At 37.6% G+C, this 288,358-nt stretch overlaps 5 protein-coding genes and 1 long non-coding RNA gene across 15 annotated transcripts; 3 read left to right on the forward strand and 3 right to left on the reverse strand.

The window, feature by feature from the left end:
• Nucleotides 1-13,290: 13,290 nt before the first annotated feature.
• Nucleotides 13,291-33,269, forward strand: LOC120297729. The gene is made up of 3 exons (XR_005553873.1): nt 13,291-13,402; nt 21,675-21,805; nt 32,978-33,269. It is a non-coding gene; the product is annotated as an uncharacterized LOC120297729 (long non-coding RNA).
• A 17,820-nt stretch (nt 33,270-51,089) lies between these two features.
• ARHGEF28 (Rho guanine nucleotide exchange factor 28) lies at nt 51,090-187,477 on the reverse strand. Of its 8 annotated transcripts, XM_039320722.1 has the most exons (36): nt 187,207-187,470; nt 174,318-174,361; nt 152,524-152,665; nt 150,762-151,055; nt 138,295-138,478; nt 135,916-136,096; nt 131,873-131,945; nt 124,742-124,791; nt 123,491-123,551; nt 101,546-101,676; nt 100,567-100,781; nt 99,534-99,744; nt 99,168-99,279; nt 98,007-98,046; nt 97,577-97,700; nt 96,357-96,489; nt 94,745-94,800; nt 91,822-91,873; nt 90,114-90,261; nt 89,903-90,024; nt 89,003-89,143; nt 87,814-88,064; nt 86,782-86,904; nt 85,397-85,514; nt 83,793-84,047; nt 82,461-82,537; nt 74,982-75,160; nt 74,263-74,351; nt 73,743-73,925; nt 70,887-70,997; nt 69,976-70,061; nt 69,559-69,597; nt 69,411-69,458; nt 67,533-68,009; nt 66,123-66,417; nt 51,090-52,525 (listed from the first exon to the last, which is right to left on the reverse strand). In XM_039320722.1, the coding sequence occupies exons 1-36, from the start codon at nt 187,211-187,213 to the stop codon at nt 52,359-52,361; spliced, it is 5,019 nt and encodes a 1,672-aa protein (XP_039176656.1). In that variant the 5' UTR covers nt 187,214-187,470; the 3' UTR covers nt 51,090-52,358. The 8 variants fall into 8 exon arrangements, 7 of the variants coding, with proteins under 7 accessions (XP_039176656.1, XP_039176657.1, XP_039176658.1 ...); XM_039320723.1 differs by lacking the exons at nt 123,491-123,551; nt 124,742-124,791; XM_039320724.1 differs by lacking the exons at nt 150,762-151,055; nt 152,524-152,665 and having other exon boundaries at nt 187,207-187,468.
• Nucleotides 187,478-198,944: 11,467 nt separating this feature from the next.
• On the reverse strand, nt 198,945-214,683 carry UTP15 (UTP15 small subunit processome component). The gene is made up of 13 exons (XM_039320762.1): nt 214,574-214,683; nt 213,361-213,534; nt 212,410-212,502; nt 210,661-210,845; nt 209,499-209,677; nt 208,414-208,539; nt 207,916-208,051; nt 206,313-206,397; nt 203,912-204,058; nt 202,870-202,971; nt 201,090-201,223; nt 200,553-200,611; nt 198,945-199,678 (listed from the first exon to the last, which is right to left on the reverse strand). The coding sequence occupies exons 2-13, from the start codon at nt 213,448-213,450 to the stop codon at nt 199,485-199,487; spliced, it is 1,530 nt and encodes a 509-aa protein (XP_039176696.1). The 5' UTR covers nt 213,451-213,534; nt 214,574-214,683; the 3' UTR covers nt 198,945-199,484.
• Nucleotides 214,684-214,855: 172 nt separating this feature from the next.
• Nucleotides 214,856-225,121, forward strand: ANKRA2 (ankyrin repeat family A member 2). 2 transcript variants are annotated; one of them, XM_039320763.1, is made up of 9 exons: nt 214,856-215,381; nt 216,147-216,530; nt 217,834-217,992; nt 220,163-220,228; nt 221,527-221,624; nt 222,230-222,355; nt 223,361-223,427; nt 223,658-223,738; nt 224,694-225,121. In XM_039320763.1, the coding sequence occupies exons 2-9, from the start codon at nt 216,239-216,241 to the stop codon at nt 224,747-224,749; spliced, it is 945 nt and encodes a 314-aa protein (XP_039176697.1). In that variant the 5' UTR covers nt 214,856-215,381; nt 216,147-216,238; the 3' UTR covers nt 224,750-225,121. The 2 variants fall into 2 exon arrangements, with proteins under 2 accessions (XP_039176697.1, XP_039176698.1); XM_039320764.1 differs by having other exon boundaries at nt 214,856-215,312.
• A 4,419-nt stretch (nt 225,122-229,540) lies between these two features.
• BTF3 (basic transcription factor 3) lies at nt 229,541-235,569 on the reverse strand. Of its 2 annotated transcripts, XM_039320773.1 has the most exons (6): nt 235,431-235,569; nt 235,009-235,077; nt 232,311-232,424; nt 231,996-232,197; nt 230,588-230,644; nt 229,541-229,820 (listed from the first exon to the last, which is right to left on the reverse strand). In XM_039320773.1, exons 2-6 carry the CDS (start codon nt 235,075-235,077, stop codon nt 229,774-229,776), a joined length of 489 nt encoding a protein of 162 aa, XP_039176707.1. In that variant the 5' UTR covers nt 235,431-235,569; the 3' UTR covers nt 229,541-229,773. The 2 variants fall into 2 exon arrangements, with proteins under 2 accessions (XP_039176707.1, XP_039176708.1); XM_039320774.1 differs by lacking the exons at nt 235,009-235,077; nt 235,431-235,569 and adding an exon at nt 232,699-232,812.
• A 13,309-nt stretch (nt 235,570-248,878) lies between these two features.
• On the forward strand, nt 248,879-250,987 carry FOXD1 (forkhead box D1). The gene has a single exon (XM_039320768.1). The coding sequence runs from the start codon at nt 249,133-249,135 to the stop codon at nt 250,357-250,359; it is 1,227 nt and encodes a 408-aa protein (XP_039176702.1). The 5' UTR covers nt 248,879-249,132; the 3' UTR covers nt 250,360-250,987.
• Nucleotides 250,988-288,358: the final 37,371 nt, after the last annotated feature.

Raw genomic sequence — 288,358 nt, forward strand, 5'->3', positions numbered from 1 at the left:
GTGTTTCTAAATTAGGTTTTTACTTTGCAACCATAATTCACTTTGTTCTCAGCATCTTAAAAGAAGTCCAGAGGATATTATTCTCCATTTGTAATTTTTTTTTCATCTTTTCTTGCTATTCTATCATCTTTCAGAACTAAACATCAAGGAGAAAAAGATGAAAGTACTTCACGATGCATTATGATAGGTAGTAATATACTGTAAGCCTTCCACCAGCATGTGCTTTATACGTGCAATTAACCATAGTTAGCTACACATAAGACTGTTCAATTATGTGATAAGAATACATGGAGAACGTACCATAAAAATGTAGACAAAAGTGCAATCTTTGCATTAATGCAGGTGAACTAGCATACAAATGTTTAAAACCCTTTGAAACTGATTATCTGTATCCATTCACATGCTTGAATATTTCCAGGAGCTATTTTATGCTTGATCACTATTGCTAGGATCTGTTAGAATAAAGTTTTTTTGTTTTTGCAAAGATGAGTATAAGGAGTGTGCATCAGATATGACTGGATCTTAAAAAGGAGTAGGGTAACTCAGAATACATTTTTATTTTCATTTTCCCTGGGAGAGAGTGGATGAGCCTGTTTTGATTCTGGTTCTCTGGAAAATGCTAATTCTGATTTGTTTATAAAAGGACTATTTTTTGGCATAGCTTAGTTAAAACCTTGACTACTTTTTCTTCTGTTACTTGCCATATTTCAGTGGGCATTCCATCATTCCATTACCAACTTGGTAATAACTGAAGTGCTGATCTAACTTCCTCTTTTAACACTAGAGTACGGGTGTCAAATTCGCTGCATCACGTGAGATGTCACGACATATCATGACTTTTTTTGTATTGCCGGAGCTGGGGTGGGTGCGGCGTCCATATGATGCAACTGGCCCATGGGCTGGCAGTTTGACACCCTCTGCTAGAGGATCTTATAAGTAAAGAATATCTTCTAAGATATTATAGATTATATGTTTCCTGCATAGAGTTTCAATATATTTTTCCATCTTCCTTTGATCTCCTTTGAATAGGTTATTTATTTTATTTATTTATTTATTTATGAGACTTATATACCGCTTTAAGTGCAAGCACTCTCTAAGCGGTGTACACCAGTAAGCAATGTATATATATATTTACATTGCCCCCAACAATCTGGGTCCTCATTTTACCTACCCCGGAAGGATGGAAGGCTGAGTCAACCTTGAGCCAGTGAGATTTGAACCGCTGACCTGCTGAACACAGTCAGCTAAAGTGGCCTGCAGTACTGCACTCTAACTGCTGCGCCACCTCGGCTCCTTTGATGTCCTTTAGATTAGAACAGGTATTCTAATCCAGGGCTTTTCAACTAGTGGTACGGGTACCATCTGTGGTACATTGGCACCTGACAGGTGGTACGCGACCATCCTAGAAAATGAGCTGAACCTGTGGCCGCACCACACAAGCCTGAGTGAGAGATGGCTGGAGCTGCAGGGCTGTCAGGGCTCAGCGGAACTGCCAGAATCAGTGCCGCTTTCCAGCTGATCGGTGCTTCTTCGGCGCTGTCAGGGCTCAGTGGGAGCACCAGAACCCGTACCACTGGTTGAATGCCGCCAACATAGTCAATTTTATATTTTCCATTTTTTCCCATTTCTCCAATTCTATATTATATCCAAAATTTTTTGCCCATCTAATCATTGTGTCTTTGACAACCTCGTCTTCGATTTTATATCTCAATAGGTATTTGTATAAATTGCTAATTAATTTTATTTCTGTTCCATGTATAGTTTTATCCAATTCTTGCGGGTCTTTTTGGATTTCATATAATTTTTGTCCTATGTATATTTAGATTGAATTTGTGTAAATGTCCACCAATCAATCTCTCTGCCAATGTCTTGTTCCAATTCTTGTTTTGTTTTCAAATTTCCCTATTCATTTACTAATTCCTTGTATCTAATTATCTTATTTATATCCAATAGGTTTGGGTATTTCAGAGCTTCTGTTGGGGATAACCACATTGGAATTCTTGTATAATGTTTTTGTTTTATTTTTTTCCCAAGTCTGTAGCAATGCATTCCTAACTATGTGTCTTTGAAAATATCTGTGTATTTTATGTTTTTCGTCCCATAGGAATGCATGCCACCCTGCTTGCAAATCATGTCCTTCTACTGTTAAAACTCTAGTATTTTTCAAATCCATCCAATCTTTTAGCCAAGTTAAGCTTGATGCTTGGTAGTATATTTCCCACTCTGGTAACGCCAATCCCCCTTTATCTTTCATGTCTTGCAAGAGTTTTAATTTAATCCTGGGTTTTTTCCTTTGCCATATAAATTTAGTGATCAATTTATTTAATTCTTGAAAGAATGTTTTCCCTAATTTTATTGGAATAACCTGGAACAGAAATAATATTTTTGGCAATACATTCATTTTGACCATAGCGGTCCTCCCTAAAAATGAAATTTGCAAATTTTCCCAATTTTCTAAATCTTTTTTTATCTGGTGTAGTATTTTATCATAATTGTCCTCCTTAATCGAAGAGCATTTCGCTGTAAGCCAGATCCCTAAATATTTTATTTTCTTGGTTATACTTATCTTTGTTTTATCTTCCAATTCTCTTTCTTGTGCCTTTGTAAGATTTTTTGTTATTAATTTGGATTTATTCCTATTAATCTTAAGTCTGGCTACCTCACCAAATTCTTCTATTTTTTTAATCAGTTTAAAGCCGGTTTCTAATGGATCTTCCAAAATAAATACCAAGTCATCAGCAAAGGCCTGAACCTTATATTCTTCCTTTTTAATTTTTAAACCCTTTATTTCTTGGTCCTCTCTGATTTTTGTAAGAAGTATTTCTAATGATAAATTAAATAGAAGAGGAGAAAGTGGGCATCCTTGTCTTACTCCTTTGGTTATATCAATTTTTTCTGTCATTTCCTCATTTATAATTACCCTAGCTGTTTGTTTAGTATATATTTTCTCAACCATCTTTCCAAATTTTGTCCCAAAATCCATATACTACAATTGTGTTATAATAAAATTCCAATTCAAATTATCAAATTATCAGTACATTCTAATCTTCAGTTTGCTTTCTTCTCTTTCTTCATTTTTGGCAGTTTGTTTTCACATTCATCCTTAACTTCTTTAAATTCATTCCATAATTCATCTTATCTATCTATTACTGTATCTATCAAAGGGATTTCTGATGTTTTTGAAAAATGGTGGGTATATTCAAGATCATATCTTGGAAACTGATTATCTTCTTCTTTTAGTTTAATTTGAATCTTGCACAGAAGCAGTTCAAGATCTGTTCCACAATTAGCACTTGGCCATGTCTTTGATACTATAATTGAACTCCTCTGCCTCCTTTTAGCAATAATATAGTTAATTTGATTTCTAGATACTCCATCTAGTGGTCTCATTTTTGTTGTTTAAAGACAGTGTTAGCTATGAAGAAATCATTGGAATTGCAATCGGTTTCTTGCTTCATTTCCTAAGCCATACAATTCAATTACATTTTTCCTTTTCATGTTTCCATATTGGGCATTCAGTCACCAATTATAAGCTGCACATCTTGCTTGCATGTTTTGTCAATTTCAAATTGAACTTGATCATAGAAGTCTTCCACCTCCTCTTCTTCTGCATCTATGGTTGGAACATCAACTTCATTTATCATGATATTAAAGGGTTATCTATGAAGAATGATTTGTAATCATTCTGTTTCATATTTGTTGAACTTCGTTGAGTTCATGCTTCTCATGTTCCACTTTCATTTGTAATTTTATCTTTGCAGCTTCAGATTTTTTTTCCTATGGCAACATCAGCAACTAGACATCCTGAAGGCATTAATCTAGCCATGTCACACATACCATTAGTACCTGAAAGATCTTCAACTCTTCCTCAGTTACATCTTGAATGCATCTGGCATTATATCATCAATCATTTTATATTTTCTAGCCATGTGTTTTTATTGATAAAAATACAGGAGTGATTTACCATTGCCCTCTTCCACACAGTATGAATTGATGTTTTTGCCATTACTATTAAAATGATCATCTGCCTCCAGTATCTTCCTGTATCACTGCTGCTCAACATACAGTAGGTGCCTGCTTGTTTTAACTGAGTAACTGGGGTGACATTCACATTTTGGGTAACCCTGCTGAGAATATACATTCTTGAAATACTCTCACAATGTTCTTTGCTCATCCCTTCCAAGAACATCCAGGTTATCATTTGTTTCCATAAATTCTTATCTAACACACATGAATGCCCCTATCTGCCTGAACTGACCCAATGTGCTAAAATATACCATGCCAACTTTTATACTGCAATGGTTTCCACAGAGATCATCCTTAAATAGAACCTAAGGTAGTAGTTGACAAAAATTCTTCATGCAATTATGCTTTCTACAGGCATTCTAATGATATTAGAATGTAGTCCTCATTTAGTGACTGTCTTGCTAGCAACCACTTGCAGTTATAACAATGATGAAAAAGTAACTTTGCAACTAATGTTCCAGTTTATGACTTTTGTAGGTCTGTAAAGCAAGGAAAAGTTAAAGTAAAATAGTAAAGAGGGAGTGTTTTACTTAGCAACCATTTCACTCAACAACCTAAATGAGGACTACCTGTATATGTGATAGTTGAGGATAAATCAAAGAAGGAAGAAAGCAGCAAGAGTGATCATTAGTATTAGGAAATTGTTGTTGTTGTTGTTGTTAATTGCAAAGTCGTGTCCGACCCATCGCAACCCCATGGACAATGTTCCTCCAGGTCTTCCTGTCCTCTACCATCTTCTGGAGTCCATTTAAGTTCACACCTACTGCTTCAGTGACTCCATCCAGCCATCTCATTCTCTGTCGTCCCATTCTTCTATTGCCCTCAATCTTTCCCAGCATTAGGCCTTCTCCAGTGAGTCCTTCCTTCTCATTAGGTGGCCAAAGTATTTGAGTTTCAACTTCAGGATCTGGCCTTCTAAAGAACAGTCGGGGTTGATCTCTTCTAGGACTGACCGGTTTGAACGCCTTGCAGTCCAAGGGACTCGCAGGAGTCTTCTCCAGCACCATAGTTCAAAGGCCTCAATTCTTTTGCGTTCAGCCTTTCTTATGGTCCAACTTTCACAGCCATACATTGCAACTGGAAAAACCATGGCCTGAACTATACGCACTTTTGTTGGCAGGGTGATGTCTCTGCTTTTTAGTATGCTGTCTAGATTTGCCATAGCTTTCCTCCCCAGGAGCAAGCGTCTTTTAATTTCTTGGCTGCAGTCCCCATCTGAGGTGATCTTGGAGCCCAGAAAAATAAAATCTGTCACTACCTCCATTTCTTCCCCATCTATTTGCAGGAATTGAGAGGGCCGGATGCCATGATTTTGGTTTTCTTAATGTTGAGTTTCAAGCCAACTTTTGCACTCTCCTTCTTCACCCGCATCAAGAGGCTCTTTAGTTCCTCTTCACTTTCTGCCATTAGCGTGGTATCATCTGCGTGGTATCATTAGGAAATTGCCAAGTATCAATTAGTGCTTAACATCCCAAAGATGCTTTTTCACGAGGCATGTTTTTTCTTTGAAGACATTTTGCTTCTCATCCAAGAAACTTCTTCAGCTCTGATTGGAAGGTGGGCAATGGAAGAATCTTCTTGGATGAGAACCGAACCAACTTCAAAGAAAAAACAAGGAAGTCCAGTTACCTCGTGAAAAAAGCATTTTTGGGACAACTATGACCAGATGACTGAGAATCTCCATAGACATTTAGTGCCAAACACGCAACTTCTCTTGGAATTCTCCACCAAATTAGTGAGCAAAACAATTGTGTGGAAATTTAAAAAAACAACCCTGCAGTGGAAAGAAAATTATTTTGACAATTTGTCAAGGAATAAGTGTCCTTTAGTGCAACCACGACTGAAAAAAATGGTGAGAAGAGTTCCCTCATGATGGAATGTAACAGACATGAGAAGCTGCAGAAGAGCTGATTGCACAGCGAAAAACGAAACACTTAAGTACATACATCACAGTCAACTTGGGAATAAATAAATAAATAACACCACACTTCACCCATGAAAATTTCTCCAAAATTCTAATAATTTATAATAGAATTCTTAATACATTAAATTAAAACTGTAGAAAAGCAAACAGTAGCACCTATTGTATATTTCTAATACTTAAACATCCTAATTATTTTAGATGCTGATATTTTATTTTCTTGCTAACATTAAATAAAAACCTCTCTTTCCCCACTCTCAAAAGCTATTTTTATTCCATAATCCTCATTTCTCTTACACCATAGTCAAATCACTCACTAATGGCTTACTAATAAAACAGAAGTATTGTGGTTGCAAAAAATATCTTTTATGTTTTCCCTGCATGCATTTCCTAAAGCACAAGTCAAATTATCCATGTGATTTAGCAAATCATTTTTCTACTGAAGTTATTTCTTATTCCTTTCTTAGTAGAATGTATTAATTAAAAAAAAAAGATTAGCTGTAGAACCATGAAGTTGATGGCCTCTTCTTATATCTCCAGTGGCATTGACAGGTTAGGGTGGGCATCTGAAAGATAAGGGCATAATATATATCAGCCTAGAGAAAGCTGATCATGGGGTCTCTGTACTTTCACCATGTGACAAATTTACCATATAATTGGAAAACCATTTTCATTGAAGCAACAGGACATACCGTATATAGGTGGTTAAATTTTTGTTAACCCTTTTGAATTTTCATTATTTCTGCAAAAATACGACCTAAAATTTGATCTGTTCTCTACACAAATCCTAAAGCTAGATAAAGAAAAAATTAAACAAATGAGTCAAAATACTATACTTGATCCAAAGTTAATATCTGTTGTTGGCAAAGTATGTGAATCTGCAGGATTGTCAGTTCATTCGAAGGGGAAATTAGAATGAATCAATGGGAAGATAATCAAATGCAAGTGTAAGTAATCTTGCAATGTTTAAAGAACAGAATTCTGGTATTTTCTATGAAAGTTTGATCTTCACAACACAGGTGTGTGTGCGTGTGTGTGTGTGTGTGTGTGTGTGTGTGTGTGTGTGTGTCTTTAATAATTTTGAATATTGGAATCCCAGGTATGGACATTTAAAGTCAATCAGATAAAAATAAAGAGCTCTGGGATGTAAGGTAAAAGGCTTTTTTTAATTAATTGCTGAGCTTTCGTTAACAACCTGTTAACATCATCACTGCCACCGTTGTTTAACTGTTATGTAAATTTATGCACATACTCCCCCCTTCTCATTTAGCCCTTTGCTGTGATGATGTTAACAGCTTGTTAACGAAAGCTCAGCAATTAATTAAAAAAAGCCTTTTACCTTACATCCCAGAGCTCTTTATTTTATCTGATTGACTTTAAATACACACACACACACACACACACACATGCTGTGTGTGTGTGTGTGTGTGTGTGTGTGTGTGTGTGTGTGTGTGTTATATTATAAATATGCAACTCCTGGGCATATTTATAATAGAAATAAATAGGATATGACCACCGAGAATTTAAGTATAAAAATACTTTACTAAAACCACCAAGCTTTCGTTGGGAACTCCCAACATCGTCAGGGCTAAAAGCCAATTAAAAACGATGACTCATATAGCTTTGGCTGACATTTGCACCCGGCTCCTGGACCGTGTCACCGGCCCTGGCCGGTCAATTTGTGTTCCAGATGTTTCTTTGTTACTCCCATTGCATTTCCTTCTGTCATTCTTCCAGATCACCCCTCCTACTATTTCATTACATTCAGGGTGTTAACAAATTTGAGTGTTAGCAATGAAACAGTCGCCAATGGATTCCAAAGAAATAAGATTACCAAACTAATTCCAAAAAGAAACCCCCACTAAAATCCAAGAGCAAAGCCCTCCTCCCTTACATAAAAGGCACCACAGACAGAATCAGTAAGATCCTCCACAAACAAAACATTGACAGCATTCTGCACAAACAGAAAAATATCCACCATCCTAATAAACCCCAAAGACAAAATTGAATTAGAAAATCAAGGAGTATATGAAATCCCATGCACCGCTTGTCCCCATCGGACAACCAACAGAAGAATAAGTGCACGCATTGAAGAACATAAGAACTCAGTCAGAAAAGAGGAACCAACTTCTTCCCTGATCCAACACCTTAAAATCACAGGAGATGAAATTGACTTTAAAAAGACTAGAACTATCGCCAAAACTGAACACTTTAATAACAGAATAATCAGAGAAGCCATCGAGATAGAAAAACGCCCACACAGCATGAACAAACGAGATGATACCTCCCATCTACCAGCCATTTGGAAACCTGCCCTTATTGACAAATGAGTCCCTAACAGAAAGAATGACACCAGACCCACACTCACAAAAGCCACACAGGATGTCACCACCATACGTCCACGCAAAAAGCAAACCCAAATCCACACCGATGATGAGGCACGACCACAAACCAGAAGCCAGACCACAGCTGCATCATTAGCCACTTTAAACCCCTCCAATCCATACATGAAGCAAACTGACACCCACCATGAAAATGAGGCACAACCATGAACGCGAAGCCAAACAATAGCAATGCAGCTCACCATCTCACATCCCCGTGCAACTCAGACTAACCTGAGCACAACAAAGCCCCCACCCAAACAGAACACTCCCCCATCCAATCAGAGCACAGCCAACTCCCCATCCAATCAGAGCACAGCCAACCCCCATCCAATCAGAGCACAGCCAAGCTCCTAACCAATCAGAACACACCTCCATCCAATCAGAACACAGCCAAGCTCTCATCCAATCAGTTCATACCCCCACTGGCAGTTAAAAGGAGGAAACAGCTACAATCACACATTGCTGCTCAAAGCACGAAGCTGAAAACACCAGCCTGAAGATGACGAATGGGACTTCGTCGAAACGTCGCCAAGACACTTCCAATTTTACGCGGGAGAAAACCCAAAGAACCAAAGACCTACATACAAATACCCGCGAAAACCTCAGAAAACTATATATATATATATATATATATATATATATATATATATATATATATATATATAATGTGTGTGTGTGTGTATGTCATAGCTCAAACAAAGGAGATATCTGGGGACTTCCAAAAATAGTTGTCAATGCTCAGTCAGCCTGGAATAAGTTACAAAATTAATACCAAAGATTTGGATTCTACTAGCTTCCTGCCAGAGCAAAGTGTATAATATTCTAGGAAGTCTCCAAGAACCCTAGGGTAACATCTAAGGAATTAGCAACTTCTCTTGCATTGGTGAATGTCAATGTTTATGAAACCATCATCAAGGGAACACTGAACAACAGTTATGTGCATGGCAAGTTTCCAAGGACAAAGCCATTACTCTCCCAAAAGAACATTGCTGCTCATTTACAGTTTGTGAAAGGCCATAAAGGTAAGCCAAAATGGTACTGGAAAACGTTCTTTGAACTCAGAAGACTAAAATAGAATCTTTTTGTTTGAATGAAAAGCTTTATATTTGGCAAAAACAAACAATGCCTTCCAGCATAAAAACATATGATGTTTTTATGATACATATGATACATGATGATCACAGTATCATAGTTTGACCTGCTTTACTGCCTCTGAACAAAGATGGTTTGCCATCATTGATGAAATTCTGAATTATAGTAACAAATTCTACAAGAAAATGCCAGGGTATCTGACCCTGAATTCACCTCAAGTGAATGTAGCTCATGCAGCATGTCAATAACCCAAAGTCCATAAAATTTGTAACTAAAGAATAGAATTCTTCAAACAGATGAAAGTTAATATTTTGGATTGACCTAGTCAAATGTATAACTTTGCATCATTTTTCTCAATAAATAAATGCACAAGTCTAATATTTTTGAGCATTGAAAATCAAAAAGGTTCACAAACTTGTAAAAACTATTGTGTTGGATGTGTTGTGCTTTTCCTATTGATAAAATAAAATAATTTCAGTATTTGGCTATTCTGCTGCTTCTGAGATTTTTACAATACTGCAGTTTAAATTCCACTTATGGGAGAATGCCAGGGGTCAAAGGTAGGGTCCCTGACATTGCTGCCAATAATCAGTCAATGAGCTATTAAAATCTGTGTTTATCCTTGCTTTGGGCTTCATATACCTCCTTTTCTCTTCCGTTCTCTTGATAATGGGACGTTGCTCTTCTGCACTGATCCTGAGAAGATAATTGGCAGCTTTGATCCACATTCAGCACTTGAAATATTTATTGATTGATTGGCTGGTTGTTGGCTAGTTGGATTGGTTGGTTTATTTTGACTGTCCATCTCAAATTCATTACTCTGGATAGCTAATAAAGGCTTGAAGCTCACTGTACTCTTTACATTCTGTACAATGGGAGTACGCTTAAGGCACTGACATAAATTTGAGCTGCTCTAAAAACAGATGAAGGATCGTAAAGTTGCAAATGCTACTTTTTCTGTGCCATCCTTTTTCACTGTGGTCTGCCTTTCTTACGACATTGTTTCTGACTGACATCCTGCATTTTGTGCTTCTGCATATTAGAAAGACTATTGCGGGCAATCCACAACTCAAATGGCAAGAGGTTAATTCCCCTTGTGGATGCCTAGCTAGCTATATACTAAAATAAAATAAGGGGCAAATATGGTAATCAGACACCCTAGTATTTTCAATTCTGAATAGCAATCATAATAATCTACCAAAAGCATTTTTTTCTATTCTCAGTGATGTCATCTTCCAGCTGAAAAAGTGGCCTCCTCTGGTGATACTCTGGCAGCAATTTAATTGGGTGGAGTATTTTCAAAGAAAAGCTGATCCTCCACTTGCTATTTTTTTGGTCTTCCTATTTAGTTCAAAGTACTATATAATCACCTCAATTTTCTTTTTCAAGTGATAAGACTTGACTATAAAATTGAGAAGTTAAGTATACAGCAGGTCTCTATGTTTCATCCTGGCTTTATCTCTGGTCATCAACAAGTACCGGTAGTATCTTTCTCTCCACACTTTTCTAAGGAAATTGGCCTTCAGCCTGCACTCAGACATTTCAGTCTGTGTTGCTTTGTGCTGAAATGTTTTTTCCTGAAGAGATTAGATGAACTGATTTGCTTTCATTCATGTCTGGCCTAATAGATTTTTACTATGAAATCTGCTTTCAAGTTGTTGTTTTTTCTGCTCTATCTAAAGGTTACTTGCTTCAGGATGCAAATGCAAGCCTGGTTATTTATATTCCATCTGTAGCGAGGACGGAGCCTTATAATTCTTCTGTGCAGAGAAAAATGATTTTATCTCAATAGCATTTATAGAGAAATATCATCACAGCCAGCCTGCCTTGGGGCACTGAAGTTCTGTCTGCTTAATCCTCATTCTTTTCCTAATGGAAAATACAGTTCTTAAATATATGTTGATTCTTAGGAATGAGACTCTCAAGATTTCTTGGGTATTTTGGAATCCAGTGAATTAAGATTCATATTCAATGTGATATCACAATTTCCTCACCCAGGTGCTTCTATTTCAGCTAAGTAGCCAAAGATACTAAAAAAATTGTCCAAAAAGCAATCATGTTTGTTTATAAGAGTGTGCTTTTGCCCACTACGTTATATGGAAAGGAGAACTGGGTATCTTAACAGAAACATAAATATAAGTTGAATATAGAAAGAATAGAGCATTTTAAAATGGTCCATGGTAAAAAAAAAAAGAAGAAATAAGATCAGGAATAAATAGGTGCTGAATGAGTTAATTGAAATATTAATTAATCAATTAATTAACATTTTCTGAAAATCATTCAGGTTTTAGCCAACAATGCAATTCATATCACCAACATATTTCTAATGCCCCTGGAAACATCCATCATTAGAAATATGTTAAACAACTAAAACAACTTGTCTTACCCTCTAGTCCAGGGGTAGGCAACCCAAAACACTCAAAGAGCCACTTGGACCCATTTCCCACCAAAAACAAAACACTGGGAGCCGCAAAACCCTTTTGATATCTAAAATGAAGATAACACTCCATATATCCTTTTTTACCTTTATTATAGGTGTGTGTGTGTGTGTGTGTGTGTGTGTGTGTGTGTGTGTGTGTGTGTATACACATTAAAAATAAAAGTAAAAATATGACTCTTGGGAATATCCATACTATTAAAACAATGATCACCAAGAGAATGCTTTAAGAGAATAAAATTACATCCCCACACAGGTAAAAAAAGGATATATGCAGTGTTATCTTCATTTTAGATGTCAAAAGGGTCTCTCTCTCCCTCCCTCTCTATCTGCCCTTGGTCTGCCACTCCTCTTCTCCCCACTCTCTCTCTCCCTCTCTCTCTTTCTCTCTCTCTCTTTCTCCCCCCCTACTATCTGCTGCTCACCTGGCAAGCTTCAAGCTGTTGTCCAACAACCTCCGGGGTAGGCAACCTCGTCTCTTTTATGACTCATGGACTTCAACTCCCAGAATTCCTGAGTCAGCCTAGCTGGGCTAGCTAGCTCTCTCCTGCCCTTCCTGCTTCCTGCTGAGACGCAGCAAAGGGAGGAGCTCCGCCCAGAAAGCTTTTCAGCTCCTCGGAGAACATGTGAGTACACTCTCTTTTACACATACACACACACACACACACACACACACACCACACACACACACACACACACACAGAGAGAGAGAGAGAGAGAGAGAGAGAGAGAGAGAGAGAGAGAGAGAGAGAGAGAGAAGCAGGGAAGTGCAATTGCCGCTCTCTGTCTCTGTCTCTCTCTGCAAAGGCAGAGGAGGCTGGGAGCCACAGGGGAAGGCTCAAAGAGCCGCATGCGGCTCCGGAGCCGCAGGTTGCCGGCCTGTGCTCTAGTCACTTTTGAGCACCCTTAAGTTCCTAAGCACATAAAAAATGAAAAATCAGCTTGTTCACAGGCATGAAGTATAATATTTAAAGGAAAACCTATTTTCACACATTAAGGTTTTACAAACAAAAATGAATCTATTAGTTTCATATAACATACAAGACATTTGCCAGGCCTCATACATTTCTATACTGACAAGCTCCTGAGATTCCATATGATTTACAATGATAGAATTAGAAACATAAATAAATAACAACCAAGACCTCCTCAAAACTCCAGACTTCATCATTCCAAACAGCAATCTGGATAAAAACACAAGCATAGAATCAAATATACCTCAATGAAATAAACATTCAACATCTGAGAAACAAAAGACTCTTTGGATTGTATGCAAAAATCACTAAAGATGGTGCCAGGTGTATCTCCACAGCGTGTACTATAAAAGACCAGGACTTCGTTCAGGTCCATGTCACTTTGACTACTCATATGAATGGGATTCTAAGTATTTTTCCCTATCTATTTCAATAGTCCAGGCAGATTCCATTTAGAGGATACACTCCTTACCCAAGGTATACTGAAGCTGAGCCAAGTCATGGAAGGCTTTATAAATGAAAATCAACATTTTGAACTGTCTTGCTGGAATTTAATTTGAGACACCAGGTTAGCATTTTACAGCATTTACAATTCAGTCTGTGGTGACAGTGTCTAGTTGGAAATAAACAGCTTATTGATGATACATAACTCCAAACTGACAGATGGCATTAGTAATAATTGTATACATTTTACTGAAAACATTAAAAAAATATCTTTCCTTTGTTAATATCCTTCAATTTCTTCTTGTATGTCAGAGTATAACTTACAAATGAGTGCTTTATTTTTGTTTTCTGGACCAAATAGTTTCTCTCAGTAACTGTGCGGCTCCCCGATCCTGATTTTTGTTTTAATTTAATTTTCTGTCATGCCACAACTCATTCCATTAAGTTTAGGTGTATGGCTGCTTAAATAGCTTGCTTTACCTCTCTCTGGAGTTTTAGCAAATGTGTTTCTTATAACATTTCACTTTTTTTGTCCAAAGAAATAAGAACAATGAGTCTGGAAATCAAAGGACAAGTTAAAAGAAACAGTAAGGAGGGGACCAAAACAATCTTGTGGAGTCAATGCTTTTTATTTCCAGGGGAATTTTTTTTTTCAGTGATGAGATTCTGGAGGGCCGGGTAGACAGACCACCTTTAGAGTTGACTTTTCTGCCTTCTACTCTTTTTTAATGTTGTTAGGATAAGAAATTGTTTCTTATTAGTCAAAATTGTTATTGATTTATTATTTTTAAAAATTTATTTCCAGGAAATACTTGTACAAACTTGCCTCTTAAAGTATCAGCCTGATCACTAGTTCCCTGTGTGTTGCAAAAAGTGGTGAGCAAATCATTTTGAATTAGAAGCATTTAAAATTTGAAACAGGCTGTTTTAATCATGCTGGCAGTGTGCTCTGTTTTAAGTTTGAAATACTCCATTTTAAGCTCAAAACATCCCTAAAGTAATCAAAATAGTTTCTTTCAGATGTGAAATAAACTGCTTTGAATTCAAAATGGGGTATTTAAAATATAGAGGCATACACAAAAATAAAATAAAAATGTTCAAAATGACTTAAAGTTCTGTTTTTTATATATATAGTCCTAGTTGCAAATGTTTCAGGGTGTTGTAAGTTAATGTTTCTTAACCTTAAAGTCCACAATTCCCCAGCCTGCATGTTTTCTCTTTAGAAAGAAAAAAATTGGTACTTTTCTTGTCTTATAGATGACCAGCCTATTTCAACCATTTGTTTCCATCTTTTGAGGACACCAGTTTTTCTAAAGGGGAGCCTCAACAATAAAACCCTTTAGTAGAAAGACCCCGGGCTCCAAAAAGTTGAAATCAATACCTTAATTTTTGCCTTTCCTTTCAGAGATTTTCTTTTGATTACTAATTTTTCCTCTCCAAGGAATTTCTTCTAGTCATTCTCCTTTGCCTTTTTAAAGCAAATCTAAAATAAGAGAGAGAGAAGAAAGAAGTGCAAAGAAAGAAAAGCCAAAAAAAGAAAGCAATAACTAAAGAAACTAAAACAAATTACTTCCAGCCTTCTTTTCAAAAAATATTAACAAACTCATCCTTTCCTCTTAATCTCTTTTTAACTATTCCAGTGATCCCTTCAGCCCCTTATTTAGTCTTCATCTTTTTCAATCATTAAATCCATAAATCATAATTTCAAGTTTTTCCTGTTAGCAAAAAATCCATAAAAGTTTTCTAGTCTTTCAGAGAAGTACTTATTATTTTCTTTGTGAGTAAACATAAATTTTGCCCTTTCCACCAGTTCTGACATTTTTCATAATTTGTTCTTCCGTTGTGGGAATTTCAGTATAATTCCACTATTGCACAAATAGTAATCTTGCTGTAGTTACAATATACAAAATCAATCTTCCATGGGATTTACTCTAATTTGTCTAATTCTAGTTCTTCTAATTTGTTATCTTTCATCTGCTCATTTATCAATGATAAATAATAAAGAAGCTGTCTTCTCCTGTTGCTGGACCTTTGCTAGCCATTTGTGGGCAGAAGCAATCTCCTAATGGTAAAAATGGAAAATTTGTAACTTTATTCAATTATCTCCCACCTCAGTGAAGACTGATATCAGAGTGAAGAGATTTATACATGAACATAACTCTTTTTGTTAAAGTTCTGATTCACAAATATTTTTTTATAGATTCTAACTCAGAAAGTAGAAAGTGAAGATAAATATTTTTTTTCTTTTTTTTAATACCTGCCACAAAATTGCAAACACAACGTTGTCTGTTTCTTCTTGTACTTCTTAATTTTGTTTTAAAATGTTTCAGTTTACCACTGTCTTGGATGAAAATAAATCTTATCAAATTCAACAAGACAGATACTTAAATGGGTATATATAACATTATATTGAGCAAACAGCAAAAGTTTTCAAATATATTATAAGAAAAAATGTTTCTATAAACAGTTTTGTACTGGCTAAGGTAAAAACGTGGGTGAACGAACCAACTGATGCTATCCTGTATAGCAAATTTACCTTTTAATTCACAGTAAAAGAGCCAATTTGGTGCAGTAGTGAAGATGCTGGCTTAGAAACTAGGAAATTTATGGCCTCCCTTAGCATGAAAGCTAGGTAGATGGCTTTGAGCTAGTCTCCCAGCCCACCCACCCCCCGACATGGTTATTGTTATGGGGAAAATAGGCAGGAGTATTAGATGTGTTCATTGCTTTGAATTATCTATAAAAAAAAGCAGGATAAGCCTAAGAAGAAGACTTCTGTCTTATACCATACATGTTTCATAGGGCATATCAAATTAGCATTGCCACAGGTGGAACATTGTTTTCAGCTGAGACCTTTTTACTTCTGGGAAAGCATGGAAGAGAAAGAAAGCCATGCTCAACAAATGCCCTTGTTTGTTTTAAAAGTACCTCTTTTGACTTTACACCCACCAAAGTGAAATTTGACCCTTCCACAGCATTGAAAGGTTCCCAGTAACTATATATAGTTAGTTAGTTAGTTAGTTAGTTAGTAGTTAGTTAGTTAGTTAGTTAGTTATAAAATTTATAGGCTACCGATCTTACTTCAAGGTATAATGAAATCATGGTTTGGTTGGACAAATGGGAGAGCAGCCCTTTAAGTTTGAAAGACATAATATACCATCAAGGATAAAAGAAATAGATGAGTAAAAGTCATTTTTCTATATTTCCCTATTCTTGGTTCTGAAATGTTGGCTGCCAGTTCTTAATTTAGGCTATTTGCTTATCTGTAGATGTATTCAGATGCCATGGGAATAGTCATGGCAATCTCTGAAAGAAGAAAAAAAATAAGCTCTTTGTAGCATTCCATTTCTTCTACATTCCATGCATTTCTGAACATTAATCTATTATTCTGCAGAAAGGCTCCAGAATAATTTGAGGGAGATCTGTGATTGAGAAGATTGACTGTTAAAAATATACTCTAATGTGTTCAACTCTGAAAAATTTAACATTCACCATGGTAACAAATGATCCTTTCCTTCCCAAGTTGACATGTCAGTATTTCTTTTTTTGCTAAGAGGCAGACATCATTCTATTCAGCCATGTCTGGGCTTACAGATGCACAAACTAATATGAAATTGTTGCCATATTGGCAATTTTCTGGGCAAATATCCATTAGATGAGCCATTTCAAATTAGAGAAGAGAAGAAGCATCCCTTCTTACTTACATTCAAACCTTTTCAGAAACATAGGCATAAAGCAAATCCTATACCTCATTAGATGGAAGGAGAGCCAGTTTGATGTAGTGCTTAAGGCACTAGGCTAGAAACCTGGCTGTGGGTTCTCAAAATTACAGAATAACAGAGTTGGAAGTGACCTTGGAGGTCTCCTAGTTCAACCCCCTGCAGAAGCAAGAGACCCTATATCATTTTGGACAAATGTCCAATCTCTTCTTTAAAACCTCCAGTAATGGAGCACCCACAACTTCTTTTTTTTTATTTATTTATAAAGATTGTATTGGGTTTTTTTTTTTTTCATCAACATATGTTAATTTTTCGAATCAACAAGTTGTCTGGAGTTTGCTGTGCTAATACACGTTCAATTCCTAATCCTTCATTCTTTCCTCTAGCCAAGAATAAAATAAGTTCCAAATCTGATAGTAGTCTGTGTTGTGTCCTGGGCCTGATGAGGAAACTCAGCAGGCCCAGAATTGTTGCAAATGGTCCTGGGCATTCTAAAAGCTGCCCGGGACCAGACAGAGCAGCGCCAGCCTTGTGCGCATGTGCAAGGCATGAAGGAAGAAGAACTCTTATTGGTTCATTCTGTCCGGGGTTCAAGCCCTATAAAAGGCCTGCATGCCTTTTGCATTTTGCTTGAAGTTGGAGATGAAGAATAAAGCACTGATTAGTTGTCACCATGTGTCTTCATCATTCGCACATGAACGGAGAATTCAACAGTCTGTATCTTCTTTGTCTTTCAACCTCATAGTTAATCTGTCCATCTCGGCACATTCCAATATTTTCCTGATTATTTCTTCCTCTGATGGCAGTCCTTCATTCTTCCAGTATTGTGCAAAAATAATTCTCGCTGCTGTAGTAATGTGTAAGATTAAATATAATTTCTGTTTATTAGTCTTTTCAGGCATAATACCTAGTAAAAAAAGTTTAGGTTTAAAATCCACTTGTTCATCCAATATTTTTTCTAACCACATATGTATCTTTCTCCAATAGGCCTTTGCCTTACCACATGTCCACCAAATGTGATAATATGTGCCTATGTTATGTTCACATTTCCAACATCTATCTGACATATTTTTAAACATTTTTGCTAATCTTGCTGGCTGTAGGTGCCATCTATAAAACATTTTATACAGATTTTCTTTGCATGAAGTTGACATTGTTAATTTATAGTTTCTCTCCCGTAACATTTGCCATTTTTCTAATCCTATATTATAGCCAAAAAATTTTGCCCATCTTGTCATTGTTTCTTTCACTTGTTCACTTTCCATATCTAAAATTAACAAAAAGTTATACATTTTTTTGAATAATTTCTCATCTGAGGTTAACAAAATCTTATCAAACTGTGTTTGATCCTTGTAAAATCCATACATTTTTACATCTTTTTCATATGTACTTTGTATCTGTAAATGTGCCCACCAGGACAACACAACTTCTGAAGGCAATACATTCCACTGGTTAATTGTTCTCACTGTCAGGAAATTTCTCCTTCGTACTAGTTCTTGTCCTATCAGAGGCACAAAACCATTTGGGTGACCTTGAGCCAGTCCCTCTCTCTCAATCCTAGGAAACAATGGCAAGCCAGTGTAGAAATCTTGTCAAGAAAACTGCAGGGGCTTGCTCAGGCAGTTGCCAGGAATCAACACTGACTCAAAGGCATAAAAAATAAATAACTAGAAGGAAACGAACTTTACATTGGGAACCATAACTGGACTTTCTCAACACAATATGACTATTATTCTACTGTAGCTATCCAGCAGAACACAGGGAGGTTCATCTTTGCTAACATTTCATTGTAGATTAAACAGAAATAGCTTTTTATAAAAAGAGAGTTTGGAACAGAAAAACCTGTTGCCTGGATTAATGTGTTGGCATATAACAGCTGTACCAGTACAGATATTGTGTGCTAGAAAGCAGAAACTCCCCACTCTGCATTTTCTTATAAAATATGAAACATTTAATTACAGTGACTGATTGTACTCATTTCTCCTATACTTCAGAGCTTCAGATAATTTGATGACAGAAAGAGCTTATGTAGAAATGAGGGTTGAGAATTTGAAGTGTCTCTTCAAAATAAATAACAAAATCCCTGCAAAGCACAGCACTTTAAAGTTCAGACTTTGAAAGAGAAAGATGGGAGTTTAAATAACATAGGGAGATAAATATCTATAATTTATTCCTGAAGATTAATGTTGTTGACAAATAACCAAGTCAATGATGAATAAATATTGTTTATATGGAAGATTCAGACGAAGCACTTTCCTTAGCATTATGACAAGATGAATTAGCAGGCCTGCAAGACAATGCAAATCATGAGCTCTGGAATTACCTAGTGAAGCTGCAATGAAATTCTAACCTGCTGTTTCCCAATCTCCCACCTTGGGAAGAATGAGTCTACACTCTAATAGAATTCTGTGCCACTTCGGTCAATAGCTAGGAATTCTTGGATCTACAACCCCAACTCATCAAGAGGATGCCAGGTTGGAACAGATATATTCTAAGGCAACCATACCAAGCCTATTTTCAGTCTGTATTTTATGGGAAAAGGCAAAAGGCAAATACAGGTAGTCCTCAACTTAGCCCAAATTTATGATGCTAAGTGATAAATTTGTTAAGTCGATTTTGCCCCATTTTACAACTTTTCTTGCCACATTTGTTAAGTGAATTGCTGCAGTTGTTAATTTAGTAACACGGTTGTTAAGTGAATCTGGTTTCCCCATTGACTTTGCTTGTCAGAAGGTAGCAAAAGGTGATCACATGACACCAGCATACTGCATCTGTCATAAATATGAACCAGTTACTAAGCATCTGAATGTAAATCACATGACCATGGGAATGTTGCAATGGTTATACGTGTAAAAATGGTCATAAGTCACTTTTTCAGTGCAGCTGTAACCTCAAATGGTCACTATGCAAACTGTTGAAAGTCAAGGACTGCCTGTATTTGGAGGATGAAGATGGTTACTTAGGAAAAGCGAGAGCAAAATCCCACAGTATAAATATCTGTCAATCTATCTATTATAGGTATAAGGAACTTTCAGTCCAGATATCAATATTAGACGTCCAGGATTCTTATTCCAAATCTTCAGATTCTTCTGTGACGTCTCTTCTCTTAGATTCACATCTTTCACTAATGGTTGTATTGGTTTATATGTACAATACAGATAACATCTGCCTTGAATAAAAGCACATCTATAACTCCTTTCTATCTCTGGCTCAGCTCATTTTGCCTTTTGTCACACCCAACATTGGAATGATAAGAACAACAGATTTTAACAAAGTCCTGCCTATATCAGCATAAAAAATTTCCCAGCCTAGTCTGATTTATTTATTGGGCAAAAGTACCGTGTCTAATTAGTAGAGGAGCCCTGACACTTAGATCGTTATGGGACAAAATATAACTTACCATAAGTATAAAACATGGGTTTTGTTTTACAGTACATAGTTACATTTTTAAAAAAGCCTTTACGTTGTTTTAGAATTTAAAAAGAAAGAAAACATAATTTTATACCTCATCTGTTTCAATTCCAAGAGATCAAATATTTTTCAAATATTATTGTACCATGTACATCGTTGCTTCATTCTTTAATACAAAATTCCTGTTTCCATGGTAACTAATATAAAAATTAAAGAATTATATTTGGAAGAGAAAAAAATAATTATACTGTAGACTGGCAAATAACCAAAAGATTCTGCTGTATGCTTTCAAGTTATTCAACTGTAGGTAAGTCGTACTGATCTATTCAGAAAACACAGGATGAAATTTTTTTAAAAAAAACCAAAAAACAAAAAACCACCCCAATGTGAAATCACTCCACTGCACTTCATCCAAATCCTAGATCGATCTAACTAAACTATAACTTAAGGACTTCAGCATTCAGTTAAAACCTCATTATATTTATTTTTCTTTCTTTGCGGTTTTATTAAATATATTAAAATAAATCACAGTTATGATAAAAATAGAAGTATTAACTTTCATGAAATGTTAATAAAACATACCTTAAAAGTAATAGTAAATACTGCTAAAAGAAACATTGTAAATGCTACACATTTTATTTTTAAAACAAAGAAAAAGAAAGAAAATACTTAGAACATTGTAGTACGGACAGAATAACTCAGATAAATCTGACTAGTTTTCTCCAAAGTCTCTCTCATCCTCTGTCACAAAGAGGCCTATGAAAATATTGGTAAGGAACATTAGTCTAATGCTACAGATCAGGTGGAGAATTCTTTTACAGAATATATTTCAGTAAGATGTAGGTATGCAGGTTTTTGCTACCAGGAAACAATCTTGTTCTTACATGTCGTGTCTTTCCTCCATCTCATGAACACTTATGCTGAAAAGATTCCATTTTGTGTGGGAAGAAAAGATTGGATAAAATGCACAAAGGAATACTTTGTTGACAAAGACAAAGTAACATTTCCATTTACACATATTGGTGAAAGGTCTCTTGAATTGTTATCGCTTAGGTTTTTTTTGTAATTCCTACTTTAATCTAAGCAGTTCAGAATCATTGTTGTACGGTAGCTCATAGCTAACTAATATTCCCAGATCAACAAACTGTGTCTGACTCCTAATACTCATATAGCTAAGACTCAGGTTTTGGCACAGAGGTACTGTACAGAGTGGTACTCGTCCACTCTCCTTCTGCTGGAAGAAAAATAAGCTTTGTTCTCTTAAAGATGAAGGGACAACTCTGGAGACATGGAGCAAGAAGTTGCTGTGCCTGAGCTGGGATGTAGCATGTCCCCAACAACTCTGATAAACTACTGCTCTGATCCCAAGAACCTAAAGAAGATCCAGAAACAAACGGGTGTGTATTAGGATGCAGGTCAGCTCTAAGATATAACTATCTAGTTAATCACTGTATCAAGTTTTGATTCTTAATACTTTTTTTCTTACTCCTATCTCCCTGCACAAGTCAAACAATTTATGTGATGTCAGTCTGACTTCAATATTTATTTTTCTCCTTTTTGGGGAAACCAATGAATAACTTGAAAGCCATGTTTCTCTCAAATTTATTAATTATGAAGGACCAGCATCATCTTGTAATTTGCTAAGAGCACTGCACTTATCGTTGTAAACTAAATTTTTTATGTTAACTTTAAAAAAATGTTTGATTTATTTATCTCTTGTGAGTTTGATTTATCTTTAAGAGGAAAAGAACAAAAACTGTTAGTCACATGCTGTTAGCCCACTATGTAGACTAGACCAAGAAAGCAACTCTACATGAAGGCTAAAACTACTTTTATTAAGATTGGCCATATAAACCTGTGTTTTATTTCCCCACCCTTACATTCATATGAATTAGGGAGGTATCTTCCTGAGTGAATCGCACATTTCTTTTGCTTGTTTTGGACTTTAGCCATAATTTTGCTCTCATTGGTTTAGAAAAGGATCTCACCTGTCTCTGTCAAGGTCATCTTCCTTACTCCCATACATGACTTCCTACTATAACAGCAAGGGCTTGCCTTATCAAAATGTTAAGATTTGTTGTGGCTGCTTTAATCAGGGCAATCTCACTGGTTTATATTTTAGCTGATTTTGACTATGTTTTGGATTTTGAAAGTTGCCTGGAGTCTACTGGTGTGGTTGGCCATATCAAATTTTATGAAACAAATAAGTAATTTTCCCCTCCATTTTATTTTATTAATTTAATAAGAAAATGTATATTTCTGCCCCACTTACTCATGGTGACTCTGGGCAGCTTACAAAAATAAAAGCTCTGTACAAAATGCAATAAACCTCCACTGTCTTAGTGACAACAATCAGACAGTTAATGTCCCCAGGCTCATTGGCAGAAACAAGAGGAGGCCAATCTTATTTCCACAGGGATGTTATTCAACAGCGATGGAGTCATTATGAAGAAGGCTTTCTTCTTGGTCCCACCAGATGAATGTCCTTAATAAAGGGAACCTATAACATCCTCTGCTTCCCAGCTCTGGTGGGTCAGATTGATATGACTGGGAAAAGACAGCCCTTCAAATAGCCTTATCCCAGGCCATTAAAGGTAACAACCAACACCTTGAATTATGCCCAGAAGAAATCGACAAACCAATGTAGTTCCCACAAGAAAGCTGACACATGTTGAAATCTAGACTTGCACAGAACCAGAAGATTTATCCATCAGAAAATTGTAAGAATTCCAACTTTCTCACAAATAGGGATAAGTTAGAAGGGCAGGTGAGATACCTCAGAAGACAGGTAGTGTAGCAATGGCTACCAAGTAACTGCACAAGTGCAGGGGAAAGATCAGGATGTGGAAAGTCAATAGGCTTTGGGGGGGCTAAAAGTTCCACACTTTCATCTTATGGAGTGAGAAATGCCATTGATTTACTAGCTTTCTACTGGCATTGATGAATTCTCTGTTTCTGAGACATTATTATTTTGTGTATTTAAAAACTACCCTACCAAATCCAACCTAGTATTTTGTGTGTCTTTGTAATCAAAAGCAAAAAGTTGTCTCAGTTTCTCAGCAATCTGAGAATTTCATGGTTTTCCAAAGTTATTCCATTTGAGATTTGATGACAGGCATTCAACCTAGCTTTAGAGTCCTCATTCAGATGTCCATTTTTATACCCTGAATTCTTTCATACCAGAAGATCCTAGAAAAGAATTTCAGTCATAAATAAAGTTCAGAAGGAACTCTTTTTTATTTATTTTTCCTAGTGGACATTGGTTGTAAAAATTTACTGTACCAGAGAAAGCTCTTTATTTGTGTTGCTAAGAGATTTTTTGCTCACTTTTTCTTACCTTTCTCAATTCTATAAAGGAGAATTCTCTGTATGAGATATAAATATAAATACTCAATTTTTCATTAGGTATTATCTTACTTAATCCATAAGCATATGCATATTAAAGAATGAAAATCATGAGCTTCTTTATTTCTTTCATAATCTTTTTTGTAATATTATAAATGTAATTCCTTGTGGTAGTGGTGGCCCATATTTTAAGTCTATTTTAAAATAAAATACAATTTCACAAGATAATTGGAAATCACAGGAATGTAGTAGAGAAAGAGTTGCATGCATGCTTCTCTGAGAGTGTTAAATCACTGTAAGTAGAAAAGAATAATCTTAATCAATCCTCAGCATAAAACCTAAAGAGAGCAAAAGCTTTCTTAGCTGTGTTTTTACACAGTTTGCAGAGATAATTGTAGCAATGCTCTCAGGGCATATGGCCAAGTAACAGAGAATTTAACTGCATATCCTCATAGTGCTAGGAATTGACACAAGCAATAGTTCATATGCCTGGGCCACCAGGTGATGATTATGTTCCTTTGCTCATTGATAGTGGGACTCATCTGCAGAATTATTTTCCTCCTCCAATAACTCAAAGAAATTCTACAAATTTATTTACACAGATGGGCACTTAAGCAACCACAAATAACAGGTCTGATTTCATTATGCCAAAAAGATTTATGCATGCAATTTAGGTGACCACTTCTGGAAAAATATCTGTTAATTTACAGCAGATATTTAATACAGTGGGGCATTAATATGTTTTTTCTTTCAGCAGGACCAATGAATATATTTTCTAATTCATATCTATCAATATAATTTGATAGATAATAGCTCTAATTAGTTGTTGTCAATAGTTTCCTTTATCTGAAATTATTATACTGTCTTATAGAAATGGTTAAGTTCACCTCACACAATCCTTTCCAATTTTTTTTTTAATCAGTTTTCAACTCTTGCTTCTATTCTGCACACCGAGGCAGTTGGCTTGTGTACAGTACAAATTGATAGGACTTGATCCTACACGGAGTTACTTGGGACAGCTTAGCCTATTGTCACAGATATAGTGAAAATCTGGAACTTTGATTTATTATTACTCTGAAACAAAAACATATCTGGTCTCTTTTTCAAAAAGAGAGCGAGAGAGAGCGATAGAGAGTGAGATCAAGGGGGCTCCCATGGGGAAGGAGGAGAAGCAAATTTGAAGTTAGAGCAGTCTGCTGAAATGTCTTGGAGGACACTAGATAAATGCTTGTAGTATTATCTCTATAGGTGTTCACTACATCTGTGAATAAAAGCTTAATTCCTAGTTTGCAGGAATAATTTTATAAATCTAGCTTTGTTTCAACTACATTTGTCAAATGTTGCTTGAAACTATTTTGAAGGGAATATAAGATTAGTAGAATGCATTACACATGATGAAATAATATGATACTGATCACTTCCTTGTATAAAAACAAAATATTTCCTGCTGATAAACCATACATCTATTTTCATGTATTTTCAACATATATTTCAAATAATTTGATGCACTGGGCCATTTGGTATTTATGAAGGCATTACATTTTTTCAAGCATGACACAGTCTCTGCATATTTCAGTTTAAAATATATGGAATAAATTTGGAGCATGAAATACTAACAGCATGCAGCACATAAGCAGTTTTAATATCCTTCATGCTTTAATGATTTATTTGTCACATATTGGCAACATTAATTAAAATGAATTTGTTGTTATTGTACTTGTGTGATTATAGTAATCCTATTTTTCAGGAAAAAGAAGGCACAACTGAATAGGTTATATTTTACAAGTTTCTTTCTTTTTCAGAAAGAAACTTTTTATATTAAGAATATTAGTATTTTTCAAGGATATCAACAGTTATTATCTCTGGTATAACAGCCATGGATAAATCATGGTAGTCATTATTGTAAGTAAGAAAATGAACCACTCAGAAAGTTAATAATCTTCAAAGAACTAAGCAAGCTGCTTTGAATTTACATAAAATAAATTATGGATTTCTGTTATTACAATTATACATTTATATGGAACAGAATATTTAAAGTACAGTAGCTTTCTCTGATAACCTGAGTAGATGAATCTGTGCACTAAGCATTATGCTAGAGAATAAATATGTATGCAAAGGTAGTCCATTATAGAAGATTGGCCATAGGTCTACTGTTTGATATTTATAGAGTTTATAGAGTTTCTTTCAGACTTTGTAGCTTGTAGCTATAGATGTATATATTATTATTACCCATAAAATTCATATCTTGGTTGATTTGTAAGTAGTAAAATGGTGCTATAATAGTTGTTTCCACCATAGGATAATTAATAATTAGATAAGCTGATATAGTTTAGAAAGCTGAAGCAGATTTAGTTTAGAAATCAAATAAAAATAGTTAAAATGTTCAGGAGTGGAAATTTCACAAATATGTATCTCAATATTTAAGAGAATTATTTCTGTTATTGATATTCCATGCTTCCTTTAAGAAATTGAAGATGGTTTACATAGTTCTTCTTCCCTTATGTTATATGGAATATGAAACGAATACATTATGGTGTGACATGGTAGCAGTGTTCCAGTATCCCAGGGGTTGCCACAAAGAAGAGGGACTCAAGCTATTCCCCAAAGCACCTTAAGGCAGGACAAAAAGGAATTGATGGAAACTAATCAAGGAGAGAACCAGCCTAGAACTAAGGAGAAATTTCCTGACAGAACAATTATTCAGTGGAACAACTTGCCTCCAGAAGTTGTGGGTACTCCAACACTGGAAATTTTTAAGAAGAGATTGGACAATATAGGGTTTCCTGCCTGAGCAAGGGGTTGGACCAGAATACCTCCAAGGTCCCTTCCAATCTGTTATTCTGTTATTCTAGTTTATTAATAGAATAGAGTTTTATATTTCAGTTTCTCCAAATCAGAGATAAAACTTAACCTTTATAGAAAACTGTAAGTAGTTCAAAATACTTAAAGGATGCCAAATTGAGATACACTACTCACTTGTACTATAATGAAGATTCACTAAGGTTCAAAATTAACTCCCCCAAATATGGAATAATAGCAATAGCAATTAGACTTATATACTGTTTCACAGTGCTGTACAGCACTCTCTGAGTGGTTTACAGAGCCAGCATATTTCCCGCAACAATCTGGGTCTTCAGTGTACCGACTTGGGAAGAATAGGAGGCTGAGTCGACCTTGAGCCGGTGAGAATCAAACTGCTGAACTGCTGGCAGCCAGCAGTCAGCAGAAGTAGCTTGCAGTACTGCATTCTAACCACTGCATCACCATGGCTCATAATAATCAAGTTGAGTGTAATTCTTGATCTAAACATTACCAGCCTAGATAGTGCAAGATTGTACTAAGGCTCTGTACCCCAATTGCTTTCTTGAGAAACTGAGATACATAATAGGCTTACCAGGTCAATTATTGATTTTCATTTTCTAGACCCTTTCTTTCTTCCTTCTTTACTGAATTTCCATATTATTTCAACTTACGTTTTACTGTTCAGGTTTCCTCTGTGCTTTATTACTTATTGCCATGCCATATCTTTCATTATTACAATGAAATTTAGATGAAGTTTTACATATATTAAATGCCTTACAACATTTTCACCTTCATCTCTTCCTCTACGAATTAGCTGGTCCCTACCCTACTGGCTTTTTATGAGGCCTGAACACCTGGGTTCGTGCCCAGGTGGGGGGGGGGAGTCTCAATGTATGAAAGATTCCATTGCCTGGTATACAAACAACTGTTGATTGCAATATCACCTGCTGTTTATTTTAATTTGTGAATTCGTGGTGGGAACTGTTTTTAAGTTATTTTAAGACCGTTCATTGCCTACTTGCTGAGATAGGCAGCCATAGAAAATAAATAAATAAATAAACAATGTTTCGCTCCATCTGTGAAGTTGCATTACTTCCTCTCTGAGACCAAAATGGCATTGCATCTGTTTATTAAATAGGATGCACAATTGGAAAAAAAACTAAAGGGGATCAAGGCAGGTGTGTGAACACAAATTTACAGCCAGACATTGAAGATATCTAATGGCCCATGGAACAGCTGGCTTTTATTTATATCTCAACAAAGGAAATAGATCAGTGCACACTGTTTGAAACTGTTTGCTTTGTTTCAACTGGGGCTAAATCCTCTAAGAGTTACAAATCTCTGTCATCCAATTCCAAGGAGCAATTTTGATGTCTAAGAACTTCCTCACTCTAATTGTTCTAAGTGAAGTTCAGATCAACATAAAGAGGGCATAAACAGAGGCATGAATGAAGAATGAATAAGAGCTCTGTCTCTACAGCTTCAGATCTTAAAGTTGATCCAAAATAAATGCAAGTACATACAAAGAAGTGTCAACTTGCAATTAATACTATGCTAAAGTGTGTGTTTTAATTTTCATTTTAATTCCAGTAATATTTTTTTTCACCACAGGAAAACTGAGATTTTTTTTACTGTATAATCAGTATTCATATATATATATATATATATATATATATATATATATATATATATATATATAAATGGAATGAATAAAGCGCGTTCACCAGGAGAGTTTAAAGTTAAAATACTTTAATTAAAGTATTTTACTATATTAAAAGGTTGCCAAGCTTTCGTTGGGAAAACTCCCCAACACACACACACACACACACACACACACACACACGTGTGTGTGTGTATATATATATATATATATATATATATATATATATATATATATATATATATATATATATAATAGTCATACAGTTTATTTATTGTTGGAAGAGATGAAAAATAAGGTGGGGGAGAGATACTGTTATTCTGTTCTATTCTGTTCTTTTCTGTTTGAAAAAACTAATAAACCAGGGTAATGCAAAACAATAATTTGTGAGCAATGTTATAATCAAATGATTGCTGGGAGAAATATCAACAACCTAAGATATGCAGACTCTAATGGCAGAAAGTGAAGAGGAACTAAAGAGCCTCTTGATGAGGGTGAAGAAGGAGAGTGCAAAAGTTGGCTTGAAACGCAACATTAAGAAAACCAAAATCATGGCATCCGGCCCTCTCAATTCCTGGCAAATAGATGGGGAAGAAATGGAGGCAGTGACAGATATTATCTTCCTGGGCTCCAAGATCGCCACAGATGGGGACTGCAGCCAAAAAATTAAAAGACGCTTGCTTCTGGCGAGGAAAGCTATGGCAAATCTAGAAGCATACTAAAAAGCAGAGACATCACCCTGCCAACAAAAGTGTGTATAGTCAAGGCCATGGTTTTCCCAGTTGCAATGTATGGATGTGAAAGTTGGACCAATTTGGCTCAGCGACAAAGAATTGAGGCCTTTGAACTATGGTGCTGGAGAAGACTCCTGCGAGTCCCTTGGACTGCAAGGTGTTCAAACCGGTCAGTCCTAGAAGAGATCAACCCCGACTGCTCTTTAGAAGGCCAGATCCTGAAATTGAAACTCAAATACTTTGGTCACCTAATAAGAAGGAAGAACTCACTGGAGAAGGGCCTTATGCTGGGAAAGATTGAGGGCAATAGAAGAAGGGGATGACAGAGAATGAGGTGACTGGATGAAGTCACTGAAGCAGTAGGCGTGAGCTTAAATGGACTCCAGAAGATGGTAAAGGACAGGAAGACCTGGAGGAACGTTGTCCATGGGGTCATGATGTGTCGAACACGACTTTGCAATTAACAACAACAATATGTGTGATGTCATTCTCAATCCTTGCCCTCTTTCATGATGTTCATGTTCAATCTACACTCCCTTCTTTATCATACTACTTTGTAAATTTAGAAGTCAGGCAAGGGTTGTATGTTAGATTTTTGAATATATTTTGAGCCTATTGGGCTTGATTTTGGATGCCTGTTTGGGTCTGGCAGTTGGCTGTTAAGTCTCTTTTAATTTGCAATGGCTTCTTTCATCTGCTGCTTAAGTTATATACTGATTTTTTTTCCTATGGCCTAATATTTTAAACATGTTGCTGCTCGTAGGTTCATCTTAATTAATTACTACTAATCTGGTGTAACAGTTATGGGTAAAATAAAACACAAATGTTCAAACAGATCATTGGCAATACACTTATATCTGTAGATAAGAATATTTACAACAGGGATAATTTGTGCAAAAGACTGTGCTTTCCATCCAAGCCAACCTCAGTGTATTAAATATTATATATAGCCAAACCATTCTACATCCACAGGTACAAATTTAAAAGCATATTGAAAAAGATACATGTGAGTTAACATTATTGAGAGAATGTCAGACTGCATGGGATTTTATTGCGCAGCTACAGGGAACAGACGCCCTGTATAGAAGACATAATACTACCTATAACTATTAGGCTTTCATTTCCCCAGTAGCCAGACTGTTAAACTCTGTAGACAGATATTTGTTTCTCATTAAAGCATCTAAAGGCCAAATAAAACAGTTAGGTATTGATTTTCAGATGCAGCTCAAAGACAACAAAGCCCAGTCTTGGCCAGATAGAATAGAGACCAAGTTCATTGTCTCATTTCTACTTAGACAGATCCTTGGAATGGCAGAATAAGAAAAATTATAAAATTTATTGTTCCATTTTTTAACCAGATGAGTTCTGGAAAGCAATTTGAAACTGGCAGAAACAAAAAAAAATAACAATGAAAGATGCTTTTTATTTCAGGAGCCAAACTTTGTATATATTAGTGTACAGGCCTTATTACTAATAGAAATAAATACCTTTGTGAACCAAAGTTCATTGTCAATCATCTTAATGGAACTCTTGGAATTATTTTCAGTATAGACTGAATTGTAAAAAATATATCTTTATATATGGAGAGGGGGGAAATTAAGGATTGGCACAAAAGTTGGATTTCATATATTAATACAAATAAAAATAGGAATAAGTTGAGGTATGTAAGGAGATGTGATGAGGCAAACACAGAAGGACTTAGAGAAGTGAACAAAAGAAGAGAAATTTTTTGAGGATTTTTTTTTGTCTCCTCCATTTCAATATGACTGTGATTCCATTGATAATAATTTTTAATAAAAAAAACCATTAGATTTAGACATGCCCAGGTGAAAAAGAAAAGCTTTGAACTTATAAAACAAATTAGAAAACTTTTAAATTTGAAATGGAATGGCAATAATACAAGCAAACCCATTACTATTTGAGCTATCCCTATTACACACTTCACAGCAATCATTATTGGCTAGGCACAGCTGAACTAGTTATTTTAGATTGCAAGATTTGACAACAGACAATGTACTACACTGAAATGTGAACTGAATCATTTGTATCTACTGAAGAAAGCAGGTATTTGTGATTTGTTGCAAGTAAAGCAGTCAGTGGAAGATGAAATATGTGGTTTAAATGATTACATAAAAGTAAACAAAGAGAGGATGCTAGTAAATATCTGCCAGAAAAATATTTTGAATGTGACTGAATCAAAGGTGACATAGAAAACGAAATGTTATAACAGTGAATGAAAAATTGGAAGGAAACTTCTCTTTAGTCAGTCTAAAAAAACCAAAGACAAAATAAAAAGTAGCTAAATTTGGCAATAGCTTCAGACTGGATCCATCAAGAACGAAATGAAAGAATTAATATTTGCAGCACAAGTAAAAAAGCACTAGCAATAAATGCCATAATGAAAATTCAATAGCAAATGCAGATTTTGCAAAGACAAGAATGCAAAGTAATAAGTGGCCATAATAAAATATCTCTAATAGATTTTATGAAAAGACATGAGTGGGGGGCAAAAATGATACATTGAGTTTTATACAGAAACAGATATTCACCACTACTGCAAACATTGAGTTTTACATAAAATACATGGATTTGATGCTCCAAGTATTGGTATGAACATAATGCTGAAAAAAAATGCTACATAATGATTATGTAAAAAAACTTAGGGGATTCCTGAATTCAAACAAAATGATAATTAACAACATGCCAGCTATCATAAGTGATAAAGAAAATCAAGTTTTACTTAAAGATGTAGTTATTCAATACCAAATAACAGCAGAGTAGCTCAAAAGGAACTGAAAAAGACTGTAAGTTACTGGAACTGAGCAATTAAAATACCAAAATGATGAAATAAATTGGCTAAAATTTGTCTCAGAACCATGGGAAGATTAGTATAGAGCTATAATTCTAGAATTACCAAAGCAGTTGAACAAATTAAAATTATTTAATCTCACAATATTTAGCTTACAAAAACCACCTTGCTCTTATATATATACAACAGTAATAATCAGCAGTGGTTTTAGAATGAGACCGTAAACACATATCATTTCAATGCTGAAGTCCTTGTCAATATCTATTTACCAGGTACCTAAACAAATTCTTTTTTAGTTTAGCATTACAGTTTCCAAGAGAAGAGAAATGAAACAGAAAAATTTGGAGGTTTTGGAAATTGTTTCTATATTCAGAAATTGTACCAGTGGGACATTTTCCATTCACACACAACTGTCATAGAGGAGAATTATAAACCATTTTTGGTTCAGTTAGTTGCCTCTTCTGTTTTACTAAATTGCATGCTTGGTAGTAGTAGTAGTAGCAGCAGCAGCAGCAGCAGCAACAATAGTAGCAGCAGCAGCAGCAGCAGTAGCAGCAGCAGTAGTAGTAGTAACAACAATAACAACAATACTAATAATACCAAATAATGACAATGAATCAAGCCCTTCATCTCCCATTTAATTTGGTCTGACCATGAAGGCTGAATAGAAATTAAAAGCAATGAAGAGAAATTGTATAGATTTGAGCTCTTGTTAAAGTTTGCAAAGAAGAAAAGGGGAGATCACCTTATCTTAAAGTGAAATAATGGAAAGACTAGTTTCAAAATTTTCCCTTGTACTTTTCCTGCAAATGTTTACAGAAACTTGAACAGGGAAGGATATTAACAATAATGACTAGTTCAGTGAAACAAAAAACTAAATTAGACAGAAAGATGCCAATACCTCTTTCTCAAAGCCAAGTGCATATGCTATTCACCATTCTTTGTGCTGACAGGAAATTATTCACCAATCACCTTATATAGGATGGAACTAATGAGGAGAACCAAGGCTGGTTTTGTGCAAGCATTTTGCATGATTGTATTCAAAAAGAGCACAACTATCAGCTCTTTTGGAGTGAGTTTAATGCTATTCCCCCCAAAAAATTCTAAACCATGTTCAAAATTGGCCGAACAACAATTGGTAGGTGCAATGAATAAATAAATGCAATAAAGCTGTGAAAAAAATGTTATCTCACTTTCTCTTTCTTGTTTTATTATGCAGCCTCCTCCTTACTATCTCTGGTCAGCTGTTGCTCAAACAGGTCCAAGCTGGGGATCAGTTGAGATTTGAGAGGTATAAGGAGAGAATCCTATTTGAAATAACAAGGCTCTCCTACTGCCCAAAGCAGAACGGGCCTAGAAGAAAGGAACCAGGAATCAGAGGAGACAACAGACATCCTCAGACAGCATCACTGAGCAAAAATAATGTTTTTATTGTGTTAGCCACCATAATCACTTATGTGAAATGGTCATGTAACTCCGGTGAATAAAACTAAGAGTGTATACATTGCAAACCCTGTGCAGTAATGTGGGGGGGGGGGAACAGTACATCAACACTGGTAGAGATCAGAATGACTTCAGGCTGCTTTAGACATGGACAATGGATCAGATGAAGGACAAGCCATGAAAACAGTAACAGAGGTTCCTGGGACATGTTAGTGATGTAGTTATCACATGAAAATGAGAAAAAGCTCCAAGTGTGACAGAGCTCATCAAAATGTGACACATTTCCATTTTTATTACAAGCCCAGCGGTAATATTAAAGCTCCATCTACTTCAAGCAAGCACAAACATAGGACAAAGAAGACAATTTCACTTTCAATTGACGCAAAAGCTTGATTGGGAACTCATATTTTTCTTTTTAAAAAATCAGGTAGTTCAGATTTTTGAAAGTGGGCGGAAAATATAAGGTTTTCACAACTTCCTATTACACGCATTTTCGTATATATATACTAATTACAAGCAGGAAGCTAAAATAAAAAAGCATCATTTGCAACATTGGTTAAGACCTTAATTCAACTTCCATATTGTTGTCATAGGAACAATTCTTTTTTATAGACCATGCTGACCCACTGCTGTGTTTAGTATGAAACTATTACGCTCCATATTCATTCAAATTATAGTTATAATTATTGAAATATTTCTACATTATTTCCATAATATCAGAGTTTAACTGTAGTAAAACAACCTCCTTCAGAGGGGTGACTTTATTTTAAATGTTATATCATTATCATGTAGAACAATTCTCATACCACAGAATATAGTGACAGAAGTTTCCTTTTAAATGCCCTTTTTCTTTATAAATAGCTTAACTTTCTTGATAAAATAAATACATCTGTGGAATACAGCAACAACAATCATCTTAATTACCAAATTAAGCCTGAGATATAAAAATTATTTCACACATCCCTAAGGATAAGTTTTCTTAGTCATATTTATTGATTATAATTTGTGTCACTTTGCATCAACTTCATTGTATTGGTCTGTGAGAAATTCCTGCAAGATATATTTTTCACATCTATGAATTCAAATAGAGAGGAAATTGAAAGAATATTGTACAAACCGTGTCAAATGAAACTTATTTAGCTACATCCAATGACCTGCAAAAGAAAAAGAAAAACTCAAAAACATATGACAGAATGCAGCTAAAATCAGTATAACAGTGTTGTAAAAACTTTAGATTTAAAACCAGAGTAGAAAAAGTTAAATAAAATACAATAAAACAAAAGGTAAAATAAAAATAGGAATAAAATAGAGTTACCATAGTAAAGACATTTCATATCATTGCTCCAAGATTAGAATATCTTATGTTATCTTATGTAAATTGCAACAGATAGAAAATTAGCAACTCTATTGTTGGTGATAGGTTTCAATCAGCAAGTAGAAAATGGATTGTTTCTCCCTCATACAAAATGTAGATTTTGTTAAATGGCGGTAAAATTATGATTGCACATATACTAGTGTAAAAAGGAAATGGAAAAATACATGTGAAAGCATCTCAGATTAATTTGGACCATAAGGACATCATTTTTCAGTGAATGGAGTCCAACTGTGCCTCCATCTAATACAATTGAGGGTGAATGAGCCTACAGGGACCTGAGCAAATAAGCTGAATAAATCATCTCCCAATATAAAAGGTTTGGGTTGATCTATAACCATAATAAAGGTTTGATTTGATTTGATTGTAAAAGGTTTCTGATTTGAAACCGACCACTGAGAGTTGGCAACAACATCCAAATGCATTTGCTGGGTGATGTTTAAGACTCTTATAGATTCTGAGTTTAGCTGTTTCAGGCATAAAAAAATGGGTAGAAAGACTCCAATAGTTGTTATCCTAAAAGCCTGACTTTATATATATATTAACGCCGGAAAGAAAATATTTGTAAGTACTAATCAAGTAGCAGATATTAGTCAAGTAAGACATTAACAATACAATTTAGAGTTATGTTGCAGAAATAATCTAAACAGGGTTTAACTTTTCTTCATTGTGAACAGTTGTCCAAAATATTGTCTGAAAGCATTGCCTAATCTGGAGCCAGGGGCAGACATGGGCACTTTCCCAGAGACAGATGACTCCCATTATGCAAATAAGGGAACTTATTGCTTGAGCAAATCCATAGTTTGCATAATGTAATAAGTGTTCCTATTGTAGCAATCTTTTCTCTTTATTTTCCTCTTATACTAACTAGTAAAATATAGTTACATTAATGAATAGATGTAGAGCCTACATATGTATTAAGAAAGTGATATGTATTTTATGGATGATGCTGATATCACAGTAAGCCCAGACCACCATGGTGGTATGCTGTCTTGCCAACCTATGTAGTATGTTTATAATCTTTCAGAAATATATCCTAGATAATGGGCTCAGAGACAGATTTCTATGAGAAACAAAGGTCTCAAAGTGCATCTAAATGGCATACTTTTTCCTCAGTAAATTAGAAGTGCGCTATTTGACAGTTTGAAGACCACTTCCGCTTTGCAAAGCATGTCAAAAACCACATTCAAAAGTGGGTAGGATTTAAAGCATAAATTGTTGCTTTTGTAATTATTAAGGCACCCATTTATCCCTAGGACAGGAGTCCCCAACGCCCAGTTCGTGGACTGGCACTGCTCTGTGGCATGCCAGAAATTGGGCCATGCAAACAAGCAAAGCCCTATCCACGGGATGCAGGCAGCACGCAAAACCACGCTCCCTCCGATCCGGGGAAAAACCTCTCTCCACGGAACCAGTCCCTGGTGTTCAAAAGATTGGGGGCTACTGCCCTAGGGCTCTCAAACATTATTGAAAAGAATCAAAATTTAGATCACATCCCTTGGTACACTTTGGAAACCATAATCTGCCAACCTATGGTGCCACCAGCTTTTTAATTTTTGTTCAGTGAACCCTTCATCCTCCCAAATATTAAGTACTTATCCAACCTCATTTAGATTCTGGTATCTTTCATATCAGGCGTGTCATGTGTGATAGGGCAAAGAGAGGGTTTGCCAATTCAGACTTCTAGGGGGGAAAAGGAAGTCTTCTTGCTTTCAGGGTAAAGCTTTGAAGATTAAATGAGTCACATGCTGTCAATATGTTGGGTTTGGTTGTTGGGACACTTTTCTGACTTTATTAAAATGTTATTTTCATTGCTTATATACTGTAGCTTAAAAATGGAGTGTTAGGTGCAAATTCTTGCATGTTTTCTAAGACTGAATTAGTGGCAGCACAATTCAGCGGCAAAATATATTTCTCTGTCTACTGGTATGGGAGGTCTTTCTCTCTTTCCCTCCCTCCCTTACCAACATTGTTGGATGCATTAATAAAAACTGACTGATCTCCCATGGGACTTATATGGAAATGAGGCAAACCACTATTGTCTTCACAATCTTTGTAACAGAATCCCCAGAAGTAAAAATAGTACATCCAATTATTTGATCGGGAAATGAGATCCATTGTAAACATAACACTAGAAGTGAGGCAGAATGGCTCTACAGTTAGTTATTTGTTTTCATTCCTTAGGATCCCAAATTATTTTTGAATTATTAATACATAAAATGCATACCATGAATATCATAAAACATCAGTTTAGCACAAGACAAGCTGATGATTGCTCCCCATAATCCCTTTAACCTTCATAGGATGCTTAACTTTTTGTTTGTTTGTTTGTTTTCTGAGGTGAATGCATTCCAAATAAGCCCTGAGCTGCAGCCCCTTATCATTTTTATTTTCTAAGAATGTGTTATTTGCTAAATACATAGGATTGCTTGCAAAGCTTACCATTTATTTATAGAAAGGGAAGGAAGGGGAGGACAAGGTATTCAAAGATGCTAATGGTCCACTGGGTCTACATTGGCCTTGATTAGAATCTAGAGTTTTCTACTCTTTCCCCACCAGTGTGGCTTTGAAGGGAAACCAGAAGGCTATTATTGGTGCTAAGGCAACACTGTTAACATTTCTGATTGCGAGGCAATCCTCCAGCCCTTTGGGCCCTCAGTTCTCTCCTATCAACCTCCACCCAACCTTGAGTTTTCTTTCTTTTGATTGCCACACTAGAATAAACAATGAAAGGGTTTGATGCTCCTACTTGATAGCTTTAATGGAGATTACCTTGATTGCAAAATTATCACTTCTGAGAATGTAATAAAAATCACAATGGAGAAGAATTTGCTCAAATCTTACAAAGATGACACTGTGAAGCTTTTTATATATATATCATGCCTTGCAAATATGTTGAAAATCAGATCCCATCATTTCCTATTCAAAATCTGACTGAGAAATTATAATACTGCTAGACTGACACATCTGGAATATACCAGACTGAGGGGGTGTTGTTATTGTTAATTCAGATGGGACTAAGAAATCATTACACTTCCTCCCCAGCAATGAGACATCAACACCACATATCACTTCCCTTCTCCCTTGGGTCAATTCACAGACTTTAGTCTAGACCACATATGGTGCCAGAAGCTGAAACAAGAGGCAAGCCAGAAGCATTGCCAGAAGGTGACTCCACATCCATAACTCCTTCGAGCCAAGCCATGTACTAAAGAATTAAAAGAGGAGTAGAGAGATGGATTACTTCTATTTTCTAAAGAGAAACTGAAGTATAATCTTCTCTCTCCGGCTTTGAAGTGAAAATGTCAGAGAAATGAGACATGTTTTAGCTTTTCCCATGTTCCTTTTGATCACGTCTCTTTGTTGCTGGGGCAAATAACAGCCCTGTCTTTTTGTTTACAGCCAAAATTTATCTTAGGCCTCCATATAGTATTCAATAAAATAGGCCTGCAGACTGTTGAAAATAACATTCTCCATTCAGATGTTATTCCTTGGACAGGCTGAGTGTTTTGTTCTACTTTTTTAAAATAAGTAGAATAATGAATCCAGTGTTTTAAACTAGCAATTTTGCTTGTTTATGTAAGTTTTAGATTATGTGAATCAGTCCAAATCAGTTGTAGTCATAGTCTAATATTTGGGATCTGAATATTCTAATAATGTTGGGAGTTTTAGGATCATATATTTTAGTTATTGGGTTTTTTCATTTCATTTCATTTTCTTTTGTTTTTCTCACTTCTAATTCTTTGGGAATCAGATAAAGGATGCATTGAAAAAATGTAAATAAGAAGAACTATGAGATTTTGAAATAGTTACTTCCATATTGCTATTTCTGTGATCCTGAATAACAGGATATTCAGAACTTTACTTTTTACAATATACTTTTTAAGGATTACTTCCTATCTCAATTTGGAGGGAATTTTCAATGACTTAGTAGGAAAACACTGAAAGATGTTATTCGGATACCAGTAGGCAGGAAAACAGATATATATAAAACAAAAACAACTGTAATTTCAGGCCAAAACATACTTTGAACTAGAGGAATATGATAGGAAAAAAATGCCACTGTCAAAATAACAGTATTTATCATTGAAGCTTAAAAGAACTTGATACAACTTGTGAAACAATTTAGCCAGTGCATGATTAAGGACATAGAAACATAATAGTCCTGCCTGGATCTGATTAAAGATGCCTTCAGGCCAGCATCCCCTTTCTCATGTTGGCCATCAGATGTCACCAGGGAGCCCAGAAAAACTGGCTTGCATGACTCAATTACAAAATACAAACTAGCCAGTTTGAATCAAATGTGACCATGTTTTTGTGAAACCTATCAGAACTAATCCTTCCACCACCACTACCAGCAGCAGCAGCAACCAGCCAGAACCGATGAAGCTTCTTGAATGAGAAGTGAAAAGTCTTCTTCCTCAAGGGAAAAAAAACATAGTCCAGTTGCCTTTTGAAAAAGCAGCTTTGAGAGGATTATGGAGGTAGGATTTCATCACCATGATTAATAGCTACTGATAGACTTACCTTCTATAGTTCTGTCAATGGTCCCATCTTGCTTTCCCTAGCATGGAAACACTAATTAGTGAATTCACAATGTCATCTCAGCCTATCCCTGGGTCACTACCAAGGCAATCTCTGCCAGTAGTTACTTTCCTTACTGCAAATGTGGTATCTTCCCACTTCTGCTAACAGAAAGATATACCAAGTGATCAATATAAAGCAAATGTCCTGAGAAATGTGGGATGTTCTGCTGTTAGTTCCTAATTGCTCTGAAGATCAGTGAAGTATCAGTAAAGGAGCCATTCTCCCATTATCTCTCCTTCTCCTCTGTAAATGGCAGAAGCATATAGAGCAGAGGAGAAAGAAAACTATAGTTGTCTGATGCCAATTATCTTGGCAGCAAAAAAAACCGCACTTGCTCACATAGAAGGCTCACATATCCTCAGAGTTACAACCGAAAGAACTTCTTCTCCAATGTTACACATGCCTGGCAACATCATCTTGCAAGTTAATGTTGCAGTGCTAAATTACAGGGGCAATTTCTGACCATGTTCAACAGTCAAATGGTAGACTCCAGGACATGTCACTGTGAGGTGTGTCGACAGTGCACTACTAGTAGTAGTAGCAGTAGTAGTAGTAGCAGCAGCAGCAGCAGCAACAACAACAACAACAATAATAATAATAATAAAGTTGGAAGGGACTACTGACATAAAACAAGAACAGCCCTGGTAACTGGCATGGGTCAAAACTAAGAGCCACCAAATCCTACTGCAGCTGCTGCACATTTGTGATGAACACATATAAGTTGATTCTCCATGGGTTTATACCTCTTGGCAGTTTTGCGGTAAAGCCCTCCCCGCGCACGCGCACACACACACACACACACACACACAGATACACAACCTCTCTTTCTTTTTTTGTAATTTATATATACAGCTTTAATCCCCAGGCTATGGAGTTCTAGGAACTGAAGTCCATGCATCTAAAAGTTGCCAAACTTAAGAAACACTGATATACAGTATTAAAAATATTTTTTTTAAAAAAAATAAAAATGTTTTCTTCTTTGTATCTTCTCCCTTACTCTTTAGTTTCTAAGATGATTGTAAGTTGCTTAGACATATTCAGCTCCTTAGTCATCTGGAACGTCTCTACCCTGACTAGCAGTAGCTTTTCACTAGTCTTTTCTATAACTCTGAAATAGTATTTTTTTTTCATTGGATTGAACTGGAATTGCTGAAAGCAAAATATTTGCTTTGCCGTTTAACCAACAATTCTTTCTAAATAATATAAGAGATTGGCATTTGTTTTTGCTTATAGAAGGAACTGTCTGATCTGCCTGTCCGCCTGCCTTTGTTTTTTTTCTAGTCGTGGCAAAGTATTCACAAATGCCTTACAAAGTTGGAAAGGGGATTTTTCTAAATTTTAGCCTGCTAGCTTGTTATTAATTTTTAAATTTATTTACAGCATGACTTAAGTCTCTGGAATTTTCTTTCCCAAGATGCCTTGTGGTTATTGAAACATTTTACATAGGCACAAAGTCATAAGCTTGTTTTCTGGAAAACAAAATCTGGAAGATTCTACTCCATATTAATTGTGTTTCACTGGTTTTTCTAAATCATCTACAAAGTATGTTGAGCAGGCAAGTGCCTCTAACCAACCCAACTGTTGAATTTCATGGGGTGCCTAAAAATTAAACATCATAATGATTGCAATAAAGTTTCTATTTTTCACTATCTATTATGAGGATGGTGATACTTGTACTTTAAAAGAGGTTTTTTAAATTGTTTTTTTTTTCACTTTCCAACTCAGGATAGCATCATCAATTCTTGACATAAATAATCTAAAAAGATTCAAATTTACTTTGGTTGTGTCTGACATTGATCTATCCCATTCTAATGCTCTTCGGGATTTATAATACTTGGTGTTGCTTACATCAATCAAGCAGTAATCTTAAACCAGTGTTTCTCAACTTTGACAATTTTAAGGCATGTGGACTTCAACTCCCAGAATTCCCCAGCCAGCAATGGAAGTCCACATGCCTTAAAATTGTCAAGGTTGAGAAACACTGTCTTAAACAGAGTACAGGCCTCTGGCAACTGAGATCACATTCCAAGAGCCACAAGTCATGTAGACTTCTTCCTTGTCCTGAAATCAGAAGGCAATCAGAAGGCAATTGCCACTTTCAAGTGGAGTATTTCAAAATGGGATGCCCCATGTCATTTCCCTCCAGTTTACAGTTTGTGGGTGGTGCGATGGCTCAGTGGCTAAGACCCTGGACTTGTTGGCTGGAAAGTTAACAGCACAGGTTTGAGACCAAACATTACATGAAAGGGTGAGTTCCCATCTTCGCCCTAGCTCCTGCCAACCTAGCAGTTTGAAAGCATGCAAGCACAAGTAAATAAATAGGTAACACTTCAGTGGGAAGCTAACAGTGCTCCATGACATCATGCTGAGCCACAAATTGGTGGAAATGTCTTTGGACAGTGCTAGCTCAATGGCCCTTGAAACGGAGATGAGCACAGCCCCCATTAGCTGGCAACAACTAGCAGAGCAAAATCCACAGTGATGAATCCTTTATCAGTTTACAAACCAGACACAACAGATCAGAAAATTCCTGATTCAGTTTGTATTCATTTATTTGTATCCTTTATTATTTTTACAAATAATTCAAAGTGGCAAACATATCCTCCTATGGAGTGTGATGGAAATGAGCTAAATGGTTTTGAGATCTCCTGTGTTCTCCATTTTAAGAGCATCTCTAAATTTATTCCCTCTCGTTGCTTACAATTACCTTTTAGTTTTATTTCTATAAAACAAAATAAAATAAAGATGTGCTACCGCTTGGATATAAAACATTCTAAAGACTGGGCAAAAAGTTTGTGAGTTTTCTTAAAGTCATTTTTCTCTCCTTTGTATATCAGTGCTTCATGAGCTTAAGATAATCTGGTATCTGCTATGTCAATCTTATAGAATACTAAATTTATAGACTTAACTCCTGGATTGCTAAGCAGAAGAATTTGCCTAGAGATGTGGTGATTTATTTTACGAAGAAGTCCCTGCGGACTGAGATTATACAAGCCTTTTACAACAAAAGATTTCAGATTGCTGCCCAAGATGTTATCATTCTAAAGGAAATCCCATCCAAAATTTTAAGAAGCAGGAAAGACTTCGCTTTTTTAACCAATGAGCTCAAAGCGAGATTGATGCCATTTAGATGGGAAATTCCGATGGGTATTGTTTTGAGCCATGCGGGGACACGCTACAGATTGAATACAGTTGACAAAGCTAGAGAGTTTTATACTTCGGTCCTGGGTGCAGGCTCAACTCCATCTGGTCAGAACTCTCCGAGTGGCAAGGAAGTCGAGCAGCAATCTGAGGCATTAGGTTTGGTTTCCGCTGGGATGATACAAGCTGAAAGGCAACGCCAGATGGAGGTTAAAGAGCAGAGGATGACTCGTGCAGCTTATAAGCGTAAAGAGAAGGAGCAACGTAAAAAAGAGCCTAAATAGAATTCTTCTGGAAGTGCATCATCGCCGGTGGGAGGAGCAAGACCCAAGAGTTATGCAACACATGCAGCTCTTTCAGATCTTGATGGTGTCTTCTCCAGGCTGCGTGCCAAGGGAGATGGCAAAGTTTTTGACCTGGAATGTGAATGGATTGAATTCTCCTCAGAAACGGAAAAAAATCTTTTATTATTTGAAGCAACATACCAATGAGGTTATTTGCTTACAGGAAACTCATATTTTACTTAAAGATCAGAAATATTTAGTCAATGCTCGTTTGGGATCTCATTTTATATCTTCTGCTCCTGGGAAGAAAGGGGGAGTTGTTATATATGTTAAACAAAACCTACCGGCTTGTCTGGTAGAATCAGATCCCCAGGGGAGATATGTGATGATTGAACTTGGTATATATGGTAAGAAAGTACTTATAGTGGGACTTTATGCTCCAAATCAAAAACAGGAACAATTTTATAAGCAGTTACATCAAAAAATAACATTGCTTGACTATAGATCAGTGGTATTAATGGGTGATTGGAATGGTGTCTTAGATATACAAAGGGACAAGAAAGGTTCCTCTCCTTTTATTAAACAAGCAAGGTTACCTAAAGCTTTTTTTGATATGAAGGAAGACTGGGAATTAAGGGATTATTGGCGGGAATGTAATCAAGAGGAGAGAGATTTCACTTTTTTTTCTGATAGACACCAATCTTTTTCAAGAATTGACTTTTTTTTGATTACTACGGATTTGTATAATAAAGTAAAGAATGTAAAGATTTTTCCTAGATCACTGACGGATCATAGCACAGTTTGGATGGAGCTGACTCAAGAGAAAGAGGAAAGGAGATCCTGGAGAGTTAATGAAAATTTGTTCAGACAAGAGAAGAATGTTCAAAAGTTAAAGGAGTGTTTAAAGGACTATTTTGCTTTGAACATGTATAAGGGGACTTCAATTTCAATGGTATGGGATGCAGGTAAAGCATTTATGCGTGGTGTTTTGATAAAAATGAATAATTGTCATAAGCGGAAGCAGATGCAGAAACGTAGAGAACTTGAAGATGAAATTAAATCAAAAGAAAGGGCTTTGATTCTAAATCCTTCTGATGAAAGTATTAAAGAATCTGTAAAGTTACTAAGGTCACAATTTAATATGTTGATAGCAGATCAAGCGGCAACTAATTTATTGTTTATGAAACAAAATACATTTTGTAATGCTAATAAGCCTGGGAGATGGTTGGCTTATCAATTAAGAAAGAAACAGAGACAGAGAATAATAGAGAAAATAAATTAAAAGGGTAAATTAGTTTCTCAGAAGGAATTGATTAAAAAATCTTTTTTGGATTATTATCAAAAGTTATACAAATCTACTAATGTGCAACTGCTAGATATAAATAAATATCTAGCTGAGGCAAGTTTTCCTAAACTGACTGAGGATCAGAACCATGAAATTAATGGCTTAATTACTAAGGAGGAAATTGCCTCAGCAATTCAACAATTGAAACTAGGGAAAGCACCGGGTACGGATGGGTTAACAGCTGTTTATTATAAAGCTTTAATGGAGGAGATGATCCAACCATTAAGTGATCTTTTTAATGGTATCTTACAGGGTTTAGAGATTCCCCCTTCATGGCGTAGTGCTTTTATATCATTGATTCCAAAGGAGGATCAAGATCTTACTTTACCAAAAAATTATAGGCCTAGATCTCTTTTAAATGTGGATTATAAGATATTTGTAAAAATCTTGGTAAATAGGCTTATGAGGGTGGCGCATCATCTTGTGCATAAAGATCAATCAGGGTTTATAACAGGAAGGTATATGAAAAATAATGTTAGACAAATTATTAATCTATTAGAATATTTAGACAAGAACAACCAAGTTCCTGCAGGGCTCATATTTTTAGATGCTGAAAAAGCATTTGATCAATTGAATTGGCATTTTATGCTAAGAGTAATGGAAGAAATGAATTTTGGCGAAAAGATATTACAAGCTCTTACGGTAATATATCAAAAACAAATGGCACAACTTATTGTTAATGGAGGTTTGTCGGAGGTTTTTACAATAGAGAAAGGTACTAGACAGGGGTGTCCTTTATCGCCATTGTTGTTTGTTTTAACACTGGAAATATTATTGATCAAAATTCGAGAGTCTCAGGAAATTAAAGGAATAGAAGTTAACAAAAAAGAATATAAGTTGAGAGCTTTTGCGGATGACTTGGTTGTTACTTTGTCGCAACCTGATTATTCTGCAGTAAACTTATTACAGTTGATTCATCATTATGGTTTGGTTTCGGGTTTCAAGATTAATGTAAATAAGACTAAAATCTTACCTAAAAATATGTCTAGTCAGGAGAAGCAGATTTTGGCTAACTTGACGGGTTTTGAGATTGTTAATAAGGTAAAATATTTGGGGGTGATGTTGTCTGTTTCTAATGTAAAATTATTTAAAAATAATTATGAAAGGTTGTGGGTCAGGGTACAGAAGGACTTGAAGAATTGGGAGAAGTTGCAATTATCCCTCATGGGAAGAATTGCAGTGATAAAAATGAATATTCTACCCAAGTTTCTTTTTTTGTTTCAAATGTTACCGATTTTGAAAAATGAGATTAATTTAAGTGAGTGGCAGAAGGGTCTTAATAAATTTATTTGGGCAGGGAAAAAGCCAAGGGTTAAGTTTAAAATTATGCAAGACTCCCGTGAGAGGGGTGGACTTAAGGTACCAAATTTGAAATTATATTACGATGCGGTGGTCTTAACACTAATCAGTGATTGGGTAAATTTGACAAATCCTGAGATACTTCATTTAGAGGGATGGGATTTACTTTATGGGTGGCATGCCTATTTAATATTTAATAAAAAATGGACTGGGTTTTTAAATCTCATATTTTAAGAATTTCTTTACTTAGGATTTGGAGAAAATATTATAAAAGTGATTTTAAAGTTCCATTATGGGCTATACCTTGGCATGCGATAGAAGGAATAAAAAGAGGAGTAAAAATGGACATGGTGTCTTATAGTCAGTTACTTAGATGGGATGGGCAAAACTGGCAGTTAAGAATACGGGAAGATTTAGCGCAAGAAAATATTTTTATTCCTGGTTTCAATATAGGCAACTAGTAGATAAATGGAAGGTGGATTGTAAATTGGGTTTTCTTAGAGAAGATGGAAATCTTATTAAGCAAGTCAAGGATCAAAGACAAACCCATATTAAGAGAATCTTATGGGGTATTAGTTGAAATGGACTCAGAAACGGAATTAATTAAAGACTGTATGATTAGATGGGCGCAGAATTTTGGTGTCCCAGTCTCATTGGACATCTTGGGAAACCATGTGGGTGAGAAATGTCAAATTTACACAAGCACAGAACCTTAGGGAGAATTTTTATAAAATGTTTTATAGATGGCACCTTGATCCACAAAAAATGTCTCTTATGTACACTGACGTGCAACCTAAATGTTGGAGATGTGGTTATAAGGATGCTTCCTATTATCATATTTGGTGGTCATGCAGAGAGATAAAAGCATTTGGATCAAAATATGGTGGAATATCCAGAGAATTTTTAGAAGGAGGGTAAAATTTACTCCGCAATTATTTTTGTTAGGTATTGTTACAGATTGTGATACAAAGGAGGTTGTATTGATGTTAAATTGGATTACAGCCGCTAGGCTGTTAGTTGGACAATATTGGAAGAAGGAATCTTTGCCTACATTGCAGGAATGGTTTTTTAAAGTAGCTTATCTGGCGGAAATGGCAAAGATTTCGGCTTTCTTAAAGCAACAAACGCAAGAGAAGTTTTTTGCTATCTGGGACAAATGGATAAAATTTATACAATTTAGATTGGGTATACAAAAATATCATATAGCTTTTTTATAAGTTTTATTTTTATATATATATATAGATATTTTTTATATATATATATATATATATATAAATTTTTTAATTTAATTTTTTATTTTTATTTCTTAATTTTTAATTAAGCCTATATTCTGCTCTGGGAAGCTCAGGGGGGGGAAGGGAGGGTTTTTGTGAGGGGTGGGGGATGGGGGGGGTTTTTTATATATATATATGTAATGTTTAGTTTCTTTTTTGTATATGTTGTCTTTTGTTTTGTATTGTTTTTGTCTTTTTGTAAAATTTATAAAACTTTCAATAAAAAAAAAAAAATCTTATAGAATACAGAATCATAGGGCTGGAAGGGACTTGGAAGTCTCCTGGTCCAACCCCTGCCCAATGCAGGTGACCTTATATGTATCACGGACAAATGGTTATCTATTTTTTTTCTTGAAAACTTCCAACAATGAAGCACTCACATTTCCAGGAGCCAAACTGTTCCATTGATTACAGAAAATGTCTTACTTCTAGGTAAGACCTCTCTTTAACAAGTTTTCACCAAGTGCTGCTTGTCCTGCCCTTGGGTGCTTTGGAGAATAAGCCAACCCTTCTTCTCTGTGAAGCCCCTCAAGTACTCAAAGGCAGCTATCATGTCACCCCAAATTCTTCTCTTCATTAGGCTAGATGTACCTAGTTCCCTTAACCATTCATCATACAGTTTAGCCTCCAGACCCTAATTGTCTTTGTTGCTTTCTGCATACTTTCTGAGATCTCAGCACGTTTTTTTTTTTTTTTGTATTGTGGCTACCAGAACTGAAGGCAGTATTCCAAGTAGGGACTTATTGGTGCTGTATAGACAGTGCTATCATAGTGATCTTGATGCTATTCCTTTGTTACTGAAAGCTAGGATTGCATTGGCTTTTTGGGCAGCTGGACATACTGCTGGCTCATACTGTCTAATGTCCAAGCACTAGCTGTTGCCACTGTACTTAATGGAATGAGGACTGTTGCCAAAAAACTGGATACATTTCAGGAATTCACATAGTAACACATTCATAAATATGTACAACATGCATTATAGTGAGTCAGTCTCAAGCAACAAATTGCTGACACTAGTTATGCAGCTTCTAAAAATACTACCAAAACATTGGCTGATTGGCACTAGCCTCGATCATTTATTCTTCTGCAGATCAGCAAGATTTGTAGACTTGTAGCTGGCTAAAATGGGACTAAGCAATAGGTCCAAAGTTCAAAATCAGAGCAAGACAAGAGTTGAATATCACTGGATTTCGGTTCAAAATAAAAAAGTAAGCATCATGAGACTTAGAAAGAACTCATATGTCAACCTTGTTGCAGCACTATTCTGCTGCAAACTGAAGTATTTTCTTCTCCTACCTTTAGTGTATCAGATTTTGCTGACTTGTTAGTTTTGGAAGAACGAAGAAGTGAAGTAGTTTTATCTAGATCTCTATAACCTGGTTTCCAGCCAGGTTATAGCACTGAGATGACACTGATTGCCCTGCTTGATAATCTCTGGCAGACTTGGGATGGAGTTGGAATCCTGGCCATTCCCTTAGAAGCCATTGATATACTATTACCAGTTCATGTTGGTGTTGAGGCAGAAGGTTCCATTTGGGTTGGTTCCAATTGCGGCAGAAGGGGAGAGATCCAGTTCTAGACCCTTGTATCACAAGTATCTCAAGATTAAACTCCTTCCCTGCTCCTGTTTAGCCAACACATAAAGCCACTAGGTGAGGCAATTTATTGGCATGGAGTTACCTATCATCAATATGGAGATGATACAGAGCTGTATATCTCTATCCCTGGTTTGCCAAGCAAAGCCATCAACAATCTTTCTTAATGCCTGGATGCTATGGGGGATGGGATGGGATAGAACTGGACTTAACTCAACCTTAGCAAGATTGAGTGGCCCTGGGTTTAGGTACACCAGATCTGGAGTTGTTCTATAGTTGATTTTGATTAGGATAGTATTCCCCAAAACTTGATTAGGATAGTATTCCCATTGAGATCCTCATGGTTCCAGCTTGGCACTCCTGGCCAAGAGAGGCTTTCCACAAATCCAGCTCATGTATCATTTGTGGTCATTTATGAACTGAACTGCTGTAGTCACAGTCAATCTGCCTTTGCTGCAAGTTAATTTTGTCATAAGTATCAGTATAAGTTGAGGCAGCCCACTATTATTTCATCATTCTCTTAACGGTGGGTAGTTATAATAGATGAATTATTTGAAATCTATTAGTGCTATATATTTGGGATTCCAACTGGAGTCAAGATCATTTCAGATGGAAAAGGTCATTAATTTTTTTGAGGGAATTCTGGTAATTATTGTAATAACCTATACCCTAAGCCAGACTGTATAACATATGGACCAAGGGTTTCAAGTGGCTCATCAAGCAGTCTTGCATGGCCGACCACCATTTTTTTTAAAAAAAATAATAATAAATTCACTGCTTCCACCACCAAGGTATGCTGCCAGAGGTTTCCAAGCCTTTGCTGCCACCAGCTCTAGCACTGCTGCCACTCCACTAGCTACCAAACGTGTCATGTACTCCTTCGCAGCCTGCAAGGATCTTTCCCTTTACAAGTTGGGCAGACCTAATCTAGGGTGTGCTGTTGCTTCCTACAATTGAGTACAGTTGAACACAGTACAGTAAAGTGAATGCAGCAAGGAACTGTTTTATTCCACCACATAATTATTAAATTTATATACTACCATCTCACTATCTAGTTTCAATCTAAGCAGCAATTTATTTTTTCTGGAATCCTCAGGACAATTCCTCAAAATAATTTGAGACTTATGAACACATTTCCAGATATGCATTTATCCCCTCATTTAGGCTCTTTACTCTTTCCCTTTAGATGGTTCCATCAGCACCATTTGCCTCACAGTAGTGTTGTTTTTAAAGCAGACTCTGTCCAAGCAGAAGATAGTAGAAGAGTCATTCTGAGTGCAAAGAATTGATAGACAGATTTAGACTGACCTGGAAGACAGCATTAAGTATCTTACATTACATTGCTGGCAGAGGCAGGGGTGGGGTGAACTAAAACAAATGTTGCTTATCTGGATGTAAAATCTATCGGTAAGCTGGCAATAGAGCTCAGAAGCTAAGTTTTTATTTTTAAACTCCATTCTGAGCTTCTTTGAGTTTCTCCATCTGTCTCTTCCTAAAGTGAATCAGATGACCATGCTATACTGAAAATCTCCAGCCTAAAGAAACTGAGTAAGACAATGTCACTGAAGTGTCACAAACACTGATAGTAGCTGCTATAATATGTATGTGCTCTGCAAGAGATTTCTTCATGAATCCATTGTGCTGGGGTATCCAGGGAGAAAGTAGTGATTAAAAAAATGTCAAGTTAATGGCTGTAATCCAGAAAAGTTGCGATCTTGACTTTTTTTACATATACCCCAAATATCTGAGACTACATTGAGATTTTCTTCTATAACAGTTCTTGGTGTTGAAAGGAATTAAGTCTCTAATACTGAGCTAATGAATTCTTAATGTTTCTGAAAGCTCATGTTTAATTCAAATAAACATTAAAAATGTCTAAATGATGGATATTTATAGAATACAGACTGCTTAAAAGACCACCTAGATTCACCACATTGGTTTATGTTTTAAATCTTTCTTTCCCCTATAAGTGCAGAGGCAAGCTATAAACTGATGAAATTTACTTTTATTGTGAATATGGGTAAACAAAACAGACAATACTTAATGTTAAAGGTCTGAAGATCACTGAAAGTATTGTACATAAAGATGGCCATGATTTCTCTTCCACAGGCACAGTGGAAGCAGGAAATAGGTTTGTAGACAATTGTTCTTTTCCAAGAAAATATGTGGTACACAAATACTGTGTAGTATATACACAGTGAGTACTAGTAATAAATGGATTCCAATATATTATGGGTTAGTTGTGAACATTCTACCTTACCTGTAACAGCCACTGCTGTTTCCATTATGTTTCAGTGTTGCATGGACACAGATGTGAAATGTTTATCCATTTTAATATATTTAAAAATATGATTACCCAATTTGCAATGCCTCCATTTTATCTTCCTCCCCTCTGTTGAACTTAACTGATTTAGCATGGCCCTGGAATTTATAGAGAGCAAATTCAGCTAATCATTGCTCAAATGTAGAAAACTAATAGCTAATTCTGAGAACTCAGCTTATCTGCAAATTTTATCTCAAACCCACTAGTCAATAAGTTCCCATTACAGTTCCCACTGTAATGAAACCATCTGCAGTTTTACATTGATTTATGGCAGCATCTTGGCTATTCTTGAAAAAGCTAAATGAGGTCAGATCTGATCTTTGGATGGACTCATAAACAAGAGTCCCACCCGGAAATCCTACAACTGTTAACAGAAGGAAGGAAGGAAGGAAGGAAGGAAGGAAGGAAGGAAGGAAGGAAGGAAGGAAGGAAGGAAGGAAGGAAGGAAGGAAGGGAGTCCAGTTTTAGGATACCACATTGTGATTATCATCAATAAAAGTATAATGATGTGTCCCATATGATCACTAGGAATTGTATTCAGCTCAGCTGGGATTTTTTGATATCATATGGAAATTACATACATACAGTCAGCACATACACAGAAACACACATTTAGAGATTGAAAATACTAATTCCATTCAAAAAGTATACAATTAATTTGCAAAATGTACAGAAAAGATCCTTATTTATTATAGTGCACCAAAGCTCTGCATTATGAAAGATATATACTGAATCACAGTCCGTGCATGTGAAAAAAAAACATAAATGGATCCGGGTTTAAATAGGAAAAATCCTACATTTGCTTTTATTCCATTTCCTAGTCTTATATCTCATGTGAGAGAGAAATGTCATGCATTTTGCCATTTTTGATATGAAAGGGCACTCTCAATAGGCAAGAACAAATTCTAAGGCAATACATAAAACTGATCTCTGGAAAGCAAAAAAATGTACATGGTAGATGACAAAAAATATCTACTAAGGAATGATATAATAAACAAATATAGCTTGCAGTGACAAATATGTGGCCATTAATTATTAAACCTCTTTGCTGTTAAGATATATTAGGACCACATGAGACTATAGATCAAAAGGTTCACAACTGAAACAAGATAAAAATAACCCACTAAACTATAATGTGGCAGAGGCCCTAGTGTGATAATTCAATTGAAAAGATATAGTGATTCAGAAGAAGTCTTATTTCAAGCAAATAGGTGTGCTTCCCTACCAAGAGACATGTGACCTGAATTAAACTAGATTATCACCACAGAATTTTCTAGGCTTTTTATAACTATTTCAGGATACGATAATGTTTGTGTACGTGCTATGATGAAACAAATATGAAATACATACTATGATCATGTAACTTGGAAAGTAACTCAGAACAATGCCTTCTTCAACCTGATGCTTGTGGAATACATGAACTGAAGTTCAGTGTATCTAAAGGGAAGCAACCTGAGGTAATGACTGGACTGATGCTTATAAAAGTCTGTAGTAAATCCACCATGGTACATTCAGAAAGTACAACAGCAAAATACTGAGGTTCTTCTTTCTGTCTCATAATTTGTTAAGTGCATTTTTTTAATTGAAGCTGCACTTAAATTTTAGCTGCTCAAACTTTAGACAGTGTACATCATCTAAAGCAAAAATCTTTCCACTTAACCTAGTCCAATGTTGATAATCTTACTTCAGACATACAAATACATATGTATATATACATATATACACCAAGTCTAATTTTAGAGCCCATCAATATTTCAAATGTGACAATTTAAATATTACAGGTATATTTTAAAAAATAACTTAATTTGTATCCTATGGGTAGGGAAAATTTGTATTTTGAAATAAATAATATACTGGCAAAGCAATTTGAATACAGAGTAACTACAATTAGAAAAGCTACCCCAAAGTGCTACTACATTAATATTACAAATGAGGAATTAGAGATAAACAATCTTTTCTTCCATGCCACCATTTTCTGAATCTTGTTCCATGTCACAAGGTAAATTATGAAGCAGAACATCTGAAGGGTGAAGTAACTGAAAGCTGCCATGACTTGAATCAAAATCTTGTAATCTTGGGTACTGGCTCGGCAATGCATTCATATCTAGAACATAAAAGCATCGGTAGGTTAAAATTACTTCTCGGCTTGCACTATGCATGTAACCCTGGTAAATAATTATATTCAAAAAATTTCTTAATGGCTACTTTGTGGGACCAGCCCATGATATTTCACTGCCTAAAACAAAGCAACCAAATAGAACCATCATCCACCAAAGTCAAAGTGCAAAGTATCCAGTGTCAATTTATTTTGGCATGTGAAAATATCTTGCACGTGTCTGTTTCCCACTTTGGCAATAATTATACAATAACAAATTAAATCATTAATTTAAGACTTGTGTGATTTATTTTCCTAGGGCAGCTGTCTCTTGAACTGATTTCCCTATAACAAATTTGCAGAAACATGTAATGTCAGCATTTCATATTTTTCTCACAAGAAAATAAAACGAATAAAAAATTTCAAAATTAATAAATATTAAATAAACTTTAAAAAAGATAAAAAAAGATAATCCAGTAAGTGCCCAGCTGAGTGAAATGCAAGAGCTGAGTTAAAACAGAAACTCTTGTGCTGCTTATTGCTCAATTCGTTTTACATGAGCCTTTAACAAGAATTAGACTGGTTCCATTTTAAAACTTTGTCCATGGCCTGAATGTGCTGTAATTATTAAACTTGTCTGTTATAATTCCAGGTGTTTCTCACAATCCTGATTCACAGGGTTCCATTTATTCTGGGAATGGGAACGACCTGTAATTTTTTTTAATTAACATGTGCAGGGAGTTATCTGGAGACACTTCTGGAAGACAAAGAGACTACAAATGCCCATTTCTGGATCCAATCCAATCAGACCCTACTGTTCAACCACTGAATTGGTTATGAGAATCTCCTTAAAGCCAATTAACAGGAAGAACTACAAATACTGTAAAATTTTGGGGGGGAAACCCATTCACCTCCTATCACCCTCCCATCATCATCTTTAAAGTTTATCAAGCTGAGACTGAGCGCTTGTATACCAGAGAATTGTCTTCCCAAGGACTGAATGTCTTCATTACAAGCACAGCGTGAGTGTATTTATGTTCAAAAACAAGCACAGCATGAATGTGTTTATGTTCAAAACTAACGTTTTAAAGGAGGGCAAATTTCAGCCCCATTTAAATACTTTGGATTGAAACACTAAAAAAACAAAGGAAACCTATTCTTAATGCTTTCCCTGTTACTGTAAGCTTTTTAGGTGACTAATAAATTCAAAGGGATTTAAAAATCCCCCTCTGAGACTAAAGAGACTTTCAAATATTCAATACTATTAATACCTACAAATGAAAGTATTATTCTTCAATGTACTTCCTGAACACAAAATATTCATATAAAAATATGAATATTTACAATCAGTGTAAAGCAGCACATATGTAGCCTTTGTCCCCAACAACTTTGAGATTCATCTCCCACAATCCTCAGAGAATATGGCTATTCAGTGAAGGCCACTACCTCGGCGCTGTCTGGTAAATTATGTTTTCTAAATATTTTGGGATGAATCTTATAGATTCCATGTTAGAACTTCAAGGAAGAAATGGCAGACTGAAGCCAGCTCCATGAAAAGTGGAGCTGAAGAGCTTCCGGTTCCGGTTCGTGGCGTCTCTAGTCGCATGGGGATACTTGTCTCGTCGGCTAGCTTTCCCTCCGCTGGCAGACCCTTATGCGGGTCCAAAGTCGCCCTAGAAGGTGCGACTTCTGTCGAGGAGGCTCTACTAGGCTGCTGAGAAGTGGCAGCTCCTTTAGCAGTCCGAGCTTTCTCTGAGGGCCGACGGACAAGAAGATCGGCCAGTAAAATGGCTGATCACCCTGCTGCTTCAAACCGCAAGTCAAAGAACATCTAAGCTGTAAGAACCCCCATGGTGAATCCAGGTGAGACCTTTATTTGCTATTTTCTCTATTAGTACCTGAAAGAGCCTTGTTGGAATTACTTCCCTGGCTTGAAAAGGCAGCTTCTATGTTTTTTGGGAAGAAAGGCGTTCTATAAAAGTAGAACAAAATTTTAAAGACTATATTTACTTTTATATTTTTGGGGGCACAGAAAAAAATTTTTTTTTCTTTTCTTTTCCTCTTTTTCTAAGAACTGTACTATCATCCTACGCTGAAAGATTATTTCTTTTTCACATTATACTTTAAAAGATAGAAAAAGGGAAATGGTGTTTGGAAAAGACATTTTTTAACTTACCGAGGACATCTAGTGGCAAAAAATATAATATTGCAACTTCTGGTTACTTGATTTGAAGATAGCTGACCTTCAAAACACTTTTGAAGAGGAAAGATAAGCTGGGTAACTGTGGGGGTGGATATTGCCTAAATCAGTGGTTTTCAACCTTTTTAATGCCGTGACTCCAACCGGTCGTAAGTCGAGGGCTACCCAACCGGTCATAAGTCGAGGACTTTCCCTGCCCGGGAGCACTGCACATGCGTGGTGTTGCCCCCTGCGCCGGCCGAGGCGTAGCTGGCAAGGGGCAGCGACGGCGCAGGGCGACCACCACCTGGGCCACCAGCTGGCCCAGTCCAAGGAAGGTAAGGCACCCACCAGGCCCCACACGCGCCAGCAACCCTCTCTGCGCCTGCCGGCCTTCCACCTCCCACCCCTGGCCCTCTTTTACTTACATTTTTAGTAGTTGCTCAGCAGGGAGGGGTGGAAGCTTCCAGACAGCTCACCTTTGCTGCAGACAACTTGCAGCACCGTTTGCAGACTGGGGCTTTTGGCGGGCTCAGCAGGGCAGAGACAGCCTGGACAATTCCTATTGGCTTTTGAAAGCCAATAGAATTAGACTCTATTCAAGAGAGTCTATTCTATTGGCTTTCAAAAGCCAATAGAATAAAAGGGAGTAGCACAGCTAAGGAAAAGGGGGGGAAATGGCAGACTGCTTTGTTTGGTGACCCCCTTGAAATGGTCGTTCGACCCCAAATGGGGTCGCGACCCACAGGTTGAGAACCGCTGGCCTAAATTATATCAAATAACCTCCACAAAAAAAGAAAAAAGAGACTCTTTTTAATCACTATCAAAATGGAGAAACCTCAGTCACAATTAAACTGTACACTTATATTGGAAAAGATCTATGAGGCTACTACAGAAATATGTGCTACAATGAAAAAGTTTACTATAGATCTAAGATCCAGAAATTTCACTTCAAATGTTCAAATGGATGTCCAGGCTACATCTGACCATGGTATAAATCAAAATATATTAGAAAAGGAATCAACAGAGATAAAAGATGAACTTATTCTAGCTTACAAACCTTCCATCTGACACTTTGAGGAACAGAAGAATCAAAGACTGAGATTTCAAACTACAAAGCAACGACGCTTCAAGGAGGAGAGAAATAGACGTCTAATGCAGAGGATGGGATTTCTATTACTTCAAAGGCTACTGCAAGCAACAAAGATAGATCCACTGACTGAAAGGGAAGTGTCCCTATGGAAATCTTCCTGGCACAGGAAAAAAGCCAGAATTAGACTAAAAGAGAAATTTAAAATTGTGTAATGGATTAAAAGGCAATGTTGGATTTATGGTTTGTTCTAAGGATTATGATTTTAGAGTTAGAAGCAAGAAAAAATATAAATATATATATATATATGAGGGTGATTTTTAGAATGGATATTTTAAATAGATTAAGAATACTTTTTGGAATATTAGATATATTTTGACAAAAATTATGTATTGGAATTGAAAAAATGTTGACTTTTTTAGATTGGGATGGTTTTAATAATTAATGGAGTGTTTTAACTTAGATGATTTTTTTGTACAATAACATAGATGTGATAAGATATGATAATCAAATGGATGAAATTTGAAGTTTGTCTAATGAATTGAAGTGAATTAAGGTTTAACATTTTTTAACTAAGATAGCTATTATGTAATGGAAGAAGAAATAAATGAGATTGATGATAAAAGGAGGGATGAGAAAAATTAAGAACTAGCACATATCTGGAAGGGATACCTGAATTGATAACTTGTTGATTTAAAGTTAAATTTGATTTTGGTAATTGTAAAACTGATAAAGTTTTAAAACAGGTTTAGTAATAACAGAAATTTAATTTAGAAATGGAATATTTTAAACGTATTATGTTATTTGAGGGAAATAGAGAGGAGACGGTGAATGTATTAAGTTGAGTTGTTTATTTATGCTTTTACTTTTGAATGTCTGATTACCCAAACACCACGGTGTATCCTGAGTACTTTTTCTTAAAAATTAAAAAAAAAGCAATATTTTTTTTTAAAGTGTAGCTGAAGACTGCGGGGCAATGAACACCTGGCAAGAAGACCAGTTGCTCAATAATTCCTTTCTGGACAAGGAGAGGAATTGAGAGCACCCATAAGTTGCTCCTCATGAAGAGATCTTAAGGTAGCAGTCTCTGGCAGTTTTAAAGATCTGGGAAATAAGGAAATAACCATTTTGAACAGTTGGTACCTTTGTAAGGACACTGGCCTTTCTTCAGAGTCTAACAATTGCTTTTAATACAAACAGTACAAAATTTATGGCCCAATTACTTGACTCAGCATAAGCAACTTTTTACAATGGCCAGGCAGAAAAGATGCTAAGTTTCTAAATACTGCCTACATAGCATAAACCTGAAGGGTAATAATTTTTGGTAAAGGCTGAATTTGCATTTAGCAACACCAGCTTCAAATGCCTAAGAACTTTTTTCAGATATGTGTCTGACCCAGGGAGATATCTCTAGCTAGCACTTTCTTTATTGCTATTCACTGAACATATCTTCACTTCTGGCTACAAAGGCTTCTTGATAACAAGCCAGCAGCATCTGAAAAGCCTCTTAAATATAGTATCATCTTTTAGCTCCCAATACAAGAAATCCTATGCCTCAATAGAGTTGATACTATACTCGGAGAATTTATTGTCCATAATTTACACACCCACATACATACACACACACACACACACACACACACACACACACATATATGTTTGAAGATATTATATATTCAAAATGTTCAAAATATTTATTTTGAAATAAATATCTCACTGTCTTTTAAGGTATAGTATCATCCAAAAGGATTATGTTTTTTTGAGAAATTCAAAATGAATTGTTAATATAATGTATGTACTTTCTGAACAACTCAATAGGGTACATACACATCAGAAAAACTGATCCTATAAAACATGTACTGTATCTTTTCCAGGGTTGCCATGACAGCACTATTCTGAATAATGCATAATTTAAAGGCAGTTCTGTACTGTTTCAATTTTTTTATGCTCTTAGTTGTTAAATGTGAACTTAAATGGACTCATGAACTTAAATGGACTCCAGAAGATGGTAGAGGACAGGAAGACCTGGATGAATGTTGTCCATGGGGTCACGATGGGTCAGACACGACTTCGCAATTAACAACAAGTTGTTTAAAGATATGGGATTCAATATCAGGGTCATCAACCACTGATCTTATAAGAAGGGATTGAGAGGACTGGGAATGTACAGTCTTGCAGTATGGAATGAGGTGAGGACTTAAGCAAGCAACTTACAAAGAAAGCAATAATATATTTATTCTCATTCTATATGCAGAACATGGAATAACAGAGGTTTAGGAATACAGATTCTAGTGGAAGAATTATTAAATATGGTACCAACGAGCAATGATTAGTGGCAGCCTTTCTGATAAGAGAGCAAGACAAGATTTGTATTGGAAAATTCCATAAATGAGAAAGTATTTAGAAGTGGAAAGCACTAGTCCTTGGCTGCTATTTAAGTAAGCAAGCATATCTTCAGTCTCCCTGACAAAAAGCATGATTTTTCCCATGTGTGACACCATCATTCTGAAAGTGGAACAGGAAATCCTGCTGTTGCATTGCTTTCAAAGTTCATCTTGAAAATGGTACAATTTTGAGACACATTCAGGGCACAACAGATGGCACAATTGATTGCTAAAATACCACAGTGGAAATAAATCCATTGTACTTTTACATATCATGAGAAATGTCATACCATTCAATAAACAAAAAAAACTATTTTGAGTGGTTTGTACCTGAACTAAAACATGGATGTTGGATGTTTTGGTTTGTGTAGTTGGTTTCTTTTTCTAGATATGGACGGACATGTGATTGCTCCATAAAAAAGTGGAGCACTGAACAGAAGGGGTGGGAGAGAAACTGTGCTACGGGATTTCCTTACTGATGGCATCTGTAGACATCAGTACCTGGAAGCCTGTTCTTTATTATGGAGACCATTGCTCTAAGGAACAGACACACAAGTCAGTACACTTATGTTGACTGATAAAAGTGGGTAAGGAAAGATCGGGGACAGTCAGCTAATGGGATTTGCTTGCTGGGTTATCATTACAGATGGAAGGCAGAGATAAGGGGAAGGCACCAAGAAGGCGAGTGTTGGGCAGTCTAAGGAGGGAAAACAAGGGGCAGCTTACATCACCTTTGCCCTCTATGCTCAGTAAAACACTCTAGGAATCCTCTAGATCAGTGTTTCTCAACAATGTCAAGTTTAAAATGTGTAGACTTCACTCCCAGAATTCTCTATAGTGGCTAGGGAGTTCTGAGAATTAAAATTCATGTTTTCAAGTTGCAACGATTGAGAAACACTAGATTTTTTTTGTTTGTTTGTTTGAAACAATATAATCAAAACAATGCTTCACCAAAACATATTTTCATTTTGTATAGATCTCTAATCTCCAGGGACTGGAAATCAGCTCTTCAATTACAATCAAAATTTCATATGCTAACAGCTATGCGTTGTGGGGGGGAAAAATCAAAAGCTCTGCAATTATCTTCTCTAAGAGCCATAATGATACTACCATAATGCCCCAGAGCAAACATCTTTTGGAGAAGAGCCACAGGTAAAATCAGAAAATATGTTTATTTACATCTATTTCTGAAAAATTGTGCCATATTTGTAAATAAATAGAAAGTGTTTATGATCAATGTATCCAAAATCTGAAGGTATCAGACCCAAATCTTTTCTAAAAAAAAAATTTGAAGTGGAAAAAAATGAGAGAACAAAAGGCGCATCATTTTAGCTGTAAATAGTTAATCTAATGCAATTATTATTCCAGTATATAAATATTTCTAATACCCCTTCATGGTTTCTCACAGTGTGTTCCCTTTGGTTCTTCTACAAACTAAGGGAAGTGAAATGCCAGAAGAGACATCTGGAGTATCTATTATAGATCCCTTGGTCAGATCAATAAGAACTGCAGTTTTTAGGGCAAAGCGTCTCACTCCTATTCAGTATTAATTCTTTACTTATTCCTTTCCCATCTACTTAGTTGTTTGTAATCTGGCCATTCTCTCAAGCCTTTGGATAGGAGTCAATTGTTTCTTTAACATATGTTTATTTGTGCTGTTGGTTGGATTTGCCATCTTGTTCTTTACCTTGTCTTTGTTTTTGCTAGCTTTAGCCTTTTAAATTCCATTTCTGTTATACTGTGAACTTCCCAGAGTCCGTTGTTGGGAGTCGGGTGACATATACATTTATAATTATTACTACATTATTCTGGAGTTGGGCAGCATCTAACTGAATAAATTAGGATTTCCTAAAGAACACACGGCTTTACTACTTACCTTTCGCCTCATCTTATGGTGCTTGCTAGCTCACTTCTATTGTTCTCTCAAATTCATAGTATTAAAGCTGCCTTTCCTTTCAGCTTTTGAAGATTTGCAGTATAATTATACACATGCACATGATTCATTCAGTATTCTTTTAACGATGAACATACCTTTTATTGGCTTGCTTCTTTCCCAATTTATTAAACACAGCTGGGCTCTAAATAAGGAATACTGTAATGAAAAGGGACTATAGAGTTTTTAAAGATATCTCTGTGAATTTACCATGAGGGGGAAAAAACAGTTGTCCTGCTGAGGGAATATTCTGGCAATCACCTTGATCAGTGTTTTAGCTTTTTGTGAGCCTATAAAGAAACTCTTGCAAAAAAGACATATGAACTGTGCTTACTTTTGCAGCCACTAACCCAGCTAATTAAGTGCTCTCGTCTTCTTTTGAAATGCGACAATTGAGAAAAATATTATTTTTATTTCTCAGTGGAGGAAAATCCAATCCACTACAGATCTTTGCAATCTTGCCAACTGCTGTCCATGAATTTGGACAGATGATAAAGCGTTAGAATATTTAGTAGATTGTTGGGGGCAATATCCTGACAGCATTTTAATATAACTGTAGAAGAAATCTCAAATTATGACTATTTTTGTTCTGAGACAAAATATATTTCAGGCTGTCATTCTATTGCTGTATAGAAAATATAACAGATTCAATGCATATTGTTTACTTGTTTTGTTTATTTTATATTGTTTATTTATTTATTTACAGAGTCAGCATATTGCCCCCAACAATCTGGGTCCTCATATTATCGACCTCGGAAGAATGGAAGGCTAACTCAACTATGAGCAGGTGTGAATCGAACTGCCAAACTGCTGGCAGCCAACAGTCGGTAGAAGTAGCCTGCAGTACTGCATTCTAACCACTGTTCCACCATGGTTTATATAATCTATTAAATCTAACATTTTATCGTCTGTCCAAATTCATGGACAACAATTGGCAAGATTGCAAAGATCCTTTTGAAAAAACAATTGTTCTGTAGTGGATTGGATTTTCCTCCACTGAGAAATAAAAATAAAGTTTTTTTTTCAATTGTCTCATTTCAAAATAATTTAGCTGACTATAATAGTTTGTGAAACTTATTTCCTCTTTTCTTTGGTATTACACTGTCATATAACTTTTTATTTATTTATTTATTTGCCACATGCCTTAAACAAATGATGATGTTATTCCCAAAGGCATAATTTCCCCATAATTCACTTCCATTAAGAAGCCTGCAAAGAAAATTTCATTACAGTTGTACATAAAACTCTGTAATCCACAGACTGGAATTTGGCTCAAATATATTATCCTGATAAATAATTCAGAGACTTCCATTTTCTGCAGTTTGCAGATAAGTATTACTAATGTTATTCTATCAACCAGACATTCACCTACATGTCTGAGTACTGTTCAGTTTTAAAACATGTATTTTGAGCAAAATTGTCTTTAGATTGCCAAGAAGCTTGATAGTAATCTTCAGGCTTGAAAAGATCAGGATTCCATGGGAAAAAACATTCTGAAAATTCCCACTGAAGGCAACAGAAGGTTATTTATTATTGTTCACTTATTATTTGTTTCATTAAATTTATTATAGTTGCCCACTCCTACATTCTCTGGGCAGCTTACAAAATCTAATACTAAAATAAAGCAATTAGAAATACAGACAAGACAAAACAGTCTGACTCTTAAAACACAGCATGATGGGGAATCGTGTCACCATCAGGCCTGTGACCAAAGTCTGATCTTAAGGGCTGTATCCTAGATGAATGGGTACCATCCTTAACTTGGGAAGGATGCTGTTCCAAAGGACAGGAGCCACGACAAAGAAGGCACATCTTACCTCCCATAAGATGACAATATTTAACAGGAGGGACCTAGAGCGCATACTGGGTGGGCAGAAACTGTGGTAGAGAGATAGCCAAACATTTTCTGTATTATTCTTTTGGAATAGAAATAGTCCAGAATTTCTTGTACAGAACCCAGAACCTTATAAAAAGGTATGCACATTTCATTTAATTCATAAAAATCAAGTATATAAATTAAGTGTTGCTCTTTATTTGAACTGGGCTTTTATTTGACTGATAGCTAGCACAGATCAACAAGAGTCCATATTTTGAGGACACAATTCTTTGTGATGATGAGGAAGCAGAAATAATCTATTGTTGATTTGCTTAAAGTTGTTGTGTTTAAGCAGCAATAATGAGAAAGACAGAAACATATTTTGGAGGAAACCAGATGGTCACTCAAATCAAAGCACATTGAAGAAAATATTAGAATTCATACCAGTATGTATGGATTTCATAGAAGAAAACTCCTCCAGAAAAAAATTACTTATATGGCACATACATATATGCTTATTTGAGTTTCCAAAGCAAATGTATCTATTTTGTGTGAGTTGCAGGGTGAAAGGAACAGTTTTCTCCCCATTCTGGATCACAGCTCAAAACACTCTGGCAATCTAGTTGCATATAAGATATAGGACTGACATCAGATAAACCCAGAAGTTATCATTTTATCTTTACAAGATAAACTTTTTGTATATTGTTTATATCACGTATTCCCCCTATATACCAAACAGAATATTTTTCTAAAAGCTGTGTAAATCCACACATTTAAATCTTACAGAAAACATTATCAAAATTAATAACTTTATATTAAAAAATAAATATTCTGGAAAAGACCCTCTGCTATGAAATAATAATAATCTTGCAACATGAACTTTATTATTTTGAAATATACTGCACATTAGGAGTGCTTGTTGCAAAATATAAGGGAAAATATGGTTCTTTAAGAGTAATTGTAGTTCTTTCCCAACATTGTTTAAAATAAAATGTCAATACTAGACTGCCCTAAGGCACACAGAAAATTACAAATCTGTTCAAGAAGCAATTTTTAGTATTTGGAATTGCACCTTCTCTTCATGAAGTAAACATTAAAAAGCTCATCAGTTGCCTTGCTACTGAACTATTTTGCTGAATGTTAAATACAGAAATTGCTCAATTACCACAGAAATTCAATGCAGTAATTTGTATTAGCTGAAATTAAAAAATAGGTGAGCTGAAATCACCTATTAGGATGGAAGTTTTGAACATGCTGGATTTTGCTAAATATCCCTTGTGGCCCAACAGCTACAGAGACCAAAAAGAGCTACAGAAGTTTCTCCTGTGCCAACTCCTAGTTCAGTGTTTCTCAACCTTGACAATTTTAAGGCATGTGGACTTCAACTCCCAGAATTCCACAGCCAGCAATGCTGGCTGTGGAATTCTGGGAGTTGAAGTCCACATGCCTTAAAATTGTCAAGGTTGAGAAACACTGTTCTAGTTGAAGTCTCTCAGCTGTTGCCCACTTCTGAAACAAAGTTCTGTGATGCCACCAATTTCCTCCTATCCTATTCTGAAGTCGAACACATTTCAAGATGAGCACATTTCAAGCATTTTTATGAATCATGCAAGGGATTCTTTGTCCATTATTTTATGAATTATCTATAACCAAAAGCCATAGCTTCCCAATCTAAAGTAAGGAAAATGGGAATTTCAGGATTTCAGTTTGATTATTCTTTTAAGTGCTAACGTTTTCTTGAGTTACAGTTACTTGCTAACGTGAATAAAAACTTCTGTTAACTCACCATTTGGGCATATGTATAAGAAAAAGGAAAAAGTGAAAGACTTCAGGCAGTCAAATTTAGGATCCCATTAAAAATATTTGCGGGAGACTAAATTTAGCTCCGGGTTCATGAATTATATTTTATTTATTTATCAAAGACAAATGTGCCATTTATAATAAATAACTATTATTGTACTTCAAGAGCTATTCTTTCAGCAATTTAAAAATATCAATTTCCACTTTGCTTAACTATGCATAAGCTATATAATTTTCTGTACATCTCTTTATTACTGTAAATAACCAGTCACCCTATTGAGCATTTAACTGGGTTTCATTGAACACAACATTTAAAACCCAAAGATGTAAACTTTCATTTCCTTCCTATTCCAATTAATCAAACAACTGGCTATTAATCTACATAAAAGAAGACAATGATAGCTTAGCATGAATGTAATTTCTTTCAATCATTTTCTTTCTGCTTTTAAGTTAAGTGACAGACCTTTTGTTACAAAGCCTGTAATATCTAGTATTGAGTTTTACCATTTGTAGGAACTTGCCTCAAGGCCATTTGTAAAGCATATGCACGGAAACCAACAATTTCCAATTATGTGAACAGCAACCTTTAAATTCTCAATTAAACAAATCTATATATGCATATAATGGAGCAAATAAACTGTCCCCACTTGTAAACATTTGCATTTTCTTACAAGTTTCTCAGAACTAATATTTCTGGGGAAAGCAGAATATTTATGAGATTACACGGTATAACAGGGGTCTCCAACCTTGGCAACTTTAAGACTTGTGGACTTCAACTCCCAGAATTCCTTTGCTTTTCTGGCTGAGGAATTCTGGGAGTTGAAGTCCACAAGTATTAAAGTTGCCAAGGTTGAGGACCCCTGAAGTAGAACATATCTGGTACTCCGTAAAATCTGAAAAGCATTAAACATTTTAAATGTATCTAATCTCATTATTTTATTTTATTTGCTAAATCGTTTAATACTGTATATACATATGACACTCTTTTAGATTTGATGTCCTTATAAACATCAAATCTAAATGAAAGTCTATAAGAGATCCTAAATTATTATAGTCTGTTCTGATAATACATTCATTGTAACTTTCTAGAAATAAAACAGGAATCCAGTGGAATCAATAATTATGATACCCATCATACTGTCACTCTGACAATAACAGCTAGTTGTATTTAAAACAGTGAAAAAGAAAAAGAAAAAAGACCTCCAACATAATAATTCTAATATAATTGTTAAAGAACCATTTTGTGATTTGCATCCAAAATTTCACATGCTGGAAAATGTGTTATATAACTGAAGGTAACTATGCACAGAACTAATACACATAATGCAACATGAATCCAAAGATTTTTAAGGCCTAGATATCATAATTCTTGCATGATTCCTCAGGCTCCTTAGGAGTAAGAGGAGGACAAAAATACCCTGAAACAATATCTAATTTCAGTGTTCCATTCTTAATCAAACTTACTGAAATTGTCATGTTTATCCATAACTTATACTATGGCTTTAATAAGTTGAATCAAAGTATTGGCTTTGATACATGTAGAAGAATGACACTACTGAATATAACCCCAAAAAATTTTCTGTGTTCCCCAAAAACGAGTAGGTTAAAAATGAAGACCTTACACTTTTTCCAAAATGTTGTCACTGCTCTTATATTAGAAATAAAATATAGCAACATATTATAGCAATAGCACTTAAAGTTATATAGCGCCCCTTAGTGCTTTATAGCACTTTCTAGGTGGTTTACAATGTCAGCATATTGCCCCAACAATCTGGATCCTTATTTTATCGACCTCATAAGAATGCAAAGCTGAATCAGCCTTGAGCCTGTCAAGATCAAACTCCTGTATAGGCAAAGTTAGCCTGCAATACTGCATTCTAGCCACTATGCCAGTACACTTTCTGAATCTGAAAGTTGACTTTGGTTACATGTGCAGCTTTGCATTTGATTTCAGATTTTATCATCTTGAACCTATTTTCCAAAGTTGTTTTGTGATTGGAAAACCGTAGCAAGCACATATTTGCAATACCTCATCTGTGCTACACTATACATAGCAAAATATCCAAAGCCAGGTCCTCACATCCTATAATTTGCTACTATATATACACAGCTGAGATATTGACTAGTATGGGTTTACTAGACCATCACGAGGGGAAATTGGGTGAATCAATATTCCAAACCTTAAAAACAAGCTGCTTTCATATTTGTTTCTGTTTTGTATCTGGTTCTGGTTGGGTGAAGGAAGATGCATCCAATTTTCATCTTAAAAAAAGATATTTTTCATATTTTCCCTGATCTTAATAGTAGATTTAAAGATTTCAATAAATAAGAATACTTAGAAAAAAACAGACTTTACTTTTTCTGTATGTTATTTACTAGATGTATGTATTGAATTATAACTTACGATTGTTACAAGCATCTGAATGATTCGTGTTGGAAGAAGTCTGATGGCGGGGTCCTGTCGATTTCGAGAGATCAGCAGTGCATGTTTGCTGACAAGAAATATCCATGTTGAAGTTGGCCTGATTTTCAGTTCTCCTTGGTAACTCTGAATCTGTTAAATTTACACTATGCCCACAGTCTTGGTAAGCTAGAGAATTTGATCTGTTGAGGTGATTTAATGACAGCTGTACTAGGGTTTCTTTTATGATGGCTGAATTCTCACCACAAAAACTGTCCAAATGAAGAGGTCCCATTATCTGTACATAAAAATACAAAAGGAAGTCTAAGCGGGCAAAATCTTCACCATTTCCTGCCACCATAAATCTCTTGTCCTGTATCTTGAAATAATTAAGCAGCTTTGAACGACAAATAAAAATAAAAAAAACCTCAACTTATTCATCTGTTGCCAAGATGAGAATCAAGAGTAGGGTAGCAAGTTCATGCAATGCACAATTTGTGGAAAAAATAATAATTTAACACTTAAACAAATTCACCTGATGAAGGAAGGGAGAGAGGACGGGAGGGAAGACGGGAGTGGAGGGGGCATATTTTGGAATAGTTTTTTTTTCTCCTCTTAAAAATATGTGCTATATTTTTCTCCAAGTGAGCACTAGAATAGACTGCTATCACTTGTCTATGTTTTGTCTGCTGTTTAAAAAGAAGCTAATTTTTAGATTATCCTGCTTCTCACATTATATAACCTGTAAATGACACCTGTAAATGATAAAGCACGATACTTAAATTATAGTCCATAAACTACAAAAACTCTAAAACAACAAATTTTACTATCTTCATTCCACTGGCTGACACTTCCTGACACTGGATAGATAGAGAAATCCTAATAATCTAAGTGGCACTCCTCACTTCCCACTGCATATTATAGAAAAGACCCCCAAAGGCCCATTCAGAGTGAGGACTTCATGCATTTCTCTATTGTATTGTACTCTAAATATAAGGTCCTTGTTTTCCCTCCATGGTACTCCACTGTCAACGGCTTCCTTCGCATCTTTTCAATTCCTAGATCTTCCTGATCATCCTGAATTATCTATTAGAATGGTACAATGGTTTTTCAATGGTAATGCCTGAAGTTTGGTACTGCTAGTAAATAGTAGTATGAATGCTTGAAGCTTAAAGCAATCACTATAAATTATTAAGCTCATCCCAAATTATTTATCTCCCATCAATCTTTATCTCTTTTTTTCTCTCAGTAATATAATTAAGGTAGAGATTCAGATCTTATCTCAGCCATAAACTCAATGGGTTCTTTAATAGTCCTAAGTCTCATGTGTTAGCTCATCAAACTGGACTACCTCAGGTGGGGCTTGACGGAGATTAATCACCAAATTCAGTAATGTTTGGAAATGCTGCATACCTCGTTGTTTCCCGATGAGATGACTGCTGGCAAATTGCTTTGATGGTTGTGTTTCCAGTGGTGCAGAATCTTTTGCTGCAACCTGACAGTTTCCCGTTCCTTCTCCACCATCCTTTGACTTTCCTGGAGTCTGTCTAGGTTCTGTTGGTAATCTTGCAGATGGCTATCCAGCTCTTCACGGTTTTTGCAAATCAACTCTTCTTGGCTACAGCACTCTTTCTCCTTCTCCAGCAACCTGCTCTCTCTTGTCTCATGCACCTGTTGCTGCTGCTCACACTCACGGTGCCATCGTTGCTGCTCTTGCTGAAACTGCTGCTGGAGTTTATGAATATTTGCGAATTCCCCTTTTAAGTTTCTGTGTTTTTCTTGTTCGAGAAAGAAAGTGCTCCGTGGGCTGTGGCTCAAGCTACATCTTTCATGTTCCTGCAGAAGCAGCTTATTGATCTCAATGTGAGTGTCCTGGATAGTCAAGGCTGCCTTTTCATCAAAACAAAATGCAGCAACAATTTGTTTCAGTTATTCTATTCATTTTATAAAATATCAAAACATTAAATGCATAATAGCCGTAAAAAGAAAATTCCACATGGAAGTCTAAGATAATGTTTGTTGTTTTTTTTATTTAACATACTGTTTCCATTTTCAGATAATAACATGTGTTCATTTTCTGCACTAATTCTTTGATTAACGTTATGGGTTTTGGCTCACTATACCTTACAATTTTACAAATTCTGGCTTATCTGGAAATAAAGATATTCTTAAATGAGACAGGAAGTGCTTTGAACAGAGGTCTCAATATATATATCCTAGATGTAATCTCCTTCACCTTTTACAATAAAAATGTAGGTTGGGGATCACATTATGTGAAGGATGCTTGCACCCATATGCACTTGCCTAAGTGCTAAGATCAGGACATTAACATTCGGACAATCTAGTTAAAACTGTGAGAATTGTACAGATTATAGACATACGGACCTTTCCAAACAGCCCCATTCAGAGCGACAAATAGAGAATGATTGTTAGTGGCTGCAGATGAGCTCTGAAAATGTTTTATTCCCCAAACCACAATTCAATAATGCCTATATTAGAACTGGGCCAAATTTCCAATCAAACAAATTTCTGTATGATTGCCAGGAATAGCAAATTACTTAATGCCCAAGAATCAAACTCCTAACAGTGAAAAATCCTGGAAGTTTGCTCATTATCCCACCATTTCAGCCAGCTTTAACAAAGGTGTCCTATAATTTGATATTGCAGGTTTTGGGGATTCACGGTTATCTTTGATCATTCTTTCTGTTCACATGAGATGAATTTGCTTGGCTCAAATTTAAGTATGCTTAATTTTATAATCCTGAATTACATTTTATAGAATGTTTTTTCTTTATAATCTTATTGCATATTTTTATTTTCATATAGACAATAAATACATGCACGATGTTTAATATCTATTCAGAATGTTCTGTAAACATTCTTCAAGGAGAACCCATTAACTTCAGACTTTAGAGTTCTAGTAGAGACAATTCGGGGCCTGTCACCTCAGTCATGGTCAATCAACCATGTACTTTAGGATAAAATAGATGCTACATTTAAATTATATTAATGTTTTCCCCAAATGTGATATCAAAAAACAAAAACAGCACAAAAAGACAATCGATGCCGGTGCAGACTGTTTCTACTAAATACTAACTCCTAACTAATCCACTGTATGGTAGCTTACAACCCTTTGTAGTTAACAAACTATTTTTTTCAAAGAATAGGATAATGTTCAGAGAAGATTTTTATAAAGAGGCCACTAAACTGTTAACAGTGCTTTGAAAATCGGAAAAGCTGTTTGAATGTACAATTTACAAAAATCAATTAAATTCACAAAGCAATAATCACCTGAATGCTGTATAAGAGCCGTGTTAAATTCTGGATAGTCTGCACAACCTAAGGAAAAAGGAAACATTGAGGATGAGATAGGAATTACAAAACACAATAAACTTAGAGTAGGGAATATTAATAGATCACTGTAAGAGAACCATCTTACCTCAGTTTGTGCAGAAGCAGAAAAGCAGGCATTTTCTTCCTACAAACATATAATTACATTAGACTATTTGTGGCACTGTACTGCCATCTTCTGGTCTGCCTAGGAAATTATTTTAAACTTTTGCAAATATGGTGTAGTACAGGGGTGTCAAACTGCCGGCCAAAGGGCCGGACACATCACTGGGAAACCGCGCCCACCCCATTGCTCCGTTGCACGATGTCATGTGACATCACGAGTTTGACATGTCTGATATAGTACGTCATGCTCTTGATATTAAGCAGCTATTTAATGGCAGCGTTGAGGGGGAAAAGGCATAAAGACTAGATAAAGTGAAAGTACAGACAAAAACAGAATAGGAAAAAGATTAAATTCAATGCCTAGATAATGCCATGCAATGTGCATATGAATGTACAATACCTGGTCTAGTATATCCATTTCTGCTACACTGTTTTCATCGTGCGTATCAGAATTACAAGTTTCTTTCTCTACCTTCAGTTCTGTACCTAGAGATTAATGCCAACAGGAAAAATAAGACTTAGAATCGAACATTTAAATGCATGTCTCTCTTTAATTATTTTGGATTCGATATATTATTTCTAGCATTCCACTCACTTAGCTTTGTTTTTTTCCCTTTTGCTTACTTAGCTTTCTTCCTCTCTCTTGTTCTTTTTTCTTGTTCTTTTTCGACCCTTTATTTCCTGAGATTTTCCCCATGTCTAATTTCTGTCAGAACTTTTATTTTAACTGGTACTGGAGAACCATCAACCATCATCAGTGTAGTTTTGTGGAAAGTCTAAGTTTTGAAGACCTACTTCACCTTGCTTTCAAAAATTTTAAAGTTAGTGCTTCCATTCTCCATTCCATGCTAAGAATCAAACAAAATTGTACCTTTGTTCTACTTTTTTTCCACTGGAGTATTGCTATAATATAGAAGTGTCCTTTTTGTTACAGAAAAATAATTGCAATATCACACTATCAATACAACAAATATGTTTAAAATTTCAAGGACAGATTAATTTTTTTCAACCTATCTCCAAGCATATGAGTAAACATGGCATATAATCAATCATTATCACAGATTAATAGATCTCCATTTTTGCAATAATAATAATAAGTATTGAATTGATGGCCATTTCACAGTTTATAGGGCTTCATATTAGCACATACCTGATTGAAACATTTATGTCAGGAATGCGAGTACCAATGACGTATCTATTTTTTCTAGGAAATATCTTCATATTTTATATTTTTTATATTTTTGTATTTTGAAACAATCATGGTAAATATATCTAAGCAGTGGACGATTAAAAATATTAGTTCTTACTAACAATCAGTGAAAGGTTCACACACTTCAGTTTCACTAAGACTTGTCAAACATGAGTCACCAACACTCTCTTCCTTTGAGTGCAATAATGCTACTGTTGTATGAAGGTTTTCAGCTGCAACAAAAACAAATATTTAGATGTTTATTGTGTCTACAAAGTAAACAATAACTTTTATATCACTTATAAGAAAGGAGTAGAAAGAAGGCGAATGAGATTTTTATTGTGGTCAATGATCAAACTAACCAGTTAGATACATTATATAGATTATATATAATATGTCAAAATTTAGCTACACTTAAGGAAATAAAATTGTTTGAATCTGGAAGTAAAAAAATAATGACGCAAAACTGATCAGACTGACCAGGATATTTAATTAGTGGGGTTAACAGCTCAGAGCCAGTGTCAACGTAAAACAGACAGTATAATAAAACATGTTCAGTGGGTTCAATTACTACTTCACCACATGAGTCAAATCTAAATGTAAATGGGATGCCTCTGTATCTCCTAAGACCAATAATGGAAGTATGTTTAATTGTGCCAAGGTGTCTTCTTAGTTTGGGCATAGCAATTTGGTTCAGCTATCTGGCTGGTCTAAAAGGGTCCAATCTAAGTCGTTATCAGGACCAGAATTTTAGTCTTCCAAGCTTTCAGGAACATGCTGGAACCCATGCTCAGGGAACTTCTCTCTCTCTCTAGAATGTGTGCACTCAGCTGTTCTATGCATAATATTTATGTGGTGCCTGCTTGTGTGTGACTTTTAGTTGTTAACTGGGGTGCTGATGGCCAGCTATTAAGTTGTTGATTGTTGATTCCTTGTGCTGCCATGCCCTTGACTCTAAGTATCTAGTAAGCTGGTGATAAATCAGCACTCCTACTGACTGACAAGGGGCCAATTTCCCAGGCTTCAATCATTTCCCTGGCTATTTTTGTCTCTGTTTGGCCAACAATCTTAGGAGCTGTGAAATTGAATATATGTCCTTATTCATTGCAATGTGAGACTACCAATGAGTTGGGTCTTCTCATCTAATTGCTTGCTTGTGTTCTTGCAATCTGGCACTTAGCTTCCTCCCCGTCTGTCCTACATAGTCACAGAGGCAATCCAGGCAGGTAATCTGGTAAATTACATTAGAAATTTCTCCTACCTCCAAGCTATCTTTATAATGCATGATTTATAAGGGGTATAAGAGCTACTTCAAAACTTCTCTTTGGGGAGGGAATCATGTAAGGTACAATCTTCATCACAATTCCATCAAATAAAGTTCAACTGACTTAGGTCAGTGTATTTTTTTAAAAAAATATTAAAATTTAGCCTTGTAATATTAACATATCAAACATTAAACACCTAGAAATGTCTAAACATTCAAAGTTCCTAAAATATAAATAACACATTCAAAAAAGAGAGTGATAAGATACATCTTTACTTGTTGACTAAACTAAGCCACCCTGTCTTCAGTAGGGAAAGCCTTGGAAACCATGACCATCCCCATAGGAAGGCTTCCTGTGCAATGACTAGAACGCAAGCTGTAGGTTCCAGTAGGAACAACAAGATACTTTCTGACGAACTCTGAACTCACCCAGTTCCATATCAAAATAGAAATATCCAAGTCATTTGAACGTACATTGTTAGGATTTGAGATCATGAATCTAATTTGGCAGGTGTAAATATCAAAGACAGTCCTGATTCAAAGCAACTGCTTTCTAGGTTTACCTCCTATTAATCAGAATGTGGGGAGACAACATTACAACACCAGGAGAGAATAGCATGCCTGTTTATTTGAAGTAAATGTAATAATTAAAGTGGCTTAGAAATATTATTTTCTGTCATCTATAATTAAACAAGACTCTCAAGAAGCCTAATAATTTTCAGGTAATCAAAAGATGAATGTACACTAGAACATTCTAGTCTAGCTGGGCTTGTAGGAGGTATGTGAAGTATGAAGGATAGATTATTTCTAGAAGCAAATAGAATGACAGACCACAATGTACAAATATTTTTAAAGCAGTTTACAAATATGAATAAATGTGCCATCATCTAAAATATTTAGAGGTCCCTATGAAGATTATCCTAATTTATAATCTCAATACAAATGTAATCCAAAGGAAGACAAATGCATCTTTTATTGATTAGGAAATGTACTTGTCTAGCGGATGCATCACCAAGGATATAAGTTTGAGGGGGAAAAAGTTTAAATTCTTAGTTTGACTAAATCAGGTATCTCAAAGTTAATCTTGGGTTTCTTTGAGTATTATTTTCAGGTCCAAGGGCACAATAGTAAAATAATATTATTTTACTATCACATAAATAGACCTTTGTAGGTCTTAATTTGGAATATGTTCTTTCTCTTCTCTTTTTTTTAGATAAACAAATTAATAAGGCTTTTGAGTTCCCTTGAAGGGGCTCAAAAAGGGTCACAGGGCACATAGAGCCTATGGGTTCTGAATTTCAGACAGAAAGCCATGGAGAGCAATGCAGTAGTCAAAGCCTAAACTGGTTTCACCAGCATAGACCTAGAGTCACTTACAGAGTTTCCTAGTTAATAAAAAATCCTTTTAAGAGTTCTATACAATAAGGTTTAAAGAAAACCATGCTATTTTCCATAGTGACTGTCTCATTCAGAACAAGACAGTCTGGGTTGACAGATTCCTCAGTGACTTTGGAAGTGCCCACTCAAAAACTTGGTGAAGTTAGAAAGTTAGAATTACCTTGAATCTACTATGATCACAGTTGGGGAGAATTCTGAGTGCCTGCTTTCAAACTTTTTAAACCTGAAATTAATTAAAATACTAAGATGTGTGACAAGGGGCAAAGGGGAGGAGATGTCCTTGGAAAGAATACTTTTTATGTAGACACAGACTTACCTTCTTTAAGAGCTGCCGCCAGAAGTGAAGCCACTTGAGGAGTTTCTCCAGAATCCGGTTTAATAAGTAGATGTGGTTCTGCATGAACTTCTTCAAAACCACTCATATTTCCAAGTCTTGCATAGATATTAAGCTTATCTTCTAAGTAGTTACAGATCTGCTGGTCTTGATTATTCAAGAGTACTATACCAAAAAAAATCATGCACTATTAAGATTAAAAGCTACGGTGATTGTAATTATTACTTATTTATGCTGGAACCATAATTATCCACATTATTATTTTTTCATTTTAAAATTTGGTCTTTTTATTATGAATTGCATGCAATCCCACCTAGTGAAGCCACCACATACACATTATAGTTACTTCACAATGAGGAAACAGCGCTGGCTAGGAAATCCAAATGCACAGACATGTTTATAAAAATGTCTAAAGGAGGAAGGGACATTCTTTCTTAAGACTATGTCCACTCTAATGGATGAACATATTAATTTTAAAGTGCCAAAAAACATTATACTATACCTTGACATTTTTGAATTTTTGCCGCTCTGGCTTCAGTTATTTTTCGGTCTTCATCAGAATCACCTATTTTGCCTTCTTCTTCCGGACAACTTCAGTAATTCCATATAAGCAAAACAGATTAAAGCAATCTTACCTTTTTTCATAAGACATTATAAGAATCCATTTGGAAATGTCAACTTCAGTCATACTAATTTAATAGACTTAATATAAAGGGGTTATTGTAGAGATATTTATAATTTAATGAGGTTAACAGATATATATTCTTTCCACATTTTGTCCACTGATTAAGAAATATTGAACAGAAATAAAGATTGCATTTAAGCAGTTGGCTACCATCTACTTTAAAAAGCAGGCTGGACATGACATCATAAATGAAATGCTTACTAATGACACTAAACTGCAACAAAGATGGTGCCTTAGTATTCCTGTCCTCCCTAGCAGAACAGTTTCTTTGCAAGTCAGATCCCAATTCATACTGCCATTTAGCTATCCCAAATAGCCTGCCTTGGGAAGACCTATGACTTTATTTTATGACAGCAAGAAGCAATATGAGTCCATTAGATCAAATCTCAGTGGATGTATCTTCAATTTTTTATATATTTCCAAGATTTGCCATATGATATATTGGTACGATGCAGTTTACAAGCATTTCTAAGGAAAAATTTTACATTAAAATAAAGAAAAAGTTAGCAAGCGATAACCAATGTTTCAGCATGTACCTTTCCACTGCCTCTTGAATCTGCCTCATCCAGTGACTGCGTTCCTCTTTGGAACTAGTATGAATTTCATACATCTCAGGTCCTGTGGAGGATGCACTGATCAAAAACATCCCTCTCTCTTCATTGGCTACCTCTCTGACGATAAGTTTCTGAAGAGCTATAACAGCAGGCTTCTGGTCCTATGCAAAAGAAATTGCAAATAACAGTATATTCCGAGTAAAAGCATCTGAGTGAAATTAAATCATTTCAGTGTAACACTAGGTCAGCTATTTCTGGAAGATTATTTTATTGTTGTATTTTATTTTATTATTATTTTTGCAAACAAAAGTAAATAATGTGAGAAAAAGCAAGCTTGTTCTTTCACTATAACAGGATTGAAAATATATACAAAGCATTATCCCTCATGTCAGCAGAAATCCAGCCTGATCAGGATGTATCAATTCAGTTAGAAATGTATTACTCTTTTTGCAAATCCTGCTGTTGAAAAGTTTATTATGTGCATTAAGTAACAAAATAGGTCTGTATGACTCTGAAACAGTCTGTAATGTTCCTCACTGAATAACACAGAAATTAAAGCAGGAGGATGAAAATGCTTCATGCTGTTAAATCTCATTCATTACCCAAGTTAATGGCTTAATCAGAATTTCATAAAATGTCTTATAGCACATAAAAAGTCCACCTGGTCCTGGTTATTGAATTTTAACATCTATATTGCTCCTTTTGCTTGTTCTTCGTTAATTGGTTTATTAGGAGCTTTCTTTTGTTCTTCTAAACACTTTCTAAGATGCATTGTGTCTAAATATCCCTCAGTCTGTACTGCATTTAAAATCTATCCATTATATCACCTGGAATAATGCTTAACATGTACGGGTTTGTTACATCCTACACACTGCAATATATAAGCTGCAATTTGAGGAAAGTTACAGGTTAACCTCAACTTATGACTATCAACTGTTCAAATTTATGAAAGATACCTTCTTATGACTTGGTTTTACAATTATTGTCATGCAGCACCATGCAATCATTTGAACAAAATTCAGGTGCTTGGCAATCTGCCCGCCCACAAAACCAATCTCAGGAATGCTACAGCAGCCCCCACTATTTAGTAAAAGTGTAATTATATTTTGCCTAACTTGCTATGAAATCATTATTATGAATCATTAAGGCAATTTTCAAATTCATTTATCATTTTAGAAATGGGGCGTTGTCTTACCTGAACGCCTTTTCTCAGCAGGATGATGTAGAGTCCAAATGGATGGGTTCTATGACGGCCTTCCTGCCTGGCAGACTGGGTAAAAACTTCGGCCACACCCCTTCCTTTGGGCGTGACCCCAGTTTTGACTTAGGCGAGAAACTTTGTTGGAATTAACATTGCAGCTCTTTATTATATCTTTATTATATCCCTGCCTAGACCTATCCTCTGGGTGGGCTTGGACTCTACATCATCCTGCTGAGAAAAGGCGTTCAGGTAAGACAACGCCCCTTCTCCAGCAGGATGACTGTAGAGTCCAAATGGATGGGACATACCAAAGCCCTCATGTCCCCCTGGGAGGGAATGTCTAGGCTACCGAACTCTGAGCAGATACGACCTGTTGAAGAACTCTTCTGCCAAAAGCCGCGTCTGCTGCTGCTAGGGAGTCTAAACGGTAATGTCGAATGAAAACCGAAGGTGAGGACCAGGTTGCGGCCCTGCAAATCTCTTCCACCGGAGCTTGCGTTAGCCACGCCGCAGATGTGGCTGCGCTCCGAGTTGAGTGGGCAGTCACCTGAGTGGGTGCTGGCAAATCCTGTGAGACGTAGGTCTGCGCTATGCAGGCTCTGATCCACCTGCCTATGGTGGAAGAAGATACCTTCTTTCCCATAGTTGATGGTTGAAAGGACACAAATAATGCTTCAGTCTTTCGGAAAGCCGAGGTGCGTTTCACGTAGAAACACAGTGCTCTCCGTACGTCTAGCTTGTGCCATCTGTGTTCTAGCCTATGTTTGGGTCTTGGACAGAAATCAGGAAGCGTAAGTTCCTGAGATCTGTGAAAGATGCTATTTACCTTCGGGATGAAGGTCGGGTCTGGTCTAAGAACGACCCTGTCTTTGAAAAAGGTACACAGATCCTTCCTTACTGACAGTGCTGCTAGTTCTGAGATTCTCCTTGCTGAAGTAATTGCCACAAGGAAAGCTACCTTCAGTGATAGGTGATGGAGTGAGCATGTTTCAAGAGGTTCGAAGGGTGCTGATGTCAAGGCTAGAAGGACCTTAGGCAGGTTCCAGGACGGGTACCTGTGTATGACTGGGGGCTTTGTGTTAGATGCCCCTTTTAAAAAGGCATTAATCGCTGGATGTTGTGCTAGGGAAGTTAAGTTGTCGCAGGAGAGTACAGTTGAGAGGGCCGATATCTGTCTGCGGATAGTATTGACTGACAGGCCCTTATTAAGACCCTCCAATAGGTAATCTAGGATATTGGGGATAGATACTGCGGTCGGGTCTAGGTGAAGCGAAGCGCACCACCTACAAAATCCCTTCCATGTAGCGTCGTAAATCCTATTAGTGGACGCTCTTCGTGATGCCTGTATGATCGATATCACCCCTGCAGAATAAGATTGTTTAGTTAAGCTTTGCCGCTCAAATGCCAAGCGGCTAGATGTAGCCACTGGGGGTCTGGGTGTACGAGCTTGCCCTGACTGAGTTTTACCCTGTCCGGGGGAATCCTCCACGGAGGTGATATCGAAAGGTCCACGAGGTCGGCAAACCACGGGCGCCGTGGCCAGTGAGGGGCAATGCAGACCATTTCTGCGCCCTCCACGATCATCTTGCGTATGGTTGCCGGTATTAGTGGCAGCGGTGGGAAGGCGTACAGGAGTTGCGCCGGCCACCGGCACCTGAGAGCATCCGTTCCCTCCGATCCCGGGGACGGGAATCTGGAGAAGAACCTGGGGAGTTGTGTGTTCTTGTGGTTGGCAAATAGATCTAGGTGCGGTTGTCCGAACCTCCGGGAGATCTCCTCGAAGAGAGCCGGGTCCAGACGCCATTCCGACTGGTCCACCTTGGCTCTGCTCAGGGAGTCTGCCTGGGTGTTTGTCTCCCCTGAGATGTGTTCCGCTCTGATGGAACTCACATTGGCTTCTGCCCACCGAGCCAGAGCCAATGCTTCTTTCATTAGTTCCACTGATCTCGTTCCTCCCTCCTTGTTTACATGTGCCTTGGCTGCTACGTTGTCTGTTAGTACGAGGACGTGCCTCCTCGTTACTAGGTGTGAGAAATGGCGGAGGGCCAGGTGTATGGCCCGGAGCTCTAGCCAGTTGATGCTGTGTGACAGGTCCTTCTGTCCCCACTGGCCCTGTGCTATCTGTGTTCCCAGGTGGGCTCCCCATCCGAACAGGCTCGCGTCTGTCGTGAGTGTGACCCTGTTCGGTTCCCTGAATATGCTCCCCTTGAGTGTCGTGGGGGATAGCCACCATTTTAGTGATTTCATCACCTGTGCTGGTACCAGCACACTCCTGTTGGAGGTGCTGAGGTTCCTCCTCTGGTAGGGTAGGAGGAACCACTGCAACTCCCTCGAGTGGAGCCTTGCCCATGGGATGATGCCCATGCAAGATATCATCTTCCCCAGGAGCTTCGAGAGTTGTAGCAAGGGCACTCTCCTGATCCTTTGAATTTGGTGGATTAGCTTGGATATGCTGATCAGTCGCTCCTGGGAAAGGAATACCCTGCACTGTGACGTGTCTATCACCGCGCCCAGGTGTTGCAGTCTCCTTGAGGGAATGAGGTGGCTCTTGTTTAGATTGACCGAGAATCCGTGCCCCTGTAGGGTTCGGATTGTGGTCTTGAGATCTGCCCTTGCTTGTTCCCGAGATCTGGACTGGATCAAGATGTCGTCCAGATAAAACTGGACGCGAACCGGGATCAACCTGAGATGGGCCGCTAGTACAGCTAAGATCTTTGTGAATACCCTTGGTGCTGACGACAGTCCGAAGGGTAATGCCCTGTATTGGTAATGTCGCCCCGCGTAGGTAAATCTGAGGAATTTCCGGTAGCTGGGGTGGATGGGGATGTGTAGGTACGCCTCTGTGAGATCTATTGAGGATAGTAGATCGTCTTCCCTGACGCTGGCTAGTATGGACTTTAGGGAGTGCATCTTGAACCTCCTGTACTTTATGAAATAGTTCAGGCCCTTCAGGTCCAAGATTGCTCTCCACCCTCCTGATGTCTTTGGGATAACGAAGAGGATAGAATAAAATCCTCTTCCTTCCTCTTCCTTTGGTACCTTCTCTATGGCTTGAATTGACAGGAGGTGAGCTATGGCCGAAGTTATCAGCCTTGTCTTGTGTACTCTTCTGGAGATGGGACATCTGATGAACCGGTTTGGAGGGGGAGAACAGAAGTCTAAGGTCAGGCCATGCCTGATCGTTTCCAGGACCCAGGCGTCGGTGGTGGTCTGTTCCCAGACCTCGGTGAAATTTCCTAACCGACCCCCGATGGGTGTATCCTGTTTGGCGTCACTTGGTACGCTTAAAGGATCTGCCTCCCGCTCCTCTATATGGGCGTCTGGACTGGAACTGGCCCCTGGCTCCCGGGCTTTGGCGATCCTGGGTTCGATCCTGTCTCGGGTAGAAGGATCGTGAGCCTCTGGGCCAGTCCCAGGATTGCCCTGATCGAAAGGGCTGCCTCCATTCCCAGGGGCTTCCTGGGCGGGAGCCCTGCCTCCGGAAGTCCTGACTGCCTCTCCTGTCTAACTTCTTTGATGGATGTACTAGGATTTTTTTCTTGTCTCTGCCTTCGCTGACATGTGGATCCAGAATGGAACCAAATAGGGCCTCTCCACTGTATTTGGACGTCGAGAGACGCCATTTGGACCTCAGGTCTGTCTTCCAGTTTTTGAGCCACAGTAGCCTACGCGAGGCCACTGTGGCCGCAATGGATCTTGCCGCATACTTTGTTGCGTACAGTGAAGCGTCAGACATGAACTGAGAGGCCGCGAGGAGTTTGGCCAATGTCTGGTGTACTCTGACCTGGTCTGGAGGCACCGTGCCCTGCAGTTCCCTCAGCCACATGATGCAGGCCCTCGCGAAGAATGATGATGAGGTGGCTGCTCTGGCCGCCCAGGCTGCAGCCATGTGGGAACGCCGGAAGGAGTGTTCAAATTTCTTCTCCTCAGGTTTCAAGACCTCCGCCATGTCTCCTGGAATCGCGGAGGTAGAGAATAATGAGATCAAGGGGTTATCTACAGTGGGAACCTCTAACATGTTAGAGAAGGAGGGAGATAGGTTGAAAAGCTTCCTCTCCGCGCTGTTAGGTGCCGGTGGGCTTGCAAGTGAGGACCATTGTTCCTCCAGCGTGGTCATGAAGACCTCCGCACATGGAATGTACTTGTCCTGTGGGACCTTTTTGGCAAATAGAGGGTTGGCCTCCTTGCTTGTCGATGGCCTCTCATCCTGTACTGATGTTAGGCTGACTGTGGAAACTGCCTTTATCAGGAGTGATTTTAGGAGCGCTGGGTTAAAGAGGCCAGAGCTCGTCTCCTGCTCAGGTGCGGTTTCCTCGTCCTCCGATAGGGGCATGTCTGACATGTCAAGATCTACTGAGTCACCCTCTCCTAGTTGAGAGGAAGATTCAGAGATGTTGGTAGGGGGTGGCCTAGCTCGTCCCTTACGGGGTGTGTGAAAGGCCACTTGCCCTTTGGAAGCCATGAATTGGGAGAATGCATCCTGCATGAATGCCTGAAATTGTGCCGACCATATGTTCTCCTGCGCTTTGTCGCTGGGGTGAGGCGCTGGAGTGTGGTCGGGTGAGGGAGAAGAAGCTGGTGAGGAGGGATTGGAGGAATCTAACTGTTCAGTTTCCCCAGGAGGAGACCAAGTCTTGAGCACTTCCTCGGCAGTAGGTTCTGTGCTGGGTGCCGCCACTGGGACAGGGGAAACCAAATTTGTCCCATTGGCATTGGTTCTCTGTGCCCTGCTAATTTGTCTTTCTAAAGCCAAATGTCTCCTCAAAGCCTCTCGCTCAGCCGTTTTAGACTGTCCCTTCTGAGTAAGGTGCTTTGTTTTAGCTTTCTTCTTCCCCCCCACCTCTGATTCAGAGGATCTGCGTTTTCGCTGCTGCTGTGGGGGGGACAAATGAGGGACCTGTGTGACTGAATACGAGACATTGTCTGCCATTGTGCCAGACACCCCGAGTAGGAAATGCCTGGGGTGGGGGAATGAGGTACGCAGATCAGAGGCAGATGCTTGGGACTGTGCCCTCCTCTGCCTATACAAACAATGGCCGGACAGACAGGATTCTTTGGACAGAAGATCCTGCCAGGCAGTGACTAAAGGCCACTATAGGAACAGTTAGGGAAAAATATTCCTCCTCACCTCCTCACCTAGTCCAGACAAGGTGCAGTTTATATCTCTCTCTCTCTCCCCCAGTCTGTGGCTGTGGCAACAGACGATAGGAAACGGTTCTTTTTGCTTTCCCTCTTCCTTCCTCTGTCTCAATTTCCTTGGGTAACCTCAGATCCTTGCAAGGGAAAAAAACCTTTTGTTTGTCGGAAAATGGAGTCCGGGTGATGGCCCCGCCCCCAAGGGGAAACGGCGGGAAGATCAATTTCCAAAATGGCGAATGGGGAAGAAGCCACGCCTCCCAATGGAAGCCCGGGAATCCACGAGGTTCAAAAACAATGGCGGATCCTGATTTTTGCAATCAGGAAGACTCCTCTAGTCATGAGGGGGCTGCGCCTTTCCTCTGGATAGAAGGAAATTCAGCGCCGGCTTTGCTCTTGCCGCGTTGTCTATCGCGCCGCTCAGCTGATCGCAGCCGAGCGGCGACCTGGTTTGCCGCTTCCCGCGCGGCTCAGCTGTTTCGCGCCGAGCGGCGCTCAGCTCCCTCGGCCAGGCTGCTCAGCTGTTGGGAGGGCCCGGAGGGCTACGCGCAACCCGGTGAGATCCCCCGCGCCAAACAGCTGCTCGGCGGGCCGGAAGAAAAGGGCGAGCGATCCGGCCCGTTCCGAGCCTCCCCAGCTAGCCCCACTCACGAGTCCGCCGATCCTGGCTGCCTCTCTCAGTTCTAATCGTTGCCAGGAAGTTTCTCTTGCAAAGGGAAGAAGAGGGGATTCCTTTTTTTTGTTTTCTTTGAGTTTAAATTCGTTTGGTTCTGAGAGCTGCCTCTCGCACTTGTACCAGGCTTCGAGACTGAGTCAAAACTGGGGTCACGCCCAAAGGAAGGGGTGTGGCCGAAGTTTTTACCCAGTCTGCCAGGCAGGAAGGCCGTCATAGAACCCATCCATTTGGACTCTACAGTCATCCTGCTGGAGAATTAAGAAAATCTGCTACTAAATATCTATTTTCCTTCAACGACTCAAACAGAAATTTGTCCAAATTTACACACTCAAAATTGCCATCTAAAAGGCTTGATTTTGACTGAATAAGATCCCAACATTTATTACTTTTTTTTAAAAGACACAATTTCCAATTAAGATAATCCAACATTTTAAACATTTATACTTACAACAGATGCAAATATATACTTCTGATCTTTTTCTTGTAAAAACAACATCACATCATTTAGAAGCAGAGCTAAAATATCTTTAAAAGAAAGAAAATTGCTATTACAGAACAATAGTTTCTATTATATCAAATAAATTGAATGAACATAAATTCAGTTCTTTAAAAACATTCACATCACAGTACAACACACACAGATTCACTAGGTGCATTGATTAGGATAGGATATCCTATGAAAACATGTAATAAAATTGATGAGGTGGGTACATTTCTCTCTGAGGCTCCAGACTGGATCTCAGTGGTTTGTTTTCAATGAAGTGACATGCATAGATTTACCACCAGCAATGTTTTGAAACAATACCAATTAATATAGCTATTAATATATTTCTTCACTTTAAGTAAGAATTTTTTATTTACATTTTATATTTTAATACAGGGAGTCCTCATTTAGTAACTGCCTCATTTAGTGAGAATTTGCAGTTTCAACAATGAAAAAGTAACTTTACCATTCACGGTTATGCTCAGTGATTACCAATTCTCGTAATTAAAGTTACACAGGTCGGCAAAGCAAAGAAAAGCTGAAGTAAAATCATAAGCTGTTGTGGCTTTGCCTAGTGACCACTTTCCTTAATGACTGACTTAGCAGTCCCAATTATGGTTGCTAAATGAGGATTACTTGTATCAGAGTCAGGGTGATACATCTAGTTCATCTAGTTGCTGGACTACCTTCACTTGCTTGGACCTTTTCCCAGATGTCCTTCAATGTTCAAGGTGCACCGAGTGCAGGGGACATTTACTTCTCGTCAGAGAGGGCTGCCTGTGATTCTTTTAGGTGCCCATCTACGTTAGCATCTTAATTTTAGAATGATTTTGAGTATATAATTGAAGCATAAAGTTGCTATTTCAGAGTCAACTTATGTACTTGATTTTATTATTCTCTTAATTTTGTGCTTCTTTTTTTGTTACAGTATACTTGTTAGGCTAATGAAATAAATTTAACTTGAAGATATAATTAACATTTGAACATATTTAATGTTCTAATGTGTTTTCACACTATATTAGAAAACAGATTGCTAGTGTTGGGTATGTTACAATCAGATCAACTGATTTCTTACTTTTAAGACAAGAAATAAAGGATCAGACAAACTTAACTCTGGGCAAAATTGGTGAGAAAAAATGCCAAGGCCATAAACATAATCAACATATTGCTATCCTATCTATAAAATATTTTTTCATATCTTTAGCAACTTATACATTTGTACCAAAAATTGACTTTCTTTAGAAAAGTACAGAACATGATGCACCACTGAAAATAAATAATTTGAATTTCAATAACCTTTGAAACGTCCTGTCGCAGTCTTCCAGTAGACTAAGCCTTCATACAAAAGTGTCCTCTGTTTCTTGATCAAATCTTGTTTCCTGAAAACATGTCCATTTTTCAGTTTGGTATAGGTTTTGTTTTCAACTTTACTAAGAATCTCCAGCAACTTCTGTTTCTTTTCGTATTCACTGACTTGCAAATCAACTGCTGCAATCATATCCTTGATAAGGTTAAGGGCTCTACATAAATCTTGGTGTTCTTCAGTTTCTTCTGTATAAAAACAAAGAGGTACATATCGTTAGCAAACCTTTCTCCTTAAACATTTAGAATGGAAAGAATCAAGAGTATTTTCAAATCCATGGTTCATGACTCATGGATTCTAAAATCAAAATACATGCTTTGCTGCTTTAAAAAGCATAAAACTGAAAAGTCATGTTAGTATTCCTCATTTGGCAACTTTTATTGTTTAAAAGAACCAGCCATGATGTTGCCACACTAATCTTCCAGTATTATTTTCCAGTATTATCTTCCAGTATTATCATATGGAAGTAATGCTAAATTTGGTGTATTGTTCTGTTAGGGCAGGGGTCTGCAACCTTGACAACTTTAAGACTTGTGGATTTCAGCTCCTAGAATTCCTTCAGCTATGTTGGCTGTGGAATTCTGGGAGCTGAAGTCCACATGTCTTAAAGTTGTCAAGGTTGTAGACCCCTTTGCTAGGGCCATGAGCTCTTAGAGCAGGGGTCTTCAAACCTGGCCCTTTTATGACTTGTGGACTTCAACTCCCAGAATTCCTTATACTGGCTGAGGAATTCTGGGAATTGAAGGCCACAAGTCATAAAAGGGCCAGGTTTGAAGACCCCTGTCTTAGAGTATAGAACCTGGAACCATAATCAGATTGGGTTCATTTTCTTTTTCTTCCCACCTCTCTTCCTCTACACACTCCTTTGTTCACTATCTCTTTATTGGACTAGGAATTCCAAAGGCCACTGATTAACCACAGCAACCTTCCCCAGCCCAAATGCCCAGGTTATGTGGACTTCAGTTACTTCAGTTCCTAGAATTTTTACCATTTCAGGCAATTTCTTTTATAAGATTAGGATTATTTTATAAGATTTACTCTGTTTACTTTGTTGTAATTTTACAATAAGAACATCAATAAAATAGAGGAGCATATTATACTGATGGATCAATGGAAGATTCCTCCTCGCCTCCCTTAAGCTCTGCTATCTACCTTTTTTTAATCATATTGATATTTTGGTTACCATATTGATATATTCTTGTGTTCTATTTCATTGTTTATTTTATTATTTTACTTCTGTTTACACTCTTTTCATTTCTTCCTTTTTTTTACTACTGTAAGTTGCCTAGAGAAGCCCCACAGCAAGATAGGTGGGAAATAAATTTAACAAATTTATAAATATAATAGATCTGCTTTTCATTTATAACAAAATACGTTATTTGCAAAATAAGCTATCTGAAAACAAAAAAAGTATTACACATTTTTTTAAAATAAATATTTTTATAGGAAATTTTAAAAATAATGTTGATGATTTGATGTTAATTAGCAAGCACACCATAAGAATTATTCATGAAGCAGGTAGAAAATTATTGCTTACCTTTGGTGTACTGTAATATTCTTTCTACTAGAACTGGGTACTTTGTGATTCTTTGAGTGACTAGCAAAATGCATTCTGGGATTCCTCGACGTCGGGCCAAAAGATTACTGTTCCGCAGCTTTAAGAAGAGATTTAACTTTTAATATACAATCTTTAGGGTTGCTAGATATAAAATGTCACTTAGATTTTAAAGTCTCTCTGTTTGGGTGGTGGAAGAGAATCTTCTCTATATTTTATTTCTTGCTTCAATCCATCTAATATTAAGCTATTATTCATTTCATTTTGCCATGTTATATGGCTGATGCAGGAAAAAGACTAAGGAATTTTATAATAATTTTAAGTAAGTTATTTACAGTGCCAAAGTAAGTGGCATGGATGGTTAAAAAAAAAAAGTAAAGATGGCTTTAATAACAAGACTATCAAAAACCCATCTTTTTTGTATGTTTAGCAATGCTGCACTCCCACACAAAGGGTTGGGCTTCAATTGTGCTGCTGCGATTTCCACTTTGACTTTTTTGCCTCCCCTCATGGATATTGCTGGTCTCACCACTCCAATGAATCACAAAAGCCTGTAGGTGGTCTGAACATTCAGAGGAAACAATAAAAGAAATAAAATACTAACAAATTACATTGTTATATGTATATAAATTTTAAAAAGCCTTTATTTCCACGGTGGATCCCTCTCATTAGAATGGGATAGGTAATTTATTATTTTATTTGTAACAAATAAGCTAACAGCAAATAAGCCAATGCATGTAATTGTGTTTTTTTTAAAAAAAAAATTCAAATAATCAGAAACACTGAAGTTCATTTTTTTAATTTCATAAGGTTTTAATTATAAGCCCTTTTTTTGAATGAAAATAGTTGTGTCTATAATTATTTTTTAAAAAATAAAGAAAACTTCTATAAAAGAGCTATATGTTTATTTATTTGTTCATTTTATTCTATTTGTACAATGCCCAATGTCCAATTCCTCTGCCTTAAAACATTCAATGGCTTTTTTTACATTGGATGAAATTTAATGAGTTTTATCCACAACAGAATAAGATACTGTTATAGGAATAGATTTTCCCTTTCCTTAGAGACTCACTCTCCACTTTGAAAATCTTAAGAAAAAATAAAAAATTAAGAAAACTGTTTTGTATAAATGGAAGCCTCTTATGTGACACAGGATATACTGGCTGCAGTTCTTACAATTCTGAAAGTCAGTCTTATCAGCCACATTGCACTAAAATAGAGCCTCCTTGTGGCATACTTAGGAAAACCATTTTTGAACCATTTATTAGAATTCTAAGCTAATGTGCTGTACCACCTCTCATGTTAACAGTTCTCCTAAGGTAGATAAACATTTGTGCAACTGAGATACGTAGATATTATCAACTTACTTTGATGAAGTTCTGGAATTTTTTGTTTTGCTGCAATTCTTTAAAAAGGCTAACTGCTTCTTTCTGGTGACTACAAAAATCCCCATAGATTGTCTTCATTTTTCTTGCATTCTCTTCCGAAAACTGAAAAATAGTAGAAACTCAATAGAGTACTGGTAGAATTATCACTATGCTGCACAATGAATATGTAAGCAAACTGGTTCTCCCACTCACCAAATAGATTTCTTTTCCTTCATCACCAATCTATTTGGTACACTGGAAAAGCATTATGGACTGAGAGAAAGGGAAGCATTGTCGATGTGATCTTAAATACCTTGAAAATGTTGGTAAAGGAAGGTTAAGGCCTTCCTCTTTCAGTTTTATCATTTGTTTAGGGAAGATGTGGTTGGACCAGGATCATAACAAATGGATATATATGTAGTCATTGGCTTACAAAGGCAATTTGGGCCACAATTTCCATCACTAAGCAATACAATAGTAAAGTATAATATCACATGACTTCATCCCTTAGGAATGGCAATCCTGGCAATTCCAGTTGTTGTCCTAATCCCAGGACCACACATGTCATTAAGTGGGAAAGGATGGGAGTTCCAATCAAACAGGTAAGAGATACAGGTGGACAAGGGGGTGCCTTAGGCTGGGTCCTGGAGTGCACATGGGTACTGCAGGGAGTGTCACAAGCAGGCATTCTGAACCATGGGCACATGTATGAGTGCTGTAGTGGGAGGGGGTGCTGTGGACAAGCACTACAGTGTGTGGGCAGGCAAAAAAAGTGATGGAAGTAATTTCTGATTTCCTGCCAGTTTTCCTATGACTTTGCTTGTGGAATGTCAGCAGGAAATGTTGGAAATGATCATGTGACCATGCTGGACATCAAGTGCCTGCCTCATGATCACATAACTACCGATCCACGGTGAAGACCGATCATAAATCCCCATGGTTCAGTGACATTTTAACTTTGAACAATTGCTGAGCAATGACTGTACCTTCAAAAACACTTTGTTGAAAGTATAATTCTATTCAGTGCTTTACCTGCTGCACAAGGACATCTCCAATTTTGCTGATCACAAAATTTTTGTCACTTCCCTCCTGACTTGAGAGCTGTCGCCTTTCCTTCATCCTACAGAAGAACTGCTGGTGAAGTTCTAGCAGCTCATCTAAGCAAGGGAATATTTTGTCCACTGTGCTGTGGTCCAGCTGTAGTTCTTCTTTCATTCCTTTTCTGAATATTTTGGACATGATGAACAGGGTATGGATGTGGTGCACTTCTGTTTGCATTAGTTCTACATAAGAAAACATAATATATATATTACAGTAGATTCTTTCTCTATATATTAATTTTTGCATATTGAAGATCCATTCCAAAATGAAGGAGGCTATCAGAACATTAGGGAACATCTAAGGTCTACAGAAGTATAAATGCATCTTTAACAAGAAAACAAACTGAAAAGAGGAGGTGGGGATTAAAGCCCATAGAATCTAAGTATACACTCAAAACAATGACAAAAAAACATGGGAAAGAAAAACAGAATGTAGCACTGGGAAAAAAAAGTCATGGCTGTCTGCCTGTAATCCTAAACAAATGTGCTCTGCACTGTATTTTTATTCAGCATGTTCTAACATTCTCTCCAAATACTCTTATTAGATGAGGGCCAGTTTGGTTTAGTGGTTAAGGCACTTTGATGTTTGATTAATTTGATGTAGTGATTAAAGCACCAGGCTAGAAAAGACTGTGAGTTCTAATCCTGCCTTAGTTATGAAAACCAGCCCAGTCACGTCACAGATGTTGTTGTTGTGGAGAAAATAAGAGGGGCAAGGAATATTAGGTATGTTCACTGCTTTAAGTTATTTATAAGAAATGATAAAAGTGGGATTAAAAAGTATTTAAGTTTTTTTAAAAAAAATCTATTAAGAATATTAAATAACAGTTTATCAGATTACTGCACAACTGAGATCACATTAAATACAAATGGAGCATAGCTCCTCTCATTTTTTCAGAATGTTACAAAGACCAAAATAAAATATAAGTTCTAGACTAGTGCACATTTTTAATTTTATTTCACTACTGATTCCAGTATATATTTTAGATTACAATTCCTATTATCAAATCCTGCTGGCAGAATACAACACATCTAGTGAGCACCAAACTAAAGAAGGCTATTTTATATTTTCATGTCCAACCATCTATATTGAAACATAGAGGATACTATAGCAAACTAACCAAAGATTACATCTTGTCGCTTGATAACATGCTTTTCTTGTTGGTTACAAAACCAAGGCTCTACAACCAGACTCCAAGATTCTGCCTCAAATTCCAATGTATCAGTGCTGAGGTCATTCCATAAAGAGGCATCAACATCATCTATAGCAAAAAAATAAAAAGTCATTCTTAAAAAAAATAGGCAAGTTAAACTCTGATACCAATAAAACAACTAAAATGTATTCCAGGATTGGTTTGTGTGCTAACCTTTAATACTCCCAAGGAGTACTAATGCATCAAGGAATCTGGTGATATGGTTATCAATTTCTTATAATGTTTGCATCTGTGTATCTTTAGTATAAAATCTATTTTTAAAAATGATAGCATTTAATGGGATGCACTTTACTTTAAAAATGGAGATCCCAAAATCAATAAGAATGTTATATTCTATAAGGAAAAACTTAAGTGTCATTGAGTGTGCAAAAGGTTAATCCTATTAAGATAAGAGGGGAAGAATATGATAAAAAAATGATAAACCCTCTCCAGTTTCACTACTCTTTGCCTTAAAATCTCTTTGGTGTTGCTTGGAAAGTTTTGCTGAGTACCTATGAAAGAACTAACACTTCATTCATTTGCTTCCTGCTCAAGAAACACAATAATCCTGTAGTACTGGCAAAAGACACCTTAAAGAAATACAGTGATGGCAGCACTTAAAATTTTTTCAACATTTTAAAGTATCTGAAAAGGAGTTTAGATCAGCTGCACAAAGCTGATCTCTAAATTTTGAGCCATGTTTCTCATCATAACATGACCACCAATGAATCCCTTTTATTTTTTTTAATGTAGTGTAATTCAATATTGCTTACTAATAATGTCACTATTTTTTCATGTGAATGGTATCAGAGTGAGTTCCCAGTTTACCTTCAATTATAAAAGAGTCAACAGATGAAGCAGACCCTAAAGTTTGCAGCAACTCTTCAGAGTACGACCTAGATCTCCAACTGCTGGTATTAGTATCTGGTTCCAGTGACGACATATTCTTTCTATGGATAAAACAAAATCATATGAATATAGTGGTTCACTTGGAAAGGTTTTTTTTTTTAACTGCAAGATATCAGAGACTGCTGTCTACCTTTCAGAAGTGGTACTTGGAACGCTTCTGGATAAGGAGTGTTGTTGCTGTAATGCTTCTTTTTTCATAAGGGATACTCCAATGGGAATTGTAATAGAAGGTAGAGTTGCCGAGAATGCTGGCTGTGGAGTATCTCTGAATGATAGATCTGAAAAATAAAAAATACAGTGTTAGATTTTTGCAATTTATTCATCCATGTATTAGAGACAGTCATGGTGAACACTTATCTTGTATGCCAAAGATCCCCAAAATCAGGAGAAGTCTCGTAGCATCTAATAAATTATATTTTAAAAGCCATCAACTTTTGTGAACTAAAACTCACTTCATGAGATGCATGAAATATCCCAGGATCAGATTCACCTCAGAAATATTGGAGAATAACTGCCAATCTATTTAAACAATACAGTACTTAGTAGACAAACCTATGACTATATAGCTGCTTCCTATATTCCTCCAGTAAATAGCTTAGATAATAAAAAAATGTTTCTACTAACCCATTCCACTGTTTGATTGGTATACATTCATAACATATCATACTTTGCAACTACAGTCTAAATCTAATGCACTAATAACTGTCCCACTGAATTTAATATTTATATATATAAGTAGACGTATATCAAATTGAGATATAACTTTGGTCTTTTGACACAGAGCATAATTATTTCTCAAAACGAAATATAATTTGCAAATATTATTGTAATGTTGCAATATTTTAAATTTATGAAAAGAATATTGTTCCTATTTCTGTGATCACTAAAACATATTACATAGTCTGCAATTTCAGCATTCGACTTCAATATTTTTAAAATGACTTTAATACTTCTATCAACTTCTACAAATGTCAGATTATCTGAAGAGTTTATAAATTAATAGTTGTTCAAAAAGATTAAATAGTGTTTAAATTCAAAGTTTGATTGTAATCTGTAATCTGATTCAATCAAAATTGGAAGGAAAGTCCAATTTTCCAAATCATAATTTAGAGCTAAGGTATATAATGACAGAGGGCCATTGTTAGCTTCTGAATTGCATGTTACAAACCACGCTTTCAAAAATAAAAGAAGCTAGGGCCAAAACTAAATCTGATTTAAAATAAGTTAAACTTAAATACCATTAAAATTCTTAATATCATTATATTTAATAATGTCAACTTTCTGACACATTAAAAATAACAATAAGAACTTTTGAGAAGTTTACAAGCATCACACTAAATAGTTAGAAAGTTACATATGGCCCAATAAATATGGTCATAGATTGGGTATTTCTGGGTATTTCTGCTTTTAATGTTTGTTTAATTTAACTATTGAATATATACTGTCAGAAGTTCTGGTAAAACTATTGAAGGAAAATCTTGGAGTTGATAGTGAAGCAAGTTAAAAATATTGGATTAGACTGAAAGTGTTCGGTTCATTCTGAGAAGTGTACTACATACTACTCATGGAACAAGAGATAGTGGAGACCCATAAAGAAGATGGAAGGATGGAAAGAATCTTTGCCAATGTTTGTTTGCAGCTCTTCAAACTATCTCCTCTTCTAAAACAAAAGAATCTGATATTCAAGGACAATTTTGTTTATAAGCTAAGAAAGCCTATAATGAAAATGGAAAAATCAACAAAAGCTGTCCATTCTCCCAAAGGCAGCCATTAATAATAACAAAATATGAAATAGAACAGAAGAAATACAGTTTACACTTATTTACTATTTAACTTACTTGTCTGGACAGTTTGTATCTTGTTCTTAACATAACTTCTATCTTGCAATTTCTGATAAAGAAGAATGTTTTCATTAATATGATTTTATTAAATATTATATTAAATGTAAACTTTATTTAATTGGTTAAATAAATAAGAGATGATTTAATATTTCTATGCATTTGTGATCATATTTTATCGAAAGATTTTATCTTGACCTATAACGCTCCATTTTTACATAACCCTAATAGTAAGGTTGCAAATTGCTAGAATTTTGCTAATGTACCAGGCACATTATAAATCATTATGTATTTTAAACTTTTTGACAGATATTTTTTAAAAAACTAATGCTATTGGGAAAAGTCAATAATATTAAAGTGATGCTATTCATTGAACTTATGTCATTCTAACAGGTGTACATTAGGGGGCGCTATTCCTCTTTGTTCTATCTAATAATATAAACAGCCTCTGGATTTAATAAAACAGGAAGATGATGCTATTCATACCATTGTTCTATTTGAATTTGAATTCTCAGTTTATTATGCTCTTGCAATGATTTGAAATGGCTACTTCACTAGTCTAATATACAGTCACCTGAGAAGCCAATTCCAAATCCCAAAGACAGTCAAATCATCCACCCAAACCCACACCCATTCTCAAGAATTAATCGGAATATGAAGAGACACAGAAAGAGATCGGGCAAGTCTGAATCATGGACAAGAACAAACTGTGAACAAATTCCTGTAACTATTTATCACGCCATATGAACAAGAATCCCTCGCTCATTTCTTCCAGAGAAAATCAAAATTCCAGATAAAAAGAATGGCTTCCAAGTTTGACTTATTATAATAAGCCAGCATTCCTCTTTCCACTTCATGCAGAAAATCTTGGGTTTAGTTTTTTAATTGATCCCACATGGCAAAAGATATAAGTTAGTGATAACTAATTAATAGTGTACATACTAGTCATATGACTTGCTATGTATAAGCAAACATAGCTATAAAAAGGACAAATCATTGTAATAAGGAAGCCTAAACAAAAAGACTGAAACAAAATGACATTCAGTGTAGAAACAAAGCAACAAACCTAAGCAACAGAGTTTAAGAAAATATAAACATTAGTTACTCTTTCTCTTTACCTATTTGTAATGACTTTATTACCACAACTAATGCCTACAATAGTTACTCACTTGAAATGCTTAGCTGAAATTATTCTAGCATAAAACTACAGGTAATCCTTGCTTAAAGTCCACTCATTCAGGGATTGTTCAAAGTTCAATGATTATTTGAAGTTACGACGGCGCTGAACAAGCGGAACTAACAAGTCCTCATACTTACAGCAATCATTGTGTACCCATAATCATGTGACTGCAATTCAGGCACTTGACAATCAGCTCACAATTATGACCTTGCAACATTGCATAATCATATGGCTGCCATTTGTGACCTTCACTGCTGGCTTCTGATAAGCAAAGTAAATGAGGAAATCAGCAGAAGGCCACAAATGGTAGTCTCATAATCGTGGAATGCTATGATCTTCCATGATTTGCCTAATGACCATAGCTGGGACTGCCAGAACTGCTGCCGTAAGTTGGTATGGTGACATGACACCTTACCAACCTCATTGCTCAATGGTGGAATTATAGTCCCAATTACCATTGTTAAGAGAAGACTACCTGTGCACCCAATAAAATATATTGCTTACTGTAGTTGCTAACCATGTGAAGAGTATGTACACTACCAATTAGTCGTCATGTTTTGCCATGTGGGATCAACTAAAAAAATAGACCCATGGTTTTCTACATGAAGTGGAAAGAGGCTTATTATAAGTCAAACTTGGAAGCCATTCTTTTTATCCTAAATTTTGATTTTCTCTGGAAGAAATGAATGAGGGATTCTGATTCACATGTCGTGATAAAATATATTCTTGATATATTACAGTCTAAGCTTTCTTGTATATAACTACGGAAAACAACAAAATACACATAAAACAGTGCCACAGTGACCAATGACACCCTCAAGTAATAATAATAAAAATAATAAAGTTGGAAGGGACCTTGGAGGTCATCAACTCCAAAACCCTGCTCAGGCAGGTAACCTTATACCATTTCGGACAAATGGCTGTCCAGTTTCTTCTTAAAAACTTCCAGTGTTGGAGCATTCACCACTTCTGGAGGCAGGTTGTTCCACTGGTTAATTGTTCTAACTGTCAGGAAGTTTCTCCTTATTTCTAGGTTGCTTCTCTCTTTGGTTAGTTTCCATCCACTGCTTCTTGTCCTGCCTTCAGGCACTTTGGAAAATAGCTTGACTCCCTCTTCTTTGTGACAGCCCAAGATATTGGAACACTGCTATCATGTCCCCCTCGTCCTTCATTAAACTAGACATACCCAATTCCAGAAACCATTCCTTATACAGTATATTTTAGCCTCCAGTCTCCTAATCATCTTTGTTGCTCTTCTCTGTACTCTTTCTAGAGTCTCAGTATCTTTTTTACATCGTGGTGACCAAAACTGGATGCAATATTCCAAGTGTGGCCTTACCAAGGCATTATAAAATGGTATTAACACTTCATGTGATCTTGATTCTATCCCTCTGTTAATGCAGCCTAGCACTGTGTTGGTTTTTTTGGCAGCTGAAGCACACTACTGGCTCATATTTAAGTGATTGTCCACTATGACTCCAAAGTCCCTCTCACAGTTACTACTATTGAGCAAGGTACCCCCTATACTATACCTGTGCATTTGGTTTTTCTTGCGTAAATGTAGAACTTTACTTTTTTCCCCACTGAATTTCATTTTGTTAGATAGCACCCAGTGTTCAAGTCTGTCCAGATCCTCCTATATCCTAAGCCTGTCTTCTGGAGTGTTGGCTGTTCCTGCTATTTAAAGTATAGTGTTGGCTATTTAAAGTGTTGGCTATTTAAAGTATTCACTTTAAAACTTACTTTTGTACACACAGGAGCACAGTCCTTACAACTTTTATGCACAATTGCATTGCAATCTGCAAGGAAGCAAGAAAAGGTTCTCTCAATTGCAATCTCAGTTTTTAAATGTTTAATTTTCATCTAGAAGTACTTTTTGTCGTAATGTTTTCTAACTGTGATGACTGGTTCATTCAAAAGGGTTGAAAAATTTACATAAATAGGCAAAGACCCAGATAATTTTCACTGAAAAGATAAAGAAGTACAGTATGTCTTGGATCTTAGGCCAAAACCACATCATACAGAACAGGAAGTTACCACCAAGAAATCAGCCCCATCTATGTTTATATTATGAGAATCAATTATTGTCAAGAATTACCCTGAGAATCAAACTAGAGGAAATTTATTGATTGATTGATTTCAATTTGTTATAGCTGCCCATCCCAATAGAGTCTGGGCGGTTTGCAAAATTAAAAAAAAACTGTTGAAAACATAAACACTGACCGCTCACATTAAAACAACCATAACAATACAAGCTTGATAAGGATCATGCAAATGCATTACTCCCAACCAGGATCCCAAGCAAGATACCATCTATCCATACCTCAGGCAAGGACTACGTGAGACATAATTCCTTAATCCCACCAGATGACAGTATTTAATAAAGAGGAAGTGGGATTTATCCATACCAAATGAGCAGAAACAATTGAGAAAGGCGATCCCTCAGATATGCCATGATTTGGAAACAGGTCTTTGACTGTTTACATTCACATCAGACTGAGTGATCCACATTTGAGAAGGCAGATAAGTATGAATGAACTATACTAAATCCTGTTCATATAGCTCCCTTACATATCTCCTCAAACTGTTTTTCTTTCAATTTCTGAGCTCAGTTTCCTTTACTGGAACTAATGAGGAAGAAAAATAAATGCAAGTTTAAGTCAGGAGGAGGGTTGGGGGTGGAACTCATTTTTTGTGAGCTTTTCACCAGTGTTCACTTTATAATTTCTAAACAGATCTCTCTGGCTTCATTTTGTGGAATAATTATAAGAAAATATTTACAACTGTTAAGTTTAATTAAATTAATTAATTTAACTAATAAAAAACTGTATAAACCCAGCAACTGTTCTAGGCAGAGGCAACATTATGCTAATTTATTAATATGGCTTTATCGTGTTGATCACACCTAATTAAGAGATCATTAAAACTTGTGGGGTAATAATCTTATGGGTTTGTGGAAGGAGTTCCAAATTCAGACTCTAACGGCTCAGAACTAGAAATATTTTTTCTAAAGGCATAATGAACTGCTGCTAGTCAATATACCCAACATAGTATAGTCTCCAATGTGCCTATGGATGAATCCTTAAATGTAGTACCTATGATACAAACACTGTATCTTGAACTAAGCAAATTATTCTCAAATCAAGAAATAGGATTGAAACTATATTTAGTCATGTTTAAAGTAATCTCATAAAAATTTTACTTAAGTTAAGGAACTTGTAAGTTAGTAAGGAACTTAAGTAAGTTGTGGCTCTGAGACTGTTCTACGCATGACAAAGTTGTACAAAATACAAGCAACTTTCTATAACCGAGATGGAAAAAGCAACTTTTATGAATAGTAAGTATAGTTACTTACAAGAACACTGTAATGATTCTTTACCCAAAAGTGGTTTTTCACATGTGAAACATGGCATTACCGCAGCATAAGATCCAGAAACAAAGTGATGTCTGTTGGCTTTCTCTTTTTCTTTGGCATCTTTGTTTTTTGCCTTAATAACCAAAATGGGAAATACAAATACAAATTTAGTTTTCAGAGTGATACAGCATCAGTATCTCCAGAAACAGTCAACCACTCCACTCAAAAGAAGTAACGAATCATCTTTTCATTCCTCTCCATTTTGTAGAGCAATATTCCATAGATATCATATTCTTACATGTTTATACAAACCATAGCAGAATAACCTCATTCAAATAACATTTGGTCTAAAGCACCAGACTAAAAACAAGGAGATTCTGCATTGTAGTCCCCATTTTAGGTATGAAAGCCGGTCAAACTCTTTCAGCCTAACAACACAGAGTTATTGTGGGGAAAAGAAGACAAGGAAGAAGTTTGTTTGCCGCCATGAATTATTTTCAAAAATAATAAAAGCAGGATAAAAAAAATCTAAACAAAATAAAATAAATAATAATCTTTGTTTTTGGAAATGCTGGATATTGTAACAAAAAGGAAACAAAAATGCATAATCACTAAGAATGAGGTCAGCACTTTCTGAAGGCTATATCATTCAGAGATGTAGGAATCATCTTAAGATAGTTCTGCATATCCATATGATTACACAGGACTATGTATGAGACTTTTTCCAAAATAAGATTTTGTAAAAAATAGAATGGAATCAAAACAGCAGATTAGAAAAATATTGGCATAAATCAACTTTAAAAAATGTTCCAAAAGTGTCCCAAAATCAGAAGGGGAATTTTTAGCATATAACTTCAAAAATTTTTTGATTTTGCTCCTTCTATCAAATTCTGTCCCTTTCTCCCTTTATTTATTTAGTCAGCATTTTCAGACAATGAAATTATAAATCCTAAACTAATATAGAGGATATTATTGTTTCATTGTAGGTCAATGGTTCTCCTATGCTTTTTTTAAAAAAAAACCTCTTGCAACAGGGAAATGTTTTCTATTCAATATGTCCAAAGAAATATTTCTTACTTCCAAGTTATAAAATCTCCATAAGAATTGCATTTTAGTGACCATCTTTTTATTGCAAGCACAATTCAACACTTATAATATTTAAGGTTTTTTGTTTTGTTTTGTTTTGCTTTTTTTGCTATAGTGCATTGATCACAAATTACCTTAGACTTATTTCGTGTACTGGCCATTCTATTCATTAGAAAACTGAATGTTCGGCTAACTTTATATTTTTCAGATTCTGATTTTGTTGGTATTATATATTTATCCCATTCTTCTTCTTGGATCCTAAAAAAATACCAGGAAATATCTTAGCATGTTATAAAGTAAACACGTATAATTAATAAAATGTGACTTTATTATAGAAGAATTTTTTATACAAGAAAATAAATAACTGCATTCTTATATCTTATTTAAATGTGGAACAACTCCATATAAATGCATTTCTGCATTTTATCCAGCCATCACACATTAATTTCAAATAGCATATCTGATTGATGCTGAAGTTCACACATTTCTCAAGTAAACAGCATCTATTTGGCAATTATTAACAATAACCAAATTATATATATAAACACTTCCTTTAAAACATACCCTTTTTCTGAGTGTTCATGCAAACTGAATGCGTGTGATTCTGTAACACAATAATAATGTTTAAAGTAATTATATTTTAGCAACAAGGAATTGTTGACAGCATAAGATTTTCATTTAAAAATTCATTTGTATTCATTCCATTTAAAACATAATATTGTATACTAATATCCATGAAGCAGTAATAATAATAATAATAAAAGCTGAAAGTTTATGGCATAAACCCACTGTTTATGTGTTCCCAGTGGTCACTGACAGCTCAGGTGCCATACCAAAAAACCTGGACAGGCAAATATACGTGTTGACAACATTTCAATATGTCAATTACAAAAGGCCACACAGCTTAAATGCAGATATATACTGCACTGATACATCATAACATCCTAGAACTGGCACCTGTCATTTCAAATTATTATTATTATTATTATTATATTATAATACTAAATTGCAGACGACAGCTTACAATACCTTTAATATTAGCAGTCCTTGATGCTCTCTGACCTTGCTTGTTTTCTTGCAGACATTTCATTACCCAAACTAGGTAACATTATCAGTGCTCTGCAACCCTGAGCTACAAATATTCTCCTTTATTAGCACCTTTAGTATTATTAAACAATATCTGCCCATACCTTGTTCTCAAGAACTCAATAGGTGGACAAAAATGCCAAATCCTGGATGACTTTGTGACCAACCATAATAATATCAATAGCCATCTTTAGCCACAGGAATTAGCTTTCTCTACTCAGGCTAACCTACCTCAGACAATTATTATTATGTGGAAAATTGGGACAAGGGAGCACCATCTATGCTGCTTTTTGCTCCTGAACAAAAGTCATCATATAAACTTAATAAGCAACTATTATTCTTTTTCCAGAACCTCAGTAATATACTGCATAACTAATCTGTACAAAAATGCAAGATGCAGATTATAGGGAGAAAATTTAGTTGCATCTATTCATCCTTGCCTATCTTTACACATCCATAAATATAAGCCTGATTTAGAAAATGGAGGAATGTGTAATTTGAATCTTCCCACTTCGAAAAAAAGATTTCCTCTTTTATGAAAAGTACACTTAATACCCTACATAAAAATTAATTTTAGGTTGAGTAAACCATGTTAACTTACTCTAAAAGTTCTAAATATATTAAAATATCAGTGCTCACCATCATTTGAATCACATTGTATAAATTCCTGGGCATACTGTGGTTTGCCCAATAAGACTTTGGGTGAAGTATAAGAATATGAACGAGAACGAATTCCTGAAAGTAGAGATTCCTAAACATATAAAACAAACAACATATTTTGAAATGTTCTTATCTCTTTTTCAGTTTTTACAAAGGTTTTAATTGCAAAACTAGATATAATGATTGTTTCTTATGGAAAATTCCTTTTACTAAAAATTACTAGTAAATTCCAAATGTTAAAAAAATAATACTATGGCATTTTTGGAAAAAATGTAAGTAGAGATAAGTTCTCCCATCAGTTAAATAATTGTTATTAATTGTATAGGAAAAAGAAAACAACAATACCTTGGACTGTAAACTGCTAGATAAAGGAAGAGATTCAGCTCTGTTCATACTACCATCCAATAATCTAGTGGTGGGCTCTGAAACACTTAACCGCTCCCTATCACTAGGTAAGATTACAGAAGAGTTGTAGGACACTGAAGAATAGCAGTTATGAGGCCGGTTAGACATTCTTTCATCTCCATTGTCAACATCCAAGTCATCAAGACTGGAACTGGGAGCAAAGGAACACAAACATACACTGATTTACAAGAGTAGCTTACACAATAAGTAAAGTATATTGTCCTTTCATCCACCCTACCTACTCTTAACAATTGTTAAAAGAGCTGAAAAATCTAAGAAATTAGAGGCATGCATTAGAAAAAGGGCCACATTTCCCCAAATGTCAAAATATAACCTTGTTTGTCAAAGATCAACAATATATCAACAAACACATCACAAAGCCCACATTTGCCCTGCCAGCATGAATTCAGAAACAGAAAAATAGTGATGAGAGATGTTAAATATGCTTCTCTGGGTAGGGAAGAGGGGAAAGGAAGGAGAACATACTGTAAAAGTCATTCTTGACCACTTTTGCTAGTGTTATGTTTTTAGAGACCAGATAAGCAAAAAGCATGTTAAAACCAACATGGTGCATCAGAACAGATGCAGGAAAAGTTTTGGAACCCTATCCAACACATTCCTTTACCTTTCCAAACCCATGCAACCCATATTTATTTTATAGGACAAAGAAACATAAGAATAACAAAATCCCTATTTCCCTTACACTGTTCTTTTGGCATGTTACTAAACTAATAAGTAAATGACCAGAAAAAGCAGTATTAACATGATAATTATAAAAATGACCCATCAAAATTCTCACTCTTTTGTAATTTCAGCAGAACTTTTTTTAACAAAATTAGGTATAAATCTTATTAGTTGGTACTTTATTTCCTTTATTAAAAATGTGATTCATTAAGTTTTTACTCTGTTTTTTGGCTCAGTCATGAAAAGAATTATTGTTTTTATAACAATGCAATCAGAAGCTAGCGCATACCTTCGCTTTTTGATGAAGGGATAACGATGATTCCGTAGATTACTAAAAGCATGTGTCTTCTTTAATGGCATGTAAGAATCTGTTGTATCCAAACTAGGTATCGTAAGTGATGATACATTTCTGTTGCTTGGAATATTTTCCAATACTTCTGGATCTTTATTTGAATCAGAAGTACTCTGGCTGTTATTAACGTACTTGACACCAGCATCTTCCATCTAAAGTATGGAAATAAAGGTATCAATGTTAAATACAAAATAATGCAAAATGATGTAAAGCTAAATTCAGCTATTAGAACCATCAAGAGACATTAGTATCCCAACAGAAAAAGTTGAGAGAGGGGGGTGCATACGTGCATGAAATGCACATAAAGGAGATAAGAGAGAACAGTGTAAAACAGATCAATTTGGATGGGTACATGAAATAGACAAAAATAAAAGAAGGGATAAATTTGTGTTGAATTTATAACTGATAAAAAGTAACATCAATAAGCCCCAAAATGAAATGTCATGGCTTAGTACAGATTAAGAGCTATTTCAGAAGAACTAAGTGCAAGGTTCTTGGTATCCTGTTTAAACAAAAGTTTTTAATTTTACCCTTCATCTTTTAAAAAAAGAGAACATTTTAATCCAGAAACTTTTTTTAAAAGTATCAATACTATACAAATTTGAGAAAAAAAAGAGTCCACAAACTGTTGTAGAATTATGCAAAGCTCCTCTAAAATCAGTGGGACTTCAGCATATCATTTTTGGCCAACATGTTTTTGTTAGTGGGTGTGTAATGTGTGTGTGTGTGTGTGTGTGTGTGTGTGTGTGTCTTTGTGTATATTAACACGCTTAGGATATAGAAGATAAATATTTCTCTTGCTGCTTTCACTTGAAATAAAATAAACAAATACTACTTGTGCAATTCATTACTTGATATAATCACATACTTTCAATAGCATAGGTAACTAATCTCAATATACCCCTGTCAATCTTACCTGATCTACTACCATGCGGTTTGCATACACTTCATCACTTCCATTTAGCATAGCAGAAAGTTTGGCTGCTGCAAAGAAGGTGGAAGGATTTGGTCTTCTCCTGTAAGCTTCAAATGGGGAATGTTGCTGAGCTGGAATAAAATAATAGGAGAATTTATTTTTTTCATGGCAATTCAGAAGAAAAATATTATAATTTTGAGATGAATTTATTCATGTTTTTGTCTCATGAGTAGGGCAATTGAGATAAAAGGAGTTATCAGTCCATACAAAAAGCTTTGCCATTTTTATTTCCTCCTCTTCCTACTATGTTGTTGTCACATTTAGCCCTCTATAGCAGGGTCATTCTAGTACCCATGGAACATCATGGTCTCCAGATATACTAATGGTCATTGCTGGTTTAGAATTCTATAAGTTGTAACCCCACCATATTTGAAGATTGGTAAGTTAAATAAAGAAGGAATGAACAATTCCTAGAATTAGCTGTGGATGGGGTTTATAACAATGATGGGCAACTTACAGCCCTTCTTGACTATAGTTTGTAGTTATCTAGTGTTGGAGAATGGACAACTACTGTACATTTTAATTGAATAATTGATTAAATCTATCTCATATCGAAAAGACTCTGGGCGGCTATATATCTTGAAAGAGTGAAACCATAGTTTAAAAGTAAACTGGGCCTATTATTTTGTAGTCCTTAGCTAGTCATTGGCACGAAAATGTTGTTTACTTGTCCTATCGTCATTAGATCAACTCTTTCTAGCTCTAACTTTTCCAATAAGAACTAATTATTATAAATACAGTAATAGCATGAAAGGTTCCTTATCATTTCAATCACATGACAGAGGAAGGCTGTCATTGTAATTACTGTCATCAATGAATCTATCAATACAGGCATAATTAAGATTAACAGAAGTGCTTAGAGCAGTGTTCCCTACATATCCCCATATCTGGGTCTACTACTTCTGGGATGGAGGGAGGGAGAATTAGATGATTTTGTGATTTTTTTTTTAAAGATCAAATGATATTTTTTAAAACAGGAAGAATCTGACCAGCAGTTTTTTCCAAACTAAGAGTTTCACAAAACCTACAAGTTCTGATTCTGATGAACCTTACTCAGCTTCCTCTGTTCCCTTATTGGTACAACACAAATGTTTTTGCTGGACTAAGATTGTTTCCAGAGTATGTTTTGAATCTTGGTCAGTTGTTTCTCCTTGAACCTGGCTATTCTCTGCATGACACATTGCAATTATGCCAGGTTGTGAAGGAGTTTCAATAATGCAACAGTATCTCAGCTTCTTATTATTTTTTAATGTTTCTACTACAACATTTCAAAATGGGGATTGAAGACAGCAGGTAGAATCATTTGAGAGAGAAAGAAAAGGAAGTAAAATATTAAGTAGTAAGTATTGAAATCTCAGTCTATCCTCCATTGCCTGCCAACACATTTGTTTCCTCATAGTTTATTCATTCAGGATATAATCTGTCCAAATAAACAAGCAGCTAACCGAACTGGATAATGAAAACATTGTTTTATTGTAGCAGAAATTAGAGGTTATCAACTAGCCAATAGTACTAAATAAATTAAATCAACTCTGGAACTGGAAGAACAAAGGATTAACTCTTTCTTCCAATGTTCTATCCTGAATTATTAAGGGTGTTTACTCCCAATAGTTCCATGAGGAGAAACATACATAATTCTACCCTTCTCTCTCATCCCTTTTAGTCCCACTGAAGTAATCCAATCAAGAAATAATCCAGTCCAGGAACTAGCACAAAATGGCTCTGTTCAAAGTGCCCCACCTAACCATGGCTGCCACCTGCTAAGAACCAGTCCTGTTTAGGAATTGCTACCCTGTGAAGAATCAGAACTGACACCACTCTGGATCTGTGCTGGGATGGCAGGAAAGCCATTTTTTCTTGCTAACATTGAGCCAGAGCTGGTTCTTGCTATCCAGACCATCACAGACTCTAGACACAGGGTCAACAATTAAGCAGCACCCCCTGCTCAGCCTGGAGTAGAAATGTATAGCTGGTTATAATCAGCATACTGATACCAAAACCCAATGAATTACCTCCCCCAGTAGTTTCATCTAATATTGCACTGTCTGAAATGTAAAGAAAATAATTTCAGTCGAACATTAGCAGAAATGTCCTGATGGTTATAGCTGTAAACAATAGAGCAATCTAATGGAATAAGTAGCAATTGATAAAGGAGATTGAATTAGATGACCTATGAGGTTTCTTCCATCTGATACACTGTATATGGTGACTAATATTATAAAAAGATCACTAAAACTAAAACTATCAGATGTTGTATAGAAATAACAACATTAATGGTTCTCTTAGAAGAGCTATGATGGAGTTAACACGTCAGCATGTAGTAAATCTGTAGTAAATTGAGATTTCAACTAACAGTGAAAGTCTGGAAATGAAGGGCCTGCATTTTTCTTTACTTCATGTGTAATGATTAATTTTAAAAGCTATTAACATGCCATAATGACAGACCTCTCTCCCTCATAAGACCAAAAACTCACCTTATACATATTTATTGCCCTAAAGCCAGATTTAGAAATTTAGATACCGCCACACCAGCCAAGGATTTCTTCAGTGCTTCACCAGATTACAGACAAGTCCATAGGGTGAATTATCTAGAGTAGGTGCTTTCACCCCCTGGGGATACAAGATGATCTTCCAGGGGGTGCGAAAACTTAGGTTTTCAAAATTATAGTGTTTATGCATAATCCATAGCCGTTATTTTGAACTTTTGTAAGGGGTGTGAGAATATATCAGAAGCGTTCTAGGGGTGCGGGATATAGAAAAGGTTGGGAACCACTGATCTAGAGGCTATATTATTTATGTCTTAATAGGAATTAAAAATTGGCAGTCTGCTTGTATTTGAAGAAATGCTATGTAATGACTTCACTGTGCCCACATTAAAATAATTTCACCATTTCTCTGCTTCCCTAAATTTGCCACATTTCTATTCAAGGATTCTATGACAGGATTCTATAAAGTCTGAACTGCTTTATTTCCAGCTCAGTTGCAGCATAACTGTAGATAGTGAACCTGATCTGTGGGAAGAGAGCTGGGGCTCCATTTTGTCTACTGGAGTGTAATGGAATGTGCAAATGACCTTGGAAGATTGGGGGGGGGAGGATTTGAGAAGGTGCTTAGGGATCAGATAAAAGGGGGAGGAACCTACAACTAATAAGAGGAAGAAACTTAGAAAGGGTCTTCCCTAACATACAAGAAATGATGGGAGATTTGTACTTTCAGATGTCCAATATTCTGTTACTGTAGCCTTACAATAAAGTAGAATAAGTTCATCTTGTTGTGTTTCCTTCTGATCTACTTGGAAGACTGTCAGGGTAATTCCTGCCTCTTCCCATGTTAGCCTTTTAAGATAGTCCAGATAAGGAGCATGATCTTGACTACTACCTCTATGTTTATTCTACATTAACAGAATGTTGCAAGATCAAAAGTATTTCTCGCATTCTCTTTTTTTACTCTCAGAAAACTAGAGAGAGTCCTTCCCTCTCCTTCTATGGGCTGACAAATTTTCTCCACACCAGTTGTCCCATCCAAGGGTCTTTCTCATGACCCCCAAGGTTATTCTCATATACTATTATACCCCATCCCCACCAGCTACAGGAAAACCATTAACTTGAAGCTTTCAATCCCTTCCTCATTATCCTCAATCAGATCAGTCAATAGTGAATTTTATACGTAGTTTTGTTAGTTTTCAAACAAGCCAAAGTATAAAACATCAAGCTTCTTTCTTTCTCTGACTTTTTTTTTTTTGCATTCTTATTCTATGGCTAAAGAAGTAAAAATGGTGGCATCTTATGACTGTTAATACAAATTAATATCTTTTATAAATTTCTGCATTATCTTACAGTTAAGATCTAATCAAAATATTCTTTGAAGGAAAGTTGATAGGCTGTGATTCTTAACTGCAAAACAGATTTGGTCAGAATACTAATACTAATACCAATACTAATATTGGCTTACTGGGTGACCAACCATAATAATAAAGTCTGCCTATTCATGGTTTTTGGAGGGACTTGATACGTAGATAAAAATGCCAAATCCAGTCTAAACATCTGACAGACTCTGCAATGAACCACAATAATAGCATTTGATAGATTATACCTGCCCTGCAGAAATTGAGGCAGAAATTTACTTCAAGTCAAACAAACTGTGAAGAAAAGCAGGAATTGGCTGATTACATAAACGACAGACAAATGCAAATTAAAAATTAGAACTTACTGAATGTGCAGGAAACAAATCATGAATATGGAAATGTAATTTTAAAAAAAACCCAGAATGCTGGCAAAGAAAAACATTACATGTCCATTTCTACAAAAGATCAAGGGGAGTCAATAAAGTTTAAAAAATTGAAACTATAGTGGTCTTGTGGTTATCAGCACACTAATAATACATACCAAAAAATCTTGGATAGCACTTAGAAAGACACTGCTTGGATTGGCATATATACTACACTGGTTCATTACAACATCCTATGTTCTTTTGAAGAACTCAATGCATATGAAGGCAAACACCAGCTAGAGACCTGGCAGCTGTGATTTAAACATGTTTGTGTAAATAATAATAAGATTGAACTGTTATGTTTTTAACCAGTCCCAGACTGTGAATCGAACTGAAGTACGCTGCCTGATTATAAACAACTTGAGCAGTTTACAAATTGTTTAAAACATTAGAAACAAGAAAACCACCAGGAGACAAAAAGAAGGGTAAAAGATGGCAGGATGACAGAAACTATTGGGAGTAAAGGGAAAGCAACCCATCTTGTTTAAAATAAGCTTTGGTCACCCTTGCCAAAGGCCTGAAAAAGAGCCAGGTCTTGAAAACATCAGCAGGGTGTGAACCATCCAAAGCATTTTTTTTAAGGTACACATTTTGTTATGCTTTTCATAAGTCCTTAATAATTGAAAATTCCAATGGATTTAGCAATCAAATATCTATAGCAGACTCTTAGACTTTGTTACAACAAAGTGTTATAAAAGAGTAGCTCATCAGTTTTCTATTCTCATCCATACTTTAGACTACTGTAATAGGAAAGGTATTTCACGAGTTCTAATTCACTAGACAGGAAAATTAATTACACATTGACTCCATTAGTTATTTATTTTTACTGGAAGAAACAAAAATGACAAAGCAATATCTATTGTGCAGATGATAAATCACATTCCTGAAGTTCCATGCATTTTTTACAGCACAAGTATAGCAAAATGTTAACTTATTGACTGTGGTTTATGTAGACGCTTATAAAATCAAGAAAGAGATCAAGATTTTGGTTTCCTAACCAAAAATCCAAGTTCACACGTGTGAAAATTGTTACTTCAAATCATTTTTTAAAAGGAGTTTCAATGCTTGTATTAGTTCTTGGGACATGCTTTTAAAATTCTAGCCCAGATGTACTTTGGTATCTCATCTGGGATGAAATTGGGGGGCCAATATATATTCATCTATAAAATATACTTAGTAGCCATTGTGATACCACATATGCCAGGTTTACTCTCTGCTCAATTTTGACCCATTTGCTAAGTTTTCTGTTTACTCTTTCTCATACTTTTCTTTCATCATATACCACTTCAACATTTCAACTTTTTCGGTAATGTCAAAATATAAAGAAACAAGGTCTTATTGGTCATAACCTGCTTAGAATCTATAGAATAGTTTGCATGCAAATCTTTGTAATAAATAAATAAATAAATAAATAAATAAGGCAACTATCATATTTAATAAATAACGTAGGCTACTAATTCTGGACCTGTTTACAATGCTTAAAATGTAATGCCCATATGAACTTTCAAAGGGCAATTAAAAATGCTTAAACACCATTTAGTAACATTCCAGTTTATTTCATATATTTTAGACATATGTCAGAGAGGAAAATGAATAATGATCACCTAGAGAAAATAGCAAACAGTTTTCAAATAGCTTCCCAGAATTTCCTCCAGCAAAGTTAACGTAAGTTAATCTATAACTTAAAAGAATGAAAGCTATGAAACCAAAAAGGGGAGATATCTGCAGCATAAATTATGTTGGATAAAGTGTACAACTTCATACCGTGTAAAAATTTATGTTTGAATTTTGGGATTAAAAGGACAGATCTTCAAAACTGTGTTCCACATGTTTTCTTTCTGTTAAACCTAATGAGAGAAGCCAAAACTTTCTTTTGGCAATACTCATGCTTCTAACTTCTAAAGAATTACTGTATGTGAAAATGCTATGCCTGTGAAACTAAAGGAGGGTCAGCACCAATTTGGATATGGTCATTAAATTTGGTCCACATAGATGACTGACATTTTTATTCAGCCTGGTATTTTTATAAACATTATCAGAAAACTTGCATTATTAATGGCATAGCAAGTACTTAAGTTATATGATAAAGAGAAAAGTAGTTCATCAGATACACCTCACCTTCAGTTCTTTTTAGCCAGGACAGGCAGAAGTCTAAATAATATGTGCTTATTTAACCCATATAAGCAAACTGTCCACATTGTCAATTTAAGAAGTGAACAAGTAACTATCTCAACCATCCCACCAGAATAGATAGCAATGATTTTATCGGAAAAGTATGTAAGTCATCAACTAAAGTCTTTGAAAAGGCCTCTTCAGTTACAACTCTACTACCCAAGGCTGAGAAGGGTTTCTTTGTTTTTGTCTCCAACACAGATCAAGTTCTACACACTTTTACTATGAATCAGCCAGATTTCTCTCTATCATTACTCGAATATTCCTAAGATCTTCAATAAATCATATGGAAAGTGATGAAGAATACCTTTTCTTCAATTCTGAGTCATAAATACCAATTTTGAGAAAGAAATGCCTCAGTAATCACTAGGGATAACTTTAAGTAAATAAATAAATTATCTACCACAACTCATAGCCATTCAAAGCCTTATCTCCACAAATGTATTTAACCCATTTGTACTTATCACAACATCTGAAATGTAAAAACATATTGAATCTGTTTGCCAGAAGACATATTGCCTTCATCTGTTTTTGATCTCTCACCAACTATCCAAGATTCTAGTATTTTTAAAATAGGAAAAATAATAAAATTGTACACCGTGCATAATTTTATAACCTTTGTCATGTTCACTCTGTACTTATGTTTTCAAACTAGAAACCCCAAATCTCCCAAGGAATTACCAAGCTGCTATTCCAAAGCAGGACGTAGAATGTGAGTATGAGGACCTAGAATTTCTGGAATGGAACATCCGGGACCTCTAACTTTGCATGCTGTGAGCCTTAGAAACCCATCTGAAAACCAAATAAATTTAAAATAATAACAATAATGATGATGATGATGATGATGATGATGATGATGTACTGCACAGGGACTGTAACTGGAAGAATATGATGCTGACAAAACATATGTAATATTTTATATATGCAGCTTAACACTCTTCTTCTACATTGTTTATGCTTTTATCACATTCCACACTAGTAGAATTTCTAAAATCTCCTCCTTTCTTCAGCTTTGACCTCAGATAAAAATTCAAGACTATCACTCCTAATTAAAAGCACAATCTGATTATTCTGTGCTTCTTTATTAATCTGTTTCCAGTAAAGAAATATAACAGAAGAATATACAGGAAAATCAAGAATGGACTACAGTGATACCTGAAATCCTAATTCATAACCAACACAATGCACATAACCAACACAATGCACCTGAATTGGAAATATCCTTAGGAACACACTGATACATAGAGCAGCTGTGGTAGGATTTCCAGACAGCAGATAATTTTGTGATAGGATCTCCAGATGGTTTTTTGTTTTACAGTAACTTGAGTCATGGTGGACAATAAGAATGAGAGTAAATATGAGTTAAAGTCAGTGACAGGGTCTTTCTCGCTACTTTCTCAGATCCTATTCAGATCAGTAGATTGCTGGCTAGATCTTTGTCTCACAATACATACTGAAAGAAAAGAACAATTTTAATAGGAAAATGGCATGGGAAAAAATAATGGAACAGTCCCAGGTCTAAATATACACTCATTGTTGAATTTGTCTGTGGGGAAAATATGGGAAATATTGTTTTAGTAATAGATTCTTGATCTCTCATGATCCCAAGAACTATCACACTATTTCTAAAAGCAAAAATCAGAATATCTGAGTCAATTTTTCTCAATAAATTTTAGTCTACATCTGTTATAGTAACACATGACAAATGGACAAATGTGCACATGCATGTGTTCAGGTTTCCTTTCATGACAATCTGTTATTAGTTATATTTTTAAAACTCAAATCTTCAGTTTGCACACCTTCATTTTACCACAGTTATATACGATTTCTTTTATAATATTTTGACTCTTTATCATTTATACTGCAGAACAGCTGAAGCCCTCTGAAATGTTCAACAAATTAATGTAAGGAGAAAACATATAGACATATAAATAAGTTAAAGCTGGTCCACAAATAAATAAAGGCAAGGAAGAAATAGCAAAAGATAAAAGTAATGCAAGGTTTGAAAAACAGAATAAGTTATAAAACTGGAAAACTAGCAAGCCTGAATAAAGAAAAAAAAAATGTCCACGGTGTTGAAAAGACAATTTGGGTACAAGACAAACCTCACACTGGGAGTAGCATTGTAACTGTTAGTACTAAATTTTATTACACTGAAGAAATATCCCTCCTCTTTTTAACTCAGATAAAAAAGGCCACCCAAAGAAAGTCCACAAAAGATGGCCTTCAGTAACCTTGACCAAAACCATTAAGGGCATTAAAGCAGCTCTGGAAACAGGCTTAAAGCCAGGGCTGATTACAGAAGCGTAACCATAATTCTGGTACAACATTGAACTTCTCTTAACCATCTTGACTGCCTTGCTAAATCAGTGCTTTTTAAAATATTTCTTCCTGTAAAAATGTCCTTGTTTCTGTCTGAAACTGCTAGAATAACCATCAAAGACCAAGTCTCATATAGGAAGGAAAGTTTTTTTTTCTTTTGTTTAAATCTCATACATCTAAGATTCTGTAAATGAGCCAATAGGCTTTCACTATAACAACCTCTAGGGAATAATTAAAGTCACTCATGGGTAACCGAAGCAAAATAAAAACAGAGCTATTTACAGATCACATCTGATAGGTCGTTCATTTCTATTTTCTTTTAAAATATATATCTGGCATAAGCTTTTGATGTATTTGTTCAACACTGCTTGGAGTAAGCTCTAATGAAGTCATAGCTTCTACTAAATAAAATGATTTAGAACTTGAATGCATGCATATTAAAAGATACCAAACTATCTTAAAAGAGACAAAGATCATCCATACATTAGTCAAAAGAAAGGGATATCTGGTTTTCAAACTTTTTGGCACTCATAAGACATTTTTTTAAATTTTTTTAATATTTTTAAATATTTTTGAAATGACAAAAACCATCAGAACTATCAATTTTCTTCTGTATGCACCTATCAAACAAAATAAACGAACAAAGGAGAGGAATAATTTAAAGGAAGACTTTTTTCTCTACCTTTTGGCTTGGATGTCCTTTTTCGAATCTTCATTTTAGGTAAGGATGGCCAAGAATAATGAAAAGGTGCATCTGAATCCGAATCCATTGTTCTTGCTAATCAAACACCCCTTTCAAGTGGTACTAGCTGTTGTATGGAGCAGCAAGGTAAGCAGTAGGAAATGAAAAAGTTGAACCATAGAGAAACAAATTGCTCTCTAAACCCAGGAGAGGCAATAGGAGTCTGTTCCCTGTGTTAATGCACATGGGCTAACATGAAAGCGGACAGAGTCAAGTTAAAATAAGATGTGCACCCAGGACTGAGACTGTATTGGAAAGGTCACCGTGTGCCAATTAATCATTAACTTGCCTTTTCATTTTCCAAACCTCAGTAAAGAATAATCAGGGTTGTTTGAGAAGGAAAAGAACTTTTGCATTGTCTCAGAATGATATAGAAAACTAGAGCAATTATTTCATTTACTGTGTTTTCAAAGTTAAAATATTTAATCCTGTTCTATTATTTTAAAGCATGAGCATCAAAAACATGAAACTCTGGACAATATTTAAACTAATAATTGGTGACTCTAATCACATTCCTGAGTTCCTTTGTTTCAAGATTTCCCTCATAATTTATAACTTTGGCAGACAAGAATACTTTGTCCATTAATTTTGAAGAAGAATCATGCTCTTCCCACTGCAACCACCATATTATTATGGTCCTTTTGGACATGTTACTTATAAAAATACCTTTTTTCAGTTATTATGTCTGAAATTCACAAGCTATCGTGCCCTCCTTTGAATGTACAATAGAACTAGTGACTAATTTACAAGTCTCTCATTCTTACACAATCTCCCTGAAGAACTCAGTGGCGATTAGTATTCAACAAAAACTCATTATCCTTTCCCCATCATCACACTACACAAACTACAGTTAGTTTTCTTTTTTAAAGGTTTCATTTGTAAACACAAAACTAACCTATTTGTGATTACTAGTTTTTAACCAAAGTTCAGTACAAAACATCTCGCATACATTATTTTTACACTTTACTCAATGGGGAAGTGTGTACAAAATGATCAGTTTAAGAAACAGAGCAACATCTGAGCTTATCTTTTCTCAGTTCTATTTTCAACCAGTGAAATATACAGATCCATTACAGCATAATAGATCAAATGATTTCCTGGATTTCTTGATAATCAGATGGTTAGCCAACCCACACATCTGTAATCAGTTACAGATTAATAACAGTCCTGCCAAGAAAAAAAATGCAGATTAAATTCATCAGAATAATGTGTGTAAAAACTGGGCCAATTAAAATTATTTAAAATCCAAGTTTCAATTTTTTTTAACAGACTAGGTATGTGCAAAACTATTTTTCTGTTAGTTCTTTTCATTTTACATATAAATATTTTAGAAATATATTTCTAAAATAAAAATATATATATAAAGTCCTATCTGATTTATATATATATAAAGTCCTATCTGATTTACCATTCTGTTCCTAAATAAAAGAAACTAAAAATTGTGACAAATATAGAAACCACATATTATATTTGGTGAAGTGTTTCTACCATAATCTCAAGCAACTGTTCTAAAAAAGCATATTATCTATATACCAAAGCTAATAGTCATCATAACTAATATACATGAATAAGCTGATCATTCCCTTGAGCTAGTTGAAATATATACTATTTCCAATGGGAAATTCCCTCTCTCTTAGGTTTAGTAAGTGCCATGGGAATTTTATAGGGTTCACATAAGAATGGCAATCTAGTCCCATCGGCATTGTTACAGTAATGACTGTGTCCATCTTTGTGCTTGCAACAAAACTAGAAATTATGCATGTAGCAAATTATATAAACTCAACTCAATAATGCTGATTATTTTGCTTAACATAGCTTTATGCATAATTCTAATCTAGCAAGTGCCACCACACATTCCTTATTATCACTAACCTCCACTGCTGGTCAGTTTAATCTCTGTAGACTGCAAATCTTCAAAATATTTATTATTTATTTATTAAATTTATATGCTGCCCATTTCTCTGATGAGTCTAATAAACAATGTCGCAAGCATAAGAGTATGAAATAGCATGAGTCTAGGTTTCTGCATGATCTTCATCACTGTTTTAATTATTGCTGTTGATGAAGATGACAAGAGGTCAGCATATTTGCCTGTTTTTCCCAAGTAAATGAAAATGAGTTTAACACTTCTGAAAAGCAAGCAAACTGATGCTATGATTCGAGTTTAACTATGAAATAGCAAATAATAAGACTAGTAAGCTTAGACGAGCAAGAAGGAAGAATCAATTATAGAGCATGAAAACATAATGAGAATATAAGTTGCTTTGTTAAACTTAAATAGCCACCCCTCTATTATAAGGAAATCTGAGTGGAAGACGAAATAAAAATGTACTACAGGTAATCCTCAACTTATAATAGTTCATTTAGTGATTGTTTGAAGTTACAACAGCACTGAAAAAATGACATGACCGTTTTTCACAATTATGACCACTGCATATACCCATGGTCACATGATCAAAATTCAGATGCTTAACAAGCGACTCATAATTTATGACGGTTGCAGGGTTCCAGGATAATGTGATCACCTTTTGGGACCTTCTAACAAGTAAAGTCAATGGGGAAGCCAGATTCACTTAACTACCATGTTACTAACTTAACAACTTAAGTGATTCACTTGACAACTGTGGCAAAAAGGACATAAAATGGGGCAAAATTCACTTAATTGTCTCGCTTAGCAACAGAAATTTTGGGCTCAACTGTAGTCGTAAGTTGAGGATTACCTGTACACTAAAAAGACTATTTACAGCAGTAAACAATGTTGAGGTAAAAGTCTCATTAATTCAACACCCACCCTTTACCAGCTCCGTGAACATCCTGGTTTTAGAGCCTGGATAAAAATCCAGGTCTTCACTGCAATAAAATAAATGAATAAGTATAATGTTTTTATTTAACTGGATTCCTTTTGTATAGCTTTAGTACTTGCGTGAAGAAGAAATCATGCAAAAAATATTGAAAATGTTACAAAATATCAAAAAATATTGAACATTCAAAAGGGTTCTCCAATTTTTAAGCACGACTGTAAATAGGTGGGTTGCAGCCCAATTTCAGTGCCATTTGGATGTCTCTGGGAGCTGAAGAAAAGGGCTTAAGAAGCAAACTTCTTGGCCTCACTCCTGTATTACAAAGTGAGAAATAAATAACAAGAACACTCTTTATTCAACTATAGTGTCATACATGTAGATGATCTTGCCTTAAACAAAGCTTTGTGTCAGATTATTTTCCAGACTTTACCAGTGACTGTCAGCCCCTTTCTATGAAACAAATTTAAGCTTAAGAATCCCTATTTACCTAGTCAGCATTTTTAAACAAGCATTTACATATTCCATTCAGATTATGTAATATTTTCATTAAGCGAACAGTTGCATAAGAGATCTATGTCAAGTTCATAACATTTACCTACTTACACTTATCCCATAAGGTAAGAACTATCTGAGTTTTGCTTGCTTTTTGAGAACACTGGCTATTTACTACTGCCTTCTACTGGCATGTTTTTGAAAAGTGTTCAGAAAGCTCAGCTGATGCAGATTGAGACACTTAAACTTCTCCCTGATGATACATGCTCTTATAACCATGCTGCTGCACTGATATAATTTGTTCCTAGGCGCTAATATTTATAAAGCCTGAACCCAGGATATATGAAATATTTCTTCTATCCATGTACTTTCAAAAAAGTACATAATCCCAAATTTCCAAAACAAACTTGATTTATATGATTTAAAGACTGATTCTTCAGGACCAACATAGCCACATTAAAAATCTTCCCCTTGTGATTTTAAAGTCTTAATTTTTTTGGTTATTTCATATTTTGTTTTGTAACTTTCTATTTATTAAAGATAAAAGTGGCATGATTTTTTTATAAATAAACTAAAAATCTTAACAAAACTGCAGAATGACTACACTATTTTTTTTTTTAAGAAAAACCCCTATTTAAACTGCCTCTGGACAAATAAAATTATTGTATTAGATATTTCTGGGCCATAACTACAGATAGCGTAGACGTGATAGGTCTGCCAATTACTACTGTATGAATAATAGTTCTCATTAGTGTTTATTTCAGTTTATTAAAAGCATTTTAGATTTACCATATTTTACAGCATTTGTACCACTGCTACCCTTTTATCTGTATCTTTGCAGATATTTAAGCAGAATTAAGGAGATGGGACTACTGAACCCAGAGGAAGTAGGAGAGGACAGGGGCATATTTGGTCCAGGGTCCAAACTTAAGATAGGGGATAAACTTTAATTTATATTAAGTTTTTTTAATTGTCTGGCATAATATATTGGGGGAATTCTATTTTATTTTTATGGGCCACTTTTTCTTATTTTGATTATAGCTAGAAATCTAATCTCTAGGAGAATGTATGCATCTTAACATCATTGAGAGGATCAAAGGAGAGAACACTAAAAAGTGCTTAAACTGTTGAAACGTTGTACATGTGCTAGTAAGATTATGAATAAGATTTTGTAATCCAGGTTTCAACAACACACGGAATGAGAATTACATGCAAGTTGTTTTCATTCAAGTTGGATTCAAAAGAAGCAAGAATGCCCCAGGTCACGTTATTAACATTTGGTGGGTAATGGAAAAGGCAAGAGTTGTCAAAAAATGCCCATTTTACCCTTATAAAAAAACATTTACTGTTTATAAAAAGATTATGAACTACAGTTTACCTTTAAAAACTTCATTTAGTCCATAAGCTGTAGACTGCCCTTAAAAAATTGATTGTACCAAGTCACCTCATCTCTCTGTAGAAGAATGTGTATGGTGATCAGGCAGCAACAATCGGAACAGAATATGGAGCAACCAAATAGTTCAAAATAGGAGACAGAATGGGCCAAGTTATGTACTATTACAAAGACTTTATTATGCAAGATGTTAGACTACCAAAAGTAGACATTGGAATTAAAATTACCAGGAAAAAAATTAATAGCATTGATGTCTGATGGCTGGAAGCAAGGGATGCCTTGTTGAAGGTGAAAGAAGAGAGTGCGAAAGCTGGTCTGTTGCTTACTGTTTAAAAAAAGAGTATAAACCCATAAGTTTGTGTCTACAAGCAATGCCAACCATGTGCAAAAAAATGTAATATATGGAGTACAAAAGAACATCTTTATCTTCATGGCTCAATATTCACAGCGTTGGAAACTGTAGCTATGAGTTAAAGAGACATTTGCTTCTTGGAAAAAAGAGCATGACAAGCCTAGTAGGGTGCAGAGAGCTAATGCTGCCAACAAAGTTATGTATTGTCAGGACTACAGCTTTCTCAATCAAAATATATGGCTGTGAAAGCTCAAAGGGTGAATGAAGAAAAAGTAATGCCTTGGAATTGTGGCACTGGATAAATGTTGAGAATCCTTTGGACTGAATAACTTGAATTATTTAATACTGGACGAAGTAAAAGCAGGGTGTTCAATAGTAGTGCTAATACTGAATACAAGACATATATTATAGAGACATAACACGAAAGCAAGAGTCACTAGAAAAGCCCTTTGAAATGCTTGAAAAAAAATCAAAAGGCAATCAGAAAAGTTGCCAATAAAAGGCTATGTAGCTAAACAGTATCACTGGTAATAGAAGCATGCGTTATGGCGGGAAAGGAACAGCTACAGACAGTTCTAGTAAACTGAACAATTTCAACAATCTCTACCTGGAAGAGAAAGGTCCAATTGTTGTTCTTTTTAAATTCACTTCAATGGTATTCTACAAACTTTACAGATCGAAAAGAAGCATGGGAAGATAGAGAAGATTTGTTGAATAGCCAAGCAACCCAAACATTCTTCCAACTAGCAACTCTTGCTTCATTTCTCATGCCAAGCCAGAAGAGAAAAAGAAGCATCCCAAGTTGCCTAGAAACTGATCATAGGGAATTGGCCATATCATGGGATAGATTGCACAGTTCAAAGAATTAACCCTCACCTCTTGAAACATTTGCTGCAATAGAGAGGGTGACAACTTCACAACTGACAAAAAAAGAATCATGAAGATTCAATATATATGAATTCCTGAATTTTGAAGAGTAGTATCTTGTCTACAAAGATTTATTCTAGGAAATATTTGCTATTGTTTAAAATGGCACAAGAGCCTTTCTTGTTAAGCTAATACCAAGAGCCACTTTTCTAGAAAAGGCAAAAGAATATATCTTGTTGAAGCTCAATTTGAACAAACTTCCAAACTCTAGAAATTAATGATTAATCACAATCACACCAAATTTTAGTCTTTGCTCACCAATTATGTTTGAATAACATATCTTATGGTAGCTAAAATTACGCCCAGAGATATCTTGCATATGAACTGCAGTAAATCACTCATTTGTTTTGATATTGTCACATTGTCCACTGGAACAAATCCAAAAAAGCTTAAAAAGAAATCGGGTTCCTTCTCTGATTTATATATTTGGACAAAAGGAAGATGGGTGAGGAGATCTCCAGATGGATTTGCATTCTTGCCATGTCATCTTGTTCAAACATGTCCATAATATGGTTCACCTTTTTAACTGTAGCTTAGTTCTTAACTTTCTGTGATGTCTAGGTCAGCAAATTTTGGTTAATATTACCACATAAGTCTACAACTGGGAGCCCACTTCAAAGCATTGCTTCCCATTATGATGGGCAAGCAGTAATTCACACATCAAAGTAAACGGCGCTACGCTGAAAATGCAAGAAAGTTCAAGAAGGAACAAGCTGTGTTTCTATTAGTTGCAAGATTATCTGAATTCATATTCCTGGAATATTCGAGAATTTATTTTGCATAAAGTCTCAAACAAAGTATTTTCATATGCTCATGTGAGAGAAGAACAAACCTTTTGAAAAAAGAAGCCAAATAAGTATTTGGAAAAAGAAATGTTTTAATATTACATGGAAGTAAGTATACAGGTATGGAATCAATACTATACAAACTGTATATCTATGTTTGCTATCTTTCTTTTTTAAAGGAAATTAGGAAAATAGACCTAATAAACTGCCTACTTGACCATTTTTCTTGAAATACAGTTCAGACAGTTAAACAATTCTCCTATCACTCTGTCTCATCTAAAACATTTCCTGTATTTGATGATCTATAAATCTTTAATAAAAATCTTATATTTTAAAATACAAAACAGCCTTTATCACTTTGAAAACATTAACATGTTAAGACTTCATTCTCAAAATACCACAGTTATAGTGTTCCAGAGTTGGGTAAGCAATAATTCTTTATTTAACAGATTCTGTCAGCTCCACCTGACATTCAAAGCATGCACTATTTACAATATATTACTGTAATTCAGGCACTTATAATAGTAGTAAAGTTGGAAGGTACCTTGGAGGTCATCTAGTCCAACCCCCTGCTCCGGCAGGAAACCCTACACCATTTCAGACAAATGGCTGTCCAGTCTCTTCTTAAAAACTTCCAGTGTTGGAGCATTTACTGCTTCTGGAGGCAGGCTGTTCCACTGATTAATTGTTAACTTATATGGCAAATACGTAAATCTTATTTAAAATATTATTATGTGTAAAATGGGAATTGGAATAATACAAAGGATACAGAGCAGAGGGCAACTGCATAGATATAAAAGATATAGCTATTTTAACAAGATATAAATAGATGTTGCAGAAAAGTTCTGAAGCTATACAGCCTAGAGCAGTGGTTCTCAACCTTTTTATACGGCGATCCCGGTCATAAGCAGGTGGTGCGCATGCGAGCGCCGCCCCCTGTGCGGCGCGCATGCGTGGCGTCACCCCCATGCACCCCCCCTGCGCAGCGCGCATGCACGGCGGCGCCCCCTACGCCGGCTGACAAAAAAAATGGTGGATTGCATTGTTTGGTGACCCCCGTGAAATGGTCGTTCGACCCCAAATGGGGTCGCGACCCACAGGTTGAGAACCGCTGGCCTAGAGCCTTTAACGGGTTATGAAGCCACTGGGAATTTTCATTGTCAAAATCACTTTAATACAAAAAGTTTTGTATCAGAAGCCTAAACATGCTTGCTCTTAATCATGGTTAATTAAAACAAGCCACATTCTAAAACGATATTTTGGGCATTCACATGTTTCAGATAATCTTACCTAAGACCAAGCATAACTAATCTGAATGCAAAGATAATGCTGAACTATGGCTAATAAGTATGGAAGCAAAATGTTGAAACTCAAGCTCCCAGCTATGGCTTAAGGTAGTTATTACCACAATGATAAACTATAGCTCTTTCATACGGAAATTGATACAATATAGTATTGGATTATCTAATTATATTTGGCATGTATTTCTTGAAATACATTTTTCAATATTGACAAAATCCTATTAAGAAGACTGAGATATAGAGTTTAGTTTAATTTTCCTAGCTTGGCATATATCCAAAATCTGCCTCATTCAAAATCATCCAAGTATATTGGACTTCAATTCCCATCAGCTTCTTTTATTATGATGGAATTGTAGACCAATATATCTGGAAGATGCCTGACTGGAGAAGGCACTCTAAAGAAAAGCATGCAAATGTTTATTCCAAATCCCTTTTCTATTGTCATACCTACTTTCCGGAGAGAGGGATTAACTAAAGTCTTTTATAATCCTACTAAGAAACTAACTTTAAAGAACGGAGATATTGAAAGCAAAGTTTGCAGACTCCAGTATAACCCAAGTGGTTCTCAGAATGCAGCAGATCATTCTGTTCAATGCTTGCAAGTGATGAGTAATTAAATGGGAATTACTGAAGAATCTAAAACCCACCCGAAAAGCAGACTCCTTAAAATCTTCTTTTGCTACCCTGGTCACACTGTGAGTGATGCCAACAATCTGGCCTCTGTGCTTTTTATCTCTTGAAGAGCAAGCTGTGGCCAGTAGAATGTCTCACCTCCTCAGAAATATAAGCCAAGGAACTCAGCAAAATAAAAACATTGGCTGCCAAATCACATGAACAATGTAACTTCTTTATCCAGACTCTTATTTAAAATTGCAGCCCTTTATCCTTCCATATCCTTTTCTATTAGAATACCAGCTATTATAAATTTTGAGTTTTAGAAAAAGAGCATATTTCTGTTGAAAGATACCTATACAATTTTATCGAAGAACATAAACATGCAGGGTTTAGGAATATTTTAAAATAGGAATAAGCATTTAGCTTTTTTTAAAGTATTGCTGCTAATTTAATGTAAAGTGTCGTAACAATAGTAGCACCCAACTAACTTTTTCTAGTTTCTAAAAAATTAACCAATGTCAGGCCTGGTTATTATTTAGATAGCAAGTCTATAGATAACTAAGGTTCTAAACTAAACTGAAAATTTGAAAACCTCCCTAGAAGACAATGGGAACCTACTTCCATATTATTGCCAAAAAAAATTGCACGGTTGTGTCCACAGAGTCACCAGAAACTGAGTTTGACTTGTGAAATCTCTTTCTGTCATTTATTTTAATATTAAGCTAAATGTAGTTTCTGTGGGAATTCTCTGAAATGTGGGTGATAAAGCAGCAACATAAGATATAATTACCAATTATAAATGTGTGGTGCACTACTTCAAAACACCTGTCAATTTTTCTTGTATGTTCCTTTGCTGTTGAGTGCCAAATGTTTTTATAAGCAATATTTTCAAATTTCATATGAATAGATAGGATAATATGATCTAGAATAGAAACTTAGGGAAGCTCCTTTATACAGATTCTGATTCATCTAACCCAGTATTACCTACACTGGCTGGTAGACGCTCCAAGGAGTGGAGTCCAAACTAAAAAATGACAGAGATGATATCTGGACCTTTTTCATGCAAGGCAATGATTTACACTTAGCACGCACTTAGCTACAGCTCTCTCCTTCATCACAGAAATATAGATAATCATTCTGTAAAGAGGCTAAGGAGAAATAGAAACATCTGGCTACAATTTGGAATTTAATTTACTATCTGAACAACTACTTTTTAACCAGCTAACATAAGCTAAAGCCCATCACTGCCTAGGAAACCAGCCCAATGCAATAACCTAAGCTATTGCAATAGGAAAGAAGCCCACTTTTGTCCATTTTATTTGTCTCATCAATCCCTTACTTTATTTGGGTCATCTCTAGTGTGGGTCTTGCTTAATTAACATCCAAAGCTTGTTCTTCTTTCTTATTTATTTCCGTATCATACTATCTTTTTACCACTTCCAGCTATTATTACTTAGTTTTCTTCTCTAATTTTTCTTTAGTCTTCTTCACCTCTCTGGAGCAGTATGATGGCTCAGTGGTTAAGACGCTGGGCTTGTCAGCTGAAAAGCTGACAGTCTGGGATCAAGACCCGAGTGTCACACAACAGGGTGAGCGCCTGTCTTTGCTTAGCTCCTACCCACCTAGCATTTTTAAAGCATGCCAATGCATGTAGATAAATAGATATGACTTTAGTGGGGAGGAAACAGTGCTCCGCAACATGATCACAGCGCTGGCTCAACAGCCTTGAAACGGAGATGAGCACCACCCCTACTACAGTGGGCAACAACTAGCCGAGTAAAATCCACAAGGACTCCTTTCCTTTCCTTTTTTTTCTTCAGTTAAACTGTGTTCTGCTTTTACTCCTTGTCACTTTTCTCCCTTCCTTACTTTCATTTCTAACAAAAATAGGAACAGCACTCATTTTCCTATAATATTCCTTTACAATAACACTAATTTGTCATGCAACATCATTAATTTCAAACATTTTACAATTGGTCAACCCAGCAAATCATTTAATCGCATTTGGTCTCTGGCTGCCACTTATTTGCCCATGATCTACAGCCAAATTGTAAAGCTTTCAAGGGAAAGTGAGGCTAAAATCAGGAATTGCAGAAAAACTCTTTAAGAATATTGAACAAAATCTGCCTCACCCACAGAACTAGTAACTATAAAGGGTTTGTGCTTGTGCAAATTTGATGAATTAATGTAAATGTATAAATGCAAAGACCAATATATAAAGTGGCTGAAAAGAAATAAATGTGAGAGGAGACAGAAAGAAACCCAAAAAGTCCACATGCTTTCCATTACTAAAACATATACCAACATGTTTTTCACACTGATGTGATTATCTTCTCTCTTAGTCTATAAACAACTAAAATGCTGCTGTTAACTAAATGAAGAAATATACCAAGTATGAAGTGGAAATGAATGCCAACAGTCTGAAATATTAAGTTTCATAATGGAAATCCTCATAAGGACTATTTATAATTAATAAATTATCTAGGACCAATTTATGGGGTCGCGACGGGTCGGACACGACTTCGCAATTAACAACAAGGACCAATTTAGAACTTGCTTTTTAAAAATGACATTCTTTTTCCAGTACAAGTAGTCCACAACTTACAACCATTCGAAGTTACAACAGCATTGAAAAAAGAGACTTATGACTATTTTTCACACTTACAACCACTGCAGAATCTTTATCGTCATGTGATCAAAAGACTCTTGGCAATTGGTATGTATTTAGGATGGTTGCAGATTCCCAGGAGCATGTGATCCCCCTTTTGTGACCTTATGACCAGCAAAGTCAATAGAAAAATCAGATTCACTTAACAACCATGTTATTAACAACAACAGTGATTCACTTAACATTTGAGGCAAGAAAGGTTGTAAATTGGGGCAAAACTTACTTAACAACTACCTTGCTTGGTAAAAGAAATTTTGAGCTCAATTCTGATCATAAGTCGAGGATTATCTCTATATGCTTATTGTTCCCAAAAATATGTAAAAAGCATTGCAATACTCCATTCTGCATTTAATAACAACTTTCCTTAACCTAGTGCCTTCCAGATATACTGGTATTCCAACTCCTGGAATTCTACATCAGCACAGAAACTAATACTACCTAGAAATTCTAACAGTTGCTAGTTTTTCCATTCACTTTGCTTGTGGGAAATTAGCAAGAATTGTTGGAAATCACAATCACATGACCATGAGTCTGTATGAAGTCAATAATTAAACAACAAACAACACAACAACAAATCAACTGCTCTTTCTTTAGGGAAATGTTAGCTCCACTCTTCAAAGCAGTGAGGAAGAAAGTAACATGGTGCCATGGCATCTTGACTTTAAAATGGAGAGGTATACTTCTGAAGAATGAAAAGACAGGGCGAAATGGCTATACCACCCATAGGTAACTACACAGCATAGCTTCAGAAGATATGCAAAAAAACATTATTTGCAGTGTTTCTCCTGGAGCATCAGCAAATGAACAGTTAATTGGTTCAACTTGTGAAGACTTACCCAACATCTGTGACACTGTGTGACAAAGTGGCACAACACCAATCTTAAATTAATGCATCTTTGTCCATAGAAGAAGTGACAGAGGGGAGACAAGTTTAAGCACTGTTACTTGCAACCTATCACTTCAGGCCATCAGACAAAAATTTCTATTCGCAAGTGATAATAAATGAGATTTTAAAATACAAACACACAGCTGAAAAAATTTCTTACCTAAATCCAATACATTCTCATCTTCATTTTCCTGTGCATGAATTATAGGTTCTTGGTGAAACTAGAAAAAAAAATGGGATTAATACTATGTTCCAGTATGTAATCTATAATAAACTGTGGTGAAAAATTTCAGAATGCAATAAATTTCTCAAAAGCATTTGCTGTTCTGGTTCATTTCAGAACGTAACATTATTTTTTCTAAACTGTCAAGCAAAATTAGCCACTCAGAATAGAATATCTGTTTTTACAGTAAGCTCTTGTCCAAGATTCTCAAATAACAAACCAGAGCTTTTATAAAAAAATCTCAACAGTCAAGGACTCATCCAATACTTCAGGAAAGTAGTATAAATTCAATAAATTTATATTGCAAGTTTGGCAACAATGATAACTCATTATAAAAGGGGGAGGGGGAGGAGGAACTACTTTGGCTGTCACAGCTTTTAAAGGCACCATATAAAGGAACAACACTTTTAGCAACTTTGAAAAATCAAGAAGCAGATAATGCAGATCATAAAAGTATCAAAAACAACTTCTTACCTTCTATTTCCTGTATAATTCAAAGACTTGGGATCATGCCTACAAGTCATTTCCATACCAGAAAATAGGTGGAGACATTAATTATGTCCTGCCTAAGATCTCTATAAATCTCTGTAACCCACAAGTCCATCCAGGGCAAGGAATTCCTTGACCAAGGGCTCAAGGGGGAAAAAAGCATGCTTTGCTATGCTGAAGATTTTGAATCTAAGTCTTACCATTGCTAATCTAAGAGGTTTTATAAGGAAATATCTCCACATAAAACCTCACAGTGATCCAACTAAATATAAGGGAGTTCACACGCCCAAGTATTCCAAAACAATTTTGTTTCTTCAGGTCTTCCACAGATCTAACACTTATTAGCAAAGCATTATTAGCTTTATGCAATCACATGAAAACTGAAATGCCACAGAAAACTGCTACAACCATGCAAACCATCTACTCTTAGAGGTTGTCCCTCTATAATGCCATACAGATTTCTTACTGTAAATGACTGGTCACAATTATCATGGTTTGAGCATGAAGCAAAGCAAAGCAGACAGCAAGACTATGTTTTTGTAAAATCTCAGACACTTTATAATTGGTCTTGGAACATATTCAGAAGGAAGCATTACTTAGCGGTCATCAGCCCATCTGGGATTTTGTGAAGTGTTGTGCATGATAACATAGGAGTCTCATTTGATTTTAGCAATTCATAAAAAGGTGGTTGGACTATACCGTCAAATCTTCATTTTTAAGTGGGTCCTCAGATGCAACATCTATAAGATCTGTTTTAAAAAAGGCAGTTTTTCATTAATCCCGTTGCCACAGTGGAAAGTCATTCCTTTTCTTTCCCCTTACCATACACCCACTGAAAGAGGAAAACAGAAGAATATACAAAGACCAAACAATGTTTCTTTACTATATTCACCACTTCCAAGTCACATGACTAGAGCTGAAATGCTAGAAAGCTCTACAATAAGTTCTTGTGTTATTTTAATGGGTTAATTTAAGCAAGATTTTCTCCTTAAAGGGGTATGCTGTACGCAAACTGAATCCCAAATTATCTTTACTTATTAATACTTTTTGAGCAGCATAATTATTTATAGTGAACCTGAGATTTTGACTTTGTAAACAAGAGTAGCAATTTCATATATTTTTTAAAAAACTGCCCTTCCTTTTCTTTCAACTACAGGAAACAACTGCATTTATGTTATTATTTTGTTTCCTGGCTCTTTTTCAAAACTCTGGAATAAAGACTTGCTGCATCAAAACCATTTTTAATTTATTTTCCCCAATCATAAACAGTGCCAATATTATGCAAGAGAAGCATTTTGCACAACTCCATCTTTTATTATAACCTACATGGTTCAGCTAAAACAATATTTTTGCCAAAAAGAAATTAATACAGTCTGTGAGCATTGTTTTTCCTTTTACAGTAGTTCTATTTCGTTAGCCCATTTTTATATCAAGTTTCTAACATTGGACGCAGATATGTTTTCCGAGTTTACATTGCAGCTGAGTTTCAAATATTATATAAAGCAGGGAAGAAGGAGGAAGTATAAGTGAATCATGTGTTCTTTTGCAAATCACAGACCCCACCTAAAGGGGAACGTTTCTCCTTTACAAATTACACTGAAAGCAAATCTACCTTTCACACAAAGAATTTGCACAAAGATTTACAAAACATTATAGAATGTACTCATCTACAACTTGAATTTATTAAAAAAGCAAATTAAATTTTTGGTGGATGGAGTGGAGAAAGACTGCATCTGATTTATTTTAATCTTTCTTGGAAAAAAATGCATACTGTATGAAGTATTTTCTACAATGTAGAAGCCATCACTGTCTTTCAAAATATAGCCTACATAGTAATGTCATTCCATGTGCATCAATTCTCTAGCCTGTTTAATTTATAGCAAATTAAACATTTACTATGGCAATTTGTTTTATTTCTACATTAAGTTCTGTCCAGTAGCAAAGTATCACTGTGGTTAACCAGCCAATAGCCAAGAAATCAATGTCAAAGACTAGACAATTTGTTTATTAAGAACTAAAACATAAAAACAGCAGAATTCTGTTGTAAAGAGATTTATATTTCTCTATAACCTAGAAATATCATGACGGCATGTTGGCATGGCATGAATAAAGTCAAAGCCAAATATTCAGAACTAGCAGCAAGGAATGATCTTTCTGTGAAACCAAAGGGAACATCTGCTTCAAGGAGATGATTCTGGAAATCACAAAACAGTAAAAATTAGGTTTTTTTATTTGTTCTTCTGTATTTTTACTGCCAGAGAGAGATTCTGTCTGATTTTCTCTCTTGGGTATCAAAACAACTACAGATATCCTTCTAGCGGTACTTTACCATGATGTGGGTGGAAGGAGGCAACTTACTCAACAAATAATTTAGGCTACTATGAATTTGGATAGAACAGTCATAACTTTCCTATCAGTATAGACAAATTTTATTTCCTGAATATTTACACTTGCAGCAGGTGCTTCAAGCTAAGGTGATGACTCAATCAAGAGCAACAAAATGTTTCTGAGCATTAATCCTTCCTTTTATGCCTTTGATAAGTTGAGATTCCCTTCCCTACTTGTTTGATCATTCTTTTGAACAAAAGACATGGCCAGATATCTTTTGCCCTGACATGTTCAGACCAAAACATACTTGAATCCATATTCAAGTTCTTATGACTCAATAGGGGAAACCTCTATCTTTGCTATGGCACAACCGTGCCCCATAAAAATGACCCCATACTGAAACACCAGGATAAATGAAATTCAACCCACGCTTCCCCAAACAATCTTTTATGAAATGGCACACCTAAATAAACTAGATTGTGCTTTTACTATACCACTATAGGTCTTAGGAACATGAATTTAGATATTAGATCATTTCTGATTTAGTGGGCAGTCCTGGGATTAAGCATTTTACTTGAATGGATAAAGCAACGGGTGGTCTCTCCAAAGATGCTAGCTTCCATATCCTCTGTATTCTATAAAACTAAGCGGGGTGAGAAGAGAAGTAGCAGCCACAAGGAAATTCTACCTAACAGCATCCCCAGCAGGAGAAGTAATAATTTATTTCAACTATCCTCTCTGCAATGTATTATGAACATGTGCTGAAACTCACTTCCTTAGATAAACAAGTAATAAGTAATACTTTAGTTAGGCTGGCTACACTGATTTTATTTAGAATTCTACATGTATGTAATTGTTACATTCTCATATTTTTCTTATTTCCCTTTATCTAATGAATACTTTTTATACTTCAATTTTGGCTTTATTGGTTTAATAACGGAACATTAAAATCTTATTCATTTGGGAGATGGTACAGTTACACAGCTATTCACTGCCTTTCAGATTTGACACAAGCTTATTTTTCCCTACGGTAGTTCTGTATTTCAGGGCTTTGAGCAGGTAAATCCAAAGCATATTTTTTTTAAGCCGGGCTGAAGGGAAAAGTCCTTAGTAGAATTAAAACAAAGTAAGATCAGACAAAACATTGAGCCTCACTACTAACAGCCTATCATAATTAACAGAGAACTCTTTGAAGAAAGATCTGCTCATGATCCCTTCCTAGTTTGTAAAATTCAGATTTACGTTAAACAAGTGTTGCAAGAATCAACTGATCAAACCATTGCAGGGGTGTCAAACTGCCGGCCGGTGGGCCGGATACGTCATGCCGAAACCACGCCCACTCGATTGCCAACAATGGGGAAAAAGTCACGATACATCGCGACACATCACATGACATTGCGAGTTTGACACCCGTGATCTAAAGCAATGCTTGGTCAGTTTGACTTTTCCTCCTTGGAAACTATTCCCATCCTACTAGGAAAATCCTTCCCCCATTGAGTGAATTAACCTTTTTACCAGAGGCTGGTAGAGAGTAAAAATCACTTCTGTTGAGGAGTCCTAAAGAAGCACCTTGTTAATAGCCTGCAGACCAATTTTATTAATAAGTTTTGGTTAAGTTGGATTTGTAAATCAGTAAAGTCAATATTCTGATTTAAACTGCAAGAGATTATGTTTACTCTTTGATAAAGGGCTTTCTATACACTGCATACACTCATGGTCCCTTTCAACTCCCTTTCAATTCTATGACTCTAGGTGCCAGAGTACTCAGTGTACACAGTGTACACATTCATCTAGTTCTTAAAGGAAAAGGTTTAGAAGATGAGCCCCTCGTTCTATAGCAGTTCAGTTTTGAAAGCCTAGATTTCCCCTATGTTCAGACTGAATGTACTAATTGTCAAACATCACATGAGCTTTTCTACCCTGGAAATATATAAGAATGTAAGTCTGACAGGCAGTCCCACCTTACAGATAGAGGAACAGATGCGCCTCTTGGTTGTTACAATGCCATATTGATCAAGACAGATTTTTTAAAGAATAAAAGGCAGACAACAATGCAGTAATTTATAATGATTCTAAATAGCAAATAAAATTATAAAAATAAAAAAATAATTGTGAATACAATGGAAATTTTAAAGCAATGACCAGAAAATGGTTTGATGTGTCCTCTCCTAACTTAGTGTTTTTCAGATAAACTGAGCTTCAACACTATAATTTCCAGACAAATTAGCTCTTGGCGTCTGGAAGTTTCCAAGATGATCTAACAACTTCTCTGAAATTTCTTCCCAATTTTCAATTCTGGGATGAGATCATTATTAAATAATGGCTTGTTGATAATTTTCTGTCTTTAAATAATCATATAAGAAACAAGTGAGCTTAAATGGACTCCAGAAGATGGTAGAGGACAGGACGGCCTGGAGGAACGTTGTCCATGGGGTCGCGATGGGTCAGACATTTCGCAACTAACAACAACAAATAACAAACGATTTCGCAACTAACAACAAAAAACAAATAACAAACAAGATATTTTCTTAACTTCAAAGTTAACTAATGAACATTAGTTAAATTAAAAGAGATTTACAGATATGTCACCATAGCTAATCTATCCGGTGTAATAGATGCAAAGGGAATGATTATTATGTTTTACAGTTCCACAGATCAAACCTTAAAGCTCATTTAGAATATCAATACTTGAGCAACAGTTTAAATTATTTTTTTTCTTAAGAGAACATTTCAGATTATGTATACAGTGAGCCCAGTGAAATTTGCTTCTAAGTAAACATGAATTGTGAAACACAACTGTTTCATGATCAAATATTTCAGATTACATTTCTTTGCCTTGTTTGTTTTATAATTTCCATCTAATGCTTTATAAGAAATATGCAAACTTTTATTTTCTGTAATCAAAAGCCAGATTTAACAGCCTTTGGGAAGGAGGAGTGATGTCATTTATTGGGAAGCAGGTTTTTTTGGAGTTTGGACCTTTGCTTTGTTTTTGCTTTTTAATTATGCTGTGACTGTGGTAGAACTACACGATAGTATAGTCTCAATTTATGAATATTCTTTCATCACTAGCTATCATGCACAACTACAAGCAAGCACAACTACAGGTAAGATGCACATTTGCCCATATACAACTAGCATAACTCTACCTGAGTTGGCTAGACTTAATAGCAATTATTCGTGCCTTGGTTACAACCTGATTTAACATACATGGGGATATCCTTAAGAAGTGTCTAGAAACTGCAACTGATACAAAACACAATGATTGGTTTGATGACCGGGGCAGAATCCAGGAATCATAAAATGATGGTGCTAAAAATCAGCACTGTTTATCAGTTGCCCTTTAAGTACATGTTGCTAATCTTAGCCTTTAAAGCTAATGGCTTGGAGTTGATTTTTTGCAGGCCTGTCTCTCTTGCTATGAACGTGTACGGCTGCTCAGATCAGGAAGAAAGCATCTTTTAAAGATCTCCCTATTATCAAAAGCCTGACCATTTTCTTCGTGGAAAGAGCCTTCTCTTATGTACCTCCCAGCTATGAAATGTATATATTCATCCAATATTTAGGAAGAGACAAACTTAACTGTTTTTATTTATTACATTGATTTATATAACCACCCATCTTGCAGCAAATATAACAAAAGTAGTAAACAAAGTAACAAACAAAAATAGCATATTAGCAGTTGAATGGCATCTGAAGTCAAGTAAACTAAAACCACAGTCATGTCAAGAAAAAAAAAAGATTAATAGGCTCACCCAACTTGCAGGCCTCATGACTGGAGCAATTTCCAGGTTTTTAAGGATTACAAAATGCCAGGAGGATACAAAATATTGGGGAGGGAGGGGGGCTATAATGTACTGTATCAGAAAAGGGCTCCTTTCACATCTGTCTAGGCAGCATAACCTGATCAAGATGTAAGGATGGAAAAAGTAGGGGTCCATAGGGCCTTAAAAACAAACTCCTGCTAGGGTTGAGTTGAAGCCTGTTCTTCTTCATGCAGACTTTCAAGCCTCCAGACACTGAGAAAAAACTTTTGTCAGCCTGGGATGATATTACCTATTGCAGGGGTAGGCAACCTTGGCTCTTTTATGACTCGTGGACTTCAACTCCCAGAATTCCTGAGCCAGCTTGGCTGGCTCAGGAATCCTGGGAGTTGAAGTCCACGAGTCATAAAAGAGCCAAGTTTGCCCACCCCTGACCTAGTGTCTTCAGGTAGAAATTAACAGAATGGGGAGAGAATAGATCTCTCCTCTCAACATCAACTAGATCTAGCCCTGAAGCAAAGAGAACTATGGCAACATTGTGCCCTCCATTCCCAACCCCCTGAATTGATCCAGAAGGATATATTATTAATGGTATCAAAAGCCTCTGGGATATAAAGAGAATGAGAATAGATGTATCATCCTCATTTTGTCCTATTCTGTTGTTCACAAGTGTAACTTAATGCCATTTCAATCTCATACTCAGATTTAAATCCCAGCTGAAACCTATCCAAATAATCTGTTTTCTGGTTCAGTAACTAACTTTACACAAAAATGTAGCCCTAGTGAAATGATCCGCATTCAGCAACTTGCTTACTTTTGCAGACTAATGCTATGCTGAAATTTGTCTTGCAATGTTTGCCTACAAAAGAGGTTTCTGTTTTTCTAGCTTACTCTCAAAGTCCTTCAGGATAATTTAGGGGGAAATGCCACTTTCTGGTGATATTGTTTTCCGTTCAATATCATTCCAGTACTCTGAAGTTTCTCTGGATACTTATGCTTTCCAATCTTGAAAAAGCCAAATTGGAGAAATTCCTCTGGTTTTAATTAAAGTGTGGGCAGTCAGGGAGTCTGGGTAAAAAATTGTGTAATGAAAAATTTCTCATACAACAACCTAGCAACTTCATAACTCAAGTAAATGCAAGACACTACATTTTATCTATGAGAAGTTCAACAAAATCCTCTTCTTTAATAAGAAAGTTTTGAAAGCAAATTCTGTCAGCAAGCTGAATAAGTAATGGTGGAAGAAATGGAAGATAAATTTTTTGCAAGCACTACTGTAAGCACTGAGCTGTTGAGAGAGCAAGGAACATGGCAGCGGGATAATCTGTCCAACATCCACAAGCATCAGTGTGCATCACTGGCTTGTGTCCACCATATTGAGCACCAGGGCTCACACCCACCTGGGCCCTTGCAGGGAACAGAGAGCAGTAACAAGAACTCAAATGGTACTGGCACTATGTCCTATCAAATCTGTAAACAGCCATATTTGCAATTTTTTCTCAGTTAGACTACAGCCTCTAAAATTCATAAAACCCTCTTCTAAAGATATTATTTTTAATTAAATACTTTAGAATTATATTTAGCATTGTGGTATTTTAAAAAGATTATAATATTTCAGTTCTCTTCACAGATGATGGTTGGAAAGAAATTGTGCCTTGGCATACAAGTAAAAGGTGAAAGCCTTTTGACGTATTTTACAGACACAATACAATGAATTGTATATAATGTCATACAATACCTTCTTTAGATGTTATAGAGTTGCAAGGCATCTGCATTCCTCCCAATATCTCAGCTTGCTTTGGAGTAAGATTCTTAAAAAGTTTTAAAAAATAATAAATTGATTTAATTATTATGTTCATGATGCTATTATTATTTTATATTTTTCACATAGGATGCACAAAGAAAATTCACAGGGTACTCTAATGTAATCTGCCCCAATTTGGTACTGCCCAGATGTCCTCAGGCTGCAGCAATCAGCATTCACAGCCAGCAAAGCCAATCAAGAGCAACACAGTTTTGGGAGCTGATGTCCAAATATATTTGGGATGTCCAAATCCCTGGAAGGAATACTATTCCAACATGCTACATATGTTCAGAGTTAAATTAGATCATAGCCTGAAGCTAAATAAACCTAAGTTGAGTCAGTGCCTATGTTCAATTATTGACCTGGAAAAAAAAGAGTTTATTATTATTTATTAATCAAATTTATATAGTCGCCCATCTCACTGAAGATGGGCAGTACACAACAAATGGGTAAAACCAGATATAAAAAAATACAAAAATCATCATAATAATAAACATTATAAAAACATACAAATCCTAGGTGAAGAAGGAAGATGAATAGGCAGTTCAGCAATGGAGCCTAAGCATTGTCTCCAGTTCCTTGGAGCCCTAGGCCTGATAAGACCACAAGGTCTTGAGGACCTTCCTCACGATCCACCCTACTCAGATATAGATATAACAAAGGACAATAGAAGTTGATGACTCATGGCCTTATCACCACAGTTAGATTTCTGCAGTGCATTCTATCTGAAGTAGAAGTGAAGATCATTTATAAACTACAGTTGGTCCAAAATGTAGCAGCTTCCATTTTGACTGCATCAGTCTCTTAACTCGCTCTAGTGTCTCTATGACTGTATTACACCTATCTTGCAGACACTGTACTGGTTACCAATAAAATGGTAGTTTTGAGATATAAAAGTGTTCAGGACTGACATCAAAGTGTTTCAGGACTGCCTGTACCACTCAGGTTCAACTCATCTGAAGAAATCCTCCCAGGAGAAACTGCTCAAAGTGCCTCATGTTCATGCAGTAAGAGGGATGAATCCAGAAAGCTATCAAATCACTGTGGAACAGCCTTCTTCCAAAAGCTAGGTCAACATCCTCACTGAAGGCCTTCCAGAGATTGTAAAGACTAAAAGTGTACAAATTTAGTATGCATTCCACATACATTCTTTGTATTGGTTATACCTGTAAATATATTGGTATTGTGAATTATGGCAATTTTGTTTTATTGGACATTGTAGTTACTGAGGTTTACACTGTTGCAAGTCAATGATGATTTGATAGCATAGCCAGTTTGATTAATAAATAAAATTTCAAGTTCACTATTGTAGAGGAATGACACTTCAATACAGGTAGTCCTCAACTTACAACAGTTCATTTAATGACCATTCAAAGTTACAATGGCACTGAAAAATGTGACTTATGACCATTTTTCACAATTGCAACCTTTGCAGCATTCCCATGATCTTGTGATCAAAATTCAGATGCTTGGCAGCTGGTTCTTATTTATGACCGTTGCTGTGTCCCAAGGTCATGTGATCCCCTTTTACGACCTTCTGACAAGCAAAGTCAATGGGGAAGCCAGATTCACTTAACAACTGGGTTACTAACTTATCAACTGCAGTGATTCACTTAACAACTGTGTCAAGAAAGGTCGTAAAATGGGGCAAACTCACTTAACAAATGACACTTAACCGCAGACATTTTGGGCTCAATTATGGTCGTAAGTCAAGGATTACCTGTAAATAAATAGCCCATGTTAGTGTTGGGCATTTCCAGGGAACAAAGGCTGAGGTAGGGACTGAGATCTGATTTCCAGGACTGATATTCTGTAGCCAGGACTGATATTCTGTAGCTTACTCTCCTCCACGAAGGTCTGACAGGTGGAAGGAGCAGGTGCTGAGGATTAGCAATGCGGCTCAGCCCTCTTCTCAGGCTCTGAGTTGCTTTGGCTGCTGGTGTGGGTCTTTCTGATGGAAAGATGAAGTTGGGCTGGTTCTTCTTGGCATCATGGAAAGCCCCGGGTAACATAAGATTCTCCTTGCCAAGCCAACATCAGCACCAGAAACTAGTTTATGCCAGTATGAAGTAAAGCCGCAGAGCAAGTTCTTCCCACATAATTATGAGCTTCTTGGATTAATCCGGCAGCAAAGAATTAATTCAGGTTCTCTGCAATGTTCTCAGCTTCCCTACTGGCACAGCTATAACTTCCTTCTCTGTACAGCCCAACTGCCTCCCTAGCCAATTTTCTGCTTCTGAAGTATTTAAAACTTTTCATTGTTATTCTTGGTCTTGAAGATTTTAGCAATACGATTCTCAGATTTATTTCTGGCATCCCTCATTGTCTATACTTCTAAAATTTCCTTCACTCACTCATGGGCATGTTCTTGGATTTGTTGGTACTTTTCTGATTAGTGGTGCAGTAGACATTTTGGCTGGATTTTCATCATGGTATTTGTTATATTCTGCTGGTAAATTCTAGGTTTATTCATAACAACAGCATGATTATCTGCAATCCGGTAGCGAATGAGAAAGTGGACCTGGCACGTTTTACTGATACCTGACTGGGCAAGACAATGATATCACTGACTTTGTCCAATTCTCAGCCCTTCAAGGTAGGCTGTGTTAGGAAACAAAGATTTTAGGATGCTACTTTACACTTGCAGGTGTAACAAAATCTTGAAAGCCTGCTAGTTTTCCTCTGCCCCCTCTTATACCAAACAGAATCAATGTCTCATGTCTCCTTCTTTCCCCAGGACTGAGTTGTTATTTATTTTCTCTTAATAGTTTTGTATTCCTTTCTTAAGGTAATCACTATATTTCCCTTCACTTCACCAAACTCAAAGACTGGGAGAGCATTGAACTTTCTGCAAGGGACTCTAATTGGCCTGTGAATTCCAAGGAATTACCTAGAGTGCTTTCTGCTATGACACCTGCCATTTGTGAATTAGGCACATGACTATTATGGAATTACAGGGATTCCGTATCTTGGCTATTATATGGAATTATAGGGATGCAACAAAAATTGGGATACCAGCAACACCCTACTTCAGGAAGGAGATGGTGTTAACAGTCTTAAGAAAGCTGTGCTACACATTTTTCTTTAAAAGGCCCTCCCCAGATCCAGCAGTGCATTGCCCACCTTTTTCTTTTTACAGCACATTGTTGACCGTATGACAGGGATTCAGCTGCAGAGAATTCTAGAAGAAGCACTGACACTTTTCAGTCAGGTTGCTTCCTTCAAATTCAGGATGTATATGAATTACATGTGTTCGTTAAAAGTAGAACATGCATTTATTCAGTCTATGAGAATCACTAGAAATCAAGTACTGATTTCACTCTCCATTTCAAGGCAACCATGGACATGCTGGGCAAAATCTTCAGCTTCTTTTTATAATTTCTAATTAGTTTTATACAGTGCCTTTGTCATGTATAGCAGCATTGTCCTGAATAACATTATATCCTACAGAAGTAATTTGTATTCAAAGTTTATTACATTTCTGTAGTTCTCATTCGTAAGTGATGATTCATCTTGAATTTTCTAGTATGTATTAGCTTTCTCTCAAGAACAATTTAATTTTCTGCAGGTTACACTAATCTTTTGCAGCTATACTAAGATTTGTTTATAATCTGTCTTCCAAATTCTGTTCAACCTCTGTACTATTTGTCTGCCCAGGACATCCTGTTTATTCTATGGACTATGCACTCCTTCAGACATTTCCTTCTAATTTTGTATTGCAAAGGCCTTATTGCTGAATCATACATAAAATAGCTTATTTCTTTCTTCAAATGTACATATACTTAAGTAATTGTTTTCTATAAGGGTTGCTTGAACATATACAAAACCTACATGTATGTACAACATAAAATACACACGGCATTTAATTAGAATGTAATTTTTAACATTTTCCACATCGCTTTTCAATTTAAATAAAAACTAGCTTCATAAAAAAATCAATTGGATAACATTTCACTATACTACAACTTGGTCCTTACCTTTTGTGTAAAAGTTCTATCCCAGAAGTATTTCCTAAAGAGCTGAACATCAGATTCTAACGAATGGTCTGTTGTGTCATTTAATGTCAGCAACAAAGTTCCTGACAAATAAGCAAATTGAAGGACAGCATTTTCATCAAGTTCCACTTTAGAAATCTCAAAAGGATGGATGGTCTGCCTTCTGGAACAACACATTCATGAGATTAGAGTAAGAGTGCCTGGACAAATGAAACATGGAACACAAACCTATGCAAAATCCCTCTCTCACTGCATTCCATAATTTCAGACTCTAATCTGACTAATTACAAAGATTTCATGTAAAAAATATTATGGAGTGCTCAGGCTAAACAAAGTTTTTCCTGAAGAACTTTGTCTATGAATCAACAATTCCAACTTGGAAGAATTCTGATGAAAAAAAATAAGAATACAGAGCTGATTTTTTTTCTGTGACTTTTTTAAAAAACGCAGACTATTTAATCACAAACCAGATTCAATAGACAAACCAGCTGCATACCAGCTCATAAGCATACCACAATACAAAATAGTCTCCAGAGAGTTGTATTGTTTGAATGTTCCAAAAAGTGATATTCATAATAAGTGTGATAACAAAGAATGCATAAATTCATACAAACTGAATATTATGTAAAGCTAGAAACAAAACAGCAGTGTAGATTTGAAGGAGGGGGAGTAACTAAACTGGGGCTTTTTTTTCTTGTTCATTTTCTTTCTTTCCTATTTAATACTATCATGACTAGATAATGAGAATGGGTGCATTTGAACAAGACAACTGTCAGAATCCTGGCTCCAAACTACCCTCTTTGTTCATTTTAAGATTATGTTGCCCATATGTGGCACAGTGTCCTTGTCTGTATACAACAAACCAAAAATCCCAATAAATATCCCCAAAAGGGATATTTAAAAATAAATCACAAGTCTCCTTGCTTACTTGTTTCTATTTGCATATGACCTTCATGGCAACTTTAAAATAAAATTAGACAACTGGCCTGTTGCTAAGTCAATCATGGAGAGGATCTCCAGGGCAGGTCTGTGGTAAAATAGATGATGCCAGCCAAGTCATCTAATCAGCAACAACATATTGCTTCAGCAGGAAATGAACTCTTGAACAGCTTAAAATCTATTCTATTTCACTGCAACTTTGTGAGTGAGGTGTGTGATTGTATGTGCATGACAGAGCGAAATCTATATGTAGTTGAAAAGCAAGTCAGGTAAGGAGAAGGAAAAATAATGGTAATAATTAGGTTGTTGAAGAAAGGAAGTGACAGAAGATTGCTATTTTGCTGTAAGAGTGTATTCTAACTTCTTAGCACCTTTTGAGAAGCTAAATTCATAAAAAGAGCAAGAGATACAACTAACAAATCCAGTGAATACATGTCCACATTAGAGAGAAAAATACTTTGCATATTTCCTAAATACTTTGGATAATCTCTAACAACATATAAACAGAGGTGCCAATCAAACAGTTTTACCTGAAGTTGTTTTATTGTTTATCTCACTTAGACTGTTTCTGGTTGCCCATCCTTCTAATCGGTTTTTAAATCTAGCTGGATTTTTCTTCTTTTCTATTTACTCATTATTTACAGAATTATTATCTACCCCTAAATCGTAAGAATAAGGTTCACATAATACTTTAAGTAAACCAAATATTATAATATATAACAAGACATAAACAAGTAAATTATATTGTACTCCCATTGAGCGTTTTCCAGCCTTGACAATTTTCAGATGGATTTCAACTCCCAGAATTCTAAACAATGGCCTTGTTTGCTGGGAAATTTTGGATAGTGAAAGCCAAGCAGCAATTGCAAAGATTGAAAAACCCTATGATAGAGTATTTCCATTTAAACATCTGCAATAGAATAATTCACTGAATTAATGGAGGTACAAACAAAAGTATTAATTGAATTTAATGAAGAGAAGGATGAGGGGTGATATGATAGCAGTGTTCCAATATCTCAAGGGCTGCCACAAAGAAGAGGGAATCAAGCTACTCTCTAAAGCATCTGAAGGCAGGACAAAAAGCAACGGATGGAAACTAATCAAGGAGAGAAGCAACCTAGGACTAAGGAGAAATTTCCTGACAGTTAGAACAATTAACCAGTGGAACAACCTGCCTCCAGAAGCAATAAATGCTCCAACACTGGAAGTTTTTAAGAAGAGACTGGACAGCCATTTGTCTGAAATGGTATAGGGTTTCCTGCCTGAGCAGGGGGTTGGATTGGATGACTTCCAAGGTCCCTTCCAACTTTATTATTATTATTATTATTATTATTATTATTATTATTATTATTATTATTAACAACAACAACAACAACAATAATAATTTCTTTACATTATTTCATATTAAGCCATACTACTTACTTGGAAAACATTTCAACAAGACTGAAATGTCCATTCTGTAAAGCCAAGTCCAAGGGTGTCAATCCTTCTTCATTAAGTAAAGTGACTGCAACTGTTCCACCTGGTTGGAATAACAGGAACTGTGAAAGTTGGACTAGACCCAATCTCATTGCAAGATGGAGAAGTGTTTCTTTGCATTTTGATTCTAAAAGAAAAGCATATATATATATATTGCATTAAAAATCAGCAATCCCATTCTTCTGAACTATAAGCATCTTTAAATATAACAATGCAGAGTTGATTATTAACACAGAGTAGTAAAAAAATAGATTATTTCAATGGAATAATAAAGTTTTATAGCAATCCCTGCTACATATTTTAATTATGTATTGCTGATTTTAACTGTTCTTAATTTATTTTTGTTTGTCACACAGAGTCACTTGTTGAGATGGGAGGAAAGAAGAAAGGCATGCTTGAGATCATATTTGAGAAAAAGCAATGATTTAATTTATTTCTCCAATTTTTAAATGTATAAAATCATGTTTCAATTTATTAAATTCTAACAATGCAATCTTTAAGCTAATTGATCCAGCACAAATTTCATTAGTAAATACAGAACAAGTCTCATGTTCCCTAGCAGGCCACAAATCTGCTTGAGATTTGGGAATACTTCAGAACAATGTGGATTTGGGATTTTCTCTGCAGGAGCCCTCCACTGTATGAAACAAACAGTTCAGGCCCTGATAACTGGTTTAGTTGGCAATAGTATTAAAGTGGTTTGCCCCTGCCTTTTCTGAAGATTTATTTTAGACTCATCATCTAGCCTGTGATTTCTAGCTGATCTCTTTTCCAAACATTAGTCAAGTCTAACTCAGCTCAGCTTTTAAGATTAGCCAAAGCAAGCTACACTTTGCCAACAAACAGAAAACTGTAATATTAAAATTCAGAAGTTGATATACTCTTATTTACTTTCTATTGCAAACATTCTTGCATGGGCTGAAAGAGTCAAAAGGTATAAGCAGCCATGATTAAAGTCTTGCATGGGACCCATCCATTATTCAATCAGAAGATGGAAGCACTGAGTGCTTTTCATTCTGCCAGGTCCTTGATTCCTCCTGCTGCAAGGTAGACATTTTGGCAAATGGAAACTTTTATTTGTGCCTTATTAGGGTAGGTGAGAAGGAAAGTATCTAGTAATGCTATGAACTGAGTAGCAGGTTCAATATGTTTCCCACACAAATATGTCTAGACATATCCAGAAAATGAATCTGGGTATGATTCTCTCATGTAGGGTTAATGTAATCCATATCCTACATCCATATCCATAAGGGAACTAGTGGATCAACCATATTGGATTTAATTCTCACTAACAGAGATGAAATAATAGAAGGTGTTGAAGCCACAGGAACTTGGGGGGGAGGGGGGGAATGATCATGCAATATTGGAATTCAACATTATGCAAGCACAAACAATAGAACACAGTCAAACTAGAGTCTTGGACTTTAAGAGAGCTAATTTCAATAAACTTAGAGAGAGTTGGGAAGGATTCCATGGATGAAAATCCTCAAAGGGAAAACAACTCAAGAAGCTTGGGAAATTTTTAAAAGTGAGATTATAAAAGCCCAGCCTAGCACAATATCAACAAAGAAGAAAAATAACAGCTCTTCAAAGAAACCAGCATGGCTGCATAAAGAACTCTGATGAATTGAAAGACAAAAAGGACAAGTATAAAAAGTGGAAAGAGGGGCAAATAACTAAGGCAGAATATCAGCAAATAGCCCAAGCCTGCAAAGATGAAGTGAGGAAAGTAAGGCTCAAAATGAACTAAAACGTGCAACAAAAGTAAAAAATAACAAAAAGAGCTTCTTTCAACATGTAAAAAACAAGAAAAAATTAGGAAATTATTGGTCCATTGTGGCAAGAAAGTGACAAGCAAAAGGGAGAAAGGAGAACTACTCAACTCATTTTTTGCATCCGTATTTACTCATACCTATTTTGTTATTTGTGTTACTAGACATGCTTCCAAAAGAATATTCAGCCTAAAAACAGATTGCCTGGCCCTGTTTCCATACATTCTTTACCCAGTCTTATACTTGCACATACTAAGTGAACATTGGAAACATACACCTTTCTTGGGACACTAAATTCCTTTCTGACAGTAACATTAGTGAAAATTACAAAACATCTGTTCCTACTACTTCTTTGCCAATTGCAGATATTCTTATACACTCCTCCTCTGGACTCTTCAGCCAGGCTCAATATGGTAAACCTGTGCCTACTTCTAAAACACTTTGTTTTATGTTAGCCTCCTGATACAATGCCTTCAGCTTCTTTTTCTTGAAAACTTGCTTTTTCTCATTTTGTGATTTTTTTTTTCTTTCCAGGGTTTCTGTGATCTCTTCCTGGTGGTCTCTTCCTGAAAATCTATTCACCTCTCTCAGTTCTGTCCTCTTTTATTCTATTCTTCCATCACCACCTCAATAGCAGCTCTCAACTAATTAGCAGCTCAACTGAGATCAAGCCATATAATTACATTTAAAATAGCCCAACCACTTTAAAGGACAGAGAAGATGAAAAATATTCACATTGCTGAATCTGCATGCAAGTGTGAATATAGAATAAAACTGGCTCCACAGCACAATCTTCACAGTCTGTACTCAAGATTGACAGTAGAATCAAACATTATAGCACACATCATAGACATTATTTCAGTTAGTGAAAGTAAATGAGAGTGAATTAGTAATTAAGTCAACTCCAAAGCCCATGGGCATATCTTTAAGAAAAGCATTCCATTATGAGACCATCCTATAATAAAGGTGCCTAGAATCAGTTAGAGCAAGGGTTCTCAACCTTGGCAACTTTAAGACTTGTGGACTTCAACTCCCAGAATTCCTCAGCCAGCAAAGCTGGCTGAGGAATTCTGGGAGTTGAAGTCCACAAGTCTTAAAGTTGCCAAGGTTGAGAACCCCTGAATTAGAGTCTATGAGAAAAGACGAGTAAGAACTCCCCAATATTTATTTGGCTGTTTCTTACAGTGATAGCCTGCATCTTTTTTTCAGGATTGCAAAATGATCGACTCGCAATTCCCATTTGTCCCCTAAGGAACAATTCTGCTAAATTGAAAAAACGAAACAGCCTAAAGTCATTCAATGAATCTTTCCTATTTTTACCATGAGACATAACTATCTATTTTATTCAATGTGTTGTTGCATAGGTTTGCAGGTCTAACGTAAGTATGTTTTATGCCTAACATAAAAGCAAATTAAAAATGAAAATGAAAGTACAGAATAACATTTTTGTTTGTTCTCCTGTGACTTCAAATAACAATCTGGGCTTCCCTAAAGACAAAGACAGCAGCACATTTTATATTACAACCAGGCATTTCCTCAGCCAATATAAACAAATGCAAATGCAGATGACAGCAGTGAGATTGTACATACTGCATGTTCCCTTCTGATGATGTAGTTGGAAAATCAGAAGTCATCTTCCAAAACAGGAGGAAATTTTTATACACTGACCTCAGGAACAACATAATAAGCATAAGCATTTGCTCACATGAATAGCATATGCTAAGATTAGTTCAAAAACTTATATTACAAATGTATTCTTGGAAAATGAAGAGCAAAGTTAATTGTGATCCATACTGTATTTTCTATATATCTACCATATCATTGGTTGACAATGTGCTAAGAGAGACAGCGCCTCTTGAAAGTGTGTGAATGAACAGGAAAGATAAGATTCTATTGACACTTTATACTAATGTGAACCTCTCTTCCTTGTCGTGCTTATGAGAACAATGAGTATCTGCAATGGAGAACCTCCTGGATCAATAACGGTTCTGCATGCAAATCAGAAAATCAGGATCGTCATCTCATGGAGAGGTTCATGGTCAAGAAACTCTTCACTGCAGAGATTTACATCCTGCCCCTCGAAGGAAAGGAGGAAAGAATGCAACTAGCATGAGGGCTGAATATGATCAGAAGTTTTGACACATTTACCTTAGAATAAAAGGAAATAAACTGAAAGCCTGAATAATTTTCCTTTTCCTTCCAGCCCTGAAGCAACTATTCTTTGTTGTAAAGGGCAAAAAACACCTCAATACCGCCAACATTTTCCTTATTTTTCATGCCAACTTTCAAGGAATAAGCTGGAATAAACACAAGCAGTACTTTTATGTTTATCTAAGAAGAAAGGTCACTGGCTTCAGTTGGACTTCTTAGAGAATGAGCATGCATATGTTTATGTTCACTGAACCCAGATAGTTACTCTGTCTTTAGTCAAATGTGTGTTTTTGTGCATTTTTGTGAATGTAGGATAGGAGTTTATGTGAGAGAAAATAGATATATGCAAATAGATCAACTAATATCAATAATTTTAAACAATGAACATTAATTCAAATAACATTCATTTAATATCTTTGCTTGGGCTCTAACCTTTTTTTCGATCATGGGTTCTGGCCACTGCATATATCCACAACCTGCATAGGTTGTTCACATGCACACTTTTATTGAAAAACCTTCAGGCAGTGGGAGTTGGTAACTATAACTGACAAGGTAAGAAATCTGGAAAATATGTTGTATGCATGTTTACCTCTTTTGTTATTATCTTCTTTATAAAGGATCTGCTTTAAATCCAGATTTATCTTTCTTTTAGTTTACTACTAATATAAGCCATGTAAATGGGTGCAGCCAATAAGGTTCCTATATACTAACCCCTTCCAATGTTCTTTGAGTCCATAATATAAATAGCTGACCATGCCTGCTGTTTCAGCAAAATATAACCCATTCTCAAATTTACATCATCAGAACAAAGAACATTTGTTCTAATTCAACGGATGATTAAAACAAAATGAGACAAGAGTAGAAAGCTCATATTAAGGAGCAAGCAAATTCATTTGAGAACTGAAAGGTTCCCAGTTTTAAAGAACTATTTTTCATCAAACTGTCTCTTGAAAAATCAGCAGTCAAGTTATTAAAGAGGGCTAAACCTTGATTTGCATCAGTTCTCTAGTTTGTAGTCAAAATATAATGTTTGACAGATAATATCAGAGCTAAAACCAGTCTGTTTAATCGATTACATGAATATTCCTATTTTTTCTTGCATCTGAATCCCTTTCCTTGCTCAAAACTATTTAAACAAAACAAATATTCTCCTAACAGAAGTGACTAAGTTGTCCCTAGATGATACAGCTCATTTATTTTCAGGAAGGAAGCAGAAAATATTAGCTGTGTCTAGAAGGGAAGACATGGCATCAGAACAGGCTTACAATTTTCAGTTGCTTCAAGCTTAATCTTCTTTTAAACTTTTAATGTGTTGACAAGGTTTCAAACCCAGTATCTTTTTTTCCCCCTGTGAAAATTGGTTGAAGATTTTAATACTGCAGATAATTTCCTACCTTTAGCAACTCTGCAAAGCCAAGGTTGTGCTTGAAAACTGATCACAACATACTATCTGCAGCCAACTTTCTTTTTTGTTCTTAGCAAACAAGTTATGTATATGCTTTTACCATGAGTCAAACCACAATTGTGCATGCTGGCACACAACCCATATTTTGAAACGTTTGTGATAAGATTCAAGTTCCATTTATCTTTTGCTGATTTATTTAAAACAAACTGAATTGCAAGGGGAGAAAATATCTAAGAACAAGTGTTATGGCATACGTACAATGAAGGTTTATTAATGCTGGCAGAGGAAAACATAAAACCATAATAGTGTGTCCACTTCTTTGAATCAATGCATGTTTTTTTGCTACTAAATGCCTCAAAATAATTTAAGCTAAAGGAAAGTCATCAATAGCCTTAAACTGAGGAACTATTGAAGTATAGTCCTTAGTGAAACTATCATCTGGTACTGAGGTGTAATGAACCTCTATATAAGTTAAGATTCAGATGTCTTAGTTTTGAACATAGGCAGATAGCTTCCTCTCTAAACCTGTATTTAAAGTATTTAGAAAATATTTTCTAAAAAGAATATAGGGCCACATAAAACAATCAACCATAAAAATTAACGATACATAATTGCAATATCATATGTAATCAACAGTAGAGCAGATGCCTTTCAAGCAAACAACTTACTTTTCTCTGAATGGGATTGAAATAATTGCCACTTGAGAACCACCGCAGACTCTTTGATAATATCGGGTTTGCAAGAGTAATCATTAAAAGGCAATTTTCTCTTTTTCTGACTGAGAAAGCACCATGCGATTTTTAGGGTGACTTCTAATTACAGAGTGCCATCACAATATTTGCTCATCAGCTACCAATACGGTAGACTCCCTTGTACCTTGTGAATTCCTTTTTATTTTCCCAAGCATTAAAAAATAATTTTAATACTGTCATAAGTTTGTCCTGTTTTACTGTTAAGGTTTTTTTTCCTGCATATGTGTGTGACTTTACATTTCCACTTGTTTGCTTGTCAGATTTGTTACCTTTCCTCCAGGAATTCAAAGCAATATACCAAGACACACACACACACAAACAAACACACGCAGCAGTTTTCTCCACACTGACTACTGCTAGGTCATTTGGGCTGAGAAGAAGTGATGAGCCTAAGTTACCCAGTGATCTTGGCTTAAGAGAGATTAGGTCTCCTAGTCCAAGATCACAGCCACTAGATCACACTAGCTCTGCTGCTTGTTTGTTGTTATTGTTTCTTTTGGGTTTTTTTTTCAGTGATAGTACTATTTATAGTTGGACTGTATTATTGCACTGATTTACACATTACCCAGACAACTATTCTTATCAGGGTGTTTAAGAATGCAACACAATGTGCTAAATGCAGCCTAATGGTACTCTTGTTTGTGTTTCTTTTGATAGGCAATGCAGTGCTATGGAAAAATGGAACTTAAGGTTTTGTTAATATTAAAACAAAATAAAGCTAATATAATGTTCAATGCAGAAAAACAGAACCCTATGATAAATATATTGGGCAATAAATCACTATTAATCCACTTTGAGGAAATCTTTACATTGCATTAATAAAAACAGGAAATAATTCCAATTTCTGAAAGAGAGTTAAATAAGTTTCCTACATGCAGTTTTAATTACAGTCTAAAATTAATGCTAACAAATGTTAAAGCTTGGCAAAAATCAAATTTCATAATATAATAATTCCTAGAAAGCATTATTCAACATCTGAAAATGAAGGGTTAATTGAACTTAATTGAACTGAATTATTAAGCAGTTGCAGTCAGTCAAATAAGCTTAACATAGAGCCATCTGATGTTGACAAGGTCAACATGAGGTATCTGCCAAAAGCATAGGGGCTCAGAAAGGCCCATCATGAATTGTGCCAGACCTTCTACCATTAGGATCTTTCACCAGGACCAGAGGGAATGCCATGGTCTCAGCTGCTCTTTGTTGTCACTCCTGGCAATCATTCATTTCCCCTCTACCATTAGCAGGCTTATCTCACAAGAAGGGGGAAAGTATCTCTCCTGGAAGCAAGTCTTCAAATTCATCCTTTGGGGATACACATTTTGTTTTTCATTGGTTCTTGAATTTTGGGCAATCTAGCACCACGGCGGGCCACAGAACAACAGAACCAAATACAGCATGATTTTCACAATACTATTAGGTAAATTGTATCTGTGAAAAGCAAGGATGACTTGACTAATTGATAATAGCAGCAATCAGTGTGACACTGATGACTGGCATGGGTTAGGAAGAAAAAGTATTTTAAGATCAAAGCACCAAGAGAAAAAGTATTTTAAGATCAAGTTTGACTTCTGATGATTTAATGGACATGTAGTTTTCTTAGAACCAATACAGAGTTAGATTTGCCATTGATTTCTTCTATGATGTTTGGGGGGGATTCTTTTTTCCAGTAGCTTTAAGTTTTTCAAAGTAAAATGTTTTTAAAAATGAACAAAAAATGATGATAAACAAAGGAAAAAGTAGAGGAGAGAATAGAGAGAAAAATAAGAAATAGAGCTGCAGTAAAATAAAAATATATAAAAAGAACAAAGATACAGAAAAAAGAATGACTTATATGACTCCTTTTATAGCGAATGCAAACAAAACAAGTTCAATTGTTACTGTAAAAAATAACATCCATTTTTATAGTATCTGAATATTGCTAGTCATCAAATCTATATATTGTAATTTAATTTTTCCCCATTTCTCACACTAAGTCCAAAAGAGGCTTCCATTTATAATAAATTTAGCCAATACCTTTTCTCTAATAAAAACAGTCAGTTTCACCAGCTCAACCAACTCCATCAGCTTTACCAATCACTCTTCCATCGTAGATGTAATCAAATCTTTCCAAGGTGGGTCATATAAATAAGAAATCTTGCTGATGTTATCATATATAACAACTTGGTACTATGTAATTTTCAGTTTTTGTCCATCAATCCTAACAAAAATATTTCTAATATGAATTGCATATTGGCTTTCAAATTGTGACATATTTAAGACCACCACATAAGTGTACACCCCTGGAACTTCCTGGTGGTCTCCCATTCAAGTATTAACAAGATACTTTTCAAGATCAGCATCAAATACAGATCATTAACATCTGGCATCAACACAGTTCGGCCCCAAAAACTACTTTGAAACATAGCTTCAGAGAACAAACCTAAGATTGGTTGTTTTCAAAAGAGATTTTAATTGGAATGAGTTGGATGTCAAAACATTTTTGATGCCTACTATTAAGCCTCTGGAGGCTTAGGATTTTTCTTCTCTGTACTGATACCTTCAAAACTTTTCTACTGGTCCAGATGCTAATATCCTAATGAGAGCACTCAATAATTTATTTACTCATATATTTAATCAAATTTTAGAACCACCCATCTCCCTTACAGAAGAACTCTGGGCAGTGTACAAATAAAATATTAAAAACATAAAAACAGTACATAAAAACTGTATTTATAGAGGCACATTTCAAATGCCACTTTTCTTGATCAGGATTAAATGATCAGATTCCACTACTGGAGTGAAATATGTTAGGTTTCATTAAAGGTAAGAATATCTGAAGAAACCCCTAAAAAACAGCCTGCTGAATGTTTCTCCTTCATTTGTATTTATTCCATTGGATAATATTACTTATTGTGAATAAAATCGTAGAAAATTCATTACAATTTTCCTGAAAAAAATATAAAACCCTCACAGTTCTTATCTCTAAAGTTCTTGGATTCAAATTCAAGAACATAAATTTAAGCGATTGTGAAATTCTCTGGACTTCTGTTAGGCTTTACCTAAATTGAAATAATCTCTTGGGGCTTTTTTTTAACCATAAAATAATTTTCCAAAGGTTCTGATTTACTAGGGAGCTAGTACATGCTGTTCATTTTTCTTTTGCTTGGTGCTTCCAATAGGAGCAGGTAAGTGGATTGTGGACATTTCTTTTGTGACCTATCATAAGGTCTAAATCTGTATATGGTTATTATGACCTTATCCAAATCTTATTCTTAATTTGAACAGATATTTCAGGGATCCCAATTTAGATCACAGTCAAAAATTTTAAGTGACTTGCTGCAGGAAGAATCCAGCTATAACTAAGCTCATTTGCAGTTCATCTCAAAAATCCTGATCTGCCAAGGAACATAAATCCTTTCTATTTGTTTATTAAATTTGTAAACAATCTGCTATAAAGGCTACTTCTTTACATTGATTTACTAGTATTGTTTTTCCTACATTTCAATTATTCTACTGTATGGAGAGTATGTGGCAGCAGCTTTTTCCCACAAGTATACTGAATTTTGTTTGTCCGAACTACTTGTTTCCTGTATATACCTTGGATTGACCCAAAAGGAATGAAAGAATCATAATATTATTTTTGCTCTTTATAAATATTTTTTTAATCAAAATAGATGGATATCTCACACAGCACACTTTCCTAATCAGCCATGGCATCAAAGGAACCCATCAGTGAGCCCCCCACGTTTCATTCTATTTTACTGCCCACATGATTACTCAGGCTTACAAGACGGAATGAAATGTATATATGAAAAGTATAACATGCCTTAGCTTTAAGGCAAAACTTGTAACGTGAAGTACTTTAGCACTGAGCTGAGAGAGACAACCCTAAGAGAAGAAAACATAAGTAAATTTAGGTTAGCTAAGAAAGTCTAGAGTTACTTAGACTGCACTTTTTACTGTTAAGACTATCAGAACTCTAGAGCATCTGGGATGGTCCTGAGATGTTTGAATTTTAGCTTTCAACAACTCCACAGCATGCACAGATCATGCTAGCTGAAGAACACATGAAAGTAGCAGTCTAATATATATGAAGGGAACCCATTGGGAAAGCGAGTTTTACTTTGGCCTTTATTTAATGTTTGTCACAAAACTAATTAGGAATTTCTCCAGATTTCTGCCAGTTTCATCTCACAGCATTCCTGGAGATGATTTGCAAACCAATTGAAAGAAAGCATTGTAACATGGCCTTGCACTTTTGGAAGATGGGGAGGTGAAGAGCCATATTATTCATCACATCATACTGTGTAACAATAAGTGTTTTATAATCCTAATATAATTATGTCCTGTATGAAACTCTTTAGAAGAAAAAAATTAACTAGAACTAAATAAACTGGGTTTTATTTTCTTACACAGGCAGGCACTAGACACAATTATGGACCCTTATGAGAATCGAAGTGCTTTCTTAGCCCAATTTCACTAGCAGCTATCACTTTAAAAGAAACCCAGCTTTGAGAAATGTCTTGGCATGAAACTTAAAGTCAAGCTTCAGAAGGTCATATATAAGATCTCTTTGTGTAATCTTTCTGATTCCATATACTTTCTGAATTGCATATCTCAAAGTATCCAGAAGAACGTCTGTGGAGATTCTCAGTCATCAAGATCATGGTTGTCCCAAACATGCTTTTTCAAGAGGCAACTGGACTTCATTTTTCTTTGAAGACATTTCACTTCTCATCCAAGAAGCTTCTTTAGCTCTGACTGGATGGTGGGGAATTCAGAGCTGAAGAAGTTTCTTGGATGAGAAGCAAAAAGTCTTCAGAGAAAAACAAGAAAGTCCAGTTGCCGCCTGAAAAAGTACCTTTGGGACTACCTAGAAGAACATTTGTAACTCTTAAAGTATTAGATTAGAACTGAGAACTGAGACAACTCCACTGTCAATCATGGAATCACTGACTAGCTTTAGGCCAGTCACTCTCTCCCAGCCTTAACTGCCACACAGGGAGACAGAAGTTCTATGTATATTGCTTTCAGTTCTGGATGAAAGGCAAGATAAAAATTTAAAAAGTACATATAAATAACCCAGAATCTACTTTTACTAAAGAATTCCCATACATAAACAAAAATCCAGGTTTTCAACTGAATCCAAAATCCAAACCTAACCATTTATATTTTGTGCCATAATGATGATATTACAGGTAGTCTTCGACTTACAATCACAACTGAGCCCAAAATTTATGTTAAGTGAGTTTTGCCCTATTTTATGATCTTTCTTGCCACAGTTGTTAAGTGAATTACTGTAATGGTTAAGTTAGTAATAGTTGTTCAGTGAATTTGGTTTGCTCATTGACTTTGCTTCTCAAAAAGTCACAAAATATTATCACATGACCCCAGGACACTGCAACTGTCATAAATGAGTCGGTTGACAAATGCCTGAATTTTGATCACATCACCATGGAGATGCTGCAATAAAAATGGTCATAAGTCACTTTTTTCAGTGCTGCTGTAATTTTGAACGGTCACTAAATGAACTGTTGTAAGTTGAGAACTACCTATATGAAACACAAATCATATCCAGTAAAGGTTAACTCAATCAAGCATTAGGAGTTGTAATAAATGTTTTGTTGGTTACCAAAATTCCTGCACTACAACATTCTTTTCACCACTTCAATGCAAAGGATGTCTCCTTTTGTTTATATAATAAGAACATATTATTACATAACAATTTAAAATTAGAAAAAAGGTTCACCTGCTAGTAATCAAAGTGAAAACATCATATTAGTGCCATATTAATCTTGTTAGCAGGCTTTGAATTGTCATCAGTTGCTGTGAAGCATTATTCATGAATTGAATTAGATGTACTAAGGAAACAACTTTTTTAAAACTATCAAAAAAAAAAATCTGGTCACTTTGTAATGTTCCTAGCTCATTGGCTGTTTCATATATTAGCAGTAATAGGACACAAACCAGTTTAGAATATTCAGTTTAATTTCTGGTGCCTAATTTAATTTTACAATTTAAATTTAATTTCTGTTGTACTAGTTGTCTTTAATCTTTATGCTGGTAATATATACAAAACAATAAGAATCAGAATACAGGAGAAAAGAATAAGCAAAGCTTAAGTAAAAGAGTGATGTAACAGCAGAGATATATTAGAACCAAGGAGGCACAGCTTCAAGTCCAACCCCAATTGTGGATGATTTTGGTACAGATATTATGCCTAATCTACCTCACAATTTTATGGGAGGAAGGAGTGTTGTATATTCAACTTCAAGCTGGATAAAAGACAGGATCTAATTCTAATTACACACGCTATAAAAGAAATAAATAAATTAAATGAGAATTACTTACCATCTTCTGTACTATTCCCAACAATGTTCCAGGAAGATGGAATCTCTTCATAGGCCATGGCTAGCATAACATCACGATCCATTGACTGCAAATCTCTTTCGATCAAATTAAACTGACTGAGAATTGTGTGATGACTAGAGGGAGTTAGACAGTTGGCCTTGCTCACCAAAAAACACGCTAATTCACAAGCAATGTCATGCTTGAAGGTAATAGATGAGGAGCCCAGAATCTGAAATTCACTTTCCTTTCCATACATAACCACAAAGACAGAAACATCTTCTTGTTCTCTATGAGCTGAAAAAGTATAACAATTAAATGTTATATGCTCAATACATGCCTCTACAAAAATATAATTTATTGCCATTTTTAAAGTATGAGAAATTGGAATTAAAGTAAGATTCCATTCTCATATACTATATGTGCAGAAAAAAAATAAACAATTGATAGCATTCATCATATAATATACACATATATACACTTGGCTAAAAACACATAGGCAATGCATAGTAGCATTAGAAGTAACAGAAAAGTCGATATATTTTTCAGAGGTTGATATATTTTTCAGTTGTCAGTTGCCTTACATTGCTCCTTTTTATTCAGCGCAGTCTGCACTGTCCCCTTGAATTGGGATGCAAGTGTTATTAATATCCAGCCAAAATACCAACTGGTCCAGGCAGAAAACATGCCAGAATAACATGCCACATTATGTTAGCTGGGAATTCTGGAATTTATGGTTAAAACATACATAGAGTTGCCCCATCAGCAAAGGTGCTGTTATTAATACAAACACAAAGGTTTGTATTACATGAGCTTTATCTTATCACCAATGTGACACAGTAAGCCAGGTTGCGACTGCCTGGCTGTGCATCTGATAACCACAGAATCCAGGTTGGTCGATATCCCCTTTACTAGAAGATAAAAAAATAGGGTAGATAATGCATCAGAACAATATAGGATTGATTTTCAAGGGGAAAAAATCCATCAATGTGGTCAGTAGGAGTCAAGAATGACTTAATAGCACATCATCAATCAATCAATCAATCAATGCTTGAGGAAATAGCTAACAAAAAACTATAAAAAATAGCAAATTTTATAAGTCATGTTTTTATGAGGCTTTAGATTGGAATATTCAAATACTTTGGTCATCTATTGAGAAGGAAGGACTCACTGGAGAAGAGCCTAATGGTGGGAAAAATTGAGGGCAACAGAAGAAAGGGACGACAGAGAATGAGGTGGCTGGATGGAGTCACTGAAGCAGTAGGCGTGAGCTTAAATGGACTCCAGAAGATGATAGAGGACAGGAAGGCCTGGAGGAACGTTGTCCATGGGGTCGTGATGGGCCGGACACGACTTTGCAACTAACAACCACAGATTGGAATATATATTGTAAATAAAAGGTTTTTATTCTTGATGCTTTAAATGGTATATATTAAGTAGGATTATAAATAATGCTTGGACTTGGGGAAGAAGAAACTAAGCAATGTGGAGAATGTAGTACTCCTAAGAAAATATTACACATTTTGGAAAACTCAAATGCCATTTCTTGCTATGCTCAGCCAGTTATCTGGAAACAAACCTTACATCCTAGCCCAGCAACTGTATGTGAGAAACAAAAATATAGAATTTTTGTCCCTCCCCTGCTGCTGTTTGGCTTCTGTTGTGATAATAATTAAATAATCAATAATTAATAGCCCTTCCAAAAGAGATTAAAATGCTGCAATAGGAAAACAAATGGACAATGTAGCAGAGCTATTCCACTCACCTGGAGTGATAGATTCAAGAGTGTTTTCAGTAACTTGCTTAGCAAAAACCACATGTTTCTGTATTGATCCTTTGTAAACAAAGTAAAATTCAGCCTCTTCTGGAAGAATGTGGTCAAACTTTCCATATATAATAGTTTCTCCCTAGAAAATGGACATTTTTAATGCTATATCACATAATATAAATATCTGTAATTACAGAGAGCTGGCAATACAGACTGGGCATATTCTATTTAACATGGTTAAAGTTTTCACACTGAAATCAGTGAGGTGTAAAATGTTCATTTGTATACAGATTATGATAAAAGTTTTGCAGTTCAAACCAGGATTTACAAAACTATAAACAAATTACCCTTTTTCTGAGCAACTGAAATTAACAAACCAAAAACAACCCCATTTCAAAATAATGAAATGTACAAGAGAGCAACAGCAAAGAATCAGATCTGTTTGGGGGAAGAAGTATAGATGGAGCTGTGTTTCCTTAAAAGAAGAACTGCATCCTTGTTGCTACTGTTACTTTTAATAATATAGTCAGGGCTTTTTTCCCTCACAGAACGCCCAGAACGGAGTTCTGGCACCTTTTTTGGATGGAACCTTGTAAGGTAGGCAAGGCAGGTTGTATGACGTATGTGAGTTCCAGCACCTTTTTTTTTTTTTTTACAAAAAAAGCATTGAATATAGTCAATAATTAAGAAAATTGTCCTCCTCTGACTGTAGCAACTTGTTAACAAGAAAAGAAACAAAAACAAATACTTCAAAATATCTTTTTAGCACACAGGCCTTCAAATTAATTCCCCTGGATCAAAAGTCTTTACTTTTCAGAGAAAAACTATTTGAAACAAAATGCCAATAGTAGACAGTGTCAGATATTCCCTCCTGTTCCTTAAAATCCCCTCTATAATAGTACATATTTTCTTATTCACGCATTTCAGAATACTAAGAGAAAATGTATTTAATTCAGGTTCACATATTACAATATGCTATGTGCTGTGTTTCTTTTACCTATATTTTACTGATTAAGCAAATATGGCTGGATTCATACAATCTACTAAGGCAAACCAAACAAATAATTTCTGATGGTGTAAAGTTTCATGGCTGGCATCAATGAAGCAGTGATGAGCTTTTGGGCTAGATGCCTGTGGTCCCCTTTTCTTTTGTTCTCAAACAAGAAAACTAGACCATGGCTATCCAGGCTGAAAGCTCATCACTGCTTCAAATAATATTTGGGCTTACAGTGTGAAAACATGCATGCATTAATAGGTATATGTACGTAACCAATAGATGTGTGTGAATCAATGGGCATGCATTAAGAGATTCCATCACACCCAACATATATACTTAACCACATTTGATATGATTTGAAAAGCAAAGCCACAAAGAACTCTCTGGAACGCCTAAAATTAGACGGCGTGCCATGTATTCCTACTATTGTTTTAAATATAAATTAACTTAAATAGGACTTTGGGACTATTTGCTGAAGTAAAGAGCAAATCTAGTATTTAAACACTAAGCAAGCACTAAGTAGAACATATCTTTTTATGCATGAATTATTAGGTTCAGGGTATACACAAAACCAAATTATGTATTTCCCTTGTCTCCAGATAACAATACAAGTGCACCAATATTACACTGTTTTTCTAACCTCTGCAAGTGCCAATTACGAAATGTAGGCAGGACTCCATGTCATCCCAGCTATTCTTTAATTAAAACATTACTGAAGAGTACAGCCACAGTCTTTTTGAACCAAGCTGGACAATGGATAAAACTGACAAACCTTGGCATGAAAGCATAAGGCTCCATCACTCTACAGACAACACCCAGGTCTAGCTTTACTTTTGATGCAAAGTTGGTCTTGCTTATTTGTTATTTGGGTGTGATGGATGAACAGGATACAAAAGAACTAACTGATAATGAATCAGATAAAACTTAGGAAATGATGACTGACAAACTTTATGAATAGGAGTAATCATCACCAAGAGGTATAATCTTTCATGTATTATGCCTTAGTATGCTCTGGTCCCTTTTTTCTCTGAAAACAGATTGTATTACTAATAAAATAGGTTATATAATTCCATCAAATGAAACCAAAGTTCATTTATAGAAAAGACATTTCTAAATGTGCATTTTCCAGGAAAAAAATATTTTTGAATGAGGTTTATTTTACCCATTTTAGCCAAGCTGAAATTCTAACTATTCCAAATAAAATTCAGGATAGTAATTTCTATGCAGGGATCTCTAAAACATCCAGAATGTTTTTTTGCAGTTAGCACATATGAACTGGACACCGTACGCATGTGTAAAGTTTATACATTACACATCTAGAAATAAATATCAAATCAAGTGCATAACTGGAAATTTAGGAGAGGACAATCACAACTTGACAAAAAATACAAGTATCTAAAGCAGTGGTGACTAACCTGGCACACGTGCCAGAGGTGGCTCTCAGAGCCCTCTCTGTGGGCACGCGTGTCACTCAAGCCCCGCCTCCCATGACCCCCTCACCAGCAGCCCTCTTGGAGGAGAGCTGCCCCCGGGCGCGGTCCATGCAGAGCAGAGCAGCCAAGGACATGACAGCTGGGCAGCAGGGACAAGACTCTGCTCTCATGCCCCGTCATGCACAGTTGATGGGCGTGGGTGGAGGGCATGGCCACCATGGTGCTGCAGGGCCGCCTGGGCGATCTGCTGCGGTGGGCCGTGGAGGCAGTAGGTGGCCCTGTGGGCAGGTGGGGTAGGGGCAGAGTGGGGGCAGAGTAAGCGGGGGCGTTTTTGGGGCACTCGGTGTCTAAAGGTTTTGCCATCACTGGTCTAAAGTGTTTTTGATGAAATGTAACAAAGTTTAAAGTTTTCACTTATTCCATGGACTTTGATAGGAAAATGAAAGCTAAATGAACTGAATAGAGTATTAACAGAAGATCATTTTTTACAACAGAAAACTAAAATTAGACTAAAGTACTATAAAAGATAAGTGAAGTGAAGATAAGTGAAGAGTGAACAATTAATGGAAAACCACTGAGAACATTTCTGAGGTACAGACTCTTGCAGGAACTTAATATATTTACTAAATATGTTCAAATAAAAACCCCAATATAATTTCCATTATTATTATGGTTAGTTGCACAGTCAGCCTGGATTTGGCATTTTTATCAACCTACTGAGTCCTTCCAAAGGACTCAGAATAAGCAGATGTTGATGTTTCATTGTATTAAAGGTATCATCGCAGGATGTAAACTATTCCAAGTAAAACTGCCTTTTGCAATTGACTGATGGTGATTTTGTCAATGCCAATGGTGTTTAAGTGGTGCTCCAGTTATTCTGAGATTGCACCAAGGCACCTATTACTATTGGCACTACTTTTGCTTTCTTTCGCCACAGTCATTCCATTTCTATTTGCAGATCTTTGTACTTTGTTATCTTTTCCAGTTCTTTCTCTTCTATTGTGCTATCTCCAGATATTGCAATGTCCATTACCCAGACTTTTTTGTCTTTCTTATCAATGTTTAGTCTGGGGTATTATGTGGCAGGTGTCTGTCTGTTTGAAATCTAAAATCTTGAAGCACATTAGCTTCTTCATTTTCTATTATTTTCTCTATTTTATAATCCCACCAGTTCTTCCTTGGAAGCAAATGATATTTCTTACAGATATTCCAATACACTATTACTATGTCATGCCATTGCTTGTAGTCAGCTTGAATAATCTTCTTGCAATAACTAACCAGGTGGTCCACTGTTTCCTCAGCATCTTTGCAGAGGCAGCATTTGATGACTGTTATCGTCTTCTCAATTCTGACTTTGTATTCATTTGTTCTTAAGCCTTGTTCCCTGCATCTCTTTCTTCAGCTTTCCTGCTCTTAGCCATTGCCAGGTCTTGTTGTTATCTACTCTGCCTGCTATATTTTTTATGTACTGGCCATGTAATAGGTTGACTTTTCTGTTCTTAATTTGGTCTTTCTTGTAGGCCAGGTTGGTCTCTCCAGTACTCAGTAAGCCTTCCTGGTTTATTAGCTTCAATGTATCTTCTTCACTGTCCTTCAGATATTCTTACAATGCCTTTTTTCTTCAACTATATCAGCAGCAGCAGCAGCAGCATTTTTATTATTATTATCTTTTATTCATTAAACATGAAGCTCAGTCAACTGAACATTCAAATTGGCTGGAGCTGTTGGTTGTTGTTGTTGTTGCTGCTGTTGTTGTTATTATTATTATTCCTACCATGTAAAAGAGACTTCTCCAACTTTGTGCCTTCCAGATGCATCTGAACCAGTTTAAAGGAGCTCAAAGAAAGACAGGATGAATATACTAAAATACTATATGGTAGAGATGTCAACATAAAAGATGCATAGGAAATATTTCCTACTTATAAAAAACTCTATTACTGGTAGGTAAAATTAAATTAGCACTCTGGTTATTATTAAGTCAGAAGGAACAAAAGAAGAAGAGTATTCTATTCCTTTATTTATTCAACTTATATGCTGAATATATACTGTATTAAAGAAATCTGGATTGGAAGAAAATGAGTATAATTTTAAAACTGTAGGAAGAAACATCAACAACTTATGCTATGTCGGAGCCACTATTCTAATAGTTAAAAATGCAAAGAACCTGCAAAGTCTACTAATAAAATTCAGTCCGCACTACTTTCGTATAATGTTAGGCAACACGTTTTCTGAACAGATTTCCATGGTATCCTTTATTCACCATCTAAAGGTACAGTATAAATGAGAAAGAAACATAATGTACATGTACAAAATTAATTATGATCTGGAGCAAGTCTTTCATCTCTTAATATATTAATATTTAAATTAATATTAAAGTCCAGGTTAAATGAACAGTAGGAATTTCAGCATTTAGTCACACAGTGCAGGCTCGTTTCACAACTATCAAGGCAAAAATTTCAAAAATACATTTCCAAGGATCCAAAAACTCAGATAAATATGCTTACTGTACAACAGCTATAAAGCCATTATGAAAAGAGTACAGCAACTGCTGTTTCGGATATAAGCCTTATTTATAGTGAAATCAGAATTCAAAATTCCTGTTCTTTTTTCTTCCCCGCCCCATAAAAAAATTGAGGGAAGGAAGGAAGAAGGAATGAAAAAGATAGTCAACATAAATAATCAAGAGAGAATGGGTGAGTTAGTTGAGAATTACTTGATAAACAGCAGCTGAGTCCAATTGAAAAGAAATCTGGCAAGAAGTGTTTAAAGCAGCTGTATCATTATAATAGCAAAATGACTGCTATATCAGGTGGGCTGCTAATGTTAATAAAATAAGCTCTAAATTGTGCTCTGATTATTACTTAACCTACTAGTCACATCAATTTGGGGCATTTTTTCTCCTACAAAATGAGTAAAACCCTCAGTACTTCAAAATATTTTTGCAATAAAACTAAGGTTAACCATATTAGAAATCAAGAGACAAAAATTATTTTGGCTTAATTAATTTCATATTACAGACATTATAGCAGTGTACTCAAATTTGTGGGTTTCTTCCATCCAAATAACAATCAAGATCTTAGTAATTACAATGCATGTTTTTCTGTTCCTGGCCAGAAGGTAAAAATTAATTCAATCTGTGTAAATCTGACACACACTTGCACCTGAATCTACTTTCTTCCACATCTCTTTGAATTCTTCATACCTATGCTTATACTTAAGAGAAAAGATTTTGAGGCTTAGGTGGGCATACAAATACTACCACTTTATAAAAATGAAGTGCAGGTATAAACATGAGCTAGAATCCCAACAACAGAGAATTATTTCCAATATCCCAAAGATTTTATAGTAGACATTCTTAGTAAATAATCCCATTTGTTAAATGCAAGCTGCACTTAAAACTGGGACAGTGATCACTTAAAAAACTATTGGGGGAGGGCACACAAGCTATTTTGTTTCATAAAATTTTTGACTTATTCAAAAAATTCTCAGTTTCTTGTTGTTGTTAATTGCGAAGTCGTGTCCGACCCATCGCGACCCCATGGACAACGTTCCTCCAGGTCTTCCTGTCCTCTAACATCTTCTGGAGTCCATTTAAGTTCACACCTACTGTTTCAGTGACTCCATCCAGCCATCTCATTCTCTGTCGTCCCCTTCTTCTATTGCCCTCAATCTTTCCCAGCATTAGGCTCTTCTCCAGTGAATCCTTCCTTCTCATTAGGTGGCCAAAGTACTTGAGTTTCAACTTCAGGATCTGGCCTTCTAAAGAGCAGTCGGGGTTGATCTCTTCTAGGACTGACCGGTTTGAACGCCTTGCAGTCCAAGGGACTCGCAGGAGTCTTCTCCAGCACCATAGTTCAAAGGCCTCAATTCTTTTGCGCTCAGCCTTTCTTATGGTCCAACTTTCACAGCCATACATTGCAACTGGGAAAACCATGGCCTGGACTATACGCACTTTTGTTGGCAGGGTGATGTCTCTGCTTTTTAGAATGCTGTCTAGATTTGCCATAGCTTTCCTCCCCAGGAGCAAGCGTCTTTTAATTTCTTGGCTGCAGTCCCCATCTGAGGTGATCTTGGAGCCCAGAAAAATAAAATCTGTCACTACCTCCATTTCTTCCCCATCTATTTGCCAGGAATTGAGAGGGCCGGATGCCATGATTTTGGTTTTCTTAATGTTGAGTTTCAAGCCAACTTTTGCACTCTCCTTCTCACCCGCATCAAGAGGCTCTTTAGTTCCTCTTCACTTTCTGCCATTAGAGTGGTATCATCTTCATATCTTAGGTTGTTGATATTTCTCCCGGCAATTTTAATTCCAACTTTTGATTCATCTAGTCCTGCCTTTCTCATGATGTGCTCTGCATATAAGTTAAATAGGCAGGGCGACAGTAAACAGCCTTGCCGGACTCCTTTTCCAATTTTGAACCAATCAGTGGTTCCGTGTTCGGTTCTCACTGTTGCTTCTTGACCCGCATATAGGTTTCTCAAGAGACTAATGAGATGGTCTGGTATTCCCATCTCTTTAAGAACTTGCCACAATTTGTTGTGATCCACACAATCAAAGGCTTTTGCATAGTCAATGAAGCAGAAGTAGATGTTTTTCTGGAACTCACTAGCTTTCTCCATGATCCAGCGTATGTTGGCAATTTGATCTCTAGTTCCTCTGCCTCTTCGAAATCCTGCCTGTACTTCTGGTAGTTCTCGATCCACATACTGCTGGAGTCTAGCTTGTAGGATTTTAAGCATAACTTTACGAGCATGTGAAATGAGTGCAATGGTTCGATAGTTTGAACATTCTTTGGCATTGCCTTTCTTTGGAATTGGAATGTAAACTGACCTTTTCCAATCCTGTGGCCACTGTTGAGTTTTCCAAATTTGCTGGCAAATGAGTGTAGCACTTTTACTGCATCGTCTTTTAAGATTTTGAATAGCTCAGCTGGAATACTGTCACCTCCACTAGCTTTGTTGTTGCTCAGATTTTCTAAGGCCCATTTCACTTCACATTCTAGGATGTCTGGTTCGAGGTCAATGACCATCTCATTGTGGTTATCTTGGATGTTAAGCTCATTCTTGTATAGTTCTTCTGTGTAGTTTTGCCATCTCTTCTTAATCTCTTCTGCCTCTGTTAGGTATCTGCCATTTTGGTCCTTTATCATGCCCATCTTTGCATGAAACGTTCCCTTCATATCTCCAATTTTCTTGAAGAGATCTCTGGTCCTCCCTATTCTGTTGTTTTCTTCTATTTCTTTGCACTGTTCATTTAAGAAGGCATTCTTATCTCTTCTAGCTACTCTCTGGAATTCTGCATTCAATTGGTGTATCTTTCTCTTTCTCCTTTGCCTTTCGCTTCCCTTCTTTCCTCAGCTATTTGCAAAGCTTCCTCAGACAGCCATTTTGCTTTCTTGCATTTCTTTTTCTTTGGGATGGTTTTAGTTGCTACCTCTTGTACAATGTTACGAACTTCCATCCATAGTTCTTCAGGCACTCTGTCTATCAGATCCAGTTCCTTAAATCTATTTGTCACCTCTACTGTATATTCATCCGGAATATGATTTAGTTCATACCTGAGTGGCCTAGTGCTTTTCCCTACTTTTTTCAATTTAAGCCTAAATTTTGCAACGAGAAGCTCATGATCTGAGCCACAGTCAGCTCCTGGTCTTGTTTTTACGGACTGTATACAGCTTCTCCATCTTTGGCTGCAGAGCACATAGTCAATCTGATTTCTATGTTGACCGTCTGGTGATGTCCATGTGTAGAGCCGTCTCTTGGGTTGTTGGAAAAGAGTGTTTGTTATGACCATAGTATTCTCTTGACAAAATTCTATTAGCCTGTGCCCTGCTTCATTTTGTACTCCAAGGCCAAACTTGCCTGTTATTCCAGTTATCTTTTGGCTTCCTACCTTAGCATTCCAATCCCCCATGATGATAAGGACATCATTTTTTGTTGTTAATTCTATAAGGTGCTGTAGGGCTTCATAGAACCGGTCAATTTCATCCTCTTCAGCACCAGTGGTTGGGGCATAGATTTGGACTATTGTGATATTGAATGGTTTGCCTTGGATTCGAATTGAGATCATTCTGTCATTTTGGGGATTGTATCCCAGTATTGCTTTTCCTATTCTTTTACTGACTATGAAGGCTACTCCATTTCTTCTGAGGGATTCTTGCCCACAGTAGTATACCTGATGGTCATCTGAGTTAAATTCACCCATTCCTGTCCATTTTAGTTTGCTAATTCCTAAGATGTCGATGTTCAGTCTTGTCATCTCTTTTTTGACTACGTCTAACTTGCCTTGATTCATGGATCTTACATTCCAGGTTCCTATGGAGAAAAAAATCTTTACAGCATCGGACTTTCCTTTCACCACCAGATATATCCACAGCTGAGCGTCCTTTCGGCTTTGGCCCAGTCGCTTCATTCTTTCTGGTGCTACTAGTACTAGCCCTCTGCTCTTCCCCAAGCAGAGGGGAAGCATATTGGACACCTTCCGACCTGAGGGGCTCATCTTCCAGGGTCATATCTTTTTTCCTTTTAGTACTGTCCATGGGGTTTTCATGGCAAAGATACTGGAGTGGTTTGCCATTTCCTTCTCCAGTTTCTACATGTCTGCTTTTTTTGTTCCTGATCTTGCCACATTTTAAAATTTTTAAGTTTCTAAATTGCCTTACAATATTTAAATTGATTTCTGAAAACTCTGTGATATTATGATCCTCTAAAATAATAAAGAAAGCAGTCTTACCTCCTCTGTTAACATATAAAATTATGTGATATCCTTCCCCCATGAATAGGTCACAAATTACAAAGAAAAGAAGCATCACAAGAAGAAGTACACACCCCTGTCATCATTCAGGCAGTCCTTGATTTACAACCCATTCACTTAACAATGGTTTGAGCATCAGAAAGAATGTTTTATGGCCTGTAAAGTATTTCCAACCATTGCAAAACATTGGACTTCCCCAACTATGGTCAGGGTGAATGTGATCTTGGTGCTGGGCAACCTGTTTACATCTATGACCAGTTAACAAATGCCCTGTGATCACGTGATCACTATTTACAATCTTCTCTGCTGGCTTTCCCAGAAAGTCAGTCGGGAAGCCAGAAGGAAAGGATGCAATCTGCTACCATCTGCCAAGAGGATTCCCTCTCGTGTCTGGGGCTAAGTGAAAGAACTGCTTGCCCAAAGATTTCAAGTTCCCTCTTTTGTATGATAGAACTGAAAACCTTGGGCACAAAGCACCTTCAGAGTAAAATCCTGAGCATGGTGGGACAGGGAGACCCCCAAATTTCCCAAGCAGGTTTCCACATGGTAGTGGACGCCATAGCTTGTGCCAGGCTTTCAGGGCCTCCTTAACCTTTAAGGCACTCCTAAACTTTGCTTAACAACCCATGAGATTGCTTAATTACCACAACTGAGAATGCCAGGAACACAATCATTAAGCAAAACAACTATTTAACAACTAAATCTTTCAACAACCGGACTTTCCAGTCCTAATTTTATCTTAAATCAAGGATTACTGTAGTCAGGGAAGGACTACCCCTAAATTTTGAACAAAGTCACCATGAGAGAGTCCAGTATACAGAGAAAATACTGCATAAGTAGAGTACTTAGGCCGCCAATCTACAGGATCATTCTCCTGCAGTGCTCAGGCAGACTAAGTTCCAAAGCACTCTACAACAGCAGTTCTCAACCTGTGGGTCGTGACCCCATTTGGGGTGGAACGACCATTTCACGGGGGTCACCAAACAATGCAGTCCGCCATTTTTTCCCCTTTTCCTTAGCTGTGCTACTCCCTTTTATTCTATTGGCTTTTGAAAGCCAATAGAATAGACTCTCTTGAATAGAGTCTAATTATATTGGCTTTCAAAAGCCAATAGGAATTATCCAGGCTGTCTCTGCCCTGATGAGCCCGCCAAAAGTCCCATTCTGCAAACGGTGCTGCAAGTTGTCTGCAGCGAAGGTGAGCTGTCTGGAAGTTTCCACCCCTCCCTGCTGAGCAACTACTAAAAATGTAAGTAAAAGAGGGCCAGGGGTGGGAGGGGGGAGGCCGGCAGGCGCAGGGAGGGTTGCTGGAGCGCGTGGGGCCCAGCGGGTGCCTTACCTCCCTTGGGCTGGGCCAGCTGATGGCCCAGCCTGTGGTCGGCCTGCTCCATCTCTGCCGCTTGCCAGCTACGCCTCGGCCGGCGCAGAGGGTGGCACCACACATGCGTGGCACTCCCAGGCAGGGAAAGTCCTCGACTTACAACCGGTTGGGTAGTCCTCAACTTATGACCGGTTGGGTAGTCCTCGACTTACGACCGGTTGGGGGTCGCGGCATTAAAAAGGTTGAGAACCACTCCTCTACAATGACCATTGGAAGAAGCCCTAAGAGTCTATAAGTAAGAATTGTTGCTCAGACAAAAGTGACTCAGACCTGGTCAAGTTGCCTTGGACAGTGACTAAGAACAATAGGGTCTATTGCAGGAGCCATTTCCACAAGTATAAAGGTTGTCAATGGAAGCCAGGAACTTAGATCTTGTGCTCAACTGGGTCCAGTGCCATCACTGAGCAAAAACTATGTATATAAATGGACATAACTGAGAAGCAACTCAGATTTGGACACAATTCCATTCTGAAAAATCTGGCTTTAGATTACAATTATCCCAGGACACATCTGCTTCGGAGAGCCAGTTTGGTATAATGGTTAAAGACATCAGGCTAGAATCCAGGAGTTCTAGTCCTCCCTTAGGCAAGAAGACAGCTAGGTGACCTGGGCCAGTCACTCTCTCTCTGCCCTAAGCACCAGGCAATGGCAAACCACTTCAAAAATCTTGCTAAGAAAACAGAGTCAAAACTGCAGACTCAAAGGCAGGCACCCACACTCATCCACCCACCCACCCACCCACACAAACAGACACACATCACACACACTATCTGCCTTAGGGACTTAGGGGCAATTTTATTGAAGAAGTGGTTTTTAAAAAGTACTATTTCTATACAGACATATTAAAAAATAATTCTGGATGTACTTAAAGTAGCTCTAGGATCCCAACCACAGTGCTTGGCAATGTTGCTTACCTAGCTTATTCCCTGATGCAACCTACAAACTGAGAATATAACTTCACATTCCCTAATTAACTGGGCGATTCAGAAGACACAGGGATTTGCACCTGCTCTTTGATCCTTTTCTTTGTCTACCCTCCCTTTTCCATCTGTTTGGCACGCCTACAATTCTGCTCACTATAGATGGATATTGAAAAAACATAGAAAGATCTAAGATCTATCTTCTTATTTTAGGTTGCAAAATTGCAACCATTGGCTATCCATTATATTTCTGAATATCTAGAATAATAGCTCTATACCCAACTATTTCATGTTTAACTATGGCTTGTAGATTATATTCCATCTACACTTATGACTCCTTTTTCACTTTTTTTAATCTTAGCATCAAATTAAGAAATACCTACATTTCTCTATATTTTGAATTATAGATGAAAGATGATTATAGTCAGTTATCCTTTCTCAGCCAGACTTTCGGTTTTATCGTTCTGTAATTACCAATAATTATAAGCTACAAGGATGAACTCCAATGCCATATTTGGCTTTCACATTTATCCACATCTTCCCACTTTGATATATCTGTAAAACACAAACTGTGCATATGGGTCCAAATAGATCAAGATGTTTCCATCCAAATCACAACTACTGTTCAGTAGCCAGCAATTCAAAGCTGAGAGATTTCCAGACTGCTCCTTCAATAGCTGCCATATGAATGGCAGAGAATGAATTCCGTCTACAGGAATCTGCTTACATTGTGGATATTATTTATTTCTCCATAACTTTTTCATTCTTTGATTTCCCTTGTTATATCTGAACTAGCTTATTACAACAAAATGAGAACTGTAACCATTATTTTCCATAAAAACTCTATGCCTTGTGTGCTTACTTTAAAAGACCATAGTTTAAAAAAGTATTCTTGTCCCTCTCTCTCTCTAGGCACCAGTAACCTGATCTAGAAAAGAACTAAAAGTAAACATCTATTTCAAGTACTGTACACTTTGGAGAAACTCACAAGCACTTTCTGAGTAAAACCAAAAAAACCAAGACTATTTCAAAATTTGTCCCAGATGTTATGACTAAAATCATTTCAAAGGGAGGATAGATTCATACTTTGCAGTAAAAGCTAACTAAATCTTATGTGAACATACTGGCTAATATGGCAGAAAATTTTAGAAATTCTGTCCACTTCATCTCAGTTATGTTACTCATTATTGGATGTGTATAGCGAAAGAGATCTATAAAATATAATAGATATAGACAGTAATTATAATTTACTATTTACTATTATTGCAACAATTGTATCATTCTATTAATTTTTAGTTACCGTATATGCCGGTGTATAAGGCGACTTCCGCAAGCGTTAAAATTGGCGCCAAAGACGGGGGTCGTCTTATACGCCAAGTCGTCTTATACGCCGGAAATACTGGTAGTTTCCGGCGTATAAGACGACGTTCTAGGAATGCGACTCGGTGCCAAAGACGGGGGTCGTCTTATACGCCGGGTCGCCTTGTATGCCGGCATATACGGTATAATTCAAATTATTCATAGCAATAATTTTTACAGCTATTTGAGTTTATCACAGGCAATGTTGTATTAGGGAGCCAAGTGACAAATAATTTAAAGAAAACATTATCCAATTCAAGTCAAAGGATATAAAAATAAATTTCTTAGTGTCATCTGCAAATTTGATGAGTTCCCCTTCTATTCCTTCATCTAAGACATTTATGAAGCTATTGAAGAGTACTGGGCCTAAGAAGGAACCTTGTGGCACCCCATTGTTTACTTCCCTCCATGAAGATGTAGTACCATTAAGAACTACTCGTTGAGTATGGTTTGTCAGCCCATTATAAATCCATCTGGTGGTGATGCTGTTTATCCCACATTTTTCTAATTTACCAAGACCAAGCAGTTAATGGATCAAACAGTTAAAAGGGCAGTTAATGAATCAAGCAGTTAAACATTTGTTCGTTTAGACTTGCAAGTTTCTGTTAATTTGGCTTTACAATAAAGTAGAATTAGTTCATCTAATTGAGTTTTCTGTCTGGTTTATTGGGAGGGCTAATGAGCTGGGATGACTGATGGGGGGGCCTGCCTCATCTCCTATAGCAGACTACCTTTCCATCAGGCTTTACAGCCAGGACTATAAACCTCAACTCTAAAAGCACCTTACCTTTTATTCAGAAATTGTCTTACTTGACTTCAGGTTAGAATTCATAATGAACTAGAAGGAGCATTGCAATAGCCAGACAGTGAAGTCTAGCTGGCAAAGTCTCTCCAGAAAAAGGAGAGACTATGATTTCCCCCACTTTTATGCTAGACAGCTGCTTCTTGTGATAGACTACAGAAACTGAGGTTTTTGTGGTTGACTTGTGAATTAAGCAGCTGGGAGGCAAGAGATTTCAACCAACCTCATAATGTAGGACGTAAGGGTCACTGAGCCTTATTTCTTAATCACTTTCAGAAATTTATTTGTTTGTTAGTTTGTTGACTACCCAACTTACCATAGAGTAACTGTACAACACACACACGCACACAAATAAGTTAATGCCAACTGCTAAAATCCAATTACAGATAGAAAGGGCAGGATGGGGGAGAGGTGGGATCTGTTGTTACTCAATGAACCATCTATCCTGTGATGTGCCAAGCTAACTGGTAGACCCAGATCTTTAGGCCTTTACAAAAGGAGGGTTGGGACCAACTTCACATCAGGGGACAAAATGTTCCAGAGGGCAGGTGAAACAGCAGAGAAGGCTGTTTCTGGACCCCCCTAGCTGGAATGATAGTGCTGACAGGGCCTTTAGCATGCCTCCTCTGCCAGTCCGGGCAGGGGGGCAATTCTTAACTACATATTTAGCTATTAAGAACTTTCCCAATGACATGTTTTACAGCACTGCTTGAGTTTTGTTTTCAGTCCTTAGAAAAAGAAGTTTTAAATCCAAGTTTAAGAATATTTTTGGAATAAACAGTAAAAGGATAATTAGAGCATTGATTTTGGAAAGTTACAAATCAAGTAAAAGTCTAGATGGATTTGAAATAAGATTTTGAAATTAATTATAAGACTCTTTCCTATGAGAAAACACTGCTTTTCATTCTTTTTTTAAAAAACATGATAGAATGGGACTTTGAAAGTTGGACGACACTAGGAACTAATGATTACAATTTAAAGGAGGAGAGCACTTAAATTTGACTTACTAACAGAAAACAGAACAAAATATTGGCGTATATTAATATTGGAGTACTGAAGGATATTTGGAAACAACCGAACCAAAAGTTAATTTTGAAAGTGTCCGTCATTATAAACAGACTGTATAAAAAAGAAGAGAAGCAAGTTCTACTGAACAAGACTGAGAGTGGTTTGCAAGTGGATTTAAAAATAACAGGCTACTGTACAAGAACAAAATACTACATTGGGTGTATAAATGAAACTGGCTCATGTCCTAATAATTAAAAGGGATACATAAATAACAAACTAAAAGAGTGACCTGGCATATAAAAGAAGTTTCTTAAAGTTTTGAAAGATTTTGTGAGAAAAGAAAAAAAATGAAGTCAAGTTCTAGCGCAGCATTTGAAGGAATTAAAAATCAGATTGTTAAAAGTAAAAAGAAGAAATACAAAGTTGATTTATTTCATTAAAATTAAAATAAATATTGTTATCTGTGGTAACCTCAATGGACTTTTGCTGACCAGGACTGAAAGGCGAGGCTTTAAACATTTTATTTATAAATATAAGATGAGACATGAGATCATTTTTGTATTTTAAGAGGTGACAAAATTGTTATACCTGTGATGAAGATGGAAATCATTCTTTATATATATATTTCTTTTTCTTTATTCTTTTTCTTTCTTTTCTATATTTCTAATGTTTTTCCTTCTTTTCTGTACTATTTTTTATTCTTTAACATTTTAGATATCAGTAGATTGAAATCAACAAAAAAAGAAATAGTGTTGCTTTCACACTCAGGCAGCATATAGCAAATCAGCATCTGACTACTATGCACTCAGTGACCCAATAGAGATAGTCCTCAACTTTCAGCTACAATTGAGCCCCAAATTTCTATTGCTAATCAAGACAGCTGTTTTGCCCCATTTTATGACCTTTCTTGCCACTGTTGTTAATTGAATCACTGCAGTTGTTAAGCTAGTAACATAGTTGTTAAATTAATCTGGCTTTCCCATTGACTTTGCTTAAAGTAATCACAGGACCCTGGGACACTGCAACCGTCATAAATATGAACCAGTTGCTCCTGAATTTTTATCATATGACCACAGGGATGCTGCAATGGTCAAGTCACTTTTTTCAATGCCATTATAACTTTGAACAGTCACTAAATCAATGGTCGTAAGTTGAGTCTACCTGTAATATCAAGTATACTTCACAAAAAATTCTTCAATGTGATGGTTACCCAAGTTTATGCTCCAATTCCCAATGCAAAAGAAAAAGAATTTGACAAATTTTATGGTCAAGTTCTAATTGAATTTAACAAAACTTGTTAGCAAAGTTTGGAATGCCAAACTCGTAAATAGTACAGAAAAAATGTAGTTGGACAACATGATTAGGAAATCAAAATGAAACAAAAGAACTTAATCAGTTTCTGTCAATCCAATAATTTTTTTCCTGCTAACAGTTTTCAAATAATCAAAATAATGCCTTTTTACATGGACATCATCAGATAGAACACATAGAAATGAAATTCACTTTATATTGCTATAAGGAGGTAGATGAATTCAGTTTTAACAAAATAGGCATAACCAGAAGACTACAAAACAGATCATAGCCTGATTATGTACAATTTTTAAATCAAGATAAAGCACAAGAACAAAGATAACCATGCTATGATCTTGAACACATACCAAACATTTACACTTCTTTTTTGAAGTTTATTGTAATATAAATTACAAATGAAAATAAAGATCAGAAAAAAGGTAAAAGGAGATGTAAGATAAAAAGAAATAAAAATGCAACTCCACATCTTTAATCTGAATATACTTTTATTTCTCTTGAATCTATACAAGAGCATTCTTAAAATAATTTAATTAGAAAAACTGCATACGACTAGATATTGTATAAGATTAATTTTTGAATATAAATCTGTAGAAACTATAAATACTGTTTGCAGTAAATACAGGTGGACTTATGACCACAACTGAGCCCAAAATTTATGTTGCTAAGTGAGAAATTTGTTAAGTGAGTTTTCTCCCATTTTACGACTTTTCTTGCCACATTTATTAAGTGAATCACTGCAGTTGTTAAGTGAGTAATGTGGTTGTTAGGTGAATCTGGCTTCCCAGTTGACTTTGTTCATCAGAAGACTGCAAAAGGTGATCACGTGACCTCGGAACACTGCAACCATCATAAATATGAAGCAGTTGTCAAACATCCAAATGTAAATCACGTGACCCTGGGGATGCTGCAAAGGCCATAAGTGTGAAAAATGGTCATAAATCACTTTTTTCACTGCAGTTGTAACTTTGAACTGTCACTAAATGAACTGTTGTGAGTCAAGGACTACCTGTACTTGTATCTTTACAAATGTCATTAGAGCATTTATTATTTAAATTGTACTGCTAGGTAGGACCAGTAATAAAATATATTCTGCTTGAACAAGAACAGAGAAATTACAAGAAAGATCTTGGTAAAATTTGATCATTCGTAACTAACCAATAAAAATACTTCACCCTTCTCCAATCTGGATGTAGCACAGGGTTATACTGAAATTCCCAAAGTTTGTAAATCAAAATGTGCTCCCTGGGACTGTAGGAATTAAAGGCATCCATTTAGGAACTGATTCTATTTTATTTTGCTTAGCCTTGAGTAAACTAAAGCCAACAGAGGAAAAATTGGAAAAGGAAAGATTAACTGCAGAGTACAAAGAGATCAAAAGAACTTTTCAATTTATAGAAGGAACATAAAGCGATTATACATATCACCTAATAGCTAACTATCAACTTTTGTCATTTAGTCTAGAAGTATGTTGACATTTGACAAAAGAACTTTTTTAATTGGTTCATACAATTCCCATTAGCTGAACACTATTTGCAATGCAACATCAAGGTTTCCTCTGAACTTAAGCAAGTTTACATTTATTTCAACAAGGCATAAGCACTGACCAGATCTTCCAAGTTTAAATGGCTTTGAAAGGTCATCCACATTCTCAGAACATGCCACCATTGCTGTTGCCAAATGAATGCTATCATATTTTAAAACATCAAAACCAGTAAGGATGTATTAATATATAAATTTATTTAATTTTATGCTGTAAAAGAATAGACAAATGAATAAAATAAAAACTTGTCACTTTAAATGTACACTAATCAGCCTTCATTAAAAGGAAATTTTGCTGCATTCAGCCATCAAAAAAATACCATTATGCATATACCCACATACACACACATATATGACACAGAGAAACATCACACTCTAATTTGAATATATATATATGCATGGAAAAGAAAAAGAATCCTGCGAATTCACAAGACGGATGGCATAAGGAACAAAGCTGTTATAGAATCTAGTAGTTCTGCTATAAATACTTTGAAACCTCCTCCCAGAGGGGAGCAACAGAAACAGACCCTGAACTCTCTAATAATGTTTCGAGATCTAAGCACATAGTGCTTGTAAGCAGTATCCTGAATAATGGGAAACAAGCTTCCTATAATCTTCTCAACTATAATCTTCTCACTCTCTGTATGGACCTTCTATTTGAGGCACTGCTACCGGTACCACCAAAATAAACAGTGATGCCGTTTGTTAAAACGCTTTCAATTGTGCCTCTGTAAAAGGTGCCCAGGACAGAAAGAGAAAGATGTGCTCTCTTCATCCAACGCAAAAAATGCAAATGCTGGTTTGCACACTTCACTAAAGATAACGTATGAAGAAACCAAGTCAGATTGTTAGTTATCTGCTCCCCCAGGTACTTAATACTATTGACCACCTCCACAGCTGCAGCCTTAATACAAAGTGGAGTATGACTATGCCAATATCAATAGATTAATTTGTCTTCAATTATTTACTTGTACCAAATTGTATGGTATAGTATAGTATACTATAGTTTATTATTACTATAGTATAGTAAAACAAAAACAAAGACAGATCACTGCATTATTTCCTGTTAAAGATCTAACTTTTATACTGTAAATGTGAAATTAAAAAAAACTGAAAAACAAAAATTAAAATCACAATGCTCTGCTACTCCAAATCTTAAATTTGGGAATATTTATTCCCATGCATTGTCTCTATTAATATCACCAAAGTTACAGTATTACTAAGCAGAGACATCAACAGAATCAGAACTCATTATTTAAATGTAATTTAAATGTAAATGGTTTTTAGAAACAATGAAAATGCACAGGTTTTGCACTTAATTGCAATAAAATCATACTCTGTATATTCAAAAAAGCAAGTAAATCTATTTCCAACAGATGTGTTACTGTCCCATTCCCATCCCATTTTACATCCCCAAGCAATTTACTAATACTACAATGTAACTAGTATCTTACAGGCATCATATAATTTCCTCCAAACAAAGAAGATGTTTGTTAAAATCCTGTTAATTTCAGACCTATGCATTTCACATTCCTGGTATCATTATATTCAACAATGTAATTTGAAATTCATATGTTCATCCTTTGATGATTTCCTTGCTAACTTTTAAGTTGAGATTTTCATTAATTCACACTTTGAACAAGTAAAAACTGAAATGATATTTTGTTCCATTTCTGCTGGGTGCCGTATTGACAAATGAAATCATCACCCTTACTATCTTTCTCTCCCTCTATACCCCCCAAATAAAACAGAAGTCACATGTGTATCATCTTTTTACGCTTTGGTGAATTCTATGCCACGTAATAGAAAGATTGAAACTCAAGTAGATTATTTTCACCATCTCCATCTTACACAAATATTATGATTCATTGAAATCTTCAAACTCCAAATGTATAAGATTTCAGCCAAACACAGCAAGTCAGTAATCTATTCAAGGAAAACAGACAAAAGGACTACTTTCTCTGATTGTGTTTCCCATGAAGATATACTAATAAGGCAGGAGTTTCTCTAATGGAAGGAATCCCAGGGCTCTATATACTGCATTAGAAGGCAATTACTGGGGCATTTCTGCCACAGGTTATTGCTGTTTCATCAGTAGAGTACAATTGTGACTGATTTCCATCTGTATATCTGTTTATACAAGGTCAGGTTGCCCACATTCAATTGTCAAGTGATTAAATTTTTATAGTCTTCCTTAGTACAATTCCTTCAAAATTTGACTACCAACTATAACATCCACTGGCTGTGCTTACTAGGAATGATGGATTTTGTGATCCAAGATTTTCAAAGTGTACTCATCATTAGAATATGTTGTTCTAAATCGTTTTTACTGGACATTCTATTTATTTGTAAAGTTTATTGGCCGCCTATCTTACCACAGAATTTATTTTCTTATTTATATAATTTTGAACAGAAATGTAACTGATTTAAGAATATAGTCAACAATCCAAGTGATGGCAGCATAGTCAAGCTGCATATTCAAAAATTGTAGCACTAACAGTATTACTCTCTATATATTAAGTTAGAAATATTTCCCCACTCATTTAGATATTAATTCCATTATTTTATCAAAATAGTTTCCACATTTCATTCTACCTGGTGGAGATGGTTCCCTCCCTCACTCCATATTTCTGCTCCTGGTCTGTTTGTTCTTAGTTTATCATCTATTAAAGGGGTATTTTGATTTTCACCCACACCATCCTGCTGGCCAGTGGCAAAAGATTACAAGAACGTAATTCAACACATCTGACCATTATAGCTTGTTTCACATTCCATGATTCAAAAATGATTAAAACCTTCACTTAGCATCTGTATGAATTGAGACATTATGCTTAGCATGTCATTCTTGCTAGTAGAATGTATTTAAAATTAGTGCCTTAATGAAGCCTGATTTATTAGCCTTTCCCATTCTGCCATCACCTTCAGACAATATACGGTTAACCTAACACATTTGGAGTGAATCTTCTGGTTAAGATATATCAATTAAGTAAAATACTCTCAAATTTAAATGATTATACTGGTTAATCTACTTCTCTCAACACATAACAAATCTTTAGAGATTAAAAATAAGTTCTTAATTAATCTATTGATTTTTAAAAGACTGATTTTTTTTCTTATAAAATACAAAGAAACATAAACATGCATTCATTTTTTAAAATTAAATATGCTTTTTAATCCCCAGAAATATTGCAACTACTCCAAAGCAGGTGCTTTAAGGTTTCTTTAATCTGATATGATCCTTGATTATAGTAGGCGAGGGAAGAATGAAGACAGTCGACATAGTTCTAGGACTCCTATCAGAATTTGGCATCTTGTTCCTTTTGCCTACATATTTCCCTATTTTGAACCACAGGAATTAATTTATTCATATAAAAATTACATCTTGCCATTAAAGTACACATAGACCATTAAAGCTCAGAGCTATTAAAATAAGCTTAATTCAACATCAATTACAAAAATAGAAAATAGGGAGATACAGCAAGAAAAATCATGCACTAAATATCAAGTTACATTTCTGGAGAAACACCTTTCTAAACCATATCTTCACTACATTAAGAAATATTATTTTAAAAAAATGCCAAAGCAGCCTCTCAAATATATGTACATGTCTTAAACATACTCCTAATTCCAGAATCTGCTAAAACTTTAACTCCAAAGAGCGCTCTTCTCTCATTCTTTTAAATTCTGAACTTAATGGTTATATGGGGCCTCCTGTAATGCATGTTACTTTACTCACTTCATCACACTAAAAATTATCCCAATAGCATTGAGAGTCTCCTGCCCATTGTGCTGGAAGAAGTAAAGGGGATAATAATTCTGCTCTAATGGTATCAATTACATCATGCACTATCCAGCAGTAGCCTTTCCCTATGAAGTAGTGATTTGAAGTTCTTCATTTGAGTGAAATCTGGAGATATTAAAATAATGGGTATCTATTTGCAATGATGCCTATGTATCATGGTTTAAAACATTTTCTGTCCTAATACAATTACATCAATTCATGACTCCATTTTAAGTTTAAAATAGTTTAAATTATCTTTAAGTACAAACCAGTTTACATTATCTTTAAGTACAAATATCTGGATACCACAATGTGAAAGTTACTTCAAGAACAATGAAAAACAGTGTACATACAAGGCATGGCCAGTTAGAATGAGACAGCAGCATTCAATAGCTTGCAGATTCTGTCAAGCAAGACACAATATTTTGCTTCATTCATGCTTCCTTTCAATGAACTTCTGTTCAAAACAAAATAAAATGACATAAGTCTAAAGTTGTGGAACTTACATAAAGAGGTGCTTCAGTGCAGCTCAATTCCATCATTGCAGCATCTGCGAACAGAGCAAACCAAGGTAATTATCATACACTTAATTGAAAAGCTTGATACTATACTGTGTGGATAGTCAATGATATTAAGACCATCACCATGGCATCTGAATAGTTCCACAAGCAATTCTCTGTCCTATACATTTGTGAAAGCAGTCATTCTTTTCATTACATTCCATAAGAAAGAAAACACAACAGGTGCAAAGTTTGGAAAGTTTACAACCATTTTGTACAAAAAAAAAAAACACTTAAAACTGACCGAATTTGCACTATGTCAGGTGATCCAGGTGCCAATAAATTTAATAAACTCTCCATTTGGAGGCTCACTAAATAATGTTTGCCATTTAAATAAATGAAACATTATATAACCTACAGTTTATGTAAGAGAAAAAAGACAGTATTTCCTAATTAGTGAAAAATAATCAGAATTACCGAAAGAATTCAAATTTTCTAACCATGTTTGCCATCATTTAAAAAAATGAAAGTATATTTCATAATGCTATCCTATACTGTACATTAGACAAGTGAAATCGTCTCCGAGCAAAATTATAAACTGACACAAATGTGACATCAGAAGTGCTAATGTCCAAAGAAAACCAAAGTAGAGGAGTTTGGATTCCATAGATACTCTGCCTCTCTTCACATGTTCCTTAAAAAATATTGATTTTACTGGGAAATAGCTTACTGAGAATGCTTACAAAAGAATTAATATTATTGTGTTCAAACTTTCTCAAATGTAAGCACAACTTCCACTCATTTTCAAACCTTCAATAATTCAACCAAACTCATTAACAATGTAACTAGTTATAGATAATTTTATCCCAGCTCTCTTTCTCCATCCTCAGGACTATATGCCTCAGACATAGTAACTGTGATTCAAGACAGTTTATGCAACAGTAAATTTATTATAGGTAATTGTTGTTTAGCAATTGCCTCGTTTAGCAACTATTCACAGTTACAACAGTGATGAAAAAGTAACTTTACGACCAATCTTCACATTTATGACCTTTGCCGGCTGTAAAGCAAAGGAAAACTGAAATAAGATAATAAGCACAGGAACAGTTTCATAGTTAACGTTCCAAAGGAAGACAGATGTTTTTCAGCCTCTAAGTCAATGGTGGCGAACAGGTGCCAGAGGCAACACTCGGAGCCCTCTCTGTGGGCACACGTGCCACTGCCCCAGCCTCGCCTCCCCCCACGACTCCCTCTTCAGCAGCCTCCCTGAAGGAGAGTCACCCCTGAGCATGGCCCACATGGCAGCCAGGTAGCATAGAGAAGACTCTGCCCTCACACCGCATCCTGCACAGTTGATGCTGCAGGGCGCGGGCAGAGGACGTGACTGCCATAGTGCTGCTGGGCTGCCTGGGCGATCTGCGGTGGGCCCTAGAGGCGGTGAGTGGCCCTGCAGGCAGGTGGGGCAGGGGATAGAGGGGTGGATCGGGGACGGGGCAGGGGGTGGGAAAGAGCCAGTTTTTGGGCACTTGGTCTCTAAAAGGTTCGCCATCACTGCTCCATAGTCCTTACTATGTCCATAGCACTCTTCTTAATGGCAACCAGATTATGCCCATCTGCCCCTTTACATGTAAAAAAATAATAAAGGGATCTTAATTTTTAAAGAATGAAGAGCTGACAAACTGCAAATTGCAAGTCTCTAGAATCATTTATATTTCCAAGAATTCCTGTAAGCCCTCGCATTCCAGAGGGCAAGGGGCTTAATGTAGGTGGAGGGAGGGAGCAGGTAGTATTCCAATATATATGACTGGTTCTGTCTCCTTAGCAGTCACTCTGAACAAGAAGCCTACCCAGAAGTCATTTCCTAAGAGTAACCTCAACATGTTCTGAAAATTCTAAATGAGGCTACCAGTTGGAATTGACTTGGAATTCATTATAAAGCTGTACTGGCAGCAAGCTCTACTTAATAGGAGTTGCTTTTCTACATGATTGAACATGTTAAAGAAATTACCCACAATTTCTTACCTAGCACAGAGGAAGTTACTATAAGAAATAAGAATAGGCACAGAATTGGTTACTGGACAGACACATCTCAAATGAAATTGGGTTTACATGGAAATTAAGTCAGGTTAGGTTTTATAGGAAACAAAGATGTATTTTCTTCCATTAGGATAGCCTGGGCAGCAATCTTGTTCTTATCACTTTGTGTGTGCCCAGGAGAAGTTGATGCATATGTATGAGTTAGGCTTTGAACAAAGAGAGATAAAGTACACAGATATTGACTTTGTTCTCCTTTTAAAAGCATAAGGTAAAGAAGGGTTAGGCAAGTTTAACAGATGAAGAATTGTTGTGGGCAGGATTTTGATGTAAAGCAATACAACTGATTCACTCACATAAGAAGAGTCTGGATTTGGGAGGGTGGGGGAACCTAATCATTTTCCCCAGTGGGATGTTGCTTTATGCAACTATGTAAAGCCTGTTTTGTGTCCATTGATTAGATACTGAAATTTAGTGATACAGGTGGAGTGGATTCTGGTGGCCACAAATTTCCATGGGCAGGGGGAGGTAACTTAAGAAATATTTTCATGTTTTTAGAATTAAGAAAGAGATTTTGGAGACAGAAAGGAAATTGAGGTATAAAACCAAGGAGCCAGAAGTTTATTTACAGACTGTGTGGATTGTAATACTGTACTGAGTAACTGGATAATTCATTTATTAAAGCTATATAAACAGTGAAAGGTTTTGTAATGTCCTTTTTTCAACAAATCCACAATGAACATTTCCGAAACCTCTGGTGAAATTACTCAGAATAAAACATATTGGAATGTAATGAATTGCAAAATATTCTCAACATATTGAGATATATATATATTGGAAATATAACTAAGAATCTGCCTTAAAGGAAGTCATCCTTGTGTTTTTTTAATTTTATTCAAGATGAATATTTTGCAAAGTCACTACACCTCTGTTTGGCACAGCCTGAAGTTTGTACCATGCAGTGTGCAATGAGTCAGGACTTCTTCTTCGGGATCTTGGATACATTACATTTTCTCCAATATAACAAAATGAACTTCTTTGGTTAAAATGTATTACTACTACAGAAGCTGTTTCAAGTGTTACCTTAATTACCTATAAAGATTCTCTTCTATGCATGCACTTTTCCTCTTTCTAAATAATTTATTTCACCATAAAGATTTTAATATGACAGTAGATCAAAGCTGAGATTATCTAGTTTATTTTCCACAAACAGATACTCCTTCTAACCAACATATCAAACAAGAAAGTATGCAATTTTTTTCTTGGTCTACATTCAGAAAAAATATTGGCTTCATTATATGCTTACTCATCATTTTTAAGATACAAGATAAAAGAAAGAAGTAGAAAAAGTTAATTAAAGGGCACTTAATCCCTTTGGTCCATAATTATTCTCAAATCAGATCAGATTCAGATGTTAGTCTCCCTTCTCCATAGTTTAATCTCAGTTATAAACATGGCAATGCCAGCTGCCTATAATAATTATCTGCAATCTGTATCCTACAGAAACAGATTATAAACATTAAGCCCTAGGAAGAAAGCAAGTACTACTTATATACCAAACATCTAACTACAAAAGAGTTCAAATTACTGTCTAGCTGCCTTTAGATTCTAGAAGTTCTAGTCTCAATCCAGGGAGTGCCACCTTGGAAAGGCTGCTATAATATCACTTTCTAGCTTGTGTTTTATTAAAACACTTTGCTCAAGATATGTCTCTACTCTTATGCTGCTTTTGTTTATACTTGGTGAAAGGCTCCAGCAAAAGTCCATAAAAGTAAAATAATTTTTAAGGCTGCTTGCTCCTGGCATTCAGATTTAAATAGCAATTCTTCTTGTCAAAAGGCAATTGTATTAGACTGCAGAAAATATGAAAGCAGGAGGTTATCTCAGAACACCTCCAGTAACTACAAAATGATCCTCAGCACACTAGATTTCAGATGATCTTATTCTCTTATATCCCAAAACCTTCTTTACAGTATTTCAGCCTGCTTCTTTAAACTGTTTCCAACAGATTCTATACAAAAGTAACTACAGCTTCCAACATCCCCCAAAATATGGTTGATTGTGCAGGATGTTGGCAATTTGAATTCAGAAGTACCGAAGTCACTTAACTATGCTTTTCAATGCCTGGCAGTGGTCTTCCAAATGTGAAGTAGACTTTTTTTCCAGTTACTTGCTACCTAAGCATTTTGTAAGGTGTCCACATTGTGCTCAACCACAAAGTAATAGTCCCTAACCAAAGCATATCTGTTTAATCCGTAAATCATTTAATGGCACTACAAACACTTCAACATGATTAGATGCTTGTCTGCCAAAACATATTCCAAACACATCATGGAGTGAAAAGATACATGAGTGCTATCCTTATATCACCCCAACAGGTATTATGCTGAACAATATCTCAAGCATTAAACACCCTAGGGATTATCCTCAGTCTTCCATGCAGAAGGATAGCCACAGCCATTGTTTTAGAAAATGCTCATTATTTCCTTTCAATAAGCCCTGGTAGAATCCCACATTAATGGTATTTCCTGAAACGGACGTGCAACAGGACACATAATTGATTCTCTTTGACTTCCTGCTCTTGTACAAGATCTTGTTAATATCATAAGCAGTAATGTTAGCCCAATTTGAGTAGATTGTGAATATGAACAAAAGCAAGCATCTTAAGATGGTCAACTGTCTGAGAGATGAGGCAAAACTCAAGATTTTTTTTCTTCTTCCTGGAGGCACTGGATTATGTTCATTGTGATGCAAACCTCTTTAGTGCATATAAAAAAAAATCCCCACAGCAAAAGCCTCCATTGAATTATCTTTGCTTGCCTGAAAGTGAAAAACAAAGGCATTGTGTAAACATGGTAAATTGTTTTAATAGAAAAAGGGATTTTGTTAACAATTGTTTTAGTTAGCATGCCTTTAAAATGAATCAGATTAAGCAGAGAACATAACATAATGCTGGCAAAGTGATGGTTGGGTACACAAATTAACTTTATTTTTTCTTCTCTCTATCAGAAAGATTCATGCTGCTATTGTCTGAACACACAGCAGCATTCAGCACCTGCCAACTACTTTGTAAGTCCAAAGATGGAAAAACAAATATTTAGTACCACACAACACAAATGGCTCAACATATTCAATATACAGTATTAAAGAATCCATGCAGTCAAAGAAAAACCTGAAATCTGTGCATTGACAAAATTCAATACACATAACTGATTAAGTAAAATGAAGAAGTAAAACTATTGCTTGTGACAAACAGGACACAAAACAACATTCAGTTAAGGCTAGGATCAAAAGAACTATTTCTATGGAATATTTCACCTTTTAAATTAGAACAATATGTTCTGTGTCACAGCCTGCTTTTTACAGTAGGCTTGATTTCATGTGTTGATTTTGCATGTGTTATGACCAGAAAATCTTTTTTGCAAGAATACCTCGGAACATTACAAAAATGAAGAGTGGAGGCAATATAATCTAGTGCTTTGTTTGTAACTATGCCTGCTTTTCCATGGGAAAAAAATTAAAATAAACTAGAAAAGTAAGGAGAATCGAGCAGGGCAGGAAGAAGTGGTGAGAAGGTAACTTCACCAACTTGCCTTCTTGTAAATATGGCTGGACATGCTCACCATGGCAACTCTTTTGTGAGAAAATCCCAAACATGCTTTCAAAATTTCAAATATACTCTTCAGTTTCATACCTATCTCAAGCCCAGATACATGTACATTTGCATTTTTTGCATTATTTTTCACATTATGTGGAACAATCATACTTTCTTACTGACTTGTCAAGCAGAAAGCTTAACCCAGATGCAGGGACTCTTCCAACAGTTTTGCTAAATTTTCAGAAGTTCCTCTAACCCAGTCAAACTGGCTCCCATTTACTGTATTTTCTGTTTGACACCTCTGAAGCTAATATGAAGCAACTTGCCTAAATAGATATAGTGCTGACAAATGTAGAGCTCTTCAGTCTTTTCAGAACCTATTTATACTCCAATCTAAAGCATAAGACCAATTGAATTTTTTAGCCTAATGTTTAATTCATTTCCTCTTCCTCAATAAATTAAATGTGAATCTGAATCATAATCTTACTCCAATCTAATCCACTTGTATAGCATAAACAGCACCCAAAAAACATGACTGAAGAGTAAACATTGAACAAATGAAAGCCTCAGAACCAAAATCAGGATGTAGAAGCATGATGTCCACAAACTTGTGGATCCAGATGTAAAACAGTGCAGGAACAATAAATGGTAATTTACCAACTCCGTAATTCTAATTATGGTCTAATGAAGTATGAGCATGTCAAAACTACAGGTAAGGAAAGAAGCAAGTAAACCATATTTATTTCTCTGGTTTGTACACAACAACATGAAGATTCTAAGTTGACCTGTTTGACACGGCAGTGACAGATTAATTTCTCTACTACTTGCATTTAAAGCTCCAATATCTCTCAACCCCTAATTATAAGGGCTAAAAATGGAGAACATATCGACTTATTTGCATTCAAAGGTTACAGCTAATCTTGACCCAAGCTCCTTTGCAGGCAAACAAACTTTGCAATTTGTACTACCTTTCTGCAACTTCTTTTTTGAAGCAGCATTACAGTAATAGTTGATTAAGAAGCTGGAAGATTCTACCTCTTTGTGGTTGGGATATACATATTAATTTAAAACGTCTCGCCTGATCCTATAGCAGTGCAACCTGTAGTCTTACAAGTTCCAGTCATCATTTTTATTGGCTTTCAAAGAAAGTTGTACATTTTGTTCTAAGTTTGGCTGCAGTTCTATATACTCTAGGCCAGGGGTAGGCAACCTTGACTCTTTTATGATTCGTGGACTTCAACTCCCAGAAATCCCAGAAATCCTGAGTCAGATTTCTGGGAGTTGAAGTCCACGAATCATAAAAGAGTCAAAGTTGCCTACCCCTGCTCTAGGCAATAGTTACACCTCTACTGTACTTCTACAAGGCATGCTTGGTGGGATGTCCCTAAAAGCCATATTGATATTCCACCTGCTGCAAAGAGGACACTGGTGCTCAAAGAACTAGGAAAAAAAACCATAATGACGAACCAATTAATGTTCACAAATGATGTTATTTATTGTTTTATTTTATTGAAAGTATTTCAATAGCACTTTTAATTTTAAAAAACATCATAATCAAAAGCGCTAATTAAAAACCAAAATAAAAAAGGAACAGACTAAAATGAAAAATAATATTCTAAAAATAAAAAATGTATATCGTTGAATTACTGCTGGGAAGAACAACATAGAAAGATGTATTTTTAGGAACTGTCTACAATATATCAATGGGGGGGGGGGGACCCAGCACATCACAGATCATTCTGTGATCATCCCATATAACCATTTTGTCTCAGAAAGGATGTCTTTCTGTTGATATCAACCAGCGTTCTGCCAGACACAGGATGGCGAGCGGCACCTGCAAAGCTGATGAAATTAAGGCACTTTTGGGGATTTGTTCATTTATATCCCACCTTTCATCCAGGAGCTGATGGAAGCATATACAGCTCTACCTTCTATTTTTCCCACAAGAAGTCTGTGGATAAATTGGACTTGGAGAAAATCCCCCAGAGTGTTTTCATAGCTAAGGGCAGAGCAGAACTTGGGTTTGCCAACTCTTCATCCAACATTTAACCACTACACCACATTGACTCTTCTACCTTAGCCTCACTTCCTTTTATATTAATTTGGCTTTGGCCTACCAGGTTGTTATGACTGCAAGTGCACATTATTCACATTTATACTTTTATAGACTTAACACACATTTAGAGATAATTGCCCTCCCCAAAACATTTATTAACTTATTCACTTAATTCGATTTTGGCACTGCCCAACTTTAGAACAACTCACACTCATGCTATCATGGGGAAGACTGATTGATCCAAGTGCTAGCTCAAATTGCTGGCCAAATGCTAATTCTAGAAGAGAAATGCAAAGTTCCTATGCACATGTGCACAGCATGCTCTCTCTATATATTTGCATTTACACACAGCTTTAAACTGGACTTCAGCTTCAGCTAAACAATGCCTTAAGCTAGGAATTTGTTTTCCTTCAAGTAGAAGGCTTTTTCTGTTGTGGACATCCTCCCAAAATAACAAAGCATGAGTCAATCTTATTTTATTTTAGACATGTGCTGGATGCATTCTTCTTTACCTTAGCATTCAACATTTTATGGATGCATTGCTTTATTACTCATCACAAGTATCCATAAATATCAATATTTTAATACAGATTAACATTTTGTTGCTTTGTATCTTTACAGTGATTTTTAATAGTGTAGAATAGCTTATAGATGTTCTGCAGGTACAGAACATTTTTTCCCCCTATATATTGTTATACTACAGAGTTTTTGTTATTTCACTAAATGTACTATCTGGAGACTCACAGCATAAGTGGGAATATCAAAATGTTTCAAACAAAGCAAATATATAGAAGACCATTCTCAGAAACATAATTCATGGCTGTCGCTCACAGATGGAGGAATTAAATCTCTACCTTATAGGTGGAATAGCAGACCAAATCCAACCGTTACCTCCACAGCTACTATGTCCAAAATTGTCAACTTTTTTATTTTTTTTATTAAATTTATATGCCACACATCTCACTATTGAAGTCATAATATGATATAGCGGTGAAAGTAAGACTGGGGAAAACTAGGCCCAGTCATAAGCACCTATAGATGCTGAGTGATTTCAGAGTAATTTAATTCTGCCCCATCTACCCTACACAGCTGCTTGGGGAGAAATTGCAGAAAAGACTACAAGGCATGCTATCTGAGTTCCTATGTAAATATAAGAAAGAAATAAAAGAAAAACCAATTTAGAATTTAAAAATTTTTTTAATCTAGTCTTGACTATACCAGTTATCACATCCTGTTAGCAATACATGGATTGAAACAATACTTTATTGTTCTAGCACAAGTTATTGTTGTTGTTGTTGTTATATTATTTTTTTATCAAAAGAAGTTCTAGGACAGTGATGGCGAACCTTTTAGAGACCAAGTGCCCAAAAACCGCCACGCCCCTGGCCCACTCCCACCCTACTCCGACCTCACCCCCGCTCGCCCTCAGGGCCATCCAAGGCCCGCCGCAGATCACCCAGGCGGCCCTGCAGCGCCATGGTGGCCATGCCCTTTGCCTGCGCCCTGTAGCAGCATCTGCTGCCCAGCTGCCATGTGCTTGGCTGCTCTGCTCCATGCGGACTGCACCTGGGGATGACTCTCCTCGGGGGGGGGGACTGCTGGTGAGGAGGGGGCTGTGGGGGGAGGCAGGGCTGGGGTGACGGTGTGTGTGCCCACAGAGAGGGTTTTGAGTGCCGCCTCTGGCACTCGTGCCATAGGTTTGCCACTACTGTTCTAGGATTTTGAGAGGGGGAAAAACTCTTTGTGAAACTAATCTATGATGTGAAAAGAGCAGAATATAATTTTATATATCCCTCCTCTCCCCAAGTCATGTTATATATTCCAGTTTTATCAACTTTAATCATTATTTTGATTGTCCATTTCTATAAGTTTTTCAAACCCTAAGGCTATTCTTTTAGGAACAGGGTAACCTAACTCATATACAACAGTGTAAATATCACTGCACTATGCATAGATATGTACACATATAAACATATTCACTTACAGCATTATATCACTATTTTAATTTCTAGTCTTTTTTCTAATATTTTTCCATATTGCTGGATCACTTTTCATCACAGAGATGATTGCTTTTAGTTAGCTTGGAACACAATCCTCAAACCTCTTTTATAGTAGTTACAGCCACTTTGTGTAATTATCATGCAAGCAGCATTTTGGGGGAATCCTATAGCCACATTTTATCATAATTACAACAGAAGATTATATAAAGCTCTTCTTAAAATATTCAAGTTTCTGCCTTCTGAAACTAAGTGTTTGAGGGAAATATTTTTGCTTCTAAAACTTTCACTAATTCATGTAGAAACTCAAGTTTAAATAGCATTTACAAGCCAAAAAAGAAAAGCACTCTTGGTCCACTTTGGGAGAAAAGGGAAAGACTTGATGAGCAAGTTATGCATTTAAAAGATCTTTTTACTGAGGAAATTCAATTTGTCTGTTTTCGTCCATCACCTTCACTGCCAAGTCCAGTGGCAGTAATTCCCATTTACACGTTAATATACTGTAACATCATCTTACCCTCAAAATGGCAAGGCTGAATGAACAGATGCCGAGATAATTTACATAGCATTTAAGTAATGAAGCTCTAAATCTATAGAATTTATGCAATAGTTTTATGCAGCCAATTCCTTTAAAAAGCATTCAGCCTTATTCTATCACTTCCTTTATTCTATCCAAGGGCTATCTTGTTCAGCTATTTTTACTTTGGTTACAAAATATCTCAAGATCAGTTATGAGTGGCAAATCCCAGTCTGTCTACCGGTTCTCTCAAATGTTCAACTATATGTAAGAATTTTTTATTTGATGTCTATTTGGTTAAAACTTATTTCATTGTATTTAATTGTTGTAAACCTTCCTGAAATCAGTTTATAGAAGAGGACAGGAAAATAAAGTTTTGTTTTCCTCAACAAGCATATAGACTTGCTAATAAAGGTTCACTGCTGTTCCTCTTACAGTATTTTTAAAACAAAGCCATTATTTTATTAATACAGCGTGAATATAACCTGAAGTAATGAACACTTTTTGCATTCCCTACACAGCACAAAATGCAACTCATAATATCTCCACCAGTTAATGAGTGCAAAATTCTACCTAGTTAGACAATTTCTTCCCTTCCAATTAAATGTGGAAGGACACTTATTTACTCATAAATCATTAATTTCAGCAGATGTAAAGAAAAAGGAGTCATACTCCTTCAAGTGAGCTACTTGCTGGACCTCACTATGAGAATACTCTAGAGCAACTTTTAACTGGAAAAAAAACAAGGCCACTTGGTCACTCACACAGAGTTGTATCAGTGATCTCCTTCTCTATGGAATTTCTATATTGTTTGCTTAATTCTTACATGATGTGGAAATGAAATTGCTGTATCCTCCAAACTGGCGCACAAGAGCAAATCCAAATGCAATATGAGGCTTCCTGAAAACAGGTGATTTTTCTGTGCTTCTCCATCAGGGCAATTAAATGATGCAACCACACATAATGCATAGGTGAAACAAAGCAAATGCTAATCAGCAAGGTGCAAGCCCATAGCAGTGACTCATATGGGGTTGCAGTAAGCCTTCTTCTGGGGAGCTGAAACACCTCTATATTTTTGAATCAAGATAATGGATCACTTACTCACACCTAATACAAAGAAGCAGCAATAGCAATCACCCTGCCAGACAAGATAAGAGAACTAACTACAACAAGGGATAAAATATACAGCTTCCTTTTAAGTTACTGTCTTTATTTTCTTTACAGCAAACAACAAAGTAATTTGAAGAATTATAAGCTTACATTGAAGGTCAGCCATGAGGATATGGCAAAAATGCTGCAGTTTAGAACTGTTTTACAGTATTTTGTTCATTTGTTGTATTTTTATACTGGCACACAATGCAAAATCTTTTATGTTAATATGTTAAGGTAACAAGAAAAGGTAATAAATTATGCTTAAAAATTATAAAATATATTTAACAAAATTAAACATTTGATTTTCCCCACAATCCTGGCTGACAAATTAAAACTGCATCCTACAGGGCTGAAGTCCTCATAATAAATGCCTTTAGAAATCAAGGAGGATGTGAAAAAAGGAATCAGTTCTGATTTTCTAACAAATATGGCACAATGCAGCAGAACGATAGAGAACTGGCTTACAATATATAGTTCCCTTTTGTCTTTTTAAAAAGTTTGCTTGTATTTTAACTGATTGCACTATAAAAATAATTGAAATCTACCTTGGTCCTTTTTTTTTAAGTCAGTGGTTTCTAAACGTGAACTGATTTTCAGGTATGCCTAAGGCAGATAGCATAAGTGAAACAGGCATGAATTTCACTGTGAAATCAAGTTTAACATGTTTTATGACACCAGTGCAGACAAGTCCTAAATCAGACCTATTCTACTATATTTCAATTAAGGAGCTGCTCTTGTGCTAAAGGTAGAAAATGGCTGCTGTAACACAAGCCTCTGAGTCACACAGAACTCCTTACTGGGAAATACAGAAAAGTAAACACTGTTGCCTGGTGTGGTTTAAATAATAACAATACCACATCTGCTTGAGATGGATAACTTTATGAGACCTGACTCTTATAGAAATTCATTTAAAACTTGAACTTGTACACAACTTTTCATTATGACAAAAATGGAAAAGTAATATTTTTCAGCCCACACAGAAAACCTGTTTGCAAATGCAAATCCCGCTAGCCTACAACAATACGGTTGGTCTAAACTTGATAAAAGAGCTTTGTTCCTTTGCCCCAGGTTTCCACGTTCAATATGGTACCCACTCTTAAGACCGCACGAAGTCAGAGCAGGCAACTAAGCCCCTTGTCTAACTGTGGGAAGACCCCCAAAGACGCCAGGTGAACCTTTTTAGAAGCGCTGTCTCACAATAGCCAGAATTGCACCTGCTGGATCAGTGTTATTCGAAGCACAGCAACTTTTACTAAAGAAAGGGGGAAGAAGGCAGCAAGGCGGAATCTGGATAAACCGTCCGTCCATCGGTAAAAAGAAAAAAAAGAAAAAAGAAAGAAAAAGAAAGAAAGAAAGAAAGAAAGAAAGAAAGAAAGAAAGAAAGAAAGAAAGAAAGAAAGAAAGAAAGAAAGAAAGAAAGAAAGAAAGAAAGAGCAGGAGTTTTCCTGTATCCCAACGATCCTCTCCCCCCCTCCCCCCAAAACACGTTTCCTAGCTCTCCGGGAAAGCGGACCCACATTTCCCCGCACCGACGACGTTACCTGTCATTCCCTCCACCGGGACAGTCCCGAAGTGGCCCCCGGTGAGGTGCCGGGGCCGCAGCACTTCGCCAGCCCCGCAAAAGCAGTAGCGCGCGCCCTCGGAGTCCCCGGCTTGCCTCACTCAGTCGCCGGCTGCTGCTCTCGCCACCTCGGGGGCTCCCGGGTGCCTGGCGGGGCGGAGCTTCCCACTCAGAGACTTGTTGCTACTGAGCGCAGGCAAAGCCGCCCCAAGCGGTGAAAAGGAGTGGCTGGGCAAGGCCGCTCCTTTGACGACTCGCCCGCTCGGTCTCTGGCGTGTGAAAGCCCTCGCTTCTCCACGGGGAGCCGGCGTTTCGTGGAGGCTTCGCCGGAGAAGGAGCGAGCGACCTCCAGCGGATCCTGGCGGGATATGAAGATGGCCAAACGCGGATCTGCTCCACCGGGAACCACCAGCGGTAGAGGTCGCGCTAGTCTAAGATTGTGGTAGAAAAGATGGGGGAAAGGCCTTATCCAGACGGAGGAAGCAACATCCAGAGCCTGATGCAGAAGGACTAGTTTATGTCGCGGGGATTGCATGAATTCAGTTCGCTAGACTGATTCAATAAGTGGGCTTGAGGGCTAGCATGTTATATAAAACGGCTAACTTGTAGTGGTCATATTTCTCGTTCAAAAAATAAAACGAATCAAATGTAGAAGTGTTACATGAGTAAGGAATTAGATTTGCACTCTATCAGGAAGACCCCAAGTTTTAAGTGCCTACTGTATCACAGGGACTGTACCACTATATCAAAAAAAGCTGCATTTGTTTTTTTCCCCATTCTTGACTTAGTGAACAAAAAAGAACTAAATTAAAGGATATCTCGGATGTAACAAGAAGAAAGGAAGTCAACAGCTGTAATTATAGCAATGAAAAGTGCCTTTTTTACCCTTTTTTTTTTAAAAAATACAGGTTTTGATAAATTATTTAATCAGAATTGCACAAGAATAAAGATACAAAAAGCAAAGTAGAGATGAAAGAACTACAAGTGGTTCTCGACTTAAGGCCACAATGGAGCCCAACATTTTCTGTTGCTAAGAGAGATATTTGTTAAGTGAGTTTTGCCCATTTTGCCACCTTTCTTCCCACAGTTGTTAAGTAAGTCACTGCAATTGTTAAGTTAGTAACATGGTTGTTAAGTGAATCTGACTTCCCCATTGAATTGTGAGGAGTTTACAAAAAGTCACGTGAATTCAGGACACTGCAACCATATAGGTCAGTTGCCAAAGGTCTGAATTTTGATCACATGACCATGGGGATGCTGCAATGCTTGTATGAAAAACAGTCATAATTTACTTTTTTCAGTGCCATTGTAAATTTGAATGGTCACTAAATGAATTGTTGTAAGTTGAAGACTATCTGTACTCAAAAACTAGTAAACTAGTTTCAAGGCTTTAGGACAAGGTTCGGAATAAATTAGTCTTTTAACTGTAGTATGCAGCTTTAAAGCTTCTGCATCAGCCACCAAGTATTTGTCTTGAATTTTCTATACACCTACTTCAGTTAATCTGTTATACAAAACTGCCCTGGACCTGTTACACAAAATAGGGGAAAAGGACATGCCAAGAAAGAATCTGAAAAAATCTGACTTGGCTCCATATCTTCTAAATACTCAATAACATGCTTAGGACAGAAAGATATTTATATTTTAGGAAGGGTGGGAGAGAAAGTCACAATGTCATATCATTATGCAGATAATAAATTGGAAGTATAAATACAAAAATTCCCCAATTGAAGTTAAATTCTCTAATATTAGAAGATTATCAAGTCTGTGGAGTCCTTGGTGCTCTCTGAGCTTGGTTGTTTTCTTGCCTCTTAGTGCTCGAAACAGTGTTCAAACCAAAAGAGTAACTCCTAAATAATTTCTGAATTCTTCTGTTGACTCAGGCAGATACTGCTGCCAAATAATTCCAAAGCAACATAATATGCAAAAATAGTTCTTTCTTGTGATTCCATCTAAACACAGATTGCCTAATATGAAAAACTGTTCATGGTAAATAAAGCTTTATGACAATTCTAGTGTATCACTTATACGAGATTTCTATAACGGATAACATATTTTGACAAAATACTGTTTGGATCCCCTCTCCAAATTGGCTTTCAAAATAATTTATGAATTAAGAGACTTATTAGACTTTTTACTATTAAACCACTTAGTCACAACAGTGTGTTTAAAGATCTTCATTACGAAAATGCCTGCCTAGGCTGCTTACTATTGATTTAGCAATTCTAATCAGAGCTGCTAATGAAATAATATAAATTAGACTTGGAAGGAGATTCAAGTTAGGCAAACCTAGCAGAAATTGTGTGACACCCTAAACAATTCATTACATATATATTTTATACAAAGACACAATAACAGAGTTTAAAGGTATCTTGGAGGTCTTCTAGTCCCATCCCCTGCCCAAGCAGGAAGCCCTCTACATTTCAGACAAATGGTTGTCCAGTCTCTTCTTAAAAACTTCCAGTGACGGAGTACCCACAACTTCTGAAGGCAAGTTGTTCCACTGTCAGGAAATTTCTCCTTAGTTCTAGGTTGGTTCTCTCCTTGATTAATCTCCATCTGTTGTTTCTTGTTCTGCCTTCAGTTGCTATGGAGAACAAATTGATCCCCTTTTCTTTATGGCAACCCCTTAGATATTGGAACACTGCTGTCATGTCATCCCTAGTCCTTCTTTTCATTAAACTACTTAATTCCTGCAACTTTTTATATATTTTAGCCTCCAGTCCATAATGGCTAAAATGCTAAGGTGACCAACTTTCCTCCTTTAGGGAGGACAGTCCTTCTTTTGTGAGTTCTGTCCTCCTACATGTCCTCCTTTTTGATATTTGAAGACTAATCTGCAGGGCTTTTTTTTTCTCATAGAACGCTCAGAATGGCGTTCCGGCACCTTTTTTTGATGTTTTTTTTCCCAACTTTTGCATGAGCTGTGCTACTTCCCCTATTGGCTTTTGAAAGCCAATAGGAATTGCTGCTGAGCGCGCCAAAACATCCGGCCGGTAAACTTGGCACATGTAAGTTGTCTGCAGCGAAGGTGAACTGGCAGAAACTTTGCACACCTCCCTGCTACCCAACTACGCCATTTCCTAGTTAGTTCCGAAGATACCTGGAGGAGACTGGAGCGGTAAGTTTCTCTTGATCTTCGGCTCTGCTAGGGCAATAATGGCTGCGGGCACAAGAGGCAGGGGCAGTGGGGGTGCTGTGGGCAGGGGTGTGAGGGGCGACAGCGGCCAGCTGCCCCCGTGCTGTGGGAGCCGTGGGGCCCTCCCTACATGGCGCTGCGCAGGGTGGGCGGTGGTGCTGGCGGGGCGGCAGGGTGTGTCGACGGCAGGCTGCCCCCCCGGAGCTGGTGCAGCTGGTGCTTTGGGAGCCATGGGGCCCACTCTACATGGGGCAGCGGTGCTGGCAGGGTGGCTGTGGGCAGGGGCGCAGCGGGCGGTTGACCTTCCATGGGCCGGGCCAGCTTTTATGATATTTTTTCTTCAATTTATTTGTGTCCTCCTTTTCATTGTAAAAAAGTTGGTCACCTTAAAAATGCTCCATGTGTTTTAGCCTCCAGTCCATAAGAGAATGATAACTCTAAACTGGCAGCTAAATATACTCTTGGCTGCAGTAAGAAAAACACATTATTTCTTTTTAGTTTAACTGAATAGTTTTATAATTTGATTTACTGCTGAGATGGGCACTCAAGGCATTAATAAGTTGGAACCATACTATTGGAAGAAGCAACTTAGATCATCAAATCCAACTCTTCATTCAGTGCAGAAGTTAAAATTAAAGCATCTCAAAAGGATGGTTGTTTAACCCCTGCCTAAGCAGACCCTGAAAGAAAATGTAGCATCTCTCTCTGGCTAATTAGTTCTACTGTTGAAATGATACGACATTTTTTCTGAAATTAAAAATCTGAATAGATTAATTGGCTGAAAGTTACAAAATGAAATGTAGCAGAAACGTGCTGTGATCACTTCTTAGGAAACAAAAATCAAATCAGAGGTAGAGGGTGAGGGAACCTGCCTTGGTAATAATACCTGCACAGAATATCATGGAATAGTAGTATATTGCAAAGTGAATATGGGTCAATAGTATATGTAGCTTCACAAAAGACAAATGCAATTTCTGGCTGCATCTATAGGAGTATAATTTCCAAATCAAAGGAAGTTATTGTTCCTTTTTATTCTGTTTTGGTCAGATCTCACCTTGATTACTGTGCTCAGTTCTGAATATTATAGAAACACAGAAAACCGATGGCAGAAAAAGACCTAATGATCCATCGAATCTGCCTTTTGAGATTTTTTTTATTTAATTTTGTAAAATGTGTTTATCCAAAGCATGTCTGTAAAATGTTCCATTCATAAAGCTGTATCACCAGTGCTATTTGAAAATGTAATGGGCGGTCCTTCCACTTATTGGCTAAGGCAGGGGTGTCAAACTGCTGGCCCGCGGGCTGGATGCATCAAAGTGAAACTGCGCCCACCCCATTGCCGGCAATGACAAAAAAGTTGTGATACGTCGTGACACATCATGTGACGTTGCAAGTTTGACACCCCTGGGGTAAGGCATTACCAAACATCAATGTAATAAACTTGATTTGAGCTTTATGAGTCAAATCAAAATCTCTCTCCAATTGGATGAGGAATGCAGAGTACAACTGTGAGCATGCTAGGTATTCCTTTATTGTCATGCCACCTAGTACAAATTAGGAAATATAATGCAAAATATTGACAAGTATGTGCTGCTACTAAAATTAATTAATAATTTAAAACCTGGCCAAAGAGATATGTAAAAGAAATACGCCAAAGATATATATTGCAATATTTGTGTGAAGGTTAATTTCATGTAAAACAATTAGTGACATAGCTAAATCACTGATAGCAAAAACATTGTGAATACTGTACATTGTTAACTGAGTTGGTCTGGAGTCAGATGGTGCCAAAATCAAATAAATAGATTAAATAGTAATAAATACTGAGATGAAGAATGTTGTTCTTGAAAGAATGTGGAAGGATTTTTTTTAGCATAGAACAACAGAATTTACAGAGCAATGGAGAAGTTAAATGTTATCAGCTGTAGCCTTGAAACAAGATTACAGGGTTTTTTTTCCCCAGTACGGATATTAATTAACTTCCTAGTCTCCCCAAAAAAGTTCACAACAGATTTTCCAAAAATTCTATTTCTTTTCTTGAGTTAAGTGGCATTGAGCATGCAACTTATTAGACCCTTGAGCAGTTCGATTGTCTGTTCAAACTTTCATCTGTATTAAAGGATAAATTATTAAAACTTTCCTGGATTAAAAAAAAACTATGCAATAGGAATCACTATCACAATAGCCTCATTTCCTCGCCTGATGCTTTGAGAAACAATAAGAGAATTTGACCTTTATTTCCACGTACTTAAAATCAAATAGGTTATTCGCTTTCTCCTCTATCACCTAAGACCCATTTCATGCGCTGACAAACTTCACCACCTTCAACTATAAATGGCACTGTCACAAAACTCAAAAGTTTCCTATTTCTCCCCTTCTTCTTATTTTATAATCTGGTCCCTCCATTAGGCAAATGGCAGAATACTAAAATGGCAGCTAGCAAAACTTCTCACTTGCTTTTTTTTCTTCATGTTATTCCTTTTTACAATAAACGTGTTTAAAAATCTGACCACTGCTGATTTAAACAAATGGGGAGAATGGTAGCAAGAAATAATAATAATTCTTGGCATTTGGCAGGTAGAACAAAAACTGTAAAGAGGATGAACAAGACAGGAGTTTATACCAGTTTATATCGCAGCTCTGGAGAAAACACTGCAGAACCATCTTGGAAGCCAGGAATGATGGCTTTCTAAGCCCCCAAAACTGGGGCAACAAGAAAGATACCAATCTCAAAACAATTAAGCATGCTGCTCTTATTTATTTATTTATGTTTACATCATTTAAATGTTGCAATCGTTTAGAAAAAAGGCATTTTCTAACAAGCTGTTAGCAAAGCATGTAACACATACAATGGATATAAAAAGTCTACATACCCCCATTAAAATGACAGGCTTTTGAGATATAAAAAAATCAGACCAAGATAAAGCACTTCATAATGTTTTCCACCTTTAATATAACATATATTAGGAATTTACTTTCATCATGACTATGATCTACAGCAGTGGTTCTCAACCTGTGGGTCAGGACCCCATTTGGGGTCGAACGACCATTTCACGGGGGTCGCCAAACAACACAGTCCGCCATTTTTTTCCCCTTTTCCTTAGCTGTGCTACTCCCTTTTATTCTATTGGCTTTTGAAAGCCAATAGAATAGACTCTCTTGAATAGAGTCTAATTCTATTGGCTTTCAAAGCCAATAGGAATTGTCCAGGCTGTCTCTGCCCTGCTGAGCCCGCCAAAAGTCCCATTCTGCAAACGGTGCTGCACCAGTTGAGTAGTCCTTGACTTACGACCGGTTGAGTGGTCCTCGACTTACGACCGGTTGGGGGTCGCAGCATTAAAAAGATTGAGAACCACTGATCTAAAGCAAATCAATAAAGGAATGACTTCACCAGAAAATCAAAGTTTTAGAATGGCTCAGCCATAGCCCAGACCTGAATTCAATTGAAAATCTGTGGAGTGACCTAAAGAGTGCACAGGAGACTCTCTCACAGTTTGACATATTTGGATCACTTTGGCAAGGAAGAGTGGGCAAAGATTCCCAAGGCAAAATGTGTCATGCTGATAGCTTCTTACACCAAAAGACTGGATGCTGTCATAAAATCAAAAGGTGCTTCAATGAAATATTAGTTTAAGCTATACACACTTGTGCATATTATTGTACTTTTTATTGTTATTTTTAGCCCTAAAAGATTTTATTTTGTTTTTCAATTTAACTATATATCTTATGTCTTATCGTAATAATGGAAAAATTCTGAAGTGCTTTATCTTTGATTTTTTACATTTCAAAAACCTAGTATTTTAACAGCATAGACTTTTTATATTCAGTGTATATGAAGATTGCTTTCAAGAAGGTAACGGGGAGCAAATCTTAAATTATACACCCTTTTAGATTAGTTGAGCCATTATTTATATAACTTTAGCTTATTAAAGGTATCATAAAGAAGGGTGAAGGAATAGCAGATCTCACTCAAAAGTAATTCAGTCACCAGTCCTTGGACTATAGTAAAACACATTAATCAATTGCATTTAAATAAGTCAGTATGAATACCACCAAAGTTAAACATAGATGTCTGTTTAAAATACCGGAAATAGTGGGATGAGTTTGTTAAGAAATAAGGCTCTTGTAACATTTTTTTGGTCAGTTTCTAGTTTCAAGGTATTCAGTGTCCTGTTTTTGTCAGGTGGACTCTCTGTCCACCAACAATATTGTCTCATGAGGAAAGCAATAAACCTTATGAGTCATAATATTTGTTCAACAACTAAAAATATTTCAGCAAAATATATATAACTTCTCCAAACAGCTACTCAGAGCAAGAAAGTGTACAGTAAATTACAAAACTTTTGTTTGCTTATTTCATTCCGAAGCTGCAGCACTGGGCCAGTCAGCGTTCCCAGTGACCCTGGAGGAATCTTGTATTTCTTATCTTTCACTGAAACTGTGTGGGTTGTGTTTCATGACCATGTCTGTGTGACTCTGCAATGCAGGGGGAGAAGAGGAAAAAAAGAAAAAGACTAACCAATCTCCTGACATTTCTTTTCATATTTTAATGCAAGGGAAGATTTTGTGAGTTAATATTGAATAAATTCAACATTCAATAAATTCAATAAAAATAAATATCGTGAGGTTGCTGTTGGGCTGTAACAGGATAGAATCAAACACAAACTGATCTTAAAATGGAATTTATCACTGCAGTAGCTGTCATCAGGTTACTGGCAGCAGAAAGCAACACTGCATACTTACCGGTAGCTGTGAATATTCTGTTACAGCAGAATTCTTGTCTACAAGGGTATAAACTTCATTTTTTCCATTTACAAGGATGGTAGCAAATAAGCAAAATTCTTCGGACATGGTTGTTCATTGAGCTGTATTATATTTGGCCCTTTATCCTTATCAAATTATGTACTGACCACTGCATCTATATAAATGTACCTCTGTATTACCTGTTGAAGATTGTGTTTTGTTTTTTGTTAATTTAAAATATAGCACATCTTAAAGTGTTTTGAGTAGAATTACTAGGTCACCACATACAGAATAGCTTAATCTGAATAATAAACTGGTACATAATAAATATTTTGGACAACAGTTCTCATTAGTCAGAGCCATTATGACCAACACCTCTGCAAATGATCAGGTTGATGAAAGATGGTCTGCAATTTTAGAATTTTAGAAATTCAATTAACAGATACTCAGCATTCTGACCTAGTAAGTATTCTTATTTACTAAACAAGTATCTCCAGCCCTATAATTCTAAAGTTACTAATTTGAAGCGCAGTATAAGACTGGGTCCCCTCAAATCCGGCTGGGCTGTCTCATTATGGTGGTGCTATGTTCCTGGAAAGGACGAACAAAGGATGCTGAGATCATATAATCTCCACAGGGTCACCTTAGGCATTAAGGTCTCCTCAGCAGGCACCTATATTGGGCAAGAATGATATAAAAAGATCTTTGAGGCAGATGATTACTTTAATGTCAATGGCAAAAGCCTAATTTCATACCGCATGGGAGACGTCAATGGTAAACCATTCTGGTACAAGTAATCCTCAACGTACGACCACAATTGACCCCAGAATTTCAGTTTCTAAGTGAGACATTTGTTAAGTGAGTTTTGCCCTATTTTATGACCTTTCTTGCCACAGTTGTTAAGTGAATCAATGCGGTCGATTAGTAACATGTTAAGTGAATTTGGCTTCCCTATTGACTTTGCTTGTCAAGTCACAAAAGATTACATGACATTGGGACAGAACAGTGGTCATAACTATGAACTAGTTGCCAAGTATCTGAATTTTGATCACATGATCATGATATGCTGCAAAGGTCGTAACTGGGAAAAACAGTCATAAGTCACATTTTTCAGTGCCGTTGTAACTTCAAAAGGTCACTAAATGAATGGTTGTAAATAGAGGACTACCTATAATTTTATCAAGAGTGATAAGTAGTCAATATAAAGTAACTGATGACATAATGCTGAACCTGTCATGTCAGAAGGTACCCAACATGATATTGAGGAATTGCTGATGATATTTAAGATTACCAATAATGATTTAGGAATGACTGGTGTATAACACAACTACTTGCTGATGTTGCCTTAACTGAAAAATAAAATCTGAAGATAGTTAGATAGAATTAGAGTAGGTAGACTGTAAAAAGTGAAATGAAATGAAACCATAAAAGATTACATAAATTGAGCCCATGTTGACATATCAGGCATAAGTGAATGAAATGCACCACTGAATATGTGCAGTCAGAATATTATACTGTTTCCTATTCAAAGCTCAAAGAAGAAATTGCTTTCATAATCAAGGAAGTTAAAGATACAGCAAGAACAGTATTTGAATACAATACAATAGTGAATATAAATTAGACTTCACGGATTATCCAAGTTTGTGTTCCAACCACTTGTATTGCGATGCAGAATTAGAAGAACTTTATGAATTTTATAATCGTATTTAATCTGAAATAGAGCATACAAGCAAGATGTGGTTAGAGATTGCTCAACCAATTTCTATAGTATGATCTTGAACACATACCACCATTTTCAAGGGGAACATCAAGAACTGCAGTAAAGTCTTTAACCTTACTGATAGGGAAACAAAACAAACCCTCTGCAATGAATCAAATATATTGTTATGAGTGAATTTGAAAGAGACTGTCAAAGACAAAAAGAAAAAAAAACAGAAGAAAGCAAACTGAATGTCATAACAATTGGTTGAAATTGCTAAGAAAAGTCAAAGCCAAGGAAGACAAACATCTCCAGAAGAAACTTAACAAAATTTCAGAGAGCTGTTAAAAGAGACAAGTAGTAGTATAATATCTGTAAACACCAAAGAATATCAAGGCAACCTTTCCAAAAGATCTCTGAGCCCATAAAAATGTTCCAACCTCAATCTCTTTACTAAACGATGCCAATGAACATATTTATTTGATGTTCTTTGAATCAATCCTATTAAAATTATGTACAGTAGGATCCCTTGGAAGATATACCTTAGTAAGATCCTCTACCATTAGAAGATAAAGTTAAATAATTTCTGTCATTACTATATCAAAAAGCTACAGGAATAGATGGAATATGTCCAGAAATCTGTCAAACAACAAAAGAAAAATTTGTAAAGGTTCTAACCAAACTATGCTAATGAAGCTAGAGAATGATGCATTAGTCAGTAGTTTGAGAGACAATATCCAATATCATACCAATAAAAAAAGAGTTAACAGAATATGCAAACCGTTGCACAATATCCTTAAATTACAATGATAGGCAAATAATATTTAGGATCATCTAACACAAATTAGAGCCCTACATGGAAAAGGAGATGCTAAATTTTCAAGATGGCTTTAGAAAAGCTGGAGAATAAGAAACATTATACTGAAATATACTGGATAAATTAAAAAAAACAAAGAATATTAAAAAATTAGTATGTGCTTCACTGATTACAGAAAGGTGTTCAACTGTTCAACCATGTCAAACTATAAAGTGTCTTTAGAGAAATGGGAATCCCAGAATATCTTGTTTTCATGGAAAACCTATACGCAGGTCAAAAAAACACAATATGAATGAAATACAGTAAAACAAGTCAGCAAAGGAGTGAGCCTAAAGGAACTAGGTTTGTTTAGCTTAACAAGGATTGAAGGGACATACGATGCAATCTGCCAATACTTGAAGGGCTGCCATAGGGAAGAGGGTATTGATTTATTTTCCATAGCATTTGATGGTAGGATAAAAAAAAACAATGGATGGAAGCTTATCAGAAGGAGATCCAACTTGGAAATAAAAGAATTCCTAGTAATGAGAACTATTAAGCAAGGGAACAGTTTGCTTCCCAAAATTGTGGGTGCTCCATTGCTCCCTTTGGATAGGGGTTGGACTACAAGACCTCCAAGATCCCTTTCAACCCTATGATTCTATGAGACAAAGCTTTTCCCTTAGTTATTTAACTTGGTTAAGTAGCAATGAAGGCCTTGGAAGATATTCAGTGCTATGATATTTTTGTGTCTACAAAGATCATAATTATGCAAACAGTGGTTTTCTTGTGACAATTTATGGAAGGGAAAAGTTGTACTTTTAAGAAGCAAGATGGAAAGCATATTGATGATTTTGAACTTTGACATCAGGGGAAGACTCCTGAAAATACCATGTATAGCCAAGAATACAAATAGATTATTCAACCAATTAATCCAGTTTTCACTTGAAGCATAGATGTTCAGGGTCATATTATCATTATACAAAGGCTTAGCTTTCTTGAGAAGTATATAAAGCTGGGAAAGATGGAAGGAAAGAAAAAAAAAACAGGATGACCAGCAGCAGAATGGATGGACTCAATCATAGTAGCAATGAGTGCACCATTGAAAGGCTTGAAGTACTAGGCTGGAAACATATGATCACTAAGAGACAACACTACTTGATGACACATAGTCTATCAGTGGTAGTTTAAACATGCATTCTTGGCAATTAGAAATAATAATCAGACAATCCCACACTCTCCAAGAATAATTTGCTACTTGAGTTAGATTTCAAAATAATCCTAGTTGTTGGTTGACAACATGCTCTTATTCATATTATGTGAAGAAGGAAAAAGATACTATATAGCCAACTGTTATTTATTTTCATCTGCTGAAATACCAACAGAAAGTACATGTTTATGATAAATTCTTAGAATTTAAAATTTTAAAATATTTAGCATAAGCATCCTTAGATACTATACATATACAGAATATTTTTATAGAAATAATTTTGTTGGACGTTGGCACAGAAAGATCTCCAAAGGCTTGGTTTTCCCAAATGAAAGCAGACCTGGTTAAATACAAATGGTCCCATGAGAGAGCTTGTAAATAAGATATTATACAGTTTTATTCAAGTTCTGGCATTTATTTCTACCTTAGCAGCTGATAATTTAATGATTATAAAAATATTTGAATAATCTAAACAAGAAAGCCTAATGAATTTGCATAAATAAAAAGGTATTTAAATAGCATTTGAATTTAAAAATCCACCCTTGCTGCATTAAAATATTTCAGAAGATGTGTCACTCTCCAGTCAGAAGTAATGTTTATTTTGGGGTGCAAATAAGAACTAAATGCAAAGATTTCACTGGTGAAATTTCTCAGCACAGATCCAGTACTTTCTATAGCTCAACAGTTTTTTTCTCATCCATGGGACTGTATTTTTTTCTTGTCATGGTAGCAAACAGTGCATCCATCATTCCCAAAACTTCTAGCAATTCCTCTTGATAATCAATCTCTTTCTCTACAAGATTTTGAAGTTTCAGAAACTGTTTATCAATAACTGAGGATTGTCCAATCACAGGCATATATATATCTGGAAAAGAAAAGATACACGTTAGTGGAATTTATGTGCTTAATGAGAATAAAGACATACTAAGAAGTCCTAACTGCTTCTTTTCTAGAACAATTTTAAGCAGGATATAAACAAGAAAATAATTTGGTAGACAAAGTCTTGTCACTATAGAAGAGGATGGAGCAGTTGGAGCACATGATGAAATTCCTTTTTGCCACTTCACTAACTGAAAATAATAGCTGGGAAAACACCAGTTATCAGTTTGAGAAACAAGGCAACAAAGAGCCACAAAGTTATCCATGAGCCTTCTTGAGCCACCATCATCCCTATCTTGAATCCTAAAAAGTCAAAATGCCTTCAGGTTCAACCCCTAGTGACTTCATGAATCTGATTATGCAATTTCCTTTGTAACAATATGGAAGTGGTTTGCCATAGCTTTTTTCCAGGATTTTTTTTGGGGGGAGGGGGGTATATAAATTCAGGAAGTTGCAGAATTAAATATTTGTGGTCACAGATTCAACAGGAAAACAACAAAGGCTACCTAGGGGCGGCAGGGGTAGGCAGCAGCAGAGTGCAGGGCAGATGTGGGGAGATAAGTGGGTGAATGGAATTAAATGCTGGCTGGAGAATTCTAGGAGTAGAAGTCATACATCTTCAAGCTGCCATGGTTGAGAAACAATTAACTACATGGTAAGGCTTTCTTAGCCTTATGAAGATCCAGTAACTGAATCTGGAACCTCCTTATATGCAAGCACTCAACTTCCCATTGAACTCTAGCTACTACCCCTATGCTTATTTGTGGATTGTATTCTTTCATGAGCAACAAAATGCATGCAGTTATGACATAGCTGGGTAAATGTCAACTTTATTCATGTTATTTGGTATATGAACGTACCTATAATCATTTCTGCAACATTTATCAGTACAGGAGCATATCTTGCATCAGTCACATTTCTGCAAATTTAATTAATAGCCAGATGTTAAACTTCCTATCACACTCATTTTTTTCACTTTTAATGACCTACTGGAGAAAGAAAGGAATCTTGGTTCTTCCTTATCAGGAAAAAAACATCCAAGATACATGGTTAGGAGCTTTTTTCCACCAGAATTATAGCCTGGGATCAAGATGCTACCCATGAAGATGGTTTAAGTATTATTTCTTCATGCAGAGTAATATTTAGCTGATTTGTAATAATTGTTTAAATGTTATGGGCACTCAGGCTGAGACTCTGTATTTTAACTGTGATTTTAAATCAGACTGTATTAAGTTCTTTCACATTCTGATATTTCTCCATCCCCTTTGATCCAATAAAAGTCATCCAAACTTTTAAAAAAGAATTTGAAAACCCCATCATTCTAAAAGTAGAATACCCAAGGCAATTTATCCCAATTTGGATTACTAGTTGCCTTTGACAACTAACCTGGTAATTACCTTATTAAGAAAGAAAGTAGGACACTGAGCTGCTTTTCATCCCGCCCAGCAAGTGCATTTTTCAGGGTTCCTCTGCGGTTTAATTCTTGCATGACAGCAACTGTAACTTCAGGTGGATTCTTTTTTTCAGGGCCCTAGAAGTAGAAAGCATTCAAGAACACATTTTTACAATAAAATGTTCTCAAGCATTTTTACAATAAAATGTTCTCAAGCATTTATTTTACAATAAAATGTTCTCGACCCAAACATATTCTAATACCTAAAGAAAAATGAGTTAATTCGGAATGTAACAGTTTACATTTAAGAGCCATTCACAGAGCAGCTTGTTGCAATCTTGTCTAACTGCTGTGCCAAGGACACATCTGTTAAGGGTCTTGATTGCAAGGAGCTGTTCAAGGATCATTAATGAAACACTTTTTTTGTTTTCCAAACCAACATAATTTAATTTACAGTTATTTCTAGGCCAAGGTAATCATATATTTTGCTTTCTTGTATGAATAAATTATATTTTAAAAAAGGCTTATCCCACTTTCACATTTAATGATGAAAAGCAGGTAAACATTTCCTATGGCTAAATATAAAACTAAACTTTAGGAACTAAATATAAAAAGTATACAAAAATATTTTAGTTCCATTTTTCCCTAAAAAATACTTATATGCTGATATAAGAACCTGAAGTGGGGAGAGGTTCCAGGTCAGCGGCACAGTATATGATTTGCGCACAAATAGTATCTAATTCAAAATGTGGCTTCTCCAAGAAGGAAAGGCAGCAAAATGAAATCCTACAGAGCACTTGCCAACCTGAGTGGGAAAACCACTTAACTGCCTGGCTCCAACCAAATCTAATCTGGTCTACATGGCCTCAAGTAAGTCTCAGTACTTTCTCAACCAACCTGGCATAATTGTGTGTTTTGCCTTCAAACACAGCTCTGTTTTAGCCACTCATCACTGTTCTCAGGAAGAAAGACATGAGGTGAGAACCATGTCCATCTTTCACCACTTTGTCTCCTCCTGCAGTCAAAAGCCTTCCATGCAGTGAAAGGTGGGAAAAGATGGCTCTCTACCAACGGTCTTTGTCCATGCAAGAGATGGAAAGCAATGGCCCTCACCTCCTTTCACAGGCCAAAGTGATACTGTCTATGATGATCCTTTGGAGGGAGAACTTAATCTATTACCTTTCACTCTGCAAGAGCAGTGGGCAACTAAGTCCAGTCTCCAGGCCAGGCTCAGTTCCCCATAATGTGGATTAAAGGTTTGGTCTGTTTAAAGATGGAAATTTTCCAGAAATATTCATTACAGAGGAAAAAGCTTTTATTTTCCTTTAGAAGACATAAACCAAATCTGAAAACCTGAAATGCTTTTAGCAGCATCTTTTACCGATCTAAAACCACTTTGCTACTTTAGGAATTAAAGTGTAAAACAGCAGTAAGAGGATGTTTGTGAACCTTGGGACCATCTGTAATCCTGAAATACTGCAACTTACAACGTGATCAGAGCTTTGTAAAATTCTATTAAAATATAAAGAGATTCTGGTTAAACAAGCAATACTCAAAACAATGTGATCCCTTTGTTTTCCTAATCCTTCATATTTCTTCACATAAAACCTACAGAGGATTTCTCCAATACTTTTTAACATTACATTTGGTATTTCCCAGTATTAACAATAGTACCAATGTTATTGCATATATATAGCAGAAAGCTTATATTCATGAAAATATTGATCAGATCCACTGCAGGTATTAAAAAAATAAAGCAGATGGTTCAAGTAATATCATCTTACTTGAAGTACTGCATCCAGAGCCTTGGAAACCTGAAAAGTTCGCAGGAACTTGTCATATTTCTTCAAATAGTTCTTCACAGGCTTGCTGATAAATAAATCTTCCTAATGACAGGGAAAAAGTGAGGAGAGTCAATAACATGAGTGGTAAAAAAAATAATCCTGTTTTGGCTTCATTTATTTCTTGTTTTAATTAATCTCCTCTGCTAAAAGGAATCTATAAGCAGACACAGTTTGTTCTTGCAAGATCCTTGTTTACACAGTCCACTGCTTCGTGCTCACATCATGGAAAAAAGGGGGTTCTGATTTCTGGGTTCTCACCTGACTAGATAATTTTAGGCAATAGTATCACTGCAATCCAAATAGCTTTTGGACTACTCCCTGCCCAGCCCATACAAACAAGGAGAAATGTTCTTCTGTGTCCTAGCAATGGTAGAGCTCATTTGAGGAAATCAAGAGAAAAGGTATCCTCACTGACCATAAGTAAACTTTGAAATTCCCACCTTGGCACCTGCCCTGGTGTAAACACCACCACAAACTTTTGTTAAGTATTTCAAATATCCATGCCTTTGCATCAATTTTATATTTTAATTCTTCACTGATTTAAACTGTCATCTATGCATTATAAGGCCAGGCAGGATAATTATTATTTAAACAAAACAGATCCTTTTACATGATAACAGATCCAATTAATTCAGTGAGACATTCAGTCTCAATAGACAACAGACTGTTCTATAGACCTGACAAACTTTGTTCACTTAGCTTTGAACAAATATGGTTACAACTTGATTTCTTCTATCATCAAGTTTGCCACCTGCCACTTTTGTATTTTAAATGCTGAAGTTTAGTATCCAGTTAACCAGCAGCATATTTGTTTTTGTTCTTTAATGTGCTTACCCTACATTAGCTTTTCCAACCTGGTCCCCTTTGTGTTAGTGTTAAGATCCGGTGAAATGTAACCTAATTTTACCCCTCATATTTTTAGTGCTTCATGCCATTCGCTAACAAAAAATAGGGTTTTCTCTGAACACCTTTTTCTGCATACCTGCTTTGGTAGATAATTTTTTCCTTTCACAAAGGTTCTGTATGCAGGTCTTCTCCGATGCAAAACCTCTTTTTCTCCTTCATGCTTCCGATGTTTAACATTCAATATGCCATTTGTCATGCCTACAACCAAAGCTTCATCCTCAGGCTATAAAGGAAAACAAAGTTGGTTTAATCCATATATTTAGTTCAACGGTATTAATTGTATAAAAACAGAAACTAACTCCTAATATTATATATGAAGAGGCATTCTACAAAGACTGAAATATCTTAATCAAATACAACTATATTAAATTACCAGGCTTATGAGTTTTTAGCCCAACTTTTCTATCCATATATTCCATTGTGTTCAAGGGAGCTTATACCTCAGTAAAACTCTTTTATTTGCTTTGTTCAGTTATTTGTGCATATACTTAAAATGAAGTCAATCCAAGACAGCTAACTTCTTAATCTCAAATATGCATTGAATCCCTTATCTTTGGCCCTAAAGTTTAATTAATAAACAATGAGGTAACATTCTTGACAGAGCCCTTTTCTAAAACATTCCTCATGTCCTTATGTACCAACAAACTAATGTAAAGGCTTTACAATTGTGTTATGTTTCCTAACTGATTCCCTCCAGATATGCTGTACTACATTACCGAACTCCCAGCAGCTTGGGTGTTGACTATATTTTCCAGAAATCAAGAGTTACAGTCCAATACATTTGGAGGCATCAGGTTGAGGGACACTATGTTAGTACACAGTCCAACATGATGTGGTAACAGTATATTTCATGAGATAAAGCTATGTGTTCTTTTTAAAGCAGACTTAAATGATGTGCCTAAAGATCTAGATGGCCAGAAGAATTCAAAAGTCAACACAGAGAACACATATTCCAAGCAACATTATTTGGCTATTGCCAGGTCAACAATTGTTTGACACTTAAGTTATAGTGCTGAGGCTTTCAGCTGTTGGCCTTTCAGGAGGCCTTAAAAATATGGATCTTTTCTCAGGCTTTAGGGTCAGGATATCAGTGGAGCCTGGATTGCAGATTTTGTGTTGAAATGACTGGGAAGTTCAGTACTTTTAGCTGGTGTCTTGTTATTTTATATGCAAGTCTTTGCTTCTACTTTTTTATTAGCCAGCCAGGTATGTGATTTGCATGAGCAGCCAAGTAAATTTGAAGAATATAGTTGAAAAGCATGGCACATGCACAACTGTCTTTTATTTTTATAGAAATAGATCTATTTTTATAAATGTCTTTATATCCAGTACCTTATAGTCAAAAATTTAGACTGATAAGCATTTTTACTGACAAAAATCTGAAGGCCTACAAAATAAAAGAATGGCAGGGTTCACACATTATGTTAAACAAAAAGCAAACAAAGCACATTTGGTTTAGAACAGGGGTAGGCAACCCAAAACACTCAAAGAGCCACTTGGACCCGTTTCCCACCAAAAACAAAACACCGGGAGCCGCAAAACCCTTTTGATATCTAAAATGAAGATAACACTGCATATATCCTTTTTTACCTTTATTATAGGTGTGTGTGTGTGCGCGCGCGCGCATGTGTGTATGTATGTATGTGTGTGTGTGTACACACACACACACACACACACACACTAAAAAAAAAAGTAAAAATATGACTCTTGGGAATATCCATACTATTAAAACAATGATCACCAAGAGAATGCTTTAAGAGAATAAAATTACATACACACACAGGTAAAAAAAAGGATATATGCAGTGTTATCTTCATTTTAGATGTCAAAAGGGTCTCTCTCTGTCTCTCTCCCTTCCTCCCTCTCTATCTGCCCTTGGTCTGCCACTCCTCTTCCCCCACTCTCTCTCTCTCTCTCTCTCTCTCTCTCTCTCTCTCTCCCTCCCTCCCTCTCTCTTTCTCTCTCTCTCTTTCTCCCCTCCCTCCTATCTGCTGCTCACCTGGCAAGCTTCAAGCTGTTCTCCAACAAATTCAGGGGTAGGCAACCTCGTCTCTTTCATGACTCATGGACTTCAACTCCCAGAACTCCTGAGTCAGCCTAGCTGGGCTAGCTAGCTCTCTCCTGCCCTTCCTGCTTCCTGCTTCCTGCAGAGACGCAGCAAAGGGAGGAGCTCCGCCCAGGAAGCTTTTCAGCTCCTCGGAGAATACTGTGAGTGCATTCTCTTTTACACACACACACACACAAAAACACAAACACACACAGAGAGAGAGAGAGAGAGAGAGAGAGAAGCAGGGAAGTGCAATTGCCTCTCTCTGTCTCTGTCTCTCTCTGCAAAGGCAGAGGAGGCTGGGAGCCACAGGGGAAGGCTCAAAGAGCCGCATGCGGCTCCGGAGCCGCAGGTTGCCGACCTGTGGTTTAGAACAATACACAGATGAAAATGCCCATTATCTGTATACACACCAGATTATGTTACTTACTGCTAATGCAAGACTGAGAATTGATGCTTCATAGTTAAAGCTGTGCACTACTTTGTAGGAAGTTGTACTGTAAATCTTCACATGCCTAAAAAAGAAAATGCCCATACCACAGTCAGCCCTCTGCTGTAATTTCGTCAGTATAGGTAGTTCTCGACATACAACCATTCATTTTGTGACCAAAGTTACAATGGCATTGATGAAAGTGATGTTTTTCACATTTATAATCATTGCAGCTTCCCCATGGCACATGATCAAAATTTGGCCTCTTGGCAACTAGCAGGTATTCATGGCGGCTGCAGTGTCCTGGGATCATGTGGTCACCATTTGTAAATTTCTGACGAAGTCAGTGGGGAAGCCAGATTCACTTAACAACCATGTTACCAACTTAACAACTGCAGTGATTCACTTAACAACTGTGGCACAAAAGGTTGCAAAATGAGGCAAAACTCCCTTAATATTGCTTAGCAACGAAAATTTTGGGCTCAATTGTGATTGTAAGTCAAGGACTACCTGTATTTAATAAAATGGATTGCATTACACAATGTTGCTGATATCCTATCATTTGATATCCTCAACTGAAGGGTTACTTTTCCTACTGCTCCAGCAGGCAAGACCAATTTTTTTTTTCTTTGAAAGATTGAATATACCCGAAACAACCGCTCCCCCCCAAAGTCTCCAATCTTCCCAGCCAAACACTGAAGAATATCCCCAGGCTTTTTACATCATGCCATGACATTATCAGCCCTTCAGGAATTTAGATGAAAAATAATTTCAAAGTTACCCTAAATTGCAAAAGTGATCCCCATTACTGATGCATGTAATTGCCGTACAAAAATCTCTGTGTACGGTTGTAGTTCTATGCACCCCTTCCTGAGAATGAGTTTCTTTATTGATATATATGAATAAAATGGTCACATTTCCTCTCAGCTAATGGAAAGACAGCAATCTATTGATGGCACCAAAACCAAGTATACTTCTAGCCCTGATTCTGAGATTCAGTAAACTTGCAAGTCTAACCTTTGTCTTCAGAAAATGGAAGAACTGCATCACAGTATTTAAATTATATGTCCAGTTTTCAATTTTGTAGTTGAATATGCATTCGTTGTCCAGAACTATTAATTAACACAGCATAAGCCAGTGGTGGTGAACCTATGGCATGGGTGCCAGAGGCGGCACTCAGAGCCCTCTCTGTGGGCATACCTGCCGTTGCCCCAGCCTCACCTTCCCCCGTGACCCCGCCCTCTCCAGTAGCCCCCCTGAAGGAGAGTTGCCCCTGAGCATGGCCCACGCGGAATAGCGCAGCCAAGGACATGGCAGCCAGGCAGCATAGACAAGACTGCCCTCACACCCCATCACGCACAGTTGATACTGCAGGGCGCAGGCAGAGGGTGTGGCCGCCATAGCGCTGCTGGGCTGCCTGGGCGATCTGTGGCGGGCCCTGGAAGTGATGAGTGGCCCTGCGGGCAGGCGGGGCAGAATGGGGCAGAGTGGGAGCGGGGCAGGGGGTGGAGTGGGGCGGCGCACGTTTTTGGGCACTCGGTCTCTAAAAGGTTCGCCATCACTGGCATAAGCAGCTTGATAGAAAAAGCTAAAAAATACAAACCGATCTAGGGAGCCCGAGAGAAGCCTCTGACCAGAGCTACTCAAACACAAACAGGTTACAGTTTTATGGTGATTTCTCAAGGACACTAACAACTGGCCTCCTTTAAGGATATCCCAGATTTTAATGTAGCGACCACCTGCAAAGTTTTAAAAAATAGTATTTTATACATACATTTTTGAAAGGCAATCTCCATAGTTTACTTCTCTTCCCAGTTTATTAATCACCCCCTTTTTTAAATAGATTCAGACTTTCACTTGGAGTGGAGCAAAAGAAAGTAGACTATAACCTAGAAAAGACTTGCAAATCCCATTGTGCATTAAGCAACTTCAGGTCACTAATCATAGCTTACTAAGGCTTGAGCCCAAAGTAATGCAAATTAAAAAAGAAAAAGAAACTGGGCAGTAGAGTTTTTGCATATGGAAATAAAAACAGGATGTTTTGCTTAAAACAAAGATGGCAAAGAGCGATGAAAAAAAAACTGCTAATGGAAAGAAATACCTGCTGTCACAAGAAGACCTTCAGAAGGAAACAGATTAACACTCTCCACCGGCTGCCCATGTTCTATCCTCATAATGCTTTTGTCTGTCCGTGTATCATATACTTTCACCGTATGGTCATAGGAACCTAGAAGATATCCCAGAAGAAGAAAGGATTTAGAGCTTCACAACACATGAAGGAACAGCACATAACTGTGTTTTTCTTCAGACCTAATCTCAGACATAATCTAACTTTATTAGTGTTTAACACAAAGGAGTGGGGTTGGTTGGCTTTTTATGTGGCAACTTGTCCTACTTGTCTTGATCAGGGTTGTTGTAGTTTAGGTGCCTGTTTCTAACTGCCAACTTGGAAAACTGACAAACTGATTGCAAGTAGTCCTTGACTTGTGACAACAATTAAGCCCAACATTTATGTTGCTAAGCGAGGCAGTTATTGAGTTGCACCTAATTTTATGATTTTTTTGCCAGTTGTTAAGTGAATCATGCTGTTGTTAAGTGAATCTGGTTTCCCCCTTGTCTTTGCTGGTCAGAAGCTGGCTGGGCAGGTTACAAATGGTGATCACATGATCCTGAGACAATGCAACCGTCATAAATAATGCCAAGCATCTGAATGATCACGTGACCATGGGGAGGCTGCAACAGTAGTGTGAAAACCACTTTTTTCAGTGTTGTTGTAACTAGTCACTGAATGATTGTAAGTCAAGAATTATCTGTATTGGCCGTCTTACAAACATTTATGTCTTACAAACATTTGTAAGAATAAAATAAACTCAACAATAACCAAGTTTTCAACGTAACTTGTCTTATAATCTAAGATCAAATATGCCATCTAAGGATTTCATGTTCTGATTCCAAAATGTCAGCAGAATTTTTAAATCAGCAACCTATCATTATTATTAAATTATTCTAACCAAAAAAATGAAACATAGAGCAGAAAACCAAGCTGAATCAGGAAAACCAATCTATTTGAACATAAATAACTAGGAAATTTATAATTAGGAAAATATTGCAATAGTAGAGGAATGAGAAAAAAAAATCATTCAGGAAGTCATTTGGTCACCAGTAAATGTAAGGTAAATCACGAACCTGTTACAAAAAGATCTGCATTCAGTTTACTAGTACAGCCACATCTTACATAATCTGTGTGCTCTTTATAGCATGCTATTTCAGATGAGGTTGAAACATCCCAAACACGTGATGTGTAATCATCTGCTCCAGACATTATTCGATACTTATCAGACAGAAATCCTACAACACGTACTGCTCTATAAATCATAACAACAAAAAACAAATATAAAGCCATCTCATTTTTGCTATAGTCAATACAAACCCCTTCAAAAGGTCAGTGTATTCTACTATTTCAGAGTACTGATTAGTACTGTTTTCAGAATTACTTGAAGATTATCTGAGATACTTAAAGGTCATCTGAAATCATCTCTGTCATTTTAAAAAATTAACACAAGAGTTGAGAACAATATATTAAAGATCTAAGAAAATAATCTTTATAAATAGGGGGAAATCTGTCCACTAATTCACACAGCGAATACAAATAAAATGGCTGGGTTCACCCATCAAGGTAACAATAATGATCCAGTTATTCTGGGTTAAAGCATGATATGCTAAGCCAGGATATTATATGCAGCTTATAGGCCATTCAGAATTAGTTAGGATTTGTGCAAATAAACAACTAAAATACCAATTAAACTTTAATTAGTAAATTAAATGTATTCAACAATTCATATTGTAAAATTCTGTATTATTCATAAAAACAAATTCTAGTTGTATTTTTAAAATATACAATTATGAAAACTCTGCTTGGATCAATAATCGAATGTTTCCAAGTTGTTAATATTTTCAAGTATATTAATTAAAACCAAAATGAATAATCAAGTTTTCTGGCACAATTAAACAAATCAGATCTGTGGGAGCAAAGGTGAGCATATAATTATGTGCAAAATGTATGCCAAAAGTCTGCATTTTACATCACAATTGCACACAAAGAATTTTTTAAATCAATGTACTGGGCCTAATGACATTAATATAGACTCATCAGTTGGTAAAACAATGACAATTTATAACTTGTAAATATTATATTTACAACATAATTAACACATTTGTTCACGAACTGAGAAAACAGATGCTTCAGAATATATTTTTCTCACATTTGAAATTGCAATTACTCCAAAGTACATTTGTAGATTGAAGCAACTAGTCAACGAATCAAGTATAGTCATGTTCCCGTACTTACTTGGTGTGGCCTTCAAACTGCCTTAATGGTGCTCTCCCACCAATGTCAAAGATCCGAACGCTCCCCTCTTCACTGCCAGCAACAAGCAGCTGCCCATCCTCTCGATAGGTAGCACAATAAGCTACATCTTTGAAGCGAGAAAATGTTTTGATTGGCTCTTGTGAATATCGTCCATATATGTGGATCTAAAACAACATATAATCACAAATTTTCATTCAGAATGATACTGGAAAAAGCCAACAGCTTGCTGCTTATAGCCACAGTCGATGCATGAATCATTCTCCACATGCCCTACATCAAAGTCAATAACTTTGACCTTGACTGCTCAGACATTACTGTGGCCTCTGAAATAGCCAAAAGGTAACTCTGATTTGTAGCAATGTTTTCTTTCTTTAATAAATGTGTTTAACAACTTGCTATGATCCTCTTTATTTTCTTCATTTTTGGTGCACAATATATTTGCAGAAAGATATGAAAAGGGTGCCTTATTCTGGCCTTTGGACTAATAAACTTGTCATCATATAGTCATCATGATGATTTTGAATTTGAGACCAATGATCCATAGAATACCTCTTCTCTGAGAACTAGTTCTCTTTCAGATATATCTAGCTGGCTCAGGAATTCTGGGAGTTGAAGTCCACGAGTCATAAAAGAGCCAAGGTTGACTACCCCTGATCTAGAGACTCACATTTATTGATAAACCTTGTTTGGTATCACAAGTATAAGCATAGGGATCCTGAATGGTACATGTTCCTTCTCCTAGGTAACAAAACAAAAGCTTTGTTTTTCTTCTTGATCAAACTAGTTTGTTAAGACTTATGAATCCAATGATAACTACTAATTCAGATTTCCACAACTGGCTACAAAACTTTTCCCTAGAACAAAATTTCAGTAAGATTAACCAATTTAGAGTTTTAACATGGTTCTGCCAGAATGAAAAGGGGACTAATGAGCTTAAGGCTCTTGCAGCTAATTGTTACTGTGGTGGAGGATGACTGATTAGTCCCTTGAGGGGAAGGAAATTATTGTTCTCTCATTCTATCTGTGGATCTCTGAGCTTCTCAAAAGGGCTGAGGATGATTTTACCTCCTGTGAGGAGTAAATCAATTGAGCGAACATTTGCTGTCCCCACTGCAGCTGTTGAAAATTATTCCAGGGAAGGGAAAGATATGCAGTATGGATGTGTGTGTGAGGAGACAGTCATGCTTCTGGTGAGGCAGCCACTTGAAAGATTAAATTTTGAAAATGGTGATTCCAACTTTCTGATTATTGTGAAGCACAAGAAGAATGAGGGGCTTCCTAAACCTTCAGGGGACCTGGCAATCAATGAAAAATTTTCAATGAAAAATAAAGATAAGAGCAGAAAATCAAGATGAGCTGGGAGCTGGTGCATCAGCCTGCGTATCAGAGGGAAGAATCAAACAACTTGGAGGTAGTTCTATGAGGCAACCTACAGGCTACAAAAGAAATTCTTTGCTCTTGCTACTAAAGTAAGTGGAAGGAGCAACCTAAGTAAAAATATGCACCAGGGGGAAAAAACTATAGAATTATAAAAGACCTTTCCATATAACAGAACTAAATTCACTATGCATTGTTTTGCCTGTTTCAGCAAATGGGCACATTTGTTCAACTACAGTAAAAATAGGATGGTACAGCAATTAATTTGCAGAAATTCACTACAATACAAAGCAGAGTTAGAGTGTGAGAAAATGTAGATATTTTAAAGCAAAAATTTAACTTAAATCTTACCCTTGATGAGGCTGTGACAGCATAATTATACGGAGGAACTGGAGAAAAGTCTATTTTATTCACTGCACCGAATTCCTTTATCTGAATGGGAGTCTGAAAAAAGGTAGCACAATGTTACACATTATTATCCTTTTTAAGGCAATGTTATTAGAAAAAATATTTATAAAAGACTGAAAGAGAAAAGTGACAATCTTTAAGTTTAAAAATGAAATATTTTTATTCACAGCATTGCAATATTACATGCATTCACATACAGTGAAACTTCATTTTAATAGCTCATTTGGGGGGGAAAAATGTCAATTACTCTCAAATTTCATAAGAAAATAGATACTCATGATGATTTACTTCACTTGTGTAGTACTTTCATTTTGCATTTTTTTTTTCTTCCTGTCATTTTCCTGCAAGTGCCGGCTCCATTTTTTTCAGATCAACTGAGTAGTCATCCATTGGTTGAGACAAGAACTGACAGCCAAAGCTGACCTTGTGGGCTGAAAGAGAGTGATTGGCCCAAAGTCACCCAATTAGTTTTCATGCTTATGGCAGGATTGGAACTCACACTCTCCTGATTTCTGGCGTTTCCTTAACCACTAGACCGAACTGGCTGTCAAAAATTAATGTTATATTAACATAATTTGCACAATTGCTGTAGTTTTGTAGAAAGTAGGCTAAATTACCATAACTTAAACTATCTTGTCCAAACTACTCTAATGCAACCAACTTGTCTGGCACTTGTGGGAAATGTTTGGATGGAATCTGGTCCACGGATTCTAAAGTCAGCTAACCTGAGGATTCATTAAATCGGGGTTCACTCAGCAATGGGAGAGTGCACAAGTGATAACAAATTTTTCACTTTTCTTTTTTCAATGAAAAAAAATCAAATCAGGTAATATTTACAAAGAATTGATTATATCGGTTTCAGTTCCTAAAATTAGCTACAGTATATGTTATTACCTTGTAATTCTTCCAATACAAAGTATCCTTTGTAATTTTTTCTCCAAGCTTTGGAAATGTCTGAATTATTACAGGCTTGTAATTTGCCATTGTTTCTTAAATGAAATTTCTCCAGAAGCAGAAAGTAATCTTCCACCTGTAAACCTCATAAGGCTAGAATTTTCTAGATGCAACCTTTTAAAATAAAAAGCAAACAGGTTGTTTAAAATAGCAAAATAAGTAAGGATACAATTCTCCCATCTTCTTTTATCTAAAATATGAATGTATAGAATAAATCTTAGAATTCAAATTACTATTGAGGACTAGGCTGTTTCACTCATTTTGAAATGGGAGGTGGTAAAATTCTACAATAATCCACAACATATTTGTTATTCCATCTTAAACAAGAATTCTATTTTTAAGAAGAGATTGGACAGGCATTTATCTGAAATGAGATAAGGTTTCCTACTTGAACAGGGTGTTAGATTACAAGACCTCCAAGGTACCTCCAACTCTGTTATTCTGTTACTCTTTTCTATTCAATTTTTTTTAAATATAACTAGAAAATCTGCTCAAACGCTCCTAAGGTTTATATTTTTTCCTTGAAGTCAATAGTTACAAGCTCTGAAGAGGGATGTGAGCAAAAGTCTCAATGTCAACTATCACACACCTAGTAAATTGCAATTGATAATTTATAGCCGATTCAGTAATATAGTCAGACTTCATAAACTGTGTTTATGACAATACAGGTTATGCTCAATTCTGGCCACCCAGTTTTCCATTTTTTATTGCAATTACTTTTAGAATTCATTGATAGCATGAATGCCAGTGGAAGACTGCCCCAAGAAACGTTTTTCGGAAGCAACATTGCCCCAAATACCAATGATTGCAAACGTGGAAAAACGCTGCTTTCAGAGTTCACTTGGAGGCTTTCCAGGGCCACCTGCCTGCTGTTAACAGTGCAGGCAGGCAAGGAAGCGTCAATCTAATCTAATACTCCTGCAGCATTTTCTGGGAGAGAGACAACAAGGTCGGGAAAGAAGCGGCTCTTCCTGGTTTGCCTTCCTGCCATTAAAACGCTACAGTCTACCTACCGATACTAGAGAGGATGAATTGAGGCTTAAAAAGGAAGACCTAAACCAGGGGAAGGAAACCACTTTGTTTCGAGGTTGGGGAGTTTTCGCATCCCTGAGAATCCCCCCCCCACACACACACACAATCAGCCCGCAGTTACCGGGACCTCCGGTTCTTCACGCTCACGCTGCCGCCGAGGGAGCCGCCATCGCAGCAGTGTTGCGGCTCAGCGACTACGTCATCATACCGCGCCTCCGCTCTAACTTCTGCGGCGGCCCGGCAGAGGGCGGACGCTTTTCTCATTCGCGTCGGCTCTCGCCCTTCTTTCCGCTTTCTTTTTGATTCGGCCAGAAGAGGGCAGAATAAGCCGGAGGGAAGCTCTTCGCAATTCCTGCCCGTTGTCGACCAATCTTTGTGTAGGGTGTTGCATTGCTTTAAATTTTCTCCACTGCGTATACAAGGAAGCAGGGGATAGAAGAAGAGGTTGTGAAGACTAAGCAGACTAAACCCTTGTCCCGGGCTCTCGAACTGTTTCTGAGCTTCAACCCTCCAGGAAACCACGAGAGGGCAGCAAGGAAACAACTAAGTCTAGTATCTGCTGCCGCGTGTTGCCCTCTCGTGGTCTTCTGGAGGCTTGCAGTCCAGATGAGGTAATCGTAGCAGCAGAGACGGCCCTCGTTTCTGTGCTCTTCGGCGGAAGTGACGTCATGGAACGGAATAACAACAGCAGCGGATTGGCGTGCAATGTGAGAAACGAACTGAGACAATGGAGTTGAAAGAAGGCGAGGTGGAAGAGGAGGAATTCGGCGACCTGTGGAAGTGAAGCCGGAGAGACGGTGAACAGAAGCGTCTGCGCCATACAAGAGTCTAGTGGCGAAATTTAGATCGGAAAGACCCAGGTCAGCTTAAGTCGGGGCTGTGAACGTGGGGTTGCTCCTTCTGCAGCCCACTGGATGCTGGTTCTGCAGGTGAGGTCTTCTTACGGAGGCGCCAGGTTAGATTCTATGAACTTGAATCATATTTAGGCTATCTAAATTGGTTGTCATTGCCGCATTATGCGGCAACAAATTAAGTTAGCGATGTCCGTTGGAAAGAAATAGTGATTTCGCGTTTCAGTTCATAGGGAGGCTTCTTGAATAAAGGAAAATACAATGAGATGAGGACCCAGACCGTTGGGGACAATAGGCTGACTCTGTAAACTGCTTAGAGAGATCTGTAAAGTACTGTGAAGTAGTATATAAGTCTTAAGTTCTATTATGAAATGTATGTTCCATGTATGTTCTATAAGCTGTCTTCGTTTATGTTTTTTGTAAAAAGGTGGAACTTAAATTTACTTTTTATTGAAGATAAATGTCATGTTTGGGAGGCATTAACCCATTAGCCCTGCATTTGGTGAAATCTGTAATGCTACAGCAGCGATACTGGCAAAGAGAAGTCACCTAAAGTACTCTGCCACTGATGATTAATATGTAGATAACTCTATGTTTATAAATTTTATAACTGTTTATGAAAAGAGGCCCTTCTCAATTTTTAAGACCTCCTACCTTGGGCTGATTCCCCTGTAACATAGTAGAAATCTGATTTGAGTAGAGCTTGGTATAGAAATTTTAGAAGCTATTTTTGGATTTTCTGCATTATTCAGAATTAGTTTTTTATAGTGATGATTGCTACTTTTTGCACAGTAAACTGAGTTAGTGTCACAATGTTTTAATTTACTGATATTTTGTTCCCAGCTATAGATTATTAGAAATCACAAACACTGATACTGAAAAAGAGAATACATCAAATACCTTGAGAAACAAATTACATAATTGAAATTCAGATCATGGAGTCCTCAACCAATCTAGATGCTGATACCCAGCTAATTGTGGAAGATTGTGCTGGCACCTTTAGCCTGTCTCATATGCCAGATATTAAAGTTGAACATCACCACCTTGAGTCCAGTGTGGAAGAAGGACCACCTCAGAGTGTTGCCATGGGAATGAAATTCATTTTGCCCAATAGGTTTGATATGAATGTGTGTTCTCGATTTGTCAAATCATTAAATGAAGAGGAGAGCAAAAATATTCAAGATCAGGTGAACTCTGATCTTGAAGTCGCTTCAGTATTATTTAAAGGTCAGTTTTTAATTTTTTCTTCAAGGATAATGCTACCAAAGCAAATGAATAGATGGGTGCAATTGAACACTGTACATTTTTCTTATAAAAAATAGACTTACATTTGGTTTGAAGTTCTATCTTATGTGACCCAACATTTTTTTCTGTTTTCATTATTGATATGTATTTATCTCATATAAATAAATATACACATATAAACGAGTAATGAAAACTTTTTATAAACTCAAGGCAGCAATTATATCTAGTACTTCTTCCTCCTATTTTCCACTTTTGTGGAAAATTTGTCATTGTTCCACCATTCTTATATGTAAAGTGGACCGAACTTTCCATGTTTATGGATTTACTTAATATTTGGTGTCAGACATATAAACAACTCAGGTATAAAAAAATGTCCTTCTATTTTCTATTATGATTGGGTCAGTCCAATCAAAATACTACGTAGAGTAATATTTATTTCATATGGTTGTCCATCTCGCTCTGGGTGGGGAAACAAAATTTAAATAAAAGCAATTAAAATAAGGCAAACATTAAAATATATGGCAGCTGAGAATAAAGCATCTGTTATGATGACTACATTAGCTACAAAACAGGTCTCTGCATACACTTGTGGTCCCAATCATACTGGTCGTATTTCATCCCAAACTGTCAGATGAAACCATTTCATCCCAGTGGTTTCATGTACGTTATAAACAAGAGGGGAGAAAGATCCAAGCCCTGAAGCATCTCACAAGAAGAGACTGAGGATTGGCCCTCTCCCCTCTTATTAACAACAACTGAAACCTACCTTCCCCTGAGGAAGGAGGGAACCAACCCAGCACAATGCCACCCACCGCTAATTCCCAGAGCAGGTCCGGAAGAAGACCATGACCGGTACCATTGAAAACAGCTGAAAGGTTAAGGATGGATGGTATGCCCCCATCCCACTCCCACTCTAGGTCATCCAAGAATGTGATCAGTGCCGTCTTTGTCCCATACTCTGGCCAGAATCCTGATTAAATGTTTCCTTCAGTCAAGTATTTAGAATATGACAAGTCAGCATCCAAAAATATTTTAGCAGGTTAGGTTCAGTCAAGCATATCATGAATATTGTCTAAATACTCTTGATTTTCATTCAGCTGGGTGAATCTGTGATTTATTTAGCATTTTACATGATTCTTCCTAACTGCAAACATTGAGCACAGGATAAGCTCTGTCTTTTGATGTTGTTTCTTAAGACAAGAACTGATGTTATCTGAATAAAGCATGAAACAACTACATTCTTTTGAACAATAAAATATTGTTATACGATTATTTTTTTGTCTAGCTGAGTGCAATATCCACACTTCTCCTTCTCCTGGGATTCAAGTGAGACACGTCTATACCCCATCAACTACTAAGCATTTTTCACCTATCAAGCAGTCAACTACCTTAACTAACAAGCACAGAGGAAATGAAGTCTCTACAACACCTTTGCTTGTAAACTGTACGTGTTTCTCTGTAGAAAGAATAAGTTTGGGAACAGTCCCAGAAATTCATATTGATACAGAAGTCCTCAAGAGCCTTCAAGCTGCTATGGCTGTTTTGTACCACAGATCCAGAGAAGTGCTTTACCAATTGAAGAGAATATATGTAAGCCTTTAAAACTTCTTAAGTAAATTAAAAGACCAAGTAGCCCAAGGAAGAAAAACAGAAGTCCTACAACATACAGTGTAAGAACTAAATTAGCATTATACAAGAGAAGTAAGCAGAAGACTGGCAGAGGATATCCATTGCTACCATCTAAGTATAAATGTATCTCCCGATGCATGAACAGACTCGACCATAGTTTTAACTGAGAAACTGAGCATCCTAAACCAAGCTAAATCCAAAATAACTAGGGAATTCCTTTAAACTGGCATTCAGATAATCAGGCATCAGTAGATCCATATAGATAGTCCTCAACTTACAACCAGTTGCTTAGTGACTGTTTGAAGTTATGATGGACCTACCTTGGGAATATGATGTTTCCCCAAAAATGAGACCCTGTCTTCTTTTAGCCTCCAAAAGAGACACCAGGTCTTATTTTTGGGGGGGGGATGTCCTACCTGTTTACCTTAGGACAGTTGCAGCCAGGCTTCCCACATCCCAACACCTGCCTCACCGGCCCACTTCTTTTGTGCCGCCCACATGTGTCGCCCCTGGTCTCCATTTCATCATCATAGACCTTCAGGAAAGCCTTCTACAGCCAAGAAATGAGCTCTGGATTGACATGCGCGGTGCCCCCTGGCTTCCATTTTGCCATCAGAGGTCCCTCCAAAACTCATTTCTCGACTGCAGAGGCTTTTCCTGAAGGCCTCTGATGGTGAAACGGAGGCTGGGGTGATGCATGCGAGCGGTAACGAGTGGCTGCAAAAGAAGTAGACCGATGAGGTGAGGCAGGTGTCAAGGCATGGGAGGCCTGGCTGCAACTGTCCTAAGTGGGTGCGGGATGTGTGGAGCAGCTCCACCCCCCCATCCCCGCCCTAGCTTGATTTTTATCCATGTGCCTCACCCCATCTCGTGCAACCAGGTGCAATGGAGTGGGCAGGATCTTAAGTAGGGTTTATTTTGGGAGTGGGGCTTATATTGGGCGCATGTGTAAAAATCTAGAGCTTATTTTCGGGAAAACATGGTATCTGTAATCTATATTAAAAATTCCAGCTGTTTTACACACACAGCAATCATATGACAGAATTTCAGGCACTTGGCAACTTGGCTGCATTTATGGCCATTTGCAGCTCCCCACAGTCATTTGACCACATTTTAGTTTTGCCAAAAACCAGCACTTCTGGGTTTGGGCAAAACCAAGCAATAGTGAACCATTGGTTTACTTAACAACTGCAGCAAAAAGGCTGTAAAATCAGGTTGGTCATGTGATTAACTCATTTTATAATTGTCACAACTTATGACCATGATGAGCAGGCTCCACTACAGTCATAAACTGTCTGTAAAGATAAATCACATTTACAGAGCATTTAAAAGAGAAAATTAAAAAGCTAAGAAGGAAACAAAAAGACCAGGAATATCCTGTTCAGTAGCCAATAACCAGATAAATAGGAATTAATTCCAGACAAGCAGAAAACAATACCGTAATTAACAAACTACCAGGAAGAAGACTACATCTCCATCAACAGTGGCAGTGGAAGCTACTGTCTATAAATGGAAACACACACACCCCCACTAGCATTGATGCTATCTAGTTAGATAATATATCTGCAAGCAAACAACCAAACTCAGGGAGTGTCAAGAATTCCATACAAGTGCTTTACTCATGAAAGATATAATTGTAAGATTTGTACAGCCATATTGCTTTATAACAATGAAAGATACAGCCATATTGCTTTATAACTGAAAGATTGTTGAAGTGAAGCTCTCACTTCCTTAATACATCTCCTTCTGTCAGTACCCAACCCTTGTGGTTGGCTTCATATACCAGATCAACATGTGAATTGGTGGGGCTTGGTTATAATTCAGTGTGTAAACCTGAGTGATTTGTATAATAAATGTAGGTAAAGACAAACCATATTTTAGTACAGTGTGTAGTATAAACCTAATTTATGTGGCTATGGTATTATTCCTGGTTATGCATAGAATTCACTGAATTGTTATATGGTTTTCTGTTGTTGCCTTTGCAGCTCTGTCTGTTCACCAGCTGGCAGCTCAGGGAGAAATGTTGTACTTAGCTACACGTATAGAACAAGGTAAGAATTGGTCTCTGGATTTGTGTGGGTCTTTTTGGCTGGGATAATAGGGTGCTAGATGGGGTTTGTGCTGGGGCTCTTTTTTAAAGAAAGTTTCCATTTCTTCCTTGCATCCATTCTCTTTTTCTCCAGTTACTTTGAAATAAGTTTGAAGCTACTTTCATTTAATTAATCATGTCAAATCATTTTATATCAGCATTGATACAAATACTCACCGGCTCAAGGTTGACTCAGCCTTCCATCCTTCCGAGGTAGGTAAAATGAGGACCCAGATTGTTGGGGGCAATGTAAATATATATATACATTGCTTACTGGTGTACACCGCTTAGAGCAGCGTTTCTCAACGTTTGTGTGACGGCGACCCCCGTCACACGGATGTGGCGCCGCCCCCACGTGCGGCGCGCATGCGCGGCACCACCCCCTGAGGGGGGAAAATGGCGGATCGCGTTGTTTGGCGACCCCCGTAAAATGGTCGTTCGACCCCAAATGGGGTCGCGACCCATAGGTTGAGAACCGCTGGCTTAGAGAGTGCTTGCACTTAAAGCGGTATATAAGTCTCATAAATAAATAAATAAATACTGATACTTATAACTATGTGTCAGTATTGCAAAAGCAAAAGATTTAAAAGCAGTAGATAGAGTAGGGTTAAGGGGCTTCTACATTTTTTCTTTGGGAAAATGTATTTATTAGCAAACCTTTTCTGTAGTACTATGAAATTATTATCCAAGGTATCCTGTAATTTTGGTGAATCATTTGACATGAGCAAAAGAACATGCTCCTAATAGAAGAGTTTTGCCTGTATTGTATAAGCTTCTTTTCATGCCATTATTATTCAGTTCTGACAGTATTTGCTATAACGTTGCTTAAATTACAGTGTTATCATCAATAATTTTGTTTCTTACCTTTAAAATCAATCTGTGCACCTTTCAGACGACCATTTGATGAATGTAAACAACTAATAATAAATGTTTTAGAATGTTTATATTTTTAATTTCACCAAGAAATTCTTCTTCGGATTTTTTTGTGGTATAGAACTACTGTAGGAATATATAAGAAAAGATTTTTATCTAATTAAATCATAATTTATTTAAACTAAAAAGAAAAACAGAAAAAGCTGTTTTAACATGTCAAACTGATTATGTACCTTAGACGTGGTTGAATCATGGGCCAAATATAGCTGGGAGTATATATTGCAACCCCCAAGTACTATGAATGGGATGCAGGTTTTGGCAGCAGTTTGGGTAATTTGGGGGCAGAATAAGTGGAAAGATAGTTGACCTGTGTGTTTTGTCAAACAGAAAATGTTATCAATCATATGGATGAAGAAGGTTTTACTCCTCTAATGTGGGCTGCAGCTCATGGGCAAATCGCAGTAGTAGAATTTCTACTCCAAAATGTAAGTGAAACTGTATTGTATTTTATACATGTCTAATGATGCTACAAACAAGTATGTTTCTTTCCATCTTGAACATAAATTGTTCAATAAAATTTAAAGAAGTTGTACCACTACCAACAGAAAATATAAAAACTTAGAAATGAATATGCAGGTGTTGCGAATGTAGCCTGCATGCCAAACTTCAGATTCACAAGCCACATCCTTATGAGTGAAAATGGTCTCCTTGTCTAGTACAGAGCAAGATTTTCTAGCTTAAAATATTCCTGTTCTAAAAGAGGGATAGTGGGAAATATAATGAGTGAAGATATGTGATTCTTTCGGAACATAAAGGTTATTATTAATAAAAACTGTCTGAAGAGCCAGATTTAAGAAGCAATTATTTTAAACTGCAACAGAGGAAGAATTATGCATAAAGAAGAAAGGGTGGCTCATTCAAGCAAATTATTCCTTGGCTGCTTAGAGATGTTGTACTCATTTTAAAGAAGCAAATAGCTATATGTTATAATGGGGGTTTGATCCTTGGACTTAGGAGACCATTTGATTGACCCATGGGTTGCACACATGAATGATCTTGTTAATGAAACCAATGCTGTTTTTCCTGACAGGGTGCAGACCCACAAATCTTGGGGAAAGGTCGAGAGAGTGCACTGTCGTTAGCATGTAGTAAAGGATATACAGACATTGTCAAGATGCTACTGGATTGTGGAGTTGATGTAAATGAATATGACTGGGTAAGTTTCTCAGTGGGAGTGCAGGTGCCATATGTAACATTGTGAACTTATTCTATCTATCTATCTATCTATCTATCTATCTATCTATCTATCTATCTATCTATCATCATATTTTAAAATTGCCTATCTCTCTCACAGACAGAGGCTTGGGAACATATCACAGCACTAGATAAGCCACTAGTAGAGCATAAAGGGTGACTGTCCTTGTTTCAGTTTCTGTTCTTTATATGATACTCGTTGTTTTGTGAATAGTTGATATGGTAAATTGAATTGTACAAACATATTTGACTTTATTTTCTTTGACTGTATAATTCAGGGTTTTGGCTCTTCATACTAATCAAAATGGCTAAGTTAATTTTCAAGGTTTAGTTGTGTTAGGGTTAGTTGGATGCCATCAAGTTAAGCTTGACACAGTGACTAGATAGATGAAGGCTTGCCATTTTAATGTATGTGGCAGAATTTTTCTACAATATTCCTACAATGTATTTGATCTTGTCCGTCCCTTTTATCTGCTTCTTCCTCTTCTTTTTCTTCTAGCCTTCCTAATTAATCTTGGGAAAGACTGCCCATTACGTTTTGTTTTTCTGCAATTTCTGCTCTCTGTCATCTTATAAAACCATTGGAATACCAGAATGGCAACTGCTTTGGCCTGTTTTAATTCCCAAGCACTTTCCTCTTGTTATTGTCCCAGGATCTGAGGGCAATTTGTGGCTTGTAGTTCCTTCCCCATTCCTTGTGGCCATGACACCCGAATGCTTCCTGCAATATTCTAGTCAGCAGGCCGAGTTGCAGCCCAGCTATAGGAAAGCCACCTAACTAGTAGGTGCAAGCTAAAGTCTATGTCATACACAAAAAATCTCTTTCTGTTGCTTTACAGACATGATTTGATAAGAAAAGGATTAATTGGGCCTATATAATACACTTTGCTGATAAACTAAATTAAAGTTTTGGGGCTAATGTTTTTATCATTAAGCTGTGCAAAAATAATATTTTTTTTCTCCTCAGAATGGTGGTACACCCTTGCTCTATGCTGTTCATGGGAATCATGTGAAATGTGTCAAAATACTCTTAGGTAATTATTATTAATACAAATAAAACCTTTAGTGCTCAAACTGTGTGCTGTGGCAGTGAACTCACAGGGATAGTGTGGGGTATTTTGCTAAATAAATAGAACTGTTAGTGTGTTCATCACTGGAACAACATAGGAGCATTGTGAAGCAAGAAAGTTTGGGAACTTTTAGATTAACCAATGAGATTAACAATGCATGTACATACTCCTAAATGTCGTTTTGTTTTAAATAGAACATGGTGCTGATCCAACTGTAGAAACGGATTCTGGATATAATTCTATGGATCTTGCTGTAGCCTTGGGCCATCGTAGTGGTGAGAATTCAAGCACTTTTTAACATGCTGCTGCAGTCCTTTTTACTGTCAATTGATTAATTTAACCATTTTTTATTTTTTTATTTTTAATTAGTTTTATTCATTTATAAAATAAAATGTGAAAATACAAAGCAAATAGTATGGGACAACAGTAGAGAAAGCAAAAACAAAAAAAAGTGTGATGAAAGGGAGGGGAAGAAATAAAAGACATTGACTTCTGACTCTCGTTTAACCACTTAATAGGTTTGTTATGAGTATGTGAATAGGCATTTTGGAACCATGACCTGTTAAATCAGAAGTCCTCCCAAGTGTTTCTTGCTGCTTCTTTAAAGAACAGCATTCTTTACTATTTACATAGCTAAGCAAAGTTAAATATTATGTGCCTCAATTCCCTTTTAATGTGAAAATAAAAATCTTTTTATGTTTCCTAATGTTGTAAATTGCTTTATTTGTTTGTAAAACCAGGTATTTCTCCAATACCTGGTTATAGTACAGCATGTTCAAGAGATGACACAGTGGAACTTGCTTAATCTAAAAAACCATCCGATGTGTGACTGCGTAAAGCACACACATGTATTTGCTTGTAGCTATGTCATTATCAGTGCAGAAGCTTGGGAACAATCTATTACTCCTAACAGTGCACCCAAACAGCAATCCTTATTTTTTTCCATATAGAGGTGAAGGGTAGAAAATCCGGTATCTTGTTGCATCAGGGAGTCTAAACATTTTCCCCAACATCGCTAACCACAGCCACTCAGAATTAAGTGTAGTACTAGGTATAACTTGGTTTTTTTTCTTCACAAGTATAGCCAATTGTTATTGGAGACTGATAGGTGTGTGCATAATGCAAATACCAACTATTACAAAATCTCACTGTAGTCCTCACATCTTTCAGTGCTTTTAGAAGAGTCTCCAGTTAAAGATTGAATACTAACGACGTTTTCCTCTATTTCAGTTCAACAGGTTATTGAGACTCATTTATTAACACTCCTTCAAAATATCAAGGAATAATATTATAGCTATGGAATAAAAGAAGAAATGGACTTCATTTGAATACTGATCAGTACAAAAGTATTTTTTAATTGGTAACTTAGTCCATTCCTCATTCTTACTACTTACTAAATGTGCTTGAAATTGTTAGTGGCATGCATATTTAGCAGTTGATTATAAGTAGAAGAAACTGCCTTTTGTCCCAGCAAACTTTTCCTGTACCATAGTGCTGGTTTATTGTTCCAATATTTCATAGTAGGGTCTATGACCATGGTGGTGAACCTATGGCACACGTGCCACAGGTGGCACGCCGCGCCCTCTCTGGGGGCACGTGCGCCATCGCCCTGGTCCTAGGCCTTCAGCTGGGTTTTATAAAACCTTTTTGCTTTAGGCCTCCACCGCCGTGTGCAAAAAAAAAAGGTTCAATCAATCAATCAATTTCAACTTCTCAAGGGGGAAAAAAAAGATCTCGCAAAGTTGGAATTGATTGAACTTTTTAGTCCCACCCAGTCTGCCATTACTACCGCAGCCATGCCCACCCAACTGGCCACACCCACCCAATGGGCCACGCCCACCCAGCACTCAATGATACATAAGTGGGTTTTGAGTTGCAGTTTGGGCACTAATCTCTAAAAGGTTCGCCATCACAGGTCTATGACATTAGAATTTCTGTTTCATTGTTTAAGATACAAGAATGGGTAATAATGACACAGCACTTGAAAGCTGAGTTCAGGAAAAATTTATGGAATTTATTCAAGCCATTTTTTTTTCTTTTGAGTAATATTTTAGGTGAACCATTTTCATTTGAGTGATGTTCATAGATGTTTAAAATTCATACTTATCCTATTTCTATTTCATGTATGCACTTGAAAAAAGAAATTGTAAAGTACTATGACAATATACAAAATTATATCCCATCCTGATGTATGATTTATTTTATACATTTCAAGTTGATAGCAAGATAGTTTTTCAGACTGTATTAATCCAATACACTATTTTGATTCAGTTGGTGCCAACTATAATGTGTAGTTCATGTAGCTATTTATTTTCATGTATAGACAACAGTCAGTTCTTTGCTATTTTAAATAGGGGTTTTTTTATGTTTACAACTGACTTCTAAAATCTTAGAAGAACAGACTTTTTATGCAAATAGCTTGTTTTATTTCAGTGCCGCTATTGAAATATACTGGTTTAACATGCTTTTCTAATATAGCTTAAGTATTTGAACTGGATAGAGAAATAATATATACACAAAAACAAAAATATAGCTGACTGAAGCTATAACCTGGAATGACTGAAAAAATTATTAACATTAACACACTATTACAATTAAAAAGATTGGTGTTTTAATTAAGAGCCACCTAAAATAAATGTATCTTACTGTAGTGCTTGTTCAAAGCCTTCTGTTTTAGGAATGTTATAAAAAATATTGACCACTAAATGAAATTACTCTGGATTGTAACAAATTTGCCACCCATGCATTGATATTATCCTGAATATTAATTATCTTTATTTCATGTTAAATGGAATTGTTAATTCTCACATTAAAACTCAAAAAGCATGAGGTAAGCATGTTTCATTGAAAATACAGACATATGCCTCTAAACTACTGTAGGGAAATTGTGCAATACTTAACATATGGCAGATTCGCCTACTATGAGAGTCTTTACTAGCCAAAGAGAATCATTTAGATTCTGCTACTTATTTTTTAGGTAGCTGAAAATGTGTGTACCTCTCAATTTGTATTTAATATGCTATGTGTTATTATATTCTCAAGCCTTTTGAGATAAAATACTGTTTTGATTTTATAGAATTGTGACTTGAAAGGAAATTTACATTTTTAAACTGTTTTGGGAGTGTTATTTTATATAAAGTACAAATTGTGTTTTTGAGCTGTTGTCTATCATGATCTTTTTAAATCTGTTTTGTATTGTATTTTTAGAAAGAGCTTTACCTCAGTATTTATAACTAGCAGCAAGCTACATGTTGCTGTTATTCCATACTTCCATTTCACCATTAAATAGTATAGAAGTTATAAGTTTTTTTCCTGTAGATCACTGAAATTGTTAAAGATGTCAGAAAACCATTTGCACACAGTATTCATTACCATGTAAATAAAAATACATAAAATAAGTCATGTTGATAATTTGTCTTCTGCAATAGCATGTTGAAGACTGCAGTTCTGGCCCTGGGAGTTTTATTGAAAAAAGCTAGACAGCACCAACAGTTATAGATATTTGGTAAAATAGATGCAATTCCTGCCACTACCCATATTTGTAGTAGTTGGTAAATGGCACTGTTGAATACTTTCCTACTGTATAACCTTCCCAGTCAGACTGCAATCTTAAGAACTTATCTACAGTAGTCAATTTTTAAAAGCATATTGTTAAAAATGGGATGCTCTATACCAGGGGTCCCCAACCCCGGTTCATGGACCAGCACTGGTCCACGCAAACAAGCAAAGCCCCATCTGCAGGATGCACGTGAAACCACACACACACACACACCCGTCTGCAGAAAACCTCTCTCCACGGAACCGGTCCCTGGTGCCAAGTTTGGGGGCCTCTGTTCTATACTACATGCATTAATTGCTTTTTTGCATTATAATTAAGGTAAATAGAAGGATTGGTCCATTACTTCATTATTGGCAATATGAAACTGATTTGCCATGACCTTCCAGGAAATTATTTCAACTTTTCCATGCAGCCTGTATGTTCTGGGTTTTCCTGCTGATCTTTCATACAAATAGTATATAAGTTGGACTATTTAGCCATGGACTAGAGTAATTACTATCTCTAAAAAAGAACACTTATTTACGTGTCATTTTAGAGCATAGCAGAGATGTCAAATGATTCATCTTGCCTGTGCCTACCTTTTTTAAATAATCTAAGGACTGAAATACAGATTCCTACACCAGTCTTTTGTCCAAGCACCAGTACAGCTGATGAACTACAACTGTTATTTTATCTAAAAATCAAGATTCATTCAACCAAAAGACAACTTCCAGCACATGTGAACATTGTGTTTATGTTTACTGTACCTTTATACCTGTGAGATACTAATGTCCAAATAATTGCTTCAAATTCAGTATTGTTTGCATCTAGACAGAATGAACATAATTCTACTGCTGAAGATCCAATTATTCAAGACAACATATACTCATTTGGTGCTTTGTTAACAAACTGCTGTCTTAAAAGTAAAAGCAAAGTGGAAACCAGAACAGCTTCTGATGGTAGTAGTTGTATCTATTGATGTGTAGTGATTTTGAACAATTCTTTATATTAACTTCCACATGGAAAGGGGAACGGCAATAATTGCTGTAAAGAATAATTAAAACAAATCACCCTACCACTAAAATCTCAGCAACTCCCAAGATTATTCCTGATAATTTGAAAGTCTATTGTAGATACCTTTAGGCCAGTGTTTCTCAACCTTGACAATTTTAAGGCATGTGGACTTCAACTCCCAGAATTCCACAGCCAGCAATGCTGGCTGTGGAATTCTGGGAGTTGAAGTCCACATGCCTTAAAATTGTCAAGGTTGAGAAACACTGCTTTAGGCTCACCTGAAGCCCATGACCTTATTCTTCTGCATTGTCCAAACTTTATAAATGTGCTACTAAACAAAGATCATACTGTACATACATATTCATTTAAATGTACAGGTATAGTATAGGTGGTACCTTGCCCAATAGTAGCAACTGTGAGAGGAATTTCGGGGTCCTAGTGGACAATCACTTAAATATGAGCCAGCAGTGTGCTAGAGCTGCCAAAAAACCACAGTGCTAGGCTGCATTAACAGGGATAGAATCAAGATCATGTGAAGTGTTAATACCACTTTACAATGCCTTGGTAAAGCCACACTTGGAATACTGCATCCAGTTTTGGTCACCACGATGTAAAAAAGATGTTGAGACTCTAGAAAGAGTATAAAGAGCAACAGATGATCAGGGGACTGGAGGCTAAAACAAGGAACAGTTGCTGGAATTGTGTATATCTAGTTTAATGAAGAGAAGGACGAGGGGTGACATGATAGCCATGTTCCAATATCTCAGGGGTTGCCACAAAGAAGAGAGAGTCAAGCTATTCTCCAAAGCACCTGAAGGCAGGACAAGAAGCAACGGATGGAAACTAGCCAAAGGGAGAAGCAACTTAGAACTAAGAAGAAATTTTCTGACAGAATTGATCAGTGGAACAACCTGCCTCCAGAAGCTGTGAATGCTCCAACACTGGAAGTTTTTAAGAAGAAACTGGATAGCCATTTGTCTTAAATGATATAGGGTTTGCTGCCTGAGCAGGAGGTTGGTCTAGATGACCTCCAAGGTCCCTTCCAGTTTTATCATTATTATTAAATAAATAAACTTGGAGGAAAAAATTTAAAGTTTGCCTTCTACATTTTAGGCTTTTCAACATCAATCAGATTTTTTCTCCTATAATTCCCATATAATATAGATAGATGCCCTGCTGTTAAGAACTTGGGAGAGTTGAAATCCAGCATATCAAGAGGAGACCCAGTGAAGGTTATGTTAAACCAAATATGAAACCTTTAACTAAATGGTTAGTGTCAGCCTATCTATAACATTTAGTAATCTAACCTGTCTTTTATCCAGATAAAATCTGAACCACCATCAATAATCTAGTTGTGAACTGAAATCCATTTCAATTTGTTGGCATAAATCATAATAGGTAATGCAAAAAAAGTGGCTCTGGAAGATCTTAAGTTATTATCAAAGTAAGATTTAAAGCCAAAAACCTTCATTTCCCACCATTATCACAAGTAACTTTTAATTATATACAAAAAATACCAGTAAAGTATTTGCCTAAAGATTTAGTCTTTATTAGCTTTTGGACTTAGTACTTTTCCATTTTGTGTACTTCCAGCCCATTTGCACTGTGCATCAACAATAACTGAAAAGAGCTGCATTGAACCAAGTTTCCAAATATTACAGATCTTAAGACTAAGATCAGTACAAAATATTACAAATAAAAGTCACAATAAAAAATAGCAGCTCCACATAATTTTCAAGTTTTACTGAACATGACAATTCAATTTGCTTCATTTTTGGAAGCCTCATCAAAGTTCTCCACGAGATCTGCAAAAAAAAAAAAATGGAATGAGGTTTTTTTTAAGTGGAAAAAAAGTCCAGTGTTATTTCAATCCTTATGCTAACATCTAAAACTTTTTAGAATTGTACATCTGTCAGAAAGCATTAGGTATTAAAGCTTCATGCATAACTATACAACTATCTCTACCTCATATATATTTACTCAACTAATCTGTAATGCAACAATTTTTAACTAGTTACAGTCCTTCGGTCCACTCATTCAGTGACCGTTCAAAGTTATAACAGCACTGAACAAGGGGCCTGCCCTTAAGTTTCAGCTGCTGCAATGTCACCACAATCATGCATCTGCAACCAAGCATTCAGTGCTTGTTCACAATTGTGTCACAGAGTTCCATGATCATACAGTTGCCATCTGTGACTTCCTTTCCCAGCTTCCAACAAGTGAAGTCAATGAGAAAGCTGACAGGAAGTGTGATGTCCTTACTTGAGAAGCCATGACGATACCCTTAACAACAGCAACCAGAAATGCTAAAACTGTTGTGCCTAAGAATCACAGACAGGGGACTTTGCACTTTGCAACTGCATCATTTAGCAATGAAAATTCTGGTCTCAACTTCTGTTGTAAGATGAGGGTTATCTGTATACATTGGAGGTCTAATCCATATTCCACTTTTCTGGGCATAATAAAAATTGGGCCAAAAAATTACTTCCATCTAAAGTGGTAAGAACACAAAATATTCAAATTTGTTCGAATCCTGTCCTTAAAAATAAGAAATGAGGCTAACAATTCTTACCTGGAACTTCATCATCATCATCTTCTCCAGTAGCAAGAGGTGCTTTTCCATCCACAGCTGAAATCACATATTAAGACATGGATGAAGCATCCCTTGTCTAATATTTTAACCTGCCATCACAATGTCTCTTATTCACTTACTTCGGAAAAATTCCTACTGAACTCAATGGCACTTCCAAATAGATACATTCACACAGAATTTGTGAATGTAATATATTTAATACAAGAATAATCCACCCAAAGTATATCTTGAATTTTGTTGTCTGCTATTGTCCAAAATAGTCAGATTTCACACATATATAGTTTGCTTTTAGGCAAGAATGAGCCCAAAATTGCATGTAATAAAATAAGGAAGAATCAGTTCAACATTATTTCAAGCTAGAAAAAAAAATATTCAGACTGCTCTCAAGGTAAAAACAAAAGCACTTCTGAATTCAATGTTGTATTTGAGAGAGTAACTTGTAATATTATTCAATCAAATTCTATCTTGTTCTTCCAGATTTGGAAAAGTAGACCAGATATATTTATTCAACCAGTTTCTTTATATGCAGAAAAATCTGGTTATTCATAATAATTAGTCAAGGGAACACATCAGGTTCCTCTCTTTTGTTCAGGAACTAAGAAAAATGTACTTGCACTTTTCTCAATTCATTAAAAAAAATCTTTATCAATAGAGGAACAGAGCTATCATCCCTCTTCCTGATTCCACTCTTTGTAAGAGGACATGAAAAACATCTGAATTACCTAAAATTCCAGGCAATACTTTTTGCATTACACACTGAATCATTTTTCTAATTACTAGGCCACCACAAAACAATTTTTGCCTATTTCCTATTACAAGCATGAAGATGCAGTTTACACTTGTGGGGAATGTGAACCTTCAGCTGCTTATTTGTGCCTTCTTGCTTTGGTTTATATCACACAATAAGGTTTTCTTTTAGTGGAATAAGAAAATAAATAATCCTATTGTCTATTAGAATTGATGCATCTTTTATTTTTAAAAGCCCAAACAAAGATCTGATTTTTATCAGTTCTTATGCTACCATAATTCCTGCAGGACTAACTCTACACCTATTGTGAAGTCTTTGAGGCCCCAGCCTGATCTATGCTAATTATACAAAAACTTGGTCTCAAATCTTCTCTACACAACTCATAATCCGGAATATAGTTTTAACACAGATCTTTTATACATTTGTCAAAAAGAATTTTTATTTATCACACCACCTGCTCAATCTGGACATTAAGTGAAAATCATGAACAATATATTAAGTTCTAATGAAGAATGCATTTCAATGGAATCCCAAATTTAGCAACTTTTTCAGAAAGACTGCAAGCCTATCTAGATACTTAATAGAAATGCTTTAAACCCTTTCCAGGATTTTCATTAAGTATAGTGGGTTTTTACTTACATTGTTTTGGTAAAGCTTCTGCCAGTCTCCTCAAACTTGTCAGACTATCGGCGCCAAGCTGGTTTAAGATGCTAGGCAACATTTCAGTCAGCTGCTTTGTCTCAGCATGGCCTGTGATTGTAAAAGTGTTAGCAGCTAGTGAAGCTTGAACTTTAGGATTGTTGAAGTGAATTACAGTGCCTTGGTTGGTGAACATGTTGACCTATAATACAAGGAAAATAATCTATTAAATGTATTAATACATGTTTTATATGAATGAGCTCTATTTCACCCATTTCCTACTGCTCCATTTTCTTAAAAGCAGCATTTTGTTACCTCTTCAATCCCAGATATGTTATTTACACCCAATTTCTTTAAGGAAAACTGAAGTTTCTTGTCATCTGCTGTAGCTGTTCTGTGAACCACCTTCTTCTTTCTACGAGCAGTACCCTACAGAGAAAGAGTACGTTTTAAAACCTCTTCAAAATGTTGTCTTTAAACATTTATGCAGGTCAGGCAGTCTAATTCTATCTCTGGATGCATTAAGCACTATTTTCTTTCTGCAAAAGCTAAGCAACTCTACTGATAAAAGGAACGAAGCAAGTTCAACAACATTAGATAAAAACAGACTTATATATAATATTAGCCAAATAAGCTATTTCAAATGCTGAAAATATATTTTTCAGAGAATTAACACAAACATTAGCAGCACAGATATATTTACCTAAAGAGCCCAATAACTTCTGGTAGATTTGAAACATTGTTACAATATTTTGGGGGGCTTTATACCCTGTTTTCTTTAATCTAAGTAATTCAGTTTTCATGGACAAATATACAAAGCATCTGTGAAGAAAATGAAAGCAGATATGAAAGCACCCATCAGTCTTTTATTACTAGCAGGTGACTTATTTAATATTATATACCATAAAGCAAACCAAAAAAAGCCCATTTGCACAGTTCTCTTTCTTTGGAAGAGAGAATTGTGAGCGAAATGTGGTCAGGAGGCCAAGATGTTCCAGAAATCATGGTAAGAGCCACAAGTAATGAGGAATGAACAAAAAAGAGAAAAAATATAAAACATATTCAATTGGAATGGTATTTTAAGTCAGTGGGTCTAAATGACTGTAGAACAATGACTCAATGTTTTAAGACAGCCTCTTTTTGAATCATAGTTTTTGAATCATAGTTTTTCTTCATGGAAATGGATTCCCACTGCTTATATATGCAGTAAAGATAATTGTAGCTAAGCAATTCTGAAGTGTTGAACAAATGGAGGGCACCAATTAATCAACCAGGATAAAGTGACAAATATAGCAATTTATCCTCTAATTTTATGCACAGCAATGACCCTGAGGGATAAACTGGACTGAAAGAAAATGATTGGAATACTACTCAGTAAACTTTCATGGCTAAGAGTATGAACCCAACACCTTAAGTACTATATCATATTCTGAAAATGTATGAAAAATTTAATTCAATTAAATCAACTAAATTCACAGGCTAAGACATCTTAGTCATTATTTTCAGTCTAAAAACCATACTGCTTTATGCTACTTAATAACCATTTAGTGTATATGGTGAAAATTATATGTTCCAGCTGTAAGCATGCTGGGACCTGAAATTCCAGACTCCACCCTTAATTAAGGATACATTTCTTATTCAACCTGAATCTAATATTGTCCATATCAGAAAGGTACAACATACAGGCCGTGTTTAATCTTTGACAGAATCCCATATTATCTATGCAAGAGTACCATATAATTTAAAGGCTTTCTTCCAAATAAGTGGCCACAGGACTAGATTCCATTATAGCAATCAGCCTGATGGAAAAGTTAAGTCCTAATGAATTTGTTGAATCTTTAATTTAGGAACACGTAGTATAAAAAGGTAAAGCCTCTGTTAACTAAAATCCAACTCCTGATGTCCTCAAAAAATGTCCAAAATGTTTTCTTGGTAATTGTACATGAGGCGTTACTGCCTTCTTCCAAGATGTTTCTACACTTTTCATCCTACAGCCCTAGTATCTCAGGGAACTCCCACTGGACAGTCTAATTAAGTCTAACTCTGCTTAATTTATCAACTTTCAATATATATGTTTAGCACATGATTTATTGTTAGCAAATTATCTTTATCATGTTATTTTCACAAATTGCTAGAATAAAAGCATATTTATCAGATACTAATTATTGTGGTTATTATTTTTTCAAACATGAAAAAGAAAGGGCAGCATTCTCTGGCCAACCACCCCTTTTTGTTAGCATACAAAGTTTAAAACATGCGAAGTTTAAATACAGCATGGAGAATGTAACAATTTTTAGAACAGAACAATTAGCAAATCTGATTTGTTAAATCAGAAGTTATAAGCACATTACATTGTTTCCAACTGTATATAGCTTTTCTCCAAAACAGAAAGAGCCTTAATTCCTTTCCCTTTTTATTATCCAATGAATTTAATGGCTATGCAAGTTAAAGAACAGCCCTCAAACATGGTTCCTCAACTCAAATATGACTCTTTATAATTACAGTTTTAGTGCAACAACGTGAAAATGGTGGGCTGGGATATTTTTTCAACTTTATAGCCCAGCCTTCAAGTCTGCTATTTTCTGGTAGTCTTTCACTCAAGTATTAACCAGATCCATTCTCACTTAGCTTACTAAAATCACGTATGGTCTCACTGTCCGTTTGAACACTCCTTCTCATCTCCTATGATTTATTTGTTTATCTATTTAACAATTTAATCACATAAAAATCAGGCCTACCTAAAGCACCTTCTGTAAATAACGCTCACTGAATGTTTTCAACAGACCTACATAACATTCCAACTTGCAACTCACCCCTCCAAACCAGTCACAAAGCCATGACTTATACGAACCATTTATGGAAAAGATTTAAATCGTGAGAGCAAGACGAAAGTCAGAAGAGGCCTTTACGGGCCAAGCCGGCAGAGCAAGCCCACAACATGGCTACCGAAGGACGGTAGTTCCATGCGAGGTTAAAAGAGGGACAAGGAATAGGAAGAAGTAGCCCGCCTTACCTTCCCACCGATGCGCACTTGGGCCTGTAGTTTAGCTAATTTTTCTTGATTCATGATCGTTTCTTTCATCTAAGGGAAAAAAAAAAAGGCAAAGGGGAGGATTAGACGGGCAGAGAGCCGCACCGCTTCGGTGCCGGCGGGATTAAAGAGGACGTTCAAACGAGCCCGGCCCTGCTCGGCTCAGCCTACGAGAAACTGCAGCTTCCTTATGCGAGAAGGCAACGTCCGCTCCCGAAGTGCCGGCGGCTGCGAAGCGACAGAAATCAGGCGGCCACTTCCGGAGGCTGCACCGGGATTCACTCGGCGCTCAGACCTGAGGCTTCTTCAGAGGCCCACGGGGGGGGCTGTCCCAGAAACGGATCTCGATTGCCACCGGCGGCTTTTTGCCCCCCTCCCACGTTTCCTCTGGGGTCTTGCCGTACCTTTGCGGGACGAAACGGCCGGATCCCGACAGGCGAGCAGGAAAAGCCGCAGGAGGGAAGCGCCGACCCCGGGAGCCGCACGCGGAGGAGACCAAGATGGCGGCCGGAAAGGAAAACAGGCAGCAGCAGCAGAGCAGCAGCAGCAGCAGCAGCAGCAGCAGGGATCTGCGCATGCGTACTAACCCAATTTTTGCCCCTATACCTTTGCAGCTTCCATTCCGTTTCACCGCTGGATTCTGGTGGAGGTGGAGGCTGCAAGCCCGGTTACGTTTCCGCCAGCGGCTGGGAATTGTAGGGTGCTTGCAGGTGGAAGGATAATTCCAGTTGCTGTTCCTGTTAGATGGGTCTCGTTTTGATCCGAGGTGTAAGCATTGTGCAGGGTAAGAGCCAGTTTGGTGTAGTGGTTAAGGCACCGGGCTAGAAACCAAAAGACTAGTCCTTTCTTAAGAGATTTGGTTGATCCGAAAAAAAGCAGATCCTGCACTTGCTGAAAAACTGAGAAAGAAATAATAAAGCTTTTTGTGGAATAAGATTGAGCACAACCAGCTATCGCAGTCACTGTACACCAGTGTTTTTCCAACTTGGTAACTTTAAGATGGGTGGACTTCAACTCCCAGAATTCCCCAACCAGCATGGGTTCACACATCTTAAAGTTACCAAGTTGGTTTTTCCAACATTGTTCTGAATCTACATGCTGATCTAAAGTCTGACTGGAATAACAGGTGGAGTCCCTTTTGTTCACTGTACATCGGTGTTTTTCCAACTTAGTGACTATAGGTATATAATACTTTAGGTATACAATACTTTAGGCCAGTCAAGTTCTTTTACATCTGAGCGAAAAAACCTATCACATGATGAGTGGTTGCTTTTCATATAGTTAAATAATGGAATACTTGTGATGATGATGTATTGGCTACCCATCTTACCATAAGGTAGTAGTTCTCAACCTTTTTAATGCCGCGACCCCCAACCCGTCAGAATGGGACTTTTGGCGGGCTCAGCAGGGCAGAGACAGCCTGGACAATTCCTATTGGTTTTTGAAAGCCAATGGAATTAGACTTTATTCAAGAGAGTCTATTCTTTTTTTTTTTTTTAATTGAGAATTTTTAAAATTTTACAAAAAAGTTCCCTTCCCCGAACCCTCCCAACCCACCCCAACCCTCCCCCAACCTTCCCAGAGCTGAATACAGGCTTGATTAAAATTTAAAAGAAAAAATTTTAAACACAAATAAACCATATACAAATGTGGTTACAATAATTAAACAAATCATAAAATACTTTAACACCAATATTTAAAAAACAGAAAGAGAAAAAGAAAAGAAACAAGAAAAAGAAGAAGAAAGAGAAAGAAAAAAAGGTTAGAAAAAGAAAAAAAAATATTTAAAAAATATCTTAAACTTTAAATATAAATTATTCAAAAGCTAAATAATATTTTTATATCATACTTGTATTGTATAAAATTTATCCATCTTTTCCATACCAAAAGGTACTTCTCTTGCGATTGATCTTTCAAGAAAACCGAAATCTTTGCCATTTCCGCTAAATAAGAAACTTTAAGAAACCATTCTTGCAAAGTAGGCAAAGATTCCTTCTTCCAACATTGCCCTACTAACAACCTAGACGCTGTAATTAGATTTAACATTAATATAGTTTCTTTACTGTCACAATCGGAAACAATACCCAACAAAAACAATTGTGGAGTAAATTTTATCCTTCTTTTAAAAATTCTTTGAATATTCCACCATATCTTAATCCAAAAAACTTTTATGTTTTTGCATAACCACCAAATATGATAATATGTGGCGTCCAAGCAACCACATCTCCAACATTTAGGCTGCAAGTTTGGATACATACGAGACATTTTTTGTGGATCAAGGTGCCATCTATAAAACATTTTATAAAAGTTTTCCCGTAAGTTTGGGGCTTGTGTAAATTTGACATTTCTCACCCAAATAATCTCCCAAGTATCTAATGGAACCAATTCATCAAAATTTTGTGCCCATTTAACCATACAATCTTTAACTAGTTCTGCTTCTGAATCCAATTCCACTAACACCCCATAAATTCTTTTGATATGGGTTCGTCTTTGATCTTTTATTTGTTTTAACAAATTCTCATCCTCTCTTGCAATCTATCTTCCACCTTTCCAATAATTGTCTATACTGAAACCATGAATAAATGATATTTTCTTGTATTAAATCTTCCATAGATTTTAATTGCCAATTCTTAAAATATGAGACTTAAAAACCCTATCAACCTTTTTATTAAAAATTAAATAGGCATGCCATCCAAAAAGTAAATCCCATCCCTCAAAAAGGAGTACATCTACATTAGTTAAGTTAACCCAATCACTAATTAATGTTAACACCACAGCATCATAATACAATTTCAGGTTCGGTACCTTGAGTCCACCTCTCTCACGAATATCTTGTGTAATTTTAAGTTTTTCTCTTGGTTTTTTCCCTGCCCAGATAAATTTATTGATACCTTTCTGCCATTCATTTAAGTTGACCTCATTCTTTAAAATAGGTATCATTTGAAATAAAAAGAGAAACTTTGGCAAAATATTCATTTTAATCGCTGCAATTCTCCCCGGTAGGGATAATTGCAGCTTCTTCCAATTTTCCAAATCTTTTTGTATTTTAACCCACAGCCTTTCATAATTATTTTTATACAATTTTGCATTGGAGGTAGATAAAATAACCCCCAAATATTTTACCTTATTAACAACCTCAAAATCTGTCAACCTAACTAAAGTCTCCTTATCCAAATTGGTCATGTTTTTAGGCAATATTTTAGTCTTATTATTATTAATTTTAAAACCCGAAACTTGTCCATACTGATATATCAATTGTAGCAACTCCATTACAGAATGAGTTGGTTGGGATAAAGTAACAACCAAATCATCTGCAAAAGCCCTTAATTTATATTCTTTTTTATTAACTTCTATTCCTTTTATTTTCTGTGATTCCCGAATTTTAATCAACAAAATTTCCAAAGTTAAAACAAACAGCAATGGTGACAATGGACAACCCTGTCTAATCCCCTTCTCAATTGAAAACACCTCTGACAAACCTCCATTAACTATAAGTTGTGCCGTTTGTTTTTGATAAATAACACGAAAAGCTTGTAAAAAATTTTGTCCAAAATTCATTTCCTCAATTAATCTTAACATAAATTGCCAATTTAACTGATCAAAGGCTTTTTCAGCATCTAAAAATATCAATCCTGCAGAAACTTGGTTGTTTTTATCCAAGTATTCTATTAAATTAATAATTTGTCTAACATTATTCTTCATATACCTTCCAGATATAAAACCCATTTGATCCATATGTATTAATTGATTTAACACCTTCATAAGTCTATTAGCTAGAATTTTTGAAAAAATCTTATAATCTACATTCAAAAGAGATATGGGTCTATAATTCTTTGGTAAAGTAAGATCTTGATCTTCTTTTGGAATCAAAGATATGAAAGCTCTGCCCCATGACAAGGGAGTCTCTGAACCCTGTAATATATTGTTAAAAAGTTCCCTTAAAGGTTGTTTCAACTCTTCTACCAAGGTTTTATAATAAATAGACGTCAATCCATCCGTACCCAGTGCTTTACCTAATTTTAATTCTTTAATTACTATCTCAATTTCCTCGATGGTAATCAAACCATTAATTTCTTGTTTCTGATCTTCTGTTAATTTAGGGAAATGAGCATCTTGTATATATTTATCTATATCTGAAGCCTGTACTTTCGTTCCCATATATAATTTTTTATAGTAATCTAAAAAAAGAGAGTCTATTCTATTGGCTTTCAAAAGCCAATAGAATAAAAGGAGTAGCACAGCTAAGGAAAAGGGGGAAAAAATGGCGGACTGCATTGTTTGGTGACCCCCGTGAAATGGTCGTTCGACCCCAAATGGGGTCCCGACCCACAGGTTGAGAACCACTGCCATAAGGTAACTGGGTGGCTTACAGTGTTTAAAAATAGGTCTGCGTTAAAACATAAATAAATTAAAACCAAAGATTATAATCTAAGAACACGTGGGTGGTGGTGGGGGCGGAAGGGAAGGCAGGTGGGATCTGTTGTTATTGGATCAAGCCCCATTCGGGCCCCAGACCAACAGGTAAGTGAATGATAAGCATTTTTCAGTACATCACAGGCAACTGCCTACATCTGCAGATGTATTCTACTTTGGAGAAACATCAGTGAGAATTGGGGGGGGGAGCTATCAGAAGCACAAAATATTTTACACTAAGAAATAACCCAAACAGAAAAGTAAATAAATAAAATTAGGGCAAAAAACAAAAGTAAACAAAAAACCAAATAAAAATAAAAGTAAATTTTAAAAAATAAAAATGCAATAACATATGATCCCCCAAAAGGTATCTACAAGGGGAGAAAGTGATAGAATGTATGTTGCAATACACAGTATGTTCCTTCCATATATAATTGTGACATCATTAATACAAATATGGCAGGGCAGATTTTGTATCTTGATGCCACTAATCATGTTTGGCATCACTATAGTTACAAATGCCTATACTCCCATCTACCAGCTTCCAACACAGAAACAATAATTTCATTGGTTCAGCATGCCATTTGCTATAGTTGCTTCGAAAAATCTAATTTGTGTATCACAAATTTCTCAGGTTTCAGTTGCCCACCATGGACTTACGGAAGCAAGCTGAGGTACAAAGCCCTGAGCAAATTTTGACAGTGCTCCCCTTTTTCAAGCCTAATTGGGTTATTGCAGAATAACCCTTTTAAGTTATTTGCAACCCCAAGGGCCATTTATTCAAGATCATTGGGGAATATTCTGAATAAGAAAATCAATGAGAGAAGGCAATTGAATTCTTGTCTCTCAGCATGGAGTGCAATTTCAATCTGTGTGAAAGAAAACCAAGAAACTGCAATTTGAGATTGAAAGATAGAGGGGAAAAAAGCTGCATTTTTAGAGTCCATTGTGACAGCTTCAAGCTACGGTATCTACATTCTTTCTGGACCATCCTATGTCTAAGTTGCAAAACTCTAAAGAGCCACAGGATGGCAGCAAACTATTAGAATTTTCCATCTATCTTTGCTAGCATCTAGTCTAGTGGGGTGTTTGGATTTTTACAATCCAGGTATTACAGCTCTAGCAATGCAGTTAGCTAGTCAGTACAATGACTATGCCTGGAAATCCTCCCCTGGTATGACCACTCTCAAATTATTTCCCTCAGCAGGATTTCAATTTCCTCCATTCTGAAATGGATGCCCAAAGGCTAAATCACTGTCATTCCTTCCAGCTGACCTACACCAAGCACATTGTCTGTCCAACACTTAAATGACGTGGCATTGCAGCCTTGCTTGCATCAGCCTTTCTTTTCCAATCCCATTGAAATACCAATTGAAATGGAAGGAATGCAGTTTAAATAGGGATGAGTACTTTAAAGCTAAACTGAAGTGGCAAATAGAAAGAACGTTTTTGATCTGATGCACTGAGAGAGGAGCAATTAATGAACTGTGTGTGCCCATACTGGAGGTACAATGTATTTGTGTATGAGGGACAAACAGAAAGATAACGAACATGACTGAGCAATGTATTATGTTAAGTCATGATTTGCTTGAACCTTGATTTGCTGAAGAAATCACAGTAGCTGGCTTAACACAAGTATAAATTCTGAATCCAGATGGTCCAGTTGATAAGGAAGTTAAGTCAAGTGTAACTCCCTGATTTTCTTTTCAATTTTTCCAGAAGAGGAGTGATGGCTGGAGAACTGAGGACGAGAATTCTTTCGCTCTATTGTCAACTAGGATGGAAATGAGGCTTTTGCAAATGGCCATGCTGGCTGCTGAAAATGGGTATGTTATTGGTTTGGTGGTGATGGTGATATTATTCATGAATGAAGTGAATATAGGTGTCCCAGGATACTGTTGCTGGATCGGTCACCGGAACCAGAGGTTTTGTTTTCTGAGCTTTTAGACTCACGCTGGAGCCCATCTTCAGCTAATTCCTCTCTAGCAGAGTGTGTGCTGCTCTCTGTGTGCTATTAATAATGCCTGGTGGAAGTGGCTTTTTAGAATGGGGTGTGTTGATGGCTGGCTTTTAAGTCATTAGTTGTCATTTGCTGGTGCTGCCCAACCCTTGCCTTGATAGGCTGGTGGTAAATCAGTACTCCTATTGACTGACAAGGGGCCTGTTTCCCAGGTTTCAATCATTTCCCTGGCTGTTTTTGTGCCTGCTCATCCAACAATCCAGTAATGGTGATATTTCTTTCCAGACAACCCAACTGAAGAAGTTTGCAACCATTAAAAGTATCAGTAGCATAAACATCAGTTACTGTAAAATCAGAATCACACTAACATTTCAGGTGAGCACAGTGAATGCACAAGAATCTAGCTAGAGTCAAAATTAATTAAACAAATATATGGCTAGCACCAAAATGCCACAAGCTGCTGACAGCCAGGTGAATTAACAAAGTGGATTTCCACAGGCAGGGTGAGATTAGGACAATATAGAAATAAGTGAGTTGTAAGTTTCAATGATACAAAAGTCACCCTTAGTTAAAAAATACTTTTAATAAATGATTTGCCCACCCAATCTTTCAAGGAAGTCTTGATGCATAAGAGCAAGTAATAAGGAGCAGTCCTTCTGAAATAGACACACACACCCCCATCCATTTCCCCACAGGAAGAAAGGTAAAATCCAGAGGATGGAAGGAGGTTAATTTCAATGGGAATGAACATTGCAGAACCCTGTATCAGAAAACATTAGCAACCATAACCAAATCCATATTTAAGGTGCTCCATTGAATAAGCTAGAAGCAATTGTCAAGCAGAAAAGGTACCTGAAGCACAGTACTTGTGAGAAAGAAAATAAGTGAAATGAAGCACAGGCTATATACACATTAAAAACAAATCTCTTGATTTTTAAAATAAGTGTTTCTAGAGATAGAAGCAAACACACACAAATAATTATGTGTGGTTCCTAATAAGGTAAGCAGAAAGATGATATACGTAAATAGTTTAATAAAAATGTTTATTTGCATATAAATTTTGTCTTAAGAACACACGGTCACAAATCAATAAAACTTCAAAGCATTGCTGTTTCACTGTTTGCTTTAAATTGGGATTTGGGGGAAAAAAATATTGCAACACAGTAAATAGCTTCCCATTTTCACTTTGGTCAGGTTTTTGATTTTGTACAGCTAAGGCAGAGAAATCTGTCTCAAGAACCCTTTCAAAATGACTCTGGGATTGAGGCAGAATATTTATTTCAGGTCAGTGTATTTCTGGACCCTATCATAGGCAGTAAAGTTATATGAGAGTCCTAAAGGTGATCTTATCTGCAAAGAGCTGCCTATAGTTCACATTTAAAGAACTCTTGCAAATATCTTGGAGAATATTTTTGCATTATCATCATCATCAAACATTAGCATCAGTCATCATTACAATTCTTTTTTTAAATATGATTTTTATTGAAGCCTTTAAAAAAGAAGATAAAATCTAATATAAAGTTAAGAGAGAAAAAAGAAACAGCAAAAATAAAGCAAGAAATGGAAGAAAAGAAAAAAGTTTTCAGAACAACAGAAAAGTAAGAAAAAAATACAAAGAAGTGGCTTCAGATATTCTTCACAGCGATAGAGGCACATTGGCTCAACGACTTAATGATACTGGAGATGGCTTCTGCTCCAGTGGTTTGGGTCCTAGCACTGTATGTCAGGGTGAGCTCCCGTCACTCATCTCAAGTTCTGTCCACCTAATAGTACGAAAGCATGCGAGTAGATGAATAGGTACCATTTAGTGGGGAGACAAGCTGGTGTTCTATGCCAGTAATCAGATTCCTGTCCTCTGAACCTTCCCAGTTGTGACGCCTGTTTGCGAGAGGGCTCCAGGGAGGGAGAGGGCCTTGGATGATGCTGCAGCAAGAGCCACTTGTTTTTCTTTCTGGTGTGAAACCAGCTCGTCATGTTGTGGTGCACCATGGGAAGGGCACAAGGGTGTACCTGACAGAGCTGGTAAATAGGCAGCCAAACTACTACTATGCAGTTCCATTGTAGTCTTCTGGCCAATGTAACGCCTTACGCTAATAACAATAATAAAAATAGAGAAAGTAATAGAAAATGAAGACATTAAATTGCTCTGCAATTTTAGAATTCAAACAGACAGGCACCTGCCACATAACTCCCCAGACGCAACAATTATCGATAAGAAAGATAAGTCTGGATAGTGGATGTGGTAGTGCCTGGAGTTAGCAGAAGAGAAGAGAAAGAACTGGAAAAGATAGCAAAATACAAAGACCTACAAATAGGAAATGAACAACTGTGGCAAAAACAAGCAAAGGTAGTACCAATAGTAACAGGCTTTGAGTGCAATCCCAAAACAACTTGAACACCATTGGCATTGACAAATTCACCATCAGTCAATTGCAAAAAGCAGCTTTACTGGGAAAAGCTTCCATACCACCATGATATCTGTAACACCATCAAACATCTACATCTGCCTATCCTTGGTAAGGATGTGATAAGTAGACAAAAATGCCAAACCCATAGTCTACATTAACCATTTAATAAATTTATATCCAAGGTTTATATGTCTCAGAACTGTAAAAAACAAATCCAATTCAAATTGTCAAAGACTTTCTCAAAATCTGAAAATATCAGTATAGCCTTTTTCTCTTGCTGTGTTTGTGATGAACTTGCCACAACCTTGTCTCCAGACATGAGTGAGACAGACTGAATTTCCTTTGTATTCCAGAGTTAACACAAGTGTTCTCCTTCTTATTCCAATGTATCCAAAGCAACTTCATGATGTAAAAAAAAAAAAAACCCTATCAGATATTTTTGAAGGGAGGTCATGTGACTATAATGACCTGAAACAGAGGAGAACAGAGAATAGCACTAAGGAGAAGATTTCAGGCTTATAAAGTTTTGTGCTGACTCAAGGATGGGCAGACCATACAACTGTTGGGCTTTAAAGTTAATGTTGAAAAAAAATGTTTTGGGGATATGCAAGTAGCACCTGTCTGCAGTACCTGTATACAGATCCTTTGCCAGGATCCCAATGTAGTGTCTCCTCTCCTGTGGACAGTGCTTCAACAGCAATGAAGAACGGCCCTAGTAAGATGGCCCAACAAATTATAGCTCATTGCAAAAAAGACAACTATAATTAATCTTGAGTTGCTTAGGGAACCTCTTTCATAAGACAAAGTGCCCAGCAACGAAGGCTTGGTCAGGGTATTTCAACCTTTGAATAATACCACTATCTCCAGCAGAAGAACAAAATACATTACTAAAACCATGCCTGTGGTTGAAACGATCCTCCCAACCGTCTCACGAGTCATAACTCTCTAGTTTTCTGAAACTAGCTTCCTCTGAGCTTGTCCGTTTTAAAAATGCACCTAGTAGGACGATCCTGAATCATGCTGAAAGGGGGCCCGTGAAAACGATGCAAATGACAAGAGTCGGGATCCAAAACTTTTCCCCAACTCCATGGGGCAAGTGATTGGGGAAAGCTTAGTTTACCTTGAAGAAGAAGCAGTCTTTGCACCCCAGCAGTTAGGAAAAAAGGGGGCAACGGCATTCCCTTAGCCCGGGGATCTGTCGGAGAACACATCCAGCCAGCTAAAAATAGAGTTTCTGAAGCCCTGCAAGCTTCTGATCGGGTGGCCGCTAGGTGGCGTCATTCCTCTACGAAGTCACTCCGGCGACTCCCCGGCACTGAGGAGGAAGCGGCAGCCTAGGAGGCAGCCACCTCGACCGCCTTCTGCAACCGGGCGCCCTCCGGAAAGCTAGACTGCAGCCCGCACAATGCCCAGTGAGCACAGTCGCTCGACCGGCCTGGTTGAAGATGTTTGCTGCCCGAAGACTTAGCGGAGGCGTGCACGACACCAGAACGTTGCTCCACGTCTACTTTTCCCTCGCCAGACGATGGGGCTGAGAGTGCCCCGTTTTTCCGCGGTGAGCTTCTGAAGAGTGCGGCCGTCGTTCACTGGGGAGAGGGGATCCTTCCTCTCCATTGCCCCCTGGGGGGGGGACGCAACTTGGGAGCTTCTGTTCGTCCCGCAGGGCGATTCGGAGAAAGCCGGCGTCCGGGTCAGAAGATTATCTGGCTTTCTAACACGCGAGTCACTCCAATACACTCAATCAGAATCGACCGCTTCTCCCGCTTCTTCCTTTTCCCCGGGGTTCCACTTAAATAAAGTCTTATTTTACGACCAGAACACTCAGGCATTAACCACCACCTCCCAACCGTCGAAGAGAGGAATGGAAACGGACTGAAACGGGAATGTTGGACGGCTATATATATAAACTCTAACGAATCCAGCCTTCCGGCGTTTCACAGGATCTTCGTTTCTCTCGTTACTGAATAACAGCGGTGATTAGTTACATTTCTGGTCCTTTCCGGGCGACCTCAACCTAGGAACAGCGCTTCCCACTCAGAATTAACAGGTCTGACACCTCCAGTTCGCTGTGCATCTGATGAAAGTGATCCACCTGAGCCACGTAGATTTAATAAATGTTGTACCTTTTCTATATCTGCCCCCTCTCTCTTTCCCAAAGCCGACTAAATACCTGATCTCTTTGGAAATTTCCCCATTTAGGCACATTCTTCAGCAAAAAAAAAAAAAGATATATGCAATTCCTTAGAAATTAAGTCTTATTTCTGGGGAAATATGCCCAGATGCAAACATTTCCCATATAACTAAACTCCAACTGAAATTTTCTGAAATAGAAGAAAACTGAAATAAATATAATTAAAACAGTGCACATGATAGTACAATCTGGCATTATCACAAACTTCAAAAATTTAAATAAGCAATAAATCAACGTAGTTTTCTGAATTCTAACAAATTTTTCCAAATCCTTCTTCATTTTGGGTTCTAACTGTGGTTCCTGGGAGGGTAGGTTCCTTGTTCAAAAGTTAAGTGATAGAACTTGCTACCTATGGAGAAACTATGGAGGGAATTTGTGTGCCCAACAAAAAGATCCTCTGCTTTTTGTTATTTAGTCGACTCTTTAAGGCTTGGCTACATAAAAAAATAATTCATGGTAGTATAGTTTACTAGAGCAATTCAGAAATATATTGAACTAAATGGAATTACCTTTAGGCTGCAATTTCTTATACATCTATTTGGGAGTAAATCCCAAGAAAATAAATTTGTTTCACTTCCAAACAGACAGGGTAAAGAAACGTTATTAATGTACAAGTTGCCTTATTTTTAGGCATATTAATGGATATAGTTAATTAATATAATTATTATATGTCTATGAACCAGATTGATTTTTATCTACCAATTGGACTAAATTGAGTTAAATAAAGTATTAAATATGTAATTAAAATACATTATTAGAACTAGAATTTACTTTCTAATATATTTAAGATCAAAGCATAAGAGCTGCATGTTCCTTAATTTCGAAATCCTTGTTTATACTGTAAGAAACAGGGCAATTATACTGGAAGGGATCTTATTGGTGTAATTTCATCAGGGAAATTCTTATTTAGAAAACTATTAGAGAAAATGGGATTTATTTTTCTTTTTAAAATGGCAGAGTGATTTCTCCAGTCACCCAGTCTCAAATGCTGCTTATTTTTATTTAATGACCTGTATTTAAATGATTTCATAGATGTGTAAGTACATATACAGGAGAAATGGGAAAGAGAAGTTGTAAAGCATGAAATAATTTCCAAATAAATCTGCTCTGGATCTGGTTGAGTGTCCTTAATTACACACAGACACACAGGGGCAGGCTCTACACCCACACACGCGCGCGCGCGCGCTATAATAAGGAACAAAAAGAAATAAATGTTTTGGCCTCCTTTGGCCTTTATTAGCTCTCTTTCACACACACACACACAAACACACATACACACGCAAAACACACAGTATACACAACACTTCTAGACGTTCAACACGTTTTTAATTCACCGCCTAAATAATCTGGCGCTTTTTAACTATGTCCATTGCATAAAAACTACCCATTCACTGAGAGAGCAAGAAGCAAACCAGCCTGCTGGCCCCCAGTCCCAGCGAAAGGGCGCTCTCACAATGCGGGTCAGCGAAGAGACAGCGGAGCTCGGCAAGTAGGTCGCTCCGCCTGGCGGCGCTTCGGCGACAGAGACACAGAAGCCCTGGCCTTCTCCTCGCCTTTCAGACCTCCCGGCGACCGTCTTCAGCCGCAGAGCGTCAAACTGCCGAAGGATTCGGGCTCTTACCTGGGGATATAACCTTACTTCTGGGGAGAGTAAGCGCACTGCGCTGTTAGGATGGGAAACGCGCAGCCCTTTCATTCTTCTATCCAATTAATTTGTTCCCAGCGGAGGGCGGGGAAAAGGGAGGAATAAAGCAGAAACAAAGGTCGGGACAGTTTAGAAGTTGGCTCGTCTATTTAAATGATTATTATCCAATCATTTTTTTAAAAAAAAACCTCCACCGGCTTCAGGCATGTTCTATTTTTCAATCACTTCGCCTTTCAGTGAACAGTTTCCTGTTTTAATCTGGATCGAGCGGGAAAGGCTCGGTGTATTTACTACGCTGCCAACGACGGAGCCGGGCTTCAAGGACAGCCCGCTTGTCCCCCCGAGGGATCGTGTTCTCGGGTGGTCTGAGCGGAGATACTCCTGGGAAAAGGTCCAGGCTGGAGAACAGAGCTAAATCTTAAAGAGACCCTACTACTATCTTCTCGGCCGAAGCAGGCCCCGCGGAGCACAAGGGGACGAGCTCCCGGTTGACAAACCTCGGGATTAACAGTTCACTAAGTCTCGGCTGGGTTTACCCAACCAACCCGCCTTCTGCAGACTTTGCCGGGCGAAACTCCGAGCCGTTTTCATGGCTCTGCTTCCCAGCGCATAAAGGATTGGCGAGAATTTCTTTGGGTCCCCCGTCCTCTCCCCCCCCCCCCATTCCTCGATTCTGCGCAGCGCTCGCAGAGTTTTCTCAAAACTTGGGGGACCTGCCGGCGGCAATGCCGGAATGGGATCTCTGCTTTTATTCACGAAGCGCTTTCTCTCGCGCCCCCCCCCCCCGGTTTAAGAAAGGGGGGGAATAACAATTCCCCGCCACTCCAAGGGGGAGGGGAAAGGCGAAGGAGAGTCTGAAGCGGGGAAGCAGCCAGGACACAGTCCGGTTGGCGGGGGGGGCGGGCAGAGGAAGGGGAGTTCCCGAGGACGCCCGTCCCCCCACCCCAAGGTGCCCAGCGGGGCTTTTTATGCCCGGAATGAGGCTCCGGTTTTGCCCCCGGGTCTCTTCTTTCTCGCTCGGATCGCGCTCCCCGCCCGCCCCCCCATCCCGCCGCTTTTTTTCAGGAATCTTTTCCCGGTTGTGGCGCTGACGTTTGGCGCCATGTGACTCCCCGCTCCCCGCCCCGCCCGCCCGCCCGCCCGCGGGAGGAGAAAAGGCCATCCCCTTTGGGCACGGCCTCAGCCTGGCCGAGCGCCTCCGCGGGCTCCGCTGCTTTTGCCAGCCTCCCCGAGAAGGGTCGCGGCGGCTTCCCCCGCAGGGTTCATTCCTGACTGAGGGGAACGGCGGAAGGGAGCAAGCTCCCGGCTCGCCCGCCCGCCGGAGAAGCTAGCCCAGCAGTCCGGCAAGCCAATTCCGGCTGGTGAAGGAGCGCCGGGCCCGAACCCGCGCGCGGCCGTCCGGGGGGTCCCTCAGCGGGACCGACGCCTCCCGCGGGCAGCTGCCCCGCCGCCTCCCGCCCGCTGTGCCCATGTCCGGCTGCGCCAAGCGATGACTCTGAGCGCGGAGATGTCCGCCGCCGCCTCCGCCTTGGCCGAAGAGGCAGACATCGACGTGGTCGGGGAGGGCGAGGGGGGCGGCGACGAGGACGAGGACGACGAGGAGGAGCCCCCTCCCCGGCGGCCCTACGACGACGAGGAGGAGGACGAAGCCGTCTCACTGCCCAGGTCCCCGGGGGGGCGGGCGCCGGCAGGGTCCCCGGGCTCCGGCTCGCCCTCCTCTCCCTCCTCCTCGTCCTCCGGCTCCCCCTCGCAGCCGGGGCCCTTCAGGGCGGCGGGCGGCGGCAAGAGCAGCCTGGTGAAGCCGCCCTACTCGTACATCGCGCTCATCACCATGGCCATCCTGCAGAGCCCCAAGAAGCGGCTGACGCTGAGCGAGATCTGCGAGTTCATCAGCGGCCGCTTCCCCTATTACCGCGAGAAGTTCCCGGCCTGGCAAAACTCCATCCGCCACAACCTGTCGCTCAACGACTGCTTCGTCAAGATCCCCCGCGAGCCGGGCAACCCGGGCAAGGGCAACTACTGGACGCTGGACCCGGAGTCCGCCGACATGTTCGACAACGGCAGCTTCCTGCGGCGCAGGAAGCGCTTCAAGCGGCAGCCGCTGCCGGCGTCCGACCTGCTCCTCCGCGGGCTCGAACCCGCCGCCGCCTTCCTTCACCCGCCGGCCGCCCCGCCGCCGCCCGGGCACCCCGGCCAGCCCCCCGCCTACGCCTACGGGCCTTATAGCTGCGGCTACGGCCTCCATCTCCAGCCTTACCACGCGCCCTCGACACTCTTCGCTTTCCAACCTCAGGAGAGGCGGCCGTCGGCAACGGGCCCCATCCTGCCGCCCGCCCCGCCTTCCCTCCTGCCCCCGACAGCGGCGGCGGCACCGGAGCTGGCCCGGACTCCCAGTTTCGGCTACGCGGCCCAGTTGGGCCCGTCGCTGGCCGCCTCTTTGCACGCGGCCGCCACCAAGACCACCTCGGCCTTGGCGCGCTCCCCGTTCTCCATTGAGAGTATCATCGGGGGCGGTGTGAGCGCCGGGGCGGGGAATCGCTGCGGGTCTCAGGCCGCAGGGCTGCCGGTCCTGGCACGAACTCTGATGGCCTCGCCGTCGCCGTCGCCCTCGCTGGCCTCTCCCGCCGCCGCCGCCGCCTCTCTCGGAACTCTGCCCCCCCACGGGGCGGCCTTGGGCAGCCTAGAAAGCTGCGCGGCCCGGATTTCCAACTGCTAGCTCCCTGGGCCGCCAGCCTCGTCTCCCTTCGGCTTTGGAGAGCAGCGACGCGGAGAGACCTTTCCGGACAGATCGACTCCCTGGTTGGTTTCTCTGTGCCCTTTTCCTCGCTTGTCTCTGGCCTTCCGGTTTGCTTCTTCCTCCGTACCTCTATTTATGCAAAGCCATTTCTAGGTGCTGCAGAGACAGATGGCAGAGCAACGGTCCTCAGGCTTCTGCTTTGAAAACAGACGCCGTCCCTTTTCCCCCCTTTAAAATATCTTTTCGGAAGAAAAAAGTTTTATTTGCTTTCCGTTGCAGAGCTCGCTGGGTTCCCCCAGGAAGGGAGGAGACGGTGGGTGGGAGAACATGGGAATCCAGCAAAAATGTTGAGGGGATCGTCATTTGCAGCTCATTTTTTTCCGTACTTTTTAATGCACGGAAAGATCAAAATGTTTACATAGAAGCGATTGTCATTGTCGTTGGGGTATGTATGAATGGAAGGCTTTTTGTCTTTTCAATTTGTATTTTATGCATATTCTTTATCAGGATTATTGTTAAGAGGACTGACAAGTTTTATTGTACCTTCCATTTTTTTTAAAAAGAAGAAGAAAACTTTTTTTACATATTTCTGGAAATAAAACAAATGATTTTTCAAGAAAATAAATCCCGCTATTGGCTTTAGGGCTTCAGGTCTTTAGTGTTCTGCCCTGTGAACATGTATTTGTAGTTCTAATTTTATCAATATTTAGACGGATGAATAAAAATAACAATAACAAAAATAATAATAGCACCAAATGTTTTCTCAGATGAGGTATGGTTTTCAAGGCCATAACCTAATCCAGATGAAAGCTTATAATATTTCCATGAGATTAGCAACTTTGATATGAAGTTGTATCTTCCACTTTCTTGAAGTTGGTCTTCAGTAATCTCACAGGGTCATAGTTGAAATCAGTGGGACTTCCTTTGTACCTAACTGAAAAACCAGTAGGCTTATGTTGAAGACTAAATTTAACTACCTCATTCCTTGATCTACTCTGGTAGGAACCATTTTAGCACAGCAGACATAGAATAATATTTTTGAGTTTTTCCTAAAGAAATAAGGTAAGGAATAACCAAAGAAAACAAGGAGCTCTTTTAGTGATGGATAAAGTCTGGTAGCTGTAAGCTATAATCTTCTCTAAGGACAATGTTGTGTATTTGAAGCAAATGAATGTAAATTCTTTCAAGGATTTCAGAATATAATGAACTTGGCAAGCTGATCACATTTGCCTGTGTCCCCCACCAATCTATGTGATAGATTATAGATCAGGGGCACCCACTTATGGGTTTAGTATTTTAAAAAACATAAATAATGCAGATAGCTGCCTACTTCTCAGAATTCATATTTGAATCAAAGCATGCATGCATAACCAAATAAGAAAAACAAAATCCAGTTGAACAGAATTGCTTTAATGTGCAGACAAATATTCAATACTTACTATATTGCTTTTAAATATAAGGAAGTATAGAAAATACTTTGAGCTGATCTGGCATTTTGAAAGCTGATGAACACTTAAAAGTTTTTTTTTTAAAAAACTTAGTGTTGCTAATTATAGGCTAAATTAGTAACTGGTCTGATGTATTAATTTTAAAATAATTTTCAGTTCAGACAAAAGGAAACTTTTCCCTAAAGTGTTTGCATATACCTAGACACAGGCAACCTCTAGGATATTTTGATTATTTCAGAAAAACATTAAATATAAATTTTAAGGAATGCTAAAACCATACTGTTAATTATGTCCACCTTAAGGAAGAGTAATCATTATTAATTTCTAAGGCATATTTGAATACTGTTCCATTCCATAATATACTGTAAAGGAGCAGCATATTCCCTTGAAAAAAACCTTATATAAATACATGCTTCATGTATTATTTTCTAGAAAAAAAATATACAGAATTGCAATGACTGTTCAGAGTTTTAATAGCCAGGTATGTAGGAATTCTGCTGAAACATTTTGTATTATTTCACTAAAACTTGATTGCGCTATAGAAAGCAGGTGGTTAGCAGAAAAATAGGACAATACCTCTGACAAGACTTGCAGGTAGATCCTTGCATCTGGCTGCCTAACTTGGATCTACCTTTCCTAAACTGTTACAACCAATCTTTTTCTCAGTCCCTAAAACTCTTACCTAGATTTTTTTGTTATGTGTTCACTTGTTGCTCTAGCTTAATGTTTCAATTTGAAGGCAATGCAATTTATTTGTCAAAAAGTTATGGTGGATACTTTTTAAAGTCCTGGCAACTCTGCATTAATATTGTTTGGTTTTCGTAAGGATTCAGAATGCGGCAACCTGACTTCTTATCTTGGCAGCAAATAACCAATGTGTGTGTGTATGTGTGTGTGTGTGTATACACACACACACACATATATATACACAAACACACACAACCTGTGTGTGTGTGTGTGTGTGTGTGTGTGTGTGTGTAGGAAGTTTTTCAGACAGACCAGTCTGATTGATTACACCTTGACATTTTTAACTGCTATACTGCAGTTATACTTTTTACAATCTCTTTTGCCCTGCAGCCCCCCAACTAGGGGCGTTAAGCAGGCTCAAGTCGCAACTGCGAAACATTTACAAATCCAAAAAGTTAAAAATGTCAGGGTGTAATCAATCAGACCGGTCTGTCTGAAAAACTTCCTGTATATACTCCCTTGATTCGGCTGGCAAAGAGGGGAGGAAAGCCTGTGACTTGGTGGTTAAATCACTGCCTAGGTTCGAATCCCAAAAAAGAAATTTGGATATATGTATGTATGTATGTATGTATGTATGTATGTATGTATGTATGTATAAACTCAGACTCTCCTCTCAAAGTTATAAAAAAAATGATTTCTAAATGATTCCCCCAATTTCCTAAAAACTCAGGAAACTATTCTGCTCTTTCATCTAGTAACTAATCTCCAAACTGCCATTTGTTCAAAGTTCTCCCCAAAACGACCCAGCGTGTGTTTTGAGAGGTGGGAGGCCGAGGCTGAAGGCCAAGCAAGTGCTGCTGCATTTAGAGGTCTTTCTCGCCTGGTTCTTCCCGGACAGTTAAGGAGTCCGCCGCGTTCTCTCCCTTCTTCCCCCGGCGGTGAGTGGCGCAGTCCGCGGCTGAGGTTCAGTCGCAAGGTGGGCCGGTCCAGCACCTCCGTGTCTGTTATAGCCGGACTTCTCTGGGGGATCCTCCGCTTGGAGGCGGCGCCCCCCCGCCCTTCCCTCCGAGCCTCTGCCCCTGCTGGCCTGCTCGAGGCCGCGGCCCTGGGAAGAAAGGGACCCCCGCCCAAAGAGCCGATACCGAAGCAGACGCTGAGAATGGCCAACGCGGACTGTCTTTGGTGGGACTCGGAAGCTGCTCCCGGCCAGACGGAGCTCCAGGTCCCCTTCGGCTCTGAACGCGCAGCCAGCTCAGGGGCGCTGCGTTGCGGGAGATCAAGCCGAAAACCCTGGGATGAGAAACAAAGGTGGGGAGGGGGGGCAGACTCTCTCACCCTTCCTCCTCCTCCTCCTCCTCCCCCCCCAATCTTTATCTCCCAAAACTACAAAGTGGGGGTTTATTAACACGCTCCCCCCCTCCTCCCCCGTAGGCTTCAGAGAAGGAGGAGGGGGGCGGCGGCTGGGCGAAGGCAGAGCTAATGTTTCAGTTCGTGGCCCGCAGAAGGACCACACAAAAAGCCCCCTCTTCGCTGACGGGCTATTACGCCGCGCTGTAATCTAGGGACCGAGTTAAGCAAATGTTATCTATTGGAAACGTAATGAAGCCCTGATGGACGCGGCCGGGTTTCTTTCCCCCCTCCCGCCCCCCCCCCAATGCCACACACGCCGTCGCTTCGCCGGCCGTAGCTCGAGCCTCGGCACCTCTCCCTTCTCTTTTTTTTTTCCAAGGAGGGGGAAGGGAAGGGACGCGCCACTCTTGTCTGTTCGGTTCGGCGGGTGTCTTTTTCTCCTCTCTCGCCTCCAAAGATGCATTCCCCGCTCGTTTTTTGTTTTTGTTTTTGTTTTAATCTTTGATCTTAGCTCAGGGATAGGCAACCTTGGCTCTTTTATGACTCGGGTGGACTTCTGGCTCGGGAATTCTGGGAGTTGAAGTCCACCCGAGTCATAAAAGAGCCAAGGTTGCCTACCCCTGTCCTACCTCACCCCTGACTCCGGGCGTGGCGTTTTCTTTATTTTATCGCAAAAACCAAAGAAATAAAGGGGGGGGCAGGCCCACTTTCTTGCCAGTGAAGCCCTTCAGAATCGTGGCGGGCGCCTGGGTTCGCTGTGAGGAAAAAGTAGACTTCTCTGAGGGAGTCGCGCAGGCCCTCCTGAACTGCGAGGCCGCTGCTGAAAAGGTTTTGGACCTATAGGCCTGGTTTGGTTTCTTGCGATCCAAGTCGCCACTTTGCGAGGAGTCGGCTTCCCAACCCGGAATTTTTCTTATGCAAGAAGATACTTATTATTTATTCCAGGCGGGAATGATGGAGCAAAAAAAAAAAAAAAAAAGCCGTTTATCTTATTTGCATTCCGACTATTTAGGACGTTAATTGGTTAATATGAATAAAGGGATTATAGTTCTCTCCCCCCCCCCTTCTAACTCCAGGGCCTTTTTCTAAAGTTTCTAATGAATCGGGCGGCAAGCGGGATGCTTCTTTCTTAGTCCTCCACCTGCCCTCCACCTGCCCGTCTTCCCTTTGTTGTTGTTAATTGCGAAGTGGTGTCGGACCCATCGCGACCCCATGGACAACGTTCCTCCAGGTCTTCCTGTCCTCTACCATCTTCTGGAGTCCATTTAAGTTCACACCTACTGCTCCAGTGACTCCATCCAGCCATCTCATTCTCTGTTGTCCCCTTCTTCTATTGCCCTCAATCTTTCCCAGCATTAGGCCCTTCTCCAGTGAGTCCTTCCTTCTCATTAGGTGGCCAAAGTACTTGAGTTTCAACTTCAGGATCTGGCCTTCTAAAGAGCAGTCGGCTGCCGCCTCTTTTGAGGATCGGGTTTTCTCGCTGTGGAACGTGATTGAACGTGGGGATGGACCTCGGTATCTGGAGATAAGTGCCTTAAATCTTGCCTATTCGCTGGGAATCTTTTCCCGACCAGTCTGGGTGAAGCGTGGGCCTCACATTGGGCCGGGGGGGGGGGATCCGATCCAATGGCCTTTCCTCTCGCACCCATCCCCTCCGGCGGACCAGCTAAAAAAGAGCTGCTTCTTGGAAGTGGGCCGCGGACCGGAGCCTGCGCCTGACGTGGTTTCTCAACCTTTAACGCCTAGTAGATCCCATCAGTCACAATAATTGCTGCAAGCACCCGGGGTGGGGGGTGGGTGGGGATGGGAGAGAGGGCGAAATAGAGCTCACGGCGACCATCTCTCTGGATTTATGTGCCCATAACTCAATCCTGCTTCCCTTAAGTGAGTTTCCAGCAGCCTCCTCCTCCTCCCTTCGGCTTCTCGAGGTGCACTTACGCTGTTTTCACTTTTATTGGCTTCCACTTTTCTTTAGGCTTTCAGCAGGTAAATCCAGATTGTGCTAAATGCAGCTATTATTGCGCTATTATTATAACACTACATGCATTTTCTAGCCTCAGATTAAACTCCAGTAGTTTGCATCTACGTGACTGCGTTGGTTATCACTTTAATAAAGACTCAGAGCTAATCTCTTTCTCTCCTGTTGCCGTTGATGTACGGTAAATTAAGCGCCATCCTAGGTGGCCAGGCTACACCTTATACCCGTTTACTTGGAAGTAAATTCTGTTTCATTGGGTTGCAGTTGACTAGATAGAAGGGTGCTCTGGAGGAGGAGAAGGGTTCTTTCTCCATGAGTGATTTATAGGTCAGCCAGTCATAGCGTGATATCATAAACCGGTCAGTGACTGGGAAATGGGCACAACCACGGCTGGATGATGCTACCAATCGCTTGATCAAAAATGGGGGAGGGGCCTCTTCCCCAGCTTAAACAACCGGATTCCGTGGCAGGATCAAATGGGGGGGGCTGCTCTGATACAGTAGGGGGGCATATCTTTGGGTTGACCTGGCATCCCTCTGCATGTGAAAAAGGACCGAGTTCTCAGCCCTGATGGAGACGCCCAGACGCAGCCTTCTCTGGTACTTCAAGGGGGAAAGTTGCACAAGCAACTCTTTCGCGAAGAAGTACCATTCACTGCAGGCCTCGCTGCCCTTTGGCGTCCTCCAGCTGCTTACAGAGGCCGCCTCTTTCGGGCCTCGGCCTTCTATTCTTGCGGGCCCTCGGAGGCCATCTGCTTCTAGCCCACGGGAAAGAGGCCCTGGTCGCACGGGGGAAAGCAAGGGCCGAATCCGCTGCGTTGCGAAGCTTCCTCGCTTTGGTTTCCTTTCAGCCGAGCCCGGCCAGAGGGCTGCCTTTCGCGCCCCAGCAAAAGGAGCCGAAGGCCGGGGACCGAAGGACCCGAGGACCTGCGGAAGCCAGCTGCAAACCAACCGGGGCGAGCCTTCGGCTCTTGCTCGTTTCGCAGGGTTGCCTGCTGTTCCCGCGAACTCGGCGTCCTTTGGGCTCTCCATCCCCTTCCAGGGGAAAGTTACCCTCCGAGGAAGCGACCAAGTCCTGAATTTTACTCTTTGAGGTGGGAAGCGGCCGAGGAGGGGGAAGGCAGGCCAAAACCCAGCTCGCAGGGAGAGCTGCAACGGCGGGAAGAAATGGGCCTGCGGGAAACGGCCCGGAGCTCCCGCCGCCTCCCTCCGCTGCTCTGCCCGGGGCTGCGCTCTTGGGGCGCCTCTGCCGAGGAGCTTTACCCGCGCCTGCACGGGGATGTGAAGCGCTTCTGCTTCCGAGGGGCGGGAGGCTCTTGGGCCGAGGAAAGGGAAGCCCGACTGGGATGAAAACGTTCCTACACAGGCCCGGGATGGGGACCGCCGGCTTCGAAGCCTCAGCGGATCTGCGAAGAAAGGGCGAGGCCTTCTCTGGCTTGTCCGCACCCTGCAGAGTTGCTCCGGCCCTTGTGTGCCGTTGGTGAAGGGCCAGCCCGGGCGGTTGCTCAGGCCACTTCCAATTCGTTGCCAGGCAGGAGGCGTTGCTTGCCAGGGAATCTAAGAAACCGCTTTCTTAGTATGTGGCCCCGTTCAGCGCCATGCCGGCTGCTTTCACAGAACAGGTCTGACTTGCTGACTAAAGTAATCCATTTTGTGTGTTCTCTTCACCATAAGCCAGTGTTTCCCAAACTTGACAATTTTAAGGCATGTGGACTTCAACTCCCAGAATTCCACAGCCAGCGTTGCTGGCTGTGGAATTCTGGGAGTTGAAGTCCTCATGCCTTAAAATTGTCAAGCTTGGGAAACACTGCAAAGCTAACCAGTTCTGCTGGATATGGCCAGGGTGCTAACCCATAAACAAGCAAATTCTTGCCAAGGCTAACACACTAGTTCAGGTTTACCATGTTGGAACAAAGTATAGGCGTCTCTCTAAGATGTCAGGCAAGAATTTTCCCATCTCTGCTTAAAATGGCCAGGTGCAAGCCAGTGTCTGCAGGGTTGTCAAGATGTGGGTAGGATGGAAGCTTTGTATGATGCCAGAAGTAGGTATGATGGAAGCTCTACCTGATTTGTATGCGTGGCACATAAACCCTGCCAGTTCCTGGCTCCTGTACTGTTCAGAATTGATGCCCCTGTCCTAAAGACTTTGGACCTGGGAAGAAGGACCTGAGTGGTATTCAGAGGGGCCATTCTGAAGCCACAAGTATAGGACTTCCTCTCTTGGCAAGAGACTGCTGCCTTGCCTCCTTCTGTTCCGTAAAAGTAGTGGAACCTGCAACTGCCTGGGCTTGGTGGAAGAGCAAGAGATGGGAAAGGGCCTCCCAGACAGGCTGAAGCAGAAAAGCCCTAAACAACTCCCATTCTTGGCCCAGAGTTAGGACTGAGAATACTAAGAAGGAGAGAAGCTGTAGACCAGATATGTCAAACACAAGGCCTGGGGGCCGGATGCGGCCAGCGAAGTGGTTTCATGCGGGCCCCGCGAAGCCATTCTGGAAACAGTGAGGGAATGTGGTCCCCGCTGCCTTGGCCCTGGCCCAGGCCGGCCAGGAGCCAATGTACAATTTTGTGGTGGCCATCTATGCTGAAATGCATTCAGTCTTAGCTCCACGAGGCCTTCTGGAAACAGCGAGGAACCAGCCCCTGCCACGTCAGCCCCATCCCCTGGGTGCATGCTGGGGAGGTGTCACCCTTTGTGAGGAATGAAGAAATGCACCATCGCCTGGAAGTGGCCAGCAAATGGCCCTCGCCTACTTCTCATATCCAGCTTGATGGGCTCTGCCCTGGTCCCACCCCTTTCTGCCAGAGACCCTCAGATATGTCCCACTCCTGCCTAGGGCCCCACAGGCACCCTTGACACAAATGATGTAGAGCTGGCCATGCCCACCCAGTAGGCCACACCCACCCAGCCCCCCCCCAAGGGCAACCGGAATGCTGATGTGGCCCTCAATGAAATTGAGTTTGACACCCCTGCTGTAGACAGAGGTAAGTTTTACTTAACATCTTTTGAAAAATAATACCCACAAGGACTGGGTGCATTTTATTTTGCTCTTTAGTAATGCAGGATATGCTAGAGTAAGTGTGAGGGTTTCAAAGTGAAGCAAAGAAGATGCATCTGCATTCCCTGGAATTCCAGAAGGCAGCCTATGTTGCACCAAGAAAGATATGACAACAGAATAACAGACAGAAAGACCTTGAAGGTTTTCTAATCCAACCCCTATGATATCAGTGGGCATGATATTAGACCTGGGGGAGCCAGGAGAGTGAAATTGAGGTTCCTTCCTTTCATTGGACCTCATACTCCCAAGGGCCTCAATTATGAGCACTGCCCAATTTCTAGATCAATGGATGTTGATTTGAATTGAGCATCCCTGCAGTTCTGATAAGAGACAGGCCTCGTCTCTGAATATAGGCCTGCATGATGGCATTATATGTTTATTATTTCCTCCTTGCTACTTTTAGCAATTCCGCAGCTGCTAAAAGAAAGAACCTGAGCCTATACTGCCTGGCTCAACTCAAACAGACCAGATACTGCATGTGTTTGCAGGAGAAGCTGAACTACAAACCAACCAATCTGCTCCCTTTAGGCTCAGATCCATTCCCTATAATTAATTCAGAATTTAGTGTGTTTTACCAAGCCTGAACATTGCATTAATTGAATAAAACACAGTCAAGTGGGAAAGTGTAATGTAGGAACAACAAGAAAAAGATGAGCCATGCATGGACATATACAAAGGGGTGGAACCTGAGAAGGATGTGAAGGATGCCCGTAAAAAGGGGTGTCTCAAGCTGCTCTTTGGTCTGGGTCTGGGGGTTTGCTGATTTGGTATAATCCGGCTCTTCAGAATGGCAGTCTGTGGAGGGGGAGGAGATATAATCCCCCCTCCCATGTGTTCCTATACCACGAGATTCAACTGATGCTCATGACCATCCTGCGGAAGCCCCTGGAGATTTACTACTGAGGCAGTTACTTTGCTGGAAGTAAATCCATTCAAATGGATGGCACTTTAGTAGAGGACCATCCTGCAGGGCACTGTCTGCATCTTTCCACAAAGACAAGACATCCCTATGAACTGGGAAATAGGTAGGAAATTAGATTTATAAGGTTCAACATAGGCACTGCTGGAGTTTGAGAGATGTTGCTTGTTTAAGGATTGCTGAAGAGCCAAAGGTTTATTTCCTAAAGAACAGGCTTAGGGGGCTGTGATTGATAGATAGGGTCAGCTGGGAACTCTCTGAAAAGTCCAAGGAATTCTTAATTTGTAGAAATTTGCTGTGATATTTTGCAACCAGATCCATGCACATTTATATGGAAGTGCATTTCTTTTCTATGATGTATGATGTTGGAAATATACTAGAATTACAGATTTAAAAAATATTTGGATAAATGCCAAAGAATTACCGAGAAATTTCAAAAATTCTGAAACCATAACTATCAGAAAAATAATCTAAAAAATATAAATGAGTGTGTAACAAAATCTGAAAAGAAGCAGGTAATAACTAGTATTTCACACTTATAATTTACCTTAATGATAAGTATTTGTCTACAGATGTGACCAAAGTGTTTTTAAATAGATATATGGGGCAAAGAAATAATTTCAGTTCAGTCTAGTGAAAATTGATTAACTTCTCAACCTTAGATGTTCTTTCTATTGAATTCAGTGGGGTCAAGGTTACAGACATGTTTGCATTGTAAAGCTGCTACTAGTGATTATTTAAAAGAAATGTATTGAACAATACATTTATGTATTATGACTTATGCAAGGATGCAACTATTTCAGGTTTCTGATAATAAATATCCTTCCTTCCTTCCTTCCTTCCTTCCTTCCTTCCTTCCTTCCTTCCTTCCTTCCTTCCTTCCTTCCTTCCATCCGTTTATCTATCTATATATCATCAGTCATCTACCTGAGGCTGCAATTCTGTTTTTGGGAGCAAACCTGAACAAAATGAATAAGAGTTGCACTAGTGAGGAAGCATTTTCTAACAATAGAATCAGCTCAATCAGTTCAACTATTTCCTTTTTTTTTTTTCCTGTTTTCATCCCGAAGTTGGATTTGTTGGCTCCTAAGAGTATTGGGTGGGATTATAAGTAAAGTAAATAAAACCAACCCAGCGTTGCTCTGGATTTTTCTTCAATTTAGGAGAGTCACATTCAAAGTACTTCCCTGCTCCGGTTCAAGTACCAAGGCTAGGCGTAGGTAAGTGTCAAACTTCTTGAACCGGCAAGAGCCACTAAGCCGAATGGGAGATTTAGCGCCGATTCGAAGGGTGGGAAGAACGAATGGGAGAGAAAAAAAAAAAACACAGCGTGGCCCTCAGGTTCAGCTCCGGCTGAATTGCAGTATTCGGGGCGCCGTGGCCAGTCTCTGGGCAAGCGAGAACGGAAGGTCGCAGGTTGCGAGATGGCACTTCGGGGAGACCTTGAAGGAGGGTTTCGCTGTTGACCCGGAGCTCCCGGATGCGCTCCGAATTAGAAAGGTAGCTGGCTGCGGTCGTTCATTGCTGTCGGACGGCTGGATCGAAGCCCGGTAAGGCCGGCTGAGTCTGCCCCGGCCTCTTGGGCCAAGCCGATGCGGTCGGTACTCTGTCTGGGAAGTGTATCCAGGCAGATTGTAGTCCCAACATCCTGGGCGCCTCAAGGTGGAGAAGAGGAGATGGGTCGGGCCGGCAACTTTTTTCGAAACCCTGAAGGCGAGTGCGGGTTGAGTGGCCCGGACGGGCCACACTGGAAAGGAACTGGAACTGGACGAAACCTAGATTTGATTGAGCTGATATAAGCTGAATTAAAATTAAGTTAACGGAATGCGCGGTCTCCGATGGTCCTGTTATAGTGGATATTCTCCATCTACACATGCACACACGCCGCTCTACCTGGTAGTTTTCCAACGGGGACAACGTGGGTTCCTTGTCTTTTGTAAAGGGCTTTCCTATGAGATTTAGCTGCCGTAGGTTTCAACACCAGTGTGGGCATCCAAGCCTCCATTCAGTACTACAGCTTTCAGAAGATTGCTCTGAATTAGGATAAAGGATGGGGGCATTATTTAGTGCTGAATATCAGAGACTCTTAATTCCACATGAACGATAATTCGACTGCAGTACAGTCCAAGATCTGATTGCTTAGGAGTAAATCCTATTGTTTATCATTCCTGCCTGGTATGTAGGACTTGAATAATATTTATAGAGTTAAGCCCTCCACTTGGAAAGCAAAAAGAGGCTGACTTTCTATTATTTATTTAATGAACTGGTAACTCAACAGCCTGTATCACAGATTCACCAGAAGGACATAGTTCACAAACTGCCCTAGGCTTAAATATAGTCAGATAATTTGTCAGTCCACATACTGAGGGTTAACCTTACAGAGAAAGCCTGCTGGAACACCTGTCAAAATAACTGGGTGTTTCAATAGGAAGGTATCTGAATATGTACGTTGGTGGGTAGATACAGGGTATACTAGAAATGGACAGTATTTTTTGTCACCTGCTATTCGACCACTGTCAAAGGACAACATTTAGAACTCCTTGAGGGAGTGTATCTTGGATGAATGTAAAATTATGCAGGATGATAAAATATACTCGGGGTCAATTAAAATCTTCAACAGTAAAAAAATATTCTCAGCAGTGCCCATTGCTGGCTGGGAAATTTGGCAATTGAAAGTTACTGATTGGATGTGCCAGGTTAAGGAAAGCTGTCGCAATGGAGCTTCAATGGATTCCCCTTCTGATGGTGCATGGGAATGGCAGCCATAGAAGTTATCCTGCATGGAGTTAGGTGCCCAAGTTGAAGACTGAAAACTACGGAGCTTAACATTCATCATCCCCATTCATCATGGGGAAATTAATCCTATTGACTTTGGGTCAAGTGGTCTGGAGTGAATGGGTTTTGAACTGCAGGTAAACTTCAGCTTGGCATGCAGCTACTTTATATCTCTACCTTTTGTTGGGGGAGGGATAGAAGGAAAGAGAGAAGCAACAGATACAGGTTCTGTTTGTGGGAATGTGTGCACATAAGGAAAGTATGACCTCAAGCACTCACATAAGTTCTTTGCCAAACAAACTCTCAGTCTTTGGATTGAAAAGTAATCTTTTGGCTCTTGTTCCTTTTTTGCCCACCAAGAAGTTTTTGATTTGCCAGTGAGTTGTGTGATCACAATAAGAATAACTTCAAATACATTCTACTTGAGATAACTGTGCAACATTCCTGTAACCGAATGGTTGAATAATAAAAATTCACAGAATGTCTGTGCAAATTTATCTGCAATCAGACAAAATGGAGACATGAGATTTTATCACTTGCAGTGAGCAAAAACAAGGGAACAAGAGCCCATCTTTCCTCTACGGTAACAGCTGAAAGGATTATTCACCTTCTGTTCTAGATCATTTTCTCTCCTTTCTTCTTCTGGTAACATTTCAAAACCTTTGTTCCTTTCCCAGGTCTTAAACAGTATCCTGAGAAAATGACCTAGAAGGCTTTCCATAGTTTGCTTTGACAGACTGCAATTCCCCCTGGAGAATAGATACGGACCCTTGACAGGAAGTGTTGCTGTTTATAAAATATCTCTTTATGAAATCAGTCACTTTTCTCTTTGTCTCCTTGCTTTTTTTCTTTTTGCAGTCCCTCAGTGAAAGATTGAGCCTAGATAGAAAATTATCCCAGGTTACAGGATCTAATGGAATTCATTTTGTAACAGTATTTGTAACAGGTTTTTATCCTGTTTTTATTTGAAAGAATAATAATAACATCCTGTGACTATACCAGTTTGTCTATCCCAGGCCCTTGGGAAGGATTCAATCGGTGGATAAAAATGCCAAATTCAGTCTAAATATCTGGCTTGCAGTGCAACAAACAACAATAATAGCAGTAATAAGGCTGACAGCAGACTTACAATCTAAAAATCAATGGTACAAATAGAAAAAGGATGCAATGGAAAGAGGAGGGACCCTGAATGTTCACTGCTGCTCATGGAGCCAAGACAGCAACTCATAATCATATAGACTGGCTTCATGCAACACATTAGGTTACATCATAACTGGCTAGTCTTGTGAATGCAGCCTTTGTCATATGGTGGCACAGACATTTACGCAAATTTTTAGCATATCTGGACCATTAAAAAGTCTATTTTCCTACAACAGTGGGTACAACTGGATTTTTCAAAGTTGCTAAATACACACTTTAAAGTTATCTGGGTTGAGTGAACCAAGTTGAGCTGCACTTCTGTATTTCATAGAGACATCCATATTATTTGTATGATAACATGGGAGTGGTTTGCCATTGCCTTTCCCTCCCCTCCCCCCATGTTTTTTTTAATTTCATGGTCCAGCTGGGACTTCTAGAAATCTTCCTTCTAGAAGGCTTCCATTTTGTGGCTCAAGGCAAAGATTAGGGAATCATCTTACTCTACTATACCAGGTAGTGGAATCTGATTTCAACAAAAGGGTTGGAATTCATTGTTGCATCTTGGCAACAAGCTAATTTAGGAGGGTAGGATTAGTTTAGGAGACCTCTTCAGGCAAATAGCATGGCAATGGGATTCAGAAAGAGCAACTGGAGTGGAGGTAACATTGTTTGAGCTCACATTTGTTAGCTGGGCAGAAACTGAAGGAGAGTTAATTGTGAACACTCTGAGGCATATTAAGATAATAAGGAATCTTCTGGGACTTGTTAGATGGAATCCTGCAATTCTGAGTGGGATAAAGACCTAATCTAAGATCTTAGTATAAATTAACCTAGTACTTATAATTACTATACTCTACTTACTATCCATCTATCCATTTTGCTCAGTTCTATTCACATTCAGCTATACTCATTCAGATATTAGGTCTCAGGATTTAAAGGGCCTGGGTCCTAAGACACTCCCTGCCCCAGGCCTGAGCCAAGGAACCAGGTTTAAATGGGGTTGCAACTTTCAAACCACATGGCATCTTGTCCTTTATTGTTAGGTAAAGACTTAGTGGGATTTCACACAACACCAGAGTTTAATGGATTAGAAATCATTTTTATTTAGAATGCAAGCTTACTAATTCCACTGGGTCTTTCATACTAGAAGAATAGTTCCAGGGATAAAGCTCATTTCATTTATTTCAATAAGCCACATTTCCACTTTCTCCATTTTAAGAATCTTTTTGAATGAAGCACCACATTTCAATCCTGAGTCAATAAATAAACCACAGAAGCACAGTATACTCTGTGTGCTGGGCAATAGTTGTTTTGAAATCACTGTTCAGCAACACGGCATATCTGAATATATTATCTGAGATTTACCTAGAAATCATTTTCACAGCTATTAATTTAGGTTCAAAGAAATGACTCTCAAAGAGGGGAATTGAGTAAAGAGGAACTGTTCAGTTACAGCTCAACCTCCCAGCAGAGGGAGATCCCGAGAGGATTATACTGTATTAAGGCAGGGAATTGCAAGGGACAAACGCAGACTCCTGTGAGGTAGAGCTTCCCTGCTTCCTTCTCTCTAAGAGCAGCTGTCTTGGCATCTGTCCCCCAGCCACCACCTTGCAATTAGGTTTACTTGTGGCACAGCCTTATTTCCTGAAACAAACCCGACGTTTGGTTTAAAGCCTTAGGGCCTTAAGCTCCACCCATCCCCGCTCCCGAACAGGCACGTTTTGCTTTCCAGTCCTCAGACTGAGGGAAAGCCGAGGGTTGCGTGCAAGGCAAGGTAGGAAAAACGACGCGCGTCGCTGGGGCCATCCGCATTTGGCGTCGGGTTGTGTTCAGCGCTTGTTTCCCCCCCTCTGATTGGTGCATCAGAGCGAGGTCCGAGAAGCGGGAGCAGCAGAGAAGGCGTGGCTCTGCGTGCAAAGAAGGAGGCGGGGTTTCTGAGCAAAGCAAGGCGTCTGCTGTGGTTCGCGCAGCAGTGACGTCTGCCTAGAGGCGGCGGTCCGCCCACGGCCTCGCCCCTTATTACGCGTTCCACGCCGCTCCGCAGAGGGTGGTGTTTTTCCTTCTGGTCCGCATTTTGTTTTTATTCCTCAGCTCCGTCTTCCTTCCTCCTTCTCTCTTTCTTGTCTGGCTATATTCCAGTACACAGCGTTGCCCCAGAATGCGGGGCTGCTGCAGAGACCTCCCCGCCCCTTTCCTGACAAAAGCAGGAGCAGAAACTGTACGTCTGGATAGTTCAGCTCAGCAGACCCGCCTCGCCTCGCCGTCCAGTCGACGTAAAGCGACAGAAAAGCCGCCTCCCTGTTGAAAGCCGAGATTGCACTTAACATTCGGGGTCGGGGCAACGCTGCTTCGCGGGCGAAGCTTATTTTTCTTGGGGAGGTGGCCTTCGTTTTACAGAATGTCTTTCCTGCCTCAAATGGGGAGAAATGGTGTCGCCGATTTTCAGCAATACCAGTCGGTCAGAGGAGGAGGCTTGGAAAGGGCAAAGAAGGGACACAAAAGGACACAGAAGCAGATAGGTTCACAAATGCGGATCCGACTTCATTGAATCTTGAAGAGGAAGGAAAGCGGAACAAACATTACGAAGCAGCTCAAAAGCTCTTTTCGCGCAATGTAGGGGGAGAGAGAGGGAGGGAGGGGAGGGGAGCGGAGTTAGGATGAAAAAATGCTGAAAAACTACTTTATAGTTGTTTCATATTGCCAGGAACTATGTTTCATTGAATTCTCTGGGATTACTACGGAGGAGACTCAGGAAGATTCTGCTATAGATAAACATGATGACATATCCTACTCGTTCAGATGTACTCGCTTGCTGGGCCCCGGAGACCTCCGTTCCCCGAGTCCTTAGGTTTATTTTAAACTGGGCTTCTTTAATCTAGCGTGCTTCTGATGTGCTGGATTTCAGTACCCATAGTTCTCAGCCCACATGACAAATAAAAATAGATATATGGGAGGAAGTACAATATATTTAGACAACTCTGGCTGTCAAGAGTTGGGCTACTGCATTATACTGCATATATAAAAAAAATACTTAGCCTAATTGTTTAAATGCATAGCAAAGACATGGAATAATACTTACATCAATGGGCAGTCAGTTCATAGTTGGAAATTGATTAAAGATTGAAATTCTGGGTATGAATTATATCTCCCCTTTGTTTTTGTATGGAGTTTTCTTTTGATCTTTTTTGTTTTTTTTACCTTTTTCTGTCAAAATATAAAATTAATAATGAAACTGTATATTTAAAATAATACCAATAAACAGTTATAATGCAACTGATTTATTGAAATTCCTGTAGTAAGGATCAGGATTGAATCTGAATTTATTTCATAAGAGGACAAAAACATTTTTCTCATCTAACATGGAGTCTTCATTCTTCAAAGCAGCAGGAAAGGATTTTTGCAACAAAGTTTAGGAAGTTAGCAGGACAATCATTAAACAATTTTAATAGTGAGTTTTTGTGTATAGAGTCTATTCACACTGCATTTCTCAAGTAATAATGAAGATGAATAGTAAGATTCTGGTCTAAGGATCTTACCAAAAAATGACACTGTGACTGCAATCTAGTCAATATTAAGCCTATTATGTAGTATTATCTGCTTCCTCATGATGAAATCTCATTGTTTTGGGTGAGATTTATTTCTTTGGGAGTGTATTTCAAGTTGTGGCCTAAAAGGATAAACTTGGAACATGATGGTTACCCCTTTCCAAATGAATTATAATTATAATTCTCATAGTGTAATTACCATTTAGCTCTCCCCAAAGCCTGGCTAGCAAGAAACTGTTAGAATTAAAATACAACATATTTCTCCATGGAGAATGTTGGACTACACATTTTATTTGATTATTTTATATCCCAATTTTACTATTTTCCCCACAACAACCCTGTGAGGTGGGTTGAGCTGAGAGAGAGTGACTGGCCCAAAATCACCCACCTGGCTTTCAGACCTAAAGTGGGACTAGAACTCACAGTCTCTTGACTTCTAGGTCAGCATTTGAACCATTAAACCAAACTGGCTCTCAGCTAAAAGTCTGTGGCCTTATTTGAGTTAGCGTGATAGGATTACACAGTGTCATTCCCTTTTATTAATCTTTATTTTAAATATATCAAGTATAAGATTGTACCAATTCTTATTTGCACTTGCCACACAAGGAACTGATATGATGTGATTATGGGCTATAGATCTATTAAGGTTCCAAGGGTTTCCCAGACTTAATGATTCCCCTTCCCCCTTTCCACAGTAGAGGGTCACTTCCACAGGCTATCTCAGAACCAGAAAAAGGGCTTACACTATAACCAAAGTGCCAAAAGGGGAATTTCATTTCCTTGTTCTTTTGCTTTTCACCCTGTTGCCCCACTGTTATTTTCCACCAGTCCAAAACCTGAATCTATTTTCCACCATTTCAGTATCCACAACTTTTAAAATAATATCAAAAATATTGTAGAAAATATGACACTCACAGAATCTATACATTGATAAAAATTTCCATCAGTCAACTGCAAAAGTCACATTGCTTGAATCTGCACATATACTGCATTGCAACATCCTAGGTTTGACATTATAGGAAGAACCTGATGTATATGAAGGCCAACATCAGCTAAAGAACTGGCCGCTGTGACTTCATATTCTGGGAATTAGATGAAAAATAATAGTTACTATTATTTAATCAAGATAAAACTATTCTGAACTGCAGGTTGGCAGAACTGAGCATCTCCCTCACTCCTTTCCCTCTGTCTTGCCATCTATCAATCCTCCTCTCTAATGAGACTAATTAGAAACTCGGTGGGCTGTGCAGACCGCCCCCCTTGCTTCGAGTTTGTGAAAAGAGTCCTGAATACCCACCAGGGGAGAGCAGCTTTTCAGTGGGGCGGTAACAGTCGCCACCATTTATCCCTCCCCTTTGAAAAGAGCTCTATTAAAATGTTTGGGAGTTCTTGTTGTCCCGATCTAGCCCTAATTAGGGGACCAAAGAGATCACATGAAGGGGAGGGGGAGACAGAGACCCCTTCCGAGGCACTGCCATCTTGCCTTTGCTGGACAGATCTGAAGGCAAAAGGAGAAGGGAGGCCCTGGGGGGCAGGCGGAGAAAGAGACCCTTAGCCTTTATCTTGGCTGCCCAGAGCAGCAGCACCTTTCTCCTCCTCCTCCTCCTCCTCCTCCTCCTCCTCCTCCTCCTCCTCCTCCTCCTCCTCCTCCTCCTCCTCCTCCTCCTCTTCAAAAAATGTTCAGTGTTCCCGTCACTTCTTAAAATACTAAAAAGCAAAGAGCCTCCAGGCGTGTGCAAAGTGCATATAAATAAATAGCCACATAGTTCAGTCCCACGGAGATTTAGGGGGTGAAAGCATCTCGACTGGATGTTGGAGATTTGTTAGTGGGTCGCCCAGTACACCGACACTTTTATTTTGGTGGTTGGTTTGTTATCCACCCTCAAACAAAGAACTCGTTTTCAGCGCACACGATAGATAGCCGGTTCCAGTTTCATCACTCGCCTGCAAGAGGGGAATAAATGCCCCACTTCCTAAATTCCCTTGGAAAGAGCCCATTGTCAAATTCTAAGCGAGATTGGGAGGTGGGGGGAGGGAGAGAATTTTGGAAACCAATTGGAGTAATTCAGGCTTACGAGATTATGCCATATGGACACAGGTAGACGTAGAAAAGCCAACAATCCAACATTATTGTTATTGCTATCATCATTGTCGCCATCATCAACATCGTCGTTAACCGAGCGACGTGTATTTCGCAAGGGGTATGAAGAGCCAGGGTTAAGGTCGCGCTGACTTTGTTTTCTGGGTTCTGCTAGTGCATCTTTTTTATTATAATGTTGATTAAAAAAAATCAGGCTCTCACCTGTTCATGAAAAAAAAGGGGGGGGATGATAAATCCTGCGCTTTCTTTGGAAAAGAAAACGTTAGCCGGACGGAGGCAGGGAGAATCTCCACTCGGCAAGGAACGACGTCCCCTCCTGTTTAATTTTCTCTGCCGCAATTCAAAAAATGGGAGTGGGGTTTTTCCCACTGGGGTGTAAGGTCGAATTTTACTGCGGAGGTTTTCAATAATCTCCCTGAATGGAAAAGAGCCAAGCGCACGAAGCAACTTCATTCGGTCAGTGTTCTTTCAAGAACTAAAGTCAACTAGTTAACTTCAATAACTAGTCCGCGCCATTTTCGAAACTCCTTAAAACTTTAGATCAGGGGTCTTCAAACTTGTCCCTTTTATGACTTGTGGACTTCAAGTACGCTGGCTGAGGAATTCGGGGAGTTGAAGCCCACAAGTCATAAAAGGGCCAAGTTTGAAGACCCCTGCTTTAGTAAGGCCTGTCTTTAAGGACTGGCGCTTGGGTGAAACCGAGGTGTAGGTTGGCGTGATGTAGGAATCCAGATCTTGTGGCTGGCAAGTTATTATTATTATTATTATTATTATTATTATTATTATTATTATTATTATTATTATTATTATTATTATTATTATTATTATTATTGTTTTATGCAGTTTGTATACAGCTTCAATCCTCTGAGGATGGTTCAGTGATAAAAAGGTAGCTTTGAGCCATGTGTGAACCCGACTAATAATCTAGCCACCATCCATCCAAATTCTAGAATCGTTCTAAGCTGGATGATGCTCACGACTGTGGTCAGCATGTGGTCAAAAAAGCCAAGATGGCATTCAGAAAGGGCCCCATTTTGATCCTGTCCTTGTGGCCGCCATCACGATCCAAGCATAGCAAGAGGAGCTGTTGTACGGGGGGGGGGATATAATTAAGCCAATCGGTGAAAATAGTAAATTGTTTTCTCCTCTTCATAAACAAACAAACAAATAAATGAACCATTTCATAAGACAAGGGACCCAGAAACAGGAGTGACCTTTTTAGCGGGCATGGGAAAGCATTTGAGTGGGGCACCCAACTCTAATTGGACAGTATAGTTGGTGACCCACCCTCTCCAGGAAGGAGAATGCTTTGAAATGCACCTCATCTGTGTTTGTACTGTATTGGACCAGTATAATTCATTAGATTTAATTCCGGGATTGTTTTACTTAGTGTGTCATGGCTGGTTGAATTTATTTGCCCCTGATCATCCTAGTAACCGAGTCCAATTTGTATGTCAAGGAAACCACAATTTCCCTCCGTTCCAAGACCCATTATCTGAATTTCAAGGGTCATGACTTAAAGTGCAAACATGCAAATGCCCGTGCACCCTACAAGAAACAGGAAAAGCTTTGCATTACAGTAATCTCGTCTTCAGTTGGGACCAATACACCCAATTCTGAGTGGTCTGTGGGTTGGTTGTAATTTAGATGTACTTCGATACACGTCAACACTCTTTCCTTGAGTTTTTAATTCTGAGCATCAGTATCACAGCAGCCATGTAAAGTGGGGACTGAGGGATCACAGCGCAGATTGGGCTGCTTGTACCCGGTGCCAAGTCCCAACACTCTGGCTCTGGCCTGAGTAAAATCCGTTTGGTGGCACCTGGAGTCTCCTTCTAGGAGAAGCTCTATTCATCTGGAGTCAATCCCAGGGAACCCAAACGAGAAAGGAACTAGGAAAGCATCTTCAGGCAGCTGGAACGGAAAGACCTGGCTTTGACATTCGTTACAATTCTTCTGCTGTCCAAACACACCCATCTGCACCTGTTGTAAAGAACAAGGTGTTATTCTTGGTATAATATCTGAGACGTGTTGGGAATTCTTTCCGGAGAGACTTTTGTAGCTTATAACTTACACATGGTTTTCGAGCTAAACCTGGAGCAGGATTTCATGCAGAGTTGATCAAATTGCAATCCCCACCAGATAATATTTTAAAGCATTTGCTACATGCACCCTCTGAAGAAAGCAAAGCATTCCTTTTTGTTTGCTTTCGTTAAGACATATCTCAGCTCTGAGTAGGACTGAAGGACAGTACAGGTGGGTTGGAGTCACCTATCACTTTTCCCAATCGCATTAGGGTTTGACACGATGTAGGAACTAGGTTATTCTTCTCTTGGTCGGTGCCCACAATTGTTGGGAGTCTATAGGGAGCTATAATTTTGCTTTTTAAGCAGACATGTAATCTTGCTTTTAGTTGAAAATAAATAGTCCATAGGTGCAATTTTCTTAAGTCCCAAAAACTTTATTTGGCTTACTTGCTCTTTTCACGATAGTTTACAGTAAATTTAAATAGTGACAGTCATGAAAGAAATCTAGAAGGATGAGGAGACAAGTCTAACCCAACTTTCCCAAGAACTTCTTCTGAGAAGTTCTGAACTGCCTCCCCCTGGACTTTTTTGCCCGAATATCCATGAAGTATTGAAGCAAACTAAAAATGATTCTAAAAAGGAAGGGGCCACCATAATTAGCTAGGGATGATGGGTGGTAGTCCCACATATCTGGAAGTTTCTGATTTCGGGGAAGCTGGCTTAGCATCTTCTAATTCTTAGATGCACTTGAATCTGTTACTCCTTATTGCTGGGCACTCAGCGGAAAAGTCCAATACAAGGGAAAGTTCAAGGACCAAGGAGAAACTCTGCTCTTGGCTGTCAAATCCAGCTGATCATCGGTGTAGTGTTAAGCTGGTTGGTATCTCCCAGCATGCTGGATTTCAGTACTCAGCCCCCTACAGCCAGCCCAGCCAAGCCATTGGTCGTGGAGGTGACTATGCTGGCTGAGGATGGTGATGACCTTTAGCACATCTGGAAGGCCAAAGAATAGAAGATGGTCTCTCTGCTGAGCGAGGGTCAAGAAAAGCGGACAGGAGGGAGGCTCACACAGCCTCTGGCTGAAGAATCTGATCCGAAGTCGGAGGTTTTGGGCGGCGCCCTCCAGATGTGGATCCCACAAGGAGTGTCTCTCTCTGTGTGTGTGGTCCGGAAGGAGCGCTTCTCTGGACAGCCGCGGAGGCCTTTTCAGGGTACAACCCGCAAAGTGAAACACGCTTGGTTTCTGACATGGCGGGAGGGGGAAGCACGGGCCAGACCTCATGGCTGTATATGCTCCGGACACCGTAGCGCTTGCCCTCCAGCAGGGACAGGGCAGCGGGCCAGTTCAACAGTCGCCCAGGCAAGCAGCAAATTGCGCGGGGTGGGGTGGAGGGGAGAACCCTCTGCTTCGTTTAGGGCAGGGGTAGGCAACCTCGGCTCTTTTAGGACTCATGGACTTCAACTCCCAGAATTCCTGAGTCAGCTATGCTGACTCAGGAATTCTGGGAGTTGAAGTCCATGAGTCCTAAAAGAGTCGAGGTTGCCTACCCCTGGTTTAGGGCATTTTGCGTTGAGCTGAGATGAAAAGGCAGGACCCGCAAAAGGCCTGCCGTCTCATTTCCGGCGACTTCGGAAGAGGAGACGGGACGACGGAGCAGTTGGCTTGGCGCTGCCTGTGTTCCCCCATCGCACATCCCCCAGTGCGATGCCGGCTTGCTTGGGAGAAAGTCTAGCAGAACAGGCGCCTCGCTCCTCTCCTTCGCAGAAACGAGGCGCCGTGCTGGGAGGGCGCTGGGCAAGAACTGACTGGGGCCTTCTTCCCCTTTGAAGCCTCGCCTCTTTCTTCCAAGGCGGGGCTGTCCGGGATCGCGCAGGTCAGAAGGGCGCAGACCTGCGTGCCCCCCCCCGCAGCACTTTCCAATCGGATCGGGTCCCCCTGCCCGGCTTCCCAAGCAAGGGGCCGCGACGTCGGGGCCGAAGACTTCCGAAGGGAAGGTTTCCGGCCGCCTAGTCGAGTGCGCATTTACCCCAAAGTAAAACCCCGGAAGCCGAATTGTTTTTCGAATTTTTTATCTTATGAGGGAGCGGGGGCAGAGCCCCGGTCAGGGTCAACAATGTAAGGCGTCAGTCCTATTATTGAGGCTTCCTGGAAACACGTGGACTTATTCCAAGATCCTGGGGTTGATTTGAGCAGAAGAGAAAATCCAGATGGGGGCTCCATTTATTGCTCGAGACCGGCCTTTTCCCGGTCTAATAAGGTGTCCCGGATGCTATGGACACGGAAGGACGATGTTCGCCTGCGTGTTGAGCCAGGCACTGTGGTTCGTGAGTTTCAGAGAACTGTTCCCCCCCCTCAAATCAATTGACCCGATATAGACGGAAGGCCCCTCCCTGGGGACGTTGGTTAAGGTTTCTACGGCTAAAATTCAGCTACGTTTTGCTTTTTTGTAGCTTTAGGCCAGGGGTAGGCAACCTCGGCTCTTTTATGACTCATGGACTTCAGTCAGCTATACTGACTCGGGAATTCTGGGAGTTGAAGTCCTTGAGTCATAAAAGAGCCGAGGTTGCCTACCCCTGCTTTAGGCTATTGTACAAATGTCCCTGAGTCGGCTTTTTAGAAACATACCGAAAACTCGGACGTAGCCCATCCCCATCCCCATATGGGGGTTTCCCGTCAATCATCTGTTCCGTCTGCGCCACGCATCCTTTGGATCGGGACCCTCTTGATGTCTGGATGTGACGTTCCACTTAGTGATGACTCAGAAGCCAGCATGATTCTTAAGGGGGCAGCCTAGACGTGGGCTTCTCTGACTGGCATTTTTTGTAGGCATGTTTCTGCTTTGTATGGCCCTCCAGGGTGGGCAACAGCTCCTGGTTACTCAGCCAATAAAATCTCATTTGGCTCCTTCTGGTTTCCTGCCTTGGGACACCTGATGAGGAGTGAGCTATCACAACCAAAACTCGATTTGTCACTAGATACTATCTATATCAGGTTGACTGACGCTGTTTATAAAGTTTATTTGCCTTTGAGTCGGGGCTGACTCTTAGCTCCCCAGGAGCATCGGTCCCCAACCAGATCTTCCAGGTCTTCCAACATGTGCCCATGGCTCACCACTGTAATTGAATCTACCCATCTTGCTGCTGGTGGTCTTCTTTTCCTGCTCCACTTTCCCAGCATTATTCGAATAATATCCACAAGTTAAGCTGCCAAACCTAGATAAATTTTCCTAACAGTGAATGTTGAAAGCTTAAACAAGTGTGAAGTGAATCTTGAAAGCTTAAACAATGTGAAGTGGCATTAGATGTTGGCTTTGTTTGTGCATGCTAACCAGGATGAACTAAATACAATTTAGCAAGTTGAAGCAATTTAGAAGGCTTCAGGTGAAATACAGAAATCTAAATTTATCATGCAGCCTGAGTTTGCCATGGGCAATTAGGCTAAAACACTGCAGAATAATAAGCCGTTGATTCCAAAATTTAGTACTGGATTATATCTTCTATAATCCCCAAACAACATAAGCACTGAAGATGATGCAGTTCAACACTCCTGGAGGGTACTGGGCAAAGTGTCAGCAAAGATCTTTTGCTTAAAGTTGTGTCAAAATAAGCTTCTCAGCAAAGATGCACATTACATCTTCTCAGATTGGTTGAGGAGTAAGTTCTTACTGGAAGCAGGCTGGGCTCCAGTGAAGCTGCTTCTCTAGGTGTTGCATCTCCCCAGTGCCTAGCAGATCTTTTCTCAAGAGAAACAGTCCCACAGATTTAAATTCCCATCAGGCAAGGCTGGACTGGGCTCTTCATCCATAACTTGCCGGCTAATATCCATAGAGGGATGGGCATAATGGGATGGGTTATCTACCACCTTGGAGGACATCCTTCAGAAAGCCTGCACATAACTGGATGTCCCTGTCCAGAGCCTTTTCCCCTCTGGCAAATGAGAAACCAAGAGAGGCACCGGGGAGTGATACAAGCCTCCCTTCCCTTTTACTCCATACCATTCTACTCCCATGCAAAATCTGGCCAGGCAGATGTGGCAGTAAGTGGAAGACAAGGCAATGCTACCCACTGTGGTGGGAGGAATGAACTCAGTAGAGGCTGGTCAGTGATTGTTTTTAGACTGTGGTTTGAGAGTCATTTTCTTTCTGCTCTCCTTCCCACAAGCTGGTCACCGAACTCCAGACAATTCCTGACTTTTGCATTGCTTCAACCAACAAGGCTTCCTGTTCCAGGCAAAGCTCAGAGACTGCCCATGGTTTGAGGACATGGAGTGAACTGTGTGGCTGGGGGATAGGAGCTTTTCAACCAGTGAAGACTCTGCCTAGTCTTGATCCACCTATGGATTTGCAGAGGTAATGGCTTATTAGTTTCCCCTCTTAAGGCAGTCTTGCTTTATCTGGACTCTTGGCTGCTGGGTATCAGCCTCCCTAGTGGTCTCCTTAAGAAGAAAGGGGGTTTGGAGCCTTTGTAGCTCCCATGCATAGCAATTGCCTGGATCTTTTTGTATAGGACTGGAGAAATGCACCCGACACAGAATAAGGTGGTCTGTGCAAGATACTTTTTTTCTTCTCCCTCTCCCTCTCCCCTTCTTATTTTGGGGATCTGCTCAGCTTAAATGTGCTTAAATTTATTATGTTCAGATCTGTAGTTATCACCAGACTATTCTCATCATATAGTCAAAAAAGTCAAGAAGGCAGCCAGAAGTGATTGTGATAAAAGTTCCCTCTCTTTTTATCTGCATTGTGTGTGCCAGTGTGTGATGACCATAAAACCAGATGGAACTTCAATCATAACATTACAACCACCATTTTGATACCACATGATGAAAATATCCCTGGCAAACATGAATATGATCTGGATTGCCTTCAAGCTGCTTTTGAAAGAGTGGAGTGGAAAGATTGGTGGTCTATTAAATCAGGTAGTGGCTGCCTCAGTGGAGGTGGAGAGGCTTGTTCAGAGGACAAGAATTTGGTAGAATTCTATAAATCCTATAATTCCTGGAGACTCAAACCATGGACACCTGCTCTCTTACGCTTAGAGCCTTGCATTTGCTTCTATTCAAAACGGGGGTGGTTCTTTAGTAATGTGTCAGACCATAGATTCCTCTAACTTAACACTGCCAACAGTGACTGACAAATGTCCTTCAGGATTTCAGGTTGTGTGCCTAGCCCCACTTGGAAATGCCCAAGATGGAATATAGATCAATTTACATGTCAGGTAGGCACTCTGCCTTTTGGCCATGATTCCTCTTCTGTGTTACTTTATATTTTCTAGGGGCACAGGGGCTCCCTTAGGGGAGGGATCAGGTTTCTTAACTAATGCCAATTCCAACCGCTATGGGCAGGTCCTCTCCCCTCTGGGAACTGGTCTCCCTGATCACTTTGGACTGGGCTGCAGAAGCAATCTGGAACCTAGTTTCCTCAAAGACATCTGCTTGTGTAATATCTGACCTAACTTCGGAAGACATTAGTGAAGCATGATTTGGGCTAGACCTGAATAGAAAATTGATTTAAACTAGGAGAGAAAGTTCTGCTAACTGGGTGTTTCTGGTTCTGCCCCAAATGAGTGATATCCATTCACTCCTTTAAGGGATGCATGTATAAGTAGATATGTATTTATTTATTTTTATCTATGTATTATACTTAGTTATGTACACGTACACAGTATTGAAATATACTGTATTTGCAGAAGAGCTATAATAAATGTTGATATTCATTATTTGTTTTCATAAAACTTTTTAGACTATACATGCTAGGGGAGGGGTGTCAAACTCAATTTTATAGAGGGCCCCATCAGCATTGTGGTTGCCCTTGGTGGGCCGGGGTGGGTGTGACTGACTAGTGGGCTTGGTCAGGGTAGTCATGGCTGACTGGGTGGACATGGCTGGGGTGGGCATGGCCACCTCAATGTCGCTCATGTTGGGGGGGTGCCTGTGGGGGCTAGGTGAGGTTGGGGAAATCCAGGGGTCTCTGGCGGATGGAGTGGTGGGTGGGAGGCTCATCTTGCAGGGTGAGATGAGGCAGGGGAAGGGGTGGCTGGTGCTAGACACCATCGGCCCCCATGCGCTCACTGCCTCCTGTGCGCATACCTGGGGGGGATCCTGGCTTGATTGGGTGGGGCTGGGACGGCAGAGCTTAGTTCCTTGCCATCTCCAGGGCAGCCCTGTAGGCCAAATATGGGCCAATTTTGGGCTGGATCCAACCCACGGGCATTGTGTTTGACATGTCTGTGTTAGGGTATACCATTTCACATGTTATACCTTTTACATGTTAGGTATAAAACTTTGGTTGCTCCATTTTAGGTTATTGGAAAATTTTATATAGTTCATCCTTACTGGAACACAACCTCCATGCAGTTTCAAAGATGGGTTATAGAGAGGAATTATCTAATCTGTCTTTCTGATATGCTAGTTTTCTATAACATAAAAAACTAGGTGAAAAGCATAGCATAGAAAACATGGCTAGGTGAAACTTGGCTTAATGCCAGTTATTGTGAGAGGGATCTTGGAGTGCTAGTGGACAATCACTTAAATATGAGCCAACAGTGTGTGGCAGCAGCCAAAAAAGCCAATGCAACCCTAGGCTGCATTAAAAGAGGGATAGAATCAAGCTCACATGAAGTTCTAGTACCGCTTTACAAAGTGTTAGTAAGACCCCACTTGGAATACCGCATTTCAATTCTGGTCACTACAGTATAAAAAAGATGTTGATACTCTGGAAAGAGTGCAGAGAAGAGCAACAAAAATGACTACAAGGCTGAGGATAAAACATATGAAGAACGGTTACAGGAATCAGGTAAGTCTAGTCTAATAAAAAGAAGGGCTAGGGGAGATTTGACAGCAGAGTTCCAATATCTGAGGGGCTGCTACAAAGACAAGGGGGTCAAACTATTTTCCAAAGCACCAAAAGGCAAAACGAGAAACTATGGATGGAAACTAACCAAGGAAACAAACATTCTAGACTAAGGAGAGATTTCCTAGTGGTGAAGGCAATCAACCAATGGAATAGCTTGCCTTCAGAAGTTGTGGGTGCTCCATCACTGGAGGCTTTCCAAAAGAGATTGGGCAATCATTTATTTGAAATGGTATAGGGTCTCTTGCTTGAGCTGGGGGTTGGACTAGAAGACCTCCAAGGTCCCTTCCAACTCTCTTATTCTATGTTCTATATACAAGCAGGTCACCCTTTGGAGCATACAATTTCATTTGCTTGAAATGGAACCATTTAACATAGTTGGACCACTTTTTTTCTGACCAAACAAGCAAATGTATCTGAGTGTTTTGACTGCATTTTTTTCTTCAGAATTCTGGCACTCTAGAGTACAAGCAAAAAAGAGTTTAAAACGGGGGGGGTTTCAGGCAATCAAGTAGGAAGGAGACATTTGATGAATATTACCACTGATCTCAAAGCTCCCCTCCCTAAACTATGGGAATGAAATACAACATCAACACTTTCAGAGATTTATGCTTCTGTTCCAAGTCTTTCTGTCTAGAGGAGTTATCTCTCTTAAGGACAAAAACAGATGAAAGGAGATAAAACATTGCCTGATATAAACTATGACTTTATTGTCTGGAGGTCCTGTTATACTGCTGTAATGAACTGGCCATATTATACATTTAAAAGTCTACCTGGAAACAACCCAGACCATTCTGTTTTAGAACAGCCACAGCTTTGGGAAAACAAAATGGAAAAGGCCTAAGGGTAAAAACCCATTCATGAGAAGGAAATGTTGCAAATCATTAACTGAAGAAAGCCGACATTCTGCTCCAATTCTATGTGGACATGAAGGAAAGATGGTCTATGGTCTGTTAACTACTGAAAAGCAAATATTGCATATAATTTATTTAGATGAAGTGTGCAAATTGTTTGTATTTGTTCTACAGCTAGCTGTCTCACCTCTATGTGAACTCCCTAAACTGAAATCTGTTGGAAGGCTGTGGAGGTCCCTTCTGAACACTTCCCTCTAACGTGTTTGCTTTGGCAACTTCCATGTTCCTACAAGCTTCTTTTCCAAGGATATCAATCACTCTTGCACCCAGAGAGAAAGACTGTGCACTCAATGCGATGACAAAATGAAACATGTTCGAAGCAAATCATGTGTTCCCATGTGCCAGGGATTATGTTATTTGTTCAAGGAACATGTTCTGAATGTTTTAGGCTTCTGTTACTTGGGGCTTGTAAATTGTATTGTCCAATTTTGGAATTAATGAACTCAGAGACAAAAAAATTACAATGGAAGGATAACTTGGAAGTGTAATAACATATATGCTCTAGTACAGTGGTTCTCAACCTGTGGGTCGGGACCCCATTTGGGGTCGAACAACCATTTCACGGGGGTCGCCAAACAAGGCTGTCCGCCATTTTTTCCTCCTTTTCTTTGGCCACGCCCCTGGCACCCGGTGATGTATAAGTGGTTGGGGGTCACCACAACATGGGGAACTGTATTATGGGGTCGCGGCATTAGAAAGGTTGAGAACCACTGCTCTAGTAGGTATTCATATTTGTAATTTATTGGTGACATGGTAACTTTTTTTTTTTTTACTAAAAAACTTATATTCAGAAATAAACTGAAAGTTTTAGTCAGAAAACTCAACAAGTACATGTTGGCCATAATTCCTCTTCTGTTTTCATTATTCCAGCCCTGGCCATGATGTAGCTCCAATTAACAGATTTTAGGTTTGCACAACAGACTATGCTCATATTAACAAAACACACTATGTATTAGTTAACATGCTAAGTCCAAACAAATACAAATAGTTAAATTTAATGTACATAACAAGCTAAGACAATGGTTGGTTACCTACAATGCATTATATGCAATTTCCATTTTAGGCTACTCTGTCTTGTTGTGAAAATCTATTCAATATATTCATACATGGATTATACAGATTATACAGTTATTTTTCTAATATGAATAAATAGACTGATTTTGTTCTTTGGAGGAGAATTGGGCTTGCTCTAAGTTAATTATCAATGTTGCAGCCCAAAGTGCTCTTATTAATGATGCTCCTTTCCATCCTCTCGATTTTTCATCCCCTTCCATAATGAATAATCAGATTTCCATGAAGCCGCACAGCTTGGTGGCTCTTTTTTGAAGCCCTATCTCCTCCCCCCTTGCCTAAATCTGTGACCTAAGGAAATTTAAATGAGAAATCACCATTGGTCAGATGACTTCACAACCATAGAGATCATCTCTACATTTTATCTGAATGAAGTGAAGGTTAATCAGGCACTCATAATTGGACATGAGACTATTGCGTTACCATGCAGGTCGATAACCACGAGACAGATAAATTCCTAAATATTTAAAAAATAACTGCAAAGTTAAAGGTGGCGATTTTTATACTCTGCTTTGCTGATGAGGAAATATAAATGAAATGGAATCTTTATTAAAGATATAATTGAAGCATAATTGAAAACATAATTTGACTTCTACTCAAATTTCAGTGTGAGTGCCTCAGGCCATATTATTTTTAACAAAGCCCAGATAACATTTTGTATGCCTCATATCATTTTATGCTGGTTATGGGCCTGTTACTATAGACCTAGTTTTATGCAGAGTTCCCTGTGCTATTTGCTGCAATTAATCTTTGAGGCATCAGAGAACAAAATATCACTGAAGTCTTCTTTTCTGTTTTCCTTGGATGCTTGCACTCATTTCTATTCTTTTCTCAGTATCATTTGCTAAATTTTTCATTGTTAGCACTGTTACCTTCTCTCCACATAATTCATTGTGATACTTGGAATTCTGTAAAACTACAGCTCAGCTTGTGGATTCCAGACTTTAGCAGAAAGTAAAAATCATCAATGTGGTAGTGCTAAGTGGCCTTCAGGATTTTCAGTTTCTTTTAAACAGAAATTTGTTTCCAGAAGATTAAAATACAAGTTTCTAAAGCTCTGGCCTCTAATTATTATCTGCACTACCCTGTTTTCCCGAAAGTAAGGCCTACCCGAAAATAAGCCCTAGCTTGATTTGGGGAGGGGCTAATATAAGTTCTACCCCCAAAATAAGCCCTAGTTTTGGGGCGAGGCACACACCTAAGAATCAAGCTAATGCGGGGATAGGGGTGTGGAGCTGCCCCCTGCCCCCACTTACCTTGCAGATGGCCTCTCCTCGCAGGCCCACTTCTTCTGAGGCATCTTCTGCAGCCAGGCCTGAATTTCTCAGTCATAGGCCTTTCCATAAGGCCACGGCAGCCGAGAACTGAGCTATGGATTGAATCCATAACTTGGTCCTGCAAGACCTCTGCAGCTGAGGACTGAGCTATGGATTGAATCCATAGTTCGGTACTCGGCTGCTTAGGCCTTCTGGAAAGGCCTGACTGCAAAATGCAGGTTGGAATGCAGCTGAAGAATGAAACTGCTCCTTCAGCTCCAGAAGAAGTGGACCCTTGAGTGGGGCTGTTGGTGTCGGAGGTATGTAAGACATCCCCTGAAAATAAGACCTGGTGCTTTTTTTGGAGGCAAAATAAATAAATAAAATAAGCCGCGGTCTTATTTTCAGGCAAACACAGTATTTGTTACTCTCAGAGATGATATCCTGTTCCAAAGAAATCAGCTATTTAGTTTGATTAGAAAATTTTCTTAGCTGCTGGATTAACTTCTTCATGTTTTCCATCTCTCTCTCTCTCTCCCTCTCCCTCTCTATCTGTTGTGGTTCCTGGATGAAGATCAGAGAAAGCTCCTTTGAATACACAAATAATAGTAGATTTGGAATCTATTCTTAAATAAGTTTTCTCAGAAATACATTTCACTAAGTCAAAGGGAACTTTTTATTTGTAACCAAGGATAACTACTTTACTCCTGGCTTTGGGATTCATGTGCCAGCAATTGCCTTCCTTCTTTAAAAATTGAATATTTATCTCAAACTGCAACTTCTCTCCAATTACTGTGGAGGTTTTGCTATAACGTTCAAAAGAATATAGTTTATACCCTTTCTCAGTATAAGCAGCCTTTTATAATACATGTATTAGTTATTTGTTGTATCAATCTATCTTCTTTTCATCTGTTCTTGTTTATCTGCCAATGGGACTGATATGCACAATCCATCACTTCTCTTATGTATACAAAGATTTCCAGAAAACAAGGACAGACTCTTGATCAAAATCTGCAGTGAAGACCCAGATATAACTCCACTGAGGGCTTCAGATCTTTTCTGGACTTGCAGCATTACTGGCCAGAGGGCTTGGACTGCAGCAGCTGCAATAGATTTTGAAATCCCATTTATCCTCCATACTGTTCCATATAAATACATTAAAACACATGAATTGGAATGTGCTGTACATGTATCTTTATTGTATTTCATCTTTGAAGTACAGGGGAGTTTTATATTAATCTTGCTGGAAGTAATATTTATTGAAGATTATCCAGTGTTACCAACATTACTATATGAAATCAGTCACTTTGTCTTTTCTATTTGAGTTAAAAACGTGACAGAATACTCTGAAGTATAGAATTACTTCATATTATTTATGTACTCAAACTTAGAATGAGAGAAGAAATTAGGTAGCAATTAATTTTATGCTGTCAGGAAAAAAAATATAAATTGCCATTCATTTTTTGTACACACTTGATCTTAGTCAAAGGCAGAGAAGTCTTTATTTGTTTTCATTAATATAAGCTGTACAATTCTACAGAAATTGTGCTGTGGATCACCCTATGTTTAGAATACGCTAGTTTTCAAAGTATATACAGTACTCAGGACAAGTGATAGACTGATAGATCTAAGATGCCAAGTCTCTAGCCTGCCTGGCAAGAAAATTCGCTTCTCAATGGTTGCTGTTCCCAAGGAAATCCTGAAGACTCCAGCTCTTCAACCCTTATCTAATAAGGCTTCTTTGCATGACCACCAGATGGTAGCAAAAATAACCAATTAATTCTTTGCTGCTATCTAATGATCAATAGATCAAATGGCTGATCAATTGAACCCATACTTTCAAGGGATGATGATGATGATGAATGAAGGCAAATATACGAGTCCCAGGATAATGTTGCAGGATCCAATCTGGGTAAATCATCTCTGGTTCTGGTGACTGACCCAGATTGGATCCTGCAATGATAATGATGATCAATCAGTTGGGGGGGGGGGAAATACAGGGCATGGAATAACCAGAATAGTGTGCATGGCAAGTGGGTTTTCATATACAAGTAGTCCTCAACTTATGACCACAATTGAGCCCAAAATTTCTGTTGCTAAGCAAGACAGCTGTTAAGTGAGTATTTTCCCATTTTATGACCTTTCTTGCCACAGTTTGAATCACCGCAGTTGTTAAATTAGTAACATAGTTGTTAAGTGAATCTGACTTTGCTTGTTAGAAGACTGTAAAAGATGAACACATGACACCAGGACACTCGAACCATTATAAATATGAACCAGTTATCAGGCATCCGAATTTTGATTACATGACCATGGCAAAGCTGCAATAGTTATAAGAATGAAAAAAAGGTCATAGGTTTGAATGGTCACTAAATGAATTGTTGTAAGTCGAAGACTACTTCTACTGGATAACATTTACTGGGATTCCTTCAATAACCTTAAAACATTGGGCATTTAGACTGTATGATCAGCAATACAGCATAGGTCCATTCCGGATGGGGCAGCTCTGGAATAGGAGGGGAGGGGAGGACGGGGAGGGGAGGGGGGCACAGCCCAGCAACTGTCTAGAGGTGGACTCATTTATAGAAGCTTAGATATTGAGAGATTTGGGATAGACAAAAACATCTCTGAACATAACACAGTTAAATTATTGAACACATTGCTATTATATGTCATGACAATGCCCATTAGATGGTTTTAAAAGAGGATTAAAATATTCATGAATGATAGAGCTATCAATGGATGCAGCCTTATTAATTATATACTTCCTCTAGTATTAAGTGTAACTATAGTATTCTTAAATCCTAGTTGTAAGAGAGGAAGAATCGAAGAGGACTGTCACTTTTGATGCTCTTCTTTGTGTTTTCATAATGCATCTTATGATGGGACATAGAATGCTGGATTAAATAAGCCCTCCTTCCCACCTCCACCAGGACTTATGAAACTAATTATGTAATGAACCTTTGCTAATATTTAGTTGCAGGAGTACTCTAATTCTCACCCATCAGTATTCCTCCAGCCTTTGTTTGGACATATTCAGGATTTTCATCTTTAACTTGTGTCAAAACTCAGATGTAAGCTGGGTAAAGGCAATATCTTTTCTGAGTTAGATTAGAAAAATGTACCTATTTACAAATGTTTACTTCCTTGTTAATAAATTACCATGTGTATATTGTACATCTTGTGATTTGACATGCAGTCTGTGGATGAGATAATGTGTCTGAGTCATGCATCTGCTTATATTTCTAGTATTTGTTTTATAATCATGATATATATGGCTTTTTATGGCACACTAGTAACAGCAGCCTCATAGTGTACAATTTGTGTGGCCTCCCTGTTCCCAGAGTTAACATTTATCCCTGCATTCTGTAGCCAACAAACCAGTTTATTCTTCTCTGGACCTCTCTTTGACTTCCCTGTCTCAGTGCACACATACACACAAACACAGAGAGGACAGCATGCTGTCACTTTTCTTTCTTTCTTTCTTTCTTTCTTTCTTTCTTTCTTTCTTTCTTTCTTTCTTTCTTTCTTTCTTTCTTTCTTTAGCATGCATTTTATACTTTGGTCTAAAGATTTTATTAAGTGTAGTAATACCTCCATTTTATGTACACATTATGTCATTTTTATTACACGAGGGTGAAAACATACACGTTCACTTGCAAATATACATATTTGCTTCTACATAGCAAATATTGTACCACATCAGATAATTACGTAATCAATAGTCCTTGGCAAAGAGAAGAACTTTTCTTCCTTCCTTCCTAATGATCCTTCTGCAAATCATTGGCTCTTCACCCTCAGCAGCAGGGAAGAGATAGATTGTTGGGTTTTTTATAGGAATTATGAAGAACTGTTTCCTTGTCAGGCTTGACATCATGAAAAGGTTTAAAAATGGTAGTCAGCAACTTATATTGCATCTGGAAGCCTCATGGAGCAGAGGTGCTACATGGGAATCACTGCTTGTACTTCCACATTCTGGACCATCCCAGCTTCTGAGTGATCTTCAAGGGCAGCTCCACGAAGACCACATTGCAATAATCCACTCATGAAGTCCCCATAGTGGAGTCATTGTCCAATGGCCCTTTTGGTCCAGAAACAGGTGCAATTGGTGCAGAAGATGAAATCGTGCAAAGCTCTTCCTGGTCACAGTTGCCACCTGTTTTTTGAACTGGTATGCAAGTTCAGGAAAACTCCCAACTTGCCACTCCAGGTCCAAAGTTCAGGAAACCTCCCAACTTGCCACTCCAGGTCCAAAGAAGGAAGAGCCGACCCATTATTTTTCCAACTTACCAACTTCAAAATGTTTGGACTTCCACTCCCAGAATTCCCCAGCCGCTAGAAGAACACTGGTCTGGCTCAGTGTTCTTTTTTTATTTCCCTTTTGCATTTTTTTAGCCCGGCCTGACCACTTTTGGAATGTGGCCCTTAACAAAGCTATAAAGCTCTTGATGCTGACCCTGAGTGATGAAAGTCGCAAATCCTGGTATGCAGGACTGACATCTGTGGTCTGTTTTTGTACTTTGATAGACACTGTGGAAGCCACCTTGTGGGCCTAGTTATGGTCAGAAACAAGGAATAATGATTGATGTCACTTAAATGCTGGAAATGGTGTTCTTTGTCAGTTATTGTTTAGTTTAGCTGGAATGGGCAGGGGGCCCATGGATGGATGGACCCATGGCAGGAGTTTGGCAGTGTGAAGGGCAAAAAGTTTATTCAAAGTTTTAAAACAACTTTCAGCTTATTTGATATTCCTCCCCCTACTGTATTTGTTCAGTCTTCATTTTGGGGGGGGGGGAGTTGGAGGAGTGATATCCAAAAGGAGGCCTCAAGAGTTCACCCTTCCTTTTGTTTGCTTTTGGGACACATGGCTGCAGCCTGATATGCTAAGCGGTTGAATGCTGAAAGATGTGCTTCTAATTGCTTATTTTACTCTAATAGATATATTCACACCAGTGACTGATTCCAGAGCCAGGCCAGAATAATCTCAGTCTTATTTGGTTTTATAGAAAATTAATATTGCAGTCTATGTGTTGTTTAAAAGGAAGTCTAAATCCAAAAGCAAAATCTTGTAAAAATAAATACTCATCAGCAAATATTTTGATTAGCTGAAAAAATGGAGTGGGATAGAGAGAGAGGAAGAAAGCCAGAGATGGAGATTTAAAACCTACACCAAGGCTTCTTAGCTATTCTGTTAGTTCAATAGGACACATCCAAATACTTTTAAATCAGTTTATATGCTCTACAACAGAACAGTCCCCTTCCTCTGAAAACTGGCATTTTTGTGAATGTGTTGAAAAACATTAAAGAGCTCTAATCCCTAGAATTTCCAATTTTTCAGGATTGGGAGCCAAAATAATGTTACACCAATAGGAAACCTCACATATTCCATTATTAAAAAGTTGAATTTTTTTTGAATTGGGTAGGCTGCATTAACTAGATCCTAGCAATGGGTTTGCAGAATTACTGTTCATGTTGTTTATAATAAATGCAAAAGGACAAGGCTACAGAAAAACCACTATGACAAAACACATCCAAGTAGAAGGTGCATAAAATATTTGCCTGTACTGTAATGGTATTTTGAACCAATTCAAAATCTAATTGTTATCATCCCCAACCAAGGATAATACTGCTTTAAATATTGGCCACCACATTTGAAGTCCTAGCACATCCCCAGGTTGGAAAAGGCCTGTTTAATCGATAGGTTTTAGAGTAGGATTGGTGAGTATGAGGTTCAAATCCGTACTCAGCCATTATCCCTCATATCCCCCAGCCCAATTCATCAATCTCTTGTTGTAAGGGTAAGATTAAGGGACAAAGTTCTTCCCCTGGAGCTCCTGGAGAAAGGACTTAATGAATTCATAAGAATAAATGAATCAACATCCCAAACAGAAAAATATTTATTAATGCTTATCAACCTGTCATTGCAGTCAGAATGTCCCCTAACAAGTCCTCACTTACTTTTTAGCAAAAATTATATGATCCTTAAAATTGCCTCAATGGCACTTAGTAATGGCTAAAGCAAAAGCTCAGGTACTCTTGAGGATAAAGTGATAATGAATTTGGTAGGCAACAGAGCATGTGCTTTTCCAGTGTTGCATTACAGGGACATCTGAACTAGCTTCATCTCACCATTACTGCATACAGCAGTGATGGCGAACCTACTAATCTTTATGCTCCTATGCACCATTTAATGCTCCTACCTGTCGTTTCATCTTCCTTTAGATTCTTGTTTTTTTTATATGGGTAGTCCTCGACTTACCACCATTCATTTAGTGATGATTTGAAGTTACAATGGCACTGGAAAAACTGACTTATGACCATTTTTCACACTCATGACTGTTGCAGGATCCCCATGGTCACATAATCAAAATCCGGACTCTTGGCAACCTGTTCATATTTATGACGGTCACAGTGTCCCAGGGTCATGTGATCATCTTTCATGACCTTCCAACAAGCAAAGTCAATGGGGAAGCCAGATTCACTTAAACTGTGTAACTAACTTAATAAATGCAGTGATTCACTTAACAACTGTGGCAAGAAAAGTCCTAACATGGGGCAAAACTCACTTAACATCTGTCTTTCTTAACAACAGAAACTTTGCCTCAATCGTGGTCAGAAGCTGAGGAGTACTTGTACATATTTTCTGTTTAAATAGATATATGTTTATATCTTCTAGGTTTCATAATTTTTTTGGAGTCTGATGTATATTCTATTTCTTTTAAATTGCCTGTACTCCACCCTCTTTATGCTGATCTATGACTGTAATAAAGATCTGATTTAGAATGAATTGAATTCAGTAGGAATTACCTTGTGAGAAAGTTAATTCTGCTGTTTTTTTTCCTGGGAAATTGCTCCTTTTAAATT

Source organism: Crotalus tigris, unplaced genomic scaffold (genome assembly GCF_016545835.1).
Source record: "Crotalus tigris isolate CLP2741 ecotype Arizona unplaced genomic scaffold, ASM1654583v1 scf7180000023687.2574627, whole genome shotgun sequence".
Taxonomy (NCBI): domain Eukaryota; kingdom Metazoa; phylum Chordata; class Lepidosauria; order Squamata; family Viperidae; genus Crotalus; species Crotalus tigris.

Bases quoted from the DNA above. Each gene is read 5' to 3' on its own strand.
- ARHGEF28 (XM_039320722.1), bottom strand. The intron at 88,065-89,002 runs GTTAGTTTGCTA...TTTCTTATGTAG, and splicing joins GCGACAAGATGTAATCTTTG to AACTAATGCAAACAGAAGTG. The intron at 73,926-74,262 runs GTATAGTATAAT...TTTTTGGTATAG, and splicing joins AAAAATTCAAAAATGTCAAG to TACTCTTGAATAATCAAGAC.
- FOXD1 (XM_039320768.1), top strand. From the start codon at position 249,133: ATGACTCTGAGCGCGGAGATGTCCGCCGCCGCCTCCGCCTTGGCCGAA.
- UTP15 (XM_039320762.1), bottom strand. From the start codon at position 213,450: ATGGCAAATTACAAGCCTGTAATAATTCAGACATTTCCAAAGCTTGGA. The intron at 212,503-213,360 runs GTAATAACATAT...ACCTTTTTTCAG, and splicing joins TGTATTGGAAGAATTACAAG to ACTCCCATTCAGATAAAGGA. The intron at 201,224-202,869 runs GTAAGATGATAT...TTCTACTTCTAG, and splicing joins CTCTGGATGCAGTACTTCAA to GGCCCTGAAAAAAAGAATCC.
- BTF3 (XM_039320773.1), bottom strand. From the start codon at position 235,077: ATGAAAGAAACGATCATGAATCAAGAAAAATTAGCTAAACTACAGGCC. The intron at 232,198-232,310 runs GTAACAAAATGC...CTTGTATTATAG, and splicing joins ACATATCTGGGATTGAAGAG to GTCAACATGTTCACCAACCA. The intron at 229,821-230,587 runs GTAAGAATTGTT...TTTTTTTTGCAG, and splicing joins TGATGATGATGAAGTTCCAG to ATCTCGTGGAGAACTTTGAT.
- ANKRA2 (XM_039320763.1), top strand. From the start codon at position 216,239: ATGGAGTCCTCAACCAATCTAGATGCTGATACCCAGCTAATTGTGGAA. The intron at 217,993-220,162 runs GTACGTGTTTCT...TTGCCTTTGCAG, and splicing joins AACACCTTTGCTTGTAAACT to CTCTGTCTGTTCACCAGCTG. The intron at 220,229-221,526 runs GTAAGAATTGGT...TTTGTCAAACAG, and splicing joins AGCTACACGTATAGAACAAG to AAAATGTTATCAATCATATG.